This window comes from Leptodactylus fuscus, chromosome 5 (genome assembly GCF_031893055.1).
Source record: "Leptodactylus fuscus isolate aLepFus1 chromosome 5, aLepFus1.hap2, whole genome shotgun sequence".
Classification (NCBI taxonomy): domain Eukaryota; kingdom Metazoa; phylum Chordata; class Amphibia; order Anura; family Leptodactylidae; genus Leptodactylus; species Leptodactylus fuscus.
Window position 1 is genome coordinate 159,934,780 of NC_134269.1, and position 288,358 is coordinate 160,223,137.

General features: G+C 42.6%; 4 protein-coding genes across 6 annotated transcripts; 2 read left to right on the forward strand and 2 right to left on the reverse strand.

The window, feature by feature from the left end:
* The first annotated feature begins 5,783 nt into the window (after positions 1 to 5,783).
* On the forward strand, positions 5,784 to 44,727 carry LOC142203677 (sodium-coupled monocarboxylate transporter 1). 2 transcript variants are annotated; one of them, XM_075274620.1, is made up of 15 exons: positions 5,784 to 6,134; positions 13,702 to 13,767; positions 17,534 to 17,585; positions 18,124 to 18,191; positions 19,261 to 19,415; positions 19,672 to 19,812; positions 22,216 to 22,345; positions 24,433 to 24,521; positions 35,970 to 36,082; positions 36,674 to 36,741; positions 37,010 to 37,096; positions 37,456 to 37,664; positions 38,949 to 39,052; positions 44,134 to 44,228; positions 44,559 to 44,727. In XM_075274620.1, exons 1-15 carry the CDS (start codon positions 5,784 to 5,786, stop codon positions 44,700 to 44,702), a joined length of 1,872 nt encoding a protein of 623 aa, XP_075130721.1. In that variant the 3' UTR covers positions 44,703 to 44,727. The 2 variants fall into 2 exon arrangements, with proteins under 2 accessions (XP_075130721.1, XP_075130722.1); XM_075274621.1 differs by having other exon boundaries at positions 44,562 to 44,727.
* Positions 44,728 to 46,447: 1,720 nt separating this feature from the next.
* On the forward strand, positions 46,448 to 71,761 carry LOC142203675 (sodium-coupled monocarboxylate transporter 1-like). Its single transcript, XM_075274618.1, has 15 exons — positions 46,448 to 46,834; positions 49,517 to 49,582; positions 51,420 to 51,471; positions 54,527 to 54,594; positions 55,261 to 55,415; positions 56,287 to 56,427; positions 57,001 to 57,130; positions 58,534 to 58,622; positions 59,818 to 59,927; positions 61,431 to 61,498; positions 64,817 to 64,903; positions 68,039 to 68,250; positions 68,411 to 68,514; positions 70,950 to 71,038; positions 71,660 to 71,761. The coding sequence occupies exons 1-15, from the start codon at positions 46,481 to 46,483 to the stop codon at positions 71,759 to 71,761; spliced, it is 1,827 nt and encodes a 608-aa protein (XP_075130719.1). The 5' UTR covers positions 46,448 to 46,480.
* Positions 71,762 to 78,309: 6,548 nt separating this feature from the next.
* Positions 78,310 to 231,344, reverse strand: ANO4 (anoctamin 4). 2 transcript variants are annotated; one of them, XM_075274615.1, is made up of 29 exons: positions 230,853 to 231,344; positions 222,325 to 222,405; positions 215,489 to 215,743; positions 154,834 to 155,034; positions 152,604 to 152,740; positions 147,163 to 147,327; positions 143,253 to 143,353; positions 136,448 to 136,492; positions 134,685 to 134,816; positions 130,688 to 130,794; positions 121,054 to 121,109; positions 119,910 to 120,031; positions 119,100 to 119,234; positions 117,914 to 118,010; positions 115,112 to 115,172; positions 112,200 to 112,282; positions 111,871 to 112,011; positions 110,453 to 110,617; positions 108,353 to 108,389; positions 102,213 to 102,324; positions 99,643 to 99,700; positions 97,328 to 97,425; positions 95,713 to 95,855; positions 93,646 to 93,798; positions 93,071 to 93,218; positions 89,704 to 89,823; positions 88,983 to 89,088; positions 87,050 to 87,252; positions 78,310 to 78,872 (listed from the first exon to the last, which is right to left on the reverse strand). In XM_075274615.1, the coding sequence occupies exons 1-28, from the start codon at positions 231,079 to 231,081 to the stop codon at positions 87,061 to 87,063; spliced, it is 3,480 nt and encodes a 1,159-aa protein (XP_075130716.1). In that variant the 5' UTR covers positions 231,082 to 231,344; the 3' UTR covers positions 78,310 to 78,872; positions 87,050 to 87,060. The 2 variants fall into 2 exon arrangements, with proteins under 2 accessions (XP_075130716.1, XP_075130718.1); XM_075274617.1 differs by lacking the exons at positions 215,489 to 215,743; positions 222,325 to 222,405; positions 230,853 to 231,344 and adding an exon at positions 193,124 to 193,568.
* A 40,241-nt stretch (positions 231,345 to 271,585) lies between these two features.
* Positions 271,586 to 273,454, reverse strand: LOC142205003 (polyadenylate-binding protein 1-like). The gene has a single exon (XM_075276347.1). It carries the CDS (start codon positions 273,452 to 273,454, stop codon positions 271,586 to 271,588), a length of 1,869 nt encoding a protein of 622 aa, XP_075132448.1.
* Positions 273,455 to 288,358: the final 14,904 nt, after the last annotated feature.

Consider the following 288,358-nt stretch of genomic DNA (forward strand, 5'->3'; position numbering starts at 1 on the left):
TATCATTTTATGTATCCGGACATTATAAAAAAAATTATTTGGTCACTGGAAGGTCTTAAAATAAGGTAAATGCATCCTCAGATAAACACATGACGTATTACAACGTAATTATTTCTTTAATGAAACTAAGCCAAAATGTAGAAGCAGCGTGTAATATACTGTATATTTATAACTATATAAATATAATATTAATGATTTCATAGGAATGAGTTTAAAAAAGTATTCATTGAACAATATCAAAAAGTGTAGAACAGAAGTTAAGCAGGAGAACAAGCACATGGTCGGTGCATGAATACAAAGAAACACATATTTCATAAAACTAAGCAATAACAAGTTCAAGGTGAGCACATGTATATGACCTGGAGGGAGGAAAAAAAGCAGAAAATCCAATTGTCAACATATAAGGGGGGCAAAAGAAAACAAACAGGAGAAAAAGGAGGGAGAATTAGCGCTATAATGTAGTGAGTTAAAGATAGAATGGGGGAGTGACCCTGCGCAAAAAAAGGGGGGGGGGGGGTGAGAAACACTCCATTTAGTCATGGCACCCGATCACATCTGAAGACAGTATGGCAAGTCTGGAATGTTGGAACTATTGTTCCATGGGGTCCAAATGTCAAACAGTGGACAATTGTCTGAGATAGTGGCATGAAGTTTCTCATGGAGCATGACGGTGTCAACTTGTCCCACCACATCTGTCAGAGAGAGATAAGAACTCTTCCAGTTAAAGGCAATATGGATGCATTCAGATATCAAAATATACTGGAGCAAATTATATTGGGCGTATTTAAAGGGGTTGTCCAGGCAAAATTGGACATCCCCTTTAGCTTTTAAATCAGCCAGGGGCGGTGAAAAGAAATTAAAAATGTATACTCACCTGTCCCTGATGCTCCAGTGTTCACTGAGGCCAATTAGGGTCATTGGCAGGCCTCAGGAAGAGACTGTGATGTTACAGGTAGTGTCATCGCCTGCCCTTCACTACTCAACTGCTTCATGGCTGAAGAAGAAAAATATTTCTCCACCACTAGAAGAAAACAGTAACAATGCAGTTACATCACAAGAATCTGAATAACTAATAGTATGCTAAATAGATGCAAGTCAGATTTATGTAAGAGATAGATGATTGTCTATAAAATGGTTCTCACGTTGGAAGCTGTAGTGGATGGTGAGATATGGAGCCTGAAAGTCAAAATGTTCAAAACATTGTTACCCTTTTGCTCACCAGTATACTTCCTAGCAGATGACGTCTCTGCAAATTCACCTTACGGTCACAACATGTAATGCTCAGACAGATTGCAAAAAACTCAAAAGCTACATCTACGGGAGCCTTCATACGGAGTATACACTCCGCTCATTCTGAACGTAAAACGCGCGTATCACATTGAAATCAATAGGGAAAAAAGCCTCCCATTGATATCAATGGGGAGCGCTGGTATGCCGGCACCTATTCAAGTCAATGGGAGCTCATTTTTACGCGCTCATTCTGAACATGTTTTACGTTTAGAATGAGCGGAGCGTATACTCCGTGTGAAGGCTCCCTAAGGGTGCATTCACACAGAGAAAAATGGCGCTGAATTTGATGTGGAATCTGTGTCAGATTCAGCACTGTAAAAAGCACCTCCCATTGACTTCAATTGGTTCTTTTTTTCTGCTAGCAGAAAAAAGAACCCATTGAAGTCAATGGGAGGCTTTTTTTTCAGAGCTGAAATTCCATACCAAATTCCTCACCATTTTCCTCCATGTGAATGCACCCTTAGGCTCCGTTCCCACGGAGTAACGTGCCGTGCATTCAGACACATGTACACGTGTCAGAGTGTGAGCGCTCAAAACAGATGCCATTCATTTCAATGTTTACCAGCTCACGCTCGTAACACATTGAAATTAATGGGAGGCTTTTTAACCCATTGATTTCAATGTGTAACGCACACGAGCCAACACACATTGAAATGATTGGCATCTGTTTTGAGCGCTCACACTCTGACACCTGTACACGTGTCTGAATGCGCGGCGCGATATTCCATGGGAACGGAGCCTTAAGCTGCAGAAGCCGTAGTCGGCATGTTAAATGTTCAGGTTCAAGATAGTACAACTAGAAAAATACTAAACAATTATGACTATTTTGAAAGGACACAAACCTCTTCTTTCTAAAAAGAACATGGCAGCACCGTTGCCATGCAAAGTTGCATCTGAGCGAATTACAAGACTTCTGCAACAGTGTGCTTTGGAAAAAGAAGACCAAAGTGGACACATTTGGCTATAATGCTAAGCACCATGTCTAGCAAAACACAGCATCATAACAAACATCTCTAAGGCTGAGGCCTCACGTTGCGGAAATGCAGCTTTTTTTGTTGCCGATTTTGCTGCGGTTTTTTGAGCCAAAGCCAAGAATGGCTATAAATGGAAAGGGAAATATAAAGAAAGCTCTTAAACTTCTGCCTTCCGCTCAATCCACTCCTGGCCTTGGCTCAAATAACCACAATAAAATCTGCAACTAAAAAAGCTGCGTTTCTGCACCATGGAGCTTTAGCCTAAAACACGGTGGTAGGAGGATCAAGTTTAGGGCTTGTTCTGCAGCCACAGGACTTGGACTTGAAGCCTTTGAGTCGACCATGAACTCCTTAGTCTACCAAACTACTGTAGAGTTATACATGAAGCCATATATCCAACAGCTGAAGCTTGGCTGACAATGGGTCAGGCAGTAGGACAATGATACTAAACACACCAGCAAATCTACAAAAGAAAGGCTGAAAGAAAAAAAAAAATCAAGATCCTGCAATGGTCCACACCTCCACCTATTTGAGATGCTGGCAGGAGGGCTGTGCAAACGAATGCCCACAAACCTCAATGAAGCAACACTGTAAAGAAGACTGGGCCAAATTCCTGCATAATGATGTGAAAGACTGATAAAGTCATACAGAAAACAATTGTCCTACAGGCTAGTGATTCATGGGGGACACTTAGTTCTTCAAACATGGCTTATCCATTGTGGCCTCAGTTTTGTTGAATAAATAATGAATCTGTTGTGTGTTGTATTTACATAATTTTAAGACCTTATAAAGATCAGGTGTTTTTTGTATCATGACTTGCTATGACTTAATAACGTCATGTTAAGTAAGTGACCAGCAGGGGAATATATATATATATATATATATATATATATATATATATATATATATCTTTTAAATAGAAAACAATATCTGTAAAGCGCTGTAGAATATGTTAGCGCTATACAAGTAAGTTAAATAAATAAATAACTGGATGTAAAGTTTCCATTAGTAATGCTCTAGCTCAGGCTAGGTTTACACCTGCGCCTGCTCTGTATTTGGGGTTTCCATCCCCCAAATCTGCTTGAAAAATGTGAAAAGTCCTGCTACATTTTTCGACAGACATTGGGTTTACCCCACCATAGTTTATGGGCTCTGCTGGTTTCCGTGGGTAACTGCCTTTTAAGCTAGTTAGGTTTCTGTTGTTCGGTTCTCCAATTGGACCCAAAGAATGGAAACCTGAACGCAGGTGTGAACATGATGTAAGGAATAGTGTTGAGCGAATAGTATTCGAATCCTAGATTCGAATACCTCCGCTCCCATAGGAATGAATGGGAGCAGCCGATCACAAAGGGGTTAAGCGCCAGCCACTGGCGCCTGCAGCACGCCGGCCGCTCCCATTCATTCCTATGGGAGCGGAGGTATTCGAAACTAGAGTTTTGAATACAATTCGCTCATCTCTAGTAAAGAAGCCTCTGTCTGTACTTATGTACTCTAAGCGACATGTAGAGCTGAAACATTTTCCTAAGTGGGATGGTCACTTCAAATGGTTCTGATATCACAAGAAAGCTCAGATGTTATAAATGTACTATAATACTATGCTACTAAGTAATGGTATAAAACAATTACAAATATCACTAGTTAAAAACACAGTCAGGAATGTTTTTGTATACGCAGCATGAGCTGCTACCTATTAAGTTCAATTCCCGACTGTGTTTTTAACTAGTAATATCTCAGGTTCTGTTATGGCTAGTACTTCAATCTTGGCAGCATATGGGAATCACAGCTTTCTTGTGATACCAGAATATATTTTCTAGGTGGTATAAAACCAGAAATACAGCCATTAGAAGTGATCATCCTCCTTTGGTAAATGCTTCAGCTCTGCATGTTTACAATAGAAATGTGTTACAGCCTTTTTTTATAATATAAAAGAAGTTAGATAGGATAATAAAGTACATTACAAAAAATGTTCACTAAACATCCCCCAATACAAAAGCACAAAATAATTGGAGTTACACTGTGCAGTACACCTGAAGTATATGAATATATCTATATTTTTACCAATTACAGCCAGATACTGATGCATTCTTTTTATTCTGATCTGTTTTTATTTTCTGTAATGTGGATTTTTTTTTCTATTTCCTGTGATATACTGAACAGCAGCCACATATAAGTGATATAAGTCTGATGCCAATGAATTTTACGGCAGAATGTGACCAGTATAGCGTTCATTGTGAAGATGTCGATGCCTTAGCCCAATAGATATGCTATAATTCATGTCAGAAAACTGGTGTAAGTTATACCTAAAATCTACACCCCTCCTGTAGATTTCAATAATAGAGCATAGGACCTTGCAAAATGCAGCAGAATTATTAAGAGGTTATAAGAGGTATTAACTTTGTCAGGCAGTGGTGTTCTGCCCTGCTCTTCGCCCACGTCAATGGGTTACATCTTTGAAGCAAGAAGAGGCTGTGCATGGAAATGGGACACATTTACCCCCATCTACTCCAGTTTATGGGGCAGTAAATTCCTCCATAAAATATTCTACAGAAATTAAAAGATTCTTCACATTATATAAAGTGATGGTTTATTGTTTGTTTAGTTTTTGCCATCACTTTAGGATATCTGGGAGTCTGAGTGTCAGGACCCCCTCAAAAAATCTGAATTAAGGAGACCCAGTGAAGTGACCCTTCGTTCACATCTGCATTGGTATTCCATCTGGGGGAGTCTGCATGGGGACCGCTCGAACAGAATACCAAACACAATTGCAAGTGCTGTGCAGTAAAAGCACACAATTATGAACTACTTTCCTGTCCGCATGTTCTGTGCGGAGATCAGGCGGCAAGCACACGGACCCCAAAATAGTCAATGGGGGTCCGTGTGCTTTTAATGCACGGCGCTTGCATTTGCGTTTGGTATTCCGTGCGGGGAGGAGAGGGGGTCTGCATGCGGACTCCCCCGTACGGAATACCAATGCAGATTTGAACTAACCCTTAACCAGTGTGGCTCCTTCACGGATTTTCACAGCAGCCTTCCTATCGCCTTCTCTGCAGAGAACTGCAACACTGCCCTCTCAAGGATCCTTAAACTGCCTTGTTTAGTGCACAGATTTCTCTCTATCCTTTTCAGCTAGGTATTCAGTCTATCTTGGCTTAGTTCTGTACAAGCTTCTATCTACTGTCATTATTTTATGTTTTGTAGTCTGTAGTTTGTTTCTTATTATACAGTATATCCTCCTTAGGGCACTAACTGTGTGATTATTCTACCTACTGTCCATTGTGATAGTGACAAGCTTATCCTGAAGAACAATTACTTATTCTCCTTGCCAGTCTTTGAGCACTTTGTGTACTTTGGTGTTTTCCTTTTCTTTTACTCAGTTACTAAGTACAGTCCGTATTTGCATATAACAGTTCAGAGGTAGTTTGGAGCCAGCCCAAGTGTAGGATCACTACTTGCTCATCCTGCCTGTGTTACACATCTGCGTCTCCTTTCAGTCATTCGCAGTAGTATACCACAGCGACTATGGCTACGGCAGGTGACATTGGGACTTTTTCAGTATGGGACTATGTTGTTTTTGCACTAATGCTGCTCATCTCTGCTGTCATTGGGATTTATTATGCATTTGCTGGTGGCGGACAGAAAACCTCAAAAGATTTCCTTATGGGAGGCAGGAGCATGTCCGCAGTACCAGTGGCCCTATCCCTTACTGCCAGCTTCATGTCTGCTGTTACAGTTTTGGGTACCCCAGCAGAAGTATACAGGTTTGGTGCCATGTTCAGTGTATTCGCTATTACTTACACCATGGTTGTGTTGATCTCATCTGAAGTATTTCTGCCAGTGTTCTACAGACTGGGCATCACTAGCACCTATGAGGTAAGTACATCACTATGTCTTGTCAGAATGCTCTTTAATATTTCTCACAGATGATAGTTTGCTGCAAATGTATCCTGTCTAGACAATACTCTGTGAGGTTGATACACACATGTATATATGGACTGAGACATAATAGTAAACCCTAAACAAATTTGTGCTCCTGATATTTGGGTCACAGTGTATTGCCTGGACTGGATACAATTGTAGCAAACTTGTTTTTTTTTTAATGTAGATTGTGAGCCCCATATAGGGATCACAATGTACATTTTTTTACCTATCAGTATGTATTTGTAGAATGGGAGGACATCCACGCAAACACGGGAAGAACATAAAAACTCCTTGCAGATGTTGTTCCTGACAGGATTCGAACCCAGGACTCCAACGCTGCAAGGCTGCAGTGCTAATTACTGAGCCTCCGTGTTGCCCCCACAAACTTGTATATGTGGAAAGTATTGTGCATGTTGGATATGTTGGATTCCAACTGTCCTTATTCTCTGACAACTCAGATCTTGAACATGAAATGAACTGACACTCAAAGTTAGATAGCTGCATAACATTTGCCTATACCATAATCATAGGGGTTATTCCACTACAACAACTAAGTTTTCACCTATCTCCAGAAAGAAGTGTCTGATCAGTGGGAGACTCGCTGCTGGGACCCCCGACTAATCACAAGAATAGGGGACCTGTTTTTCCCTCTGGAATGGAATGATGGTCACATACTGTATGTGTAACACTGCTGTATTCAGTCTCCATGGGATGGATAAAACTAGTGTCATTGATTTTAAATGGAGCCGCACTGTATATAGAAATTGTTGCTTCATTTAACCTATTCAAAACTAGCCTATATCCATGAACAAACACATTTTCCAGGAATTTCTTTATTATTATATATGATTTTGAAAGTGATCATGTGCTTTTTTTTCTTCAGTTATTCAGATATTTTGTGTGTCCTTTTTGGTAATACAAAAGGCTTCTTTTTTTTTTTTTTTTAAGTATTTTATATTTAAATAATATCTTGGAAAATTTAAAACAGAAGGGGAAAAAGTATTTTTATCACACTTTTCTTCTAATAGCACAAAATACAACTAAAATACAGTAGTTTTCTAAATTATCTTTTCTATTTTTTTCTTGTTGGAAGTGGTGCTACAAGCTGAGGGGTGGACTAGTGGCATTATCAGGGTGAATATAACCTTCTGAGACTCACTACAGAGCTAACCTGGCTCCGCTAGGACATAGCATCTCCTGCAGTTACCCTGCAAAGACATAACCTCTAGGACAGGAGCAGGAAGCATCAAAACTGCTTTCTGTACTACATACAGGACCAGTTTAAGATAAAATGAGCTCTTAGAGAAACTGGAAAATGGGGGGCCAAATAAGTATCATACCAAAAACAGAGTCGTATTTAGTCAGTTTAGGAAAGGGGTCTCAAGAACAACGTGACTTGAGATTTTAATCCTGCTGGATCGGCAAAATCAAGGCGAAAAGAACCCCCAACCTGGTTGTAAAGCTTCCCAAGCTTGTAGGTCACAAATCTGCAGCCTACAGGCTTGGGTCAGCTTCAGTATATATACTTATCTCCAGTGGTGTAACTAGGAATGGCGGGGCCCCGTGGCGAACTTTTGACATGGGGTCCCCTCCCCTGACCTACGCCGAAGACCTCGACCGACCCCCTCCTCCGCATTCCTGCGCGCTCTATTATGTCCCTTAGTGGCCCCTTCACACAGTATTATGTCCCTTAGTGGCCCCTTCACACAGTATTATATACAGCTGTCCCCCGGCTCCGCTGCAGTCCTCCGCTGTCAGCCTTCTTCAATGACGTCAGACGTCACATGACCCGGGACGCAGGCCGGGTTCATGTGACGTCAGACAACTAGGCTGAAGCCTGCCCGGAGCCTGGAGAGGTAAATAACACAGTTTTTTATGTTTCTTACGTCTCCCGGGCCTCCGATCATTATACTCGGGGGTCTGCAAAGACCCCTGAGTATAATAATAGTCTTTGTGGGGCCCGTGGTGTCACTTACCAATCCCGGCCCAGCCAGGATCGGTAAGTAAATAGGGCCCATAACGGCCTATTAATAAAAAAGAAAAAAACGCTGCGGTAGCAGCTGTCACCGGGCCCCTAATGTCCCGGGCCCTGTGGCAGCTGCCTCCGCTGCTTCCGCGGTAGTTACGCCACTGTTTATCTCTCCATTTCCTAGCACATTCCACTCTCTTCCCCTGCTGTCATGTATGTGTGCCTGAAGCAGGGAAAGAGAGCGCTCCAGGTTTAGAAGCAGTCGGGTAAGTATTGGCTGGGGGACAATCGATTATCTGGGGCCACTGCTGGGGGGGCATTAAAATATGTTGGACCACTGCAGTGGTCACTTTACAGTATTTTGTATGTGTTTACTGTAGCCTGGGTACATAGTATACAGTGACTGGATAATACCACCATACAGAATGAAAACAACACAGTTATCAAAATAACTAGATGACATCACTGTACCATGATGACTTGGTAATACTGCCACAGAGTAACTGAATAATACCGCTACACCTCAACTGGATCATGCACAGATTGAATAATATCAGCATAGACTTTCTGACTAAAACCACCATATACTGACTGCATAATACCACTGAACTATGACTAACTAATACCACCATATCAAACTGTGACTGAATAAAAACACCATACAGTAACTAAAATATATCACCGTACAGTGACTGGATAATACAACTGTGCATTGACTAAATAATACCACCATATCATACAGACCAACAGCATTAAGACGTATTCACATGTCCGCTTTTGGTAGACATACATTCTGTCTGATCACAGACAACACATCATCCTGCCTCATTTGTGTGCTGTCTGTGGTTAGTCCATCTTTCACATATGTAAAAAGCGGATCACTTGGATGTTTTTTTTTTCTTAACATACATTACAATGTCTGTGGGTCTGTGAAGAACAAACAGCAAATTGATGTCATCAGTGGGTTGCGTGTAATTTTCAGGGACTCATAGATTAGAATAGTGATCTGTGATCGACAAAAAAAAAAAATAGAGCACGTCAACATTTTTTTATTCTATAGACCATTGGCCACGAAAGTCAGACTGTGTCTGTTAAAGTTGGACTTTTTCTTCTGCTGGTTTCAGTTTTAAAAAGGCAGAAACCTGACAAACCCCTTTCTAGTTAATAGGGTCTGACGGGCTCCGTGTGCCACTGCCATTTTACTGGTCTGTCTTTCCATTGTTCAGACCCAAACAATAAAGATGCAACGCTAGTGGGAACCTAGTGTAAGTCCCTGGTGAGTGACTAAAGCTGCTCAGATGAACAACCTCACTGTAAGCAGCATATATAGCTTTACTGAGGATATGTATAAGGCTTCTTTCTTTCATGAAGATGCTGATGTTGGTCTCTGGTGTCTTTGTGGTTTGCATTTTGGCAGTTATTCACAACCTGACTAACACAGTGCAGACACATTAATAAGACTGTTTATGTAGCACATTACTCATGAGGATTCGATTCAGGATTTGGTAACCGATGCTGTGGCCATTAGCTTTCCCCACACAAAAATAACATAAGGGAGAATAAACTAAAATCCCAAGGAAGCTGTACGTACTTATTCAATGTACTTACAAACTCAGACAGCAATCCAGTGAAGTGAGGCAGGAACTTTATTACTGAAATGGCAGCTCGGTCTGGGTGCAGGGTACCTGCGCTGATCAGCAAAGCAGCCCAGAGAAGCCCCGCTTGATCAATCAGTATATCTTTCTGAGGAGCAGAGTGTCCTTCTTCTCTGCTGCGTGTCCCATCCATGTCGCTTCCCTCAGAAAGACACCATATACTATGTAGAGTAGCAGAGAAAAACGAGGGGCCCTTCTCTATGAGGAACCTGGCCAGGGCCGCTGATAGGCCAGTACTACTGCTACTGGCGTCAGGGGCCCGGCCAAATTGAAAAATGGGGGGGGCCCGGTTTTGGCCCGCCACCGTGTGCCGGCCCCCTGGCCCCGTAGCAGTCATTGTGTATGTCCTATTTCAACTCAGATCTGCATCCAGAAAACGCAGATCTGAGTTGAAGACATACGCGGCTGAAGCAAGGAGCTGACACAGGTCAGCTCCTCGCTTCGTCGCTGCGTGCCTCTCTCGCTGACACATATGCGGCTGAAGCGAGGAGCTGACGTGTCAGCTCCTCAATTCGCCACCACCGCTGCTACTGGCTTGTAGACGCGATGTGATCACATCGCGTCTAAAAGCCAGTAGCCGGCGGCAGCAGCGAAGCGAGGAGCTGACACAGGTCAGCTCCTCGCTTCAGCCATCGCGTCTACAAGCCAGTAGCCGGCGGCGAAGCGAGGAGCTGACACAAGTCAGCTCCTTGCTTCGCCGCTGTGCGCCTCTCTCGCTGTCACATATGCGGCTGAAGCGAGGAGCTGACCTGTGTCAGCTCCTCGCTTCGCCGCCTCCGCTACTGGCTTGTAGACGCGATGTGATGACGTCACATCGCGTCTATAACTGTGCGCCAGTGAGAGAGAGGCGCGCAGAGAGCTGCGAGGGAACGAAGGAGAAGGTAAGTCAGTCAGTGTAATGTGGAACGTGAAACTGGGGGAAGAGAGAGGACGGCATGACACTGGGGGCAGAGATGGAGAGGACGGCATGACAATGGGGGCACAGATGGAGGGACATGAATATGGGGGCAGAGATGGAGAGAACTGCATGACAATGGGGGCAGAGATGGAGAGGACGGCATGACAATGGGGGCAGAGATGGAGAGGACGGCATGACAATGGGGGCAGAGATGGAGAGGATGGCATGACAATGGGGGCAGAGATGGAGGGACATGAATATGGGGGCAGAGATGGAGGGGACATGAATATGGGGGCAGAGATGGAGGGACATGAATATGGGAGCAGAGATGGAGGGGACATGAATATGGGGGCAGAGATGGAGAGGACGGCATGACAATGGGGGCAGAGATGGAGGGACATGAATATGGGAGCAGAGATGGAGGGAACATGAATATGGGGGCAGAGATGGAGAGGACGGCATGACAATGGGGGCAGAGATGGAGAGGACAGCATGACAATGGGGGCAGAGACGGAGGGGACATGAATATGGGGGCAGAGATGGAGGGGACATGAATATGGGGGCAGAGATGGAGGGGACATGAATATGGGGGCAGAGATGGAGGGGACATGAATATGGGAGCAGAGATGGAGGGGACATGAATATGGGGGCAGAGATGGAGGGGACATGAATATGGGGGCAGAGATGGAGGGGACATGAATATGGGGGCAGAGATGGAGGGGACATGAATATGGGGGCAGAGATGGAGGGGACATGAATATGGGGGCAGAGATGGAGGGGACATGAATATGGGGGCAGAGATGAAGGGACATGAATCTGGGAGGCAGAGATGGAGGGCATGAAACAGGACAGAGATGGAGGGGACATGAAACTGGTGGCAGAAATGGATGGGCGGACATGAATCTGGGGGCAGAGATTGGGTGGGAGACATGAAACTGGGGGCAGATGAAGGGTGTATATGAAGCTGGGGGAGAGATAGAGGGGGGACATATAATGTACGGGTGACTGTAGGAGGATTATACTGTGTGCGGGCACATGAAAAATTAATGAGAATGGGTGGAGTCAACATAACAGTGGGTGGGGCTAAATTCGCCGCACATTTTGTCCCTCTTTTGGTTCTTCAAAAGTGGGGGATTATGGGTACGGGGGCCAATGGAAAGATGTTAGAATGTGGACGGGGGGGGAAGGGGGATTGTTGGGGCATCGGGTGTGCGGCACTGCGGGGAGGGAACGTCTGGGGCAATAATATATAATATATAAGTTTTTAGCTGGAGAACTACAAGGCACACAATAGCTCCAAAGGTATGTATGCTTTGTATTAATAATGATGTAGGCTGCTATGTTACTAGCATAGCACCCTGTTTGGGGGTGGGACTTTCACTTTAAAGGAGTGTTCACATTGCGTTTTTGGCCTCCCTTGCTGGGATACGTTGGTAACCAGTCACAATCAGCTCCCCACTTATCCCTGCATGGAGAACTGCAGGCCCCCCTTTTTTTTAACGGCCAGTTCTTCGTGCAGGGATAAGTTGACCAAAAACACAATGTGAATAAGCCCTGAGGATTTATTAAGAGGCTCTTATAGATGGTGCTGGCTCTCTATAGGCGCTGTCACACGTAGCAGATTTTACCTGCAAATAGAATCTGATTAAGCCTTGTAATGCTGCTAAATAAAGGGAAATGTAATACATAATGGGTATGTCGCAAAATAAAGTAGTTTTAAAACGGCGGCGGCGGGGGGAGGGCGGTTGGGGGCAGACACTTAGGCTGTATGGGGCCCCAAAATTCCTGATGGCGGCCCTGAACCTGGCTATCACAACCGGCTCCCCTCTCCTGCAGCTAAATGATGTTTTTGCAGCTGCAGAATTTGTAAGGATGTTTTAAACTTGTTTTCAGCAGCAATATTTCACTTTCAATCAAATGTTCCAAATTTAGATGGGTGCACAAATAGATTTATAGTTGGGACTTACAGGGAGAATCCACAGCACTCCTGAGTTATGTTTCATCAATGTTTTATTAGTTCATATATCTTGACTTACATGACAGTATTATATATGTTAGATTAGTAATATTAGAGGTAGCGTATAACCGGACGTTTCAGTCCCAAAAAGATCTTTATCAATGGGCATAGTCCTGTCATCAGGAATTCTTGGTGGTATCCATCTTCTTTTTGGGACTGAAACATCTGGTTATACTAATCTGCTAACATATATGATACTGCTGTGTTTGTCGGGATATGTGACTTAATAAAACATTGATGAAACAAAACTCAGGAGTGCTGTGGATTATCCCTGTAAGTACCGACTATAAATCTATTTGTGTCCTCTAGATGCTGATAGGATTGAATGATGAAGCTGGGAGCCATCTACAATTCGCATCTTATTGCAGCTTCTAGTGTTTTGGACACAGACAGACTCGACGTATTAATTTCACTATATCATGCCTGTGGATTCAAGGCGCAGCAAGTAGAATCTTGAGTGAACTTTTGGAAAATGCGGTGTGGTTATACTGTATGATGGTACTAAGGGGGCATTATACTAAACGGGAGCACTGAAGGGTCATTATGCTGTATGGGGGAACTTAGGGGACGTTAAATCTGTGGGGCTACTAAGGGGGCATTATACATTTCTGAGGCTTCACCACTGTATGCTACGGAGGAAACTTTTACTGTATGGGGGCCCAAAAGCACTGTTAGTTCAGGTTAGGTTAGTTCATAGGGGCATAGGTGTTACTGGACAGGACCAAAGGCATGGCGTATATGGCACTGCACATTGGGTGGAATGCATAGTGAAGTGTACTCAGGTGTAGTTAAAAGTTACAGAAGCTTCTCAGGAAGCCGGTTAATCATTGCTTCTGGTAACCATATAAATTAAACATTACTACGTGTAATATGTGTGTGACTATAACCATGCTACAAGCTATAATTAATCAGAAATCATTTTCTACATAATGAATAATGTTTACTTATTAAACAACCATATCGATTCATTATTTTCACAGTACCTTGAGCTCAGATTCAACAAATTCGTACGACTTGTTGGCACAATCTTGTTTATCATCCAAACAGTAAGTAATGTCATTCTGATATAAAGAACACTTCTAAATCTTCACTTCTACAAAGATAAATCATTTTCCGTAAATGTAGCATTACCTAGATCGCCTTGTTCTTGCACATCATCATTGACGTGCATGAATTCTGCTGCTTGTTCCTTGAAGCTCACATCATCTTGCTGTTAAATAAGTGACCAAGACGTGTCCAGAATAGAAAATTGCCTTTTATCATAAACACTTCTTCATAGGTTGTGTTTAATATAACTGGTCATCTCCATTTACTGCAATACCGGATGTGTCCCATGCACTGGTGTGGCGCTGTTTATGAAAGAAAGCGTTCATATTTTGCTAATTCTGTGTAACCTTAAGCCATACAGGCACGTAAGATAGCTGACATAGATTCGGGACTAGATCGTTGTAAAAAAAAAAAAAGTAGATGTACGGTATATTGTTTGTACTAGTATTTATTATGTGCTTTATACACTTTACCTGGACAGTGTTGAAAAGTGTGTGCAAAAATGTCATGGCGCATAGAGTTTCAGAATGCAGCAAATTTATTAAAGGTGTCCTTGATTTTTTGGTGTAAGATATTGGTCCATATATGTACATGGCGACCATTATGTGGTGTATGGATGAGAACTGTATTGAAAATGCATATCAAGTTGCTCTAACTATTCCTTACTTTATGTGCCTTTAGTATAACTGCGGCAATTTATGATCTTTTTGCAACTACTGAAATGTGTGCAATAATAGTAATAGTATACTTAAGATCTGTAGATAGAAATTAATGTGGAATTTTTCATTTAAAAAGTAATTTATCAGGTCCAAAATGCTTCCCAATAATATTTCTGTGTACGGCCCTTCAATAGTAATACAAACATAACTTTGTGGTCATAACCTGATGAAACACTGCAAAGATAGTGATCTTATTATATTATTATGCAAGTGTTTGCATATTATAAAAAGATTATCTCTGCATTCCTTCAACAGTGTGTGGCTCATAGGTATGTTTCCACTCCTAGTAAAGGCTCCTTAAGTCTGCTAAGGATTCTGGGAAACAATATGCAAATAAGTCACCATTGATAGGAAAAGGAGGACTTGTTCTAAGGCCACCTTTTGAAAGGTAGTTCTCTATAGATGAATGACCGGTTTTCCTGAAGACTAGTTGGATGATCTGGAATTTAAACAATGTAAGGGAGACCCATCCTCAGACAGCCTTTTTGGGTTGGTTGAATAGCTTTATTTTACAATTGGTCATCAAATCACAAACGTACCCAGTGGAAACTGGATCACGGATCTAGAAATGGATAAAAGCACAACATATGGTGCTGTACATCAGTGTTTCTCTGGTCCCTGACCAGCTGAGACTTGCATCAAGAGAGGAAGTGACCTGGCAGACTCCCCGCAATAAAGGCTGGATTCCCATATGCGGCTTAACGGGTAAATACATAGACAACGTTCTTGGGAGCGTGCCAAAGCCAAACCAGTTAGTTGACAGAGTGGTTTCACAACTCACTGCCTGCCACGCTGCTTTGGACTGATGGGGGGGGGCAATAATCTTTAAACAGCGGTCTACTGTATAAATCAATTTTCTTTCTTTTGGAGGAGACATTCAGGCTTGGTTTTAATCCTCGATCTTTCCACTAGGTTTCAGGAAAAACAGGTATGATTTGTAGGGAAAGAGCTTACAAAAGGTAGCATTAGAGCAAGTTCTCCTTTTTCCACCAGGTACCTTTATTAAAGGTATCTATATGGCACTCTTTTTGGTTTGGGAGACATTTTGGACTTGATAGACTCTCTTTAAGAACAATAGGGTAAATTTATCATTAGGGGAATTGTTAATGGCAGTTTTGCTGGAGTCTGCTTCGGCGTAATATGTGCCAAACTGATAAGATGTCGCGCAATGTTTGATGGATTAGATCCATCCAAAAGTCTGACACATCTGTCCTGAAATGTTACGCCACTCTGAGTGTCATCCGAGTGCATTCGGTTATAAAATCGTCCCCCACCTCGGCCTGCATGCTTGGTTGTGTGCATGATGCCTAAGGATACTTTCACACAATCAGAATATGGTCAGTATCTTTAAGCTAAAACCAGAGGTGGTTTCACAACATGGAAGAGGTATACATTTTTCCACTAGAGTTTTACTTTTTACTTATAGTTTTGACTGACAAAACACTGACCCAAAATACTGATCAAATATTGAGCATAACAATAATAATAATAATAATAACAATAAATTTTATTTATCTAGTGCAAACATATTCCGCAGCACTGTACAATTTGTAGGGTTCAAGTACAGACAAAAAAAGATACAAATATCAAAGTGGCCTAGGGCATTACTCATGTGAATGTAAAAAACAAACAGCAATTCTTAGAACACATTGATTTCACTCATTCAGTCTATTCACTTTTTTTTTTTTGCCAGATTATTTTAATGAACTGTCAAAAAAATGGGACATGTCCTTTTTTTGTCCATTGTCACTGACCCATAAATAGACTCCTGTCTATGCAGGTTCTGTTGAGTAGTCTATTGTGCCGAGTCTTGCATCTCTAAGTTAACGTCAGTCTGGGAAGGCAGAGATGGACATTTCCAGAACAAGGCTTTCAACAATGGCCGCTTCTGAGGCTGGGGTCCAGTCTTGCAAAAACGCAGTGGCAAAAAAAGTTGCATTTTACCGTATCTGCAACGTGTATGGGATTTTGGGTAATCTCATCCATACGTTGCAGAAAAAAAATCTGCATTTTCAAAAATCACAATTATATCTAAGGAAATGCTGGCGTTTTCCCTATAGGTATAATAGGGACAGAAAGTCTACAAAGGAGAACTCTGACACCACATTTTATTCTGCAGAGTTTTGGGTTTTTTTGCTGCATCTTGCTACGAGGGTCAACAATGGTCATGTGAATGCAGTTTGAGGCCGGGGCCCCATGTGGCTTAAACACCGAGGTTTGGCAATGGCAGAAGCCTTGCAGCAAAAATTGTGGCATTTTACAGTCCCTTCAAATCTAGCTAATCCCATCCACACATTGCAGAAAAAAACAGGCAAAGTGGCAAATTGGAAATGCTGAGATTTCCAAAATCATTGCATTTTGGAAATTACAGCATGTCATTCATAACTACGGAAATGCCGTCAATTTCCCTGTAGGTATAATTAAAGAAAAAACTTTGTGGACTTTCTGTGACAAGTACTGAGGGCAAAAAACATTTTGCATTTCTGCTGCGGTTTTTCTTGTAGCCTGTTTTCCACTACGTGTGGCTCTGGCCTTAGGGTAAGTTCACATGTAGTTTTTTGGTCAGGATTTTGAGGCCGTATTCGCCTTAAAATCCTGACCAAAAAGACGGCTCAGGAGCTTTTTCCAGGAGCCGTTTCTTCCGGCTCCCCAAAAAAAGAAGCGAGATACTCATTCTTCAGGCCGAGTTGCCTCGCGATTCAGCCTGAAGACACTCCCTCCTCCGGACTAGGCCCATTCATTGGGCGTAATCCGGAGCAGACTGTGCGGTTGGATACAGATGAGTGCATCGTCTATCAGTCGTGACAACCCACCTTTTCAACTGGAACCTGAGACAGCCTCCGCTTCTGGTTCCATTCCAAAAAACTCTGTGTGAACTTACCCTTAGGGTTATGCTTCCCCATCCCAACTCCACCCTTCTCATCTGTGATTGACAGCTGGGTCATGTGTATCAGCTTTGCTGGAGATCTGCTCTATAATGTAGTTATCTTAATAACTCATTTGACATTTTTGTATATTGAAACAAATTGTTATTGATTCATTTTAGATTCTTTATACTGGGATTGTAATTTATGCCCCAGCTCTGGCCCTGAATCAAGGTAAGAGTCAAGGATAGACAAAATATAGAATGAAGTAAACTCCGTTGTCTTTTGGGCTTCATCTGCTTTTCAGTTTTAGCTTATAAATATCTGTATCTCTCAGCCAATGGATGTGTTCATATAAATGCCATGGCAGGACTTTGAACAATTGCCTGAAGATTTGGAGAACTTTACCTTAAAAAATGAAGAGTGATCAGGCTTGAAGGAGCGTCAGGAGCTCTAGGGACCCTTCTTGTCTAGCTAGTGCAGCTTGTACATGACTATTAGTAAGATACAATTTCATCCTTTATTAAAATATGCAAAATTAGAAAGTTTTTGCAATTTAACCTCACACTATTTGATAAAAGTTGAGAGCCCTCTAAGCATTAGCTGCGATTACTATGGCCACAATTATGGAAACTATAAAGTAAGTGCTCATATGTCATATCATATATATCATATTGTATTTAAGAATGTGTCTACACCAGTAATTATGTCTATAGACTAATATTTATGTATCTTCTATTTTAATGGTAGTAAAAATTTCTATTTATTTCAGTGACTGGGTTTGATTTGTGGGGTGCTGTCGTAGCTACAGGAGTGGTCTGTACTTTCTACTGCACAATGGTTAGTAATTCCGTCATACAACACACAACAGTGACACTTACTACAGATTTATTGTGTTGTTTTTGTTATGGGACATATGAGGTCACACAACGTATTCAAGTTAATAAAAAGTAGCAAAATATTAATATGTATAACCAGATCATAGCAGAATTACAGCTCTGTAGAAAAGGTCACTGCTAACTCTTGGCAGAATTAACACCAAACACTACATTATAGACCAAGTATAGTACCAACTTTTTATTTGTTCCTATAGATCTGCAATGTACCAGCACAACCATTAGGTTTTGATCATATTGACCCTTTACCTGCTCATCTACTGTCAGTTATGTTCAGATATGCCACGGCTGACATCTACTTATTCATAGACTTGACTTACTCATTGTAACAGAATTGCTAGTTGTGCGATTCCCTAGTGCTGTTGCTGTGTCTAGGAAGAAGAGAAGACAGTGACAGTGAGTCCTTGACTTGACCCAGCTGCTGTCCCTGGCTACTTGCCTTCCTAGAAATAAGTGTCACACAGAACAAGACAGGACAAAACACAGAAGCGAAGTCAACAAGCAAGGGTCAAAAGCCAGAGAGACAAAGCAGTACAAAATCGTAATCCAAAAGAGTAAAAGGGAAATCAAAGGTCAGAGGTTAGTAATACAGTAGGTAAGAGAAAGTAGGAAGCTATCGAGGACAAAGTCACAGGATAGTCAAAATAGGCAGCAAACCTGTGTGGACTGATGACCTGTATATAGGAAGTCCAGAACCCATCCCAGACTTGATTGACAGACAGGCCGTCAATCACACAGCCAAGTCTGAGATTAACAATTTGATGGACAGAGGGAAACAAGGTGCAGGATATGCGTGTGGTGGAAATTGAATTACAGAGGATAGGTAATAGAGCGGTGTCCATACAGAGCAACAAAAAAACCTCTAAGCAACGAATCAAACTGAACACGGCTCTTGAACTGAAGCGTGTGAGCAGAGGGTAGCACAGAGATCGAACAGGCAGAGACGTTACACTCATATGCTGTATTGTACAATCCAGTAAGTGACAAATTGACCTCGTTGTGATTTGTTGCAGGGTGGTCTTAAGGCAGTTGTATGGACAGATGTATTCCAGGTTGGCATCATGGTTGCAGGATTTTCATCTGTTATTATTCGAGCTGTGGTTGTCCAAGGTGGAATTGCCCCCATTTTGAATGACTCCTTTTATGGAGACAGACTGAATTTCTGGGAGTAAGTAGATTTATTACCTGTTTTATTCTTCATGTTTCTAACCTGTTATGTTGTAACAGGGATTGTATACTCAGCAATATTAGCTAGTTTATAAATAAAAGTAATATTTCAGTACATGTCGTTTCATTAAAATATTAATTGAGATTGGTAGAGCATTTCAAAAACATGGGTGTCAATGAGCATCCTAGTGACACTAGCTACTTGCATACCTCTAATACTAGTATACCATGTCATTCTATATGTTTATTATCTCCAGCTTTAATCCCAATCCACTGCAGCGGCATTCTTTCTGGACAATTATCATTGGAGGAACCTTTACATGGACTGGAATCTATGGTGTCAATCAGTCACAAGTGCAGAGATATATTGCTTGTAAAAGCAGATTTCATGCTAAAATGTAAGTATTACATTTTTTCAATCCAAGTATAGTTAGATTGGTGGGATTTTGCTCTTGGCAACCCTGCAATCTGCTGTTCTCTTCATGGCTTACATTAGTATAACCCCACGCTTTTCACTTTTTACTTGAGTGGGATCAAGCTACAAGGGGTGTCTACAGACGCACCCTCCCCAATCTAATATTGATGGCCTAAACCTACATTTTAAACACCTGGATAATCCCTTTTATGATTAATTAGGAATATGATGGATAGTATGTTTATCGATCATTGCTAATAGTTAGCCTAAATGAGGTTGCCCTCACATAATGTGGCCTGGTTGCATTTGGCATATGATAATTCCTGGTTCAGGTTGCTTGGTTGCACCTATACTTTTACTACTTGTTTCAAATACACAGTCCAGTCACATTGATGTGACCACCTTTCAAAAGCCAGAATAACCACCTTTGGCAGAGCGGACCGCTGCGAGACGTGCAGGAAGTGAGGGGATGTTGTGATGATGTTCACTGGGATGTTGAGCCATGCCGACTCCAGTGCCTTGTCCAGCTGCGCTAGGTTATGTGGTTGAGCATCCATGGCGCAAACAACCGGATCGAGGTGGTCCCACAGATTCTCGATTGGGATCAAGTCCGGGGAATTGGCTGGCCAAAGCAGTATGGTAAACTCATCCTGGTGCTCCTTGAACCACGCACGTATACTACGAGCTTTATGACACGTCGTATAGTCCTGCTGGTAGATGCCATCATCCTGAGGAAAAACAATTTGCATGTAGGGGTGAATATGGTCCGCAAGGATAGATGCATACTTGTGTTGATCCATCGTGCCTTCCACAGTGATGAGTGCACCTAGATGGCTGATGACACGTGTCTTCTGCGATTGGTTATTTAACATTGATGTCAAAAGTAGGTGGTGGTCACATTAATATGACTGGACTGTGTCGAAAGTACAGGTGCAGCAATGAATGCATGCCAAATATGGACGGGGCCCCATATGGCGTTAGTGCCACAGTTTGGCTGTGACGGAAACGCCACAGAAAAATACAAATTTCGGCAAATCCTATCCACATATTGCGGAAAAATACGTGCAGCAGAGACGCATGTCAATTATACTTATGGAAACAACAGCATCTTCCCTGTAAATATAATGGAAAGCTCTGCGGACTTTCTGTGAAAAGCACAGTGGGAAAAAGCGCAATGCTTTGCCAGCGTGGTTTTTCCCACAGCACTTTTCTTACTACGGCCCACTACATGGGGCCTTACACTTACACAGACCACCCCAGCAGCAATGACTAAACAAGTATATTCTTCAGGAACGTTTATTTCTGATCATTAACCAAAAGTTTAAAGCAAGAAATTATAATGGTAATAGTAAGATAGGATGTTCGAGTAATAAACTATGACAAATGAAAGTGAAGAAATGAACATCTGAAACATAACTTTTAATATGTATCTATTAAAAGATAATTAAAAATCTAGATGTGATGATATGATGAGTGACACGGAGCCTCCACACTGTTAAGATATATAATAAGCTGGGTGTGGGTGTCCCATCTGAGTGTATGTGGTGCTCATCATATACATGAATATATAATGATCGTGATAAGCAAGTTGGTCTACTCTGTAATGATGCACCCATAGTCACCCTTCCCTACCGAAAGTTCAATAGCACTCCAAAGGTGCTCATAAGCAAGAATGCACTCAGAGGACCAATTTTACTCAGCATCAGGCATTTGCTGGAAGCTATGTGAATATATGACATTTAGGACATGAGTATCCTGACTTTGCCTAGAGAACAAGCTTCCTGACACTGCCCTAGATAGACTTATCAAGTCTGATATACTTATACTATATATATTTGTACATGTTTAATATAGCATGATAGGACCTCTGCAAGTGCTTAATACTGCATGATAGCACCTCTGCGAGTGCTTTCTTACTTATGAGCACCCTTAGAGGGAAGGGTAACTTTGGGTGCATCATTACAAAGTTAACCAAAAGTTTGCTGCATTTAGATGCAGAAGATCACCTGTACTGTACATCCCCAGACAATTTGTATATTCCTACAATATATATAGTATTGTATATGATTTAATCACTCCAAAACCAAGTATTTGTCAATTTTTCAGGTTGAATGACTAGCAACAGTTATAATTGCTCAGTGTAAGACTAGGTTCACACCATGCTTTTTAACTGTATGCTTTTTTTTAAATTATAGTAATGTATAACACATTTCATTGAGTATTACAGCTGAAAACCCAAAGTTTTCAATTTTATGGCCATTAGTTTACAACTGAAACACAGTAACATTTTCTTTTATATAAACAAAGAAAAACATGCCAAAATAAAACCAACATAAAAAATGGCTTTATCTTACGTATTTCTTTTTATGTATTACCCATTTACTAGGTCCCTGTATGTAAATCTTGTGGGACTCTGGGCAATTCTTTCCTGTGCAGTACTTAGTGGACTGGCTATGTATTCTATATATAAGGACTGTGACCCTTGGACTGCCAAATTTGTATCAGCCCCTGACCAGGTGAGAAATAAACCAAAAATCTAGATAAGTAAGTAACCGAAATAGGTTAAGTCATTCTTGAGCCTAAGGTCTAACTATATCTAAATGGTCAGTAGTGAAGCTGAAGGCTAGTTTTTAGGCATATTTGCCTTTTAATTTAAAAATTGGCTTGTTTGATACAATGGTCCAGCCATTTTTTAAGGTAAGGTCATATAACTGAAGCTGTATGAGCCCGTCACCTCTGGTATCTATGACTATACAGACACCATAGGGTGCACAGGGTAACTTCTAGATGTAAGGGTCAGGTTCTGAGGAATAGAGTAGGAAGGATAGCTCAGGATAAGAAATTTTATTGTAGTGTATATAGATGTAGAACTATGTGATCAGGTCATAAGCCTGCCTAAACAGATGTGATTTTAGGGCAGTTTTAAAGCTGCTGTAGTTTGGAAATTAATATGATTGCCCAGGGTAAAGTGTTCCAGAGCACCAGTGCAGCTCCAGAAAAGTCTTGGAGACAGGAGTGGGATGTTCAGATAACAGAGAATGCAAGTCAAATGTCATTGGCAGAATGGAGAGGATGGTTAGGGCGATAGACAGTGACAATGGAGGAGATGTAGGAAGGTACGGCACTGTGGAGGGATTTATAGGTGAGTGTGATAATCTTATATTGTATTCTGTGGTGGATGGGCAACCATTACAGTGACTGGCACAAGGTAAATGCATCTGCGTACCAGATTGACAGAAAGATGAGTCTGGCAGGTGCATTCAGGACAGATTTAGTAAGAGGAAGCTCATTTACCAGAGAATTCCAATAGTCAAGACAAGAGAGAATCAGAGCGACAATTAGGCTTTTTGATGTTTTCACAGTAAGAAAAGATCGAATTCTAGAGATGTTTTTGAGGTGCAGGTGACAATAGCGTACAAGCATAAGAATATGTGGGGGAAAGGTGATATTCCAAATCAAATACAACCCCAAGACAGCGGGCATGCTGTTTTGATGTTATAGTAAGACCACAGACAGAAATGCAGATATCAGGGTTACGCTGGGTTCACACTAGGCCGCCTCAGGTTCCGATCCAAAAGCCAGGTCGCCGCAACTGAAAGCCGGTGCACTGCACCAGCATCCAGCCGTGCACTCCGCTCCAGATTAGGCCCAGTGAATGGGCCTAGTCCGGAGGGTGGAGTTTCTTCAGGCCGAATCGTGAGGCGACTTGGCCTGAAGAATGAACATCATTGATCACAATGGGAGCCGTCTTTTTGGTCAGGGTTTTGAGGCGATTTTGGCCTCAAAACCCTGACCAAAAAAGTACATGGGAACTCAGCCTAAGGGCCATTTCTGTAGATTGTAGTGCATGAAAACTAGATTGTAAGGGGCCCAAAAGAAAGTTATCCATCTGCGGACCTTTTGACACGTTTGATACATATGCCAGGGTTTCTACTGGTATAACTGACATGTAGCTTTCCTGTGGCAAAGTTTTTCTGCAATGTATCCATCGGATTAGCCAGAATATCATTCAGGTGCTGTAAAATTCAGGGTTTTTGCTGTAGCATTTCCACAGTGGCAAAAATGCTGTGTTTTCATAACATGGGGCTTCAGGGAACCACAGCAAAAAATGGTAAAGCTGGATGTTTCCAGAATAAGGCTTTTTAACAGCGGTCATGTTATTGCAGCTTTAGGCTGAAGCCTCAGGTTGCGAAAATGCAGCATTTTTGCTACTTCTGTGGCAAACAACTTGCATTTTATAGTACCTGCAAAGTGAATGAGATTCTGGCTACTTCCATCCACATATTGCAGAAAAGCTGTGTTTTCAAAAATGCTCAAATCTTGAAATACATGTCAATTATAACAGCAGAAAGGTTGGCATTTTTCCTATAGGTTTAAGAAGGTTAGAAAATCTGTTGAGAAAACTTAGCAAAAACACAATGAAAAATGCTGTGGAAAAAAATGTAATGCATTCTTTCTGCATTTTTTTGCATTTCACTACGTGGGACCTTAGCATAAGAAGCACCTTCATTTCAATAAAATGTGCAATGCATTATGATATTTAATACTCTTATAGTATATTGTAGATTATACCACATGGCTATATTATCTTGTTTACCCTTAGCTGATGCCTTACTTAGCCCTTGACATATTGCGGGACTATCCAGGACTCCCCGGATTGTTTGTGGCGTGTGCATACAGCGGAACATTAAGGTAAACCGTGCTTCTTTTATTCCTCACTTCACTTACAGTATGTACAGAACTCAACATCTTTAAATTGTAGTAGAAAACTAATACCAGGTGCTGATAGTAGAGAACAAAGTCATTTTTACGATCTCTAGACAACTACATGGACTTCTGCAGAGTGCTATGTCAATCCACTACAGTCTAAGGGAATAGTCACACGACCAACTTTAAGTCATACAAATCAATTTGTGTGTTGGCTGAATTTACCAGCCTGCATCTTACGCTGGGAGAGGTATATTAATATAATTTTGTATAGTAACCTATGCTGCTAGGAGTCCCTGCATCTCAGCGACATACTCTCCCATACTGTAATCTCTGGAAAGCAAGGACTCCTAATTGCTGAAAGGCAGGAACTATAGATAATACTGCTATGAGTCCCTCTCCCATCATATGGTACGGGCTGGTAAATGCAGCCAACATACGGATCAAGCCTCATAGCTGAAACTAGGTCATGTGAATGCGCCCTTTTACACTTTCACACAAATATTGTGCAAAATGACTGAGAAAAATGTAGACTTATCACGACCATCTTACACTCGAGGTGCACCTGCTTTGATACATCCCTCGTATATTTGAGTGAATGAAATTGAATAAAAATAAAGCATGACCTAGAGCTTGACTGGCAAAATACTGGTCATGTGAATAGCCCCCCTATTCACATGAATGAATGTAGGTGTTTTTTTTTTTTTTTTTTTAACCGATTATGACATTTGTGTGAATATAGGGTAATTTTTCACAATTGTATCAGTGCATGAAATTGACCCTGATAATCTAAATCACAAAACAGTCGAGATCATGCAGTGGTTATGTTATCACTATACTCTGCTCTCACATCCTGGTGTACTTACGTGTACAGTAGTATTATTTTTTTCAGATACACTGATTATTGTAGGCTTTTGTATTTGGCACAGAAAAACACCATTGTACAATATAACAAAATTACAGATTTAGTAACCTTATTCACCAAATTACTGTGACATCACTGTGTGCATTATCCAATTACTGTGACATCATTATGTTTATTATTCTGGTGCTATGACAAGACTGTGTGCATTAACCTGGTACTGTGACATCACATTATCTGTACTGTATTTTTTAATATTACAATATAAAACATACCAATACACTATAAATAGGGTTGAGTGATCGGGATCGGAAAAGATTGGATCTCGATCAAGTAAATTTCACTATTGCGATCGGATTCCGATCCTGCTTAAAAAAGATCGGGAATGGAATTCCAATCCCGATGACTCAACCCTAGTTACCTGCACAGAACCGCTGCCACTCTCCGGGCCGTTGTTCTCTGTCCTCTCCTCTCTCATTCACACGCTGGCAGAGTGCTGTCTGTGCCCCCGCCTCCCCAGGCTAGTGTTACTGATGCTTGTTGTGGCTTAGGAGAGTGTGGGCGGTTACAGGGCGGGGAGACGTGAGTGATTCACTAGGGAGGTGGGGGTGCGTATGGCGCCCCTGCCTCCCTAGTGAGAGAGAGGAGAGTATGAGAGAGGAGAGAAACGGACAGAGAACAACGGCATGGAGCTCAAGGGAGCGGCGTACACACCAGGAGCGGAAGCGGCAGCGGTTCTGTGCAGGTAACCGGACAGCAGGGGGGACTAAGTAGCCGACTGATTTTTTAATCACTCCACAGCATGGAGTCCAAAAATTGAAGCCTTCAATTTTTGGACTCCACTCTGTGTAGTGAATAGGATAGTTTTTAAACTCCGATTTTTGATCATTAAAAAATCCAATTGACTTGCATTAGGATCGGAATTGGGATCGGGAACGGGTTTGAATAGAAAATGATCAGAAATCAGATTTTAAAAACGATCCTGAAATCTCAAGATTGGCTTAACCTTAACTATAAACAAAATATACAATATTATAAAGCAATTGTACAAATGTAACACTCCTACAACCAGAACAGAAAACAAAGAAGCGGCCAGCCCAGCCATTCACACCATTGTATGAGACCCACATACCCAAACATACACAACCCTAACAGTCAAACCCTGTACAAGCTATGAAAATTAACACATAAACATAATTATTAGAGATGAGCGAACAGTGTTCTATCGAACACATGTTCGATCGGATATCAGGGTGTTCGCCATGTTCGAATCGAATCGAACACCACGTGGTAAAGTGCGCCAAAATTCGATTCCCCTCCCACCTTCCCTGGCGCCTTTTTTGCACCAATAACAGCGCAGGGGAGGTGGGACAGGAACTACGACACTGGGGGCATTGAAAAAAATTGGAAAAAGTCATTGGCTGCCGAAATCAGGTGACCTCCATTTTAGACGAATAGTGGATTTCAAATCCGGGTCATATGAGAATGTGAACTTTGTGACTATGAGACAGGGATAGCTGTACAGGCAGGGATAGCTAGGGATAACCTTTATTTAGGGGGGAATGTTATTAAAAATAACTTTTTGGGGCTCTATCGGGTGTGTAATTGTGATTTTTGTGAGATAAACTTTTTCCCATAGGGATGCATTGGCCAGCGCTGATTGGCCGAATTCCGTACTCTGGCCAATCAGTGCTGGCCAATGCATTCTATTAGCTTGATGAAGCAGAGTGTGCACAAGGGTTCAAGCGCACCCTCGGCTCTGATGTAGCAGAGCCGAGGCTGCACAAGGGTTCAAGCGCACCCTCGGCTCTGATGTAGGAGAGCCGAGGGTGCGCTTGAACCCTTGTGCACCCTCAGCTCTGCTACATCAGAGCCGAGGGTGCGCTTGAACCCTTGTGCACACTCTGCTTCATCAAGCTAATAGAATGCATTGGCCAGCGCTGATTGGCCAATGTATTCTATTAGCCTGATGAAGTAGAGCTGAATGTGTGTGCTAAGCACACACATTCAGCTCTACTTCATCGGGCTAATAGAATGCATTGGCCAGCGCTGATTGGCCAGAGTACGGAACTCGACCAATCAGCGCTGGCTCTGCTGGAGGAGGCGGAGTCTAAGATCGCTCCACACCAGTCTCCATTCAGGTCCGACCTTAGACTCCGCCTCCTCCGGCAGAGCCAGCGCTGATTGGCCGAAGGCTGGCCAATGCATTCCTATGCGAATGCAGAGACTTAGCAGTGCTGAGTCAGTTTTGCTCAACTACACATCTGATGCACACTCGGCACTGCTACATCAGATGTAGCAATCTGATGTAGCAGAGCCGAGGGTGCACTAGAACCCCTGTGCAAACTCAGTTCACGCTAATAGAATGCATTGGCCAGCGCTGATTGGCCAATGCATTCTATTAGCCCGATGAAGTAGAGCTGAATGTGTGTGCTAAGCACACACATTCAGCACTGCTTCATCACGCCAATACAATGCATTAGCCAGTGCTGATTGGCCAGAGTACAGAATTCGGCCAATCAGCGCTGGCTCTGCTGGAGGAGGCGGAGTCTAAGGTCGGACCTGAATGGAGACTGGTGTGGAGCGATCTTAGACTCCGCCTCCTCCAGCAGAGCCAGCGCTGATTGGTCGAGTTCCGTACTCTGGCCAATCAGCGCTGGCCAATGCATTCTATTAGCCCGATGAAGTAGAGCTGAATGTGTGTGCTTAGCACACACATTCAGCTCTACTTCATCAGGCTAATAGAATACATTGGCCAATCAGCGCTGGCCAATGCATTCTATTAGCTTGATGAAGCAGAGTGTGCACAAGGGTTCAAGCGCACCCTCGGCTCTGATGTAGCAGAGCCGAGGCTGCACAAGGGTTCAAGTGCACCCTCGGCTCTCCTACATCAGAGCCGAGGGTGCGCTTGAACCCTTGTGCAGCCTCGGCTCTGCTACATCAGAGCCGAGGGTGCGCTTGAACCCTTGTGCACACTCTGCTTCATCAAGCTAATAGAATGCATTGGCCAGCACTGATTGGCCAGAGTACGGAATTCGGCCAATCAGCGCTGGCCAATGCATTCTATTAGCCCGATGAAGTAGAGCTGAATGTGTGTGCTAAGCACACACATTCAGCACTGCTTCATCACGCCAATACAATGCATTAGCCAGTGCTGATTGGCCAGAGTACGGAATTCGGCCAATCAGCGCTGGCTCTGCTGGAGGAGGCGGAGTCTAAGATCGCTCCACACCAGTCTCCATTCAGGTCCGACCTTAGACTCCGCCTCCTCCAGCAGAGCCAGCGCTGATTGGCCGAATTCCGTACTCTGGCCAATCAGCACTGGCTAATGCATTGTATTGGCTTGATGAAGCAGTGCTGAATGTGTGTGCTTAGCACACACATTCAGCTCTACTTCATCGGGCTAATAGAATGCATTGGCCAATCAGCGCTGGCCAATGCATTCTATTAGCGTGAACTGAGTTTGCACAGGGGTTCTAGTGCACCCTCGGCTCTGCTACATCAGATTGCTACATCTGATGTAGCAGTGCCGAGTGTGCATCAGATGTGTAGTTGAGCAAAACTGACTCAGCACTGCTAAGTCTGCATTCGCATAGGAATGCATTGGCCAGCCTTCGGCCAATCAGCGCTGGCTCTGCCGGAGGAGGCGGAGTCTAAGGTCGGACCTGAATGGAGACTGGTGTGGAGCGATCTTAGACTCCGCCTCCTCCAGCAGAGCCAGCGCTGATTGGCCGAATTCCGTACTCTGGCCAATCAGCACTGGCTAATGCATTGTATTGGCTTGATGAAGCAGTGCTGAATGTGTGTGCTTAGCACACACATTCAGCTCTACTTCATCGGGCTAATAGAATGCATTGGCCAGCGCTGATTGGCCGAATTCCGTACTCTGGCCAATCAGCACTGGCTAATGCATTGTATTGGCTTGATGAAGCAGTGCTGAATGTGTGTGCTTAGCACACACATTCAGCTCTACTTCATCGGGCTAATAGAATGCATTGGCCAATCAGCGCTGGCCAATGCATTCTATTAGCGTGAACTGAGTTTGCACAGGGGTTCTAGTGCACCCTCGGCTCTGCTACATCAGATTGCTACATCTGATGTAGCAGTGCCGAGTGTGCATCAGATGTGTAGTTGAGCAAAACTGACTCAGCACTGCTAAGTCTGCATTCGCATAGGAATGCATTGGCCAGCCTTCGGCCAATCAGCGCTGGCTCTGCCGGAGGAGGCGGAGTCTAAGGTCGGACCTGAATGGAGACTGGTGTGGAGCGACCTTAGACTCCGCCTCCTCCAGCAGAGCCAGCGCTGATTGGTCGAGTTCCGTACTCTGGCCAATCAGCACTGGCCAATGCATTTCTATGGGGAAAAGTTAGCTTGCGAAAATCGCAAACTGACAGGGATTTCCATGAAATAAAGTGACTTTTATGCCCCCAGACATGCTTCCCCTGCTGTCCCAGTGTCATTCCAGGGTGTTGGTATCATTTCCTGGGGTGTCATAGTGGACTTGGTGACCCTCCAGACACGGATTTGGGTTTCCCCCTTAACGAGTATCTGTTCCCCATAGACTATAATGGGGTTCGAAACCCATTCGAACACTCGAACAGTGAGCGGCTGTTCGAATCGAATTTCGAACCTCGAACATTTTAGTGTTCGCTCATCTCTAATAATTATAGAAACAAAACAAAAATCTTAACCTAAGTCACCATGTGCACAATGTGTGTAAGGGAGACAAGAATAATGCTATACTTTTCAAGTTCTTTTCAAGGTTGTCATGGTAGAGTGGGGCTCCATTACTTATTTAGCTATGGGGCTGCATGGTTACTTGTTATGTTCCTGTTTGTGAAGAGGTAAACTGTTTTGTGTTATATTTACATGTGATTTCCTCTATGTAACCTTAGTGGTGGTCCAGGAGTCCCCAGGTCTGGTAATATCTCTGTGTGAATGTGCTATTACTGCTTCTTATTCCTTTCTTTCCTCATTAGGCTGGCCACCTAATGCTCTATTTTCCTACTATTTCTTGTCTTACCATCTGGGAACCGTATACTAACACTAAGGAACTGTTCACATTAACATGCATTTATAAAGTGTTTTTTTTGCATATTTACCTGCAGTAGTGGAGTTGCACTGGGTGTGTTATAAGAGGCAAGTCTGCAGCAACTCCAGGGTTTTATAGGGAAAACTGCAGAGGATTATGGGAAATGTCTAAGGTATAAAATGATTCCAATTGCCAGAAAGCTGGGTGGGTGTTGGTGAAGTTCACATGGTGAATAGCTTGTGAGATTACAGCAGCCTGAGGTACAAGGTGTTTGTTGTATACACTATGGAAATTTTCTGAAGAATTATTTTTTTTGTTAAAACTGGACTTCCTGAAATAAACTCCTTGGATTCTTTTCATCAATCAAGGTCCGAATGTTTTTTTGAAAAATCCCATGCTTCACATATGGTGCCAGAAGTGGGATGATTTTTGGAGTATTGCTGTAAGTACTCAAGCCTAAAGAAACAAGGGAGTTATGTACAAGACACGTTCCTGGCGTATTAATGCAAAGCCACCAACTAAGTCTGCAAAGCGAACTGTTGCAAGGAAGCTGGTGAATATGGAAAGTCAAGGTGTCAGACAGAGAGCACTGCTAGAGGAGGATGCAGAAGTGCAAGGAGCCACAGCTGCTCCATTAACTCCAAGTGTTGCTGAGCCTTCTGAGAAGACTTTACCAGAGAGCATTGCTGACCTTATGAAATGGTTAACTGTGCAGCAGTTCAATACAGAAAAAAGGCAAATGGAGGAAGCTAGGAGAAATTGTGAGGAATTGCGACGTCAGGATGAACGCTGGAGGGAGCTGTTTCAAACCCTGAGACCGCCTGTTGCTTGGAAAGACCCTCGCATGACAAAACTTTCTCCAGAAGATGATATTGAAGCATATTTAACCACATTTGAAAGAATTGCACATACCTGTCAGTGGCCTAAGGAACAGTGGGTGGTAAGACTGGCGCCATATCTTACTGGACAAGCCCAACTGGCATATAGCCGCATGAACATGAATGATGCAAATAACTATGACTTGGTTAAAGAGACTATTCTAAGGCAATATGACATCAGTGAGGAAACCTATAGACAGAGGTTCAGAGAACTCAAGTACAGCTACACTGATGGTCCAAGAGAAGTCTTTACTCGCCTGCAAGACTTATACATGAAATGGATGAAACCAGACAACAAGACGACTGAGCAGATTAGTGAAGCGATCATACTTGAACAATTTCTACAATTTCTTCCAGCTGATGTTCTTGCTTGGGTTAAAAAACATCGGCCCAAAAATGCTGACAAAGCTATTTCTTTAGCAGAGGACTTTATCCTAGCAAAGAGAGACCTAAGCAGGTCTGCAACTGGCCCAGCCAAACCATTCAGAACTTTCTCTGGAGGGAGAGGTCAAGAAGCCAGAAGTCCATTAAAAACTGTCACCAGTGAAAAAATGTGCTATATTTGCCAAGAAAAGGGACACATAGCTAAATTTTGCCCCAGGAAAAGCGCTAAAGGCACAAAGTCTGGATCGTTTTTTGCTAGCAGTGACTTCATTCTGCCAATCCAAGTTAATGGACAGACTGTGAATGCTTTGCTTGATTCTGGCAGTAAACTAAGCTTGGTAAAGGAGGACCTAATAACTCAGAAGATGGACTTTCCCAAAGTGCCAATTACTTGTGTTCATGGAGATACAAAAAAATACTCCACATCAAATATTGACCTGCAGTTGGATGAGAAATGTTTTACCATGCCAGCAGTTGTTGTTCCAGAACTACAAGTACCAGTGATCCTTGGAAGAACCACACCCGGATTCAAAGATTTGCTAATGGGGAAAAGCCAGCTGTCTGCTGTGACTACCAGAGCTAAAGCAAAGGCACACAAGAGAGGTGAGACTTTGGAGGACATTTTCCCATTCCATGAGGACATCATGGAGCCGCCATCATCCAAGCCTCTGAGAGTTCCAGGACAGCAGGATGTCTCTAGGAGAAGAGTTTCCCTGGATGGCAAGTATAAAAATGCTGACTTGTGGGACACTGATATTACATTTGAACAAAAACAGGACATTGACTTATATGCATTGTATGAACAAGGTTTAACTAACAGTAAAGTGGTTGCAGAAAGTGGTAAGCAGCTTGTTACACCCTATTATCTGGTGGAAAACAATATTTTATATAGAGTGTGTAGTCACCCAAAAACAGGAGAGCAAGTGCAACAGTTAGTTGTGCCAAAAAAGTTTAGACCAGAAATTTTGAAATTGGCGCATGATGTTCCTGTTGCTGGACATTTGAGTTATAAAAGAATTTTGGCCAGAGTACTCTATCGGTTCTATTGGCCTGGAGTTTATGATGAGATAACTACTTACTGTCGTAGTTGCCCAATATGTCAGTACACTGCTTCAGCTCCTCCCAAAGCAGAGCTTATACCCTTACCAATAATTGATGAACCATTTAATACTGTGGGTATGGATATTATCGGTCCACTAGAAAGAAGTTCCAAAGGTAACCGTTTTATACTTACAATTGTAGATTACTGTACCAAGTATCCTGAGGCCATACCTATGCGCACAGTTACTGCTAAAAGAGTTGCTGAGGAAATTCTGAATGTGTTTAGCAGGGTTGGATTACCTAAGCATATCCTTACTGATCAGGGGAGTAACGTTACATCTTGCTTTCTGTTAGAAGTTTATAAGCTTCTTGGTATACAGCCTCTCAGGACTACCCCTTATCATCCAAAAACTGATGGGTTGACTGAACGGTATAACCAAACCTTGAAAAACATGCTTAGGAAATTTGCACACAATGATCCAAAACTGTGGGACAAATGGTTGCCCTTTCTGTTATTTGCCTATCGTGAGGTTCCACAAGAGTCTACAGGGTTTAGCCCTTTTGAATTGTTATATGGGAGACGACCCAGGGGACTCTTGGATGTTATTAAAGAGGTATGGGAAGGTAGAGATGGTCATCAGAAGAATGTGGTGGAACATGTATTGGAAATGAGAGAAAGATTAATGAAATTGATTAAGGTAGCTCATGATAATGTCCACAAGGCAAAAGTTTACCAAAAGAAATGGTATGATCAACATTCCAAAAATAAATCAATTAAAGTTGGGGATAAGGTTCCTCTCTTACTTCCCAGCAGTGAGAATAAGTTGTTGGCCAGATGGCAAGGGCCATATAAACTGGTTAGACAAACAGGTCCTGTTGACTTTGAAATTGAAACCCCAGATAAAAAACAAAAAAATAAGGTTTACCATGTAAATTTATTAAACCGTTGGATTGAACCAGAGGTTGGTCCTAAAGATAACACTATGTGTACTATTGTCTCAGTCTTCACAAGATATGTCTGAAGAAATGTATGATTTGTTGAAAAATTGTGCTCACTGGTCAGAGGTAACATTGAATCCAAAGTTATCTAAAGAGCAACATTGTGACCTGAGGAAGATTATAGGGTCCAGTTCACATATTTTTGGAAGTAAGCCTGGCCGTGTATCGTTAGTTTCTCATACAATAAATACTGGAGATCATCCACCTATCAGACAGAGACCTTATCGAATACCTGAAAAATTAAAGAGTAAGGCTGAAAATGAGGTTCAAGAAATGCTTAAATTGGGAGTTATTGAACCCTCTAAAAGTCCTTGGTCATCACCTGTAGTGATGGTTGGGAAAAAAGATGGGACAATAAGATTTTGCATAGATTTTCGTAAAATTAATGCTATATCTAGTTTTGACAATTACCCAATGCCACGTATTGATGAGCTCATAGATAGATTGGGGTGTGCAGAATATATTTCTACCCTAGATTTATGTAAGGGCTACTGGCAAATTCCACTTGATGAGAAATCAAAAGAAAAAACTGCTTTTGTGATGCCTAATGCTCTGTATCAGTTCAGAAACATGCCATTTGGTCTTCATGGTGCTCTAGCCACGTTTCAAAGAGCCATGGACTTACTCTTGAAGGATCATACGGAGTACAGTGCTGCTTATTTAGATGATGTGGTAATCTTTAGCAAATCATGGGAAGAGCACTTGTATCACTTGGAAAAGGTGATAACTGAAATTGGGAAAGCAGGATTCACAATTAATCCACGTAAATGTGCTTTGGGATTCCAAGAAACAAAGTACCTTGGGTTTATTGTGGGTAGTGGTAAAGTAAGGCCAGAGATATCCAAAGTACAAGCCATTCAATCTGCGACTATTCCAGCCACAAAGAAAGAGGTCAGATCCTTTTTAGGTCTTGTTGGCTATTATAGACGTTTTATTCCAAACTTTGCTACTATCGTTGCTCCCTTAACCGACCTAACTAAAAAGAGCAGTAGAGAGGACGTGATATGGACAACAGAATGTGATTTAGCTTTTGAACAAATAAAAGAAATTTTGTGTAAAGAACCAGTCTTACAAAGCCCAAACTTTGACAAACCATTTATTGTACAGACGGATGCATCTGAGGTGGGACTTAGGGCAGTCCTGAGTCAAGAGATTAATGGTGAGGAACACCCTATTCTTTATTTAAGTAGGAAACTTTTTCCCCGTGAACAAAAGTATTCTACAATCGAGAAGGAAGGGCTGGCGATTAAGTGGGCATTGGAGGCATTACGCTATTATTTATTAGGAAGAGAGTTTACTTTAGTGACGGATCATCATCCCCTCACTTGGATTCATACCATGAAGGACAAAAATGCCAGAATAACTAGATGGTATTTAGCATTACAGCCATTTAAATTTGAGATACAACATCGGTCAGGGTCCAAGCACCAAAATGCCGATCATTTGTCTAGGTATGGTGCTGAAGTGAAAGCTGTCTGAAGAAGGACAAGCTTCTTCTTAAGGGTGAAGGAATGTGAAGAGGTAAACTGTTTTGTGTTATATTTACATGTGATTTCCTCTATGTAACCTTAGTGGTGGTCCAGGAGTCCCCAGGTCTGGTAATATCTCTGTGTGAATGTGCTATTACTGCTTCTTATTCCTTTCTTTCCTCATTAGGCTGGCCACCTAATGCTCTATTTTCCTACTATTTCTTGTCTTACCATCTGGGAACCGTATACTAACACTAAGGAACTGTTCACATTAACATGCATTTATAAAGTGTTTTTTTTTGCATATTTACCTGCAGTAGTGGAGTTGCACTGGGTGTGTTATAAGAGGCAAGTCTGCAGCAACTCCAGGGTTTTATAGGGAAAACTGCAGAGGATTATGGGAAATGTCTAAGGTATAAAATGATTCCAATTGCCAGAAAGCTGGGTGGGTGTTGGTGAAGTTCACATGGTGAATAGCTTGTGAGATTACAGCAGCCTGAGGTACAAGGTGTTTGTTGTATACACTATGGAAATTTTCTGAAGAATTATTTTTTTTTGTTAAAACTGGACTTCCTGAAATAAACTCCTTGGATTCTTTTCATCAATCAAGGTCCGAATGTTTTTTTGAAAAATCCCATGCTTCACACTGTTTTGTAGGAATATACTGTCACAGTGGATGATAGCCATATCTTGACTCTATGTTATTAGTGCTTATCCACATTACGATAAGATATCCACACTAAAGTCACTATTTATTGTGTTTTCCAGTACGGTGTCATCCAGTATTAACGCTTTAGCCGCTGTTACAGTAGAAGACCTTGTGAAACCTTACTTCAAATCTCTCAGTGAGACCAAGCTGTCATGGATTTCCAAAGGAACAAGTACGATAACTCCTGACTTAATATCTAATATTCTATGCACAAATGTATCGAAATTGCAATACAACCTTCAGGATGTCCCTAAAAGGGTCCAAAGCATATATTGAAAAGAGAAAAGGCTCCTGAATTACTGAACATGTGCAGACTGGCAGATCCACACGGAGGAAAATGGTGAGGAATTTGGTGAGGAATTTCAGCGTTGAAAAAAGTCTCCCATTGACTTCCTGCTAGCAGAAAAAGGAACCAATTGAACCCATTTTTCAGTGCTGAAATTCCACACCAAATTCCTCACCATTTTCCTCCATGTGAATGGACCCTAAGAATGTTGTCTTGTGTTTATGACCTGCTTAAATGCTCCCCCTCTCCTTCAGTACAGTCTGAAAAAATGGATCAATAAAATACAACATGGGGCCAAGAACAAAAATATGTGATCATAGATGTATAGTGCAGGGAACTGAATTATTACTGATTTATTTAATTATGAGAGCAAAATAATAAATAGCACCTCCAATCTACCGTATATCATTACCCAGGCTTCCCTACTATAAGTATATAACAAGCAGCAAGTTTCTCAATGATTTGTGTACTTTGCAGGTTTCCTGTATGGTGCTGTGTGTATTGCCATGGCTGGCTTGGCATCCCTAATGGGGGGCCTATTACAGGTAATGGATTATTTATACTTAGAACTTATATATCATATTTTATATAAACTTGTAGAGCTATTTTTAATCTCCCACCACTAGAAGTAAATACTTATTATTCCATGTAACTATGTATGACGTGTTTTACATCATGTTTAAATCATGAATATAATACATGATCAGTGACCAAGGCACAAGACTATGTACGCACTGTGTTTATAAATGGTTAACACTTGTCTGTCCTTCCTCAGTCAGCAATATTCATCACTTGCTTCTGTATCTTATACAGGCAGCACTCTCCATTTTCGGCATGGTTGGCGGTCCACTGTTGGGACTTTTTTCGTTAGGAATTCTTTTTCCTTTTGTAAATTCATTGGTAAGTATACAAAGTATTTATGGGTTAATTGTTACTGGGCTGTTTTGATACATTTTTGGACCAACTAAGCAATTTATATATTACCTCAGTTAGGTAAGACCGACTTGATAATAGATGGGAAAACAGCGTACAAGCTTTTATATCTGTGTGTGTGTGTGTGTATATATATGTGTATATATATATATATATATATATATATATATATATATATATATATATAGTATATTTTATATCATTCTCATTTTATGTCTTAGTGCTTGCTATTACCATTCCTTACTATATTCCTTCCAGTGTATATCTTTTGTAATGTGGTAGGATGTGGCAGAACACTTATTAGATCCAATTGTGTTTGCTTTCAGGGTGCTCTGGTTGGTCTCCTGGTGGGATTTGCAGTTTCGTTGTGGGTTGGGATCGGATCTCAGATTTACCCCCCTCTTCCTATAAGTAGTTTGCCCAAATACCTGTCTGTAGAGGGATGTAATTTTAGCACTACCGCTACCAACTGGACCTTAACAACTGCACATCCTACAATAACAGACACAATGACAGAAGCACAAGTCGGTGACAGGTAGGTGATATATCTGGTACTGTATGACCTAACCGGCAAATTAAACTCAATGAGGCTTTTAAGAATAGGGAAATAAGAAAAGTTATTGATTTATACATAGAGATTGAGTATAGAGTTACCAAGGTTGAGATAATAGTAAGTCTCACGTGTGCGACCGAAGGTGTTTTGATGCATGTGCATGAAGCCTCAGAGGTCTTGTCCACTGTTTAAGGTATCATGACTATGTCTAAGTAAGTTCTCTACTTATTCACTGTACATGTAATCCTAAACACTTTATCAAATCTGAAAATCTCTAGTAAGTTACATTTTTCTTTCTGACAATTATTTTCCATAATGACCATAATAACTCAAGCCATAACTCATGCCTTTTACATTCACATGCACATAAAGATGAAGCAAGTACCTACAGATATCCAGGCCAGACTAACTATACAAACTATTTTTTTCATAATAATTCAGAAGAAGATTCATTTAACTGTCGAATTTCACTTTTGTGTTTCATGGATGATTGACAAGTCTGTGTATTTGTGGAGATTTCTTTAAGAAGAATTATTTTTTTGTGTGTGGGGGGTGGTAGTAAATGTGTGTAGGTTGGGGGTGTGTTTAGAGGACCTTTCACCACCTCTACCAAGTCCAGCTCTTAGCCTGATTTAATAGGAGTTGCTCTACTGATACCATTACATTTGGAATATTTTCTCTAAGTGCTGTTAATTTTGGTGCCTGATGTGCTATTTAGGCTCTGTACTATCAAGAGGGCAGTATCAGGCAGGAGAAGGCAAGGGGTGTGATTCTGGCATTGTCCACCTCTGATTGGAACTCTGAAATACGCTCCCTTGCCTGCTCTTGGCTGACACCGCCCTCCTGACAGTACAGAGTGTATGTAATATATCAGACACCAAAACTAACAGCAGGCTCAGGAATGGTGAGAGCTAGAGAGAAAATCCCAACTATGCTGGAATCAGTGGAACGGTGACTATTAACAAATGCTAAGAACTGGAGTTGGTAGAGGTGGTGAAAGGTCCTCTTTAACTCTTTGACTGTTGGGAGATAACATTATTCTTTATATGGTACTGCACAAAATCAGAAATCATAACTGTCTACAATTGCAGTTCTATTGTCCTATACTTTATGCAGAACTGTCAAGTTTATTTCATTCTTATTTGTTTTGATAAATGAAGCCTTTTTGGAAAGGCTCTTTTTTTACAGATAACTATTATATTTGTATATTATATTGTGACTTGAATGTTTTATATTTGACATATTTGTGGTTTGTTTATTTCCCAGGCCTGCGCTGGCTGATAACTGGTACTCATTGTCCTATCTATACTTCAGTACCATTGGTACAGTCATCGCTGTTATTGTTGGAATAATAGTCAGCCTGTTATCTGGTAAGACAACTTGCTTTTATAGAACAATATTAATTAAGACAGCAATAATATCACAAATGTAGTATAGCAGTATTGTAGATATAGTGTACTGCTTGAAAATGGTTGTAGGAATTTTAACGCTTTAGAGAACCGATGAATAATATAATGCTATTTGCTAGGGTGAATGTGCCGCTTCTTGCTGCTTCTTAAAGGGCCAGCATGTGCACTCACTGTTCGTTCCAATCCGAGCCTTTCCCTGTCTATATATTTCTGTTACTCCATTGCAGGACAATTGAGCAAAGGTTCTAGCTTGCTAGTTTTCTGCTTAAAGTGTATTGTCTACTGACCTGACATTATGAATTGACCCTGGCTTGACTATTAGCATCCCTGTGTACTATTTCACCCTGCCTCATACCAGTGTCTGACTTCAGCTCCTTACTGAACACTATACCTGTGCTGCTCACCCTGACTTATCCACCTGTTCCTAGACTACGCACAAAGTATGCTTGCCCAGAAATTGGCCTGTACCGGTGTATTTTGACCCCAGGTCACCATCACCAGGAAGACTTCCGAGACATATAAGTCTCCTTGCAGCAAAGTCCAGATCTCTGCAAAGGAGTTAGAGTGAAGACCAGGGAGACTTAGATAATGACTTTAGGCTAAGACCCCACATAACAAGTTGCTGCAAAAAAGCAATGCGGAAAAAATGGCAGCGACAGGAGCGATGGTTTTGGAACTTACAGCATGTCTGCTGCGCATATCTGCCCGCAGTATGTGGATGGGATTCACTAGAATGCACGTTGTAGGCATTTCCGCCATGGCCAAACCGCAGTGTTTACGCCACATGGATCCCCGGCCTTTGGCAACACAGTAGATTCACTGATATAACATTGACACACAATCATGATTCAATCTCACTGATTCCTGAGTCATTATTTTCCATAATGTGTAGCCTGCACTTATGGGATGATCAATGTAATTTATATATTACATTATATTGCACATAATATGTATCAAACAATCCAGATAAAGATGTCCCAATAAATTACAGTAACTCAGTGCTAAAGAGTACATGAGGCCCTGCCCTTTATGACTTCTGTTACGCTATGTTCACATGTGTGTCATGGCTTTCATTTGTAATCTAATGAGTCTTCTGACATCCTCCTGACGTTGATGGTATCAGCCTCCTGACAGACTCCACTGAAATACAGTGTATTATTTTGGAGTACTGTCATAGTCATTGTCAATTATTCTTATGCAAGTAGTGCTATTCATACTGTTAAATCTAAAGGAATTGCCAATAGAGGCTCAGATTAGATCCTGCAATGTACAGTCATGGCCAAAAGTTTTGAGAATGATACAAATATTAATTTTTACAAAGTCTACTGCTTCAGTTTTCCTAATGGCAATTTGCATATACTCCAGAATGTTATAAAGAGTGATCAGCTTAACAGCAATTACTTGCAAAGTCAATATTTGCCTAGAAAATGAACTTTATCCCCCAAAACACATTTCAACATCATTGCAGCCCTGCCTTAAAAGGACCAGCTAACATCGTTTCAGTGATTGCTCCATTATCACAGGTGTGGGTGTTGATGAGGACAGGGCTGGAGATCAATCTGTCATGATTAAGTAAGAATGACACCACTGGACACTTTAAAAGGAGGCTGGTGCTTGGCATCATTGTTTTTCTTTTGTTAACCATAGTTATCTCTAAAGAAACACGTGCAGTCATCATTGCACTGCACAAAAATGGCCTAACAGGGAAGAGTATCGTAGCTAGAAAGATTGCACCTCAACAATCTATCGCATCATCAAGAACTTCAAGGAGAGCGGTTCCATTGTTGGCAAAAAGGCTCCAGGGCACCCAAGAAAGACCAGCAAGCGCCAAGACCGTCTCTTAAGTGTTTCAGCTGCAGGATCAGGCTACCAGCAGTGCAGAGCTTGCTCAGGAATGGCAGCAGGCAGGTGTGAGTGCATCTGCACGCACTGTGAGGCGGAGACTCTTGGAGCAAGGCCTGGTCTCAAGGAGGGCAGCAAAGAAGCCACTTCTCTCCAGAAAAAACATCAGGGACTGTTATGGTTTGGGGATCTCTGACCATGGACTGGCCCCCGACTGATAACTTCTCAGTCTAGTAAAGGAAAAACACACCAAAAAAAAAAGGAAAATCGGAAGTATGAGCAGTTTGGACTTCTAGTGTGGATCCTCCTACACCCTGCCTAGCACAACTAAAAGTAGCCGTGGGCCCGACTAGCTTGCCTGAATGGGCATGAGCACAGCCGGAGAATTAGCTAACCTGTAAAGTGAAATAGAGCCCCTGTCTAGCTTCACGTTTATGAAGGCGAGGCAGATACAGAACAAGCCCCCCACGTATGTCCAGACTTGGACTAATGGTGAAAATGAGTAACGCAAAGCATAGGGAGAAAATAAACGTGAAACCCAGAATAACTGAACTAAGCAAGGGATAGGAAAAACAGAACTTAGGATCACACACCAAAAAACCCCTACCAAAAACAATTCCAAACAGAAAAATACCTAGGGCTCGCTGCGCCCGGAACACTATGCTTGGATAGGAGCTCAATACTTAATAAACCAGTACTGTGTGAACAGGAGCAAGAAACTGGATGGGCCGGGATGCAGATAGTAGCAGCTTCAGACAACAGACCATTTCTGGAGCACAGGAACAGAAGTTTAAGACCGGCATCAGATAGCATGTACAACAGCCTTATGTAGTAACGAGAAGGCCTCGCCCATAGCCTGTAAGGTATTCAGCACTGTGGAGAACTTAACCCCTTCAGAGGCCAAGACACACCAGGCACTGATCCACCAGGCAACTCACCATGTGATCCATGCCCGAGTGCCAGAGCAGAAACAGCATGTCTGGTGTGAACATTCCCCTGCCGTGCATCAGGTGATTCACGCTCCGAATGCCGTCCGGACACTCCGCACCCAAACCCAACAGGCCGAGACTGCTGAGACCAGGTCATAACAGGGACAGACTGATATTCTGCAAAAGGTACAGGGAGTGGACTGCTGAGGACTGGGGTAAAGTCATTTTCTCTGATGAATCCCCTTTTCGATTGTTTGGGACATCTGGAAAACAGCTTATTCGGAGAAGACGAGGTGAGCGCTACCACCAGTCTTGTCTCATGCCAACTGTAAAGCATCCTGAAACCATTCATGTGTGGGGTTGCTTCTCAGCCAAGGGAATCGGCTCTCTCACAGTCTTGCCTAAAAACACAGCCATGAATAAAGAATGGTACCAGAATGTCCTCCAAGATCAACTTCTCCCAACCGTCCAAGAGCAGTTTGGCGATCAACAATGCCTTTTCCAGCATGATGGAGCACCTTGCCATAAAGCAAAGGTGATAACTAAATGGCTCAGGGAACAAAACAGAGATTTTGGGTCCATGGCCTGGAAACTCCCCAGATCTTAATCCCATTGAGAACTTGTGGTCAATCATCAAGAGACGGGTGGACAAACAAAAACCTACAAATTCTGACAAAATGCAAGTATTGATTGTGCAAGAATGGACTGCTATCAGTTAGGATTTGGTCCAGAAGTTGATTGTGAGCATGCCAGGGAGAATTGCAGAGGTCCTGAAGAAGAAGGGTCAACACTGCAAATATTGACTTGCTGCATTAACTCATTCTAACTGTCAATATAAGCTTTTGTTACTCATAATATGATTGCAATTATATTTCTGTATGTGATAAAAACATCTGACAAACACACATAAAAACCAGAGGGCAGCAGATCATGTGAAAATATAATATTTGTGTCATTCTCAAAACTTTTGGCCATGACTGTAGATGTGAGCAGAGTCTTAGCTAATGCAAATTTACTGGAGGCAACAAGTGTTTGGCTAGGTAGAATCTGGCAGATGGTATGCTTCAAATATATACAATATCCACAGGATAAGCTACAAGTATGTGATAGATGGAGATCCCTTCTTTGGAACATCTAACAAAAAATGTGAATCCCTAATCCTAATCCTAATTTTGTACTGCATTAACCAGGTAGAGATTAATTGGATAAGTGGCTATGCACAATGAGACCCCGTTTCCACGGAGTAACGCGCCGCTCATTCAGACACGTAAACACATGTCAAAGTGAGGCGCTTCAAAACAAATCCCATTGACTTCATTGGGTGCCGGCTTACGCGCGCTACACATTGAAATCAATGGGTTATAAAGCCTCCCATTGATTTCAATGTGTAGCGCGCGTAAGCAGCCACCCATTGAAGTCAATGGGATCTGTTTTGAAGCGCCTCACTCTGACACGTGTTTGCGTGTCTGAATAAGTGGCGCGTTAGTCCGTGGGAACAGGACCTGAGATGCTCTTAATTTCTGCCTATGATAGAGCTGAGTAGCTATCGGATAACCCCATTTTCAAGATAGAAGGAATCTTAGAGGTCGTGAATGTGTACCATAATTGCTTATAGCTGGAATACCCCTTTAATCTCCATAATTGATCATTTTGATCAAAAAGGGTGAGAACTTACCCACAATTCTTACATAGGATTTTAAATTTGCAGTACACATTTTTTATTTTTTTTTTAAATAGAAGTAATACTTGTGTATTTAGGTTTTGTCATGCAAATGGTAATGTTCAGTATAATAATTGTGAGAGAACCTTTAGGCTAAGGCCCCATGGGACGATACACAGCACTAAACCGCTGCGAGAAAAACCGTGGCGGGAACGTATCACGGTTCTTCCTGCAGCGCTTTGAACAGAAAGTTCATGGAGTTTTCCTCTGTGGACTTTCTGTTACCATTACATCTACAGGAAAGCCGCTGGCATTTCCGTGGCTATAATTGACATGCTGCAATTTCCAAAACCGCGCTGGTTCCAAAACCGTCATTGCGATTTTAACCGCAAAGTTGGCATGGGATTCATATGAATCCCATCCACTTTGCAGATACAGTAAAATGCTGCGATATTTCCCGCGGCGTTTCCGGCCTGTGGGGCCCCAGATTTAAATAGATATCCTGCAACATAGTGAGACCTATTGGATAAATATGAAGACTGCGATATTTAATGTGATCAATATCTCATTCACTGGTAAATGTTCACCTATTATATTGTACTGTCTTATAGGAGGTTTAAAACAGAATGTAAACCGGGATTTCCTATTAAATTCACAAGACTTTGACTACCTTAAAGTATTGATTCCTTCCAGCTGGGGTAAAGAAGTAAGTATATTCAAGAGACAATTTATGAGAGTTGGTGGGGGGAGGTGGAGATGGTATAATATTATCAGAGATGGGTGCTGGCCATATAGAGTACATTAAATGTTCATCCTAAAGAATTAAAATTAGTAAGTTTTTTAAAAAACTGATTTTTGTGGATTATTGTGCAAAGTGATAGTATTAGTAGCCAATCTTAAGCAATATATTAAGTGTACCTTGTATTGCAGTATTGTGGAGTGCAAGTATATATGTGTCTTACATATGGGTTTACTTTTATATTTACTTATATTTTCTCCATTGATATTCATTTTTCTCTTTTTAATTTTGTCACAGCAGGATGAGAAAGTAAAGGTCCTGAACTGGAAGACTCGGGACAGTGACTCATATCCAGATAAAGGGGCGGATAATCCTGCATTCACTCACATGGAAATGACCAGCGCAGAAAAAAATGAGAAACCTATCGGCATTAACCCTTGAGAGTATATAAAGATGATAGGTATGACCACAGGACAACAGATACTGTACCATACTGTGTATATGGTTCTGTGGAAGCCACAGTAGGGACATCATCTATAACACACATGTCAACCTTCCCAAATGATATGTATATCTGAAATGTATAAATAAAGAATTTCTATTGTATTATTGTCATATGCAGAGAATGTAAATATAATGGAGTTTTGTCATTATTGCTCAATTCATTGAATTCACTCATACGCAAAAATGAACTATCTCTGGTACAATATATATTGTGCATTTGTATGTATGTAGTTACACCCTCATCATGTTTTATGAGTAATGGATGGATGGGTACAAGGGTTTCACGTATATTTATATTAGGTCAGTTATAACATGACTTAACAGTGTTATTCAGGAGGGGGCTATAGCATTTAGTGAATGACCCCTGAACACCTGATACCACGTGTGCACCAGTATATATATCTAAACTCCTATTCAAGCTTCCTGTTGGGTCCCTAATGGCAATGTATGGTACATACTTTCTACTACTTTAGTTCACAATACTTTCACTGAAGTCCTTTGTTCTTGTCTATCATAGGATCAGGGCAACAGACAGAAAACTTCATCATAAGCTTCCCGGAATGTTAGTAAAACATTCTGAAAATGGGATAGAAGGAATATATTTTGTACTTATATACTTAGATATACTGTATAGTAGGGAACTGACCAACAATAAGTTAAGAAAATACCTTTTTATTATACTAAAAGAGTAAAATGACTTTTGGTAAGGACCCTTAAAGGGAATCTGTTACCTATATTTTTGTCAAATAAAATCAGATCCTGCTGAATGTTTTTGTTTCTAATGTTTTTCTTAAATCCATTGTCTTTATTTTCGGATTATAGATGTATTCTATTTTCTGTGCAGAATTATAGGGACAGCCATCTTGCCTGAGTTACTAGTACCAGGATAATGCACACAGCGATGTCACAGTACCAGGATAATGCACACAGCGATATAGAATGAATTGCACTTAATATTTTTACCATATTATACAGCGGAAAACAAAACACAATTATGGAGTTTTTTTTGTATTCTCTCCTAAAAACATAATACATAATATATACCTCAAAATGGTAGAATTGAAAATACAACTTATCCAGAACAAACACTCCTTCAGCATCTATCATACAAAACTTATGGCTCTTGGAAAGGTGAAAAACTTACTCAGTTATTAAAGGTAACCTGTTTGGTCCCATCATATTTTTACATCAGTGTAGGTGTATGAGGGCTTGTTTTTGCTGGGCAAGTTGTATTTTCAATGATACCCTGTTAAACTCCATAATTGTTTATGTGACAACCAACCTAGGCATTGAGGGGTTACACAATAATCACATAAAAACAGAATGATATAGATCAGGACACTTTGTATCATTCATTTTCGAAATGTTTGCTTTCTGTAACTCCTTAAATTCACTGAGCTTACGTTAGCACTATGTGATTCAGCATGAATGTATGCAATTCTATTGTGCAGGAATTGTGTAAGAGAATCTATGTATTTAACCTAATGCAAATGCTCTTTAATTGACATCACTGTCATCACATGTGATTTGCACCATCCCATCTTGTATCTCGTAACACTTATTTGGCCCAATTTCCCTCTGGCTATTGCGTCAAAGTTGGCACCCACAGAAATGTAACCCAGCCTACCCTGTCTATTGTAATGTATAAACCTGTTCTTCTGTATACTTAGACTCTGATTTAAGTCATAGTACCGAGCAGTCTGTGTTAAGGAGCCATGGCTGCTTCTTCTTCAGAAATTGGCCTGTTCTCACCTTGGGATTATGTCGTGTTTGCTGCTGTATTGTTGATCTCGGCAGCTATTGGGATCTACTATGCCTTTGCAGGAAGAGGAAAGACCACTTCCAAAGAATTTCTGACAGGAGGAAGAAGTATGACGGCACTTCCAGTAGCAATGTCCCTCACTGCCAGCTTCATGTCTGCCGTGACTATCCTTGGAACACCAGCTGATGTATATCGCTATGGAGCAATGTATAGCATCTTTGCTATATCATATGCGCTGGTAGTCATTATTTGTGCAGAAATCTTCCTCCCTGTGTTTTACAGGCTTAATATAGCCAGCACATATGAGGTATGTCTAACCCGCATCATTTCATAGTAATAAGTGACATCAGGTCAAAGTGGAAAATGAATGAGCAATAGTCACCAAAAATGGCGTGTAGAAGATACACTGGGATGATTGAATAAGGCTATAGTCATAATTATAACTTTTGGAAGAGTATCTTTGTAAATAAGTAGTGGAAGGTATATGATAACATTGGTAGAATTGCTGCAATATGTATTATTAGATTTGAGTATGGCATCTAGTATTTTAGCTCTAGTTATATAAAACTTGGTTAAAATCCAACATGGGAAACCTATATGGGCTTTGTACGTTTCCATCATGTTTTCATGGATCTGGTACACCAGTGTCCTTCCAAACATACTGATAGGCAGATTGGCACAGTGAGAAGGAAAGCAATGAATTATGCAAATGTTCTTATTATTTACATGATGTGTGTACAACACCATGTGAACTGTGTTGGCACTAAGTAAGATGCTGGAAGTAAATCAATCAGTACATAAGTAAATAGAACCCAGGTAGAATACACAGACCTGAACAATGCCGCAAAGGTCTGATGGCTTAAAGCTTTCCGCCAATTATAAAACAACTTTTCATAAATGACTAGTGCAGGTGAATGTAAGAAACTTTGTAATATATCTCATTTAAGAAATATGATTCCTTCTCCACTTATCAGGCTGATTTATTTATTACATATTAGTCTATGGAGAGGGGATGAGGAAAAGAGGAATAATGGAAAACACATATAACTGCTGCTGGTATACTCTGTTAGGGCCGGTTCCCACGATGTAACGCGGCGTTAATTCTGATACGCAAACACGTGTCAGAGTGAGCGCTTCAAAACAGAATCCCATTGACTTCAATGGGTTCCGTCTTACACATGCTACACATTGAAATCAATGGGAGGCTTTTTAGCCCATTAATTTCAACGTGTTACACGCGTTAAACGGAACCCATTGAAGTCAATGGATTTCTGTTTTGAAGCGCTCACTCTGACACGTGTTTACGTGTCAGAATGAGCGCCGCCTTACATCGTGGGAACGGGCCCTTACACTGCTCTTTTAACACTGCTATGTTTTAGGATAACAGACTAGCAGTGTGCAAAATGAGGCAATAAATCAATTATCATCTTCTTCCCCCCCTCCCCTCTCCATACAGTTCTAGGTATAAGGTGAATATAGGCATGGATTCTATGTAGACAAACAGGCTGGCATAAGGAGGAAGTAAACAGTTTAATAAGTGAAATAGCAAACAGATTTCTATAAAAAAATATATATATTGCAAAGTTTCCTATATTCACCTATACTAATTACTTGTGAAAAGTTGTTTTAGAATTGGTTGTACACTTAAGAGAAGATTCAAAAGTTATACTTTATATGTGTGAAGTTTGAGTCATAACTACTACTAATAAGTCTATCTAGGAAGAAGTGGGGACATTTCCCTCAATAAACTCTACTGTATATACAATATTATTCAGTCCATTTTTGTATTTTTGGCTATTTATGGCTGTATTCCTTCATGAATCAGTCCAACTGGTCTATTTTTATGGACCTGGTTTACCCATTGATGTGAATGGGTCAGTGCATGAGATGCAAATCCAAGCTCCAGAATTGGCTTGGTCATGTGAATATAGCCTCAGTTTTGTAGGTCTATGGCAGTAATGCTGTATTGGCATAGTCACCCTACAATTATAGGCTTGTGTCTCTGTTTCGGTATTTAGGTAAGGAATGACAACTCTACATGATATTGTACACCTGAGGATCCTGAGCAAACACCCATTTAATAGGATCAGAAATAAATGTCTTCACAGACTACCATGCAGCGTAGTTTAATACAAAGTTTAGTCTTTAAACGTAGGGGAGGGGAGGGATGGACTGTGCTTTAGTGGCCAAAGTACTTCTTTACAAACACGTGGAAGCCATAGTCTATGCAGTTTTACAATGTATATATAAATCACTTGTAATCTTGTCAGTAGCACTGCTGTAAACTTAGGTATGGTACAACATCTATTTAACCAAGGTATCCCAGACGTACTGTATGGTCTATACACTGTAAAGCTATATGTCAACATCACGTTCCAATGGCAGACAGATATTTCCATTGGAGCTCATTACCAAATTCTCAATAATGTCTTTCCTATCTCCATTCCATGCTATCATCTTTATAAAACTATACAGTCATCAATCCAGCGTGCATTTACAGTGCAAGGAACTTACTTCTAATAAACAATAAGGATCTCAGTAACATCATATAAAGTCTATGACCTTCTGTGACTTGTAAGCACAGGCTCTTATAGCAAGAATTGGACTGGGACTTTGCTTCATCAGAGTATGAAAGACTTATGAATATGTGCCCAATCTCTTGTTTGTCTTTGTCAATTTCTGGCATCCCAGTGACCTGTATTTATTTTTCCACTCGTTTTCTATCATCCATATGACATCATTCACACCACAATTATGCACAAACCGCATCTCTCCCATCTTGGTTGCTGGGCGCCACGGCACGACATGTTATCCAAGAAGATATACTCTTGGGTCTGACAAGGCTCTAAGAAATGACAGGCACCATATATGTAAAATGGTGGTAATATTAATTCCAGTCAAAGCCCTTTATCATATCTATAATCATAACCATATGAAATGTAGCCTGTGGTATAAACATTCTGTGTGACTAATGAATACTCTCTTATAGTATTTAGAGCTTCGATTTAACAGAGTTGTGCGGATACTTGGAACAGTCATTTTCATCATAGAGATGGTAAGTGACAATGTATATTTTTATATAGAGTAGATAAGCAAGAATAAGGCAAATCCTGCTATTTAAAGGGAGTCCACCACCTCCCCTACACATACTCAACTGTTATCACCATGTTACAGAGAACATTACAGAGATAAACAACATATCTTTCTTATGTAAGTACCTTTTATAGATTTGGAGAAAAACAACTTCAAAGGCTTATGCAAATTAGGCAGTTGGTGCACTGGAGGCGGGCCTTCTGTTCCCTGGAGCATTGTTGTTGCCACTCAGACCCCTACTATATCCTATCTATGCCACCCTATGCAGTGAGAGTTGATTCTCTATGAGATTTAACGCGAGTAACACATTGAAATCAATGGGTTAAAAAGCCTCCCATTGATTTCAAAGTGTAGCGCGCGTAAGACGGAACCCATTGAAGTCAATGGGATTCTGTTTTGAAGCGCTGACTCTGACACGTGTTTACGTGTCAGAATGAGCACTGCATTACATCGTGGGAACGGGCCCTTAAAAGAAGGAACACTCACAGATTCCATATCTATGAGGTTAAAGACTCCGGGATCTGTCTATCTTGAATACCTAAAAAAAGTAATAAAACAATTGCTGTTCACCCAGACAGAAGTGGTTGCAAGCCTATCCCGTGGGAGTGAGGCAACAGAATTGTACTGAAAAAAGAGGTGACCCTACAAAAATTGCCATGTCTGTTCGAAAATGGACTTAGAAAAGAAACAAGATATCAGACTATCCATATGTCTTTGTAGAACCCACGCAAACACGGGGAGAACATACAATCTCCTTGCAGATGTTGTTCCTGGTGGAATTCGAACCCAGGACTTCAACACTTCTAGGCTGCAGTGCTAACCATTGACCCACTGTGTCACCCCACCGCCATTTTGTTTTGATGCCTGTGAAACACTTATAGGGATAAAACACTTTCTAAATGCTTTGAAAATTTTGATGAGTGCAATTTTAAAACTGGGGTAATTTATGGGAATTTCTACTACAGAGGCCTTCCTGAAGTATGAAAGGCATGTAATTTCAAAGTTTGAAAACAGCATTTTTTTTTCTACATCTTCACCAAATTTTCTAATTTGTGAATTTGTGAATTATACCTGTAGAAACACTGGTGTTTTCCATATAGGTATAATAGAGGCAAAAAGTTTGAAGAGGAAAACTCTGTGAATATGCAATGAAAAACACTGCAGAAAAAACATGATGCATTTCCAATGCATTTTTGTCACAGTGTTTTTTGCTGCCGTTTAGCTACGTGGGTCCTTAGCCCTCCACGTAGCTGAAATGTAGCTTTTTTTGTTGCACATTTTGCTGCATTTTAAGCCAAAGCCAGAAGGAAGGAGTATAAGGACTTCCTATATGTACCCATACTTGACTTTGGCTCAAAAGAACACAGCAAAATCTGCAACAAAAAAGGCTGCGTTTCCGCAACATGGGGTGGTTAAGGTGGTTGTAGGTTTTGTCCTTAATGGGTTAAGCTCGGTATAGAAGTAGTTAATTGTAGTGTGCCTTATTACACACCATCTTCAGCTGTGGCTTACATAAGTACTGGAGTCAGGTGGTAGTTTTTGGATACAGAGACATTGGCAGAGTTTGGATTAGTCATGCTTATAATTGCTGGTTTTGAGCAGGTTCCCACAGATGTTATTATAGAGGTTATGCTGGTCTTGAGCAGACTTTTTCAGTGTTCAGCATTTTTATACCACAGTATAACCTATCAGTGACATCTAAGTTCCTGATTTCTCCCAGTGGGAAAAACTGGCAGAAAAATGCTGTAAAGTGTCAAAATGTCAATTGTCATGTATAACAATTGTGTTCTTTGTTTCAGATATTATATACAGGTATTGTGATATATGCACCTGCTCTGGCACTAAACCAAGGTTAGTCCAAATGCCTGAATCTTTCAATGAATAACCAATTCACACATGATCAGTACATAAAACAGTATCTGTGTATCAGCAAGACATCATCCATCTTCTACACATACCATCATAACAGCATATTAATAGCAACAGCACTAGTGGCGTGGTATATGAAAAAGATGGTGATGCCTTGCCTAAAATGTTCAGACCACATACAGGAGAGTTACAGATTCCTTTAAAATATATTATTGTATAAAGAAAAATATATCTTTGTACCATATTTGCCAGTGGATATGAAATATAAAGATTGAGTCTTCAGTAGTTGATACCCTTTTAATGGCTAACAAAAATGATGACAGATTACAAGCTTTCGAGACTACTAGGTCTGTTCATCAGGCATGGTATGACACAATTTCTGAAGGCAAGCCTGATGAAGAGACCTAGTAGTCTCAAAAGCTTGTAATTAGAGATGAGCGAGTACTATTCGAGATGGCCGTTTCGAATAGCATGCACCCATAGGAAAGCATGGAAGTAGCTGGCATGCAGACTTTGCCGGCGGCCAGCCGCTTAACCCCCTGCGTGCCGGCTGCATCCATTTATTCCTATGGGTGCGTGCTATTCGAAACGGAGTTTCGAATAGTACTTGCTCATCTCTACTTGTAATCTGTTATCATTTTTGTTAGCCATTAAAAAGGTATCAACTACTGAAGACTCAATCTTTATATTTCAGATACTATTGTAGAATTATACACGCCTCAACATTGAAATCACAACACCAGGAAGAAAAACTAGAGGAGTTCAGCTATCGTACATTATGCCACCCCATACCACAATTCTTGGAGTAGAACCAGGGTGATGTTCTCTTGTGAAGGTCTCCTCAAGGTGTTGCCCACATGGTCTCCAGCCTAATCTTTGGCTATCATTGCATCGAAGACATGATGATGAACATGACAGACCTCTATTGCTGTGCATCATGATAGCCTTTGTGAGCACTGGCAGAGGTCTATGGACGGTAGCTGGATTTTTTACTTTTGGCTCAGTTTTGTATAAGAAAAAATATCCTTGTACCGTGTTAGCCAGTGGATATGAAATGAAGTTGTTTTTTTTTTTTTGAGAGAAGTCCTCAGTAGTTGATACTTTATTTTAATGGCCATTAAAAAAGGTATCAACTACTGAGGATTTCTCTCAAAAATGTTTTTCATTTCGTGGCTCAGTGTCATACAAATTCCATCTAATGGTTTGTGTTGATGCTGTTTGCCACCCAAGCCCTTGGATATGACACCCAATTTCACTTCCAGTACAGACTGGATCACTATGCTCCATTCTTCCCATCAGACAAGTCATCCATGCAGAGGTTTGCCTCCATGCACCTCTTGCTGTAATTCCAGTTTGTTAATATTCTTTCAACCACCTGAACAAGCAATGTTGAACAGTGCCAACATAACCTTGGAGTGTAGTGATCTACCTGAGTGATAAACCAAGGTGTCTCAGATCAAGAGTTCTATTGCTCTCAGTTTGTGACATGTGGCAATAACTTCATCTCAGAAACAAACCTTTCCATATAAGATATGACTTTTAATTAGCTCCAATTGATAACAACCAGTAAATGTCAGTGAAGGACGCCATGCTCCAAGTATGTCACAAGATAGGGGAGCCTAATCTAACACCTAGATAAATGACACCGTAATATACTCAGAGATCCCTGGTCTGCCGCATACCCCCTGGAAACACCAAACTGCCTCAGGGACCACAACTAATCAGTTTGAGCCAAAATAAACAACAAATAATTAGTAGATACAACAAGGATGTAAATATGACTCAATAGATATATTACACCACTTGCCAACACCTGGGGATAGGATTAGTAACACCCAGCTTTATATACTCTACCACTGAAATAATATCTGATAAAATAGCGATTAATAACTCATATCAGGCTCAACAATTCTACCGTCAATGCCAGATATGTAACTACTGATGTTAGGTTCACAAATAATGGTTTATAACCACAAATATACATATAAAATAACACTCATCCATTGTCCAGGGGATAAATAAAAATTAGATAGTATTTGTCTCATATCAGATACATTCACAATATCAAAAAATTATACTACTAATATCCACAAAGTGTATAGCAACACTGATTCTTAGACATGTACACCTTAAACATTGTTCACATTCATCAAGGTCTAACATTCTTAAGAGACAGTGGAGAGGGAAAAGTTGAGGGTCATGTCTGCAGTGACCCCAATGTATCAGTTCCTTCCAGCAAAGTGTTCCATAGTGGATAGTGTTATCCCTTTATCCGGCGGACAGCTTTAAGGGAATTGTGAAACCCTGATAATTTCAAGGGAAAACTCACCGGAATATGGATAGTATTATAGAGTATGTTATGATGCAATTTATGTATGTACTAGATTAGACTTCCCTATCTTGTGAGACTATTGGTGTTTAGTGTCCTTTACTGACTTTTAATGGGTGTTTTTAATAGGAGCAAATTAAATGATATATTTTATATGGAATGGTTATTCTTCTTTTTATTTAATAATTCTGAGGTTGCGATCTGACTAGCTGACAGTGGATAGGCCAATATCTGTAAAAACAAAAAAAAGTTGACAAACAGGAGGCATCACACAATCATCCTACACCACGTAATCCAATTCTTGAGGTTTTATGTGGCTAAAAAGCTTTGTTTTCAGTCTGACTTTTATGCCCTTCCCACATACCATAGATTGGAGCTCAGTAATTGCAAATTTGATCTATTTCAGATCTTGGCAACATCGGCTACATCCTCCACTTGCATAACCTTACGGCTTGTCCTTCTTGGTGTTGTCATTTCAATGTTGAGAATTGTTGTATGAAACCTCGAGTAGGAGAATATTTCCCCAGATCGCCATAGTTGCTAAACCCAGTGGCTCTGGCATTGGACCAGGTTTAGCTAGTGCTGACATCAGCCTGACAGACTATATAACTAGATAAATAGATGTACTCAATTCTCAGTAATACATCAGTACACATACTGTAGGAGATAACCTTGTATTTTTTTTATTTATTTTAATTTTTTTTGCAGTTTCAGGATTTAACCTTTGGGGAGCCATGATTGCAACCGGATTGGTGTGCACTTTCTACTGCACACTGGTATGATATTACTGACTGTGATTACTGCCATTAAGTATCCATTAGCATTATTACATTATATCGGCCACTATGTAACATTGAGGTTGGCATACTTAATAGTCAGCATTGACTTGTCTGTGATTTTGCTAACATGTTAAACACAAACTTTAGATTTGCGCAAAGCCTTTCTATGGCCCCTTCACATACATACTTACATATAATTTTTTTTTTCAAGCTGATCCCCCACGATGCGGAGACACAGCTTTTTTGTTGTTGAATATTTTGCTGTTTCTTTGATCCAAAGCCAGGAGTGGATTGAGCAGAAGGGAGAAGTATAAGAGCTTCTTATATATTTCCCATACCTTTTGTAGCCATTCTTGTCTTTCCTAGACATAGCACCACCCTTGCCTGTTGGCAGTGTTTGGTAATGCAACTTAGCCCCATTCATTTAAATCTTTTTGAGCTGTGATACTGGACACAACTCATAGACTTGAGTGGTGCTTTTACTTGAAAAATATAATATGGACCTTGTAAAAACCCGTTTTCTAATCGTGTCACATCTTTTTCATCCATTTACCGGCCTTCTGTTTTTTATGTCCTTTTGTCACCTGTTTTCTATTGTCTATGTGATTTTTGTTCCCCCTATTTTGTACATGAAGCCTGAGCTTACAATGTTATTCTTTTTAGGGTGGTCTAAAGGCTGTAATCTGGACAGATGCTTTCCAGATTATAATCATGATAGCCGGCTTTATAGCTGTCATCATAAGAGGTGTTGTGGTGCAGGGTGGAATCCAGACTATCATTCAAGATGCCTACTATGGCGAGAGACTGAACTTCTGGGAGTAAGTATTGTTCCTTACACATAGAGTATGTCTTGTCCTGTCATCTTAAGTTGTTTCACATCTATCAGATTTATAAGGAAAAATTGTCCCATACTCCTTTAGTAGCTGTATTATGGAGGTATTCTTCCTCAGTAACTTTGCAGGGGAAAGACTATGAAACAGTGCTATACAGTGGTACATAGACCTAGAGTTTCTATCTACAATGCACCTAGAAAGTGGCTAAAAATGTGCCTCAGTTTGTTGCATTTTTGGTGCACCATGGAGCCTCTCACCTCTGTGCCCTCATCGTCACTTTTTAGAAAGTGGGTAAAGCAGGGTGGGAATCTAGGTGGTCCAGGGCTAGAGTGCCCCAATACACCATATTTGTTTAACTTACTCAAGGAAATAGTGCGAGTTATGCCACAAATCTGTGCCAGTTCCAGATCAGACACATCTACTTGCTCAAGAATCACTCAGCAATTCAGGCACGTGTTACATGTGTCGGGTAATGGATTAAGACTGATTTAAGACATGCCAATGTTTATAAATCTCCTCCATAGTCTCTACAGTGTTACACAGGTGTAATCTCCCCTAGAAGCAATTCCTAAAGTGAAAATACTTGCTTTAAATGAGTATTAGGGGTACTGGGTAGACTGGGTACAGCCCATCTAATAGAGAAGATTGCGCCCCCAGACCCAGGAAATACAGTTGGCTCCAGTGGCTAGAGCCGTATTATAATTAACATTAGCAATAGCAGTCACCTCAGGACACCAGGACACAATCCTCTGAAGCAGAATTAAAGCTTCGTTATTTGGCTACACATGAAGAGATGGGATAAGATTTCATGCCTTTGATGTATATAATACTCTGTGTCCTCTTCTATTTTGTACAGTTTTGATCCTCATCCTCTTCGAAGGCACACATTTTGGACAATTGTAATTGGAGGAACATTCTTGTGGACTGGAATTTATGGGGTTAATCAGTCTCAAGTGCAAAGATACATTGCTTGTAAGAGCAGATTTCAAGCAAAATTGTGAGTTATTTGCGGTCTTTAGTTTCCAGATCATGACAATGATTCACTGTCTTCTGTCGCACTCATTTGCCAACATAACAAGAACAAGTTGGTCAAGTGTATTAAGTCAAGCAGACACAACACCTTTGTTATGTTTAAGGATTATTTCCTTAATAAGGTGCAGATTGTGAAACGATTTTATTTTATGATAACATAGCGCTGTTTTCTTCAAGATGTTCAGAAGAATAATAAATGAATAACAGGGGCAACACATGCGGCTCAGTGGTTAGCACTGTAGTCTTGCAGTGCTGGAGTTCTGGGTTCGAATCTTGCCAAGGACAACATCGGCAAGGAGTTTGTATGTTCTCCCTTTGTTTGCGTGGATTTCATCCCATACTTCAAAGACATACTGATAGGGGAAAATGTAGATTGTGAGCTCTATATGGGGCTCACAATCTCCCAAAAAAAAGAAAGATCACAAATAAATCTAGTACTGTAGGCACTATGTTAGAAAAGTAGTATGTTGTAACCCCCTTCAATCTCTATTGCTGCTCTGACGGTTGTGCTAATATTATTCTTTTATATATCTTCTAGGTCTCTGTATATTAACCTGGTTGGATTATGGGCCATTCTTGCATGCGCTGTGCTTTCAGGCCTCATTCTGTACTCAGTATACAAAGAGTGCGACCCATGGACTGCAAAACGTGTGTCCGCCCCTGACCAGGTATTATTCTGCTGTTCTCATTTTTCAGCTGACTTTTTCATAGACTATAAATAATAATCTAACTTGGTAATATAAATCTCAAGAGGCACCAGGAGATGCCAGGCACACAGAAAATCTTTGAGGGCAGCCTGTAAGTACATACATAGTCTGATTCCTAGGGGTCCCATTATTCATAGGAATGGGGGTCTGTGAGCCCTGAGTTGTCTGTGGTAATCATATAATAGTGGGAGCACTAGGAGTGATGGATATAACCGAGTATAATACTTCAGTCCCAAAGTGTTAGTGCATGCGTACTACAGCAACCCTTACATAGTGGACTCCGGAGTCCCCATTCTTGTGATTGCTGGAGTTTCCAGCTGTTAGACCCTTAGTGATTAGAAACTGTAACTAAAAGAAAGGGTTCCCTTTATTCACTTAGTTTGCCCCTGTAAGGCTTAGGGGTTGTCTAAATCTTTGCATATGTGAAATGAATTTATTGCACTTTTTTAAGCTAAAGCCCCACGTAGCAGGCCACAGCAAAAAAAAAAAAGGTGCTGCAGGAAAAAACATGGCGGCAAGTTATCACAGTTTTCCTCTGTGGACTTCCTGCTTCCATTATACCTATAGGGAAACCACTGGCGTTTCTGTAGGTATAATTGACATGCTGTGATTTCCAAAATTGCAACAATTTTGGAAGTCGCTGCGTGTCTGCATTTTTCAACAGTTTGTGGATGGGATTTGCTAGAATCCATCCACTATGTAGAGACTGTAAAACACCACGATTTTTCTGTGGCATTTCCGCCATGGCCAAACTGTGACGTTTACGCCACAAGGGGCCCCGGCCTTAATGACATTTTCAATATATGTATCTCTTCATGAAGTAGGCGGGTAATGGTAAGTAATATGGAAGTCTTCTACTTGTATATGCCCAGTGAGCTGTCCCAGGATCCAACTACAGAACAATGTCTTTGTGTCTCTCATCTACACACTAATAAAAGGGCAGGCGTTTGTGCCTTTCTCTAGGTTTTATATAATGGTTCTTCTTGGATCCATGAGTGTCAGATGGGTGTCCCAGGAATTACATCAGTAAATACAGGGCTAATATGTCCATCTTTGGAAGTCCTATATATTTTATATATAGTCCCGTAAATATTCTCCTTAGATAAACACTTGTGATTGTTGTGTTGTTAAAGATTACGCAACTGTCACCTTCAGTCACAACTTGTCACCCATAAAGCATTACCTGTCCTAAAGGAATGTACAAGCAGATAGGACACTTGTGTGACTCATATAGTTAATCTTTACAATTTATAATATTCTTTTCATATAAAATTTGCTGGTTCACTTTATGACCAAGATAGAGATCTATGTGACGATTTTTCCAAGTTTCTATTATAACATCATTACGTTAATTTTTATTGCAGCTAATGCCATATCTAGTGCTTGATATTCTTCGAAACTATCCTGGAGTGCCCGGTCTTTTTGTAGCCTGTGCATATAGTGGCACTTTGAGGTAAGCAAATATTTTGTCTACGTCAGAATGTGGCATGTACCAACAAACAGCCATCTAAGTCTTATTTTGTAGCAAAATAAGCACAATATTACTTGGGTACTATATAATATAATCTTTTAGGTGGGTCAGAAAGATTCATAATATGTTTATTATGTATAGAGAATTTATTTTCAACCTGTTCCTAGTTTTAGCCTTTTCTCATGTGGTCATGTCCTGCCAAGTAATGCATGCTGGATGTGAGGACTGTGTGTCATCACCAGTTCTCATTTACCAACACAGACTTTGGCCTATTTTAATTCCGCTTGGTTTGACCTGGTTTGAGTTCTTGTTGGATTCTGGTTTGATTTAATTTTTGTAGTGCATTTATTTCTTGCATCAAGTTTCTATGGGTGAAAACCTGGGTCTAAAATCCTGCAAAGACCAACCGGCCTTGCTGCGAGTTCTGGTATGGTCGACTGAGCAACCTTATCTCCCAGCACTTTGTGTGATTTAAGCCGGGTTCACACAAGGGTTTTTTTGGACTGGATTCTGTCGTGGAGGCCGCTTCAGAATCTGTTCCAAAAAACAGGTAGCCACAACTAGATGCCGCTGCAGTGCATACAGTGTACCAGCATCCAGTCGCGGCATTCCGCTCTGGATTAGGCCCAAGTGAATGAGCCTAGTCGGCAGAGTGATGTCACGCCGCGGACTCTGCAGCGGATTCCGCTGTGGAATTTGCCTCAAGAAAGGGCATGTCGCTTCTTTTTTTCTGCGAGCAGGAACAAACTGTTCACGGAAAAAGGAACCCATTGAATTCAATGGGAGGCGGTTTTTTGAGCTGGATTTCCCGCAAATTTATATATGACTCTGCAGCCTTTCTGCTTCAATTATACCTATAGGTAAACTGCTGGCGTTTCTGTAGGCATAATTGACATTGTGTGATTTCCAAAACTGCAACAGTTTTGGAAATCGCAGCGTGTATTTTAACGCAATGTGGGGAAGGGATTTGCAAGAATCAGATCTGCTTTGCTGTGACTACGAAATACTGCGGTTTTAAGCCACATGGGGTCCTGGCCTTAAACTGAAAAGGCAATACAGAACATAAAAGAATGATTTTTTTTATATTTTTTTTTTTATATATTCTTTTTAGTACATGACCATAAGGTTTCATCACACAGTACTGTCATGATGATCTATGATTCTTTACTTTCTCTAGCACAGTGTCATCAAGTATCAATGCATTGGCTGCAGTAACTGTAGAAGACCTGATAAAACCATACACCAACCTCTCTGAACGAAAACTGTCATGGCTGTCCAAAGGAATGAGTAAGTCTCTTCAGTCTCCTTGTATAGTGGATATCTACCATTTGGATCTAAAGACAGCCAAATCACTTTTCTGCGCTTTTCTTAATGGGGCTGTGTGTCCCCAGCCCCCATTAGGAGGACTTGGACAAATAGAAAAATGCAATGGGTAACTGGATGGTTCATTTAGTCCCCCCCAATCTTTCCCTTTTAACCCCTTCCCGCCGATGGCATTTTTTGATTTTCGTTTTTCGTTTTTGACTCCCCTCCTTCTAAACCCCATAACTTTTTTATTTCTCCGCTCCCAGAGTCATATGAGGTCTTAATTTTTGCGGGACAATTTTTTCTTCATGATGCCACCATTAATTATTCTATATAATGTACTGGGAAGCAGGAAAAAAATTCAGAATGGGGTGGATTTGAAGAAATAATGCATTTCTGCGACTTTCTTACGGGCTTTGGTTTTACGGCGTTCACTGTGCAGCCAAAATGACATGTCCCCTATATTCTGTGTTTTGGTACGGTTCCAGGGATACCAAATTTATATGGTTTTATTTACATTTTGACCCCTAAAAAAAATTCCAAAACGGTGTTAAAAATTTTTTTTTCTAAAAGTCGCCATATTCCGACGGCCGTAACTTTTTTATACATAGGTGTACGGGGATGCATAGGGCGTCTTTTTTTGCGGGGCCGGGTGTACTTTTTAGTTCTACCATTTTCGGGAAATGTTATTGCTTTGATCACTTTTTATTCAAATTTTTAGCAGAATTAAAACAGTGAAAAAACGGCGGTTTGGCACTTTTGACTATTTTTCCTGCTACGGCGTTTACCGAACAGGAAAAATATTTGTATAGATTTGTAGAGCGGGCGATTTCGGACGCGGGGATACCTAACATGTATATGTTTCACAGTTTTTAACTACTTTTATATCTGTTCTAGGGAAAGGGGGGTGATTTGAACTTTTAATACTTTTTATATTTTTTTATATTTTTTTTTACTTTTTTTTTTATTTTTGTTTTGCATTTATTAGACCCCCTAGGGGTGTTGAACCCCAGGGGGTCTGATCACTAATGCAATGCATTACAATGCTAATGCATTGCAATGCATTGCAAAAAAGCATCATCTCTTTTGCAGGCTGTATACACCAGCCTGCAAAAGAGAGAATTTGCAGACTGGCTGGGAGCCCTTAACAAGGCTCCCGGCTGTCATGGCAACGGGGGGTCGGCCCTGGAGCATGCTCCAGGAGCCGGCGATCCCTGCCAAAATGGCGGCGCCCATGCGCCGCCGGGAAGATGGCGCCTCCGGCGCCTTTGACAGCAGCGCCGGAGGGGTTAATGCCTCCGATCGGTCCGGGAAGCAGTAGACACCCGGCGGCTATGACGGCCGCCCGGCTCCCGGGCGGTCGCCATAGTTACAGACCCGACACGCGCCGTACTATTACGGCGCATGTCGGGAAGGGGTTAAATAATGCTGAAATATTTCATGATTTTGAGAACTTGCTTGCATTTGTTCCTATGTTTTCTCGAGGTGCCTTCTATGGGATTCTGTGTATAGCAATGTCAGCAATTGCATCCTATATGGGAAGTGTGATCCAGGTAAAATACCCTACTAAATCATTTTATATTTGTATTTATTAATAAGATACAGTTAACAACTTCTTAACGAATAATTTTTTTAGTTTTACACATTATGCCCCTCATACAGTCATAATAGATCCGTGATTGAACATTTCAGCATTACTATATATATATATATATATATATATATATATATATATATATATATATATATATATTATATACACTATACTCGTGTAGCTTCCTAGCACCCAGGCCAGGAGGAAGTTGCTGACAGCCATCTATCCAGTCCTGCAGCGGCACAATGTAATGCAGCTGCAAACTCTGCAAAGACATATCAGCTGAACGCATAGAGTCAATGGATGTTTGCAGGCAGTCAATTTACATTGTAGAAGAGCAATTTTCTGCAGAATTTCTTTCTGAAGTAGAAAGTACACCCTTTAGCACAGAGATTCTGCACCAATAGATGTATTTATTTCATTGTGGTGGTGAAAATTCTGAGTTTGTCTACAGTTAAAGGGAATGTGCTAAAGCAACATGTTTAAAATATCCCTTTTCACCTACAGCACATGTCCTAAACAATCACATACATACAAGGTATATTATTGGCATGTATAATTTCTTACATTGAACTATTTTTTAATAGTTACAGTTTTTTGTTCAACGTTCCTGTATTTGGCTTGTGCTTTTGGATGGGGGATCACAGTTTAATCATGAGCTGGCTGTATTCTTGCACCACATCTTCCATCCTTCTCAATAGTGACAGAGGTCTGTTATGTCTGAAGTGTATATATGCAGATACATCAATCACAGGTGAGGGGGCAGGGCAGCATGGCTTTCATGGATACAGTGGACTCATAACTACGACTCTGATATTCATCGTGCCCTTTTAGTTAATAGTGTAATGGACATGTCCCTATAATATTCTTCTCTCAGACAGGCTACCATATATCCTCTAAGACATAACTCCCAACTTTTAAAGGACAGAAAGAGGGACAAAATGTGGGAGGGCCATGGGAAATTTAGTTCCACCAACTTCTAAATTGACCCTGCCCATTCCTACCCATTTCTCGTTAGGTACACCCTGCACGCCACACCTCTCCCCTCACAGTACACCCATGCACCCCACATCTCCAACACACACAGTACACACTGTACCCCACATCTCTTCCACCCCCCAGTACAACCCAAGCACCCTATACCCTGCACCCAACATCTCTTCCCCTCAGTCAACCTTGCACCCCACATCCCCCCCACAGTACACTCTGTACCACACAGTACACCCTGAACCCCATATATCTCCCTCCCCCAAGTACCTTAGACCACACATCTCTCCATCTCTTACCTAATGCATGGGATACAAAGACATGCCTACCTAGTCACGTAACCGTCTGACGTCACAGCGGTCCTTCTGAATACAGTAGTACAAACTTTCCCCTGATCACCCTCCGCTCTTATCCCAGTTACAACCTTATTATCTGTTAAAAGAGTGGGTGGTGATTGGGGGAAAGGTTGTTAATAAGTAAAACACTTTAGGGCAGAGCAGAACATGCGGTAAGCCGCGTGGGACCTCTGGGCAGGAGTATAAAATTGAGAATGTCCCACGGAATGTGGGACAGTTGGGAGCTGTCTAAGATGTGATTTTTCTTGTAATCGATAACTCTGTACTGATCTTCTTAATGCATTGATAAAAATATCTAAAGCATTCAGTATCCGCTCCAGGGGAAGACACTGTCCATGGTATGAGATCAAAGTCAAGGTTATTTTTAGCTTATTAATGATCAATCTCTACACTCAGTTTCAAGAAACAACACCTGTATTCATACACTGAAATATTTGGCACCTTTATAAGTTACGTAGAGCTATGGTCACACAGTTGCAATAAAATTCAGGACTAAATCCAACAAGGAAGAGACAGAAACAAAGGCTTTATATCTATTCCTTGTTGGATTTGATCCTGGCTATGTGAAAAAAAAAAAAAGTTGACAGCAATAAAGTTAATGATACCAAATAAAAGATTTTTTTTATTTTTTTTTACATTTTATTACCAATGTGGTGTGATTCTTACCTTGCTACTGGTCTATTAATTTGCTGCCTTTGACAGTACTATAGTGCCATCAGCAGGACTGGCCTGTCAACACTGACATCCAAGTCCTATACTATGACATGAAATGGAAAAATTCCTTGTATAGGCAATGGAAACCAAAAACACAGTTCTGATATTGAACGTTGTTTGCAAATACAGGCATACTGTAGCTGGTAGTGCAATTGGATGGCTGCAGATGAACCTTATGAAGTCATTTATAAGATCATAGGAATTCTTTATGATGGGAAGTACTTGGCGACATGCAGAGAAAACATAATCTGTGTCCATTATGTATGTCTGTATATGTAGATTGCTGTAGGTAACAGATCACCAATGTTAGTGATCTATGTACAGGGACAGCAAAAACCATAAAGGTCACATGTTCCCTCCAAACATATGTTACCCTAGCAAAATACAATAATAATACAATGATAACTATAGTGCATGGTAAATGATGATGTAAAAAATAAAAACAAAATATAGAAAACCGATAAAGGGGCATTTCTATGGTCATTAAAGGCCTGGGGTCCAAGCCTCAGAACATATGTATCAACTTCTCAATAGCAAAACCAATAGCAAGTGTATTAGTATTAACCATAAAGTGGACAGAATGTTCAGAAACAGCCTGAAGGGCTTGAATAGTCCAATAAAACAAATCTGTGTGTATTGTTATGTATTAAAGAAGACCGTTTATCCCCTCCAGTAAGTCCAGCTCTTTACATCAATTAATTGTTTTCCCTTCACTGATTCTGACAAAGTTGGAATTGTGTCTCTAGCCCCCACTGTTACCGAGTAATCAATGCTGTTAGTTTTGGTGCCTGATATGCTATTTAGTTTCTGTACTGTCAGGAGGGCGGTGTCAGACAGGTGCAGGTAAGGGGTGTGATTCTGATCCCTGACATTGGCTGCTGCTGATTAGAGCTATGAATCACACCCCTGCCTGGCATTACAGAAGTTAAATAGCACATCAGGCATCAAAACTACCTGCTCTTGTTACTCAGGAACAGTGAAAGCTACAGAGAAAATTCCATCTGTCCTGAAATCAGTGGAACGGCGCCTATTAGCAGATCCTAAGAATATGAGTTGATGGAGGTGGTGAAAGGTCCTCTTTAATGGTAAGTGAGAACTTGAAATTTGATGATAGAGTCTTTGAGTATATTCATAAAACCATAGAATAGTCATTTCTATGTATTTTTTTCACCAATATTTGCAATTCAAATTAATATGGTGTTTTCTTTGTTAACCCCCAGGCTGCATTGTCTATATTTGCTATGGTAGGAGGTCCCCTTCTTGGATTGTTTTCCTTGGGAATGTTTTTACCCTTTTGCAATCCTTTGGTGAGTATCCTTAAAAGAAATGTTCCTGGGTAATAACTTGTATATACCACATGTTTATATATAATATAAATAATAGTAGTCTATAACTACGTTACTTCAATGCTAGCTGTGAAGGGGAGGTATAAAATTCCATATCATATTAAAAAACAAAAAAAAACAGACATTGAAGTGGTCAGGCAGGGGACTGCAGGGAAATTCAAAAGTTTCTCTTCCAAATCTTTCAGCAGAATCCAGTAATTTGTTTATGGCACTGCATTCAAGGATGTAGAAGTACAGTATATGGGCAGTCAATAGGTGTTAGCCGGTATCCTAACAGTCTCTATATGAGGAAGTCGACATCTGCTTCCAAAAAATGTCTCTTCTAAGTCTGTCAGCAGAATACAGGAACTATATATAGCACTCCATTCTGGCAGTACTGGAAAAATTCAGCACCACATGGGCCCTACCGATCAACCACAAGAAGATCAAAGTCATTGTTTTTCAGAAGAAGGGCCACAATAAAGCCCCCATGCCACACTTCACACTAAATGGATCCACACTGGAGAAAATCAACAACTACACCTACCTGGGGCTGGAGCTCAACCAATCAGAGAGCTTCAAAGCAGCAATAGAAACCCTGATAGGAAAAGCCTGCAGAGCCTTCTACGCCATCAGAAGACAGCTGTACCACCTCAAACCACCAGTGAAGGACTGGTTGAAGATATTTGATGCAGTCATTGCCCTGATCCTTCTCTATGGCAGTGAGGTTTGGGGCCCAGCCAATCAAAGTGGGATTCCAGCCCAACAGAGACCTTCCACCTGTAGTTCTGCAAGTACCTCCTCCATGTCCATCGCAGCACCTCCAACATGGAATGCTGGGCAGAGCTAGGCAGGCTCCCTCCATGGCTCACCATGCAGAAGAGGGCACTATCATTCTGGACACACATACAGGGCAGCAGCCCAGGCTTGTACCACTACCAAGCCTGGCTGAGCCACAGAGTCCTGTGCAAACCCGACGCCCCCCAACCAAGCACCAACCATCTGCCACACCAAAACCCCCAACATGCCCTGAACTAAGCTCAAATAAAAGGGGCCATTGAGAGCGACAAAGAGTGGTACATTGAGGAATGGAGAAGCGCAATAAATAACTCCAAGAAACTCAGTGTATCAGTCACTGCAAAAAGATTATACCATGGTAACCTACCTGGAAAAAATACCCCACCCCAAACAAAGACAGGCCCTGAGCCAGTACAGACTGAGCGCCCACAGCCTGGGCATGGAGACGGGGCGACACAGGCAGACGTACAAGCCACGGGAGAACAGACTGTGCCAGCACTGTGACCAGGGGGCCCTAGAAGACGAGGCACACTTTCTGCTACACTGCCCACATCCCAGACTTCACATCTGCAGACGACAAGAGGAAACTCTACATCCTACTGGGAGATCGCTGCCCAATACGTGTCCAGCTGTCACCAAATGAGAGGAAGAGGAAACCGCATTGAGTGTTATACCCCCTAATCACCCATTGACCTACCTAATTACCCACCCCCACATGTTTACAGTCTGTCAAAGTCTGCAAAACAAGAAATCCATTTGATTTTTTTTTGAGAGGAATGTTGTCCCATTCTTGTCTGAGGGAGTATTCAAGCTGCTCAATGCTCCTGGGTCTTCCTTTCCAGACTTTTGATATCATAATACCCTAAATACTTTCTATTTGTGAAAAGAGAGCGTGGCAGGTGACCCCGTTCAACACCTGGAGTATGGGTGAAGAACTTGTTACTGGGCCCTGGACCCTAAAGGGCCTCAAAAGTGAATCTGCCTCATAAACCATGTAAAACATACCAGAATTCTAATTCTAATGGCATTACAGATTTTGCATTGGGGCCCAGGAAATTCTGACTTGGACTCTTCATCTCCAAAGCCATGCTATTGTGTTGGATGTGCTATGCTTTAGCATTGTCTTGCTGAAATATGCAAGGCCTTTCTTGAAATGGATGGGATGGGAGCAATGGGTGGGAACATATGTTGCTTTAAAACCTCTATATACTGCTCAGAATTGATAGTGCCTTTCAAGATGTGTGAGCTGCCCATGCCATAGGCACTTATACAACCCCATACCATCAGGGATACAGGCTATTGAACTATGCGCTGACAACAAGCTGGATAATCCCTCTCCAATTGAGTCTGCATGACATGGCGTACATGGTCTCCACAAAGAATTTCACATTTTGATTAATCTGAACACAGAAGAATTGACCATTTTAAATAAAGTTTGGCCCAGAGAGGATCACTGCAGTTCTGGATTGTGTTGATATATGGTTTCTTCTTTGCATGATACAGCTTTAACTTGCATTTGTGGATCATGCAGCAAACTGTGTTCACAGGCAATGATTTACGGCAGGATTCCTGAGCTCATGCAGTGATATGTTTTACCAATTCATGCCTGTTTCTAATGCAGTGTCATCTGAGGGCCTGTAGATCATGAGCAACTAACATTGAGTGTCAGTCTTATCCCTTTAGATGAATTTCTCCAGTTTGTCTGAATCCTTTACATACTGTAGATGATGGGATATTCAATGTCTTTGCAATTTTACGTTAAGTAACATTTTGCTGAATTTGTTCCATAGCTGTAGTTTTTCACAGATTCGTAAACCCCTGACCACCTTTGCTACTAAGAAACTCTGCCTCTGCAAGATGTTCTCTTTATACACAGCCCTGTGACTTACTTGAAAACTGATCTTTCATTATTAATACTTACTTTCTCAGCTTTTTGTTAAGCCAGTCCCATCTTTCTTTTAGATGTTCAGCTGCCATCAGTTTCTAAATGAGTAAATTGTTAAAAAAAAAATGGAAAATTGTCTACATATGTGCTCTATTGTGCATAAAATATGGTTATATGAAATTTCCATATCATTGCATTATTGTTTTACTTACATTTTACCGAGTGTCCCAACTTTTTTTTGGATATGAGAGTATATGCTAGGTAAGTATTTGCTAGTAATAAGACTTTCTAACTTGTTTCAAATGTATAGCTGCTACATAATATATCTGTCTGAATACTAGATGGTACAGTATGTTACATATACAGTAATTGCTGACTACTCAGGCACAAACCTGGCACACTAATCTACTTTAACACTGAATTTTCATCTACAGGGAGCTATTGTGGGGCTACTTGTTGGCTTTTCTATGTCACTATGGGCTGGAATAGGAGCTCAGATCTACCCCCCACTGCCTGAGATGAGTAGACCTCTACCACTTTCCACTGCCGCTTGTAATTTCAGTGAAATGGTGAACATCAACATCACAACTTTTACGGAAATGCCAGTAACGATTGTCTCTGAAGCCCAAGCTCAAGCCAGTGAGAGGTGAGACACTTATATTAGGTTGACGGATCTGGTTTGATATCTGTAATGCCAGTTATTATTAATGAGAACCTTCTTTTTAACACGTTACTGGAGGATTAATTAATCTATTGGATATGATTATACTTCATATAATATTATAATATTCCTTGTATCTTCTTAGGCCGCTGCTTGCTGATTATTGGTACTCTTTATCATACTTATACTTCAGTATATTGGGGACCCTTGTTACTGTAGCAGTTGGCATTATTGTTAGTCTTCTGTCAGGTATGTATTACAGTACTACATTTATGTAAAGTTATTATTATTTTTATTTATTTATAGAGCATCATTAATTCCATGGTGCTGTACATTATTATATTAATTCCATGGGGCTTTACATTTGATGGTTTACATACAGTAAACAAAGTATACCAAACAAATACAATACTAACAATAGAGGGCCCTGCCCACAAGGGCTTACAATCTATGACAGAAGAGGGATAGAGACAGAAGGTGAGGGGAGAGACTGCTCAGGTGGTGGTGTGGTGATAGTGTTATTGGAGGTTGTAGGCCTTCCTGAATAGGTGAGTCTTCAGGGCCTTCTTGAAGCCTGTGATTGTGGGGGTCAGTCTTATGTGTCCTTAGTAACGAGTTCCAGAGTATGGGGGATGCACGGGAGAAATCTTGGAGACGGTTGTGTGAGGAGCGGATGAGAGTAGAGCGAAGTAGGAGGTCATTGGAGGATCTGAGGTTACGTGTGGGCAGGTAGCGGGAGATTAGGTCAGAGATATATGGAGGAGACAGATTGTGGATGGCTTTGTATGTTAGCATTAGTATTTTGAACTCAATTTCCTGGGCAACGGGTAACCAGTGAAGGGCAGAGGGGAGCAGCCGATGAAGAGTTGAGGGAGAAGTCTATTAAGTGAGCAGCACAGTTTAGGGTGGACTGGAGGGGGGCAAGAATGTTTGCTGGGAGGCCATGGAGAAAGGTTTTACAGCAGTCCAAGAGGGAGATTATGAGGGCATGGACTAGCATCTTTGTAGTTTCAGGGGTGACGATGGAGAAAATTTGATGGATGTTCTTGAGTTGGAGGTGGCAGGAGATGCTGAGGGTTTGAACGTGCGACTTGAATGATAGGTCAGAGTCCAGGGTTAATCCAAGGCAGCAGACCCATGGAACAGAGGAAAGTGTGGCTCAGATATTGAGGGACATTTACTAAGAAAATTGAGCCACAATTTTTGGCAGGATTTGTACTAAAAAACTAACATGTCTTGCTCCACTTTTCAGACACTTTTATGACTTGTATAGAAACAGGATGTGACTTTGTGAGGAAGGGGCTTAGGGGGCGTTCACACTACCGTCTGTGTCCGACAGGTAGTGTCCGCTCAAAATCTGGCACGGACATTAGGAGCGGACACTATCTGTGTCCGTGACACCTGTCATTTATTTAAATGGGCATTGGGTACGTTCTTTTGCACTCCGCGCCCTTCCTTCCCTGTCCGCAAGTGAAGATGTTCGACTTCTCAAGCGGACAGAAAAACCCGACATGCAGGGTTCTTCTGTCCGCTTGAGAAGTCGGACATCTTCACTTGCGGACAGGGAAGGACAGGCACGGAGTGCAAAAGAACGCACCCGATGCCCATTTAAGTGAATGACAGGTGTCACGGACACAGCTAGTGTCCGCTCCTAATGTCCGTGCCAGATTTTGAGCGGACACTAGGAGCGGACACTACCTGTCGGACACCGACGGTAGTGTGAACGCCCCCTTAGACAAGTTAGATAATCACAGTATGGATACATGTCACTCCACTGTTGTTAGTGGAGTTCGAATAGGGTTGTACCTGTATAGAAAATTATGCACACTCGGCACTCCGGAGTTAATTGCTGAAAATATCTTTACTGATAGTTGGAAAGAGCAATACATGTCATTTAATACTTCGGTCCAAACAATAAGACCTTCTTCAGACACAGATTGCTGAATGGAGGAAATGAGAAGATAGAAAGTATAGTGTAGATGAATGGCAAATGTTGACAAAAGGAGAGCAAGAAACTCTCTGGAGTGCCGACTGTACATCTGTACATCTAAAACTTAGACAATGTTAGTAAATCTGTTTCACTGAATACAATGTAAAGTATACAAAATTAGCTGGTCTAATTATAATCTATGGGGTCTGTGTGCTTTCACTGCACAACGCTTGCAAATGCATTCAGTAGTCCGTCCGGGGAGGTCCCCATGTGGACTCCCCAAATGGATTACCAAACACATATGTAAACCAAGGGTAAAACTGCATGTCAGCTGTACTTATCAGTTCATATCCTGAAGTGGGACACAGGCTCCTAGCATTATAGTCCATGCTTCCCTGCGGCTCTACTGTCTTATATAGTATGTGGCAGTACAGTAACAGGGAAGCAGGGGCTCCTAGTATCAGATCAGGGTTCAGTCAAAATCCTTAATTTTCTTCCTGCCAAGGCTCTAGTATTTGTTTGATATCTGAATAAGGGAATATAGTATTGACACAAATGATAATTTTATGTTGGGTTTAAAGGGGCTCCAGTATAAAGTGAGTGCGTTCATGCAGTGACTTGCTTAGAGATTGATATTGGGTAATGGTAATATCACAGTTGTACAACCATCAATGCACCTGTATTGTTACGTTGTAGAATATAGAATTAATTATTGTGGGCATTAATGTATAAAACATATACATATATTTTACAGGAGGATGGAAACAGAACATAAATCCTGACTATCTCTACAAATTAGAAGATAGTATATTTTACATGTTTCCCTGCTGTAGGAAAAGCAAGGTAAGAAAACACATTTTGAGAGTTTATTTCAGAGGTATCAGCGGTGGATACCCAAACCAATTTTCCTACTGCACTTGGTTTAACTTTTGATTTTTTTTTTCTTATCTGTCTTTCAAAAACCATAACTTTTTTTTTTTTTTTTTTACCATGTAGCCATTTAAGGACTTGTTTTTTGTGGGATGAATTGTATATTTTAGTGACACCATTTTTGTGCGCTGGTAAATTTCTACTTTCTGCTAAATCGACTCCTTACTTGACTTGGCTCAAAAAAATGCAGCAAAATTTGCAACCAAAAAAAGCAGTATTTCTGCAAAGCGGTCCCAGGTGTAGTGTTAGGGACCAGATCTGCAAATATGTGGCCTACTGATGACAGAGGCACAGAGAATGGTACTGATAAGTGGCCCCCATAGCAATGGCCAATATCGTAGATAATGGCATCCATCGTAGTCATCAAAACGAAGAAAGTCAACAAACAAAGACGTGTCAAAACCATGCAAAAAAGTGTGCATTTTTTTGACATTGTGGTCCTCGGAGCAAAAAATGATTGTGAACCCGTGCATTAAATTGCCTAATTTGTAATTTCCTATACTCACTGTATATAACTATATTTCTTGTTTATAGGCTGAAAAAATTGAAGATATAAGCTGGAGGCCACATCCTAAAACAGGACATGAAAACCCCTCTTTCTCCCCGGACGACATTAGCTTATCTGAATTGAAATGAGGACCAGTGTCTGAAGCGCTGCCATTCTCTATGTTGGTGTATATATAAGTTATTTGAACTAAACGCCTGAAAGGGTTAATCTTGTTGACTAATCCTAAAACTTGTTGCAAAATTTTTAGATTTTTTTTTACTTTTTTAAATTTTTGAGTATTTGGTGCTTGATGAGTTGAGGCTTCTTTATGTCCAGTAAAAATCTAACAATAATAACAACATGGAGGTTCCATGATCAGAAACCAAAGTGAAAGCTCAGAATGCATTATGTATTTTACATCACTGATAATGATTAAAGGGATGGCCAGTTTCAGCAAAATTTTCCAATATAGAAATCTGACTATGCTCATGTGATGGACGCACAACTCCTTGCATACACGGCACAGTAACCAGATCTCTGTCTTCTAACAAGCCGTGTACTTGTGTGTCCATAACATGACCATGGAGTCATGGAGTTGTAGGCCTTCCTGAAGAGGTGACTCTTCAAAGTCTTCTTGAAGCTTGTGATTGTGAAGAACAATCTAATATTTCATGGTAGTGAGTTCCAGAGTATGGAGAATGCATGGAAGAAGTCTTGGAGATGTTCTATGTAGAGCAGAATGGAGTCTGAGAGGGGGGATGAGAGCATTTGCTGGGGGGCTGTGGAGAAGGGTGTTACAGTAGTCTAAACGTGACATTTTAAGGCCATGGACTAGTATTTTTACAGAAGGAAAAGGTGTATTCGATGAATGTTCTTGAGTTGGAGGCGCCAGGAGGTGGGAAGGAGGCAATGGCTGCTAGAAATTCTGGAACTCTGGACAACAGTGTAGTAATGTCTGGTCCAGAGAGATATACTTGAGTGTCATCAGCATAGCAATGGTATTGAAAACCATGGGATTCTATGAGTTGGCCAAGGCCAAGGGTGAAGATGGAGAACAGGAGGGGCCCCAGGACAGAGCGTGGAGAGGAGGTGGTGTAAAATAGGTGCCAAATTATTTTAGGTTTATGCATCTAATATACTGTATTCTTTCCCAAACTCAAGTTTTATGTGAGTGCAGGTGGTGGCATTATTTACTGTCAGGCGCATAATCAGAAAGAAGTATAGAAGGAAGCCATCTAGGGTGCCACTAATATATAGGAGTCATCTAGGGTGTCACTAATATATGGAAGCCATCTAGGGTGTCACTAATATATAGGAGCCATCTAGGGTGTCACTAATATATGGAAGCCAACTAGGGTGTCACTAATATATGGAAGTCATCTAGGGTGTCAGTGGAATATATGGAAGCCATCTAGGGTGTCACTAATATATGAAAGTCATCTTGGGTGTCAGTGGAATATATGGAAGCCATCTAGGGTGTCACTAATATATGGAAGCCAACTAGGGGGTCACTTATATATGGAAGCCATCTAGGGTGTCACTAATATATGGAAGCCATCTAGGATGTCACTAATATATAGGAGCCATCTAGGGTGTCACTAATATATGGAAGCCAACTAGGGTGTTACTAATATATAGAAGCCATCTAGGGTGTCAGTGCAATATATGGAAGCCATCTGGGGTGTCACTAATATATGGAAGCCATCTAGGATGTCACTAATATATAGGAGCCATCTAGGGTGTCACTAATATATGGAAGCCATCTAGGATGTCACTAATATATAGGAACCATCTGGGGTGTCACTAATATATGGAAGCCAACTAGGGTGTCACTAATATATGGAAGCCATGTGTGCTTAGCACACACATTCAGCTCTACTTCATCAGGCTAATAGAATACATTGGCCAATCAGCGCTGGCCAATGCATTCTATTAGCTTGATGAAGCAGAGTGTGCACAAGGGTTCAAGCGCACCCTCGGCTCTGATGTAGCAGAGCTGAGGGTGCACAAGGGTTCAAGTGCACCCTCGGCTCTCCTACATCAGAGCCGAGGGTGCGCTTGAACCCTTGTGCAGCCTCGGCTCTGCTACATCAGAGCCGAGGGTGCGCTTGAACCCTTGTGCACACTCTGCTTCATCAAGCTAATAGAATGCATTGGCCAGCACTGATTGGCCAGAGTACGGAATTCGGCCAATCAGCGCTGGCCAATGCATCCCTATGGGAAAAAGTTTATCTCACAAAAATCACAATTACACACCCGATAGAGCCCCAAAAAGTTATTTTTAATAACATTCCCCCCTAAATAAAGGTTATCCCTAGCTATCCCTGCCTGTACAGCTATCCCTGTCTCATAGTCACAAAGTTCACATTCTCATATGACCCGGATTTGAAATCCACTATTCGTCTAAAATGGAGGTCACCTGTTTTCGGCAGCCAATGACTTTTTCCAATTTTTTTCAATGCCCCCGGTGTCGTAGTTCCTGTCCCACCTCCCCTGCGCTGTTATTGGTGCAAAAAAGGCGCCAGGGAAGGTGGGAGGGGAATCGAATTTTGGCGCACTTTACCACGTGGTGTTCGATTCGATTCGAACATGGCGAACACCCTGATATCCGATCGAACATGTGTTCGATAGAACACTGTTCGCTCATCTCTAGTGGCTAACACTCCATGTAAATCTTGAGCCTCAGGACTCTTATGTCACTATATTCATGTATCCTGTGGACAGGTGACCAAAGATTTTCATAGCCAAACCATTTAAAGAGGAGACGATACCAACTTTTAATAGACACCATTGACTATTTCTAGCACATTTTTTCGAACACCCATCACTCCTGAGTAATCGGTTCTGTTAGTTTTGGCGCCTAATATGATAATTGGTCTCTGTACTGTGAATTGCATGGTGTCAAGTCTCCAAATGGAAAGTGTCAGAAAACTCTGAATCACACCCCCTCTAGTGTGTTCCTCAACTCCACCCACTTGACAGTAGAGATCTTAATTAACATATCAGAAGATGTGGAGTTGGTGGGGATATTTAACAGGTGGTGAAAGGTCAAACACGTATAGGAAATCTACAACCTAGTTATGCCCGCTTCATGGTCTTATTTCCAAATACAATTTAAAGCAACCAGATAAAGCGTCCATTGCTCGCATGCCACTACTGACCTTAAAGCAATTGGTATGTCACACAGGAGATCACTAAAATGAAAATATAACTATAACTAATATATTAAAAATAGCCCTATTAAGGCTAGGGGAAATGTGAAATTCAAGTGTCATACCTTTGCACGGTCCCATACACAAAATCTAAAGTGACTTCACAAGTGAACCTATACCTCCGTATAGTGATCGGTTCTGTTTCTAGTGTGGCCCTTAAAAGAATTTTATGGGAAATAATAAGCATTTACCACCAGCTTATTGTTATAGACAGCTAAACAATATGCAGCGTGCAGTCTGGCTGTATCTGTAGCCTGGAATGAGATTTGCTGCCTTGCAGTTCTGGGGCTGTGCAGAGCTGTGGATCTGAATTCTGATGTGACAACATCTGCACAGACTTCATGCTTTATCCTCCGCCTGCTTGTGCTGCTTTTTGCCCATATTACAAAAATCAAATTAGCATGAAAATGTAGCACTGGCTTAACTGCATTGCTACATGCATGTATGTGAGAGGCACAGTGTAGATGGCACACACCCTTTATGATATTAAAGGGGTTTTCCCATCTCAGTTTATCAGCCATCTAAGGAAACACACTGGGAGATCCACAGCCAACTCTATATTACATTTGAACAAAATGGCCCAAAAATCTGCACAGACAAAGTCTCCCGGACTTGAGATGATATAAAGAGACAAAACTGAATGCTGTCCAGCAAAAGCAAGGGGATCCAAAAATTATAAAACTTAGCTTTTAATAGAAAAAATCTATAAGAACATTCACAAAGACACGGAGTGAAAAATAATCAAAAATATAAACGTGACATACCAAAATAGGAAAAAGACAAGACCTATGTTTACATACTGAAAACACTGACGCGTTTCAAGGCTTGTTGCCTTTTAGTCATAGCGAAGTCAACAAGCCTTGAAACGCATCAGCGGTGTCAGTATGTAAACGTAGGTCTTGTCTTTTTCCTATTTTGGTATGTCATGTTTATATTTTGTTATTTTTTACTCACTGTCTTTGTGAATGTTCTTATAGATTTTTTTCTATTATAAGCTACGTTTTATAATTTTTGGATGCCCTTGCTTTTGCTGGACAGTATTCAGTTTTGTCTTTATCATCCATCTGGCTGCAATGTCTGCTTCTCACTTCCTGTATTTCTCCTCCCCTCTGCTGAACAGGACACACAATCCTTCTGCAGGTCAGATAATATGCAGATGCTTGTACAGAATGGACTCAGTGTTATCTGTGTGTTTACATAGAGAGATAACAGACTCAGCTTTATCAGCAAACTGCAATTATCTGAACGGATTGTCCTGCCGGCACTGAGTAAGTGATGTAACTTGTCCTCTCTCCCAGGTCCATGGTTATAGCAATGGAAAACAATGGAAGGAATAAGGTCACATTGCAGGCAAAGAAAGCGGAATTTCTAAAGCAATATACTTAGGAAAAGTCTTCAATTTACATAAGCTACCAGTATAGATAGGGAGAACCCCTTTAACACAGAGTATGTGAAATAAGGGTGGTCTGCGGTGAGCTTCATCTGTTTAATTCACTTTAATGCATGCAATATGGTTCTTGAATTATTAGATTTTAAAAAATATAAATATAAAGTTTCTACAAAACATGGATTCTTCAGCATGCCTTATAAAAAAAAAAAAATCACCTTTACTTCAATCCTTTAAAATACAATACACAAACGGATCCAAAACATTTTAATTTTGCTGATTTTAACATGTTTTGGATCCGTGTGTGTATTGTATTTTATATGAAGTAAAGGTGATTTTTTATAAGGCATGCTGGAAAATCCATTTTTTGTCGTAGTAGCATTTTGACCCCGTGCACAGTCCGGGGGTTTCCGTGCAGCCATATACACTAAACCAACATTATTTTACAATTGACTTTATAAGGTGGAGTCAACCTTAGTGTGGAACCAATTTTTGAAATAAATATAAACTTGACTGCAGACTTCCAGAATCCCCCTATATCAGTCTAAAATAGAAGTAAGGCTGGATTCACACTAGTGCTTGATTTCTGTTCGAAGTTTCTGTCCCCAAATCCACTTAAAAAATGCGTAGAGAAAAGTCCTGCAAGCATAAATTTTCGCTCCGCATTTTTCCGCTTTTTAGTCTATGGGGGCTGCGGGTTTCCGTGGGTAACCGTTTGGTGGACCTGAGGAATGTAAAGCCGAACGCTAGTGTGAACCTACCCAAGTAAAAATGATCAGCACCCAAACAAAAATTATGATTAAAATAAAATATAACTTTTAATCTTCATGTTAAAAAATATATATATCCATTTGTCCAGTAATCCTACTGCCTACGCATTTTGAGACACATGACATAACTAAGAGACATGTGCCTTGAAACATGTAGGTAGTTTTCAGGATTACTGGACCAATGGATATATTTTTATTTTTTAACTTGAAGATTAAAAAGTTATATTTTATTTTAATCCTAATTTTTGGTTTGGGTGCTGATCATTTTTACTTGGACTTTCTGACCCCTGGGTCCGGCTTTTATCTGTTTGTTTTGTGCACCGTAATTCAGAGGCTGGATTTCTGATCTAGACATTGTTGGGGAGCTGTATATCCCATTTTCCTGCTTTGTAACTCGTAAGTGTGAACCTAGCGTAAGAAAAGTACCGAGACAAAAGCTGCAGCAATCGAAGAGGGATTATGTTGCAGTCTTTGTGTCTCAATTTATTTGTGTAACCCAAGCTGTGAAACAAAAGGAAGATGGCTCATATTACCATCTCTCTGCCTCAGCCTGTGTGTAACCTTTATCCTGTTAAAGGAGAACAGAGCTCACGTTAAAATATCTCTGTCTGAGCCTGCTTAATGCTGTAAGAGAGGAAAGGGAATCACGTTCTCTGGGAGACTGCAGGAGAAGAGGCTGCTGATTGGTCAGATAAAATAGTACAACTCTGACATCACACCAGGAAGTCACTACCCACTGAGCACAGTTAGGGCTAGTTCACACGGGGCTATATACCGCGTATTTTGGTCCTGATTTTGGGTGACAGTCGCGGCTTCCCGCTCCGGAGTAAGCCCAAATGAATGGGCCTAGTCCGGGGGGTGCTGTTGCGAGGCAGACGCCGTGGCTTCGTCAGCCGCAGAATCCACCTGAAGAAAGGGCAGCTTGCTTCTTTTTTGCGCGAGCGGGAACACACCACTCGCACAAAAAAGAATGCTAGCGGTCTACATAGACCTCTATTGTGAGTGGGCGGATTTTGACCTTTTGCCCTTCCTTAGCCCCTTCACACGGAGTAAACGTGTGTGTATTTTGGCAAAGTACACGTGTAAAAATACACGAGTAAAAATCAGACTCCCATTGACTTCAATGACATTTTACACGTGTATTTTGACGTGTATTTTTACACGTGTATTTTGCCAAAATACACGTGCGTTTACTCCGTGTGAAGGGGCCCTAAATAATGTGATCAGATATACACATGAGTGGACAGACAAGCCAAGTTAGTTACTAAAAATGGATCAGAAAATATTATAAGAAACCGTTTTGGTGCATATTTCAGTTTATTGCATCACATTATACAAGCATAAAATGTAGCTTTCCCCCCAAGAACCTTTATTTAAAGTTTGAAAATTGAACATTCACCGTAGTTTTGGCTATGTACAAATAATGGAGCTCCTTGAACTATATACACATATTTACATTTATATAGGATGTACAATAATATAGAAACTTTCCTCAGAAAGATCTGAAATACAAAAAAAGTGTTGCGCTGTAAACAGGTTTGCAGTTCCAAGTTTGGTGATCCATGTGGAAGATATCCTAAAAGTCAAACTACGAAATAGATATTCTCATCTTTGTTAAACAAAAATTAAGCAAAAAAAAGCAACTAAGGGTAGAAAAAAAAAAAGGTGGAAAAATGTCTGACTGTATCCATTTCTATAGGCAGACTTTACAGAGCAGAGGATGTCTTCCAATGACCACATGCTCGCTGTGTCAGTAGCAAAGTTGCAATTTCACATTGAAAAATGGTTTCACAGTAGGTCATTTGCTGGGTACTTATGTTGAGTTGCAGCCTTCTATCTTGTTTCCATGCAAGAGGCTGTGAAATAGTGCAACTGTACCGATCTCTGTCCTCTGGAAGTAGAAGAAAGGGGCTCTAGTTAGTAAATGTATACATCCAAGGAATTCCAAATGGCAATGGACTAAAAGTCTCATATTAAGCCTCTCAGTGTAAATATGTCTGAAGACATCAGCTTTATTTATTTGTATATAAGTCAAGGAAAAGGCAATAGAACTACTGCACTGATGACATCATGGACCTACAGTATGCTTTCAAGCATTCCCTATGGGACACCAGCTAACATATCTGTGCCAAGAGAGTAGTCAGGGGCGGATCCAGGGCTGGGCGAGCCGGGCAACCGCCTGGGGCCCCGCGCTTAGCGGGGCCCCGCGGCCCGGCCCTAACAAAATGGTCCCGGTCAGCTCGGCATAGTCGGGCAAGTGCCGGGGCCCACAGAGCCTCTGGGGGCCCCCCGGCACTTGCCTGTCACGATTTCAGCTCATCGGCGTCCGTCCGCCGATGAGCTGAATACATAGGCGATTAAAGCAGGAGCTGTGAGCTCAGCTCCTGCTTTAAAGCTCCGGCCCGGCTTGCGTGTGTAGGCGCGATGACGTCATCACGTCACGCTTATAAACGCAAGCCGGGCCGCAGCTAAGCAGGAGCTGAGGTCACAGCTCCTGCATCACGTATGTGACTGGAGTGAGAGAGAGCAGCGTCGGGGGAACGATGGAAGGTGAGTGATAGGAGGTGAGTGTAAGTATTTTGTATTAAATATTAAGGTGGAACATAATGAAGGGGGCCCATGAAACAGGGGGGCAAATGAAGGGGAGGGGGGAACGGCATGACACTGGGGAAGATGAAGGGGGTGGGGAGAGAACGGCATGAAACTGGGGACAGAGATGGAGGGGGCCCAAAGAAACTGGGGGGCAAATGAAGGGGAGGGGGCGACCGGCATGACACTGGGGAAGATGAAGGGGGTGGGGAGAGAACGGCATGAAACTGGGGACAGAGATGGAGGGGGCCCAAAGAAACTGGGGGGCAAATGAAGGGGAGGGGGGAACAGCATGACACTGGGGCAGAGACGGGGGACATGAAACTGTGGGCAGATGAAGGGGGAGAATGTGATGAAACTGTGGACAGAGATGGAGGGGGGGACATGAAACTGGGGGCAGAGGAAGGGTGTATATGAAACTGGGGGAGAGATGGAGGGGGGCATATAATTTACGGGTGACTGTAGGAGAATTATACTGTGTGGGTGCACATGATAAATGAATGAGAATGGGTGGAATCAACATAAAAGTGGGTGGAGCCAGATTTGCTGCGGCGCGCGCACATTTTACCCCTCTTTCTACTCTTTGAAAATTGGGAGGTATGGCGTTAGTGACGCCACACTCCTGCATGACGTCACTCGCTTCATCTGCGACGCACAGTGTCTCGACTCCCCCCGCCTCCTTTACTGAGGCTCTGTCACCCAAGGGCCCATAAAAACCTGGAGCCGGTCCTGGGTCAGCATGTCCCTACGGACGCCGATGAGCTGAATACATAGGCGTTTAAAGCAGGAGCTGTCACAGCTCAGCACCTGTTTTAACGCTGAGCTCCGGCATTTGTAGTCGCAATGTGATGACATCACATCGCGCCTACAATATTTGTATGAGGGAGAGAGCTGTGGGGGAACGAGGAAAGGTGAGTGTGTGTGAGAACAGTATGACGCTGGGACAGATGGAGGGGGAGAGAACAGTATGACACTGGGGCAGATGGAGGGGGGAGAACAGCATGACACTGGGGCAGATGAAGGGGGGAGAACAGCATGACACTGGGGCAGATGGAGGGGGGGAGAACAGCATGACACTGGGGCAGATGGAGGGGGGGAGAACAGCATGACACTGGGGCAGATGGAGGGGGGAGAACAGCATGATACTGGGGCAGATAGAGGGGGGGAGAACGGCATGACACTGGGGCAGATGGAGGGGGGGAGAACAGTATGACACTGGGGCAGATGGAGGGGGGGAGAACAGCATGACACTGGGGCAGATGGAGGGGGGAGAACGGCATGACACTGGGGCAGAGACGGGGGGGCATGAAACTGTGGGCAGATAAAGGGGGAGAATGGCATGAAACTGGGGACAGATAGAGGGGGGGATATGAAACTAGGGGTAGATGAAGGGTGTATATGAAAATGGGGAGAGATGGAGGGGGGACATATAATTTATGGGTGACTGTAGGAGGATTATATTGTGTGGAATCACATGAAAAATGAATGAGAATGGGCGGAGTCAACAGAAAAGTGGGTGGGGCCTAATTTGCTGCGGCGCGCTGCGCGTAGGGCCCCGCCAAAGTCAATTGCCCAGGGCCCCGCAAACCCTGGATCCGCCACTGAGAGTAGTCTGATATCAGGTTTATGCTTCTCCATATTGAGCGTCGGAGCCATCGTGTTGATATGTGGCAGGCTCCCCCCCCATCCCCGCAGCCAACAGAATTCTTCATATACTCTAATAGGGCAAAAACTGTCAATCAACAGCGGTTGGACAGGAGGAGAATGCAGCTCATGAATATCCAGAACTTATAATGCTTGGTTCCGACTAAAGCTGAAACATTGTGATTTTATAAAACCTACTGCAAGACAAAAACTAAGTGATACCACACTGATATCGGGTTCTCTGCCACTACTATATGCTGCTCTTAGGGGACATAAATGGGCGGATCCAGGGCCGGGCGAGCCCGCGGCCCGGCCCTAACAAAATGGTCCCGGTCAGCTCGGCATAGTCGGGCAAGTGCCGGGGCCCACAGAGCCTCTGGGGGCCCCCCGGCACTTGCCTGTCACGATTTCAGCTCATCGGCGTCCGTCCGCCGATGAGCTGAATCGCGATTAAAGCAGGAGCTGTGAGCTCAGCTCCTGCTTTAAAGCTCCGGCCCGGCTTGCGTGTGTAGGCACGATGACGTCATCACATCACGCTTACACACGCACACGCTTACACACGCCGGGCCGCAGCTAAGCAGGAGCTGAGGTCACAGCTCCTGCATCACGTATGTGACTGGAGTGAGAGAGAGGAGCGTCGGGGGAACGATGGAAGGTGAGTGATAGAAGGTGAGTGTAAGTGTTTGTTTTGTATTAAATATTAAGGTGGAACATAATGAAGGGGGCCCATGAAACAGGGGGGCAAATGAAGGGGAGGGGGGGAACGGCATGACACTGGGGAAGATGAAGGGGGTGGGGAGAGAACGGCATGAAACTGGGGACAGAGATGGAGGGGGCCCAAAGAAACTGGGGGGCAAATGAAGGGGAGGGGGGAATGGCATGACACTGGGGAAGATGAAAGGGGTGGGGAGAGAACGGCATGAAACTGGGGACAGAGATGGAGGGGGCCCAAAGAAACTGGGGGGGCAAATGAAGGGGAGGGGGGAACAGCATGACACTGGGGCAGAGACGGGGGACATTAAACTGTGGGCAGATGAAGGGGGAGAACGTGATGAAACTGGGGACAGAGATGGAGGGGGGACATGAAACTGGGGGCAGAGGAAAGGTGTATATGAAACTGGGGGAGAGATGGAGGGGGGCATATAATTTACGGGTGACTGTAGGAGAATTATACTGTGTGGGAGCACATTTTACCCCTCTTTCTGCTCTTTGAAAATTGGGAGGTATGGCGTTAGTGACGCCACACTCCTGCATGACGTCACTCGCTTCATCTGCGACGCACAGTGTCTCGACTCCCCCCGCCTCCTTTACTGAGGCTCTGTCGCCCAAGGGCCCATAAAAACCTGGAGCCGGTCCTGGGTCAGCATGTCCCTATGGACGCCGATCAGCTGAATACATAGGCGTTTAAAGCAGGAGCTGTCACAGCTCAGCTCCTGTTTTAACGCTGAGCTCCGGCATTTGTAGTCGCAATGTGATGACGTCACATCGCGCCTACAATATGTGTATGAGGGAGAGAGCTGTGGGGGAACGAGGAAAGGTGAGTGTGTGTGAGAACAGTATGACGCTGGGGCAGATGGAGGGGGAGAGAACAGCATGACACTGGGGCAGATGAAGGGGGGAGAACAGCATGACACTGGGGCAGATGGAGGGGGGGAGAACAGCATGACACTGGGGCAGATGGAGGGGGGAGAACAGCATGACACTGGGGCAGATGGAGGGGGGGAGAACAGCATGACACTGGGGCAGATGGAGGGGGGGAGAACAGCATGACACTGGGGCAGATGAAGGGGGAGAACGGCATGACACTGGGGCAGAGACGGGGGGGACATGAAACTGTGGGCAGGTAAAGGGGGAGAATGGCATGAAACTGGGGACAGAGATAGAGGGGGGGGACATGAAACTAGGGGTAGATGAAGGGTGTATATGAAAATGGGGAGAGATGGAGGGGGACATATAATTTACAGGTGACTGTAGGAGGATTATACTGTGTGGAATCACATGAAAAATGAATGAGAATGGGCGGAGTCAACATAAAAGTGGGCGGGGCCTAATTTGCTGTGGCGCGCTGCGCATAGGGCCCCGCCAAAGTCAATTGCCCAGGGCCCCGCAAACCCTGGATCCGCCACTGCATAAACCTTAGGGATTGAGTAATGTGGCAGGCAGTAACTACTTGACTCCTTGACTGTACCAAGAACTGAAAGGAGAAGAAATTTCAACACAAACACAAGTACATTCACGTTTTTATTTTGATTGGTAGTATGTGATGTATCCTGTGGATATGCAATTAATGTATAGCATTGGAATACCTGTATTCGGTGACCATTTGGGGTTCCGTCCCCCATTCTGCTTGAAAAATGCAGACAGAAAAGTCCTGCAAGCTGGACTTTTCCCTCTACATTTTTTAGGCGGGAGCCCGGTGGACCCCATTTTAGTCTATGGGTTCTATGGGTTTCTGCGGGTAACCAAGAAAATTGGGAAGATACTAACTGTATGTGGAAAGGATCTATATGTATTGATTTCTATTGTTGGGTGTAATAAAAATGATCCAAAAAGTCACTTTACAACACCAGCCAATAGAGATGAGCAAGTAGTACTCGATCGAGTAGGTGTTCGATCGAATACTATGGTATTCGAAATACTCATAACCGATCGAGTACTACTAGCTGTTCGAAGTTAAGATTCGATGCAGAACCAGCGTTGATTGGCAGAATGCTATACATTGCCAATCAACACTAGTTCTTCTCTTACCTTTAGAAGTCTTCTCCCTGCGCAGCGTCCCGTGTCCTCTTCCGGCTCTGCATTCACTCTGCCAGGCATCGTGCCTGGGCAGAGCCGACTGCGCATGTCCGCTTGTAGTGCGGGCATGCGCAGTCGGCTCTGCCCAGGCCCGATGCCTGGCAGAGTGAATGCAGAGCCGGAAGAGGACGCGGGACGCTGCGCAGGGAGAAGAATCCAGCCCGACCTTCACTCATGGACTTGGTAAGTAGAATTTGATCGAATGTTGCCTACCTCTGAAACGAGCATTTCCCCCATAGACTATAATGGGGTTCGAAACCCGTTCGAACAGTCGAACAGTGTGCGGCTGTTCGAATCGGATTTCGAACCCCGAACATTTTAGTGTTCGCTCATCTCTACCAGCCAACAGTTTCCATTGTACATGGTGATCTTAGGCCGGTGTACTGTTGCATGGTCACGTCAGTAAATTCTGAACAGTTCTGATGTTAATAGAGAAAATGAAGAACTCTGTCTCTGACACTCATTGACGTGACTTTCTGGAAATGTGGCATGTACTGCAGCGTCATGCTCAGAGTCCCTGTGCTCTTCAGTATGACCCACATTAATATGCTAATATTTGTCTGTGGCAATGACATGGTTATATTTATACAGGTACTTACAACAGGTCTAACTCATTTAGGTGAATGACTATAGTACTGCACATATGTAGTACAAGGGTTTCAGAATTGACCATAGTTCATTTAGCAATGTATGTGTTAATCTGATATATTGAATATAATAAGAATTACAACCATGCTACCTAGGTCTTGCAGAAACATTAAGATCCCATATATACTCTCTATATATCATAAAGCAATCAAGGCTTTGGGCTTTGTTCACACTGTCATCGTGGCTTCACTTTATAAAGGGATCAATTGGCTTATTAGGGGGTCCAATTCTATTCCGTTGTTTTGACAGCATGAATAGCGCTGCATACTGTGCTATTTTGTACCACCTACAGTATGTGAACAGAGAATTACTTTAAAAACCCACATACAGCAGCAATCTGCCTAAGAACTGCCTGTACTACAAAAAGGTTATTTTATCATAATGTCGTCTGAACCAATAGAGTCTATAATATATTAGTCATATGCATTGCTCTTTATTACACTTCATATGGGAAGCAGAATAGGGAGCTACAGTATATTAAAATGGTACCAGGTGTGAAATATATGCTGGTCACATTTAATATCAATGTCTACCTAAGCCTGGCAGTCCTTCACTTCTGTGATTTACTAAGCTTGATTTGTTCTCAGCAGGTCTGGACTCATCATTAGGCACAGTAGGTCTGTGCTTAGATGCCTTTCCCTGTAAATCGGGGGCTGTCAGGAAAGAAAAATGAACTGATACTATTTTTATCTGTGGAAGGATGAAATGCGTAAAATAGATCTATACTCTGCCCCATAATGCAACTACAAAAATCTATAAATGTTCTCTGTAAAAAGTTGTAGCTACTGAAGGTTAAGACCTAGGGCACAATTGACTTATTGAGTAAGCGGCACCTAATTTATCAAGAGGTAGACACTATGGTTTACATCCGAGCTATATTGTACTCCATGTCTGGCTTAAAGTGAACCTCTGGTTATAAACAACTTTTTATAAAAGAATAGTGCAGGTGAAAATAAATTTTGTGATATATCTTATTAAAGAAACATGTTTTCTTCTTCACTTTTCAGGAAGTTACTTTCTCCATATTAGTCTAGGAAGATAGTAGGGGACTAGAAAAGACTCAAATAACTGCTGCTGTTACACTGCACTATTTCTTACTTTTTTAACACTGCTAAGTTGTAGATAATAAGCTAATAATACACAGAATGAGGCAATAAATCAATTAATCATTCTAAGAGAATTCTGCTCAGCCCCTCTCTGTTCCATGTATTTGCATATTATCAGATCTGCTCCAGGCAGCTTGCTGGCACACTGGATGGGAAAACCTCATTAATCCAAATTGGCAGTTTGTCAATTTTAAACATGCCAGGAAAAAGAAAATGTAATGTTTTGCAAAATTCTAAATCGACAAGAGCTATGAAGGTAGCCACAAGTCAACAGACTTCTCCTCAAGCAGAGCTCAGGGAGATTGAGGAAGCTGGATGTCAAGCAGCTCTTAGAGCAGCCGAAATGCCGGAGTAGGCAGATCATCAACGCTATAAATACACTCAATATATGGCGTCCCAGCGAGTTGCTGAGATGCTGGAACAAACACTGGCACGGTGTGAGGAACAAGCTCAGTAGCAGAACAGCTTGAGAACTGCCGAAACACCAACAGGCGAACCAACAGGAGCAGGCGAACCATCAACAGCAGCAGCTGATTATAGGCGGATCACCGATGCCAACAACACACAGACGAAGTCACGGGCAGAGGCTAGTAAGATATGTTACAAAGTTTCCTATATTTAGGTGCTCTATTCATTTATCAAAAATTGTTTACAGCTGGAGTTACACTTTAAATTATAGTAAATGTGCCCGGCCATGGGGCATCACATCTCTTCGCATTAAGCCCTGCCTATGCATCACCCACTTTTAGAAAAGTGGCAAACTCAGTATGAAACTGAAAAAGTCACACATTTTTGAATCGTTTATGCACAAATGTTTTCCTTTTTTACACCTGAAAATAGTGTAGAGCATTTCACAAATTCCCCCCAATGTGTTATTTTAATAAGATGGCATATTTGACAATTTAATTTGTTGGAAAATCCCTTTTTGTTTAACAATCTCTTCATAAATAAGCTGGTGATAGAGGGTTCCATTGCAGAGACCCCCAACTGTAATCTTCAATGTCACCACAAGGGGGAATCAATGTAATGCACAACATTACAATTCTTCCAGAAAGAGGGAAGCTCTTTATAGCCTCAGTAATTCATGGATGTTATACTGTATATAAGAGTCTCTCCCTATTATCTCACATTTTATTGATAGGATCTTTCAAAACGGGTTTCTATACCAGACTGCCCCTTTAAGATAACCTAAGAAATCAATTGTAATGTTTCTTCTAGCAGGCTCCCTATTCCAAGTGTGTTATAGCATTTGTCAAGAGCCATCCATTCGCAAATGGTTACTTACTTTATTCAGAATTAGGGCCACTCATTATGTTGACATTTTCCATTTTTCTTCCTTTCTTTCTTTTCTTTTTGCACTCTTTCCAATTCGGCTTCATACATCATCTCTTGTATAAGATATTTTTCTCTCCGCATCCGATCCCGAAGGTCTTTAGGAAGGTCTGGTATCAGGTAGGAGATCAAATTCTTTATGCAAAAAACAAGATGCTGTAAGACACAAAAATATGTAATGTCAAACACGATAATACATTGTCAACCATCTAAAGCTGTCAGAAAAATTGCCAGGCAGAAACAGATATCATATAGGGAAGGGACAAAATGGAATAGCAATATTGCACGTCAGAATACAGTAGCAGTGGTCTAAATAGGAATGGCGGGGACCTAAGGTGAACATTTGACAGTGAACATTTTCAGACCCCAGAGTATAATAATCGGAGACCCAGGGGAGGATACAAACATAAAAAACACTGTTACTTACCTCTTCTGGGCTCCAGCATACTCCCGGCTGATGTTAGCCATCTTCGATAATAGAAGAGACGTCACTTGAGCAAGGCTTGCATCGCGACGCATAAAGACGAAAGCCCGGCCCACGTGACGTCTGGTATATCACCAAGTAGGCCTGAAGCCTCCAAGATCGCAAGAGAGGTAAGTAACAGTGTTTTTTATGTTTCCTCGCCTCTCCTAGCTCTCTGATCATTATACTCGGGGGTCTGAAATGACCCCCGAGTATAATGATAGGGGTGTTTGTGTGGTTCACAGGCACGCGGCCTCACTTACCAATCCCCCTCCTGTCAGGTAAGTAATTAGGGCCCGTTACCTGCTGGAGTTACTCAGCCTATTAAAAAAAATAATAAAAAATGCAGCAGTAGTGGCTGCCGCCGGACACCCTAGTGTCCTGGGCCCTGTGGCAGCCACAACCGCTTAGTTATCTAACCCCCATAGGATGCCCCCACAGGAGGGCTTCTGGCTTTTTGGATATATTTAAGGCCTAAATTCACTTTTTTACCACTAGAAAAAATATATGTTAATAGCACACACAGAATGGAGTATTCATAAACCCATCTACACCAGTTTCTGCCTGGTGTATTATAACTAAAACCAGGAAACTGTGCTATATAGAAAATCTACACCATATCTGATCTATTAAGAGGCCAAAGTGCCAATCAGGGGCTTTATTAAGACTTATGTTTATTATAAGATATAACACCGCAGCAAGTTATTACACTACAGAAAGTCACAGCCAACTTTGCTGTTTGTATGCAGAACAGATAAGTGACCATTGCATAGATATTGTATCAAGCAATACCAATAGGTATCTATGGCAGGTAGGAGCCAGGACCTAACAATATTCTCAAGGCCTGCCATGTACAGACATATGCTTGTGCTTACATTACTGGCACTCCATTCAATGTGGGCACTGCCAGAGTTTACAGTCCTGGCAACCCCATAGCAGTGAATGGAGCTCTGGTCATACAAGTGCACCGGTGCTCCATTCATAAGGATGCTGTAGGGGGACTTTAAGTCTCCTGTCCTCTTGATCATTGGGGGACCTGGCAATCAGGGACCCAACGATGAGACACTTATCCCCTGTCTTGTGGATAAGGAATAAGTGTCCAAAACGGCACCACCTCTTTAAGAGGTCAAACAAAGATTCTCTGGTAATATATTCCTGGGGCTGTCAGTGTATAATATCAGAAATATGTATTTATTTGTAATAGAAATACTTGGTGGTAGGGAAGTAAGACAACCAGTGGGGGGCAGGATTAGATCACTTTTCAGTCATGTTTGCAGTCATGGTAGAATTCAGTCTACCTAGTAGCAAAAGGACAAAGAACATGGTGATCTAGTAATTTATACATTGTGGAAAGAAAAAACAAAAATAAGAAACCGCAACAATGACAGATGGCATATAAAGACTTCATGGGTTATAATCTTACCTCAAATACAATGATAAAAGCTAAGCGTGCAGCAAGAACATGCCAGAATTGTAGAGTATAAGCATAGGGCTCCGGAGCATGGGGTGGATCTCTGTAGTCCCGGTACCTTAAGAATACAGAACACTGCTTACTATATCAGAACAGGATAACATACACACAACAAGGGAAATAAAAGGATATATTGGGGCATATTTACTAATACTGTCATTGGGCAGGGCAAACTTAGACTCGACAGTCTTAAACTTGGCCAGATTTATCAGTTTCTAATGATGTTTGATAAATCTAGCATATATTTAGAGTGTCTAGTCCAACTTTAGACGATATAGGTCTTATTTACACGAACGTCAAAAACACCCATCATAACGACCCCAATGGGCGCAGGGAACCAATGATTCAGCCGCACATCCCAGCATCAGAATGGATATCTGTGCCAGGTAGGACACATAAGATACACCCATTCATGTGAAGCCACAACCCTTTCGTGTGATGCCACTCCCCTTTTGTGTGAAGCCACACCCTTTACCTGTGATGCTATTTTTACAAATTTGTAAAAGTGTCTAAAAAAAAAGTTTCTTATACACTTGTAAATGGCAGTTTTTGGTCCAAATTCCGCCAATATTTTGTTTAGTAAATGTAACCCATTGTATAGAAACTGATGACTTATAGATAAAAATGCCTATATTCATACAGGAAGGTTCTTGATAACATTCAATGGTCTTACCGGCAATACTTTACAGGAGATCCATTAAATTTTCTTGTATGAAATTCAGAATCTGATCGGTTTTCAAAATCAGTGACTTGGAAGACAGAAAGGCTGGCATTTACATAGCCAACCATGCACCTAAGCAGAAGGAAAAAAACATTGTCACTGAAATGTAGATTGCTCCTGGCCGCATACACCATGCATTTCTATTAGGCTGGAACCACCCATGCAGTTTTCATGAGTGGATTCGAATGTAAAATATAAAGGAATGACTTATACACTTCCTTACTGCTGAATCCACTCCTGACTCAAAACTGACACATACAGTATCTTACAAAAGTCAGTACACCCCTCACATTTTTGCAATTATTTAATTATATATTTTCATAGGACAACACTGAAGATATGATACTTTGATACAATGTAAAGTAGTCAGTGTATTGTTTGTATAACAGTGTAAATTAGTTGTGCCATTGAAATCACTTAACACACAGCCAATAACGTCTAAACCCCGGCAACAAAAGTGAGTACACCCCTAAGTGAAAATGGACAAATTCTGCCCAAAATGTCAATATTGTGTGGCCACCATTATTTTCCAGTACTGCCATAACTTGGGCATGGAGTTCACTAGAGCGTCACAGGTTGCCACTGGAATCCTCTTTCACTCTTCCATGACGACATTATGGAACTGGTGGATGTTGCTGGTGGAGACCTCTCATAGATTGTAAGCCCTTGCGGGCAGGGCCCTCTACCCCACTGTGCCAGTTGGTCATTGTTAGTATTATATCTACCTGTATATTTTTGTATTGTATGTAACCCCCAAATGTAAAGCACCATGGAATTAATGGTGCTATATAAACAATAATAATAATAATAATAATAAAAAATAATAATAACCTTGTGCTTCTTCACCTTCCGTTTGAGGATGCTCCACAGATGCTCAATAGTGTTTAGGTCTAGAGACATGCTTGTCCAGTCCAGCACCTTTACCCTCAGTTTCTTAGGCAAGGCAGTGGTGTTGGAGATGTGTTTAGAGACATTATTATGTTGGAATACTGCAATGCAGCACAGTTTCCGAATGGAGGAGATAATGCTCTGCTTTAGTATGTCACAGTACATGTTGGCGTTCTTGGTTCCCTAAATGAACTGTCGCCCCACCCCACAGCTGGCAGCATTCATGCAGCCCCAAACCATGACACTCCCACTATCATGCTTGACACACTTGTCTTTGTACTCTTCACCATAAACGATTGACACCGTCTGAACCAAATAAGTTTATTTTGGTCTTATCAGAGCACATGACATAGTTCCAGTAATCCATGTCCTTACGCTAGGTTCACACCTGCGTTCAGCCTTCCATTCTGTGCTTTCCGTCTTCTGCATGCCAGAAGACGCAAAGCACAGACCGGGTCCGGCCGTGAGCGGCGGTGAGCGTTTTGCGCTCTCTGCCGCGAAACCGGATTTTTTAATCCGGACACAGAGTACTGCATGTCCGACTCTGTGTCCGGATTATAAAACCCGGTTTCGCAAAACGCTCACCGCCGCTCACGGCCGGACAGCTTTCTCACCCATTCAAATGAATGGGTGAGAAAGTCTCCTGCAGGTTTCCGTATCCTGCTCTGTTTTATGCAGGAAACGGAAACCTGCAGAACGGAGAGGGCAACGCAGATGTGAACGAGCCCTTAGTCTGCTTTCTTACTCGGCTTTCTTCACATCATCAGAATTTGCTTCCTAGGATGACAGCCATGCAGACCAATTTGATACAATGTACAGCGTATGGCCTGAGCAGTGACAGGCAGACCTCCGCCCACCCCTTTAAACTCTGCTGCAATGCTGGCCGCACTCATACGTCTATCGTGCAAAGACAACCTCTGGATATGACGCTGCGCACAGGCACTTAACTTCTTTGGTCGTCGACCATGGTGAGGTCTGTTCAGATTGGAACCTGTTTTGTTAAACCACTGCAAGGTCTTGTCCAGCTCAGTTTCAGGGTGTTGGAAATCGTCTTATAGCCTAGGCCATCTTTGTGTAGAGTAACAATTCTTTTATCAGATCCTTAGAGTTCTTTGCCATGAGGTGCCATGGTGAACTTCCAGTGATCAGTATGAGTGTGATACACCAAACTTAAGACATCTGCGCCCCATTCACACCTTTCAACACTAACTAGTCACATGCCATCAAGGAGGGAAAATGGATAATTGAGCATAATTTGTCCATTTTCACTTAAGGGTGTACTCACTTTTGTTGCCAGGGGTTTAGATGTTAATGGCTGTGTGATGAGTGATTTTGGTGGCACAACATATTTACACTGTTATACAAGCAGTACACTGACTACTTTACATTTTATCAAAACTGGCATATCTTCAGTGTTGTCCCAAGAAAATATATAATAAAATAATTACAAAATGTGAGGGTTGTACTCACTTTTGTGAGATACTATAGATGTCATGTAGGATTTCAGTGTTACAACATTTCTTTGCTGCAGACACAAGTCAATTTTTCACAATGTCACAGCTGCGACTGCGCCCAGAAAGCAGGGGACCCACAGGTCACCCTCATCAAACTAAGGTTAATTAAACTTCTTTGACCTCCTCTATGATTTCCTTTGATGGCTGCCAGTCTGTGCATTGTAAATGTAATACCTCTGCCCTCTGGAACACTAAAGTAAGAAACATGAAGAAAATTTGTGATACACTGCCTTCCACTGTCAGAAAGGAGAAAAGCAACCTTTTAATGGGAAAAGTAGCAGCTGGTCAGCACATAGTTAAAGAGAGATTCTGTGACTACAAAGGTGGGCATGTTTACTGTGTGGGGGGCACTTACAGACAATGGGAATTATGGGAAGCTTGTGCACACAAATAGGTTGCAAACAAGTCTTCATGGTGATCTAGGCCCAGATAAAGAAAGAAAGGGAAATGTACATGCTGCTAAAATGTATGAATGGGATGCAGAATAAAGTCGAGAGAAGTTGTCCAGAGGGTCCCAAGCTGCACTTTTGCACCAGGGTGCCAGGAGCCTTTAGTCATGTCCCTGCTGGGGCATATAAATGCTTGGGGTACAAATGTTACTTTACGGTATTTTCACACAAAGTGTATGAGCTGTAAACATTGCAATGGTGACAACTCTCATCCATCAATCCTTGACTGTGCTTCCTCTAAGTGATTCTATCTTACTTAAAAGCATACCACAGGGTGCAATATAACTCTGCTCCAGCTAAAGCTGCAGTGACGGCTTTTCTATTATTACGGCACTATAACGCTGCATTGTATGATGGGTTAAATCAGGGCCACACTGCTGCACTATCCTTCTCTTTAAAAGTTACATTGCACTATAACATTACATTATATTACATTAATAGGGAACATTTTAGAAAACATGACTGTACTTTTCTCCAGCTTGTCCTTGACCAGCACAAGGTCCATACTTATAGGCGTATACCAGTCGGGGAATGAAGTCTGAGGTAACAGCTATGACAAATGCATTGGTGATAACAGACAGAATCCCGATGCCTTCTAGAATGCCGTACCAGATACCTAAGAGAATAAGAATTGTCAGATGATACTTCACGGTTCACATTTTAGGCTTTATATGCAGTTCTACTGACGGATACCTATGCAAAGCAGAACAGGGACAACTATTAAATAATGTATATTTTATCTACACAATCCAAATGTCAAACACTATAAAAAATGACTATGGCTGCATAGAATAGATCAATGGTGGTGGTAATAGTTTAAGAAAGCAGCAGATGGCCATAAATTATATCGCTATTAAGTCAGCTGCCATGTAGCAGATCTACAAGCTACATATTATAACATGTCAGTGCCAAACACGGGCAATTTTCCACTTAAGACAGTAAAGCCCCTGACACAGCATCTTCTGTGAATACACCTACTTCACATTACTGTTTAGCATCATCATACCAGACTGCACATCAATGAAGTATTCAGTCTCATTTACCTATGTCCTTGGCTCGATAAGCTAATGGTCTCCTCCACTGACTGATAAACTTGTAGGCATCGAGACGGATTTCAATGATATTGTTAAGTAAGGCAAGGAGCGGTGCAAGGGGGAAGGCAGCCACAAAGATGGTTGTGAAGCCAAACTGAAGAACTGCGAAGAAAAGTTAAAAGGAATAATACAACCATCGGATGTTAGGAATATACGCCAGCATACGCCTTGAAAAATATTCTAGATCTAGACTGTATATAAACAGCTTTATTATGTATCCCTGTGGTATGGATCTGGGAGTCTATAAGCCCTCACTGTCTATAGTGTGTGCTGGCCGTCACATAGAGGCATATAGAGCTCTTTTCTTACAGGTTTGACTGAACTACTACTGTTTCCACCATCTAACAGATCTGTCCCTGATATATCCATTGTAGTCTCAGGCCTTACTATAACTCCTACGCATCAGGCCCACTGCCTCGGGGTCATGTTTGACGCAGACCTTTCCTTAACCCCTCATGTTGAATCACTCGCACGTTCCTGTCACCTCCACCTCAAAAACATCTCCAGAATACGCCCTTTCCTTACCAGAGATACACTAAAGACACTTATTGTCTCTCTGATTCATTCTCGCCTTGACTACTGTAACTCCTTACTAATCGGTCTTCCCCTCACTAAACTCTCCCCTCTACAATCTATTCTGAATACAGCGGCCAGGCTCATCTATCAGACTAGACTCTACAGCGATGCCTCTGGTCTATGCCAGTCGTTACATTGGCTGCCTATTCATTATAGAATAAAATATAAAGCTATCACCCTCATCCACAAGGCTCTCCATAATGCTGCACCTCCATACATTTCCTCCCTCATCTCTGTCTACCGCCCAACCCATGTTCTCCGTTCACTCAATGACCTAACACTTACATCCTCTATTATCAGAACCTCCCACGCTCGTATACAAGACTTCTCCCAAGTTGCACCACTTCTCTGGAATGCTCTACCCCGGACAACCAGATTAACTCCCAATTTCTACAGTTTCAAATGCAAACTAAAGACTAAAGACGCAAACTAAAGACGCATCTTTTCAGACAGGCCTATCACAATTCCTAATGCTAACCCTTCTGTACTATAATTAGAACCCCCAATATTTAACCCTCCTCTGTCCCCGCTCCCACATTTCCCCACATGATATGATGCCATCTCAGGCTATCTTTATAGGTCCAAGCTCCATCCACATGTTACAGGACACAACTAGTGATGGCTCATAAAGTTTTAAGTTTGTGTAATGGCAGTAACCTCTATTACAAAAGTGCCTGACCTCTGCATAAGCAATGCCGCCCCTGCTACCTCTTGTGTCACCCCCTCTATCTCATAGATTGTAAGCTCTTGCGGGCAGGGCCCTCAGTCCCATTGTGTGAAATGCCTTTCTTTGTAATGTATCTTTCTGTCTGTATTTGAACCCTACAAATTGTACAGCTCTGCGGAATATGTTGGCGCTATATAAATAAAATTTATTATTATTATATTATTACAGGTTTGGAAGAATCTATGAAAATTGCATGATGTAGAGCGGAGGCATTCTTCTGTAATAAGATTGCTTCTGTTAGAAAGTAGGTGGCACCATGCAATGGAACGTGACTAGAGTATGGGGACCTCACTTTTGTGATTAGTGAGGGTCTCAGGGGCTAGACCTGTATAGCTGCTGCTTTGTCTGCTACCCTGGTATTTGCATTCATGCATATCTTAGATATGGCCAGCTAAAGTTTAGCTCCAATAAACCTCCTGGCCTGGGACTGTATTACTATTATTACAGATTATTGGTATAAGTTATGTACCAACTAGATACGTTTGCAGGGGTCCAGACCACACATGCATTTCCATAAATGACACAAAGAATGAACTAACTTTACAGCAATCCAAACACAGTCTAAGAAGCTACACCATTCCAGAAACAGCAGACAGACATGAGGACCCTAAAACATAATCAATACCCTTTCCATTAGACTAGTCCTCTCTTCAGACAATACCCAAGTGCCCTTTTCCCATTCCAAACTGCAATGGCAAAGAAAAAGAACTTACTCATTTCCAGGTATTCCTCAAATAATCCATACGCATTAATGGGTTGCAAATTGTAATCTTTCTCCCACTGGGGAAAACTGGCTGTCCCATGTGCTCCATGTTCTTGCCTTAATCTTCTACGTGTCCACCAGTTCTGTATTAATCTGAATAGTCAGCGAGGGAAAGGAAAGGAATAATTTATAACTCACTAAAGATTGCAATGCCCTTCAGCTCGTAGGTCAATGAATGCACTTTTTCCTATGGTAACAGCAATAAATTATATTCAGAATGGACAGAATATCCTTTAATCACTGACATTTGGGTGAAAATATACAGAATATAGATACAAAACATGGATCTATATCAGTGGTTCTTAACCTTGTTTGAGGTACCGAACCCACCAGTTTCATATGCACATTCACCAAACCCTTCTTTAGTGATAAATTAAATATGATTTTTTTCCAAATTCAAGACATAGGTATATGTTTTTTTTTACTGGTACACAAAATGAACCTTGCATATGGCCTAGGGTTCGATAGAACCCCGGTTAAGAACCACTGATCTATATAATAGTCTATGATAATTACAAATACCGTCATGACATATGACATATTAAAGGGGTTGTCCTATCACAAGGTTCCTATCTATACTGCTTGTTAATTTGGATGTAAGACTTTTCCTAAATACATTGCTTCAGCAAAAACTGCTTTGTTTGTCCACTATCTTAATTTATTCAATTAATTGTTGACACAGCCCTTGACTTATCTGCTCAAAAGTCAAGTGATGTATCTGCTGCTCTCAGGGGGGAGGGAGGAGGGGCTAATTGCACGGGAGCGAGCCTGTGTATCTAGCTATTCCTGTGTCTACACCACGTGACCTAGCTTCCTGCTATCAGATAGGGGAGAAGAGCTGCTTTCATTTCTGAACTCGTCTTCTGTTCTCCCAGTTATCAGGCTAGGCATTGACTGCACCAGCCCATCCCATTCCCTGTCCACAGAATTGTGATGCATATTTGTCTCACAAAAGATCCTTGCTCCAAATGTGCGCCACAATATCATCCCTCTATGCCATTTTTCTGAGGTTTTTTCGCATTACTTTCGGTGCCATTTTTCATTACATTTGCACAGAGCTTACGCAACAGTAAAAAAGCTGCGTTTTTGCAATGTGGGGCTCTGGCCTAAAAGTACACCAAATTATTAAACAGCATTAGGCCTCATTAATATGCCCGCACCCATGAACATGTGAGGTCTGTGCTATTCAGATGCAGCACTCCACCATGCTCATTTGTGGGTGGTGTGTTGTCCATGGTTGTGGTTTCACATTTGTGAAAAGCAGATCAACTTTTTTTTTTGTAATTTTCTATACTTTGTATGCCTCTGGGTCAGTGAAAAATGGATGACATGTGAATGACACTTTCATTGGTGTGATGCATCTGTAATCCATCAGCCTGTGAAAAAAAGGATATGTTTCCATAGTTTGTGGACATACGGTCAGCAAAAAAAAAAAAAAAAAAAAAAGACACCTCAGTAAACACATTGGTTGGACATGTATGGCGTTCCTGAAAAATGTCTTAGACACTTTGAAGATTTGTAAAACTTATATCTGCCTCTATGTCTACATGTTAATAATGACTTACGGGTAACCGAGCTCCATGAAGTTATTCCATGTTTGTTTCAGTACCATTATTATGCCCATCTGCATGCATAAGTCAATAAGGCATCCACTTGGGTGACACTGTAAATCAGAAAAAAAATAAATCAATGTAATTCATTGCAATTTCCATATGCAACTTGTTTATTGGAACTCCCATTTTTTCATATGCAGCACCTGTCAATGTCAGATTATTGACATATGGCTGCCTTGGCTAGAGTAACATTGGTGACCTCTAGTAGGTACTATTCATGCATGCTTTATATATAATTATATATAAATTATATAATTTATATTATTACTATTATTACTATTATTATTACAAAAAGCACATCCTACTAATATTATAAATAAATATATATATATATATATATATATATATATATATATATATTTCCCGTACGTCCTACGGCAGCACAATTACACAAGGGATTTCGTCCCCTAGGTACAACCAGAGAGACAGGTTAGTTAGCAATCGTGAACAACCAATTAAACAATTAACAAGGACCCCTCCTATAAAGGTAAGGATGTAGGCTGGCCCAATTGTGTTCTTTTTTCTCTCTAGGTGCCTGAAGAGACAGGAAGTTGCCTTGCCAGGGTCTTCCCTAAACCTTAGGGAGAGGAGTAACTAAAGTGGCATCTTTACATGTTACAGAGAACTCCTGTCTGGTTGCAGAGATCCAACAGCTTCAGGAAAGCCAAAATTTTACTGGCAACATTATGGCCCAAATAAGGGGGCAAAGGACAAGTAAAAGCCCCACTGGCAAGATGGTTCAGGGCTGCGGCTGAAATGTGCTACCAACTGAGTGATCTGCAAAGTCAGAGCTCATGCCGCTCGGCCCATGTTCACATCGTGGGAAGAAGTGGGACATATTCCACTAGAACAAATGCACATGACGGAACCGGATCCTCTTCATTCACATTTTTCAAACTCTACAGACTCGATTCACGAGCAGCAGTGCGATCCTTATTAGGCAAAGAGTGGCGGCCGGCATCCCTCCCTATTATCTCATTGCTTCTCAAATCCCTTGTGTAATTGTGCTGCCGTAGGACGTACGGGAAAGAGGAAAATTTACTGACCGAAATTTTCATTTCCCGTAGTCCGTAGGCAGCACAAGCGACCCTCCCTATTGCATGTCTATTGCTTCAAAAAAACACAATTGGGCCAGCCTACTTCCTTACCTTTATAGGAGGGGTCCTTGTTAATTGTTTAATTGGTTGTTCACGATTGCTAACTAACCTGTCTCTCTGGTTGTACCTAGGGGACAAAATCCCTTGTGTAATTGTGCTGCCTACGGACTACGGGAAATGAAAATTTCGGTGAGTAAATTTTCCTCTATATATATATACTGTGTATTATAGTTTGGATGTTTGTGTGTTCCTCAATCACACAAAAACGGCTGAACGGATTTGAATGAAATTTGGCACATAGATAGACTGTAACCTCGAATAAAACATAGGCTTCTTTTTATCCCGGTAAATGACATGGCGTCATGATTGTTATGAATTTATGTTCATATACTATATTACACTGCTCTTATCTCAGCTTCTGAGAAAGCAAGGGCTGTTATCTCTCTGTGTAAACAACCTGACATGGGCAAACACCTTCAACCCAAATTGGCAGTTTGCCAATTTTCAACATACCTGGAAAAAGAAAAGCTAATTTGTCACAAACAACAACAGCTATGAAGGTAGCCAGAAGTCGCAGAGCTCTCCTCAAGCGGAGCTGAGGGGGATCATCCATGCCAACAACACGCTCATTATATGGCATCCCAGCGAACTGCTCAGATACCGGAACAATTACAGGCACAGTGCAAGGAACGAGTTCAGCGGTAGGCCAGCTTGACAGCTGCCAAAACGCCGGAGCAGGCGGATCATCAACACCAACAACACGCTCATTATATGATGTTCCAGCAAGGTGCTGAGATGCCGGAACAATCACAGGCAAAGTGCAAGAAACAAGTTCAGCGGCAGGCCAGATTGAGAGCTGTCAAAACGCTGGAGCATGCGGCACCTGCACAGTGTGAGGAACAAGGTCAGCAGCAGGACAGCTTAAGAGCTGCCGAAATGCCGGAGCAGGCAATCTATCGACGGCAGCAATTTGCTGAATATAGGCGGATCATTGATGCTAACAACCCGCAGACGAAGTCGCGGGCAGAGGCTAGTTGATCATAAAATCTAAACCTGTACTGGTTTATGCAAAATATAAGGTTCACTAAAAGGTATATTCAATACATCAGCATATTCTATGCTATATATACAATATTTGGTAAAATAGTTGAACAGGATATTTGCACTAACCTCCTCCAGCCGCCATCTGTTTATAAGCCTTAAATAAGCACCTGGTCTTCCGGTGAACCTTCAATAATAAAATATTTACATGAATATCTGGAATATTAGTTTAGACATAGATGTATAAAATAAATACAGTATATACAATGTATCTGACTGATGAATAACTGAACTGACAAGAGTTAAACCTGTTCTGGATTGGCATATCAGTGAACAGTTTTACAGCCTGTAATGGTTTACATGTATGGCTGATAAGCTGAGCTACACCCAAACAAGAAATGAGAATTTATTAACAAAAAAAATAAAAATAAAAAATTCCTCCTTAAATAATAATTAAAAAAATTACATAATGTTACATACTGTCACTGTTATACTTTCCTTGAAGGAGGAGAGAAGCTAACAAACAGACCTAGAGGCTCAACAGAGATCGGCATAGTGTTTAGGAATAGCTCAAGACTTGGTAGAAGAGAAAAAATACACATGGGTTTTAGGGAAGCGTCCGTATCCGTAACTATAAGACAGCAGAAATGGAATGGCCTGTGCACTGTATTAGGTATCAGGGTCACTGTATCAGCACAGACAGAAAGAAGCCCCAGCTTGTTGTGCGAATAGGGAGATGACAATGTAATGCCGTCTGGTTACCTCTGCTATACACAATACATACATACATACAGTACCTAGCTCTTGATGTAGCCATGCCCTCTGCCTTCCTTCCTTCCTACAACTTGAAGGCCTAATGCACCCACCTCTGGGCCTTTCCAGGTAATCCCAGGAAGCCGTGGCCTATTTAGATCCCACAGCCCTCCGTAAAGTGCCTGAGCAATGTACTGTAGGATCCATTATCTCAGCTATTTGGCTCCTGTGAGGGCATTGTGTTTCTGCTGGTTTCCCATTTATTGACTATGGCCTGCTTCCCAACAATTGATTCTGACCCTATTCTATAGACCTCTGCCTGTCCCTGCCCATTGAACCTTTACCAAACTACTGTTTGCCTTACCCAGGAGATAAAGGGTGAAAACCAGGGAGGCCACCTAGTAACAGGAGTGGCCCAAAGCCAAACCACATAGGTGGCACAGTAGGTCTAGATCCTGCTTCTTGTTACAGAGAATACAGTTTTTTCTCACTTAATATTGGTTCACAAAATAGACACTACTAGATTGTACAACCAAAACGACAGAACATTACTAATGAGAAGGGTCACAATGAAGCACTACTGTGTGGGCACTAAGCACTGTGGGCACTTTGGGAGCTAAAATCAGGACTTAATATGCGGGAACCATAGGGGGCACAAAACAGCGATACTTTTACGCTGTGCAGCAAAGTGTTATCATGGGGGGTGCAGTTAATGTATGGGGCACTAAGGTTGGATAGATTATGTAGAGTAATTCTGGAGGAGAGAGGAGCCAAAGATGTATGGACAGCAAATTCTGCAGAGATAAGTCACGTCTGGGAGAAATAGTTATAGTGGTCTTTGACGATTGGAAAACACAAAAGAATGTGAGCCACAACGGTCTTGCTGCTTTCTCTAGTTACAGCTCCGCATCATATGTAGCACTCAATTCACATACAGTTTACTTCCACAATTTTGCTCATTTCACATCAGCACTCCAACCATAGAAACTTGAATTGCTGGTTCATAGACAGTAGAGAGAATCCTCTACTTGCTGCATAACAAAGTGATAGATACCCCAGAAACTATAAAGTAGACTGATATAGGCCATGCCTCCCAATTTGTTGCCTCAAGAGCCCAGTTAAAGGGGTTATGCAGCTTCTAGTACATAACTAATAATAATACACAGGAGTTGTCTGATATCTATGGGAGATGTCCATGCCTGCACATAAGCAGAAAAGGTAAGCTTTGCCACTATTTTATTGCTAAGCTAGGAGACCAAGAGGTCTATGCAAGCACAACATTGAGTTATTACCATAATTTTACACTGCATGATCATATGTTCTATCAATTTTTCTTTTTTTTTCTGTCAAAGGGGGAAAGCAAGTAGTTATTTCACCATATGTGAATATAGCATATTACAGGAAGTACAATCCATTGGACATACTTGTCAATGTCCGCCATTGGCCCTGGGTTGGAAGTATAATATCTTTGAAAGTACATAGTGCATTGTAACAGTAAAACTACATGACTTTTCTTTAAAGAACAATGGAGCTAGCGTCATCCATTTTAAAAATGGCAATGTAAATTCTTTGTGAAATAGACAGGAATCATTAACATATACAACTATATGGAACTGGTGTTACTTGTGTTACAGGATTAGTGTCCTGCAATTCATAAATGATCAATGACCTGAAAATTCTATTAAAAAAGATTTCCCTATTGGTCATCATACGTATAATCCTAAATCTATTGCTGACCACGTTACACATGCCCCACATACAGAGCCATAGCGGACTACCCAGTGAAACATTTATGACAATTTCCAGACACCAAATGATTAGAATTACGTTGACAATAACTGCACATATCTCAGAGGACACTGTAGGTTATGATTCCATTTCTGATCCCTAAAGTACAAAATGTTCTCCACTTTCTGAAGGTCATATAAAAGGAAAACTGCACTTACCTCCCAAGAAAGAATGCTATGTAAAAGGTCGAGCTGTTCAGATTGACAAACTGAAAAAGAAACATTTTCAAAGTGAAGCTGTTCTCCCACTCTGATTCAGTACGTGGCTGTTCTGTGGGTAGAAACATGCACAACTGTAGGTTCGGAATGCAAACTTTAGAGGCAAGCACATCCGTAAGATACATGATGAATGTTACCTATTACTGTCATATATAGGAATCCTTCAGGCTAAGGCCCCACAGGACATCCCGCAGCCGAAAAGCACCGCGGGAAAAAATGCGGTGGGAATGCATCACGGTTCTTCCCACAGCCCTTTAAATAGAAAGTTCTGTTGCAATTATACCTATGAGGAAACGGTTGGCATTTTCGTAGGTATAATTGATATGCTGCGATTTCCAAAACCGCTCTGTTCTTGGAAATCGCGGCATGTTCACATGGCAGTTTTTGCTGCAAAGTGGGCATGGGATTCGCTAGAATCCCATCCACTTTGCCCATACTGTAAAATGCTATGATTTTTCCCGCGGCCTTTCTGGCCTGTGGGGCCCCGGCCTAAAACTGCTTTTACCATTATAAGAAACTGTTGAACATCAGGTTAAAGGGGTTGTCCAGGGAGCTTATATTCACTTACCTGATCTGGCAGATGATAATGATGATGGAAGCAGCACTCTGCCCCCTGAGTTGCTCTATCCCTCCCCTGATATCATAGGTAAATTAACAGGCAGCCCCCAAAGTGCAGGTAATTACTTGTGCGATCAGGGAAGGGGCAGAGCGACCCAGAGGGCAAATCACTGCTTCTGATCATGTGACCTCAGGGTTGGGAAGAAGCCGCAACCCCCTAGTCCATCATCATCATCATCACCCACCAGATCAGGTAAGTGAATATATTCTCCCTGTACAACCACTTTAAGGCTATCGCCACATGTAGAGAAGTTGCTTTTTTGCTGCAGATTTTTCTACATTTTTTTTTAAGCCATGAGTGAACCAGTCACAGAAAAAAATGGCGGCTAAAACATAACATTTATTATTTAAAATTATTTTGGTTAGTTAAAACCAAAAAGGGCCTACTACATATACATCTTAGGCTGTCCGTATAATAGGCCAAGAATATCTTTTTGTGCCAGGGACAGTGGAAATCTCTTATCATCCGCTTGTAGAAGACTTAAAAGGGTTGGCCACTTTCAGGCCAGTATTGAGAAACAAATGTTATTGTTTGTACAATACAAGGATATACAATTTTGCAATATACTTTCTGTATCAATTCTTCACAGTTTTCTATATTTCGGCTTGATGTCATTCATTCTGTTACTTCTAGTGGATAAAAGTCTGACCATGGTCATGTGATTTACGGTCCATGGTCATGTGATTAGCGGTCCAAGGTCATGTGATGAGCACACAGGTGTCCGACTGATTACCAAGCAGATGTCTGATTACTGTGCTGTGACTATAACGAGTAGCACCTGTGTTCTCATCACATGACCATGGACCGTAAATCACATGACCATGGTCAGACTTTTATCCACTAGAAGTAACAGAATGAATGACATCAAGCAGAGATCTAGGAAACTGTGAGGAATTGATACAGAAAGTATATTGGAAAATTTTACAACTTTTTATGATACAAATAATAACATTCGTCTCTCAATATTGGTCTTAAAGTGGACAACCCCTTTAACAACAACATGAAGTAGTTATAACAAGTAAGATCACAAAGCTCACTGCTGGTTCACACTAGCGCCCGGACTCCGTTCTGAGCTTTCCGTCTTCTGTATGCAGAAGACGGAAAACTGTCAGACCAGGTCTGGCCGTGAGCGCCGGCGAGCGTTTTATGCTCTCTGCCGCTAAACCGTTTTTTTTTTAAACCGGACACAGAGTACTGCATGTCCGACTCTGTGTCCGGATTAAAAAAAACGGTTTCGCAGCGGAGAGCATAAAACGCTCACCAGCGCTCATGGCCGGACATCTTTCAAACCCATTCAAATTAATGGGTATGAAAGAGTCTCCTGCTCTGTTTTGTGCAGGAAACGGAAACCTGCAGAACGGAGACTGGGCGCAGATGTGAACGAGCCTTGACTTGTGGGATCAGATATACATGTCTATTATGAAGCCCTGCCTATCTTCCTGCCCATTACATGAAGGATTTGTAACAAGTGATGTTATAATGTTTATTCGTGGGGACAAGGACAATAGGCAATGTGTACTTTTCTACTTTGAAGCCCTGCCTATCCTTTTGCCCAAAATATAACTATGGCAAATTGGATAGAAGGGTTAGCTTCGTAATGGTATGGTGATCACTAATTTAATTCTTAGTGCGTTCTCTGGCCAGCCCTAAAAAGAACAGGCCCAATTTTCCCTGCCTTGCCCATTCCCTAGAATTTCTATCCCTGGCTATCCCTGAAAAGGACAAGGCTGTCAGGTATCCCTAAGCATTTCCTCCAACTTGAGGCTATATTAAATAGAAAAAGAAAAAGAGAGGCCCAGCATGTAGCCTGGCAGATTGACCAGAGACGCGGTCAATGTGGGAGGTCCAGGTTATGCTTTTTATACACACCAACAGACCTATTTGTAAACTCACCTGTGTCGGCAGGCCAGGGCTGTTTTAAGGCATTGGTGGGCCCAGTTCAAAGGTTTCATAAATGGAGCCACCCATCCCCAATACCTCACTGCACAAATTATAATCCCGTCAGTGACTCTCACATAGTATAATACCCCTTAGTGGCCCTCATACAATATAATTCCCCTCAGTGGCCTATCACACTATCAAATTCCACTTGCAGAGGTATCAGACATTATTAGATCCCCCCAGTGGCCTCCACTATATTATAATGTCCCCTCTCCATGTTGCCCCCCACCGTATCATGTCCACTTTCCAGATTGCCCCGTAGTATATTGTCCCTTTTCCAGGTAGTCCCAACAAAATAATGTCCCCTTACCAGGTTGCCCCACAGTATCCGGTCCCCTTTCCAGATTTCCCTCCCCCTTTCCAGATTGCATTTCACTATCATGTCTCCATTCCAGGTTGCCTCCCCCCTCAGTATTTCTCCCTAATAATTATTGCAATTACATATGTTTATTTCCTTTGTGTGTATTGGAACAATAAAAAAAAGGCAAGTTAGTCATAATTTCACACAAAACTCCAAAAATGGGTAGGACACAATTGTTGGCACGTTTTCAAAATTGTGAGTAAATAACTTGTTTCAAGCATGTGGTGCTCGTTCAAACTCACATATGGCAAGTAACAGGTGTGGGCAATATAAAAATCACGGTGGCTCAGTGGTTAGCCTTGCAGCGCTGGAGTCCTGGGTTCGAATCCTGCCAAGGACAACATCTGCAAGGAGTTTGTATGTTCTCCTTGTGTTTGCGTGGCTTTCCTCCGGGTACTCCGGTTTCCTCCCAGACACCAAAGACATACTGATAGGGAATTTAGATTGTAGCCATATATGGGACAGTGACTGTCAATGTCTGTAAAGCGCTGCAGAATATGATGGCGCTATATAAGTAAGCATAATAAATAAATAAATATCTGCAACAGATAAAAAGGAGAGAACTTTTCTCAATCTTTGCATTTTGTGTCTGTGTGTGCCACTCTAAGCATGAACAACAGAAAGAGACTTGAGAACCAAAATTGTAGAAAAATATCAACAATCTCAAGTTTACATCTCCAGAGATCTTGATCTTCCTTTGTCCGCGGAGCGCAATGTAATTAAGAAGTTTACGACCCATAGCACTATAGCTAGTCTTCCTGGACTTGGACGGAAAAGAAAAAAATAATGAAAGGCTGCAAAGCAGGATAGTCCGGATGATGGATAAAAAGAAAACTGAAGAAATTCATGCTGTCCTGCAGGCTCAGGCTGCATGAGCGTCAGCACAAACTATCCGTTCACACTTTAAAGAAATGAAACACTATGGCAGGAGACCCAGAAGGACCCCACTGATGACACAGACATAAAAAGATAGACTGCAGTTTGCCAAAATGTACGTGAGAAAGCCTTCTGGGAAAATGTCTTGTGGACAGATGAGTCCAAGATAGAGTTATTTTGTTTTATTGTTTATTTATTATTTGTTTTATTATGTTTACCAAAGGTAGAATGAGGCCTACAAAGAAAAAGACACAGTACTAGCAGTCAAACATGCTGGAGACTCAAAGTTGTTTTAGGGTTATTTTGCTGCTTCTGGTTCTGGGTGCCTTGACTATATCCAAGGCATCATGAAATCTGAAGAATACTAAAAGATTTTGGGCCAGCAAGGAGTCTGAATCTAAATCCCATTCAACACCTGTGGTGAGATCTTAAAATTGCTGTTGGGAGAAGAAAACCTTCAAATATGAGAGACCTGGGGCAGTTTGCAAAAGAAGAGTGGTCCAAAATACCAGTTGAGAGGTGTAAGAAGCTTGTTGATGGTTATAGGAAGCGATTGATTTCAGTTATTTTTTCCAAAGGGTGTGCAACCAAATATTAAGTTGAAGGTGCCAGTAATTCTATCCAGACCATTTTTGAAGTTATTTGTGAAATTATATTATTTTTGTATTTTTTTCTCATTTTTTTGTTGTTCCAATATACAGAAAGGAAATAAACAAAACGCGTAATTGCAATAATTTCCTGGGAGTAATCCTTCTTTTTCTGGAAAATTTTCAGGGGTGCCAACACTTATGGCCATGCACAAATATTATATGAATTTTGTACTTTTACAGCACTCAATCCCCTTCTGAACAGTGGCTGGAAAAGAGATCATGGTTAGCCTGTCTAGTTGTCTGTAAGGCACATTTATCAAATTTGACATTTTTAAAAAGTCACAAAAATTGATCTCACTTTAGAAAGAAGACAGTGTACAAAGTGGGGTAACATCTCAGGAGAGAAGTGTTTGAGATGCGACAAATTTATCAAACATTGTGTGACATTTGATTGAAATATGGTGCAAGTTACCCCAACGCAGACTCAAAAATCTTCCCTATGACAAAGTATCCCTTTAAATATTTCATTCAAATTACTGACCCATGGGATTGGCTTTTTTTCAACTATTTTTTGCAGGCTTTGCCCTATACCTAAGTAGTTAAGCTATCTTCATACTTCCATCAGCTCTTTTTCATCGGGATTCTCTTGCTTTTTTACAAGCAGAATACCATAGTATACTGCATATTATTTGTAGTGAAAACTGAAGCCTGATGGATTGAATCAATTTCTAAAAGAGAACAACAGATTTGTCATATCTGTCATGGTTCTGATTAAATGGAACTAACAGTGCCAGTGTGAACAGAGTGTATGGACCCATGCACCCAGTCACATTAGAGTTCAGTATTAGCAGAATATTTGGACACAGTGATAGGATCCTTTACAGGTACTTGAGAAAAGTCACAAACAAAACAATATTGCAATTATACAAATCATTTTCAAATTTTTTAGCCCTGACCACCAGTTGTGTCCTATAGGGGACTCATCAATGTAATATTATGTTGAAGTGATTATTTCTTATTAGCATGGTGGTGTCATTGGGCAGCTGTTTGAAGAGTCTGCATTGTTTGGGTGGGTGCTGCAATCTCCTCACTCAATACCAAGCACGGCGTCACACACTGCCTAGGGGCTGTGCTTGATAATGTAGCTCAGACCCAATCACTTCAATGAGTCTGAGTTGCAGCTATACCATGTGACTGATGAATGTGACATCACCGGCACAGAGAAGAAGCTGCAGCATTTGCGACTGCATTGGCCTCTTCTAAAAGCTGCTTTATGGGGTCCTTAAGTTTTTTTTAAAATGTAGATTGTGAGACCCATATAGGGATCACAATGTACATTTTTTCCCCTATCAGTATGTCTTTGTGTAATGGGAGGAAATCCATGCAAGCACGGGGAGAACATACAAACTCCTCGCAGATAATGTTAGTGGTGGGCTTCGAACCCAGGACTCCAGCGCTGCAAGGCTGCAGTGCTAACCACTGAGCCGCCATGTTGCCCCCCTTGACTTTTGGATTCCCATCAATCATATATTGATGACCTACCCTAAAGATAGGTTATCAATGGTTTAGTCTCCAATATTTAACCCTTGACAAGGTGACTTTTTTCCATGATCTACCCTGCTCTGCAAACAAGTCTAAACCTAAATAAAAATCAGATGTTATTCAATAACTATTTAAGAAATGTAATTCTTACCGAGGTTAGTGAGAAAAAGTGCAACTTTTTCATAGAGCTGCAAAACAGAGCAAATGTGGTTTACAATCCAATACATGTAGTCATTTATAGATTTCACTTTTTGCTGTCACGTACATAGAGATTACTTTAATTGTAAAGCATATTTCCATCATGTTACAATGTATAATAATTGTACATATTCTGCGTGGATTCTTTTATCTAGCCTATATTATAGATAGCATTGTATTCATAGTTTGCCAGGCTTCAGTGCTGAAATCTTTTCACATTCCTTATTGTTTCAGTATCTACATAAACATTATGCTTTGCATTTGCCTAAAATAAGTAATCTGATGTTCTGTAGAAAAAATTACATAGCAAATGTATTGTAAGAGCTCAGCTAAGCTGTTAGGAGTATACCTGACTATATAATGTATCGGGTTATGGGGATAATGTCACTCCTTGAGGAGAGACCACCTTCTCAGGCGTGTGGAGTCTTACAAAAATTACATTTCAACTCCACTATGGGGATTATGGGAAAAATACGCAAATTTGTTTCCTAAGATGTAAATAGGGAAACAGTGCCTCTGTTTGCTTCCCTCTAGGGGTAGCTCCCTTGAACATCATGCCCAGCTTTCCAAAAAGCCTTTACTGCAATGATGTGGGATTTTTCTAAGTCAGTATCCCACCTGTGACAGCACTGTTTCAATCTGGTTGGATCTCTTCAGCACAGTGTAGGGAAAACTGCCTTGGGAGAGGTATATAATGTATTGGTAAGCTTCCTTTGTAAAACCAATGTTTCTCACAACTCTTTAGAGTACATGAAATATAAGCTAAAGCGAAGCTTAAAGTTGGACATATCCTCAAAGTCTAGAGCTATGAAAAGATGTGGTATATCATGCCACTCCCAATAGAAATGCTAATAGTTGTACAATGTCTGGTACAGATGGCACACAAACATCAGGAACTGATCCAGATGAAAACCCCATGTAGCCAGTAGTATGTGTGGTAAAGAAGACTTTATTGGAACAAGGTGTTTCTGGACTTAAAGACCCCTTTTTCACGTCTATAATGTCCTAGTCACTATCCTTCAGCTACAATTGTATGCAGGTGGTTATCCAAAAATAATTTTTATCATTAACCCCAAGTGGACTCCCCGAACAGAAACCCAAACGCAGATATGAATAGGGCCTTAGGCATCTTGTTAGTTTTGTATTTATTGTATTTGTTATACTTGTACTATGTGTAACCTCCTTCCCAAATGTACAGCACCATCGAATTAATGGTGCTAGCTAATAAATAATAATACTCTATAAGCTCAACCAATATAATACAGAGATCAAGAAGGGTGGCATGGTAAGGAACTTGGAAAAATGTAGTAAACAGCATGTGTGGTTAAGGGTGTGGTATAGACAAGGCCTATCGATTTCCTTAAAGAACTTGTACAAGAACAGACATGGCTGCCTTATTCCATAAAACAGCACCACACCTGTCCACAGTACTGAAGCAGTGAACAGGACGGAGCTATAGTAGGGTGGTAAGGTGCGCTGTAAGTGTTAGGGGGAGTTCACACGATGTAACGTGCCGCGTGATGTGGCCCTTATATGGCGTGTGAGAGTTTGCGCGCCGTATACGCTCCCATTGATTTCAATGGGAGCCTGGATCGTATACGCCGCATTATTTTGCGGCCGTGATTTTGCAGCCGCAAAATAACGCGGCGTATACGATCCAGGCTCCCATTGAAATCAATGGGAGCTTTTATGGCGCGCAAAGTCACACACGCCGTATACGTGCCAGATCACGTGGCACGTTACTCCGTGTGAACTCCCCCTAAGGTGTGGTGCTGTTTTTAAAGAAAGAATCAATGTTTTTCTAGTCCTGTACAGCTCACCAGATATTACAACAATCCGTCACGCATAGCGCACGCACAAATAAAAACACATTGTTACTATATATCATAGAATTGATTTTTATGCAATTCAATCATAATATCCATAATTGTCCCTGTAGACAGAACTGCAATATCCATTTCCTGGCGTAATGAAATTATTTTGTGACATGCTCTCATCATACACCTTAGAAAGGAACAAAGCAAATGCGAAGTATGTGAACGTCTCATCTTACCACATTCAGAAGCATAATGATACAGAAGTTGATGCACACGGCAGTCCCTGTGGTAGCAACCTGAGAATTATTCCTGATTAAGGCCCATTTAAAGGCAGCAAATGTACTGACAGTCACAACACGATATATAACAATGCCGAAAACAGCAGCAATTACCACACATATCTAAAGAGGGAGAGAAGACAAGCTGGTGTCACACAGAGTCATGCTATCAGTACCGGCATTATAACATGTACATAAGATATGGTACAGTACTTCTCAGACCTGGACGGAAACATTGCCCATTAGTCCCATGTGGATTAATAAGAGCTCGCTTTCTGTAAAAGCACAGAATCCTGTCTTACAATGGTACGGATTTCTGCCATCATGCCAGACCATGACAACGCTGATGCTGGGAGGTTAAATGGGGGGCGCAGCATCTAAATGACCACGGAAATCTGCAGGAAAGTGGTGTTTAGCCAGACCCTGCTCCTGTCTCTGTTCTCTGATCTGTAACAATGCAAGCAATGGATAATAGTACCCAAAGAGTATCGATAACTGAACATGTGAAATGGGTTTCCTAGGACTGAACTCAAGATCTCCAAACAATATCTTACAGGTGGGGTATTTGAATGTCGGACTCCCTATAACCCGCTCTTCGAAGAAACCACAGCATAAATATCAATAAATATCAAACATATTGTTAGACTGTACTCCATATAGAAGCTCATCCCTATTCACTTCACTAGCACTGAGCTACGGCTGTACCATCCATGTCACCAAAGAACATGGTGTCATCAGGAGAGAGAAGAGTCCCCTGTACTCATGAGTGAAAACAACTGATCACCAATAGGATAGGATGTCAATAGGTTCAGGATAGGTTGTCAATAGTCCAGTTTGGAGAAACCCTTTGAATGGTAGGAGGGGGAAAACTAACATCCATATCTGGATTTGGGTTGGCAATAAAGACAGAGGTCTTCAAGCTGAACACAAAAACTATATTCAAAAGCCATTTAGTTCACAATGATTTGGATCAGGGCTCCATGATGACTTCATGTTACTCTAAGATCATGGTAAAATAACTGCATTATCAATATTAGAAGTCAGAATTCTTATGATGATTGCAAGTCACCCACCACTTACTTCCCCACAGTTATACCATCTTCCAAGCAGTCTAAAGCTGAGGATAAGTCCTGGACTTGAAAGACTTAAAAAACAAAAACCTTTTAAAATTCTTTTGATTCCGGTGCTCAAGAAGGGGACATTGTTAGTTTAGAGTTTGTCCTTGGATCAAGACACTAACTTACTACAGATCTGTACAATTCCCTGCTCAAAGATTCACAGAATCAGGATCAGGAGACCTGAAGTTCATTGCTATCAAGTATAAAGTATAAGGGTTTACGGCATTATTCCCATAATAATATGAAATAATAACAAACCATAAAAAATATTCCAGAAGCAGACACTATAAGCCTGCTACATTTATCTGTAAAGGCTTGGTAAGGCTCCGGCTTTCCTGATATTGGGTTCAGCCGTTCTTTTTTTGAGTATTTGGCTTCAAACTGAGGACGGATTTCTTCCTATATTAACAAAAATAATATTTGTTAAACCTTAGAGATATATTTTATTCATTTTCAAGTTATTAATATTAACTTTATCAATGTTATATAGCGTGTAGAAGAAAGACAAGGCTTAATGCACCCAGGGCCTATTGTATATTATTTATTGTGTGCAGCCATCTTTATTACATGCACGTGGTAGCTCTTACCTCCTCTTCTTCCCAGTCTATTAAATCCCAGTCGTAGGCAATCACAGCTCTTCTTCGTTTCCAAAACTCCAAAAAAACAGTAGCTGCAAATATGTGAAATATTTGTAAATTGATCTTTACAATGACATTTTCGAGCACTTACTGTACTTATTTTGAATTTAAATGGAATCTATCACCTCCAACAACAATATTCAATTGCTATGATTCTGTTACAGAGCACATAACAGTGAAAAACAACATACCTTTGCTATATATGTTTGTAGATTTGGAGAAAAACAGCTTTGAAGTCTTGTTATTCAAGCCATAAGAATGAGGGAGATCAACTCTCACTGCACGGGTGGTGCAGGCAGGCAATGGTAGGAGTCTGAGTGACAAAGGCAGGAAGCTAAAGGCCCAAACCCAGTGCACTAATTGCCTCAAATTATTAACATCACTTCACACAGAGAACTAAATGATCCTGCAGTGTGTCTGTGTTTCTTTCTTTTTAGTTGCTATGATTCCTAGGATTTCTCTATCTGCCATGAGCTTGTATGTGTTTTCTCACTTGTTATATACTACTGTACCATCTATGAAACTGTATCACTGAAATTTCCCAATTGTGGGACTATTAAAGGATTATCTTATCTTATCTTAAAAATACATAAGACTTTAAAGTAGTTTTCTCCAAATCTACAAAAATGAAATACACTCACCGGCCACTTTATTAGGTACACCATGCTAGTAACGGGTTGGACCCCCTTTTGCCTTCAGAACTGCCTCAATTCTTCATGGCATAGATTCAACAAGGTGCTGGAAGCATTCCTCAGAGATTTTGGTCCATATTGACATGATGGCATCACACAGTTGCCGCAGATTTGTCAGCTGCACATCCATGATGCGAATCTCCCGTTCCACCACATCCCAAAGATGCTCTATTGGATTGAGATCTGGTGACTGTGGAGGCCATTGGAGTACAGTGAACTCATTGTCATGTTCAAGAAACCAGTCTGAGATGATTCCAGCTTTATGACATGGCGCATTATCCTGCTGAAAGTAGCCATCAGATGTTGGGTACATTGTGGTCATAAAGGGATGGACATGGTCAGCAACAATACTCAGGTAGGCTTTGGCATTGCAACGATGCTCAATTGGTACCAAGGAGCCCAAAGAGTGCCAAGAAAATATTCCCCACACCATGACACCACCACCACCAGCCTGAACCGTTGATACAAGGCAGGATGGATCCATGCTTTCATGTTGTTGACGCCAAATTCTGACCCTACCATCCGAATGTCGCAGCACAAATCGAGACTCATCAGACCAGGCAACGTTTTTCCAATCTTCAATTGTCCAATTTTGATGAGCTTGTGCAAATTGTAGCCTCAGTTTCCTGTTCTTAGCTGAAAGGAGTGGCACCCGGTGTGGTCTTCTGCTGCTGTAGCCCATCTGCCTCAAAGTTCGACGTACTGTGCGTTCAGAGATGCTCTTCTGGCTACCTTGGTTGTAACGGGTGGCTATTTGAGTCACTGTTGCCTTTCTATCAGCTCGAACCAGTCTGGCCATTCTCCTCTGACCTCTGGCATCAACAACGCATTTCCGCCCACAGAACTGCCGCTCACTGGATGTTTTTTCTTTTTCGGACCATTCTCTGTAAACCCTAGAGATGGTTGTGAGTGAAAATCCCAGTAGATCAGCAGTTTCTGAAATACTCAGACCAGCCCTTCTGGCACCAACAACCATGCCACGTTCAAAGGCACTCAAATCACCTTTCTTCCCCATACTGATGCTCGGTTTGAACTGCAGGAGATTGTCTTGACCATGTCTACATGCCTAAATGCACTGAGTTGCCGCCATGTGATTGGCTGATTAGAAATTAAGTGTTAACGAGCAGTTGGACAGGTGTACCTAATAAAGTGGCCGGTGAGTGTATATAACAAAGGTATGTAGTTTATTAGTGTAATGTGCTCTGTAGTATGGCGGTGACAGCTGAATATGCTTGGAGAGGTGGCAGACTCCCATCAAAGAGGACCTTTCATGTTCTTGGGGCACATGCGGTATTATATACTGTTAGAAAGAAGACAGTGCTCTGAATTCAGCGCACTGTCGGTTTTCCCGTTATGTGCCCCCGGGGAAGAGCTATTGATGCATTTACCAATAGCTCATCACTGTCAGAAGGGCTTTCCAGACAGTCTAACCAGGAATGCCCCTCCTGACAGTTTGTCCGTAGCGCTATACTGTGAGCGGGATGTTCCTTACCATCCATCCATGACGCTGAATGGTGAGAATCCCCCCCCAGTACTAGTCTATGGATGGGTACTGTTAGGAAGAGGGGGGTGTTCACAGCTAGACTGTCAAGAACGCCTCTTGACAGTGAAGAGCTCTTAGTAAATGCACTGACAGTTCTTCACCGGGGGCACACAACGAAAAAACCAACAGTGCTCCGAATTCAGCGTACTGTTGGCTTTCTAGTGGTATATAATACTGAATGTGCCTCGAGGACAGGAAAGGTCCTCTTTAAGAATGCCAAAAAAAGAGATAATATTTCCACTTTTTGTATTCTCCTCCTTTTTCACTTTTTTGTTATGGTGTTCTTTGCCAAATTTTAAAATAATGGAATAAAATATATTTTTATTACGAGCAAGAGCTGCGGACCTCAACTCCTTCACTCATATATGAATCCTTTCTTCTCCAAGTCCAGAAGAATCAGGTCGTGCACCTTGTATCGGTTGGTGAGTTTCTATATTTGTTTCCTCTTTTTTGGCATTACTTGTTGGACTTCACTTTTATAGTCTCACCTTAATACATTATTCATCATTTCCACTTTTTGTATTCTCCTTCTTTTTCACTTTTTTGTTATGGACCTCTTTAAGAATATAATAAAGCCCTTATGGACTGTAATAAAATCCAGATATAGGAACTCTTAATGTACTTACCCCAAACTGCCATAAAAACTGCAAAGAATACAGTTGCTCCATTGTCAAAGAGATGAGTAACCTGAAACAGAAAATTACAATCTATAAAATAGCAATGTTAGTGTAAGTACACACATTAGCGGCAAATTCATTTTCCAGTAGCAAGCATACCTCTATGCCTGTAAATTCTGTAGCATTGATTTTATAGATAAACCATATTAACAACATTCCTGCTGCACTGCAAGAAAAAAACTGCAGTCACTCATAGAACATAAACAGTCACTTCAACAGGGGCTGAAATAAGCATTGTAAGGGTTTGTTCACATGGCATCAATTGCACAGGAATATAAGGTGGTCTTCCATCTCAAAGTCCTCTCCAGTAAATACACAAAATCCTGTGGAGTACGCTGTGGAAAGCCAAAATGGATCCCAAGCTTTGTGCCACAGGTTCGCATGCATGACTAACTTTATATACAATGCGGCTAGTCAAGTGTGATGCGTGGCTCTGCAATTTCTGCGGCGATTGACCCATAGAAACCATGGCCAGTTCGAGCAGGGTGCTTTTTCAGTGCATTGAAAAGAAGATGCGTTGGACACTGAAACTAATTAGGGTCCATTCACACAGAGGAAAATGGTGAGGAAATTGGTGTGGAATTTCAGCGCTGAAAAAAAAGCCTCCCATTGACTTCAATGGGTTCATTTTTCTGCTAGAAATGGATGTCAAAGGGAGGCTTTTTTCAGCGCTGAAATTCCACACCAAATTCCCCACCATTTTTTCTCCATGTGAATGGACTCTTAGGGCAGATTCGGTCCAGTTTTTGCAGAGGATTTTGATATGGAGGACCCTTCCAAATTCCTCTTCAAATTACGCTGTGGGAACGTACCCTAAAGCTGTGTTCACTTCTAAGTTAGAGGATCTATTACCAGTCTCTGACACAGATTCTGTAAAGAATAACAGACACAATAACACAGCATACTACAATGTTATGTCTGGACAAAGCCAAATCCCATGATGAAAACCTGTCAGATTCCATTATGGGTAAAAAAATATGCAAATCTATTCTCCAGGATGTAATTAGGAGAACAGTGCACTCTGTACGCCACCCTATAGAGGGCAGCATCCTTAACATTATGCATGACTCATCATGAACGACTCAGTTATAAAGTCTTTTTAATCATAATGTGGATTTAATTGCCAAATTAGTATTTCTGTCCCAAAAGGAACAGATTCCCAGCTATGGACAGCGCTGTTTCGGCCTATTGGGCCATCCTCAGCATAGCGTAGGGATACTGATTTGGCAGAGTGAAAGACTATAGACCAGGGTCAGGGGACAATCGTACACATCTGTAATTAAATCCACATTATGATTAAAAAGACTTTATAACTGAGTCGTTCATGCTGCCCTCTACAGGGTGGCGTACAGAGTGCACTGTTCTCCTAATTACATCCTGGAGAATAGATTTGCATATTTTTTACCCAGAATCCCTAGCGGAGCAGGAATGACTTGTAAGTCTCCGTACTGCCTATGTAGGCAAACACTCTCCCTGATGTGTACGATTGTCCCCTGACCCAGATTCCATTATGGTCAAACACGTCCACCAAGGGCTACTGGTGTCTGTCATGAACTTTCCATAATATCCATTGCTCTGCACATATGACAGTGTATAATAAAGAAAATCACTGGCGTAGATATGATGAATCTTCCAGATCACATATATTACTGTGGTGAGCAATTTTATGGTAGACAGTGAACACTGATCTATATATATTTTACATGTGCTATACTGCTCTATAACTGTACTAAACGTACTGTGCTGTTTGCTACCTATACACATATGTTGTACTGCTATCTACCTTCACTACACTGTATTGTACTGGGCTATACATGTACTAACTATAGCATATGTATTATATTGATTTTTAGCAGTAAAACAGTTTATTTCCTATACTCCTGTCTACTTTTGCTACATATACTACACTGCTTTCTTTCTGTACTATATCTACTGTACTGTTCTCTATTTGTATTACAAATACTGGGCTACAATATATATATACTATAATAAACTCTACCAGAAATACAGTTCATTTATTATACTGCTGTCTACTTGTATTACATGTACTGTACTGCTTAACGTCTGTGCTACATGTCCCATACCACTTACATACGTATGCTGTACTAATGCCGATCTGTAATACATTAAGCCTACCATATCCCACTAAATCCGGACATTTACCTGAGCATCTTCACTACGTCACAAAAACTACATATGTAGTTCTAAAGAGAATCATACACAAAATATGTCACAAACAATTCATGCAAAATTCTGTAATAATCCAATAAATATAGCCAGTAGTCTGTGACATGAAAATGGTAGAAAGAAGGTCATGCTGGCCACACAAAGCAGCTGTCAATATCTCAGTTTTCATAAATATATGTATTTCATAATTAATTATAGAAAAAAATGCCAATGTGTATGACAGCACTAACACATTGCATCTACATACATCCCAATGTCCAGAATGCATAAATCCACAATTCTTATTTTGAGATTATATTTTGTGGCTTTAGACCCCCCCCCCCTAAAAAAAAAATAAAATAAAATGTACAATACTTTCATGCATTAAAATGGTAACTTTAAAAAGCACCCTTTTTATAAAATGTAGATGTTGATTTACAATTTACTTGAATTTTCCAGAAACTTAAGCTGTTATAATATATCTAATTATTTTAGCCCCGTTACCATATTCATAAACAAGTCCATGATAACCATCTAAATCCTAACTTTAGGTTTCAGAGAGATCAGATATTGTTAATGGATTACCTTGGCATAGACGCAGCTGTCTGATAGCCTCATATAGGGGCAGTATTTATCACACAGTGGACACATGGTTACATTTGTGGCTTGGCAGATTTCTTTGCTATAAAAGAGAAGAATAAGACAGTTTGGTGGAGACGTACGGTATTTCTCCCATTGGACTCAAGCAATTACGGCCTTAAACTGCTCTGCATGTAAGTATAAGCGGCCGCCCCACAAAGCTTTGTCACTGTGATCCCCGCAGCATAAATCACAGGAGCTAATTGGTGTCTAATGATTGTCCTACTTCTTCTCTTCATTCTGCAGGAAGTCATGTGAGAAGTAAGGAGGACGCTGTGACTCCGCCATACTCTGCACTTCATATGGAAATAAAGAGGGCATATTACAGGTCTAGCTGGGAAACTGAGCACATGAAAGAAAACCTTCGCAGAGATTTAGCTGTAGACATTGATGTCATTACTACGTCTAAAGCAAAAGGCACTTTTATCCGGCTGTAGATAATATCTGTGTTTTAAGTGATCGCTACTGAGTTCAATCATAGAACCTCAATTTCAGTGACAAGATGCTGGAACAAGCCGGCGCCAGTGTCCCTAGGTGGCCCTATGTGCCTTTAGGATTTTCTTACATAAGATCGGTTATTAAATGACTGTCTTTCTGAGAGATTTGTGTCTGTGATACCAAATAACTGCCGAGTACTTTTGGGAGTTTATCTGAAAGTTGAGCGCACCAGAAAATCATATGTAAGTCACCTCACAGAAATACCTACCTGTCTCTAATAACTACATGTGCTACCAGCAATTTTAGCTTCTTATGAAAGCTTCCTAATATACCACAAATAACTATTACCTAGGTGGTCAAACTGCTGCATTATTTCCAGTTAACCCATTTATGCCTAAAGTTCCAGTATTACAACTCAAAAAATTCAACCCGTGACATAAATGGGACCTTTCACCACCCCTACCAACACCCTTCAATAGATGCTGCTCCACTGATTCTGGTGCATTTGGAATATAGTCTCTAGCCCCCACCCTTCCTGTGCCGACTGCGCATGTCTGTTGGCCATTTTCGGCCACAGGAAAAATCGGCAACACACATGTACAATTGGCGCTTTTGGACCAAGAGAAGAGGAAAAATGCTGGGAGCGTAGGTTATATCGGAATTTGCTGACACCACGTTATATGAAACATATTACCTGACTTGGCAGCTATCCAATGTAAACATTCCATATAGGAACACAAATAGTCCAATGATCGCTGCTGGGAATAGCATTCCCGTATACCAACCCAGCCATGCAAAGTACAGACCAATCTTCTCTCCGAAATACCTCCTGGAAGAAAGCCAACACAGGTAAGAAAGGTTAGAAAATAAACCACTGACAATGTTTTTTTTTTTTGTTTTTTTTTAGACAATGGTTTTTATTGTATTTTCTTTGGGGAAACTAGTCTGTAGTAAAAGCACAGGTAGAATAAAATTCTGATTGAAATTCTGAATTGGAATGGGAGGGAGAGATTTTAGTTGAATGATTAAAAAACAGAGAAAAGAAAAAAGAAACAAGAGAAAGACACAATAAAAAAGCATATTGTGTGATTTTATCCTGCGTATTATGCTGTGTTTTCTAGGAGTTTTTTCTACAGCAATTTTTTAACAACATTTCACCTCTGTGTTTCCTTACCCCTTAGGCTGGGTATACACGTGCAGTTATTGGTGCCGTTTTTTGGGACTAGTCTTGTAGTCCCAGGCACCGCTGCTATAGTGCTGGGCCACCAGTATTAACCAGCCCGGTTCTACAACTTTACTCTGAGATTGTTCATATTTGTCTCAATACTTCCTCAGTTTGTCAGGTAGTCACTAAGCACGTCTTTGTATATTTCCAGGATATAGCCATAAAAGCTTCAACCCAGAGTGACAGAATAGCTTGTCAGACAAAATCACCATGAAAGTGAAAAGTAAATGAAACCTGTTATAAACACCAGCTGCCACACAATGAGACACTTGGATTTACCGTACGAGATCCAGAGGCTGGTATTTGTACCATACCCCCCAGGAAGCCCAGCACTCAAAAAGAAGATGTCTGTGATTTTCTGCTCCGTGGGTCTTTATAGAGTTTTTGCTTCTATAACCTCCCTTAAATACAAAGGAGAGAAAATACACCGATTACAATATTGTGAATGTGTGAGCTGTATTCTGTGGATAGATATTGCAATCTAGTCCAATGCCAAAACTGTATCCTTTATTGTATGTGTGTATCAGCATGTTACTGTAATAAAGGTATGGCTAATCCAGAATTCTCTAGAATGGTAACCACATATATGCAATACACGTACAGTTTCTTGCCATTTAGCATTACTAAGATTCTCATTACGAATTTACTTCTAGAAAACATATAAATTCTATAAGTTTTATTAGTTTTCTGTTTTATACAAAACATGCTCAGATACATTTCTATTGTCAGTTTATAGAGGGAATTCTCTCACTGGAGACCCCGTCTATTAGTCCCTCAGGAGAGAGGCTACAAAAGGAATTTCTTTTCTGCAGGGGGCCTGACATGTACATGAATAACATGAAGAGACCCTTTATTTCCATGGGCATGCTGTAATGTTTCATTTCCCCTGTGATGGTGCTCCAAAGGAATTAAAGAAGCACTCCAATAAAACCTCTATTCTATGGCTATCTCCTATCAGAGCATCTCTTTAAGGCCTGGTTCACATCCGTGTTCAGTATTCCATTTGGGGAATCCGCTTGAGTCCCAAACGGAATACCGAATGCATTAAAAAGTGGTGAGCAATGAAACCACATGGACCCCATAGACTATAATGGGGTCTGTGTGGTTTCCGCTTCAATCAGCACTTTTCTCTCCACATGATTTGTGCGGACAATGCATGGAAAACACACTGACCCCATTATAGTCTATGGGGTCCGTGTGGTTTCATTGCTCACCACTTTTTAATGCGTTCGGTATTGCGTTCAGGGGGTCCAAAGCGGACTCCCCAAACAGAATATCGAACGTAGATGTGAACCGGGCCTGACTTACTTTAGTAATATAAACAATGAATATTCACTGAATGACTGTATACATTATACACTGACTCGAGTATTATAAGCACAAATGTATGACAATGTATGGACATGTTAGGCTAAGATTATACCTCATGTAAAGGGAAAGCCGCTTCATAAGTGCAGTTAGAAAGCAGGCGGTTCAGTCCTAGGAAAAAAAAAAGAAAAGTCTTTTAACCAGAAAATGCAATAGTAAGACCATCTACATTTAGTTTAGGGTATATGCACCATTCTTTAGAGCTGTGGAGTCAAAGTCAGGACCAATTTTGGTTAGAGTCAGAGTCTGAGTTGGAATAAAGTTACCAACTCCGACTCCAAATTCAGAATATAATTATTCATTATTTTTAATTATATTATACTAATTTTGATATTGTGTAATTAATTGGACAGTTTGTTTCATATATACTATCAAAGGAATTTAATGACTATGTTCTTAGTGAATTAGGTTTTTAGAGGATCTTTACTGCTTTGAGAAGGAATAGAAGTCAGAGGAAGAGTCAGGAGTAGGAGTTGGTCAGTGGAAAAACAGGGAGTTGGTGGTTTGGCCTACCAGCTCCACAGCCCTGCCATTCTTGTCGGGCTTCAGCTGGAGATTTTGACAATTTCTATCTAAAAATGTAGGAAATGCAACATAAAGGTAATGGTACAAAGGTAATATTTTGGCCTTTGCGGAAATGCAAAAGAAAAAAAACACTTATTTTACAATCCCAACAGTGAATGAGAGTTTATTTAACCCCCTTGGCTTATGGTTTTAGCTTATAACCAGTTATATAACGGACATAACCTGGAGAGCCAATATAACTGCAATAATAGAAGCTTAATACCATGTAGTTATATGTATCTATATGGCACAAGTAATGCAGCATTCACACTTGCGCTTTGACCTTTCCGCCATGATTCCGCCTAAATCCCTCGAAAAACTGCTTGGGGACAACTTGACAGTGGTCAGTTTAACAGTCCATTCATTTCAATGTGTTTTTAAAGCAATCTGCATATATCCATATGCAGCCTCTCCGCCATGAGAGCGTTTTTGTTCTTTTTTGCGCGGACACAAAGTTGGACATGCAGGACTTGGTGTCCATGCAAATAAAATGGTTTCACGGTGGAGAGGCTGCATAAAGACACCCACTGAAATGATTCACTACGGACAGGTCAAGGCAGAAGTGTGAACGCTGCATAACATGGATAAAATAGAAAAAGTTTCAGAATCTTATTTTCTCTTTTGGTGAATTTTTGCTACAGAAGAAAAAGCCACCCAACAACACAAGATAGTCAAAGCACTAGAGTGACCCAAATGGATCTGGCAGAAAAAACCCTTTACAAGCTTCTATATGGCTCCTTATTCTTAATATGAATAAGTATGGGAAGAATATGCAAATATGTTTCCCAGGATGTAAACAGGGAAACACTGCCTCTGTATGCTGCCCTCTATGGGAAGCTCCCTTGAACATCATGCCCGACTTTCCAACAAGCCTTTATTGCAATGATGTGGGATTTTGCCAAGTCAATATCATCCCAACTGTGGACGGTGCCATTTCGATCTGATTGGATCTCATCAGCACAGCCTAGGGAGAACTGACTTGGCAGAGGTGAGACACTTCTAGACCAGATTATGGGTCTCCCTAGGCTATGCTGATGAGATCCAATCAGATCGAAACGGCGCCGTCCACAGTTGGGATGATATTGACTTGGCAAAATCCCACATCATTGCAATAAAAGCTTGTTGGAAAGTCGGGCATGATGTTCAAGGGAGCTTCCCATATAGGGCAGCATACAATGGCAGTGTTTCCCTGTTTACATCCTGGGAAACATATTTGCATATTTTTCCAATAATTCCCCACAGTGGAGTGAAAAGGGCTTTGTAAGACTCCACACACCTACATGGTGGTCTTTCCCTAAGGAGTGACAATATCCCCATAATATGAATAAGTAGGCATATGGAGGTATTGCACTTTCCTACAATAGACCATGTACTGAGCCATTATACCGCCATGCACAGTAACCCTTAATCGAGTATATGATGGTGTTGCTTGGAACCATGCAGTGTGTTCATGAGCTTAGTTCCACAGTTTAGCTTCAGTTACTGTATGAGATTTGCAAGTCAATTTGAGCCTGATATATTCTGAATGACTGTCTGGTGGGCCGTAATTTCCAAGTCTACACGTTGATGCCAAGATCTGTTTAGTCGGATGGAAACACTTATTGATTGTCCTGGCCACAAGTCACACTGCAAGAACAGTACAGCAACAATCTCAACAGCTTTATTATCATTATAAAGTTATGATGCATAAAAGAAGGAGACTATTATAATCACTTGTGTGGTGCAGAAGGACGAATTAGACATTTGCTGAGATGAAGAGATCACACGACCGGAAAAGTCACCTCTCTCTTCAATAGAGGTGAAAGACCCAGCAAAAAGTGATTGCAAACTTTCATCTGCATCCCCTACCTCGGTAGAAAAACGTTTGCTTACATTTCCTGCATTCAGAAACATATTGCAGACCTTGCTAATGTTAGCAGCGCGTACACTGCAGGACATGAAAATATCTGCAGCCTTCTCCATGTTAGGTCAGCTGCTGGGAACAGGAGAAATATCTCAGCACTGCTTTATAGAGGCAATCCATATATATTCACATATAGCAATGATTCAATGTAGATGTTTCGGTATATGAAGGATGGATACACCGAAACATCTATATGAATATGTTGTTCCTTTGTTTCTTCAATGGACTAATTAGTGCTATCTGTGAATACAACGATTACACATTAATTGCATCTATAAGGGAGCGCTGTGATGTTTTCTACCATTTGAGTGAATGCAAAAAGTTTATCACGAACACCCTATCACTCATAGAGAGAGGGTGGCGATATTTTTCTATACAACTACTGGGAACATACTGGCCTTGAAGTCCTCTAAGCCCATGTTTTTGCAGGATGTAAATTTGATCCGAAGGTTAAAGCCCCATGTAGTGGGCCGTAGCAAAAAAGTGCTGTAGGAAAACTGTGGCAGCATCTCATTGCTGTTTTTCCTGTAACAGAGGTTCCACTGCAGAGGTTTTCCTGCAGAGGTTTCCACTGTGGACTCTTGCTTCCATTATACCTATAGGAAAATCGCAGCATTTCCGGTGCGTGTATTTTTCTGCAATGTGTGCATGGGATTTGCTAGAATCCCATCCACTTTGCAGGGACTGTAAAACGCCACGGATTTTGCCACAGCGTTTCCACTGCGGCCAAGGTGCTGAGTTTAAGCAACATGGGGCCCTGGCCTAAAGGTGTTCTCCTGGAATATTACACTTATGGCCTATGCTATAAAATACAATGTTTGTATACACATAGTAGATCGCCACTACTTGTATTATTCATTTCCATGCCTTCATTGTGCTGATCATCAGAAATCCATAGACCGCTCCATCACTGATACAGCATTGACAATCTATCCTATAAATGAGCCATCAATGTGAAAACCCAGGAGAGCCCCTTAATAAGATTGTCTGAGTTATGAAACAATATTTTTGAAACATTTCTCTATGTAATTATATTTTAGTGAATTGTTGTTTGGCAATTTCTTTATACAATATTGTAAGACATATGTCCCGTAAAATTCTTTTCCATTTTCTTTGGTGTGATGCCAACATAAACCCTTGAAACTGGCCTGAAAGACACAGACTACAGAGTGCTTACTCATAAGTCTGCAGGGAATTGCTTCTCCTTCCCATTATAGCTAGCTAGCATGGTCTGTATACAAGGTTGTGAAACACGACCTTCTACCATAACTGCTACAACATACATTCCAAGATTTCTGATGGTCACTGATGGGTTGTCCAGTGTTAAAACAAGGGAACTTTTATTCTTCTCCAGAAAAATCATGATCCTTGTCTATAAGCTGTGTCTGGAAATGAAGTTTTTTCCTATTCACTTGCAGGATTCCATTGTCAAGACCCATTTTTCATGCATTCCATGTTTTTCTATCATTTACACACGTTTGTTTCAATATTTAATTCCATTCCATTGTGCATAGATCCTATGCTATGTGACCTAATCTAATATTGTGTAAAGTGAATTTTCCGTCAGTTCGCAGAGGGGGCAGGTATTATCACAGTAAAGCTTCAAGCTGCTATGCTTTCCAGATCATATAACACAATAGAATCCATAATCTTGATGATGTATAGTTAACTCTTTGTAAACTATACTTACAGGGCTACACAAGGTGCATTGGGCATTTACATTTATAAGGTTTATGTTTCTGAGCCTTAGGGCTCGTTCACACGGAGTAAACGCGGCACGCAATGTGCCACGTGTACGGGACGTTTGCGCCGCGATTTTGACGGTGCATGTTTGCAGTCGCGTTAGCGCTGCGTAAACGTGTGTTAACGCGGCGTTAACGCGACCGCAAACATGCACCGTCAAAATCGCGGCACAAAGTTCGGTACACGCGGCACATTGCGTGCCGCGTTTACTCCGTGTGAACGAGCCCTTAGACTGCAGAGAATTTTGCCATTTGTAAATCAAGAGGTAGACTGTTATAGAATGTAATGCAAATGTATCTATGGCTGTGTTAACAACCTGTCTGTTACTATAGTACATGGGAAGAATATGCAAATCTGACTTCCATGATGTAATTAGGAAGCCAGTGCCTCAAGAATGCACACCAATAGAGGGCGCTGACTGAGAATGTGCAAGTCTATCTTCCATGATGTAATTAGGAAGACAGAGTCTCAGTCAAGCAAACCTATAGAGGGCGCTCCCTTTAACATCATGCCGACCTTCTCAGAGGCCTTTGTTTGCAATGATGTTGGGATTTTACCAGGATACACATTAGACAAAGGTTGGCTGAACCTGCTAACTTAGCAGGACCAGCTGACAATCTAATGTGTATTAGATGTTCGACGGAAATTCATATGTTGGGGGACAAAAGGAATGGGCTTGTCAAATTTTAACATGCCCTATTCTTTGTTTTAAAGGGAGATAAGTCATCTCTGAAACAGCAAACTCCCCTCTCCTTATTCAGAATACTTGGTCTGAGTGTGGATAAGTATGGGAAGGTCAGCTGACAACTATTAAATGCAATTTTCAGTGATAGCCTGCGTTGTGCATGTATAGATGTAAAATCTTGAGATTATATAATGGACTGCTCCCTAACTGTGTTTTATATGTTGTGGGCAATATTAGATCTCCCTGAAGTCTTCTTGAAAGTAACCAGACTGACTCACAAGGCCTTACCAGACAACCTACAGTAAGTGGATAAAGTTCTATACTCCAAGAATACAATGTTATTATCAGTGGCGTAACTAGGAATGGCGGGGCCCCGTGGCGAACTTTTGACATGGAGCCCCCCCTGACCGACACCGACGACCCCGACCGACCCCCTCCTACGCATTTCTATTATGCCCCATAGTGGCCACTTAACACAGTATTATCCCCCATAGTGGCCCCTGCACACAGTATTATCCCCCATAGTGGCCCCTGCACACAGTATTATGTCCCTTAGTGGCCCCTGCAAACAGTATTATCCCCAATAGTGACCCCTGCACACAGTATTATCCCCCATAGTTGCCCCTGCACACAGTATTATCCCCAATAGTGTCCCCTGCACACACAGTATTATCCTCCATAGTGGCCCCTGCACACAGTATTATCCCCCATAGTTGCCCCTGCACAAAGTATTATGTCCCACTGTGGACACCCATAAACAATTATTATACTCTGGGGTCTTTTCAGACCCCAGAGTATAATAATCGGAGACCTGGGGGAATAAAAACATAACAAAACTACTGTTACTTACCTGTCCCCCGGCTCCTACGCGTACGTCTCCGCTGCTGTCCATGTTCAATGACGTCAAACGGGTTCATGCGACGTCAGAGACGTCAGGAAGGAGGCCTGGCAGGATCGTGGAGAGGTAAGTAACATGTTTTTTATGTTTCTTACCTCTCCCGGTCCGCCAATCATTATACTCGGGGGTCCGAAAAGACCCCTGAGTATAATGATAGCAGCGGTAGCGGCTGTCACCGGGCCCCTAATGTCCCGGGCCCTGTGGCAGCTGCCTCCGCTGCTATGGCGGTAGTTACACCACTGGTTATCATAAAAGCAATAGTTGTCAGTGGTTGGCAAAACTATGACAGTCAATTATTATCATTGAAGCAGACGGCATGCTCATTATTAACCCTTACTTTTAGAAATTAAAAAAGATGTACACATAATAAGAGAAAAAAAGTGAATTATGTATGTAAATATCAGGACTAAGGTTACAGCATTCAAGGGTATTGTATATTTGGCTAAAAGGGAGGTAAATAGCTGTTTAGCCACTGAGGAACATGCAAGTCAGCGTGCAAGGTCTTCCACAGTAATGTAATGATAAAGATTCAGGAAAGCTGACGCCTACTCTGCTGTCAAGGAGTATATCTCCCTGGGGACCAAGGAGTCAGTAATGCAATTTTCGACTCTGCATATTAATGCACTGAAATTCAGGTTCCTATAATCCTCGCAATTACCTCTTTATCGGTAATTTCTTTGCAGGAAGGATTCAGTTCCCACACAGTTACATTTACATCAAAGACCTCTTCTAGTCTGTATTATTTATGTCGTGCATTGAAGCTGCATTACATTGCTTACAAGCCACAATCGTGCTATAAAAATAATATCATTAAACAGAGCTGGGTAATAAATTTTACAAAAATGTCAGTTTGTTAAAAATAGCTCAGATGCAAACTACAGAAGTGCAGCCTGGAAATGAAGGCATTTCTTATTTATTATAAAGAGAAGATAATGACTAAGCGTCTGTAGCCAGCCAGTAGATTATAGTAAGTAGCACAAGGTTGTGCATCTTATGTGTTTTATTTATGAGATGCATTAAAGAGGATGTCCTGGATGAGGAAAAGGGCGTCCTTTTTATTCTAGAGATAGTGCCATTGCTGCCCATGGGCTGTGCTCATCTCTATTCAAGTGAATTGATCACAGCTGAAATAGGTCTTAGGATGCATTCACACTACGGAATGCCAGCGTGTATCAGAGCCGTACACGCCGGCGTTACAGCAGGGCTGCCGGACACTTCCCATTCATTTCTATGGGAGCCGGCATGCGAGCGCTCCCCATAGAAATGAATGGAAAAAAGCAGTCCATTCATTTCTATGGGGAGCGTTCGCATGCCGGCTCCCATAGAAATGAATGGAAAGTGTCCGGCAGCCCTGCTGTAACGCCGGCGTGTACGGCTGTGATACACGCTGGCGTTCCGTAGTGTGAATGCATCCTAAAATAAAGGGGTTTTACAGGCTAACCAGAAAACACATTGGAGGATGGTGGAGGTGTAAAACAAAAAAAGAAAGGAGTATTTACCTTACCGCAGTGCTCTGTCCCTGTTTCCTCCACTGTCTGTCCCAGGTGGACCAGAAATAGTGAGGCTTCCACAGTCTATCACTGGTTATATGTGTTAGGAGTATTTAGGTTCATTACTTTCTATTTTTCTTACCTGGGGAGTTTTTGGCTGCGCAGTGTCTGGGGTGGCATCCTGGCGCTGCGGGGTTGTCCTGTCGTGGGTATTGGTGCACACCTTCTGACTTGCACGCGCGCACTGCTGGTAGGCAGCTTTATCTCCTGGTTGATTAGTCTGTCCTCCCATTTGCACCTGGGAGGAATGGTCTCTACTCTGTATTTAAACCCATGCCTCCCATGGTTCTGTGCTGAGTGTCGCTTTTACAGAGCTAGGCCTTAGCAGGAGGAGTAGGTGGTTATCTTGGATAGAGGAAGTTCCGTGGTTGGTTTTTGGGAGGTTTGGGTGAACGAGTTGGTTTGTGTGTTTTCCCTTCTGTGTTCACCAATCCTCCCTCTGTGTATAATTGACTGTGTGAGTGAATTGCCTTATCCTTTGATTTCTACTCAGTTTCCCTGTGTTTGTTTCCTAGTGTTAGGTTCCTTCCCATATTGGTTTGGGGGAATCCTTTCCCACATTTTTCCTGTGTGCTGCTTGTGTTGTTAGTCAGCGCACACCCTTGTCAGTCCCTGTCAGTAGCAGCTTCACTTGTTCGTTAGGGGTGACCCCCTTTAGTCTCCAGTCCCTAGAGATCTTATAGGGCATTCCTTCTCCCACTTCTCTCTAGGCCTACGGTATCAGTGAGAGAGGAGCTGTCGGGGTCAGGCTTAGCCTGAGTACAGCCGACCCACACCCGTGAGGCAGGGACCGGGATAGCTAGTGGGAGTAGTGCAGGGCGAGATTCCCTACTGCTATTCCTTAGCCCCGTTGCAGCTACCTGGACTGACATAACAATATGTGCAGTACCAGTGACATCACTGCTGATACATCACTGGTCCAGTGACATCACTGCTGATACATCATTGGTCCAGTGACATCACTGCTGATACATCACTAGTCCAGTGACATCAATACTGATACATCACTGGTCCAGTGACATCAATACTGATACATCACTGGTCCAGTGACATCAATGCAGATACATCACTGGTCCAGTGACACCACTGCTGATACATCACTGGTCCAGTGACACCACTTCTGATACATCATTGGACCAGTGGACACCACTGCTGATACATCACTGGTCCAATGACACCACTTCTGATACATCACTGATTCACTGACACCACTGCTGATACATCACTGGTCCAGTGACATCACTGCTGATATATCATTAGACCAGTGACACCACTGCTGATACATCATTGGACCAGTGACACCACTACTGATACACCACTGGTCCAGTGACACCACTGCTGATACATCACTGGTCCAGTGACACCACTGCTGATACATCACTGGTCCAGTGACATCACTGCTGATATATCATTAGACCAGTGACACCACTACTGATACACCACTGGTCCAGTGACATCACTGCTGATACATCACTGGTCCAGTGACACCACTTCTGATACATCATTGGACCAGTGACACCACTTCTGATACATCACTGGACCAGTGACATCACTGCTGATACATCACTGGTCCTTCATATGACTTCTGAGGCCAGTCACAGCAGCCTCACCACATCTAGTCCTATTGGTACTGATAAGTAGAGGGATTAGGGGATGAACCACAAAGATGGAGTGCCAGGAGCAGGTGTATGTGCTTTCTTTTATATTTTACACCGTTCCCAGTTGTATTTCTGGCTAGCTTGGAGGGAACCTATGAGGAGGTATTGGGATGCTAAACCACCAACTTCTCCTTATGGACTGGTGGTTTAGTTTTCCAAGCCTGACAAATGAGCCCAATGTTCTCATCTCTGGTGTTGCAGACATATGTGCATTTCCCCAATGGATCCAAGGCATCTTGGCTTGAATGCGCATGGGGAAGAAGCACATCTTTCGGTAAATAGGCACATTTGGGACACTAAATCACTGTAGGGATTGGCTTCATTACTGACTCTCCTCAGTGACATTGATTTCCTGCACATTGTGGAACTTGGAAAATATTGCTGCTAGACTATGAGAACAACGAGATACTGTCAGCTAACAATCCCCATATTGTTTCCTATCGTGTAAAATCAGCATGGTGGCATGCATATATATATATATATATATATATATATATATATATATATATATATATATATATATATATATTGTATATATATATATATATATATATATATATACAGTATATATATATATATATATATATATATATATATATATATATTATATTTTTCAAGAATCTATCTCTCAGGTAGATCACCATGACACTGCAGATATTGTAGACAGCGGCTGCTAAATATTACTTACCTATTTTATTTTTTCCCTCTTCATATTTAACCCTTTGTAAAATATGATGTACAATCCGGCTTCTTGTAGCATTGTTGAAAAAGGTGTCTTTGTTGTTTATGATAAAACTGCAAAAATAACAAATAGTTAATAATAATTACAACATATTACATTACAACATATTACATGTTCTATTCTATTCTCTTCTAAAGTACTATATTATATTATTTAACTCATGCTATTCATATGTTCTGCTTATTTTTTGCAATTTAGGAAAAGGTTTCAGGGAACTTAGGGGAAGAGTATTTTCTACAAACACATATTTTTATATGATATATGAGATATTTTCCTGAATTTTACTGCTTACTGTAGCCTTGTAGTTGTCTTTCACTTCACTTTCTCTAAGAAACACAAAAGATTTATGTCAATGTTCATCTTGAGTACAGCACCTTGGACAGCTACATAGAGTAAAAAATGTACAAAACTTCGCCTAGACTAACTGGCTGCTTGAATTCATGTATCTAGATCCTAACATTTATAATGTTCTAATGCTCTGAAAATAATTTTTATAGAAATTGGACAGCTGACATTACAAGACCACACAGTATTCCTTTAAAAGACAAATACTAAAACATATTGAAGGTATTCCAATCTAGGATATGGTATAAAGGCCAACAGATGCTGGTCACACATCTGGATCCTGCAGCTCTCTTAAGAATGGGGGTTTATAATCAGAAGAGTAAATTGGGGCTCCTGGGCCTCAATGCAAAATCTCTAATGGGGCCCCTACCTTAGAATAGTGGTATATTTTATGTGGCAGAGGGACCTTTGGCGCCTCCTCATTGTGCAGGGTTAAATACCAACTGCTTATGTTGAACCCACTATAGCTACAGCCCTGTCCATAACCCCCTTTTTGCAGACAAAGTGAAGGGAGAGTTGATAGTGGCCAGTATCCTTCTAATATATCCATACATGCTCAGAAGGGCTTTTACGCTATTTGCATGCTTCTCAAGACTGAATTCTGGTCTGGATTTCCAAATCCAAACATTTTTCACTAACAAATATACTGTCATATTGTCTGTACAGCACAGCTCTCCCTCGCCCTATCCAATGAGAACATTTACGATTTTGTAGAGCACCTAAGTATCTTCGGCATTTTCCCCATACATAACTCAAAAGTGCCAAACTGAGCAGTTTCTAAATTTCAGAGCTACATAAATAGCAATGAACTGACAATAAAGCTGGGGGTAAAAGGCGACCTTTGGTTGCCCATACGAAGTTGTAAAATGTGACCATATCAAAAATTTCTTGCAGGTTCACTCATGACTTGCATTGGAAAAAAATTGGCCTATAAGTTGCGGTAAGTCATGGCATAATGGTTATGTCTCACTTAGGTACATCCAATATGAGCTCATAGGCAAGATAGACCACTGCATTAGATCCATTCATGCACAGGTATGATAGACTCCCTTTAGTTTTTATAGCAGGTATGTGCCTTGAAGCTAAGTATAGAAAGGCTGCACTGTTCTTGTTACATGACATATAGATCATTCATACACAACAGCACTGGTTTAATGCACATATATACCATATACATATTTGTGTGTGAGTTTTGTAACTGTAGGAGGAAAGTATCCTACAAGGAAAGTAAGATCATCCACATAAAGCACAGAGAAGCCATCTAACAAGCCATGGCAAACCAGGACATGTCATCATTTCGGATTCTGTCATTATTTTCTATTGCTATTTCGGTAATTTCTAAATAACTCATTATTTGCTATGCGGTAAACAAACAACCATTACAGCTCATTATCTTGCCTTATACCAATGGGATCTGACAAAGTAACTGGAACAGAAAGCAGATCTATTCACTAGTCATTATTAGCTGCAGCTCTCCAGCATTACAAATGTGAGCAGAGCAGAAATCTCATTATACTGTCCAATATAGACATGGCAGGCTCTGTAGATTATAGAATGCCCTATGTTGTCGCAATGTGATCCCAGCAATATGACCCAGGGAAGTTTAACTAGCAACAGCAGACATGTTTATAGTCGTTCCCAAGGTTTTGGTTCATTCTAAGACACTCATTTATCTCTAGTTGATAACTTTACTAGAGGTCAGCAGTGGGCAAACAAAATCTGATAAGGGCTAGTGATTGATCTGTAGAGTAAGTACAACTTGTGTTTAGCAAGGGAATAATGTGTACTTTCTGCAAACAAGATAGATGAAGTATGTGCAGCATGCGGGGAGCATACATACACGTCTTCCATAGGGGCCCTCTGCTGTCAGCGACTGCACCTACCTAAGGGGTCATTCACACTTGCGCCCCTGTGTGCCCTGTGTCATTCCGCTGGATCCATTCATTTGAATGGATTTTTAAAAGCAAACCGTCGGTGTCCGCCTGCAGCCTTTCTGCGGGGAAACCTTCTTTGTTTTTTTTTCCGGCCGGACACAAAGTAAGATATGCAAAACTTTGTGTCCAGCCAAATAAAACAGTTTCCCCACGTAGAGGCTGCAGACGGACACCGGTGGTTTGCTCTAAAAATCCATTCAAATGAATGGGTTTTACAACTGACCACCGGGAAGCCGTCCCCTTTACAATTTCTCCAGGGCTGAGGTCAGAAATCCGGAGGAATGACACAGGGCGCACAGGGGCGTAAGTGTGAATGCCCCCTTACTGGAAGATGTCACCTCTTAAATGCTGCTCTGTAATATCAAAGTACAGTACCCCAGTCTCTAAATCTACAAAAAATAACTTCTCCACTATATTATAGGAAGTGAGCAGCTGTCTTTGGAGTCCAAATGCTGGAACCTTCAGAAATCCTGAGGTTCCAGTCACACCTGACTGACGTACACTAAAGGTATATTTGCCAAAAGCCGCATAAACCTCATATAACATAGCAAGTAATTCACCATAATGACAAACCTGTTATATTAGCAATCTCTATTTATTTTAAAGGAGTTTTCTGACCTCCAAACTGATTTTTCATACTGATGGTCTATCCACAGCTAAGCTGTGTGGGGTTCTGGATCAGACCCTGATAGATGACATAGTGATGACCTATCGTGTGAATAGGTCATCAGCACGAAATAATAGTCTGAGCCCAAGAAGCTCCTTTAAATCTGTATAATTGGAATCCTCTGCTGCGTGTGCGGCTCCCCTCCCATGCGCCCTTTCGGCCCTTTATGATTTTCTTCTTTCTGACGCCACTCCAGGGCTTCCCTCTTTTGTAGTAATTGGAATTCTGACCTCCCCTCGAGTTTGCTGGAGTAAATCTTTTACACTGTCCCATAGACTGGCTTTGCCTTGCAGTGCGCAGGAAAGGAACTTTGACCGTTGGTATAGGTGTCCTGACCTTCTCCACAAGATCTTTCCCACTGTTTCTGACCGGTGCTGGCACTGTGGTACTGAGAGAGGCACCATGCTTCATATCTGGTGGGATTGTGATGTTCTCCCGCCTTTTTGGGATGCGGTCTTCTCGCTTTATGCTAAGGTATATGACCGCCCCGTTGTTGCTACTCCCCAGCTGGCCTTGCTCTCAGTCATACCTGGTAAGCTTTCCAGGATTTAAAAGAACCTATTGGGACATTTCCTCATGGCTGCCAGGGCTGTCATTCTGAGACATTGGCATAGCTCTACACCGCCCTCGTTGCTTGAGTTCCTGCAGGAATTTCTCCTCATACGGAGAATGGAAGCTCTGGTTGCGGAGGATTTTTCCGACTCCTCCCAGTTTGAGCGGCTCTGGCGGCCCTGGGTGATCTTCCAGGAATCTTCTGCCTTTTCGTCCTCCTTCTCCCGATCAGACTCTAGCTGCTCCTCCTTTCCCCCTCCCCCCTCCCTTTTTTCTTTTTGACTTCTTTCTCCATCTCTTTCTTCCCTACCTGCTCTTTCTCCCCCACTTGTGCTCTGGTCTTGTCTCCTTTTCCTCTATTTTGCCTATTTTGTCCTTATGTTATATAAAACTTCAATAAAACTCGATTATACATAAATCTGTATAATTTATTGTCCACACTCACTGGTGAATCCTTTGCTGGCTGAAGGGTGCAGTGTAACAGTCATTCTCCTCCAAGTCTGGTATAGTCTCCTTGTCCAGTCTCATGGGTTTTTTAGGTAACCATCCACGGAACCTGCTTAGCTGCTTCTCCATCCTACAAATAATGTCAATGGGCAAGTTACTAAATTGTATCATCAGGGAAACTTTACATATTATTTCATACTGTATTAACTATGATATATTCAATATTTAGCTTTCTTAGAGTTCTGGAATATCATTATACATATTATTAATGTTCAATTTAAAACAGTCAAAATCATATTATGGGTATGTTCACACAGAGGTTTTGCACAAGGATTTTTGCTGTGTTTTTTAAGCCAAAGTCAACATACTGAACCTCCATTGATTTCAATAGTAGTCAGTGAAGTATACTTCTTTTTTTCAGCATGCTGAATGTGTCCTGAATTATCTTGCTGCAATTTCAACTGTTGACAGTACTTTCGTATTAAAGGGATTCTATCATTGGATTACCTAGATCATTTTTTTAAATAAGCATAGCCTTTAGAAAGGCTATTCCAGACATACCTTTCATTCACTGATCATTGCAGATTTTTTTTTTAATTAACCCGGTTTTCTTGATATGCTAATTATCCTGCATGGAGCACCGGAAGTGTTATCCCTGTTCCCTGCACTTGTGTGTTGATGTTCATGAATGAATGTATGCTAATGTTCTGGAAACACCTCCTGCATTGACTTATTATAAGAGGTGTAGAAGGAGGAATCGTTTGTAAAGAAGGGGGCGGGAGGTGTTACCCGAACATTAGCATACATTCTATAGTGATTATAAATATTTTGGTCTCATTGAAAGTCCAAAAAGTGGGACAACATGGTGGCTCAGTGGTTAGCACTGCAGCCTTGCAGCGCTGGAGTCCTGGGTTCAGACTCCACCAAGAACAACATCTGCAAGGAGTTTGTATGTTCTCCCCGTATTTGCGTGGATTTCCTCCCATTCTACAAAGACATACTGATAGATTAAAAAAATGTATATTGTGATCCCTATATGGGGCTCACAATCTACATTTAAAAAAAAAAAAAAAAAAAGAAGTTCCATAAAGAAACAGCGGTGCTCAGGGAACAGGGATATCGCCCCCCGGATCTCCGTACAGGATAATTAGCATATCAAGAAAACCGATTTAATTAAAAAACAGCCGTGAGGATCAATGAATGAAAGGTATGCCTGGAATAGCCTTTCTAAATGTCATGTAAAGATATGCTTATTTAAAAAACGATCTAGCCAATGATAGACTCCCTTTAAATACTGTCCTTCACCCCATATAATCTACTAGTGTGCTATTTGGAGGATTTTTCAGAGCTGTACTAGTATGAATACAGATACAAGCGCTCTGTTAGTTATGCAAATATGCAAACAGTGAAAAAATAATTTATTTGTGTTTCACAATTGGTCAATGTTAGTACCCTTGTCCATGCAGCAGCATAGAGTTATATAGTAATAGATAGTTTGGCAAATAAACTTGAAAATGCTTGGCAGAATCTCCCAGACATTTCGGTCATTAAACCTTCTTCATTGGGGAGACTTGGGTACCAAGTCAAGTAGATACAGTTACAAAGCATATAAACAAGGATGCAGTATGTGCCAAACATGAAGACCCAGGTAGAGAAATGTAAGTGGGATATGCCACAAGCAAAGCGATGATGTAGGGAGGAAGCACATGTCATGGTTCCCTACAAAAAACATAGGAAAGAATGAATAGTTACTTTACTGACCTGCTCATGAACTTGTATCGTCGATGCAGGTAATAGATTTTTCTCCTGGAAGAACAGCAAAAATGAAGCCAGTCGAGAAGAAAACCCATCGTCAGTTACAGTATCAACTACCAAGAAAGCAAAGGAGATTGAAGACAGAAGCCTGTAAGAGGTGGAGGAAGAGACTAGAAGAATAACATACACAACAGTCAAAGAAGACTGCTGTGTCAATCATTCCGACTCCCTTTCAGGGCACCTTCTGATACAGAATATTGTAACTCAACTTCAAGCTATTCACAAAGATAGATGGACAAATGCTCATACGCTGAAGCATTTGCTATTGCATTTACACTTGCAATTGTACAGAGTTTAATAAACTGTATTCCCGACAGCCATAAATATACCTTATATATCTAAAATCAAAACATACATAATACCCTCACTCATTAAATGGTAAAAAACAGGATAAAGCAGACACATGGTAATAGTCTTGGGGTACTGCCAAAAAAAAAAAGTGTTTGGCAAAAGACTGTATAAAAGATTTGGGTATTAGTGGTTGGTTCATAAACAAAACAAAAATGTAAGCGGTCAGTGCCAGGCAGCTACGGGCAAGGCAGATAAATTCAGGGGATATTCCAAAATCAAGGAGATTTCAGGTACTCCAACTCCAGATGAAAACCATCTTTATTAAAGATGTCCACAAGCACATGACACAAGCATATCTATATATATACTAGCATTACCCGCGACTCCGTCCGTGCCGCCCTCACTCCCTGCGCGAATCACCTCCTACACGGCCCCAGCCTCCCCCGTGCACCCGTCCTCCTTCCCCCTGCATGTGCGGCAGCGCCGAGACAGTTTCCCCGCCGTGCCACAACCGAGGGTGCCACTCCCATTTATGCACAGCAGCCCGACCCTTGTTATGTGCAGCAGCCAGACCCATCCGCGCCACATAACAAGGCCCCCTGCCAGTGCTATACACACAAACTGTAACGGGCGGCCCCACTACCTATTCCCTTCCACCACCACCGTTCCCCCAGCACATTTACCTTATTGACGCCTCAGTCAAACATGACCAAGGCAACATTTACCTGGCGGCACATGAGTGGCATCAATATGGGAAGAATTGCTGTCTCCCTCAAGGAACTGATCCTTACCACAATGGGTCTCATTGGCAGCAGGAACCGGTCCTTGTGAATTTTAGGCTAAGAATGGAATCTGGGAATTACAAGCTCTTCTTTGAAAACATTCTTAAATTCCTTCTGGTTAATGATACCCAATGAAAGACCTTCTATAGGCAGCGTCTATAACCCATCCAACAAGTTTCTAGTCTCATCCAAATCACTGCAGTAGTAAACTTATCATTCAACAACTGTTGATTCACTTGGATACACAATGAGGTATTAAGGAGTACCACTGCTTACCCTTGGAGAATTGGAGAGACTGGATACAGTCCTTGCTCAACAGAGAAGGTTTTTCCTTAATATAGGGTCTTAATGCCAAATGTGATTTTATTGTAATACGTATGCCGGAAAGTGATTTCTAGCTAAGTGATTGTGTCAATCAATGTTTTGTTGCTCCTCACTAGGAGTAAGGCTTATGTGCCAGAAACACATCAGAACACATCAGATGATTTTAACCCCGTGTTTTTGTCTGCTGTTTTTTGTCATGGACTTTTCATTGAAAATGTTGGTTTTCATCGAGAGTTGATGTTTCGGGAATCTCCTATGATGTGGTTTTCCATGTATTGAAGGCTGTTGTTCTTCCATGCACCCAGGCAGTGAGCTGACTGTCATTGCCCTCATGTATTTTCTATAGTCATATGAATACAGAATAACATATGGTACCTATAATGATTACAATAAAAATACAAAGTAAGGGCTAGTTCACAAGGGGCAAGAGAGGGCGGATTTTGGCGCTGAATCCATGTCAGAATCCGCCCCCTCACAACAGAGGTCCATGCAGACCACTAGCTTCCTTTTTTCCGTGAGCGGTATGTTCCCGCTCATGGAAAAAAAGAAGTGAGCTGCACTTTCTTCAGACGGATTCCTCGGTTTATTCAGCCGCGGTGTTTGCCTCGCGGCAGTACCCTCCGGACTAAGCCCATTCATTTGGGCCTACTACAGACCTGGAAGTTGCGACTGTCAGAAGCCGTGACAGTCGCGGCAGGCACATTTTGGTCCTATTCTGATGCGGCTTCCCGCGTCAAAATCAGGATCACAATAGGCCATCCCGTGCCCCTTGTGAACGGGGCCTAAGGTGCCATGTGAAACTTCAGTGATCTGATGCACCAGAACTGTATTTTTAGGGTCATGTGAGAGCGACTATGGAATTTCCGATTTGAAGAAATGTTTGCCTTCCTATTTTAGTACAAATGACAATTATAAATGATGACTCTATAAGGGATGTACCCCTTCTTCAGGATTGTCACTGCACAATATAAAGGTTATACATTTTTACAACCAGGCTGTGACATTGGCTAAGCCAGAATTCAAGTCTGTGTCTTTTTCACACCCCATCTGAATAAATGTCTTCACTTCGTTTTATATATTGTCATGTTTTACAATGTTTTAAACTCTTTAAAGCAATTCTCACATTTAGTTGGCCTTTAATGACAACATAAAAACCAATATTATTTAGAAACAATTATTGGAATCTACATGTGTCTTCATAAAGGATCTGCTCATTGTGTCTCTTGTGTAAATGGGGGGATACTGCTTCTGTAATTTAGCTTTGCGATAAACTACGACATGAATTATAAATTATGTATACATAATTTATATGTACTTGTCCCCAATAACCTCCAGTGAGCCATTAAAAGATTAATTCCACTAGAAGCATGACTATCTGTGTGTGGACCAGACGTGGAGCCTGCCGCTCATTGTCTGGATGCTAGTTCATTATCTGGATTTAATGTGATGACAACTGCAACAATGAAGCAATTGACACCCCTAGTGCCAAACCACTAAAACAGTCCTTCCCTGTAGCCCTAGACTCACCTTAGCAAGCGGAGAAATAGAAAAAAATACAGTGATTCCAGTCTGAAGCCATACCGGTACTACCACCAAGACGATCTGTCATGTAATTTATCATTTTCAAGGTTGAAATGGTTTCTTACAGTGAGTTGAAAAGTGAATTCACATTGAAGATAACCATTAGAAATGAATATCTGCAATGCTGTATTATAATAACTTGCATTTATTATTTATGGTGTAATTATGTAGAGGAGATGGTGAGAACTGCACCTACTTTATTACCAGGGGCACGCTCCTGTATACATGCCGTACATTCCAAAGTATATACCTGTTTGCAAACAAAACACTACAAAATATGGGCCTTTAAAAAATGCAATTTATGCCAAAGCTACTTCTCTGTCAAAGAAGTCATTTGTGTGCTGTCCATTTGTCATGGATTCATTGCTAGGTGATGTGACAGAATCAGATGATACATGGATGGCACACCGATCGGACTCAGATGGCACATGGAAATACACTACATAATGCAAAACGGATAGTCAGTGTGAAAGCGACCTTAAACAGTTAAAGCAGCACTCCTGTCAATTTTTTGTTCCCCACCCATTTGAAAATAAGCCTCTGTGTAGTGTAATGTTACTGGATAACTTACTGACAGCTTGGTTGTGAAGTTACTGTATGTGCTCCCCTCCGCAGCACTCACCTTCTCCTCCTTTGTTGTATTGAGGGGTTTTTATGCCACTTTTCTGAATTAGCTTATACTTTACTTATGTGTTTTTGTGACAAATTTATAAAAGTGTCTCACACTGGTTCATAAATTTGTTGCATTTCTCTAGGTGAAGGGCGCTAGAGGTCACTAAAGATTATTGGTGCAAGTTAGACATGAAGTCTTATATTGTACATAAGGTATACATCTATGCACCATCTAAGCCAAGCTCACTCTTCATGTCGTTTTTGAAAAAGGTGCATTATTTGTATAACACACTAAAAAATAGAGCAAGCTATTAAGAAATGCACACAAGGAATACAAGTGTATAATAGAGAAAAACACACTAGAACTCTGGCACATAAGCAATGATAAATCAGTCCCTTCCTTGTATGAATAGGAGCTGATACTCACAACACAAGTCCATTAGAACCTTGACCTGACTCGCCATAGATCTGCATTTTGAGTTTGACCTCTGTTTATACAGGAAACACTGGAAGAGATTTACTAAGCAAAATGCACCAGTTCTGGTATAATTTGCACTACAATATTTTCTAAAATGGCTTGCGCCACATTTATCAAGTGTTTTTGACACTTTTAGGCCAAGACTCCATGGGAAGTAAACACTGCGATTTGCCCGCGGCAGTAACACCGCTGGAAAAATTGTGGAGTTTTACAGTCAGGGCAAAGTGGATGGGATTCTAGCAAACCTCATGGCCACTTTGCGGAAAAAATGCGGTGCAGACACACTGTGATTTCCAAAACCGATGCGGTTTTGGAAATCACAGCATGTCAATTATAACTGTGGAAACGCTGGCAGTTTGGCCATAGGCATAATTGTAACAGAAAGTCTGCAGAGGAAAACTCTGCAATCTTTCTGTCAAAAGTGCTGCGGGAAGCACCACAATACGTTGCTGCTGCGGTGTTTCCTGCAGCACTTTTTTTCTTTGGGGCATCCTGTGGGGCCTTAGCCTAACACTTTCATGACTTGTACAAATTAGGTGGGTTGGCCTCATCGAAGGTAGCAATGAACATCATGATCTAAACACCATGCACCATAAAATGCGCAAGTCAAATAGAAAGTTAGACTAGACAGTCTAAGAATGTGACTCTGAGACAAACAAATGGTTATCGCCCACTAGGACCTTAAGAGCTCATGTACATGTAAACCTTTCAGGGGCCATATCTTTTAAACGAGTGGAAGGAATAATGGAAAAATAGCTAACTTGTTCAGGGTCACAGCAACAATGAAATGCTGTGTGCCATGTACGTTCTGTTTTAGATAGTATTGGTAAATCTGTCCCAGTATATACAATCAGAGGCTCACCGAGGAGGTCAGGGCTCTAGATAAAAATGTCAGTCACTTATTCAGTAACATTACTCTTCACACAGGCACATTTTCAAAAGGGGGACTAAAACTGCTCTTTAATAAATGGGGGCCAATGTGTTCCTGGGTGTTTGTATATACCATATCCTGGCATCATGGTTTATTGCAATGCTCTATCCCGGACAATCAGATTAACTCCCAATATCTACAGCTTCAAGCACAAACTACAGACACATCTTTTCAGATAGGCCTATCCCAATCAGAAAGGGATGAAGACGGTCTGCCATAAGTTGCACGTATCGAGCACTGGTCATTGATCCCTGCACTTGGACAATGGGGCCCAATTGCGACCATGTAAACATGGCCCAGACCATGACGAAGACACCTCCCGTCTGGACACATTCCTGTTGGCATGCAAGATCCATGGCTTCATGGGGCATATGCCACACTTTCACACACCCATTGGGTCTGTACAACTGTAACTGTGATTCATCAGACCATGCCACATGCCGCAACTGTTCCATGGTCCAATGATGGCTCATGCCATTCTTCGAGCTCTGTGTTGTGACATCAGCAAAGGGACATGTGTCAGGCCTTGACTATTAAAGCCTATGCGGTACAGTTCTTGGTGTACAGTCCTGGTGGAAATGGGGTCCTGGCACTCCACATTTAAATTAGCGGCGATTTGACCCAAGGTAGATCATCACCGTTCATCGAACACTCGTGGTTGACCAGTGCACCGCTTTACGCGGCTGCCAACATTGTCTCTGCGATATTGCAGGTCAACCTGAGACACTGTTGTCCTCGGAAACCCAAATTCCCGGGTAATCTCCAAAATGCTATGCCCCATGTGTCTGGCACCGAATATCATCCCACATTCAAACTCACTTAACTTGAGATGTGCTGCCATGTTCACGAAACACCTGTCTGGATCAGACTGCTCAGATATCCTGGTGACACTAGCACCATCGCGTCACACTGAGTGTAATATCCGACACAAATGGCACTGGGACATGCCTTCCCGTGACTTTTGGCCGCTGAGTGTATTATATGCATTTTACACAAGAAAAGGTTCAGCAGTGGCCACCATGTTTTGTATGTGTATATTTCTAAAATATAAGAAATACAACTTTCACATTTACAATATACACACAAAAATGGCGGTGTTTGATAGTCCCTGCTAAGTGGATGGGATTATAGCGAATCACATTCACACATAGCAGAAAATAATCTTCAGTGGAAACTGCAATTTCCAAAACCATCGCATTTTTATAATTCCATGGAACCACCTGTATACAGTGAATAGGGTGCTGCACTGCTCCTATTCCTTGAATAAGAGCAGCCTGCAAGCGCTCCCTATCCACTGCTGTAACTTTCGGCATCGGGGGCTACTGGAACAGCTGGGGCTGGAAAACCCCTTTAATAAAATCTGGTTTTTCATTGATTTACAATATGATGAGCTTAATGAGGAAATTATTACAAATATTAAAATGAATGAGAAAAGCCATAATAAAGTAATAGCAGGCTGGACTACGATGTGGCAATTTTACTTTCCATCATCTGCCTTTCCAGCTAGACCTGCAATTTCCCTAAAGTAGACAGAGAAGGCTGTTCTGGGAACACGTCCAGAAAATGTAATGAGGGCACGCATTTCTGTATGCACAAGTTAGATGTATTTAACCAAAGCAAAAGTTGCTGAATTGGTGAATTTTTGCATCTTTATAAACAACCAAGCTGTCCGAGCCCTTCATGTCTCACAATTTCCAACTACTGAGAAGGTCATTGAGTCAAAGTATCACAACATGTACTGTGTGTACCTACCTGAAAGGCATCCTCACATTCATAAGCTCTGCATATCTTCCGAGAACCTCCCAGGGCGCGTGAAGTTTTACAAACATGATGTCACTGTTGGTGATAGATGACTGTAATGAGACAACAGCAGGGACTATGAATGCATGGAGTCCCCGGGGTACAGGAAAATGATTATTTCTGCTACATTAGTCATTGCTCTTCCCAGCTAAAGCTTACTACAGTACATAGTGTAGTGATATCGACCATACTCTGCTGCTGAACTGACACTTCAAATAAAAGTATATTTTTTGCATCTCATCTTGCTTTAAATCGGTCTAAATCTATTTTGCAGATGTCATTTATAGGTGTAGAAATAAAAGCATTAATTTCAGCTCTTCATCTTACATGTTTTCTAACCTTATCTCCTAGGAAAATTCTTAAAAGGATCCTATCATAAAAACGCTTTTTTTCTCATTAACACATCGGAATAGCCTTAAGAAAGGCTAGTCTTCTCCTACCTTTTGTTGTCTTCTCCGCGCCGCCGTTCCGTAGGAATCCCGGTTTTTGTCGATATGCAAATTAGTTCTCTCACAGCACTGGAGGCGGGCCCCAGCGCTCAAACAACTTACACAGTATTTTAAACGCCCATTTTCTTGTGGCCTGTGGGCATGCGCAGTTTGCTCTTTCCCCAGGCCCGAGGCCTAGAAGTCTGAAACCTGCGCCGGAAGAAGAGGATGAAAAGGACATTGCTGATGAAGATGGAGGCAGCGCTGGAGAGAGTTCTCTTGCAGCATTGGGGACGCCCTCAGTGCTGTTTGAGCACTGGCGCCCGCCCCCAGTGCTGCGAGAGAACTCATTTGCATACCAACAAAAACCGGGATTCCTATACAACGGTGGCGCGGAGAAGACAACGAAAGGTAGGAGAACAATAGCCTTTCCTAAGGCTATTCTGACGTGTTAATGAGAAAAAAAATTGTATGATAAGATCTCTTTAAATAACGTGTGTGTATATATATATATATATATATATATATATATATATATATATATATACACACGTTATTTATTTATATATATATTGTGAGAGAGTGAAGGGTGGGGTTAGCCAGGCAGCTAAAGGGTGTTTGGTAAAGATCCACACCAGGGAGGTCAGCTGGGTAATCAAGGCCTGATATTAATCTGTGTATGAAGACTAGCAGTGTGGCACCACACAGACAGAGCTGACCTGTCCAGACCAATCCTCCAAAGCAGGTACTGTGCCACCCATTGTTGTTGCCAAGGTGGGAGACTGGTAGCCACTCTCCTGTATAGTCAGGGAACAGTTTCTTTATGTTTAAGTTAGTTCTCAGCCGAGAACGGTTTTGTTTTGGTTATTTGTGCTTTTGCAAAGGCACTTAATGTAGTATAAGTGAATAAAGCCTGAACTTGTGTGCAAACCAGTGTCTGTGTCCCTGTTTCCCACACTGCTACAAGCATCTACCTAAGCGATTCCCCACAATATACAGTATATATACAGTCCTATGAAAAAGTTTGGGCACCCCTATTAATCTTAATCATATTTAGTTCTAAATATTTTGGTGTTTGCAACAGCCATTTCAGTTTGATATATCTAATAACTGATGGACACAGTAATATTTCAGGATTGAAATGAGGTTTATTGTACTAACAGAAAATGCGCAATATGCATTAAACCAAAATTTGACCGGTGCAAAAATATGGGCACCTCAACAGAAAAGTGACATTAATATTTAGTACATCCTCCTTTTGCAAAGATAAGCCTCTAGTTGCTTCCTGTAGCTTTTAATCAGTTCCTGGATCCTGGATGAAGGTATTTTGGACCATTTCTTTCTACAAAACAATTCAAGTTCAGTTAAGTTAGATGGTCGCCGAACATGGACAGCCCGCTCTCAAATGATCTGAAAACAAAGATTGTTCAACATAGTTGTTCAGGGGAAGGATACAAAACGTTGTCTCAGAGATTTAACCTGTCAGTTTCCACTGTGAGGAACATAGTAAGGAAATGGAAGACCACAGGGACAGTTCTTGTTAAGCCCAGAAGTGGCAGGCCAAGAAAAATATCAGAAAGGCAGAGAAGAAGAATGGTGAGAACAGTCAAGGACAATGCACAGACCACCTCCAAAGAGCTGCAGCATCATCTTGCTGCAGATGGTGTCACTGTGCATCAGTCAGCAATACAGCGCACTTTGCACAAGGAGAAGCTGTATGGGAGAGTGATGAGAAAGAAGCCGTTTCTGCACGTATGCCACAAATAGAGTTGCCTGAGGTATGCAAAAGCACATTTGGAGAAGCCAACTTCATTTTGGAAACAAAGATTGAGTTGTTTGGTTATAAAAAAAGGCGTTATGCATGGCGTCCAAAAAGAAACAGCATTCCAAGAAAAACACTTGCTACCCACTGTAAAATTTGGTGGAGGTTCCATCATGCTTTGGGGCTGTGTGGCCAATGCCGGCACCGGGAATCTTGTTAAAGTTGAGGGTCGCATGGATTCCACTCAGTATCAGCAGATTCTTGAGAATAATGTTCAAGAATCAGTGACGAAGTTGAAGTTACGCCGGGGATGGATATTTCAGCAAGACAATGATCCAAAACACTGCTCCAAATCAACTCAGGCATTCATGCAGAGTAACAATTACAATGTTCTGGAATGGCCATCCCAGTCCCCAGACCTGAATATCATTGAACATCTGTGGGATGATTTGAAGCGGGCTGTCCATGCTCGGCGACCATCTAACTTAACTGAACTTGAATTGTTTGTCCAAAATACCTTCATCCAGGATCCAGGAACTGATTAAAAGCTACAGGAAGCGACTAGAGGCTGTTATCTTTGCAAAAGGAGAATCTACTAAATATTAATGTCACTTTTCTGTTGAGGTGCCCATACTTTTGCACCGGTCAAATTTTGGTTTAATGCATATTGCACATTTTCTGTTAGTACAATAAACCTCATTTCAATCCTGAAATATTACTGTGTCCATCAGTTATTAGATATATCAAACTGAAATGGCTGTTGCAAATACCAAAATATTTAGAACTAAAAATGATTAAGATTAATAGGGGTGCCCAAACTTTTTCATAGGACTGTATATATATATATATATATATATATATATATATATATTAAAATGATATTTTCTACTGCATAAAAGATCCTATCAGTCCCGTTTGACGGCTTACTGGTTCCCCTGTTTACATGCGCCAGTAGTGAGCAATAAATGTTCATGCAAAGTATTCATCAGCCTGTGTTCCCACCATGATAACAAAGGCAACATACGTCCGCAAAATGTTGACGTGTGAATAAAGCCTAAGCCCATTTCCAAATATTTGGGTTGCAATATATCAGCTGTGAGTACTGAATGCATTACAAAGTGGTTAGTCAAGAAACCACATGGACCCCATAGACTACAATGAGGTCCATGTGTTTTCCACACGGTGTTCGCATGAATCATGCAGAGAGAAAAGTGCTGCTTGGGGTTTATGGGGTCCGTGTGGTTTCTTAGCTAACTAATTAACTGTTCGGTAATCCACTTGGGGACCCCCCTGAACGGAATACCATACGCAGATGTGAACCAGGTCTAAAGGTATAATGGTGCTCAGTATAATGTCCCCAACAATGTGCTGTGCTGATGTGATACTCAGTTTCCTTCCTTTAAAGCCTCATATTGCAGAAATTTTGCTTTTATTGTTGCAGATTTTTCAGCTTTTTTTGAGCCAAAGCCAGGAGTGGATTGAGCAGAAGAGAGAAGTATAAGAAGCTTCCTGCATATTTACTCCTTTGCTCCCTAAGATTGAAGGAGTGACCACTATCTCTTCCCTTTATAGTTATGCTCCTACAATAACACATATAATAGGGGCCAACTAGAATTCTATATTTATTACATAAAAGAATATATCAATAAATATTAGAAAATACCAAAGTTACCTCTTTCTCCATCTGCAATCCTTCTGCCCTAATATTCCTCTCAAAAATTTCTCTTTTCTCTGAGTGGATGCTTGATTTTCTGTACACCAGAATGTAGTCAATACGACATTTCCCGTCATTGAAAAACAGCCCATTTGTTCTGTTTTTCTCCGGCATGCTAGGAATCTGAAAAAGAACCATAAAGAACGATCTAAAGATATTGATTTATGTACAGCCTATTGCTATATCAAATTGTGATGTACGTAAGGAAGATTGGACAGTCAGTGAAATCTAAAGCAGAAAGATGGCCTATTAGGTGTTTGGATGGTTTAGTAAGGCATCAGTCTCTTAACCAAAAATTCCACTTAGCCTTCAGACATTTTTCCAGCTTATGTCTTACCCTTAGCATCCCTATAGAGTGATGCATGTGTTGTTCAGTCAACTCTTTGAAAAAATATTCCCTGTTCTGGATCATATTTATTCATAAGGAAAAGTAGGAACATCATAACTTCACCTTGTGCAATTTATGAAGAACTATAAAAATTTCTGCACTGCATTCCTCAAACAAAGTAAGGTTATGTACTCATGGAGGAATATGGAGAGAATTTTGAGGTAGTCTTCTGCCCCAAGACCTGATCCAAAACATCCCCATGGAACCTATGGCAGAAAGCCAAGGCTGAACCTCAGGTTCTTGGTATAGGTTTACACGTTAGACTAGCCTTATACAATAGGCTAACACCACATACCTCAGATTCAGTGGACAGTTTGCAATGGAAACCACTGAAGACAATGGGAGGCAGATTAGGGAAAGGAAAGTGGAAAGTTCAGTACCAGGCGAATTTGTGTATACACAGTTAACTTAGTAAACTTGTGTAAAAATGAGGGGAATAACGTGACCTTCTTAATGTGGACAGCAAGACGGACCCCATTGATCAAACACTGATGGCTTATTCCAAGAATAGGCCATCAATGATAAAATCTTGGAGAACTCATTTACAGCAACCAGAGGTGTAACTTAAAACTTCTGACCCCCAATGTAAAGTTGTAATGGGGCAACTACCTACCTACCATTTAGAATTGTGGTATATTTTAAGTGGCAGAGTCCAGGGTCCAGAAGCAACTGACTCCTAGTATATCTTCTCTTCTCAACATATGTGTGCCTACGTCTGTAATATATTACTGTGTATTATCCTGTATCTGTATTACTATGCTTCTGTAACATGCTGAAATTTCCCCACTGTGGGACTATTAATGGATTATCTTATCTTATCTTATAGAGCCGTGCATGAAGGGTCTGCAAAACAGGGGTCCCATGTTCTTAGACTAGATGAGGGTCCTTGAGGAATATGGCATAACCCAAATAGAAATACCCCATTGAGCCCGATTGTTTAATTGTGATTTTCATAACTACTAGCAAGAACATAACAGTGACTGACAAAACTCAGGAGTGCATATCTCGTGGCTTGTTGACTGGCAGCCATGATCCATACAAGTAAACTGCACAGAAATGTTTCATAACATAGCAGAAGATTGCTTTATGACTTTCAAATGACATTATTTGGATGACATAACAATGCACTGATTTGCAAGAAAAGAAAACTGAATTTCATGGAAACATCAGAGTCAAAAAGTCCAAAGTAAAGTAAATGTATCTGCTAAAAATGACCAAGGATATAGTTAAGCTATGCACTGACCAATACCTCATCTGTATTGCATCTTCAAAGTGCTTTGAAGTTCACCTTCCAGAATGTAGTTCGGCTTTCATTGTTCAACACCCTTTAAGATGCTCAACAATAAGTATAAGCCGGCGGATTCCCTAAAATATCTGCGCTCTGTACTCGTACGAGAAAATACGCAGAAGCTCAAAGTGATGTGGAAATAATGAGCAGAGTCTCAAAAAGATCATATTCCTCAGATTTCTTTCTAAGATTTGAGGATTAGAAGCTAAATGGAAGGTAAAGGAAGAATCATCTTGTGAATGTGGCACTGCATACATGTCTGGAGATGTATGAAGAAATAAAATGGAAACGCTCTCAAGGTTTCCTGTTTAACTGTATCTTATTCCTGGCAATGTACCGCCTTAGGGTAACATGTAAGCTGCCTAGAAAACATTGCAAAGCTGGAAGTGAAGACAAAGGGGCCTGACAGCTGCAGTGTAAACTATGTCAGACCCTATCATTTAGAATTGTGATGTTAAAGTGAATTAATGCAGATTAATTGTATGGCGGCACTATGCAAAAAGCTCTGCTGACAAGTCTGTGTTAGAAAATACTTGCATTGTTCATAAGGTAACAATTCTGGAAGATCTTCTGTACGAGAAATGGCTGTTTCTAATTGTAAATAGGACATGTCTGTTCATACTCAGTGTATCAAGCTGTGTGAATACACACTATTGATACAGGATAGGGCGAGCTCACACCTGCACCCGGTCTCCACTTTCGGGTTTCCGTATCTGCCGAGAGAAACTGGACAGGAGACTGAAACCCAGCGGTCAGTTTTCAAACCCATTCACTTGAATGGCGCTCACGGGCGCTCACTTTGCAAACCCATTCAAGTGAATGGGTTTGAAAACTGACCGCTGGGTTTTCTTCTCCTGTCCAATTTGTCTCGAAAGAAGACAGAAACCCGAAAGCGGTGACCGGGCGCAAGTATGAATCCGCTCATATAGTTACACCCTGCCGCCAATTTATTCATAAGTTTTTAGTAAAAATATCAGAGAAAAAATGCAAAGATATAAGAAAAAGTGCACCAGAATTATTATTATGTGAGTATAGGTGTGTTCTAATACACACAAGTGAGGATAGCTACAAGTGGTCTTTAACCCGTTTCCAAAATTTGTCATACTGTACATGGTAGATGGTGGGTCTTTTTTTTTTTTTTTTTCGACATTAAATTTTTATTAAGGATTTTCCAAGGGTTTAACAAAAGGGGAGGGGGGGAGAGGAAAGGCAGGGGAAGATCAGGGAAACAATGGGAAAGAGCAGGGGAAAAAGGGGTCAGGAAAGGGAAACAGGGGGAAGGGGAGGCGGACTCTGACGCAGCAGAGTTACAATGAACAATGCATTTCAGATAATTAGAGAAATAAAGAAGAAAAATGCAACAAGAACCATAATGTGTTGTAAAAGCATAACAGAAGGAACAGCAATCCCCAACACTAAAGTACTAACTGAGGTTATGCGAGCACCAGAAAGGTAATTGACAAGAAAGAATTCCAGAAATAGGCAGGCATCATACAGGCGAGGAAGGGAAAAGAGCACGAAAGTCAGCAGAGTAATAGAACATGTTCCACAGTAGCCAGGTCTGATGGTGAAGTCGGTCATTAGGGCGAAGCATTGCCAGCATGTCCTCCATTGTGCGGATATGGAGGAACTCCCTAAGCCAGGAAAGGAGCGTGGGGGGGGACTGGGACTTCCACAGTCTCGGGATGACCGAACGCGCAGCTACCAACATAAACCCCAAAAGCTTGCGAATAGGTTTCCGGAATTTACGATAGAAAAGAGAAAGGAGCAGAGGGGCCGGATCATCTTCTAAAGCAACACCTGTCACCTGAAAAATAACCCCTCTCACACTATCCCAGAAAGGGCGAAGAAGGGGACATCCCCACCAGATGTGAGCCATCGTGCCGCGATCGGTGAGACATCTCCAACACCTATCAGAGGTGGTTGGAAAGATGGCGTGGAGCAGAGTCGGAACCCTGTACCACCTAGAGAGGATTTTATAATTTGTCTCCTGAGACTTGCAGAAAATGGAGAACTTATGACACATCTCAAAGGCTGACGACCACACACCCGGCGGGAACACCACCCCCAGCTCCCTCTCCCAGCCCCCCACGAATGGTGGTAAGCCACTCTCCGAACCCTCTAACAGAAAATTGTACAGAAGAGAGACCGTATGTTCCGGTCGAGAAGCAGAGAGGCAAAGGCGTTCTAAAGGCAGAAGCGGTTTATGGACATCCTGCGACCGCTTCAAGGATAAATAAAAATGGGATAGTTGGGAACAGTGCCAATGGGCAGTTACTGAGTCCGGTCTGGGGGCTAAAGCCAACAACTCCGAGCGGGGAAGGAGAGTAGAGGCAGAGGAAACATGCGTGAGCCGGAGGAGAGGATGGACAGGGGGGCGATCCAGAAAGGAGGAATTAAACGCCGCTGGAAAGTCGGGGTTGCCCGAGACTGGAGTCAGAGGGCCGTCATTCTGGAAGAGCAAACGCATACCACTATAGATTCGACACACACCCATAGTCTGACTCGCTACGAACGGGAGCAAATAGGGCTTACAGTCCGTCCAAAATTTCCTGTGGAGCCAAGGGAGCGCCGTGAGCGGTATAGGGCTCAAAGACTCTTCTAAGGCAACCCAGAGCTTAGAGCGGGACGAATGGTGCCAGTCAAGAATACGCGTAGCGACTGCCGCAAGGTAATACTTAGAGCAGTCAGGCACCGCCAGGCCTCCTTTCTTTTTGGGCCGAGACAGAGTATTCCGAGCAATGCGAGGGGGTTTAGAAGACCAAATAAACTTACAAAAAGTCTGTTTAACCACTGTGAAAAAAGATGCTGGGAGAATACAGGGGACCGTTTGGAAAGATGGTGGGTCTTTTAACAAGTCATTGGCTTAGCAGCTGAGCCAATGAGCCAATGCCATAGCCATTGGTGACTGTTGTTTTCTACATCAGATAGTCCGCCAGCACTGTATGGACATTAATAGTCTAAGATTCTGTTGTCAATTGAGACCATGGGATCTGAGACGCATTTTGCAGTAGTGGGCTGCTTTCAGAGACTGAATTGCCGTTCTGCAGCGAGATGGCAGGACCTATTCAGTTGCTATGGCACCCTTGAGCCTTCTGAACATTGAGGCCTGACATTATAAAGTTCCTATTATGCCTGCCGTTACCAAAATAAAGTTGAACAAAGATATATTAAAAAAAAAAACTATAATAATTTTTTCACAATTCCACCTCATTAATAATTTTTTCCAGCCTCCCAATATATTTTATGGAATATTACATGCTGACGTTAGAAATACATTCAGCAAGATACTGTCTGAAAAAATACAACTTGTCTGGCAAAAAACAAGCCCTTGTACAGTTAACTGAATGGAAGAATAAAAAAGGGTACGACCTTGAATGGCACAGAGTAAAAGAGGAACAAAAGCAAAAACGGAAAATGGATGTGTCAGAAAGGGGTTCCCTAGTACTAAAAAATGATGGCATAATGCTGAAAGGATATCAAAGCATTATAGATCATAATCCATGTGTAGTGTGTAATATAATGATGTACTAGGTCCCCTAGAACAACTGTAAACAGAATCCCTCCCCCATTTTCTGATGCAGCACAAAGCCTAATGTACAGCCCATGTACGGTATATTATGGTTACATATTCCACAACCCTGTAAACAGACAGTATTGATTCCCATCCATTCCTGTCTCCCACAGCTATTTATAATACTCTTTAGTAACTGAACTTCTTACCTCTCCTTCTGCATCTAATCTGCTGACTTCGTCTGACATACTTGTCAAATTACCAGCATGCAGCAGAGAGTCATCGTCTTTGGAGGGACTATTTGCAGCTTCCAAGTCATCAAAGAATATATTTATGTCCTTAACACCTAGAAAAAAACGTAGAACGATTGTAGTACATACATGGAACCAGACGCATGACCTCAGAATATTAGCGCTTGCTCTCAACCAGGAAACCATTTTCTTAGGTATTCTTTCATACAGATTGGAGTCAAGTTTTACGAGCCAATACTGCTTTCACACTGATACATGGGATGTATTTGTAGAATTTATTTTGCAGGTTTTAACCTTAATCTTATTCATTAAAAGCACATTGTCATTAATATCTAACTCTACTTTTCTAGGTAAATAACCCTTTCCTGCAATATAACCGCCCCTTCCCCACATGTAAATGATGTTACCTGCAATAGCAATGGTTAATGTGCCAATTATATATATTGTCCGTAGATATATACAGTATGCATATATGCAGTACTGTGCAAATGTTTTAGGCAGATGTTCAAAAATTCTGCAATATCAGAATGATTTAAAAAAAATAAATAAAAACATTAATAATTTATTAAAATGAATGATCAAAAGAGAAATCGAAATCAAGTCAATATTTGATGTGAAGGACTTTGCCTTCAAAGCAGCATCAACTCTTCTAGGTGCACTAATTCAATGACTTTGTCAGGCGTGCAAGCTGCACTCTTCTCTACGCATGATTCGTGCGGACACTGTATGGAAAACACGCAGACCCCATTATAGCCTATGGGGTCCATGTGGTTTCTTAGCTAACCTCTTTTTAATGTATTTGGTATTCCGTTCAGGGGGTCCCCAAGCGGACTCCCTGAATGGAATACAGAATTTAGATGTGAACCGGGCCTCAGATGTGCGATTATCTGATTATACAGGTGGTAATGCTCATCATTGTCATATGTAGGTTGAAACCCAGTCTGAAAATGAACCAGAAACAGCTGTGTAGGAGGCTACACAACAAACTCTGCTACAAAGGTGACGTTGGGAAAGACAGTTTTATATGACAGTTTCAGGTCATATACTACTGCGACCACCCCGGGAGAACCGTGCAGGAAGGTCACCGTGACAATCCACCTTCCTGCACGGTTCTCCCGGGTTGGTCACACTACATCAACAGGACACTCGGGAAGGTCTCTCTCAGAAAAGGTTTTAGAGAAGACTAGGGTATCAACATGTGCAGTTCAAGCTCTTTTGAGTCACCAAGAAATGGTGTTGTGGAGTATACAGGCAATGGTCAGCCAAGGAATTTTGGATGACATCAGATGAAAGACACATCAGTCCTACCTCCCTTCGAAATCAGAAGATGTCCTGTACTGCCATCAGCTCAGAACTGGGAGAAACTTATAGACCCCAGGTACACACGTCTACTGTTTTTAAGTCTGTCCAAAAGTGATCTTCATAGAAGAATTGGAGCCAAAAAGCCATACCTTCAACTTGGAAACAGGGCCAAGTAACTCAACTATTTGGGAAAAATAATAAGGGCAGAAAAGTGGGAGCAGGTGCTTTGGATGATGAGTCAAAATTTTAAGTATTTGGCAGTAACAGATGACAGTTTGTTCCCTGAGGTGCTGGAGAGCAGTACTATGAGTGTCTGCAGGCACCAGTGAAGCCTGGGGAAGGTTCCTTGCAAGTTTGGGGCTTCACGTCAGGAAATGAAGTTGGTGATTCGGTTTGGATTAATGGTGACCCCAATTCACAGAAATACAAGCAGATACATAACCAGCTTGCAGTACCATCAGGAAGACATATGATTGGCCTTAAATTAATTCTATACTAGGGCAACAACCTCAAACATACAGCCAATGCTACTAAGAGATATCTTCAGCATAAAGAACAAGGAGTCCTGCAAGTGAAGATATGGCTCTTGTATAGCACTTATCTCAACATCACCGAGTCTGTCTGGGATTACCTGAAGAGGCAGAAGGATTTGAACAAGCCTACATCCACAGAAGATCTGTGGTTAGTTCTCAAGGATGTTTGGAACAACCTCCCTGCCAAGTTCCTTCAAAACCTGTGTGCAAGCATACCTAGAATTGATTCTGCAGTAATTTTTCACAGTACTATATGTATATATTCACATATAAGGAGTATGTCCCATAATGGCTCCTTACATTAACCCATTATCAGTAGTTATACCGTCAGTGTTCAAAAAGAGATTGTCTACCTGGATAATGAATCTCTGTATTTCCATTTGAGAGCGCACACTTGCCAGAAGATGAAGCCTCCATTCTTATCGCCCTTCTGAGGGGAGGCAGAGAGGAATGTCTAACCACTATGTGATCGTTCGGTACAGGATTATTCGCCACACTTTTCCTCTGGTGAATCTGCAGCTGATTTTTAGACCCATGAATGGATATACTTATTCCTAAAAAGAAAACAATATATTGTTAATAATGTGACATGGGCATTTTTGAGGACTATATTAGACCATATATGATTTTATTACAGTAGAATCACCCTTTTCTATGTGATTAAAACAATTCAACCCATATTAGCTGGGTGTTAGGCAATGCTCAAATTTCTGCTAGGACAACGTTCCAGATGGGTTGTATGACTGATCCTAATGTCATTGACACCATTGTAACTCAGCAGGAACTATCATGTGCATTATGAAGAAAGAATATGACCCCCTTTTCTTTCCACCTATATTAGTTTGCTAGATACCCCATTCCAAAACCATAGGCTTTAATATCGACTTTGAACCCTTCTTCTACTACTAGAATTTGTGCCCATTCAGCTAAACAAGCATTTGTGAGGTCAGGCCCTTATGTAGGGTCAGAGGGTCTGTATTCCAATCAGAGTTCCAATTCATCCTAAAGGTGTTCTATGGGATTGAGGTCAAGGTTGTGTGCAGGCCACCCAAACTCCTCCATTCAAACTCGAGACATGTCTATATGAGCTAGCTTTGTGCACAGGAGCACAGTCCTCCTATGTTCACATACTGTCATGGCTTCCTGTGCAACTTATGTTAGATGAAAGCAGTGTCGAAGGGAGCAGTTCCTCTTAAAGAGGACCTTTCATGTCCTCAGGCACATGCGGTTTTATATACCGCTAGAAAGACGATAGTGCGCTGAATTCAGTGCAGTGTCAGCTTTCCTGTTATGTGCCCCGGTGGAAGAGCTATTGGTGCATTTACTGATAGATCTTCACTGTCAGAAGGGCGATCCTGACAGTCTACCTGGAAACGCCCCTCCTGACAGTACTGTATGTAGTGCCATACTGCAATGATGCTGAGCAATGAGGAACGCACCCCCCCCCATCCTGACAGTACTCGTCCATAGACTAGTACTGGGGGGCAATCCTCACTGCTCAAGGTCATGCTTGGGCGGTAAGGAATGCCCCCTCTGACAGTAGAGCGCTACGGACAGACTGTCAGGAGGGGCGCTCCCAGCTAGACTATCAGAAACATCCTTCTGACAGTGCAGAGCTATCAATAAATGCACCGATAGCTCTTCCCCCGGGGCACATAACGGGAAAGCCGACAGTGCGCTGAATTCATTGCACTGTTGGCTTTCTAGTGGTATATAAAACTGCATGTACCCAAAGACATGAAAGATCCTCTTTAAACAAGTCTTATTTTACTTGCTGAAACCACAGTTAGCAGCAATTTCGTAGAGGGCTTTATATTGCTCCGCACTTCCATTGCCCGGATATCTACAATTAATGCCTGCACAGCAGCACAATGAGCTGAGTCCACAACAAGGTTCTAATAGAGATTTACTGAGCATTATAAACTGTTTTGTTATGCTGATGTAAGACTTCCAGTTAGCCTTGACCAGCCATATATTTACTGAGCCAGTAAATATATTGATTTCTTTCATTATAAGTGACTGATTTAGTCAGTTTCCTTGAAAGGAGGCGTGCTAGAATTAGGGAGTTTTAAGATTCTCTTTTAGCAAGCCAGTTTAAGGTCTCATAAAGGGCTCTCTGCTTATGAGCCATGAGAAAGAAGAAAATAAATGGCCATTTTGGCTACTTAGAAGCTGCAATAACAATAATTCCTGCAGTATTTCAGATGCAGTTTTTGATGCCAAAACCCAGGAGTAGCTACAAAGAGGAGAAGGAGTATCTCTTGTCCTCTATACATTCTCTCCTATTGTCATCCACCTGACTTTGCATTAAAAAACCTGAACATTTAAACATAGCCTAAATATCTTTTCTTCTTTATCAATGGAGTCTCTATAATACAGTTATAAACATGACTTATATCTGTTGGGGTTTCATTGTCGTTTTGTCAAGAAGAATGGAGCTGTATGCGGTCCTATTCCTCTTGTCAAATATGACAGAATATGGAATAGTATTCACAGATGAGCCTCCTACACAAATGTGAACAAAACCTTGCACAGTACTGGAAATGTCTATATACACTGCTGTGTACCACCATGTTTAAGTAGTTCTATTCACAGCTTAGAAATGGATACAATTATATCCAGTCTAGGAAACCCTAGACACAAATATACTGTATCATCACCATCACAATCTCTCTACAACTTCCAAGATGGCTATGGGATTATTGTAGGGATGGACGATTATGAACTGAAGTAAAATCACAAATTCACAGAAATAAATAGAGGACAAAAGATACCTAAGATTTCACTTTTATTAAACTCTTTAAAATAAGAGGAAATTGTAAATAAATTCTCTTTAGACTGCTAAGCAAACCCAATAGAGGGCTATAGTGAAAAAAACTAATCCACCGACTCTATAGATAGAAAATAATCTGCAGTTGTCCAACGCAGATACGTGTTCCCCAACCAAACACTACAAAAAGTCCCACATGATGTCAGATTTCCACTACTAATCTTTAAGAAGCTGACTCAACCGCCTCATGTTAAAAACCATGCACATATAAGAAACACTATCCCAATTGATACGTCAAAAAACCTATAAGAGCCCTCACCTCTTCCTTGACCATGAGACTACTGGCCTAATACCACGCCGACAGGACTCAGAGGAGATAAGGCTCAAAGTAATGGGAAATCCAATGATTCAAATATAGTGCTATGGCACAAATAACTGGCTATCGTTCCATAAAAGAACTGGGCAGTCACATAGTAAATGAGGTTGGATGAAGACATTGGTCCATCAAATCCAACCTTTTCTTGTTGCAAAGCAAATTACTACAACAGGAAAGGGAAATATATAAGAATTACTTATACTTTTCCCTTCTACTCAATCCACTCCAGTGAATGGAGCAGAAGGAAGAAGTATAAGAGCCACTCTTATATTTGCCATTCCTACCGTAGCCTAGGTTTGTCTAACAAAACACATGATGCAAAATTTGCATTTGCTTTCCTGCAACATGGGGCCTTAGCGTTAAAGTTACTGCACATGTTGCATATTGCAGTGCATGCAGTATAACACAGTGCCAATTGTATACATATATTGCAGATTTTTTTTCCAGGCGTAAAATAACCAGATAGATTGTGAAGTCGTGGCCTGTCAATTGCTGCAGATTATCATTGCAGATTCTACTCTTTGCAATGCATATAAGGAAATCTGCAACAAAATCTGCATGTACCATTACTGAATTTGCCATAGAGTAACTGTAGCTTTACAGTGAAATAAGAATGCAAATCGATATCAAATGTTATTCCTTTAGTACTGGCATAGTAAGAGTATCTCCATGATAGACAATATTAGTAACCACATATGTATTTAAGATAATAACGCAAAGAAGCATTCTGTATTTTCTATGACTATACAGTAAGAGCATAAGATTTGTGTATCAAAGCTACATCCCCAGCCATGAGTAGAAGAGGTTGTTTTTCTTTTACTATGTCCTCTGTTATGTGTCCTCCTACGGCATGCTGAGCTAAATAGGGGCCCTGCGGTCAGATTTTACCTCTTGAATGCGGCAGTGGTCCACTAAAATCAATAAATGCCCATTGTTTTCAATAAGCGACCTAAGCGGTAAGCGAAGGATTTTCCCCAGCAGCAGGTTCTCTTGAGATCAACTTGACTCCGACAGACTTTAAAATCTAAGGCTAAAAAGTATTTGTATGATATTGTGATAGAAGAAAACAGTATATCCACTAAAGCCGCATGTGCTTATGGCTGGAATGTTTCCTTGTTAGATTCTATTTCCTTTTCAATACGTTGTTGTGTATGAGACTCAGACTATAGATATTGGGGCAGATTCATCAAACCGACTACTTGCAATTTCTGAGCCAATTATGGGCATTATTAGGGCATTATATATATGCCCTGATGTTTTAATTGTCTCACAGAAATCCCAAAGTCTATTAAAAATGGGCATATTCTTAATTATTTTATTATTATTCTAAATTTCTATTTATTGACATAGGACTGTTAAATCCCATCACACAATAAATCAGTTCCCTTGCTATGCTATAAAAGTTTCCTTTCTATTGTGGAATGTAGCATTGCCATATAAGTTACTGTACAGTAGATAAGAGATGGGTTCACAATAGCATATTTGTTGTGGAATTTCTATTGTACAATCAAAGTACAGTCCAATGCCAGTGAACTGTATATAGTTGCATGTAGCACATACTGGCAGACACACAAGGACTAGTATATCCGAAAATTGGCGCTTCGCATTGTAAAAATGTGTTAAGTTGTTATTCCGATGATCACATTTCATTGACTCCTAAATTCAAGGCTAGTGTACTTTGCAATTTTTAATATTTAACACTTTCTGTTCTAGCTATCACTCTGTAGAGATGTCAGAAAGCAGGTATGATAAGAAAACGTGATATGTACAGTATAAGTAAATTATAAAGGGGAGTATCGTTTTTTTGGTTACTGTAACACGTTTAATACTATTCATTTTCAAAAAATTTCAACAAATTGTCAGACTTTAGACTAAAACAATGCAGGTAAGGTAACTAGCCTTATTTTATTGTTTCATATATGATTTCATGTTTTTGTTCATATATGTTGCTTTCATCTGTCTTTATAGTGTAAATAAAGATTAGCAATAATGTTCAAAAAGAGAAAGGTAACAATGAGTGTCAGTTAAATTCTACACCATTATATATACTGTGTATACATACATATATATATATATATACATACACACACATATATATATATATATATATATATATATATATATATATATATATATATATCACAACCCACACGCGTCTGCCAATCCTATACTGTACAGTAAACATAAACTGTCCTTACAGGTTCTGTGAAACTCTAGTACTGAAAAAACGGATCTCTTGGGAAATTACAGTACGAAGTCAGTTCTCTCACATCCAAGACCTCATTCAGACATAATGAAAAAACTGCTAGCTTCCCTGTGCTATTCCAAAAATCATCAATTTCTGCCCTTAAGTATAATGTAGAGATGGATTGTTTTGATACCGTTTTTGAAATCCTCAATACAATTTAAAGCAAAACCAAGTACAGTGTAGCTCCAAATATTAACAATATCTATAAAAGCTACCATATCTGAACATGTACTTTATGTACTTTATTGCAGCCAAATAATTAATGTGTAAATATCTATCATTTAAGGTCTACTTACAATTTTAAAACAATTTTTCATAAATTAATAGTCCAGGTGAATATAAGAAACTCTGTAATATAATCTAATAAATAAATATTTTTCCTTCTTTACTTATTAGACTGCTCATCTTATCTTCAGACTATTTACCTGTAGAGCATCTGTACATGTCTTTATCCTCACATAGAGAAGTGTAAGGAGAAGGGACAGGGAGGAGAATCTGAGTGAGTACCTAGTCATACAATTGGTCATACATTTGATACACCTAGTACCTAGTCATACATTTAGTACACCTACTACGTAGTTATACATTTGGTACACCTACTACGTAGTCATACATTTGGTACACCTAGTATCTAGTCATACATTTTGTACACCTACTACGTAGTCATACATTTGGTACACCTAGTACCTAGTCATACATTTGGTACACCTAGTATCTAGTGATACACTTGGCACACTTAGTACCTAGTCATACATTTGGTACACCAAGTGTTATGGAATTGCTAGGACAACAATTCCCCAGTAGCTGCTGGAAACCCTGGGGCAGGGCACAAGAGACAGTGAGCCCTAAGCTGAAGCCCCCCACTGTCCCTTCCTATTGCCAGGCCCTATCCTACATAATAGGCGGCAACTCGAAGACGATCCCTTCCTATATATGTGATACACAAAACGCAGACAAGACAAATAACAACAAAGGGAGGTCAGCTAGCCAAGGGTCAGGAAACAGTTGAGCAACGCAGTGCCAAATCGAAGTCCAAAAGAATAGTCAATAGGGAAAGCCAGAGGTCAGGATTAGAATACAAGTAATAACAGCGACAGAAAAAAGCAAGTATGCACAAGGCAATAGCAAGCCCCAATGTGAATGCGAGCCTAGCATAAATAGGGAGGAAAAACCCGCCCCAGAGATGATAGGCGGATAGGCCGTCAATCACAGGGCAAGACTGAAATTAACTATTAGAGGAGCAGAGGGAAATGAAGATGAAGGAGATGGGTGTGGTGGAAAATCAATTACCAAGGTGAAAGAATAGGAGAGTGTTGAGATAATGCAAGAAGAAACCAAGGAAAGAAATCACAGCTGAACACGCCTCTTGTGCCGCAGCATGCGGCCAGACGACGCCAAAGCCCGGACAGGCAAAGATGTTACACCTAGTATCTAGTGATACATTTGGTACACCTAGTACCTAGTCATACACTTGGTACACCTAGTACCTAGTCATACATTTGATACACCTAGTATGTAGTCATACATTTAGTACACCTAATATCTAGTGATACATTTGGCATACCTAGTACCTAGTCATACATTTGGTACATCTAATATCTAGTGATACATTTGGCACACCTAGTACCTAGTCATACATTTGATACACCTAGTACCTAGTCATACATTTGTTACACCTAGTACCTAGTCATACATTTGGTACACCTAGTACGTAGTCATACATTTGATACACCTAGTAGGTAGTCATACATTTGATACACCTAGTAGGTAGTCATACATTTGATACACCTAGTAGGTAGTCATACATTTGTTACACCTAGTACCTAGTCATACATTTGGTGCACCTAGTACCTAGTCATACATTTGGTACACCTAGTACCTAGTCATACATTTGGTACACCTAGTACCTAGTCATACATTTGATACACCTAGTTCCTAGTCATACATTTAGTACACCTAGTACGTAGTCATACATTTGTTACACCTAGTACCTAGTCATACATTTGGTACACTTAGTATCTAGTGATACATTTGGTACACCTAGTGGCTAGTGATACATTTGGTACACCTAGTAGCTAGTGATACATTTGGTACACCTAGTAGGTAGTCATACATTTGATACACCTAGTAGGTAGTCATACATTTGTTACACCTAGTACCTAGTCATACATTTGTTACACCTAGTACCTAGTCATACATTTGGTACACCTAGTACGTAGTCATACATTTGATACACCTAGTAGGTAGTCATACATTTGATACACCTAGTAGGTAGTCATACATTTGATACACCTAGTAGGTAGTCATACATTTGTTACACCTAGTACCTAGTCATACATTTGGTGCACCTAGTACCTAGTCATACATTTGGTACACCTAGTACCTAGTCATACATTTGGTACACCTAGTACCTAGTCATACATTTGATACACCTAGTTCCTAGTCATACATTTAGTACACCTAGTACGTAGTCATACATTTGTTACACCTAGTACCTAGTCATACATTTGGTACACTTAGTATCTAGTGATACATTTGATACACCTAGTGGCTAGTGATACATTTGGTACACCTAGTAGCTAGTGATACATTTGGTACACCTAGTAGCTAGTGATACATTTGATACACCTAGTACCTAGTCATACATATGGTACACCTAGTACGTAGTCATAATTTGTTACACCTAGTACCTAGTCATACATTTAGTACACCTAGTACGTAGTCATACATTTGTTACACCTAGTACCTAGTCATACATTTGATGCACGTAGTACCTAGTGATACATTTGATACACCTAGTACCTAGTCATACATTTAGTACACCTAGTATGTAGTCATACATTTGGTACACCTAGTACGTAGTCATACATTTGATACACCTAGTATCTAGTGATACATTTGAATTAACCTTTTGTCCTACAAGGCTGCAGAAGGAATTTGTGCATTTTCATGATTTTCTTACATTTGGATGATTTTAATGTGTTTAGAATATTTTTGTGTCAATAAAATGCTTATTTATATTTCAGTTGTTGTACATTTTTGTTTTTTATGTGTACTGTTTGCCCTTTTTTTGTTCTTGCATGGTAGAGCCTCATTTTGAAGAAGAGCACCCTCACTTAAGAGTAGCAGTGTACAGCAGCTGCAGTTATTTGTGTGTCCTGTATAGCAGCTTCCTCTTCCCCTCTTCTCTTCATAGACTTCTATGCAAAAAGTAGCTTAGTCTTAATAAGTGGAGAAAGGGTAAAAATTATGCAAATCTATTCTCCAGGATGTAGTTAGGAGAACAGTGCACTCTGTACACCACCCTATAGAGGGCAGCATCCTTAACATCATGAACGACTCAGTTATAAAGTCTTTTTAATCATAATGTGGATTTAATTGCCAAATCAGTATTTCTGTCCCAAAAGGAACAGATTCCCAGCTATGCACAGCGCTGTTTCGGCCTATTGGGCCATCCTCAGCATAGCGTAGGGATACTGATTTGGCAGAGTGAGAGACTATAGACCAGGGTCAGGGGACAATCGTACACATCAGGGAGAGTGTTTGCCTACATAGGCAGTACGGAGACTTACAAGTCATTCCTGCTCCGCTAGGGATTCTGGGTAAAAAATATGCAAATCTATTCTCCAGGATGTAATTAGGAGAACAGTGCACTCTGTACGCCACCCTATAGAGGGCAGCATCCTTAACATCATGAACGACTCAGTTATAAAGTCTTTTTAATCATAATGTGGATTTAATTGACAAATCAGTATTTCTGTCCCAAAAGGAACAGATTCCCAGCTATGGACAGCGCTGTTTCGGCCTATTGGGCCATCCTCAGCATAGTGTAGGGATACTGATTGAATCCACATTATGATTAAAAAGACTTTATAACTGAGTCATGCATGATGTTAAGGATGCTGCCCTCTAGAGGGCAGCATACAGAGGCACTGTTCTCCTAATTACATCCTGGAGAATAGATTTGCATATTTTTTACCCAGAATCCCTAGCGGAGCAGGAATGACTTGTAAGTCTCCGTACTGCCTATGCAGGCAAACACTCTCCCTGATGTGTACGATTGTCCTCTGACCTAAGTGGAGAAAATAATATATTTCCTTAATGAGCTATATTACTTAGTTTCTTATATTCACTTTTTTCACGTATACAGGTTCTTATATGGACTTTAAGGCTTTTTGCATAATTGGAGGTAAGCTTTTTTGACATATTTCACAACTTCAAACATATTGTCTCTGCAAACTAATCATCAGGATATGTAGCCTCGGGTTAGAATAAAGACGCCAGGAGAAATGTAGACATTGCAAAAAAAGCAAAATAATAAATTCCAAAACAAGTGGCAAAACAACACTGCACTTTAGTGATTTAGTACACACATGCCCAAGTTACACTTTTTAAAGCCGGGGACTCACATGGCGTAAGCATTTTTACAGTCCCTGCAAATTGGATGGGATCCTAGCAAATCTCATCCACACATTGTAGAAAAATACACACAGCGGAAATGCAGCGATTTCTAAAATCCTCAAGCTTTTAAACATCACAGTATGTAAATTATACCTATGTAAATGCATTTCCCTGTAGGTATGATTGAAGCAGGTATACTTTCTGCAAAAGGCCATGATGCGTTGCCATTGCATTTTTTCCCACAGCACTTTTTCTCTGTGCCCTCTAGCCTATGGTGGCAGTTCACTACCACACATTTAATCCATCTGGGCCTTGTACAGTCCTCTTGCAACCGTCCACCCTAGGACATACTCCATGTTATACCAGTTGCATCCAAAGAATGATGACCATCATAATAAAAGAGAATAGTAAACCATAATTGTAATTTCCTCAAAATCACAAAGCTACCAAAGCAACACTGCCAGAATCCCACCCTCCATAATCCTAGATGCCTTGTAGCAAGTTTTTTACACTTCCTCGGTCCTATCACAGAATCCAGGTTTCCTTCAGCTTTCCATATATCACGTCTTTATTGCACATCCACATCTAGACAGAGTAACATTTACACATAAAACATAAAGAAATAGAGTAGGGTGCAGCAATCCTACAAATTACACGGGCCTTTCCCCCTTCATCAGGGATACTGTTTATTAGGACATATTTATTAATATAACACTTACACAATGTATGCTTTCACACCACAGTCTAAACAGTTATTATTGTGACTCCTACTGGATGATAATCTGGTATAATTTTAGACACTTTAGTATAACTTTACACAATTTATTAGTTAAATTACTTTGTGTCAAATTTTGGTGCACAGTTGTCACACATTGGTACATCTAAACCCAAGTACCGTTTCTGCTCAGCCCTCTTGTCAAACAAGGTGCAAAATGTGACTAATACATATAATAAATGTACGTGTGGTGCAATTTAAGCCAGAATTCTGAGGCATATAGCTTATCAAATATAAGAAATAAATCTGGCAATATGACTGTCCCACACTAGTTTAAAGAGAACCTGTCACAATGAACATGGTGTAACCTGCCGGCCGCATGTACTAAAGCAGGAGGAGATGAGCAGATTGATATATCAATTTGTAGGAGAGGATTCAGTCTAATTTATCTTTCCTTCATTTAAACCTCTGCTTATTCTGGGTTTATGCTGACATACTGTACTACCTGCAGAGAGTCTTTCCTTTAAGGGGGGTTCTAACCATAGGTCATCAATATTAGATAGGTGGGGGTTCAACTTCATTATTTGCAATGCTTCAGCTCTGTCCCATGGGGCTTCTGCTCGTGGTTTATAGTGTCTGTGTGACTCAGTTTCCTAGCTTTTGCCAGTATTGCGTTTTCAAGGAACACAGACAACAGGAGACTGTCTCATTTCTGCGTCCTGTTGAACAGAATCCTAACAGATGTGTTATTTGTGCAATGTAAGTTTATAGCAACAGACACGACGGTACAAGCATCCTGTATTATCTCATTTACAAGGGAAGATTCCATCATTTTCATGTTCTCTACCTAAAATATGATCTGACTTTTACATCCATAAAAAAAATTGGAGAAAAAAACCCATATTACATCAATTCTAAACGTAACAATTAGAGATGAGCGAACACTAAAATGTTCGAGGTTCGAAATTCGATTCGAACAGCCGCTCACTGTTCGAGTGTTCGAATGGGTTTCGAACCCCATTATAGTCTATGGGGAACATAAACTCGTTAAGGGGGAAACCCAAATTCGTGTCTGGAGGGTCACCAAGTCCACTATGACACCCCAGGAAATGATACCAACACCCTGGAATGACACTGGGACAGCAGGGGAAGCATGTCTGGGGGCATAAAAGTCACTTTATTTCATGGAAATCCCTGTCAGTTTGCGATTTTCGCAAGCTAACTTTTCCCCATAGAAATGCATTGGCCAGTGCTGATTGGCCAGAGTACGGAACTCGACCAATCAGCGCTGGCTCTGCTGGAGGAGGCGGAGTCTAAGATAGCTCCACACCAGTCTCCATTCAGGTCCGACCTTAGACTCCGCCTCCTCCGGCAGAGCCAGCGCTGATTGGCCGAAGGCTGGCCAATGCATTCCTATGCGAATGCAGACTTAGCAGTGCTGAGTCAGTTTTGCTCAACTACACATCTGATGCACACTCGGCACTGCTACATCAGATGTAGCAATCTGATGTAGCAGAGCCGAGGGTGCACTAGAACCCCTGTGCAAACTCAGTTCACGCTAATAGAATGCATTGGCCAGCGCTGATTGGCCAATGCATTCTATTAGCCCGATGAAGTAGAGCTGAATGTGTGTGCTAAGCACACACATTCAGCACTGCTTCATCAAGCCAATACAATGCATTAGCCAGTGCTGATTGGCCAGAGTACGGAATTCGGCCAATCAGCGCTGGCCAATGCATTCTATTAGCCCGATGAAGTAGAGTAGAATGTGTGTGCTAAGCACACACATTCAGCACTGCTTCATCAAGCCAATACAATGCATTAGCCAGTGCTGATTGGCCAGAGTACGGAATTCGGCCAATCAGCGCTGGCTCTGCTGGAGGAGGCGGAGTCTAAGGTCGGACCTGAATGGAGACTGGTGTGGAGCGATCTTAGACTCCGCCTCCTCCAGCAGAGCCAGCGCTGATTGGCCGAATTCCGTACTCTGGCCAATCAGCACTGGCTAATGCATTGTATTGGCGTGATGAAGCAGTGCTGAATGTGTGTGCTTAGCACACACATTCAGCTCTACTTCATCGGGCTAATAGAATGCATTGGCCAGCGCTGATTGGCCGAATTCCGTACTCTGGCCAATCAGTGCTGGCCAATGCATTCTATTAGCTTGATGAAGCAGAGTGTGCACAAGGGTTCAAGCGCACCCTCGGCTCTGATGTAGCAGAGCCGAGGCTGCACAAGGGTTCAAGCGCACCCTCGGCTCTGATGTAGGAGAGCCGAGGGTGCACTTGAACCCTTGTGCAGCCTCGGCTCTGCTACATCAGAGCCGAGGGTGCGCTTGAACCCTTGTGCACACTCTGCTTCATCAAGCTAATAGAATGCATTGGCCAGCGCTGATTGGCCAATGTATTCTATTAGCCTGATGAAGTAGAGCTGAATGTGTGTGCTAAGCACACACATTCAGCTCTACTTCATCGGGCTAATAGAATGCATTGGCCAGCGCTGATTGGCCAGAGTACGGAACTCGACCAATCAGCGCTGGCTCTGCTGGAGGAGGCGGAGTCTAAGATCGCTCCACACCAGTCTCCATTCAGGTCCGACCTTAGACTCCGCCTCCTCCAGCAGAGCCAGCGCTGATTGGCCGAATTCCGTACTCTGGCCAATCAGCACTGGCTAATGCATTGTATTGGCGTGATGAAGCAGTGCTGAATGTGTGTGCTTAGCACACACATTCAGCTCTACTTCATCGGGCTAATAGAATGCATTGGCCAATCAGCGCTGGCCAATGCATTCTATTAGCGTGAACTGAGTTTGCACAGGGGTTCTAGTGCACCCTCGGCTCTGCTACATCAGATTGCTACATCTGATGTAGCAGTGCCGAGTGTGCATCAGATGTGTAGTTGAGCAAAACTGACTCAGCACTGCTAAGTCTCTGCATTCGCATAGGAATGCATTGGCCAGCCTTCGGCCAATCAGCGCTGGCTCTGCCGGAGGAGGCGGAGTCTAAGGTCGGACCTGAATGGAGACTGGTGTGGAGCGATCTTAGACTCCGCCTCCTCCAGCAGAGCCAGCGCTGATTGGTCGAGTTCCGTACTCTGGCCAATCAGCGCTGGCCAATGCATTCTATTAGCCCGATGAAGTAGAGCTGAATGTGTGTGCTTAGCACACACATTCAGCTCTACTTCATCAGGCTAATAGAATACATTGGCCAATCAGCGCTGGCCAATGCATTCTATTAGCTTGATGAAGCAGAGTGTGCACAAGGGTTCAAGCGCACCCTCGGCTCTGATGTAGCAGAGCCGAGGCTGCACAAGGGTTCAAGTGCACCCTCGGCTCTCCTACATCAGAGCCGAGGGTGCGCTTGAACCCTTGTGCAGCCTCGGCTCTGCTACATCAGAGCCGAGGGTGCGCTTGAACCCTTGTGCACACTCTGCTTCATCAAGCTAATAGAATGCATTGGCCAGCACTGATTGGCCAGAGTACGGAATTCGGCCAATCAGCGCTGGCCAATGCATCCCTATGGGAAAAAGTTTATCTCACAAAAATCACAATTACACACCCGATAGAGCCCCAAAAAGTTATTTTTAATAACATTCCCCCCTAAATAAAGGTTATCCCTAGCTATCCCTGCCTGTACAGCTATCCCTGTCTCATAGTCACAAAGTTCACATTCTCATATGACCCGGATTTGAAATCCACTATTCGTCTAAAATGGAGGTCACCTGATTTCGGCAGCCAATGACTTTTTCCAATTTTTTTCAATGCCCCCAGTGTCGTAGTTCCTGTCCCACCTCCCCTGCGCTGTTATTGGTGCAAAAAAGGCGCCAGGGAAGGTGGGAGGGGAATCGAATTTTGGCGCACTTTACCACGTGGTGTTCGATTCGATTCGAACATGGCGAACACCCTGATATCCGATCGAACATGTGTTCGATAGAACACTGTTCGCTCATCTCTAGTAACAATATCTATTTTTCTTCTAATTTAAATCCCTATCAATCCTAAATCTGCCACCTTTCTATGTACATGCCCTTCATTGCAATCATGGGAAAAAAAATATTTTAATGTTCTTATTCCAATTTATGTTGAATTGAGTCTTATGTTTTGATATAGAAATATTGGGACAAATTTATATAGACTGAAATTTTCAATACCGGACTTTACATCCCCTGCAGCCAGCCATGTGCCAGAACTCATTTCTGGCTTCATAGCGCTGACTAAGAGGCAACACTGCCTCGAAACGCGTCAGCGGCAGCTATGTGTTATGTAGGTCTCGTCTCATGTTTTGTCTTCGTGGACTGGTATGAATTATACATTTTTTTAGACATTCTCTATGCATCTTGGTGTCTACGCAATGTTTTTTAGAAACTAGAAATAAAAGCCGTTTTAACTGAGCAATTTTTCGGTGCTGGATCCTTTCTTTTTGTGAATACTGCTCTATTGCCCGATCCGGAGGGCAGATTCGTGCACCAAAGTGAAACATTTCCTTCACATATTATCAAGTGCGGTGGCTGTGGTAAAACTTTGTTTTGTACGTAGTTCCCTTAATCTTCCCCTTATCTTCAGGTAATGCAGAAACACATTTATCTTATAAACTACTTTCTTGTTGCAACTAGGCAAATGGTTAAATACATTTCCATTAACTGTTAATGATATTATATAATCCATTTTTCTGCAGCATAAACCATATTTTCCCTTCTTCCAAAGGTCCAATAACAAACTGACACATTGTGCATCCTTTTTTCCCACTACCTTCTATAATGTACCCACCCTGGTGTATACCATTCCTTGTAGTGGGGTGGGATATGCCAGAAGCCCCAGCTCTATTGCAAATGGGTTTTCTGGGCTAACGCTATTTATGAGTATACTAAGAATAAATCATCAGTATCAGATCGGTGGAGGTCTGATTCTCACCAGTCTTCTGTTCTCAGCAGCTGATACTCAGAGAATGGAGAAGGAAGCAGACAGTCCTGTTCTCTGTGTTGTGTTGTGAAAACCTGTTTCATGTAAAATCCCCTCATAAGACAAGGAAGCACTCACTTCATTCATCTGGACAGAAATAAAGGTTTAATCTCAAGAGCTGTCAAAGCTTCTTCACTGTAAAGACTGTGAATCTGTGGAATAACCTACCCCAGGAACTGATCACAGCAGCAACAGCTGACTGCTTCAAAAAAGGATTAGATGTCTTTTTAGAATAAAATAGCATTGATGGTTAGGGAATTTACAGAATGCTTATAAATCGTGTATAGAACACTTACGCCCTTCAGTCATGCCCTTTCCTATCTCCTGGTTAAACTTGATGGACATATGTCTTTTTCTAACTGTTACTATATGCTGGTATCTCAGAATTTGCCCATATGTTAATTATTTCTTTCTCATTTCTTCTAGATTATTTGCATACATGAACAGATCATCTGCAAATAATGGGATTTATAGCTCTCAACTTCTGATCCCTTCTATCTTTTTATTTTCCTACAGGCTCAAATTAAGAGGTTCTATGGGCAGATTACAAAGCAGCGGTGAGAGCAGACAACCGTGTCTTGGCCCTCTTCTCAACATCAAGTGAACAGATGGAGTTGCCGCCACCCTCAGAATTCACTGCTCGGCCCATTCTATTCAGTACCCAGTAGAGCCATACCTAGGACACATTGCCTAATGCTTTTCTGTGTCAGATGATAGAACTGCTATCTATTAACCAACACCTTCACAGTATTCATCCTGCTGGATTCTTTATATGACAAACAATGGTTTACTATAACAAGATGTTAAAATGTAATGTAACCCTGCCATATTTTACTGAGAGAGACTATATTTTAGAGAGGGTGATATGTTTCAGAGATTGTTTATACTGTATGTCCTGTAAGGGTATATGATGTACAACTTCAGTGTGCACTATTCATTGAGATTATAGTACATGATTTGTATATGATGCATCAATGTGACTGCTGGACTGGCATGTTTATACCACTAGAGTTATAAAAAAGTGTGGATTTCACCCTATGAAAGCAGAGTGGAAGAGAAGAGTCTGGGAAAGCTGGGTGGTTCAGTTGGATTTGTAGACTAGTGGGCTGTTGGTAGGGGTGAATAAAGTGGGTTGTGACCTGTTTTAAACTGAATCTATTCAACTGAACTGGGAATTTATTGTATTCTCCTGGTGTGCCAACCATCGTGACCAAGATATGACAATCCTAAAAGCTTAAATGACTCTTATTGTGAATTAGGACAATATTTATATAAGTAAAAATATTCTTTTTAATGGTGCTCATATAACACGACATTAGGAATTGTACATATGTATCAATATGACAAACTATTTTGTAAACCTTTGCACATGTGTAGAGATGAGCGAGTACTGTTCGGATCAGCCGATCCGAACAGCACGCTCGCATAGAAATGAATGGACGTAGCCGGCACGCGGGGGGTTAAGCGGCCGGCCGCCGTCAAAGCGGAAGTACCAGGTGCATCCATTCATTTCTATGGAGCGTGCTGTTCGGATCGGCTGATCCGAACAGTACTCGCTCATCTCTACACATGTGGTGTATTGCTTGTATGCACCACTCATCCATCACATTAAAGTCATTAAAATATATTAAGAGGTAAGTCAGCAATAAATTCTTGAAGTTGGTGCGATGGAAACAGGAAAAAATGTCAAGCATAAGCATCTCAGTGATAATTGTAACTATCAAAAGTCTTCTACAAAAAAAAACATCTGGTGAACCTGATTCATATGTGTCCAATATGTAATGCACATAGGGAGCTCCTTCACTTCTGTGGGAGCTCCATGAATCCTTGAGCAAGTGTGCATGCTGGGAGTTGTGGTTGCAAAACAGCAGGAGTGTTGAAGGTTGCTGATCCCTAGTGTAGTGAGACAACCTACATACTAAGAAGTAATCGCTGCAGTTATTGTTACATATTGCACTAACTCACCTGCAGTATTTTCGCTGGGTAATTTGTTTCATCCCGGATGAGTTACATCCATTAGGATTTTAAGTGCTTTGACTATGTCCAGCTGTATTATTGTCATCTCAGTGTGACCAGCAGTCCAGAGCTTGTTCCTCTGTGTAGACAGAGTACCAGTCTACCCTGTGCTACCCATGATTTCTAACAGTCTCTTCAACTGAGGTTCCTAATTAGAGATGAGCGAACACTAAAATGTTCGAGGTTCGAAATTCGATTCAAACAGCCGCTCACTGTTCGTGTGTTCGAACGGGTTTCGAACCCCATTATAGTCTATGGGGAACATATACTCGTTAAGGGGGAAACCCAAATCTGTGTCTGGAGGGTCACCAAGTCCACTATGACACCCCAGGAAATGATGCTAACACCTCTGGAATGACACTGGGACAGCAGGGGAAGCATGTCTGGGGGCATCTAACACACCAAAGACACTCTATTACCCCACTATCACAGCCTAACAACTACACACTTTCCACATTCCAAAAAACCTCTATCAAAGTGGGAAAATACCTGGAAACCTTCTTTACTCCCCAAATGGATGGACACAAACCCCAATTTAAGCTCAACAAACAGTAACAACCACCCCTTTAAATCACGTTCCCCATGACAACCACGGATGGAATAGACAATGGGAAATCCAAAAGCCCTCACCCTTAACTGTCATTTTGAGTGTGTGTGTGTGTGTGTGTGTGTGTGTGTATGTGTGATGTGGTAAGACCTTCCAAAATTCACTTTTCTAGCCCTTAACATGAGCCCTTCCAAACAAAGTTACAGGACCTTAAGCTGAGCTACCAGCAGAGATTGAGGCCCTTGGCATGAGTAGAGCCTTGCACCAGCAGTGTTTTTGGCACTTAGGGTGAGTTGAGCCTTGTACCAGCGTGTGTCCCTTAACATCAGGCGGGCCCTAAGTTCTGCGCTTTGCACAAAAGTTCCACATTAACTAGGCTGAATGGTACAAACCTTAGTAGGCCCGAGAACCAGGAACAGGTCTTGCAATGGCTGTCGGATAACGCTTAAAGCACATTGTCCACCAGCCAGTCAGCCTTTACCTCCTCTTACCCAACAGTCTTGTCCTCCTTCCACCCAAAATTCCCAATCTTCCCAGAACAATAACCCCAACTGTCCCTGCTCCCCAGAGCTGTTCTCCCTTCCTTTGACTGTACCGCAACCTGCCCCTCCATTTCGCGATTCCAAGGACCTAACAGACGAGTATCTGTGTCCAGATGCTCAAACACTAGAGTCTCCTCCATTCCATCTCCGGTCGATTTGGTGGCGGATGACCAGCAACCCACCCTCATCGACGACGATGAGACGCAGTTGCTGTCAGGGCAGCCAGTTGACATGCGCATTGTGCAGGAGGAGGAGGCGAGACAGGAGTTGGAAGAGGAGGTGGTGGACGACGAGGACACCGACCCCACCTGGACAAGGCGGATATCAAGCTGGGAAAGTAGTGTGGATGTTGAGGCAGGTGCAGCACCAAAAAGGGTAGCTAGAGGCAGAGACATGTCCAGAGGCAGAGGTTAGCTGCTTTGCCAAAGCCAGGCCAGACCCGGAATGTCCGAAGATGTTCCCTTTTGTACCCAGCCCAGAAAAACTCCCCCATCGAGGGAACGTTTCTCGAAGGTGTAGAGTTTTTTCAAGGAATGCGCCGAGGACAGATATAGTGTCGTCTACACAATTTGCCTCTCGAAATCGAGTAGGGGCCCTGAGAAGAGCAACCTGTCCACCACTTCAATGCACCGTCATTTGGAATCCAAGCACTGGAATCAGTGGCAGGCAGCAACGGCAGGACAAACGTCGCCCGCCGTTCATGCCAATGCCTCTGCTCACAGTGCTGGCGATGCACTCCAGAGGACGAGCCAGGACATCACTTCATCTGCCTCTGCCACTTTGTTGACTTCTCCCTCATCCTCCCCTTTTCCTGCCACTTCTCTTTTTGCCCGCGCCATCATGCGCCTCTTCCCAGCAACTCCCCATCTCCCAGGCCTTTCATTTCATGCTAAAGTACAGCGCAACCCACCCACATGCCCAAGGCTTCAACGGCCTCATCTCCAAAAATCTGGCCCAGGAGATGTTGGAGTCCCGGCTGGGGGACACTCTGCCCTTTTTGGGCAGAGTGTCTACTGCACCACCTCACTGTGCCGTCCACACCAGCTTTTTCCCCAAACATGAGGCGGTCCCTAAATTCAGCGCTTAGCTTAGCTGGGAAGAGGCGCATTATGGTGCAGGCCAAAAGGGCGGATGAGGGTGAACTCCCCAATGTGTCACAGACGGATATGTAGGTGTCCTTGCATCATATTCTTGCACCATACTTGGCTGGATTGGACTTTCATTTTGTGCCAAAAAGTGGTCAACACAGCGATCCCTCAGCTAATCCCATTACACCATCCGTTGCCAACTGCAGTGCTGAAATTACCATCTCTGGAAGTGGTCCAAAATCTTTCTCTGCATTTAGCCAGGCTCGATGCTATGGTAGGCTCCAGGGTTCTCTTAATGCATATTGCATGGGGGACTCAGATGTGTTTTTCAGCACTGAGACCACCACTTCTGAGATCCCAAAGGAAGTAGGCAAGAGATGTGCAGTGCAGAAAAAAAGATGAGAAAATAAGTGTAGGCTGTAGAGCACAGAGGGATCGGAGAGGGCAGAGCTGGTGTCGGCCAGGTATTCCCAGTCAGAAACTGGCACTATATGTCAGTGGCAGGACTTGAGTGTATTTGTAACCCCAATATATTCTTTGAATTCCCAGTCAGACAATGGCACTATATGGCAGTGGCAGGACTTGAAGGTATTTGTAACCCCAATATATTCTTTGAATTCCCAGTGAGAAACTGGCACTATATGGCAGTGGCAGGACTTGAAGGTATTTCTAACACCAATATATTCTTTGCATTCCCAGTCAGACAATGGCACTATATGGCAGTGGCAGGACTTGAAGGTATTTGTAACCCCAATATATTCTTTGCATTCCCAGTCAGACAATGGCACTATATGGCAGTGGCAGGACTTGAAGGTATTTGTAACCCCAATATATTCTTTGAATTCCCAGTGAGAAACTGGCACTATATGGCAGTGGCAGGACTTGAAGGTATTTCTAACACCAATATATTCTTTGCATTCCCAGTCAGACAATGGCACTATATGGCAGTGGCAGGACTTGAAGGTATTTGTAACCCCAATATATTCTTTGAATTCCCAGTGAGAAACTGGCACTATATGGCAGTGGCAGGACTTGAAGGTATTTGTAACCCCAATATATTCTTTGAATTCCCAGTCAGACAGTGGCACTATATGGCAGTGGCAGGACTTGAAGGTATTTGTAACCCCAATATATTCTTTGAATTCCCAGTCAGACAATGGCACTATATGGCAGTGGCAGGACTTGAAGGTATTTGTAACCCCAATATAATGGGTATTTCTGGGGTGAAGGTGGGGGGGCACACGGTTGGAACGGGGATCGGGGGTGTATATATAGGGTATACGGGAATACACTGTCAGTGTATTCCATTCAGGATCCTGGGAAAGCTGGGTTGCGGCGATTGAGCCCATCAGTGCCACGTTACACTGACAAGCTTCTCCCTGGAATTGAAGTTATATGTAACCCCAATATATTCTTTGAATTCCCAGTCAGACAATGGCACTATATGGCAGTAGCAAAAATAGTGGGCGTATATAGCCCCAATTCTATTGCTAGGGGACTTGCAGGGTATTTCTGGGGTGAAGTGGGGGGGTGGGGGGGCACACCGTTGGAACAGGGATTTGGGGTGTATATATAGGGTATACGGGAATACACTGTCAGTGTATTCCATTCAGGATCCTGGGAAAGCTGGGTTGCGGCGATTGAGCCCGTCAGTGCCACATTACACTGACAAGCTTCTCCCTGGAATTTAGCTCTTACAAGAGCTGTTGGTTGTCTTCTCCTTCCTATCCTAGCCTGTCCCTGCCTACCCAGATTCTAAGCCCTAGCTAAATGGACGGAAACCTCCGTCCCCGGTGAATTGCAAGCTCAGAATGACGCGAACCTGGGCGGCGCTGTTCTTTTAAATTAGAGGTCACATGTTTTCGGCAGCCAATGGGTTTTTCCTACTTTTTTCAACGTCACCGGTGTCGTAGTTCCTGTCCCACCTACCCTGCGCTGTTATTGGAGCAAAAAAGGCGCCAGGGAAGGTGGGAGGGGAATCGAGTAATGGCGCACTTTACCACGCGGTGTTCGATTCGAACATGCCGAACAGCCTAATATCCGATCGAACATGAGTTCGATAGAACACTGTTCGCTCATCTCTACTCCTAATGAAACCTGAAAATGCAGTTTAGGAAAATGCCCCACATTGCAGCTTTTATGTTGCAGATTTTGTTGCATTTTTTTGAGCCAAAGCCAACAATGGCTACAAAAGGAATGGAAAATATAAAGGAAATTCTTATACTTCTCCCTTCTACTCAATCCACTACTGACTTAGACTAAAAAAAATGCAGCAAAATCTGCATTAAAAAAATCGGAATCCACTTAACCCATTGACTATAATGGGGTCTGTCGGGTGTCCGTCATTTTAAAACTGAAATTGGCGGAGAGCAATTCCTTCATGCACTACTTTTTTGTCCACCGATTTTAGGTGGAAATTGCAACGAGTGTCAAACAGAGACTCTGGTGTAGAAATGAATGTAGCCTTAGGGTAAGTTCACACGGAGATTTTTGGTCAGGAGTTTGAGGCCGTATCCGCCTCAAAATCCTGACCAAACAGACGGCTCCCATTGAAATCAATGGGAGCCGGTCAGGTCTTTTTTCCGAGAGCCGCTCATTCTTCAGGCCATTTCGCCTCGCGATTCGGCCTGAAGACACACCCTCCTCTGGTGTCTAATCCGGAGCGGAGTGCACAGGCTTTCAGTCGCGGCTACCCGGCTTTTGGTCCGGAACCTGAGGCGACCTCCGTTATTATCTGTTATTATTTAATAATAGGTAGGCTGCAGTATATATGCAAAAAATGTTAAAGTGCTACTTGAATTATTTAGTAATTTCTTACTGATTATGGCTATTACTGTTAATTCACTGTGGTATTTGATACTCCAGATCTTTTTCCATATCAGATTCCATTCACCGCAGTGCAGGCTTACAGCCACAACTGGATTACAAGGGAAACATATAGGCCATTGCATAAATACTGATGCTGCACATACCGTACTGTCTAGCTGAGCGCCTTGCTCTCCAATGTATAGTCATTGCTATTGATCAGTAGACGGTATAATCAGCAAGTCACTTACATTTGCAGACCATACAGCTGCCATAGAATTAATGTATACCGCATGTTGAAAGACAATAGATGATGAATTAAGAGCAAGGTGACAAATAACATCAGCTGAATATATGTTTACTGACAATGTATGATGCCTGCACATATTGATCAGTCAGAAGCTTTTAACAAAAGCACAATGGCTCATATTTGTCTCAGTTTTCTGATGTACAAGGCATAAAAAACTGCAATTTTCAACAAGGTTTTCGCCGAATAATCCCAATTTTTTAAAATCTACATCACCCTTCACCTTTGACACTTTCCCAAAAAGGGGCCATGGGAGAGGTGGAGGCCCTTGCCCCAGGATATTTATCATTATTTATGCCAGAAATCTAGTGTAAATGATGGGGAAAATGTACGCCAGCTACAACCTGGCTTAGCTAGCATATATTTTTGCCCGGCAGAGGGTGCACCTTGTTTATGAGGAGGAGGGCGTTTCATCATATATGAGGTGTACCGTATGTTGGGTCCGGACCTATGAAGACTTGTGTCCTCATTAATCTTCCCCATTGGGTTATTGTGTTTCTGACAATGTGAAATTTCCATTGAAAAATGAGTAGAACCCAAATCATTTATAGCTTTATATACCACTGTATAGCCGCTGCCTAAAAGTTACATTTCGAGGACTTTTTCCTGTTGACTGTAGTTAAATAGATGTGCAGTACCAGTTCATGGCTCATCGATATTACTGGCTTTAAAAACAAACCATGTCCTTGTGCCAGTCACGCAGAAACTGACAGAATACGTTCCACCATATTCAATCAATAATGGTTAAATATTCTGCTCACAAAGTGCTAAAGTAGTAAATAGAACAGAAAAATGTTAACATTTGTTATAAATCAGCTACAGCTATAGTACATGACACACTGTGGATGATCATATCACTGGGGTGAGATAATGGCTTCTCCCTACAGCACGTAGCCATCGATATACTACATAACACATTTACACACAAATTGTATATTGGGAAAAAAGATCAAAATGAAAAAATCTAAATTAATATCCAATGTAGTTGCCTCAAATGGATAATTTGATGCCCTGTGATCCGCATATAAAAATATGCCCTGAAATATCATGTTTTTTTTGTTTGGCAATGTTATCCTCATATCAGACAGAAAAACCTAGATGCAGCTGACACCTTTGAGCCTCTTAGGGTAAGTTCACATGGAATTTTTTGGTCAGGGTTTTGAGTGAAGACATTCCCTCCTCCGGACTAGGCCTATTCATTGAGCCTAATCCGGAGCAGAGTGCGCAGCTGGATGCTGATGCAGTACACCAGCTTTCAGTTACTACCCAGTGAACTTACCCTCATAGTTATCCACTTGAGTGCCCTCAACAACAGCAAATAAAGTTCTGCCTGCCATTTTCCAACAGGATCACCCATCTCTCTATATTAATAGCAATGCACTCTGTCCCACAGCAATGTCAGGCTCACTTTGGTGCCTTTACCCTTTCCCAAAGTAGGCACATTTGGGCTTCCATGTGCATTTCCACAGTTCAGACCCCGGCACTCCAGAGAAACTGCTCTAACCAAATTCACTAATGATCTTCTAACAGCCAAAGCAAAGCGCCATTACTCTGTCCTCCTCCTCCTTGACCCCTCCTCTGCCTTTGACACAAACGACCCCTGCCTCTCATCCCTTAACATCTCAGACCAGGCCCTCTCCTGGATCTCCTCATGCCTCATCAACGTCACATTCAGCTCTGGACCAGACATTACCTCTCTGTTGGCCAGAATTCCAGAGTGTTTAGTGGCTGTAGCCTCCTTTTTCTCCTCCTACTTTCTCAAACTCAACATGGAGAAAATGGAGTTCATTATCTTCACCCCACTCTGTATGGCCCCTCCACCTGTCTTATCTATAAAAGTTAATGGAATCACAATTACCCCTGTCCCACAGGTCCGTTGCCTTTGGATAACCCTGGACTCTGATCTATCCTTCAAGTCACACGTTTAAACCCTCAACACCAATCCTCAAAGCCATCCACAACCTGTCCCCTCCATATATCTCTGACCTAATCTCATGCTACCTGCCCACACGTAACCTCAGATCCTCCAAAGACCTCCTACTCCGCTCTGTTTTTATCTGCTCTTCACACAACTGTCTCCAGGATTTCTCCCGTGCATCCCCCATACTCTGGAACTCATTGCCAAGACACATAAGACTGACTCCAACAATCACAGGCTTCAAGAAGGTCCTGAAGACTCACCTATTCAGGAAGGCCTACAACCTCCAATAACACTACTATCACCATACCACCATTTCAACAGTCTCTCCCCTCACCTATTGTCTATCTCCCTCTTCCCTCATAGATTGTAGGGCAGGACCCTCTATCCCACTGTGCCAGTCGGTCACTGTTAGTATTATATTTGTTCGGTATATTTTGTGTACCGTATGTAAACCCTAAATGGAACCATGGAATGAATCTAATAATGTACAGCACCATGGAATTAATCTAATAATGTACAGCACCATGGAATTAATCTAATAATGTACAGCACCATGGAATTAATGGTGCTATATAAATAAACAATAATAATAACACATAGCAGTACCTTTCCCTATTTTTCTAATAACCCTGTGCCAATAACTGCAGCTATGGCTTCCTCAGTAAGCACAGCAGTGCTCCTTTGCTCTACACCAGTAAGTCACAGTGGTGCAGTCTGACACCTTCATGAATAATCACAATAGGAATCTCAGTTATTTGTCAAAGTTGCATTAATAATATGCTTTTTCCCATACAGTATCTCTAGTTTTGAAGTAATAAAATGGTGAACAGGATTATTGGATCAGTTCTGAATATCTAAAACTAAATAGTTAGGTAATAGTTATTATAATGATGACAAAGTGACAGCGGCGGAAGCATATTACATAGGAAAGCATGTAGGAAGAATGAGGTGTCTGTAATGGCATACTGTATGTACAGAAGTGAAATGCTCATACAACTTAGAATTGTGCCACTTAATCAAACAAAAGATCCGAGTGAATACATTTTAAGTGATACATGAACAAGTTACCTAGTAAAATGCTGACATAAATGTTACAAAATGATGCGTACAATTGTTATCATGTACCGTTTTTTCTGAAAACAATAGTGCAATAACAAGTAAAGTGAATAATTAATTTTGATAGTTTACGTTTTAGAAAAAAAAAAAAGAATAATTCTGGGCTCTACTAATAGTAAGAAAACATTCCATGTAACAACAACTACTTTGTATTATGGGTTACAGATCATGGAAAACACCGTTGGGCTGGTCTATCAAAGTATCTGAGGATTCTCCGGGGAACCCAGCCTCTAACACAATAATATCCAGCAGGAGACACTCACAGATGGGCCCCTCTGATAATTTTATTGCTGAGCCCAAAGAACCTCATTCCGACACTCAAAGATCTAGTGAACAACAAGTACAAAAGTCATGCACCTCCTCAGGCCTTGTGTCAGGTCTGGTTTTAGCTGCAGTGTGCCTTTACCCGTTCCTGCACGACATATACTTATGGTTAACTTATGGCTATACCTATATACAGCACGTTGATAGTATAGGTTCATCAGCTGAGTCGTTGCCATCAGCAGTTGTAATATGCAGCTAACACCCTGCTATAGAGCATATATTGAAGATAACTGAAAACCCGGGTGTTCTATCTACTAGTTTAAAATGTTTTTAAAATGCACTAAGAAAATGTTTACAAAGTAAACACATTCCCCTTTAAAAAATGCATTAGTGCTAAAAAAAAAATAACATACCATTATTATGACCATAACAACCTGTACATTAATACATTATTTATTCCACAAAGTCAACGCTGAAAAAACAATGACAAAAATGCTGTTATTAATCCCCTCTCCTCCATAGAAAGTGATCAAAAAGGTGAAAGTGCCAAGAAAAAGTACAGCCCATCCTACAAAAACAAGCCCACAACTAGCTCCATCATTAGAAATTATAAAGTTTGTGACTTCTAAAAGATGGCAATGCAAAAACAAATAATATTTTCCAAAAAAAATGCCTTATATACTACAAGTTTGGCAAAGTATATATATATATATATATATATATATATATATATATATATACAGTCCTATGAAAAAGTTTGGGCACCCCTATTAATCTTAATCATTTTTAGTTCTAAATATTTTGGTGTTTGCAGCAGCCATTTCAGTTTGATATATCTAATAACTGATGGACACAGTAATATTTCAGGATTGAAATGAGGTTTATTGTACTAACAGAAAATGTGCAATATGCATTAAACCAAAATTTGACCGGTGCAAAAGTATGGGCACCTCAACAGAAAAGTGACATTAATATTTAGTAGATCCTCCTTTTGCAAAGATAACAGCCTCTAGTCGCTTCCTGTAGCTTTTAATCAGTTCCTGGATCCTGGATAAAGGTATTTTGGACAAACAATTCAAGTTCAGTTAAGCTAGATGGTCGCCGAGCATGGACAGCCCGCTTCAAATCATCCCATAGATGTTCAATGATATTCAGGTCTGGGGACTGGGATGGCCATTCCAGAACATTGTAATTGTTCCTCTGCATGAATGCCTGAGGATTTGGAGCGGTGTTTTGGATCATTGTCTTGCTGAAATATCCATCCCCGGCGTAACTTCAACTTCGTCACTGATTCTTGAACATTATTCTCAAGAATCTGCTGATACTGAGTGGAATCCATGCGACTCTCAACTTTAATAAGATTCCCGATGCCGGCATTGGCCGCACAGCCCCAAAGCATGATGGAACCTCCACCAAATTTTACAGTGGGTAGCATGTGTTTTTCTTGGAATGCTGTTTCTTTTTGGACGCCATGCATAACGCCTTTTTTTTATAACCAAACAACTCAATTTTTGTTTCCAAAATGAAGCTGCCTTGTCCAAATGTGCTTTTTCATACCTCAGGCAACTCTATTTGTGGCGTACGTGCAGAAACAGCTTCTTTCTCATCACTCTCCCATACAGCTTCTATTTGTGCAAAGTGCGCTGTATAGTTGACCGATGCACAGTGACACCATCTGCAGCAAGATGATGCTGCAGCTCTTTGGAGGTGGTCTGTGGATTGTCCTTGACTGTTCTCACCATTCTTCTTTTCTGCCTTTCTGATATTTTTCTTGGCCTGCCACTTCTGGGCTTAACAAGAACTGTCCCTGTGGTCTTCCATTTCCTTACTATGTTCCTCACAGTGGAAACTGACAGGTTAAATCTCTGAGACAACTTTTTGTATCCTTCCCCTGAACAACTATGTTGAACAGTCTTTGTTTTCAGATCATTTGAGAGTTGTTTTGAGTAGCCCATGATGCCACTCTTCAGAGGAGATTCAAATAGGAGATCAACTTGCAATTGGCCACCTTAAATACCTTTTCTTATGATTGGATACATATGGCTATGAAGTTCAAAGCTCACTGAGGTTACAAAACCAATTTTGTGCTTCAGTAAGTCAGTAAAAAGTAGTTAGGGGAATTCAAATCAATAAAATGATAAGGGTGCCCATACTTTTGCACCGGTCAAATTTTGGTTTAATGCATATTGCACATTTTCTGTTAGTACAATAAACCTCATTTCAATCCTGAAATATTACTGTGTCCATCAGTTATTAGATATATCAAACTGAAATGGCTGTTGCAAACACCAAAATATTTAGAACAAAAAATGATTAAGATTAATAGGGGTGCCCAAACTTTTTCATAGGACTGTATATATATATATATATATATATATATATATATATATATATATATTAAAAAAAGTTTGTAAATGGGTATTGCCATAAACTTACTGACCCATAGAATAATATCTAGTATATTAATCCACCAGATATGGAATTTTTGAATATTTTGTCTTAAAAAAATTTAATAAACATTATCAAATAATTGTATTTGCCTCAGAAGTGCGGTAATGAAAGGTACAGCTCATCCAGCAAATAACAAGTCCTCAAACAGTGTTGGATCATTGCAAAATAAAATTATGTTTTTTTAGAAGATGACTAAGCAAAAACAATATTTTTTTTCCAAAAATAGTATTTATAGTATATAAAATTAGCAAAGAATAAGTAAACTATATCAATTAGGGAACCTCGTAGCCCTACTGGCATGCAGAATAAAGATAATATGTTATTCATACTGTATAGTGAATGGCAAAGAATATAAAACTAAAAATTCTATGCCAGAATTGTCCCTTGACCACATATCTGTGTTTTCTTTAATACCCACACCAAGAGAAAAGTAATAACATTGAGTTAATATGTTAGATGTTGCCTAAAATGATACTGTATCTTTTAAAACTTAAAGGGGTTGTCCCTTCTCAAGGATCCTACCGATACTGGTAGCTTATATAAATTGAAGACTTTTCTTAAATATACTGCTTTGTTTGCCTGCTATGTGAACATTTTCCTCCCATTGTTTACACAGCGTTGCTATAACCATGGGCCTGTGTGCTAGGACAAGTGACATCCCTTACTGCTCTTCTGGCAAGACAATCAGTTCGGCTAATTGCAGTTGCTGAGAATTTGGAGTCTATCTCTTAATATAAACACACAGATAACACTCTGTCTGTTCTGTACAAGTAACTGCATAATATATGACCTTCAGAAGTGTTGTGAAATTACTCAGGCCCATTCAACAAGGTGGGGAGGAGAAATAAAGGAAGTGAGAAGAAGAGACTGTAGGCAGACTGCTGAAACACTGAGATGGGAAAATCCCTTTAACACTCACACAGTTACATTAAAAGAAAAATGTAAAGTTATAGCTTTCAGAATACAACAATGGAAAAAGAAAAAAAAAACTCTAGCATCCTAAAGGCTAAAACTTGCTACAATTCAAAGGCCCCACAGCAAAAAAAAACAAAACACTGCAGGAAAAAACGCAGCAGCAACGCATCACATTCTATGGATAGGGGATAAGTGTCAATAATACCCAAGCCCCTTTACATATTTTGTATTCCATTGGTTTGGCTAATTACCTTTATTTAAGGAACTTCATGATCTACAATTCCTTATAGATGTCCTGTCACCAAGTAGAAAATACTAAATAAGATACAGTATTTGATTTTTATTTTCCGTTCCACTAAACTATCTGATGTTTTTCTTTGTAAAATCCATTAACCTATTCAAAAGCTTTGGCCCCTGGAAGTTATGTGTAAGCTCGCTCTGATTCTCAATGTGGGAGGAAACCTTTGACTTTCTCGCAGAAAGAGTCACCACCCACTTAGAGATTCGGAGCTATGACCTTCCAGGACCTGTTGTAACATGGACGGGACGAGAAGAAGATCCATGTAGTATGGAATGGGGCAAGATGAGAGATCAGAATTTCTATGATGCCATGTAAACACTGGTCTTAATAACCCCCTCCCCATGTGTGGTACATTCTCAACAAAGGCTCTGACAAATGCACAACAAAATAAAAAATACCACTAATTCTAGCATAGCATAGTAGGTTTGGACCGTGTCCCCACTACACTGGTTTGACTTTGCATTACTCCTGAGGAAGCTAAGTGAGCCCCTTGTATGGAGATCTGGACTTTGCTACAGGGAAACACCAGGTCAAGTCCCAGCGTTAGTGACAGTAGACTCACTCAGTTCAAGAGATGCTGGAACGTGGCACTGAGGGGTCAAGCAGATATGTGGTCAAGGGACCATACAAGGTTAGGGTTGGCAGAGTTCAAGCAGAAAAGAAATCAGGAAATAGGTCAGGGCAGGTGGCACAGGTTTGGAGTCAGATCAATTTAGGAAGAAGAGGAGAAGAAGATGTCTTAAGTATCCCAAAGACAATGCAAGCGCCAGACAGAGAACCAGTGCACACTACGGAAAGGTGCAGCAGCAGAAGGAAGAAGGAGGGGAAGGCTGCAAGATAGCCAGGGCAGAATACAATATGGGGAGTTAGCATTGCAGTGGCCATGAACCAGAAGAGCAGAGATGCTGGTGATCATGGAGAGCCATCATTAGAGATAGAACTACTGGTTGCATTTATGCGCTATCCTCGCCATAGTATACAGTATATGTAAAGACAAGGGATTACTTAAAGGGAGTTTATCTTTGGGAAAAGTGGTTTTGAGCTAAACACATGTCTGAATAGCCTTTAAAAAGTATGTTCTACTACCTTTACTTTTTATGGTGTCCCGTCGTTTCTTTTCATTTCTTTACTCTAATTAACCCCACAAAGCACCCTGAGTGTTCCCCATGGCCTATGAGCACCCCCACGTCATACCTTTACTACCGCCCCTCCACTGTTTGTGCTCCGTCTTTCCTCCTCCTCCCCGGATATTGTGCTGCGCTGTTCGAGTTTAAATCTCAGTTCTCCAGAGAATTATGCCAAATTGGCCGCTCGGACATGTGGTACTGCAGGTCCTATACCATACCTGTTCCTTTGACCTTCAGATTTTCTCACCAGCTCATATGTAGCCATTCATTCTGTATCTCTACACAAGGCTGTATGCATGGACACTAAAGGAAATGACTAAGATATTCTGGCATGATAACTTGCATAAGAATCAGTACTGCAAAACAGCATCCCATTGACATCAATGGGTTCCTTTTAATGCACGTAACACATTGAAATCAATGGGTTAAGAAGCCTCCCATTGATTTCAATTTGTTCCGGACATTAAAAGGAATCCATTAAAGTAAATGAGATTCAGTTTTGCAGCGCTGATTCTTACACGAGTTATCGTGCCAGAATCAGCGCCGCGTTACACCGTGTGAATGCCCCCTAAGGGTAAGTTCACACGGCATCCAGCCGCACACTTCGCTCCGGATTAGGCCCAATGAATGGGCCTAGTCCGGAGGGTGGAGTTTCTTCAGGCCGAATCTCACTTCTTTTTTTCGGGAGCCGGATAAACCTCCTGAGCAGCTCCCATTGATTCCAATGGGAGCCGTCTTTTTGGTCAGGGTTTTGAGGCGATTACAGCCTCAAAACCCTGATCAAAAAACTCTGTGTGAACTTACCCTCACACTTTACTGACTGACATAAGATGTTGGACATTCACAAAAAGCACAATCTGTCTTATTTACGAAAACAAAAGATTTAAGAATTTTGAGCCTCTTAAATAACTCGCAACCATTTCCTTCCAACTTTTTTTTACGGGTGGTTTCACATACAGTGTTTTGTGTGAGTTTTTCAGGCATTTTTGAGCCAAAGCCGAAAGTCAACTGAAAAGGACTGGGAAATATAAAGGAGGTATTTTTACTGCTTTTGTTGGATCCACTTCTGACTTTGACTTGAAAAAGGAGAAAAAAAAAACAATTTTTTACTAAAATAAAACATTGTGTGTGAACCATCCAAAATGGGCAATTGCAGAAGCCAATAGTAACAAGTAAAAAACAGAAACATTTCGGTGAAGCTCCCTCGGAGCCTCGCCCCGGTCATGTCACTCTCTACTCATATAGTAATAAAGTCATACCAGCGCCAGCCTTCTTCTCAGCACCGTTCACACTCCAGCTGTTGCTGTAATATAGTTTTCACTGGAAAGCGCTATGGTGTGAAATGAGATTCAGGTTCTGCTAGTCCGATGCAAGATGTCCATTTGTTGTTTAAAGCTAAAAATCATCTAAACAATCCTTGTTGAACGGTCATAGAAAGGTTTATGTCGAGACGACTCATCCTTCAAAAGATCAGATGAGTAAAAGACATCATTACTAGAGGTGAGCGAACAGTGAAATGTTCGAAGTTCGATTTGAGTAGCCACTCAATACTCGACTGTTTGATCGAACATCAAACCCCATTATAGTCTATGGGAATAAATACTCGTTTAGGGGGAAACCACTATTCGACTCAGGAGGGTTACCAAGTCCATTATGACACCCCAGGAAATGATGCCAACACCCTGGAATGCAACTGGGACAGCAGGGGAAGCATGTCTGGGGGCATCTAACAAGCCCAAGTCACTGTATTATGTCGGGATCCCTGTCAGCTTGCGATATGTGCAAGCTGACTTTTTCCCATAGGAATGCATTGACCAGCGTTGATTGGTCGAATGCCATAGAGAGTACAGCATTCGGTCAATCAACGCTGGTTCTGCCGGAGGCTCGTCTGTGAGGAGGCGGAGTCTAATATCGGACCAGAATGAAGACTGCTGTAGACCGATCTTAGACTCCGCCTCCTCCGGCAGAACCAGCGTTGATTGGACGAATGCTGTACTCTCTATGGCATTCGGCCAATCAACGCTGGTCAATGCATTCCTATGCCGAGATGTAGCAGTGCTGGCCGTGCGCTCAGCTCGGCTATTCCAGAGATGAGCCGAGCTGAGTGCACGGCCAGCACTGCTTCACCGGAGATGAAGCAGAGCTGGCCGTGTGCTCAGGATCCTGCACACTGCAGGATCTTTTACAGTAGTTCACAAATGATCAAACTGACAGGGATCCCGACCAGATAGAGCCCCAGTCTAATTAGCATATGAATAAAAACGGACTTATTCAGAAACCACTGAGGCAATCTACATACTAAAGGTAAGTGTGAAATAGACTGTCTAAAGGCTATGCAAGTATAGGAAGAGGACCAGATTACAAAGAGGATCACCGCGCTCAGTTGATGGATAATAAGAAGACTTTTATTCCGGTAAAAGAAACACAACGCGTTTCGGGCATCAGTGCCCTTTCTCAAGTGTATGTACTGAGTTCATCTAGTCATTCATTTCCAGAGCACTTCAATATTTTCATCGAGAGACAGCAAAAATTTGGCTGCAGAAAACAGGCTTTTGTTGATGACACGATACAGCATGTCTCGAGATAATGGATTTCTTTTCCCCTCTCATTGGTCCCCAGTCTCTCTCGATTCCTTCATGTCGTAGCTGATATGTACTGTTGCCATTAGTACATCAAGTACAGTCTCTCCATCAAGGGCAGAACCCCCTTCTCTAAGTGGTTCAAAAACCCAAACAAATGGTTGTATACACAACTATCTAAGGTAAGAGGCCATCTTACCTTACTATTAATATCTCAAATTCTCGCACAGTGCTTCACCATATGCAGCTCGGTGCTGTTTTTTGTTTTTTGTCTTATAAAGGCTATGCAAGGATGTGATTAGTTAAAAATGACTTTTCCTAGTGATAGAGCCCCTTTAAATCCACTGTTCGTACAAATTGGAGGTCACCTGAATTAGCCAGTCAATTACTTTTTCCGATTTTTTTTCCATGCCTCCGTTGTTGTAGTTCCTGTCCCACCTCCCCTGCGCAGTTATTGGTGCAAAAAAAGCGCCAGGTAAGGTGGGAGGGGAATCGAATTTTTAGTGAGTTTGCCACCTGGTGTTCGACTCGAATCGAACATCTCGAACAGCCTGATATCCGATCGAACATATACTTGATCGAACGCTGTTCGCTCATCTCTAATCATCGTTTCAAATTTTTTCATCATTCCACGAGGTGACTTTTTTCTGCGGAGTTTTCTCCCCCTTGTTCACCAACATTGTGTCTCTTTACGTGTTCGCCATTGCAGTGGTGATAAATTATAGTATATATTTGTCTCCTGACTTCATTGTTGCTCTGTTGCTTTCATTGTATGTTAGTGTAATATTTGTCTTTATTAATATTGTATATTTGTATATTTTTTGTTCTATTTTCTAATTTATTGCACTTATGTAGATTTGCTGAGGTTTTTTTATGCTATTGAGGTAATTGTTGTGCTGTTTTTAACCCCTTACAGCCCCAGTCATTTGTCAGTGTTCATATTTTACCCCCCTCCTACCAAATGCCATAACTTTTTTACTTTTCCATTCACAGAGCCATATGAGGCCTTAATTTTTGTGGGACAAATTGTGCTTTATAATGGTATCATTTAATATGTCATTCAATGTACTGGGAAGTTGGAAAAAAATCAGAATGAGGTCGAATCAGAGAATGAACCGACCTAATCGGGAGTGAGTCTCATGGCTGTCTCATCTGGAATCACTTCTTTTTCCCGCTAGTGGAAAAAAATCGCTAGTGGGAAAAAAAGTGAGTGGCTGCCATTCAAATTAATTAGAGCCTTTTTTGCAGGCAGATTTTGTGGCGGATTCCACCGCAGCGTATGCGGCGCAACACCTCCCTCCCGACTAGGTACATTCATTTGGGCTTAATCTGGCATCCAGTCACGGCTAGCCATTTTTGGACCGGATTCTGAAGCGGCCTCCATCCCAAAATCCGGTCAAAAAATCTCTGTGTGTACCCAGCCTAAGGCGACATGACCTATCTTCAGGCGGATTCTGCTTTGAAAAACCCTGTAAAATCAATGTCAGGTGAAAGAAAAGTAATTCTTTTTTGTCATGATATTTGACGTGTTTTTTTGGATGCGGTTTCATAAGTGTTTTTTAAAGGGAGGTTTCCAGGTCCATACAGTGTGCTGGAGCAAACAAACTTGGCAAAATCCATGATGAAAACCGCAACAAAAAACTTGACGGTTTGTATAATGTTAAAAACAATTGCCTTAAAAAAAAAACCTTATTCCTGGGGCAGATTTTTTTCAGCTTGCAAATACTCTGTGTGAACAAGAGTTTTTTTTAACTGATTTATTAAGAGTGCATGAATGTCCACTGTTTAGATTGCTTATCCAATAGACTGCATTGCAGTCTATGGGAGATTCGCTACATAGTTATTGACTATAGACCAGCCTCAACATACCTCCCATAACAGCAAGGGTATAGATGCAGTGGGGAAGCAATTTAGAGGCTCCTGGGGGATTTGGGGGCTGTATAATAAAGCAATGTCTGCGATCAGAGTCAACACAGAGTGTGTAATATAGCGGAGACCTGGTGGCTCTAAAGCAGAGCACCTGCCATCTTTAAAGGGGTATTCCCATGTACATAATCATACCTATACTTGTAGATAATTAAAAGTTAAACATTTTTGCAAATATAAGAAATTAAAAACTCTGTAAAGTTTTAAAGATTTTCTCTAACTTTCTTAGTGGTGACAGTCTGTTGTCTTGATTGGTTGCCAATGGTTACGACCACTAATGCAGAAACTTTCTATGGTCTGGGACTTGTCAGGAACCCAGCTATGACTTTCTTATTGTAGCTGGGTTATCAGGCAGGGACACTACATGTATCAGAAGATATCCCGGCCACAATAAAGAAATCATAGCTGATTTTCTTGACCTTAGAACGGTTCTGCATTCATGGTCGTATCCATCGGCAACCGATCAAGACAACAGACTGTGACCACAAGATATTTAGAGAAAATCTTTAAAACTCTGCAAAATGTTTAATTACTTATATTTGCAAAAATGTTAAACTTTTCATTATCTACATATTTTAAAATAATTATGTACATGGGAATACCCCTTTAAGGACCAGGCACCCACTGTACTATAGTTATGTTGGGAAATGGCTAAAGCATATTTAGTTGCTATAATCACAATACATAGCCCATTACAATGAACAACAACATACTTTGGCAGATTTGGAGAATAACAACTTTGAAGTCATATGTAAATGAGATAGGTGGTGCACTGGGGGCGGGCCTTCAGTTCCCTTGAGTATTGTTCTTCCTGCTCAGAAGGATAGATATTGTAATAGCAGTGAGAGACTCAACTCTTACTACATAGGGTTGTGTAGACAGAAGATGATAGGGGACTCCCGGATGATAGTGCTCCAGGGAGCTGAAGGCCCGCCCCCAGTGCACCAACTGCCACATTTGCATAACACTTCAAAGTTATTTTTCTACTAATCTATAAAAGTGATGTATAGAACACAGGTATGTTGTTTATCACTGTAATGTGATAGACTCCCTTGCCATATGTACAATAATTTCTATTGACATTTATAGTGTCTCAAATAAAATACAACACCTATATCTGTAAAGGGATTTTTCCATGACTGACTTATCCACTGGATATGAGCTACATGACTGGGGGAATCTCCAGCTATCCCAACAATGGAGGTACCTATTGCAAGAGGACAAGTACCCATATATACATGATAAATAGCCAAAAACTGTGAGAGATAAGGTAAACAATGAAGCGAATGTACTTGACGGTTTTCCATATATTGATAGACTTGAACCTATACAAACTAGTTCAGTAGTTAATTAGTAATATAGAGTATTTATAATAACTAGATAAAACTAATTTATGCAGAGCTAAATCTTCTATAATCCTAATATCACCCAAACAAAGCATTTTACAAATAATAACCACTAATATTAAAACTGTATCCAAAAAGTCATTAGTCAATTGTTTTTCTAAGGGTATATTCCACTTATAACACTTATCTCCTATCTTCAGTGTCTGATTGATACCTGGAGGAGGGGGGTTGGTGTCTGATAATAATGGGTGTCCTAAAATGTCTCATATGAAGGGAGAGGTGATCTCTATCAGTTCAATAGAAGTTAATGGATGGATGGGTAGATGAATATGTAAACCATCACTCCATTCACACGGGGCACTCAGGGAACCCTACTGTCATGATAGGGAGTCTAACTAATCAGACACATCCTCTATTCTATGGAAAGGGGATAAGTATTATTACTCGGAAAATCAATTTATATTTGCCTAAAGATGAGCCCAATCAGACTCATTTCTGGTTCCCCCAATGCTTGTGTAGTTGTTCACTGAAGGAAGTATATTTTCACTTCACAATGCCTGGACCCGAGATCTGGAGCAAGTGCACTAAGGCCAAGGTCTACTGCTTCATCTTCAGTGAGCCGCTGTCCAGGTACTGGGACTACTAGGGTCTGGGTAAACATAAAAGTTTGTATTCATTATGGCCATGGACAGTGTTAGGATAGGGCTAAATGGGGTACTACCTTATTCAACTGGTTTATAAGGACATGTGAGTGGTTGAAAGTCCCAAATAAACCTGACAGCTTCTATTTAAAGGTTTTCTTCAATTGTGGCCATGGACAATATTAGGATAAGGCTATTTGGAACACTAAACCACTATAAGGACCTGTGGGTGGTTTAGTGTCCCATAAGGACCTGATAGGATCTCTTTAAATACTTCTCTTACCTCTCTGTTTTTCCAAAAATTATAACTACTAATGGCAGTTATTGCAGCTCCTATAGGGGTTGTCAATGGAGTTTCCCTTACTCTGAGTCTTAAATGATAAATCTCTCTACCTTTAGAGCAATTTTAGAGATTGAGATGTGCTCATATCCTTAAGAAAACTGCCATTCAGCAATTTTTTTTTTGCTCCGTGACATCCATTAATGATGGAAACCTTCATTTCACACTTGCTGTGTTTTTGTGAAGTAAGCATAAATAAAAGATTTTTTTTCTTTAAACCAATCTCTATTACATTGACTAGACATAGAATGAACAAACAGGAGGACATCGGTACTAGTCTAAGTTCCCTCATGTCTCCAGTAAACTGCAATGATGTAATCTGCTAGGTCTGCGTCACATGAAAACAATTCCATGTGTGTAAGCGACTACTGAGTAATGCCATGAAATAGTCCCATAGACCTGGGTGTATACAGGTCACCTGGCTGCTGAATACATCTCATGAGTGTGATTTACTATGATGTTATAGCACATTTACTGCAGCTCTGTTACATTACATCACTGGATACTCAGTGACACTGGGAATGAAAGTCAATGGTTAATATTATTACAAATTGTTACTATACTAAATATAAACTCACAGAAGTGATACGTGATTGTGAACACATAGCACATATATGCTCACATACGTAATGAATACACATTTATAACATATACGTTTGACGCACAGATCAATGACAATCCCTTAATAAACCCACATGGAGTACTTTATTAACTACACTATGATGTCCTTTATTAATGTATGTTACAATAAACACACAGAGCTAAATCTGTGGTCTGTGACGGACATCATATAAGGGATTCTCTATACATTGGAGAAAAATCTTCTAAACCTACATGACAATACATTTCCCTCCAGAGCTAATGAATGAAGGTCAAAGAAACAAGGAGGGGAGAGAAATAATGTACTGCAGCAAAGCTAAGCCCATATCCTAGCATAGCAGCACTCACCATAGGAGCAGAGGATCTACACACAGGCACACAGGACTTCTCTCCTCTAGTTCTCCTGGACAAATCGCATCTGCAGTCATGTCATAAGCATCCAGGGTGACTTGGCACACACAGGCTGGAAATCTTTACTGAAGTGACTACCTGCAATACTTTGCTGATACCACAGCCTCCAGCTACAGCATGGAGTAGAAGGAGCTATAATAAGGGATCATTATATAGAATGAGCAAGAATGGGATTGAGGAATCCTCATCCATGTGGCTGAGCTACTCTGTAAGATACCATCAGTATTCTTAGTCAGTCCCTGGAAACATCCAATCAAGAAGAAGTGAGCAGTGTCAGCATGACGCTGGACCAGAAAAAAACCCAGTGACTGCAGAGCATCAAAGCTGCTTTACCTTGCACTGCCTCAATAGGAACACAGGCTTCTTCCCTGTGCACAGCCTTCCTGGCACTACATCAATGTCATCAGCTCCTGCATTGTCATCACAAGTCTCTGGCTGGAGCTATCCCAGCACCCAGCCAATACATGCATCACAGTGTAGGATGAGTGCACGGGTCACAGATGCTTAACCCTTGTTCTACGCCACACTGAAGGCTGCAGAGACTGCAATGCCTCAGTCTATAAGGTACAGTAACATGTGTGACCTCTGCTGTCCATGCATAACAGCCTGAAAGATGCTCAGATCCCGTCTCACTTCTGAAACAGGTACATAAAATTATTCTGCTCTGATAGCTCACCTAAATACTTCAAGAACAAAATGTACCGCTACTGAATCTAGGTCAGTATATAAATATTAACTCAGGTGCAGTAAACAATTCACTTGGAATACTTGATATAACTGGTATAAGGTAATAGTGGGATCTGTCCATGAACTCATATCTATTGGGGTCTCTGGATCCCTCTTCTATCCCATGTTCCTTCCTGTTGGCAGATGAAAGTGGAAAGAACAATCCAGCTTGTTTGTCTACAGCAGTTTATTCCGTTCTCCACATTGAAATAAACATGCATGAATGGTCAAATGTGTTTACTGTATATTGGAGTCGGGAGAAACAGCTGCTGGCCAAAAAAAGTTTTCACTCAACACATATCTTAGTTCCCTTTAGGGGCAAAATGCTATTTGTTATTTCAGCAGACAAATTGATATTAATAAGGGTTTGCTCCTAATCTCCAAACCTTGCTGCTTCTGCTGCCTCTAATCACTGCTGTAAACCAGATTCTGCATTGTCTGGTGATCAGGACCAGCCTCACATCACCCGGCTGCTCTGGCAGTCAATAACGTTTAGACAAATGCTGTCTTCATCAGTCAGCGCCGCACCTCTAATGAGGCAAGGTGAGGCAACAGCCTCAGGTGGCGCTCTGGAAGGGGTGGCAACCACAGCAAATTTTATTTATTTTTTTTTACTTTTTTCCCCTAAACTAGCGCAGGAGAATGGCCGCTCTTAAAATATCCAGAGTGTCCCCTCTCCTGCACTGGTTTAGACCTCTGCGTGCGATCTCAGTGCAGGCGGCGTCATCACACTGCCTACTTTGAGACGCAGACGTCTTACCTTACTGCCAGGTGAAGAGGAGGCGGCAGTGGGAGAGGCGGAGAGGTCGGTAAGTAAAATAACTTTTTTTTGTTATATAATAGGCCGCTACCTGCTGGGGTATCCCCAGCAGGTAGCGGCCTATTTACCTACCTCCCCTGGCCTGCTCACTGTCGCCCCCCGCTTCCCCTTCTACAATAGGCCGGGCGGCAGTGAGCAGGCTCGGGATCAGGCTGCGATCCCACTACCGCTATTACTATACTCAGGGATCTTTTCAGACCCCCGAGTATAATAATCGGAGGCCAAGAGGAGGCTAGGGAACATAATAAACAGTGTTACTCACCTCTCCGGGATCCAATGTTAATCCAAGCAGGCTTTGGGCCTTTATGGTAATGTCCCAGACGTCACGTGATCTGGGATATTACCATATAGGCCCAAAGAATGTGCTAGCAGTACCATATAGGCCCAAAGCCTGTGCTAGTAGTAATAGCCTGTTACTGCTAGCACAGGTTTTTGGCCTGTATGGCAACAGGCTGTTACTGCTAGCACAGGCTTTGGGCCTGTATGGTACTGCCAGCACAGGCTTTGGGCCTATATGATAATATCCCAGACCACATAAGTTATTATACAAGGCACTGACTTCATATAATGTTGTGGTATAAGAGATTTGTAGCATTCTTTCTATAACATTCTATTACTGGCACATACTATCTATCTGATCCTCCAGGAGTCTCAAGTGTGTAGCAAAATCAAGAGGATTAAAGCAGACAAGGCCGGAGGACCTGATGGGATAAGTTCTTAAAACGTGCAGAGACCAGCTGTGTGGTATTATTATGCACATGTACAATATGAGTCTAAAGCTGGGAGTGGTACCTCAACTGTGGAAAACATCTTGTGTGGTACCAGTACCAAAGAAACCCAACCTGATGGACTACAATGACTACCAACCCGTAGCACTGACATCCCACCTGATGAAGGTCCTAGAGAGACTGGTCCTGACACACCTACGCCCTCTAGAGTGCTGCGCTCTGGACCCCCTCCAGTTTGCCTATCAACCGGGCACTGGGGTGGATGACGCCATCATCCATCTTCTTCACAGAGCTCTCTCTTACCTGAAGAAACCCGGAAACACTGTGAAAATAATGTTCTTTGATTTCTCCAGTGCGTTCAACACTAGAGATGAGCGAACAGTGTTCTATCGAACACATGTTCGATCGGATATCAGGGTGTTCGCCATGTTCGAATCGAATCGAACACCGCGTGGTAAAGTGCGCCAAAATTCGATTCCCCTCCCACCTTCCCTGGCGCCTTTTTTGCACCAATAACAGCGCAGGGGAGGTGGGACAGGAACTACGACACCGGGGGCATTGAAAAAAATTGGAAAAAGTCATTGGCTGCCGAAATCAGGTGACCTCCATTTTAGACGAATAGTGGATTTCAAATCCGGGTCATATGAGAATGTGAACTTTGTGACTATGAGACAGGGATAGCTGTACAGGCAGGGATAGCTAGGGATAAACTTTATTTAGGGGGAATGTTATTAAAAATAACTTTTTGGGGCTCTATCGGGTGTGTAATTGTGATTTTTGTGAGATAAACTTTTTCCCATAGGGATGCATTGGCCAGCGCTGATTGGCCGAATTCCGTACTTTGGCCAATCAGCGCTGGCTCTGCTGGAGGAGGCGGAGTCTAAGATCGCTCCACACCAGTCTCCATTCTGGTCCGACCTTAGACTCCGCCTCCTCCAGCAGAGCCAGCGCTGATTGGCCGAATTCCGTACTCTGGCCAATCAGTGCTGGCCAATGCATTCTATTGGCGTGATGAAGCAGTGCTGAATGTGTGTGTTTAGCTCAACTACACCGGTGGAGTAGTTGAGCTAAGCACACAGATTCAGCTCTGCTTCAATCAGCGCTGGCCAATGCATTCTATTAGCTTGATGAAGCAGAGTGTGCACAAGGGTTCAAGCGCACCCTCGGCTCTGATGTAGCAGAGCCGAGGCTGCACAAGGGTTCAAGCCCACCCTCGGCTCTGATGTAGCAGAGCCGAGGGTGCACAAGGGTTCAAGTGCACCCTCGGCTCTGCTACATCAGAGCCGAGGGTGCGCTTGAACCCTTGTGCAGCCTCGGCTCTGTTACATCAGAGCCGAGGGTGCGCTTGAACCCTTGTGCACACTCTGCTTCATCAAGCTAATAGAATGCATTGGCCAGCGCTGATTGAAGCAGAGCTGAATCTGTGTGCTTAGCTCAACTACTCCACCGGTGTAGTTGAGCTAAACACACACATTCAGCACTGCTTCATCACGCCAATACAATGCATTAGCCAGTGCTGATTGGCCAGAGTACGGAATTCGGCCAATAAGCGCTGGCTCGGCTGGAGGAGGCGGAGTCTAAGGTCGGACCAGAATGGAGACTGGTGTGGAGCAATCTTAGACTCCGCCTCCTCCAGCAGAGCCAGTGCTGATTGGCCGAATTCCGTACTCTGGCCAATCAGCACTGGCTAATGCATTGTATTGGCGTGATGAAGCAGTGCTGAATGTGTGTGTTTAGCTCAACTACACCAGTGGAGTAGTTGAGCTAAGCACACAGATTCAGCTCTGCTTCAATCAGCGCTGGCCAATGCATTCTATTAGCTTGATGAAGCAGAGTGTGCACAAGGGTTCAAGCGCACCCTCGGCTCTGATGTAGCAGAGCCGAGGGTGCACAAAGGTTCAAGTGCACCCTCGGCTCTGCTACATCAGAGCCGAGGGTGCGCTTGAACCCTTGTGCACACTCTGCTTCATCAAGCTAATAGAATGCATTGGCCAGCGCTGATTGAAGCAGAGCTGAATCTGTGTGCTTAGCTCAACTACTCCACCGGTGTAGTTGAGCTAAACACACACATTCAGCACTGCTTCATCACGCCAATAGAATGCATTGGCCAGCACTGATTGGCCAGAGTACGGAATTCGTCCAATCAGCGCTGGCTCTGCTGGAGGAGGCGGAGTCTAAGGTCGGACCAGAATGGAGACTGGTGTGGAGCGATCTTAGACTCCGCCTCCTCCAGCAGAGCCAGCGCTGATTGGTCGAGTTCCGTACTCTGGCCAATCAGCGCTGGCCAATGCATTCTATTAGCCCGATGAAGTAGAGCTGAATGTGTGTGCTTAGCACACACATTCAGCTCTACTTCATCGGGCTAATAGAATGCATTGGCCAATCAGCGCTGGCCAATGCATTCTATTAGCGTGAACTGAGTTTGCACAGGGGTTCTAGTACACCCTCGGCTCTGCTACATCAGATTGCTACATCTGATGTAGCAGTGCCGAATGTGCATCAGATGTGTAGTTGAGCAGAACTGGCTCAGCACTGCTACGTCTCTGCATTCGCATAGGAATGCATTGGCCAGCCTTCGGCCAATCAGCGCTGGCTCTGCCGGAGGAGGCGGAGTCTAAGGTCGGACCTGAATGGAGACTGGTGTGGAGCGATCTTAGACTCCGCCTCCTCCAGCAGAGCCAGCGCTGATTGGTCGAGTTCCGTACTCTGGCCAATCAGCACTGGCCAATGCATTTCTATGGGGAAAAGTTAGCTTGCGAAAATCGCAAACTGACAGGGATTTCCATGAAATAAAGTGACTTTTATGCCCCCAGACATGCTTCCCCTGCTGTCCCAGTGTCATTCCAGGGTGTTGGTATCATTTCCTGGGGTGTCATAGTGGACTTGGTGACCCTCCAGACACGGATTTGGGTTTCCCCCTTAACGAGTATATGTTCCCCATAGACTATAATGGGGTTCGAAACCCGTTCGAACACTCGAACAGTGAGCGGCTGTTCGAATCGAATTTCGAACCTCGAACATTTTAGTGTTCGCTCATCTCTATTCAACACCATTCAGCCAGGGCTATTGAGGGAGAAGCTGAACCTTGGTGGTGTGGACCATCACCTGTCCAACTGGATCCTAGACTACCTGACAAACCGCCCTCAGTATGTGAGAGCCCAGGACTGTGTGTCTGACACTGTGATCTGTAGTACGGGGGCACCACAAGGTACAGTTCTTGCCCCATTTCTCTTCACACTGTACACTGCTGACTTTAGGCACAACTCATCCAGCTGTTACTTACAGAAGTACTCCGATGACTCTGCTATAGTAGGCCTTATCACTGATGACGACGATAGGGAATACAGAGGCTTAAACCGGGATTTTGTTGAATGGTGCCAGCAGAACCAGCTCAGGATTAATGCTGGGAAGACCAAGGAGATGGTGGTGGACTTTAGCAAACGGAGAAGTGCTCCGACCCCAGTGGAGATCCAAGGAACATGCATTGAGATAGTCAGGACCTATAAGTATCTGGGCGTGCTCCTCAATAATAAACTAGACTGGGCTGATCACCTGGAGGCGCTGCACAGAAAGGGTCACAGCAGACTCTACCTGCTCAGGAGGCTGAGGGCCTTCGGAGCCCAGGGGGCACTTCTTAGGGCCTTTTTCAACTCTGTGGTTGCTTCAGCCATATTTTTCGGTGTGGCCTGCTGGGAGAGCAGTATATCAACCAGGGACAGAAATAGACTTGACAGGCTGATCAGAAGGGCCATCTCTGTCCTGGGGAGCCCTCTGGACCCAGTACCGGTGGTGGTTGACAAAAGATCACTGTCAGTGGTGAGCTCCATGCGGGAGAACAAATTCAACCCCATGTATGAGACCTTAATGGCACTTAGCAGCACTGTAAGTGACCGTCTGCTTCACCCCAAGTGTGAGAAGGAGCGCTATCGCAAGTCTTTCCTTCCAACCATGATCAGGCTGTATAATCTACATCAGACCAAGTGAAGATCACTCCGCACAGAGAACTAATGATTATGATTATGAAGTCTTCTCTTCTCAGCTTCTCCCCACTGTGGGACTATTAAAGGATTATCTTATCTTATCTTACTATATTGATTCTACACTACCGGAGAACAGAATTATTACAATAGGATTGCACGGTCAAATATGCTTCTTCAATCTTCCCAAAGAGTAATGCTCTACATTTCTTATTATACTGCCTTTATTTAGATAAACATATGAAATCTCCAGTCTAGTTTGGTTTAAGGTTTTTTTCATAGCTTGGAACATTTTTCTTATAATACTGGAGGTAATATAATGTGAATGCCTCATATATACCTAACCCTAGTGCAGCCTACAACTCCTGTGATGGCTCTGGCATGCAAAGTCTTATCACACTACATTTATTCTACTCTAAGTCATCTCATAATACAAGTAATAAGTTTGTTTCTGTCAGCTTTGTGAGCAGTGTAAAGACTGGATCTTATACAATACACTGGAGATTCTGCACACAGCGCAAACAGATACTGTGGTTAATTTATATCAGAAAGGGGAGTTGTGTCGCCTTTAGGTTCCCTCCTCTCCTGCTACCTGGACCATCTCTGCTTCTATGCAGGTAGGTAAGTTGTTGACTTCTAGTAGTAGACTGGGGTGAGAGTCTATGTGGAGACAAGGAGCAAGAGGTCTCCATTGCTTCAGCAGGAGCCCATTGGTGCCCCGACTCTTCAGGTGCCTTTTGGCTTAGAGAGTTTGGGTTTGATTCAGGGCCTTCTCTTTTCTCTTTTGCTATAGATGCATCCTTGTGCAATTTTTTAGTGTGGCACGTCCCCAATTTTTTGGCACAATCTTGGGACTTCAAGAAAAAAGGGGAAGGTTTATAACTGCAGCTAGTCCTTCTAGCCCTTTAGATAGAGCATAAATTATATGTTCATTAGCATAGAGAAGCAAGGAGATTGTAGGGATCTAAGAGTTTCCAGAAGAGAATTTAAGGGATTTTCTAACATTCTAAAAAAAATTGCAGAGACGGCAGTATAACAAAAAATAAATAAATAAATAAAATAACAAACCACCACAAAATGGTGGCAAAGCAGGCACGTTCGGCGTATAGCGCAGTGTCAGATACCAGAAAGTCAGGAGAACATGAAGAGGGGCATAAATAGAAATATCTAAGGGGCGGTGAGAGGTTATGATGTTGGGGTGCTCGGAGTACATAGGGCTCTGTGCTCCATATGCGTAATCTGTATATCTGCAGTCTTAGGAGTGTTGTGAGATTCCATACAAGTAAATTAGTTTGCTCACTGTGGTTCTCTAGTAGCTGCTAGTTATGACTGCTATACAATTGGCATAGCAATTTCAGAGACACGCTACTCTGTCTATTCTCCTTTTCTTTCTTTTTTAATGGGGAAATTTTTGTTTGTTTGTTCCTTTGGGTATTGTAATCTGTATATCGCAATAAACGTATTTTTCCAGAAGTGGCAGGGAGAAGAAGAGAATGAAAGTTAGGAGTAGTGTCATTAGTTCAAAGGATGATTTTCTAATGATAGACTCCCTTTAAGGACATCTCAATTGCATTACTAAAGGGAAAAGCCAGGCAACAACATTATATACCAAACTATATGCAGCTCCATTCATTCTCAGCTACCTTCTCAGGTTCTGTGGGGGTCCCAGAAGTAGTCCAGAATATATCACTGTTAATTATTTATCCTGGAAATGTACACAGAAATTGACAACATTGTTCAAATAGGATACACACTATTTAGAGGAAAAATGGAAACAGTTGTCAATTTATTCATATATTTCCAGGAGGAATAATGGAGGAACAGAACAACAGATACTTCAGCATTGCCAAGATGTGCACTTTTCAACTGATGCCATTCAATGGGGCTCATCTGCATTTGGACACCCCTGTATTTTCTATTTAGGCACAGTAAGTAGCCATATATACACCACTGTGACAACGTGCCTGCGTTGAAACTTATGAAGGATGTCATATATAAGAATTACATTTAAAGGGAATGTGATAAATAAATCTGATCGTATACTAATGCCGGGATGTTACAGCCAGGGCTTGTAAAACCTTTTGAGACATGCCCATGTGTTATCTGACAGTTTTATTAGGAGGAAGAAAATGAAGTTATAGCGCTGCTGCCAGCGGTATTAGAGGTGGGGCTGTTATCATGGACACCTTCCTTCACTGACATCTCAGTTGACATGTGACGTGCCAAGTAGAACGTCAATCAATCCTTATTGAATGAATAGGAATGAAAAAACATTCCTATTTTATATGTTTGTAGAATATTATATTCTATAGAAATTATAAATCGCTACCCTATCATGACATGCAGCAACTAAACTTCAGCTGAATCCCTTCGGTTAGACAATAGTTCCCTCTAGTGGATTCTCTCTGCAAGAACAGGTAAAAAAATACATATGAGAAACCCGTCACTGCTATAACCGCTAGAGATGAGCGAACAGTGTTCTATCGAACACATGTTCGATCGGATATCAGGGTGTTCGCCATGTTCGAATCGAATCGAACACCACGTGGTAAAGTGCGCCAAAATTCGATTCCCCTCCCACCTTCCCTGGCGCCTTTTTTGCACCAATAACAGCGCAGGGGAGGTGGGACAGGAACTACGACACTGGGGGCATTGAAAAAAATTGGAAAAAGTCATTGGCTGCCGAAATCAGGTGACCTCCATTTTAGACGAATAGTGGATTTCAAATCCGGGTCATATGAGAATGTGAACTTTGTGACTATGAGACAGGGATAGCTGTACAGGCAGGGATAGCTAGGGATAACCTTTATTTAGGGGGGAATGTTATTAAAAATAACTTTTTGGGGCTCTATCGGGTGTGTAATTGTGATTTTTGTGAGATAAACTTTTTCCCATAGGGATGCATTGGCCAGCGCTGATTGGCCGAATTCCGTACTCTGGCCAATCAGTGCTGGCCAATGCATTCTATTAGCTTGATGAAGCAGAGTGTGCACAAGGGTTCAAGCGCACCCTCGGCTCTGATGTAGCAGAGCCGAGGCTGCACAAGGGTTCAAGCGCACCCTCGGCTCTGATGTAGGAGAGCCGAGGGTGCACTTGAACCCTTGTGCACCCTCAGCTCTGCTACATCAGAGCCGAGGGTGCGCTTGAACCCTTGTGCACACTCTGCTTCATCAAGCTAATAGAATGCATTGGCCAGCGCTGATTGGCCAATGTATTCTATTAGCCTGATGAAGTAGAGCTGAATGTGTGTGCTAAGCACACACATTCAGCTCTACTTCATCGGGCTAATAGAATGCATTGGCCAGCGCTGATTGGCCAGAGTATGGAACTCGACCAATCAGCGCTGGCTCTGCTGGAGGAGGCGGAGTCTAAGATCGCTCCACACCAGTCTCCATTCAGGTCCGACCTTAGACTCCGCCTCCTCCGGCAGAGCCAGCGCTGATTGGCCGAAGGCTGGCCAATGCATTCCTATGCGAATGCAGAGACTTAGCAGTGCTGAGTCAGTTTTGCTCAACTACACATCTGATGCACACTCGGCACTGCTACATCAGATGTAGCAATCTGATGTAGCAGAGCCGAGGGTGCACTAGAACCCCTGTGCAAACTCAGTTCACGCTAATAGAATGCATTGGCCAGCGCTGATTGGCCAATGCATTCTATTAGCCCGATGAAGTAGAGCTGAATGTGTGTGCTAAGCACACACATTCAGCACTGCTTCATCAAGCCAATACAATGCATTAGCCAGTGCTGATTGGCCAGAGTACGGAATTCGGCCAATCAGCGCTGGCTCTGCTGGAGGAGGCGGAGTCTAAGGTCGCTCCACACCAGTCTCCATTCAGGTCCGACCTTAGACTCCGCCTCCTCCGGCAGAGCCAGCGCTGATTGGCCGAAGGCTGGCCAATGCATTCCTATGCGAATGCATACTTAGCAGTGCTGAGTCAGTTTTGCTCAACTACACATCTGATGCACACTCGGCACTGCTACATCAGATGTAGCAATCTGATGTAGCAGAGCCGAGGGTGCACTAGAACCCCTGTGCAAACTCAGTTCACGCTAATAGAATGCATTGGCCAGCGCTGATTGGCCAATGCATTCTATTAGCCCGATGAAGTAGAGCTGAATGTGTGTGCTAAGCACACACATTCAGCACTGCTTCATCAAGCCAATACAATGCATTAGCCAGTGCTGATTGGCCAGAGTACGGAATTCGGCCAATCAGCGCTGGCTCTGCTGGAGGAGGCGGAGTCTAAGGTCGGACCTGAATGGAGACTGGTGTGGAGCGATCTTAGACTCCGCCTCCTCCAGCAGAGCCAGCGCTGATTGGTCGAGTTCCGTACTCTGGCCAATCAGCGCTGGCCAATGCATTCTATTAGCCCGATGAAGTAGAGCTGAATGTGTGTGCTTAGCACACACATTCAGCTCTACTTCATCAGGCTAATAGAATACATTGGCCAATCAGCGCTGGCCAATGCATTCTATTAGCTTGATGAAGCAGAGTGTGCACAAGGGTTCAAGCGCACCCTCGGCTCTGATGTAGCAGAGCTGAGGGTGCACAAGGGTTCAAGTGCACCCTCGGCTCTCCTACATCAGAGCCGAGGGTGCGCTTGAACCCTTGTGCACACTCTGCTTCATCAAGCTAATAGAATGCATTGGCCAGCACTGATTGGCCAGAGTACGGAATTCGGCCAATCAGCGCTGGCCAATGCATTCTATTAGCCCGATGAAGTAGAGCTGAATGTGTGTGCTAAGCACACACATTCAGCACTGCTTCATCACGCCAATACAATGCATTAGCCAGTGCTGATTGGCCAGAGTACGGAATTCGGCCAATCAGCGCTGGCTCTGCTGGAGGAGGCGGAGTCTAAGATCGCTCCACACCAGTCTCCATTCAGGTCCGACCTTAGACTCCTCCAGCAGAGCCAGCGCTGATTGGTCGAGTTCCGTACTCTGGCCAATCAGCGCTGGCCAATGCATTCTATTAGCCCGATGAAGTAGAGCTGAATGTGTGTGCTTAGCACACACATTCAGCTCTACTTCATCGGGCTAATAGAATGCATTGGCCAGCGCTGATTGGCCGAATTCCGTACTCTGGCCAATCAGCACTGGCTAATGCATTGTATTGGCTTGATGAAGCAGTGCTGAATGTGTGTGCTTAGCACACACATTCAGCTCTACTTCATCGGGCTAATAGAATGCATTGGCCAATCAGCGCTGGCCAATGCATTCTATTAGCGTGAACTGAGTTTGCACAGGGGTTCTAGTGCACCCTCGGCTCTGCTACATCAGATTGCTACATCTGATGTAGCAGTGCCGAGTGTGCATCAGATGTGTAGTTGAGCAAAACTGACTCAGCACTGCTAAGTCTGCATTCGCATAGGAATGCATTGGCCAGCCTTCGGCCAATCAGCGCTGGCTCTGCCGGAGGAGGCGGAGTCTAAGGTCGGACCTGAATGGAGACTGGTGTGGAGCGACCTTAGACTCCGCCTCCTCCAGCAGAGCCAGCGCTGATTGGCCGAATTCCGTACTCTGGCCAATCAGCACTGGCTAATGCATTGTATTGGCTTGATGAAGCAGTGCTGAATGTGTGTGCTTAGCACACACATTCAGCTCTACTTCATCGGGCTAATAGAATGCATTGGCCAGCGCTGATTGGCCGAATTCCGTACTCTGGCCAATCAGCACTGGCTAATGCATTGTATTGGCTTGATGAAGCAGTGCTGAATGTGTGTGCTTAGCACACACATTCAGCTCTACTTCATCGGGCTAATAGAATGCATTGGCCAATCAGCGCTGGCCAATGCATTCTATTAGCGTGAACTGAGTTTGCACAGGGGTTCTAGTGCACCCTCGGCTCTGCTACATCAGATTGCTACATCTGATGTAGCAGTGCCGAGTGTGCATCAGATGTGTAGTTGAGCAAAACTGACTCAGCACTGCTAAGTCTGCATTCGCATAGGAATGCATTGGCCAGCCTTCGGCCAATCAGCGCTGGCTCTGCCGGAGGAGGCGGAGTCTAAGGTCGGACCTGAATGGAGACTGGTGTGGAGCGACCTTAGACTCCGCCTCCTCCAGCAGAGCCAGCGCTGATTGGCCGAATTCCGTACTCTGGCCAATCAGCACTGGCTAATGCATTGTATTGGCTTGATGAAGCAGTGCTGAATGTGTGTGCTTAGCACACACATTCAGCTCTACTTCATCGGGCTAATAGAATGCATTGGCCAGCGCTGATTGGCCGAATTCCGTACTCTGGCCAATCAGCACTGGCTAATGCATTGTATTGGCTTGATGAAGCAGTGCTGAATGTGTGTGCTTAGCACACACATTCAGCTCTACTTCATCGGGCTAATAGAATGCATTGGCCAATCAGCGCTGGCCAATGCATTCTATTAGCGTGAACTGAGTTTGCACAGGGGTTCTAGTGCACCCTCGGCTCTGCTACATCAGATTGCTACATCTGATGTAGCAGTGCCGAGTGTGCATCAGATGTGTAGTTGAGCAAAACTGACTCAGCACTGCTAAGTCTGCATTCGCATAGGAATGCATTGGCCAGCCTTCGGCCAATCAGCGCTGGCTCTGCCGGAGGAGGCGGAGTCTAAGGTCGGACCTGAATGGAGACTGGTGTGGAGCGACCTTAGACTCCGCCTCCTCCAGCAGAGCCAGCGCTGATTGGCCGAATTCCGTACTCTGGCCAATCAGCACTGGCTAATGCATTGTATTGGCTTGATGAAGCAGTGCTGAATGTGTGTGCTTAGCACACACATTCAGCTCTACTTCATCGGGCTAATAGAATGCATTGGCCAGCGCTGATTGGCCGAATTCCGTACTCTGGCCAATCAGCACTGGCTAATGCATTGTATTGGCTTGATGAAGCAGTGCTGAATGTGTGTGCTTAGCACACACATTCAGCTCTACTTCATCGGGCTAATAGAATGCATTGGCCAATCAGCGCTGGCCAATGCATTCTATTAGCGTGAACTGAGTTTGCACAGGGGTTCTAGTGCACCCTCGGCTCTGCTACATCAGATTGCTACATCTGATGTAGCAGTGCCGAGTGTGCATCAGATGTGTAGTTGAGCAAAACTGACTCAGCACTGCTAAGTCTGCATTCGCATAGGAATGCATTGGCCAGCCTTCGGCCAATCAGCGCTGGCTCTGCCGGAGGAGGCGGAGTCTAAGGTCGGACCTGAATGGAGACTGGTGTGGAGCTATCTTAGACTCCGCCTCCTCCAGCAGAGCCAGCGCTGATTGGTCGAGTTCCGTACTCTGGCCAATCAGCACTGGCCAATGCATTTCTATGGGGAAAAGTTAGCTTGCGAAAATCGCAAACTGACAGGGATTTCCATGAAATAAAGTGACTTTTATGCCCCCAGACATGCTTCCCCTGCTGTCCCAGTGTCATTCCAGGGTGTTGGTATCATTTCCTGGGGTGTCATAGTGGACTTGGTGACCCTCCAGACACGAATTTGGGTTTCCCCCTTAACGAGTTTATGTTCCCCATAGACTATAATGGGGTTCGAAACCCATTCGAACACTCGAACAGTGAGCGGCTGTTCGAATCGAATTTCGAACCTCGAACATTTTAGTGTTCGCTCATCTCTAATAACCGCTATAGGATACAATTCATATAAACCATACTTTGGTGACCAATACACATTTATGTATGCATTGTGGCATTTTATTTCTGTGGTGTTCACCATACAGGATAAATAATGTTATTTTTGGAAATTGTGGAATTTATGGGTTTTGCTGTCCACTTGAAAAGTCGGACATCTTTACGAGCGGACAGTTAAGGACTGTAAAAGAACGCACCCGATGTCCATTTAAATGAATGCAAAATGTCACGGACACAGCTAGTGTCCGCTGCTAATGTCCGCACAAGATTTTGAATGGACATTAGCAGCGGACACTAGCTGTCGGACACTGACGGTAATGTGAACACCCCCTTAGCCTAAAGTGTTCAAATCACTGCTGGGTAACGTAACACTCTGCTGATGGATCACATCATGTGTTTGTAGAAATCTGCTTTTGTCATCCAAGGGATAGTGATGTATATTTCACTGACATAAAAAACTATTGTGAATTTTCTCTCTAAATTTTTCCTATTTCAATATTTTTTTTGGGAGGGTTTTCCATAAAACTGACACAAGTGCAGCATTCATAACTGAGGAGTGATATCTAGGACTAGGCAGAAAATGTCCTCAGTATCTGACGCAGGAATGAAATTCATGACTGCAAACAATATCATCTGCTGACAGTAATAAAAAACATCCCTATATGCTGACTGTAATAGAAAACCTCTGACACAGGAACAGTTGCAAACAGTAACAATTCCCAAAATTGTGTATAAACAAAAATATTTCTAGCAATTACCGCAATGGGATACATATGGCGTTCAATGGACACCTGCCAGCAAAGCCACTTTGTTAAACTTGCAATTTGTTAAATCTGCTTTCATTTTGGCTCTATTATATTCTTATAGTATTTGTCCTTCTGTCACAGCTTGTTGTACTCAAGTTAAAGCAATTGTGACTACATTCACACTGAGTTTTTTGGTGAGGATTTTAGTGCTGAATCTGTGTCAGAATCCACATGGCAAAAATGCCTCCCCATAGAGTTCTATGGGTTCTGCTAGTTTTTTTTTCCCGCTAGCAGATTTTTTCTGCTAGTGGAAAAAAAGCTTCCTTTAAGCTAAGGCGCCACGGGCCGTAATTGCAGCACTAAAGTGCTGCGGAAAGAACAGCTGCGTGAATGCATTGCGGTTCTTTCTGCAGTGCTTTTAAGAGAAAGTTCACAGAGTTTTCCTCTGCGGACTTTCTCTTGACATTATATCTATGGGAAAGCCGCCGGTGTTTCCGTAGATATAATTGACATGCTGTGATTTGCAAAGCCGCAGCGGCTTGCACTGTAAAACGCCATGATTTTTCCTGCAGCCTCTCCGCTGCGGGCAAATTACGGCGTTTACATCCCGTGGGGCATTTACATCCCTTAGGCGGATTTCGCAGTCAAGGTGGTGTAAAATCCATGTGGAATTGGCAAAAACCGCGTGCAAAAATCACTAGCAGTTTTTCATTGTCCATACACTGTGCTGGAGGAAAAAAAAATTTCCTAATTCCTGAAGCTGATTTTTTACTCGCCAAAAAACTCTGTGTGAATGGACTCTAAGGGCTAGTTCACACTGAGTAAAATGGTACGGATTTTGACGCGGGAAGCCGCGTCAGAATCCGGACTGAAATGCGCCTGCCATGCCAGTCACAGCTTTCCGCTTTGGATTAGGTCCAAATGAATGGTGTCGCGAGGTGGAATCTGCCTGAAGAAAGGGCAGCTCGTTTCTTTTTTCCGCGAGCGGGAACAAACCGCTTGTGGAAAAGGGAAATGTCCGGCTTCCATTGATTTCAATGGGAGGTGGTTTTTTGAGCCAGATTCCGCGTCAAAATCCGGCCTATTTGACTCCGTGTGAACTAGCCCTCAGACAAGGTTTACAGGCTATGGCAGCCACACACAGTCAGATTCCCATCAACCTGATCACACGCGGCCCCTGACGGCAGTATTACCAGTACAGCCAAAATGGCAACTTTGGCCACATGATTCAAAGGTGGATACCTCAGTATATCCACAAAATTGTGCAAGCATTGACCATTGACTATGTTGATATTTTTTCTGCTGTAGGAAATGCTACGGAAAAAAACTCCAGAAATGCATTGCGTTTTTTTTCCACAGCGTTTTCACAAAGTTTTCGTCTGCGGATTTTCTGCCCTTATTATACATCTACAGAAAATGCCAGCGTTTCCGTAGGTATAATTGACATGATACATTTTTGGAAACAGCTTTTCCACTGCAGATTGTTTTTGCAATGTGTGGATAGGATTTGCTAGAATTGCACCAACTATGGAGTTACTGTAAAATGCTGTTGTTTTTAATGTTTTCATCACAATATTCATTACCTTTTTTTTTTTTTACAGTGAATAGTGAATGTTTGCTACTGAACATTTGCATTTGTTTTGCTGTATACCCTTAAATATAATTTTGGTCTTGGAAAATAAATGTAACATTCAACTACAAGGCCCCAATCGTGGCATTACAGGGACACATGAGTGTAGCATATTTTTGCCGGTTTCCAATCAAGTTATATTTTGGATCATTTTCTTATATTTCTGCTATTCTTAGATGATATACACACCTTTATGATGTTTTTATTGCATGCTAACTGCAAATTGTTTCTGCAGACCTTTGAGTTTCCATGGTGACTGACTGCCAACAAGCCCCGTGTTTAGCCGGATCTTGCAGTCATACTCCTTTCCATCTGGCCATTTCTTCTTGTTAAATGCTAGCATGAATGCAAGCGAGAATGTAAGCAATAAGGATGGGAGGATGGAAGGGATTGTAAAAGGGGCGTGGAAGCCTTTCTTGAAATTAAAGGGGTTTTCCGGGCAGAAAATCTTTTTTTGTAAAGGTCTGTTAGTGCTAGTAATGGGTTAATAAGTACACCCATATACCTTTAGCAGTGTTTGGGGGTGATTTCTGAGTGTCTCTGGTTGCTGCTGGCATTCTCTGGCTTTGTTTACTTGGTGTTTGCTTCCTCTATGTAGCTCCTACACTAGTTCCCTCTCACTCAGCTCCCCCTCCTCTCTAACTTGTAACAAAACCCTCCATCTCACTAAACCTAGCTCCTCCCATTCTCACTGTCTCACTAAGCGTAGCCCCTCCCGCTCTCACTGACTAGCAATCCCGCCCATTGCTAGCCCATCCCACCGTCCCCCGTCTCTCTAGCTAACCTATTCCGCCCACTGCTAGAAGACAGGAAAACAGAGAGGAGCTGTCCTCAGACACAGGAAGGCTTGGTAAGTATTGATGGGGATAGGGAAGGGGGAAAAGTAAAGGTGACGTTGTTTCTGAAGCGGAGAAAGAACGTCACTGGATTATCAGAAAGTGTCTCTGGGGTGCTCACATGACCGCTCCAGGAATATGGGCAATTATAGATTTTTTTTAAAGAGGACCTTTCACCATTTTGCCCACAGGCAGTTCTATATACTGCCGGAAAGCTGACAGTGCGCTGAATTCAGCACACTGTCGGCTTTCCCGATGTGGGCCCAGTGTGAAGAGCTTACGGTCCGGTACCGTAGCTCTTCTATGGTCAGAAGGGCATTTCTGACAGTTAGCCAGAGACGTCCTTCACAGCACAGCCAATCGCGCTGTGCTGTGAGAGCCGGAAGGAACGCCCCCTCCCTCCCTGATAATGCTCGTCTATGGACGAGTACTGCAAGCAGAGGGAGGGGGGGCGTTCCTCCCGGCTCTCACAGCACAGCGCGATTGGCTGTGCTGTGAAGAAGGACGTCTCTGGCTAACTGTCAGAAACGTCCTTCTGACCATAGAAGAGCTACGGTACCGGACCGTAAGCTCTTCACACCGGGCCCACATCGGGAAAGCCGACAGTGCGCTGAACTCAGCGCACTGTCAGCTTTCCGGCAGTATATAACACTGCCTGTGGGCAAAATGGTGAAAGGTCCTCTTTAAATTGAAGTAAATTAGAAGTTAAGTGGGGGAGGGGGGTTAGCTTAGGAGTTAATTATCAGTTTATCCTGGACAACCCCTTTAAGAATATCATAGGTTATGGAAGCTAGAAATTTTCAGGATAGTATCCAAAGATTTGGGAAGGAATCTTGATGAACTTAGTAGGTTTCTAGGATGGACTTGGTGTAGTTCTGTTTTTATCCAATCTTATTTACTATGTTACTACAGGATCAGACTACAGAGGTTTTCTTTATAAAGGAGCTGTAGTCACAAAATAATAGACTTTTTAAATTGAGACTGTAAACTTATTTCTAATGTTTTTTAAAGTTCTTCTAGCAACAAGTATTGTCAAGTGATGTCATACGGGTCAGCTACTGTCAAGTGATGTCATACGTGTCAGCTACATTAACTGGAGAGCAACAAAGCTCCCTCCAAGAGGGCTAATAGACTAAACTCTATCCTATGAAGAAGGAAAATGAGAAGGTCAACTGAGTCACGAGTCATGTCTGCTTATTGAAATGTCTGCTTTAGTTTATGTACGGCTCTTAAATAGGCTGTTAATTGCTGAGCAGAGAGAGAAAGACAACAGCGGAAGGAAAGTACATCTGATACCGGCCATAGAAACAATGCACGTGTGACCTGTACAGCCAGGTATTCAATTACCTTCCCTCTCATCACAGTACAGTAACTCAATGATGGCGGAATTAAATCATACAAGGATTGGATCCAACATCGCAACCAAAACGATAAACACTTACAGATGAGTGTAGTAGAAGCATGTATTGTGGTAGGGAGCATGATAGATAGATAGATAGATAGATAGATAGATAGATAGATAGATAGATAGATAGGCTGTATTCACACAGATGTAAATCTTGTTTATTGGCTATATTAAAACCACTGGCTTTCTATGAGACTATTCATATGTCCTATTTTTGATTATCAAGGATTCCTCAATAGAATCAAGTCTACAAGGGATCAGGGGAAACAGGGTGGCTCAGTGGTTAGCACTGCAACCTTGCAGTGCTAGAATCCTAGGTTCGAATCCTGCCAGGAGCAACACCTGCAAGGAGTTTGTATGTTCTCCCCATGTTTGTGTGGATTTCCTCCCATTCTACAAAGACATACTGATAGAGTAAAACAAAAAAAAAAATTACTTTGTGATCCCTATATGGGGTTCACAATCTACCGTATTTTACGGACTATAAGGCGCACTGGACTATAAGCCGCATTGCCCATGAGCGCCTTATAGTCCGTCTCGGTTCATATATAAGGCGCACCGGACTATAAGCCGCAGTCCGGTGCGCATTATATGTTATTGAAAGCGGCGGCAGGCAGACTTTGCCAGCGGCCGCTTAACCCCCCGCGTGCCAGCCGCTTCTATTGGAAGCGCTCGGCAGGCGAGGAGGGGCTCTATCAGCAAAATCATGCTGATAGAGCCCAACCGTAAACGTTAGGTTAAACTAACCCCCCCCCCCCCCCCCGTTTTAAAATAAAAGCCTGAAACAGAATGTGAAACTTACCGAGCGGTGTAGGGTGGGCAGGCATTCAGGCCTCCTCTGCCTCCGATGTTCCGTCCTCCTCCGGCGCTCGCAAGCTGATAATGGCCAGGGCACATGCGCAGTAGAAGCATTATGATATTGCGCATGCGCCCCGGCCATTATCAGCGAGCGCCGGAGGAGAAGGACGGAACATCGGAGGCAGAGGAGGCCTGAATGCCCGCCCGCCCGCCCTGCACCGCTGGGTAAGCTTCACGTTCTGTTTCAGGCCGGCGTGACAGCAGGGCTGCCGGACACTTCCTATTCATTTCTATGGGAGCCGACATGCGAGCGCTCCCCATAGAAATGAATGGACTGCTTTTTTCCATTCATTTCTATAGGGAGCGCTCGCATGCCGGCTCCCATAGAAATGAATGGGAAGTGTCTGTCCATTCATTTCTATGGGGAGCGCTCGCATGCCTGCTCCCATAGAAATGAATAGGAAGTGTCCGGCAGCCCTGCTGTAACGCCGGCGTGTACGGCTGTGATACACGCCGGCGTTCGGTAGTGTGAATGCACCCTTACGGTGCCTTTTATGTATGTATGGAAGCGGCACGCAGTCTTTGCCGCCGCTTCCATCCATATATAAGCCGCACCGGACTATAAGCCGCACTTACGATTTCTGAGGAAATCGTAGGTTTTTATGTGCGGCTTATAGTCCGGAAAATACGGTACATTTAAAAAGAAAAGAAGTCTGAGGGATCTCTGAACACCAGTCTGACACAGATGAAAATCATATGTGAAAAACTTTCGGTTTTCAGGGCCAATTTGAATACCAGTTATCTGGATGGAGTATCAGGGTGGTCACACAGTCATGGCCGAAAGTTTTGAAAATGATACAAATATTAATTTTTACAAAGACTACTGTTTCAGTTTTTTTAATGGCAATTTGCATATACTCCAGAATGTTATAAAGAGTGATCAGCTTAACAGCAATTACTTGCAAAGTCAATATTTGCCTAGAAAATGAACTTTATCCCCCAAAACACATTTCAACATCATTGCAGCCCTGCCTTAAAAGGACCAGCTAACATCGTTTCAGTGAGTGCTCCATTAACACAGGTGTGGGTGTTGATGAGGACAGGGCTGGAGATCAATCTGTCAAGATTAAGTAAGAGTGACACCACTGGACACTTTAAAAGGAGGCTGGTGCTTGGCATCATTGTTTCTCTTCTGTTAACCATGGTTATCTCTAAAGAAACACGTGCAGTCATCATTGTACTGCACAAAAATGGCCTAACAGGGAAGAGTATCGCAGCTAGAAAGATTGCACCTCAGTCAACAATCTATCGCATCATCAAGCACTTCAAGGAGAGAGGTTCCATTGTTGGCAAAAAGGCTCCAGGGCGCCCAAGAAAGACCAGCAAGCGCCAGGACCGTCTCTTAAAAGTGTTTCAGCTGCGAGATCGGGCTACCAGCAATGCAGAGCTTGCTCAGGAATGGCATCAGGCAGGTGTGAGTGCATCTGCATGCACTGTGAGGTGGAGACTCTTGGAGCAAGGCCTGGTCTGAAGGAGGGCAGCAAAGAAGCCACTTCTCTCCAGAAAAAACATCAGGGACAGACTGATATTCTGCAAAAGGTACAGGGAGTGGACTGCTGAGGACTGGGGTAAAGTCATTTTCTCTGATGAATCCCCTTTTCGATTGTTTGGGACATCTGGAAAACAGCTTATTCGGAGAAGACGAGGTGAGCGCTACCACCAGTCTTGTCTCATGCCAACTGTAAAGCATCCTGAAACCATTCATGTGTGGGGTTGCTTCTCAGCCAAGGGAATCGGCTCTCTCACAGTCTTGCCTAAAAACACAGCCATGAATAAAGAATGGTACCAGAATGTCCTCCAAGATCAACTTCTCCCAACCGTCCAAGAGCAGTTTGGTGATCAACAATTCCTTTTCCAGCATGATGGAGCACCTTGCCATAAAGCAAAGATGATAACTAAATGGCTCAGGGAACAAAACATAGAGATTTTGGATCCATGGCCTGGAAACTCCCCAGATCTTAATCCCTTTGAGAACTTGTGGTCAATCATCAAGAGACGGGTGGGCAAACAAAAACCTACAAATTCTGACAAAATGCAAGCATTGATTGTGCAAGAATGGACTGCTATCAGTCAGGATTTGGTCCAGAAGTTGATTGAGAGCATGCCAGGGAGAATTGCAGAGGTCCTGAAGAAGAAGGGTCAACACTGCAAATATTGACTTGCTGCATTAACTCATTTTAACTGTCAATATAAGCTTTTGTTACTCATAATATGATTGCAATTCTATTTCTGTATGTGATAAAAACATCTGACAAACACACATAAAAACCAGAGGGCAGCAGATCATGTGAAAATATAATATTTGTGTCATTCTCAAAACTTTTGGCCATGACTGTACACCTTCAATAGCTTTCAGATGTACACATGCACACTTGGTTTGACTAAGCATGCATGTGTTCTCAATGCGGAGATATGGGATTAAGCCTCTGACGCACTCCTCTGGTGGCAGCTTAACTCTGTTGAGAACAATTTCATCATGAAATTGAACATGCTTCATTCTAATTTTGCATAACATTTGCCGAGTGAATGCCTGACGAAGATGAAATAGGCATTACATGGCTGGTCAGTGCCATAGACATTGTCTGAGGCCGGGACCTCACTTTGCCAAAACATAGCATTTTGGCCATGGCAGAATTACCACTGCAAAAAATGTTGCATTTTATAATACCTGCAAAGTGGATGGGGCTTTCATACATTCATACATTGCTGATGCAATTTCAAAAACGCAAGCGTTTCTTGCCACAACAGACTGCGACCCATATTGCAGCATGAAGCCAATGAGATTACATTCAAGTACATTTCCTCAAAATGAATTAAGTTATAGGATGGAACTACTTCTCGAGCAAACCCTCCATTTTACTTTATAGTAATTATTTCATCATATAGGATTAGCCACAACTATATATATATATATATATATATATATATATATATACAGGTCTGAGGAGCAATAGAAAGACTTACCCTGGTTAGCCTCGGCGTCTTGACTCAAGGTATCTTGACTGCTGCTGCGGGAGACTGCAGGAATGATGGACAGAGAAGTTGGACAAGACAAAGATGCTGATACATCCATCTGTGTAAGGAAGGAGCAAGACACTGGAGCTGCCGGGACTTCAGGCTTGTGCTGGGATTGTTCATATGGATGGTATGTTTCATTGTGAACATATGGAGGCTTCCAATGTGATATTCCTATCGCAACTGGTCCATTTACTTCAAAACCTAGAATATAGGAAGTACATTATTAAAATATTTGAATTGTGGCATACAAAGGAGAGATCTATCGGTAATTCACAAAAGTATTTATGTCCCAATTATTTACTAGTATTTATTATTGGATCCAATAGTACTATTGTTATTGTAGAAATATTCCACTAATGTTGTGGTTATAGCGTTCTTGACATCTAGCAAGCACCATGTTATTGATGATTTTATGTTCCCTATAGGACAATTTCTACTGTCTGAAGTTCCCAGTCTACAGTCAGGTTAACCACCATACTGGGACACAGCATGAGAGAAGTTGCTGGGTTTATTATACTCAATGGGTTCTCTCTAGGCTGCTGAAAATCATGTTATCCCTATACTTGTGTTATTTTCTCAGGTTGTTAATTCCCAGGAGTATATATACTGATCCACAGAAGACACAGCATTATAGTTATACTCAGCCTGATCATCCCTTATGTATTGTATCTTGGCTATAATCTGAGGACATAGAAGGAAGTTGTGAAGAACATGGCGTGGACACCACTAAACCTTTCCTTTACCATAGTTTTGATCTGGCCTTTTGATGGGTCAGTGAGCAATGTAAAGTTTGTTATAGTTTAATTCTTTGGTTTATTGCTGTTTCCTATACTTAATGGGATTTCCCATGACCGTAACTATTGTTAAATGTTCAAATTATTAAAAATATAATTAAAAATCTTACATAGTTTTAGAGATTTTCTTTAACTATCAGACTACAGTCTGTTGTCTTGATCGCTTTCCAACAGATATGACCATGAATCCACAAACTTTCTATGGCCACATACATTTTAAAAACCACAGTCACGGCTACTTTATTGTGGGCAGTATGTCAGGCAGGGACACTACATGTACGAGAAGATATCCTAGCCACAATAAGGAAATCATGGCTGGGTTTCAGACCATAAAAAGTTCCCGCATTCATGGACGTATCCATTGGCAACTGATCAAACCAACAGACTCTCACTAGAGATGAGTGAACAGCGTTCGATCAAATTGATATTCGATTGAATATCAGGCCATTTGAGGTATTCGATTACAATCGAATACCACGAGGCAAACGCACTAAAAATTTGTATCCCCTCCCACCTTCCCTGGCACTTTTTTTGCACCAATAACTGTGCAGGGGAGGTGGGACAGGAACTACAAGAACGGAGGCATCGAAAAAAAATCGGAAAAAGTAATTGGCTGACTAAATCAGGTGACCTCCACTTTATACGAATGGTCGATTTCAGATTCAGGTCATATGAGACTGTGAACTATGTGACTGTGAGACAGGGATAGCTGTAATGGCAGGGTTAGCTAGGGATTACCTTTATTTAGGGGGGAATGTTACTCAAACAGCTCTTTGGGGCTCTATCTGGTCAGGATCCCTGTCAGCTTGCGATATGCAGGAGCTGACTTTTTCCCATAGGAATGCATTGACCAGCGTTGATTGGCCGAATGCCATACAGAGTACAGCATTCAGCCAATCAACGCTGGTTCTGCCGGAGGAGGAGGAGTCTAAGATCGGTCCACAACAGTCTCCATTGTGGTCCGATCTCAGATGTAGCAATGTTGAGTGCACAGTTGTAGCAGAGCTGGCCGTGCGCTGAGCCTGCTACACCAGAGATGTAGCAGAGCTGAGTGTGCGCTGATGTCTGCTACACCAGAGATGTAGCAGAGCTGAGTGCTGGAGGAGGTGGAGTCTAAGATCGGTCCACAGTCCGATCTCAGATGTAGTAGTGTTGAGTGCACAGCTCTGCTACACCTGTGATGATGCAGAGCTTGCCGTGTGCTGAGCTCTGCTACACCCGAGATGTAGCAGAGCTGAGTGTGTGCTGAGCTCTGCTACACCCGAGATGTAGCAGGGCTGAGTAGCAGAGATGCATCTCTGGTGTAGCAGAGCTCAGCGCACACTCGGTTCTGCTACATCTCGGGTTTAGCAGAGCTCAGCGCACACTCAGCACCATGGTTTCGGGGGGGGGGTTAACTGCAGCAGTATATCAATTAGAATATTGGGATACCTAAGAAACTGTATTGAGAGCAATAATATGCAGAATATCGGGGTTAGTAAAATGGACAGTTTTCAGTGTTGCTGCAAAGACAATATTGAGGAAACAACAGGTGCTGTACTGGTAGGAACGGCAGGAACAATATTGTGGCAGCATTGGGTGCTGTATTATTAAAGGGAACAGTATGATGCAAGTATTGAGTTCCTAGAAAAGGTGACAACTGGAGATGAACTGAAAATGTGAGGAGCCAAAGATAACTGGAAAGTTCTGCAGAGAAGCATATTAGCTGGAAGAAGTGTTCTGAGCAGTCAGTATATGAGAAATTCCATTTAATATATGAACGCCACTGTAGGATAAGATACAAGTGGTGCATGCCTCTCCATGGGCTTGGTGCAACTACTTGCATGGTGGTATACAAATAAAGAACAGACTTACATGCAAGTTATAGGATCAAGACAAGATGTGAATGCAGATATAAGGAATATGATTATAATCGTAGACTGTTAAACTGGCCATTAGAGGTGAAAGGACAAACTTGCCAATTTTAACCAGTTTGTCAGATGTTAGGGGACATGTTGGAATTCAACTGTCCAATCCTTTTGTTCTTGAGGAGATAAGCCTCAATTGCAGCATGACAGCGGCTTTTACCCTTTCCTAGCTAAGCTAAGCATGCATTTGTATGAGGAGTTGGGCTAGATAGTTGTCGATTAAACAAGCTTTTGGCCAACAGCGATCTACAGTAGAGATGAGCGAACAGTGAAATATTCGATATTCATTTCGAATAGCCCCTCAATATTCGACTATTTGAACGAATATCGAACCCCATTATAGTCTATGGGGAAAAAATGAAGCAGAGCTGGCCGTGCGCTCAGCTCGCCTACACTGGAGATGCAGCCGAGCTCAGTGCACGGCCAGAACTACTACACCAGAGATGAAGCAGAGCTGGCCGTGCGCTCAGCTTAGTAAAACACCGGAAATGCAGCTGAGCTCAGCACACAGCCAGCACTGCTACACCGGAGATGAAGCAGAGCTGGCCGTGCACTCAGCACGGCTGCACCAGAGATCGAGCTCAGCGCACGGCCAGCTCTGCTACACCGGAAATGAAGCAGAGCTGGCCGTGTGCTGAGCTCTGCTACATGTAGCAGAGCTGAATGTGCACTGAACTCTGCTGCACACTCAGCTCTGCTGCATCAGAGATGTAGCAGAGCTGAGTGTGCACTGAACCCTGCTGCACACACAGCTCTGCTGCATCAGAGATGTAGCAGAGCTGAGTTTGCGCTGAATCCTGCTGCACACTCAGATGTAGCAGAGCTGAGTGTGCGCTGAAACCTGCTACACAATCAGCTTTGCTGCATCAGAGATGTAGCTGAGCTGAGTGCACTGAACCCTGCTGCACACTCAGCTCTGCGGCATCAGGCATCGAATGTAGCAGAGCTGAGTGTGCACTGAGCTCTGCTACACCCGAGATGTAGCAGAGCTGAGTGTGCACTGTGCTCTGCTACACCCGAGATACAGCAGAGCTGAGATTGCGCTGCACCCTGCTGCACACTCAGCTCTGCTGCATTAGAGATGTAGCAGAGTTGAGTGTGCGCTGAACCCTGCTGCACACTCAGCTCTGCTGCATCAGAGATGTAGCAGAGCTGAGCGTGCGCTGAACCCTGCTGCACACTCAGCTCTGCTACATCTCTGGTGTGTATGCTGAGTTCTGCTGCTTCTCCGGTGTAGCAGAGCTGTGTCAGCACTGCTACATCTGAGATCGGACCACAATGGAAACTGCTGTGGACTGATCTTAGACTCCGCCTCCTTTGGCAGAACCAGTGTTGATTGGCCGAATACTGTACTCTGTATGGCATTGAGTCAATCAACGCTGGTCAATGCATTCCTATGGGAAAAAATCAGCTCCTGCATATCGCAAGCTGACAGGAATTCCGACCAGATAGAGCCCCAAAGAGCTAGGTGAGTGACATTCCCACCTAAATAAAGGTAATCCCTAGCTAACCCTGCCTGTACATCTATCCCTGTCTCAGAGTCACATAGTTCACAGTCTCAAATTAACCGAATGTTAAATCCACCATTCGTATAAATTGGAGGTCACCTGATTTAGCCAGCCAATTACTTTTTCCGTTGTCGTAGTTCCTGTCCCACCTCCCCTGCACAATTATTGGTGCAAAAAACGCGCCAGGGAAGGTGGGAGGGGATACAAATTTTTAGTGCGCTTGCCTCGTGGTATTCGATTGTAATCGAATACCTCAAACGGCCTGATATTCGATCGAATATCTATTCGATCGAACAGTGTTCGCTCATCTCTGATCTACAGTGTATACTTGGATATAATAGTTGGATTTAGTTGTTTATTCTGTATCTGAACAGTATTATTTGTACTTGTCAAGTCTGTAGTTTGATTGATCCCTATACATTACATTTGTGTAGTATTTAAACGCTGACTTTGTGGTTATTGCATGGTAAGATTCAGTCTCACTATGGAAGAATGCCTGGCCAATAAGCTATAATTATGTTTGGTTATAATTGTTCCAGATTTGGGGGTGAGTGGGACACATTCGGAAATGTTTGTTGGGGTGTTTGACAAGACTACAGTCATCCATCCAAATATGAATCCAATTAACATTTATGGCTTGTATAATATAACAGCACATACATTCATAACAATGTAGTATGGGAACTATCAAAATAAAGTAAGGGATATCAACAAAAAGAGGCTGTTGCCCTCTCCTAGTAGTCTTTGTGCCTGTTTGCTCAACTTCATTAAAGAGTGAATTGAAGTCAATGGCCTCATAGCATTTCTCTGCTATACAGTTTCCGTAGGTATAACTAACATGCTGCGATTTCCATAACCACAACAGTTTTGGAAATCACAGGGCATCTGCTGCGTGCACTTTTCCACAATGTGTGGGTGGAATCTGGTAGAATTCCATCCACTTTGCAGTGACTGCGAAACACTGTTTTTTCCATGGGTATTCCATGGGCTAATGCCCCATGTAGTGGGCTGCAGCCAAAAAGCGGTGAGGTTTTCTCTGTGGACTTTCTGCTTCAATTAGTGCTATCAGAAACCGCCAATGTTTCCGTAGTTATATCTGACATGCTTTGATTTCCAAAAATGTGATGGTCTTGGAAATCGCAGCATTTCCACTAGGGTATTTTCTTGCAATGTGTGGATGGGATTTTCTGGAAACAAAGCACTGCATTTCAGCATTAGGGTCCATTCACACGGAGTAATGTGCCGCATGACCTGGCACCTATAAGGCGTGTGAGATTTTGAGTGCCGTAAAAGCTCCCATTGATTTCAATGGGAGCCTGGATCGTATACGCCGCGTTATTTTGCGGCCAGGTCACGCGGCATGTTACTCCATGTGAATGGACCCTTAGGCTGAAACCCCACATTGTGAAAATACAGTGCATGCAAAGTGTCTGAGATTCTGGCTAATCTCATGGAAAAGCTATGTTTACAAAAATGCCTGCGTTTTTGAAAATTGCAGCATGTCAACTATACCTGCGAAAACGCTGGCATGGTATAATAGAGGCAGAAAATCAGGGGGCCACACAGTGGCTCAGTGGTTAGCACTGCAGCTTTGCAGCACTGGAATCCTGGTGTTCAAACCCTGCCAAATGCAAAAAAAAAAAAAAAAAAATCTGCAAGGAGTTTGTATGTCCTCCCCGTGTTTACAAGGATTTCCATCCTGTATTCCAAAGACATACTGATAGGGAAAAAAATGTACATTGTGAGCCCTATGTGGGGCTCACAATCTACATTAAAAAAAAAAAAAAAAAATAGAGGCAGAAAGTCTACTGAGAAAAATACAATGAAAAACATGATGCGTCTCCGCCATGTTTTTTTACTGCGTTTTGCTCTGTCAGGTCTTAACCTTAAGCTGAGTCTCCACATTGCAGAAAGGCAGCTTTTTTGTCACAGATTGTGCTGAGTTTGTTTTGAGCCAAAGCCAAGACTAGATTGAGCAGAAGGTAGAAGTGTACGCCTAAAATGGCTACAAACAGAATAGAAAATATATAGGAAGTTCTTATACTTCTTCCTTCTGCTTAATCTACTTCTGGCATTGGCTCAAAAAACCACAGCAAAATCTGCAACAAAAAAAGCCTCTTTTGTCGCACTGTGGGGTCTCAGCCTAAGGAAACACAGTGGAAAACAAAAGCTTAGTTTTACAGTACTAGGAAAGTGAAGGATATGTGATTTTATTTCATCTACACACTGCGGGAAAAAAAAATGCTATGTAAAAGTGTTGTTTTTAAAAACATATGCAACTTTGAAAAATGTGTCATGTTAATTTCAGCTGTGGAATTCAGAGCGTTTTCTCTATATATTTAATAGATGAAGAATAAAGTGCAGAGAAAAACACAGAAAAAGGTTAATGAAAAACACAAAAATAAAAAATACAACTTGTTTTTGTTGTGTATTTTTTTGCAGCATTTTTTTAGCTGTGTTTTTTATGCGTTGGGTTTTAGCCTAATACACTGTTAGGCTAATGGTAGATATGTTGAGCTTGTGCTGATCTTTTTGTCTTCTTGTACCTTTGGTGATGGTGCTTTGCTTCTTACCTATAGTGATCTGACTGACACAGCTGTAGTAGCTCGTCCCACTGGACAGATTATTGTAGCTGCCACTATTAGGATCTGTCTCTGCAAAATATGAAAAATATCATGAGAAACTGAAAGATAAAACTAGTAAAACGATCTTGCGATTTTGCCATCTCCAGAGAGTCATTTGCTCTACAATAAACCATCAGAAGTCATCACAGCCATAAATCTCACCTGCAGAACATATCTGGCCGGCATGACTAACAGACTGGCAGGTCAGAAGAGCTTTTCTGCTGGACTAGAAATAAACACTCATCATAGAACAAAAGAAATCATTTATGTGAAATAAAATTGATTTCCCAGTAGATGTTAATGGGGTTCCTTATAGTACACAGGGCCATTCAGACGCAGATTGTTGTTATCCTTCGGGAAACACGGAAGAATAAAATGATGCTGGGATGAGCAACTTCAATGTGCAGTCCAAGGAAATCTCACGCACAAACTGGAAGACTTTTTCTGATCCAGGAAAATAGATCTGAATCAGACTGGATTCACACCAGCACTCGCTCTACATTTGGGGTATTCCGTCCCTGAATCCACTTGATAAATGCAGGACTTTTCTCTCCGCGTTTTTTGGGTGGAAACCGGGCAGCAAGTTGCCAGACCACATCGTTTCCATGAGTAACCACTTTTTAAGCAGATTGGTTTTCCATTTTTCAGGTCCCCATGTGGATCCAAAGAACGGAAACTGGGCATAGGTGTGATCCTAGAATCAGACATGTTCTAAGAGGTTTCTCAGGACGCCTAAAAGGACCCGTATACTAATATTAATATTTTTGCATTTTTGCAATAATCCCTGTCCTTGCACATTTAAGTAGTGCCTTTAATCTTGTTTTCTGTATCAAATATACATGACATTATATAATCAGATGAAATATGTGCTGTTATATACTGTAATATCATGAATTAAGGCCTAAAACTTTGCTCCATATCTTACATTCATGAAGTCTAAAAAGATAACAACAAATTGTAATAAATGGCTGTGTACCCAAAGACTGTAAGAGCAGCTTCACTTGTCGCTGAATATGATACATTCAAGAATCCTTGTAAAGATTTGCAAGGCGGATATTTGAGGATTTTCAATTGTGTCTGCACCGTTCACACATAGCCTGTGTTCTGGGTATGTAGCAGGCCACTAAGATTTTTTTTCTGTATTATGATATGGAAATTATACCAGACCATCAGCAGGGTGTTGACTTTTTTTACAGCAGTAGTAATATATGAGATAGCACTCAGGACATAGGATAGCTAGGTGCTTGAGGTCTTGTTGCTACCCAAAGTTCAGTCATAGAATATATCACAGCCGTACTACAGCCACATCACATGACCATGGTCAGAGTTTTATCCACTAGAAGTAACGGAATGAATGACAGCAAGCAGAGATCTAGAAAACTGTGAGGAATTGATACAGAAAATATATTGGAAAAATTGTACAACTTTTTATTGTATAAACAATAACATTTGTCTCTCAATATTGGTCTGAAAGTGGCCATCCCCTTTAAGTGAATTTATTAAATAAAAAGGTTTTGTGCACTCTGTAGATGATGCAACTGCAGTTTTTTGCCATTTAGGTCTGGCATAGACCTTTATCATAATTGCAGAATGCTAAATAGCAAAGAGGTAGAGAGAAGCGGTGCACACTGCATCCATGTGGACGGCTTGCATTTTGTACCACCACTTTATACATTTATATTTGCTCTCTGGCTTTATACAACTCTGATATAGACCTATGCCAGGTTACAAAAAACTACAGTCTACATAGTGTACAAAATATTTTTATTTAATAAATCTAAGAACATGATAAGATAACAGTGCTGTGATATATTCTATGCTGGAGATTTATGTAGACCGGCATTTTCAATACCAGTCTTCACAACTCCTGCGCCGATGGAGGGTACATCTCTTTTATGACTAGGTACACACCTCCTAATAAATGGGGCACACTCTGCACTTGGCTGTGCGCCTAGTAGGAAATTCTGGCATCTATTAAAATAAATCTGGTGGAGCAGGTGGCCCAGTCTCTCTGTATACCCTCACCCTTTATTGGAAAGCCAGGAGAGCGAATCAAAAAAGAAAAAGTCACACTTTTTTGTGCAAAAAGTGTTAAACGTTTTATGCTTTGTGCCCCTTTGTAGACCACAATTAACAGTCAATCATAGACCACTGTAAATGGTGGCTTATCGTTTTCTGGTAAGATCTTAGGGTAACTGCAAGAACCAGTATTGTAACCAGAAATAGCAGGGCTCCGTGATGAACTTTTGACATAGGCCCCTCCCCCCACAGACTCCAACTGGCCAAGCACCCCCCCCCCCCCCGCATTCCTGCACGCACTGTTATGCCTCATTGTGGCCCCTGCATACAGTATTATGCCCCACAGCAGCCCCTACACATAGTATTATGCCCCATAGCGGCCCCTACACACAGTATTATGTCCCATAGCGGCCCCTGCACACAGTATGATGCCCCAAAGCGGCCCCTGCACATAATATGATACCCCATAGTGGCCCCTGCACACATTATGATGCCCCATTGTGGCCCCTGTACACAGTATTATTCCCCATAGTGGCCCTTGTACACAGTATTATGCCCCATAGTGGCCCCTGCACACAGTATTATACTCAATAGTGGCCTTTGCACACAGTATGATGCCCCATAATGGCCCCTGCACACAGTATTATTCCCCATAATGGCCCCTGCACACAGTATTATGCCCCATAATGGCCCCTGCACACAGTATTATGCCCCATAATGGCCCCTGCACACATTATTATTCTCCATAGCGGACTCTGCACACAGTATGATGCCTCATAGTGGACCACCCACAGAAGCGGAAGCACCGGTGGCCGTGAGCAGGAACCAGGATCGGGAAGTAAATAGGGCCTATATTAAAAAACAAACAGAAAATCTGCAGTCGCTGCAGCTACCGCCAGGCCCCCTGATATCCGGGGCCCTGTGGCAGCTGCTACCACTGCTACCCTGATAGTCACGCCCCTAGCAAGGACTCTGCTTATCCAGAAGATATACTTCTTTATGAGTAATACAGAAAAAGTAATCCAGAAATATTATTTCATAGGGAATAGAAGTATTTACTTAGACATATCAGGAGTGGTGGCAGGTCTTCTTTAATCTTGGTCACTTTACAGCATGCTGTGTACATTGCCACTATTATATTGCATTTACTATATCTAGTAAATATTATATATTAAAGATAAAATATTTACATGCACACATCTATGTGTTAATCTATAGCTTGTTGGAGGATGCAATAGGCCTCTGCTGAATAGTGCATTTGCTGATCCTGTACTTGGTCTGTACAGACACATCTTAGAACGGTAATGGATTGCTGTGGTCTGAGGTCTATAATGCACACATCTATGCCTATGTCTTCAGTCCACTGTGAATAATCAAAGCACCCGCTATCAGCACTGCAGTATTGACTACAGCAATAGACGTACTCTCCAAATACAGACAAATGTCTTTCACTTCAGCTTCTCTATTGCTGCCTGTTTGTTCCAGCCACATATCAAATTATATATAACCAGCATATATGATTTTACGCAGCTCCATTGTGACTATATTTATACAACTTTAATGCTGCATGTGCTATACTATGAGTAGTATATAATATATATAGACGCTATTTCAGCTGAAAGTGTAGCAGCAGTAGACATACCTGACAAATGAAATATTTATACTGCAGAATATCACTAGCGAACTCTCCATTAGCTGCTTAAGCTTTCTATAAAGAATTGGCATTTAGAGGTGTCCCAAATGATCCAATTACTTGCTTATCTGTAACTGTATCCACAAGGATCAGGCTTTAGAGAGAATTAGAGCAAACTCTGCACATTACTTGTTCCTAACAGTCCAGGAAAGTATAGCACAGGGGGAAGAATCTGATAAATAACATACAAAAAACGGAGAGTAAAGGCCATGCCATTCTTCAATAAGTGCTTGTCAGCAAGGATGTTGTCAAGCACCAAGGGCACAATTGTCACTGACACTACAGAAACAGCAGCTAAATTGAGTTCCCGTAATAAAGACAGATAACAACAAGTTAATTTAATCAGTTCTGGAATTTCACTGTTTGGCTCCCATGAAATCCTGCGATCAGAGGCTGTAGGCTACATTTATATGTAACTCCTACCTATTTTGTCCACAAGTCAATAAGCTATTTCTAATAATATTACAAAATGATGGGCTGACTTGGATGGACTGTCTTTTTCAGTCTTACAAATTGCGCTACTATGAATGTAATGTTATCTATTTATTACTCTTACATGTGTAGCACCAATAGGCACAGACTTAAAATCCAGTAATACAATTTTGAGCCACTAAACTCCATACAACCATACTGTGAGCACGATCAACAATTAACTTGTCAATCACTTCTTGCATTGGCCTTTTACTCTGGCTTAAGTAATGTATTAAACAAATAAGATATAAATAAATCGTGCAAAAGACAAATAAAGACAGAAAGAACAATTGTCAAGGAAACTAAAATAATCCAAAATTACTTTACATAGATAATGGGAAACTAAAAACTCACAATGTTGGCCATCTAAAAAATAATCTGGGTGTAACAGTGGAGTAGGATGAGGAAAAGGCAGATCTATTCCTTTTTTACTGTGTTTACGTAGGAAAAATCTATGAACAATGCCATCATTTTTCATCATGTTAAACCTTACTTGATTAATTCAGGAGGAAGTATGAAGATGCCTTCAAAATACTAAAAAAGACGAATCACCAGGTCCTTGCGGCATATGGTTCTGAGTTCCAAAGGAATTATACATAGTGATAGACAGCCCCTTATATCTAGTATTTAAAGGGGTTGTCCACTTTCAGACCAATGTTATTGTTTGTATAATAAAAAGTTGGACAATTTTCCAATATACTTTCTGTATCGATTCCTCACAGTTTCCTAGATCTCTGCTTGCTGTCATTCATTCTGTTACTTCTAGTGGATAAAAGTCTGACCATGGTCATGTGATTTACGGTCCATGGTCATGTGATGAGCACACAGGTGCCGCTCGTTATAGCCACAGCACAGTAATCAGACATCTGCTTGATAATCAGCCGTGCACCTGTGTGCTCATCACATGACCATGGACCGTAAATCACATGACCATGGTCAGAGTTTTATCCACTAAAAATAACAGAATGATTGACAGCAAGCTGAAATCTAGAAAACCGTGAGGAATTGATACAGAAAGTATATTGGAAAATTGTACAACTTTTTATTATACAAACCATAACATTTGTCTCTTGATATTGGTCTGAAAGTGGCCAACCCCTTTAAGGATTCACTAATGACTAATTATGTTCCAAAAAATTGGCACAAGGAAAATGTAGTGCCAATATTCAAACAAGGGGTTGAAAAAGCGATCCTGGAAATGATAGGCCTTTTACCTCTGCTGTAGATAAATTACTTGACGGTTTTCTAAGAGATGCTATCTTGGAATATATTAGGTTTATGAGGAATAGGTCTTGTCAGATTACTCTGATCATCTTTTATGAGGAGGTAGGTTCCAGACTGGGTGGATGTAGGTTATCTGGAGATTTCAGAGGTACCGCAAAGATTGGTGGAAAAATTGAGAGCACTGGGACTGGTGAAAATACGTGTAATTGGGTTAACAACTAGCTCACAAATGGTATTAGATGGGGATATGAATGACAGATACTCAGACTGGATCAAAGTGACCAGTGAGGTGCCACAGGGGTCATGTAGAATTCTGTACATAATATTTTGTACCTGTATAAAGGATATAGCTGAACTAGAACAGGTTCAAAGGAGGATAACTAATAATAACTCATTAGTGACTGGCATATAGACTTTCTACGTCAGACACTAATGAGCCGTATTCTGACGCAGTTGACTTTGGCTTTGGTCTTAGTTCTAGATTCCCAGGCAAATCACTTTCTCCTCATTTACATATGAATAAAATGGCAGTTTAAATGAAAATGGAACTCCAACACTGAATGTTAGAGGCAGATTTGTAAACTGTAGAAAGACCTCTACAAGACACCGCGCTGACTGTTTACAACCAATTTACTAACAACAGACTTTAAGAAAGGAGAATTCTAGGCGTATTTCCTTCTCTGTCTTCATGCCCATTGAATTTAATAGCCACTGTGTAATGTTTTATTTTCCCTGTGGTGGAGGTGCAGGGTCACACTATTTTTTTTGTGCAGTATGTTTCAGTAAAAGCAATTGATCAGAACAGACGTCTTGAAACCGCTGCCAAAATGTAAATGCTTGTGGTAATGAAAGCGCACGCAGCACAAAAACGATAGTAAAGATGTGCACTTAGTCTTACTTATCTGCTCTTGGATTACAAGTGGCTGCATATACGGTACATGGTACTGATTTTAATCTATGTGATTTTGGCATTCATACATTTCGATGTAATTTAATATATCTGTGGACTGCGGCTTGGCATCTGTATACAGATTATTGGCACATCACAGATATTTATCTATTAAATTATGACCAAAATAAAAAAAAATAAACTTTCCAATATGCTTACCTTAGCAATTCTACTTCAGTTCCCTGTAGTTGCTCTTGGGCTTCCCTTGCCAATCCTTTTGCCCCTCGACACACTGTTTATAGTAAGGAAATGTCAGGTGACCACAGCAGTCAGTCATAAGCAGAGCAATGACATCACTGCTGTGACTAGCATTTGGTCACCATAGGATCTAACTTTTTGTCACTATGGACGTCACCTCAGTGTACATGGAGGGACCACAGTAATGGAATAATCGCAAGACACTTTTGATCAGAATTGGTAAGATAAAGTACCGTATGTTTGTTTTAATTTTATGTCTATGTGATATTAAATACTGTGTTAAAAAGCTAAAGCTTCGTCAATAATAATACTTTTTTATCTCAAAAGTTTTTAGCATTAGTATGGTACCATGCTATTGTTTGCTGTACAAAAACCTTTCAAGCTCAGAAATGCTGTAGACATATTGTATGTATATACAGTAATATAATGTGTATAATATATACTTTGCCCATAGAGGGAGGCTATATCCGGTTTTGTCGGAGGTGAGCACCTATTATACTCACCTTGTGCTGCTGGGATTTAATTACATATGTTGTGTATAAGTGAAGTGTTCCTTTAAGCTATCATTCAACTCATGGCGGAAGCTTTTTTGTCATACACATACCAAGAGGTTGAACAAAACAATAGAAACTGTAGGGAGTATTGCAAACTATACCAGCTAACAACAAATGACAGTAGTTTGCAAAAAACAAGACGTTATATATGAACCTAGATATATTCATAGTGGAAGTAGGTATTGCAAATCTGTACACTGAAATAAACTCTGTCTATCACATTCTCCTCTGTGCATAAACACAGGAAATAATATGATAGGAAAAAAATAAAACTTTAGGATTGAGGAAAGAGCTCGAGTGTTAATAGAAGATGTATGGAAAGGAAGGAAGAACATATAGTCTCAATTCTGGATAAATACCTGAGTGCAGGTAAACAATGAACGTCATACAAAGTGACTACAGGTTAGTAGATAATGATTTAGGTTTTTAAGGTGACAAGGATTACCAGCATTAATGTCAACCATGTAGATAAAATGCGACATGAAACATAATGTACTAAAAAATCGTCAAAGGTCCCAGGAAAGCAGAAACAAAGCTAAAGCCACAAGTTAGACTCAAGCATTTTTGTAATCCACATTAGGTATTTGGTCAGCTACAATATAATACATAAAATCGGAAGAACATTTCAGTTCTATACCAATATAATCTTAAATCATATAGAATACTTACTAGATGTTTATTCATTTTGAGTATGCTGTATTATAAAATATCTAATAGGTATCCAAAAGTAAAACATGCATTTATTTGGAAATATATAATTATATAAAATAAACGACTAAAGCAAATTAAAAAGTATACATTACCCATACATTACACAGTGAGGTAAACATGGCTACTCTTCCCGTCATCCACCCAACTGAAGAACATTACAGTAAACCAGAAATAACTTTATACAGAAGACTCTTATCCAAATTAAATTTCACAGAAAATAGATAAACTGTGCGTTTAATCTGCCTTAATCCAGTCAACAGCCAAAAATATAGACATGGCCGATCATTCAGAGGTCAATGCTTAATCTGCACATACTGTACCGGAAATGGGCTCTTAAGTCAGACTACAGTAGCCTTGCCCAAAAACTGTGAAAACTTTGACAAGCTTTTGTTTGTTACAGGATTATTATTACATTGCTGTATTTGTGTGCTATAATCCAATAGTAAGGCAATACAAAGACAAGGACTGTTATACAGACCGCATAGGTGCCAACTGCTTACAAATAGTGGGCTATCCCCTACAGATTCCCCCAGACAAGATGCTAATAACAATCTGTTAAAAATGACCTAAAATCCTTGTGCTGCAGAAATGAAGGAGTTACAGAATATGTAATGAGATCATCGCTCTGTCATAAGCAGTGGAATGAAATGACATTTACCATATCCAGTGAGGGGAGACCCCCTGCCTCTGCTGTAGGTCCTCGCTGGGCTGGCTGGCATAGACACAGCTGTCTCTGGACAGGAGGAGTTGGAGTTAATATCCCCGGCATCACCTAATGCATTCTTTGTATCGATGGACTTGTAGTGTCTGAGCTCTAAAGCCCCTCCACCGAACTCATGCAGAGGGCTGCATTTAGCTCTCAGCTTTCTTCTATGCGAGCTCTGCATGACTGCCACATGCTGCCTGACCTAGTGACACTCTACCAGGACAAGTCCCCTGCGGCCCGGGGCTCGGTTATCAGAAATGCTCCTCCAGTCCTCAGAACACTACACTGTTATTCTTCCTCTCTCGTCTAATATTGTCTGTCTTGTGCCAGGACACGCTGCCAGGATATAAGCCCTTTGTACTGGATCACATTTCGTTTACTTACTGCCTTCGTACAGTTTAGTGTCTCCTATGAAATTGACAATCCAAATTCCACAATGAGAATCCCCTTGGCATCCAAAATGTCCTTTTGAAGAATTGTTGATTCCTTGACTGCAAAAATCTTGGTGAAAGGAAGAGTTTCTTGTTTGATCCAGGTTCCTGATGCTGAGCAATAACTAGAGAACACTACATCAGTTCTCAGTCTCTCCAGTCCTGGGTGGGAAGTGCAGAAAAGGGTGGTGTTTATTTCACGTGGCTGAGGTGTTCGGGAAGGGTTTAGCTTTCATGCAATTACTAGAGATTAGAAAGAAAAGTACATCCACATTATTTGATTCTATAAATAGTTATCACATACTCAGTAGGTTGTATATAAAGGTTGTCACTGTAGCAGTGATCATGTAGACACACAGTTCTAACCATTTTTGGTACCCTATAAAACCTTATAAAGTATCCCTAAAATTATCCTGAAACATTCCCGTTCCAGACATACTACTAAAACTTTGGCTATAATTTTACTCCAACAAGAAACACAAGACTTAAAGGGGTTGTCCCATTACAAGGATCCTATCTATACTGCTAGTTTATGGGGATTTAAGACTTTTCCTAAATACATTGCTTTATCAAAACTGCTTTGTTTGGCTGCTATCTTAATTTATTCACTTCATTGTTTACACTCCATTTCTATGGCCCTTGGGATTATCTGTTCATTTGTGAAGTGATGTAGCTGCCTGCTCTCAGGGGGGAGGGAGGGGCTGGGTGCAGCTCTGAGATGTTTGTGTCTTTTAAGTAGCGAAGCTTCTCAGAGAGCTCCGGGATTTCTGAGCTCTTATCAGTCGGTTTAATTGAATTTGGCTGATAAGGGCTGAGATAGGGAGTCCATTACCTCTGTATGCAATGCAAACTGACTCAAATCCAGCTCTGCAACATCAGCTTCACACTGTGGTAATTCATTTATAACCAATCCCGTGCAAGTGAAACCCCGCCCACCTATGTGCCGAGAGAAGCAGGAAGTGAAGAGAGCACAACAGCCTGCAGGTTAGTGAACAAACGTCATGGGAATACCCCTTTAATGGTTACAATAGATGACACAATGCTTGCCGTTACAGGCGCCATTAGGGTGCAAGGTCTAGTAGATTGTTCATTGATTTGATTTGCATTTAGAGTTTCTTAAAGGGAGTCTATCAGTAGAAAAAGTGCTTTTGAGCTAAACATATGTCTGAATAGCCTTTAAAAAGGCTATTTTACTACTACCTTTACTTTTTATGTTGTCCTCGCCGTTTCTTTTTAAACCACTTTATTTCTTTGCGTTAATTAACCCCACGGAACACCCTGGGCGTTCCCCAAGGCCTCCTAGCAACCCCCCACGTCATAACTTTAATAACTCCTCTCAATTGCTTGTGCTCCGTCTGCCCTCCTCATCCCCGGATACTGCTCCTCTTCCATCTGCCCTCCTCCTCAGTTCTCAGTTCAAAGCTCAGTTCTCCAGATAACTACACCAAAATGGCCATGCCCAGTACTGTCCGAGCGGCCAGTTTGGTGTAGTTCTCTGGAGAATTGAGAAAAGTATACTCAGTTCTCCAGAACTAGACCAAAATGGCCGCTCGGACAGTACTGGGCATGTCTGAGCGGCCATTTTGGTGTAGTTCTCTGAAGATCTGAGAATTGAGGAGGAGGGCAGACGGAGGAGGAGTATCCGAGGAGGGCAGACAGAGCACAAGCAGTGGAAGGTGATTAAAGGTATGACATGGGGGAAGGCTCGGAGGCCTTGGGGAAAGCCCAGGGAGTTCCATGGAGTTAATTAGCATAAAGAAATAAAGCGGTTTAAAAAGAAATGGCAGGGACAACTGAAGGAGTAAAGGTAGTAACAGAAAAGCCTTTTTAAAGACATTCAGACTTATGTTTAGCTCAAAAGCATTTTTTCCAATGATAGACTCCCTTTAAAGGCACAGAGCTTGCCAGTAAATAAAGATCAGGCCGGATGATACCGAATTACTGAGTCTGTGTAGTCTGTCACAGTTACACCTAACACTAGCTGAACTTTTCACTGCTAAGTATGTCACAACTCACATAAGGTACGTAAAGCAACCCATATATAGTGTCTGATGCTGCTCTCAATGGAACTTGTGCACAACCATCAAGAGTAAACAGTGTGACCCATATGCTCATCTATAAAAGTAGACAAGTAACCCAACCAGAAGTGAACTGGTAAAACGAAGGAAACGTGGTTACAACACACAAAGGCATAATATTGCATAACATAACTTTATATAACCAGACTCCTCTTACTGCCCTGGAACAATGGTAGCCCAGTACACATTAATAATCAGATTGGTAAGGGGGAAAGTTTAATGGTTGCAGGTGGTTTATCTCAGCCACCCCTTATTTGTCCTCAGCCAAGATTGGCATTACTCTTACCCTTCAAGCTGGTAGCTTGCATATCCCAATAGGCTAGTGAGCCTATATTACTTGTAGATAAAAACAAAGAATTTCTGTATGGGTTCCCTATCTTACATGATTAGCTGTCTTTTTTTCTACCTGGTTATATACACTAGCCTATTGATATGTTGAAGGGTATACCCCTTGGTTATGGCCACCTATTCCCTATCCATAGGACAGGGGATAAGTGGTTGATCGCTGGGACCCAATTGCTGGGTTGTCTGTCCATGGTTTTTCTTAAAGGGTTGTCCCATCATGGACACTTATGCCCTATCCATAGGACAGGAGATAAGTGTCCGACTGCTGATGATTGCTGGTTCTCGCAGTGATCAGGAGGTTGGGGATTGAGAGTCCCTCTAAGGCCTCCTTCTAAATGGAGTACCAGTACACTTGTGTGATCAGAGCTCCATGTACTACAGTCATGCAAGTGCATTGGTGCTCCATTCACTAGGAGGCTTTAGGGGGACTCTTGATCCTGATCCTATGAAGTAAAAGGGGTTCTTTGTTTTCTTTCTTTCTTTTCACAATCAGTACAATATATAACAGAAATTACAAACATTGGTGAGAACACACAGATCTTTAATCCATATGTACACCACGGGTTATATAAAATTCTTTAATCCCGATTACCACAAACATCAATTAAAGTGGCATACTGCTTGACAAAATAATTCTGTAGTGTCATAAGAGAGTCCTGTGCATGGCTCACATAGAATCTAGAATAAAATAGTGTCTTCTAGGCTGTAAATAACCAAAGTTAACAAATAACATAGCATAATTTCGAGTGTCATCCTTTTGTCACCAGCTCACTGAGCATCTCCAGAGATGTCAAACACCACATTTCCTAACAACTGTTGTTTAAAGGGAGTTTAACACTGCCCTCAGCTACTTTGAACTGCTCGCATAGTCCTGTAGAAGCTGTTAGCAGATTTAACCATACCTTTCTTATGTTTCAGAGCCCCAGGGATGCATAGAAACTGCACTTTTATGTTTTATTCCAGTGAGGATTTTGGAGCACAGAAGAAGTTTTCTTCTATTATTGAGCACTGCTGCATCATCACTAAAAACACTCCCATCCTGCATTCAGCTCCTCCCCTTGGAAGTTTGAGGATGAAATGACTCTGTGGGGATCAAATCACACTGGGAGGATCCAATCACACTGTCCGAGGGAGGAGCTGAATGCAGGATGGGTGTGGTAGTGATGATTCACCAGTGCTCAATAATAGAAGAAAACTCCTCCTGCGCTCCAATACCCTAAACTAAACTCCCTCCCCCATGTTACTTATAATTTACATCAAGTTAAAAAAAATCTATAAATATCCCTGGCAGTCATGTGACTGCTCCAGGGACACTTTCTGATAATCCAGAGATGTCACCCACACTCTTCCCCTCCCCTATCCCCTGCAATATTTACCAAGCCTTCCTGTGTCCGGGGAGTGGGTCCTCCTCCTCTTCCTGTTTTCTGGTAGTGGGTGGAATAGCTTAGGCAGGAAAATGGGGAGAGTGGGAGGAGCTAGTAATTGGCAGGATCAATAAAATTAGTGACCTAACGAAGGTGGGAGGTGCTAGTAAATGGGTAGGATCACCAGTTAGTGAGACTGGGAGAGGCTAGGCTTAGTGACACAGCCAGGGTGGGAGAGGTTAGGCTAGTGAGACAGAGGGTTTTGTAATGGAGTGAGACAGGAAGGGGGGGCTGAGTGAAAGGGAGTTAGCGCAGCAGCTACACATGAAGCTGCAAACAGCACGTAAACAAATACCGAGGATGCAGCAGTAATCAGAGACACCCAGAAATCACTCCGAAAAATACTAAAGGTATATGGCTGTATTAATTAACCCATTAGTAGCACTAACAGACCTTTATTAAAAAAGAAAAAAAAAATATTTCCTGCCTGGAAAATCACTTTAAGAAAGGTATTGTTTTTATTCTGCTAACAGCATCTACAGCACTATGAGAGCAGTTTAAAGTAGCTGGGAGTAGCGATAGACTCCCTTTAAGGCAACACTCAGTACCTCTGAAGCTTTCATGTAAAGCTAATGTAGCCAATGGCGCCATTCCTTATAAATACCGGTTTTTACTGGTATGCAAATGAGTTCTCTTGTAGCGATGGGAGTGGGCCTCAGCGCTCAAACAGAGATGGGGGCATCCCCACCGCTGCCAGAGAAGTGTCTCCAAGCGCCGCCTCCTTCTTCGTCCACAGCGTCATCTTCAATGTCTTCTTCCGGCGCAGGCTTGTAACCTCTAGGCCTCAGGCCTTGGGCAGAGCAGACTGGCAGCAGTGGGGACGCCACATCGCTGTTTGAGCACTGGGGCCCGCCCCCATCGCTGCAGGAGAACTCATTTGCGTACCAGTAAAAACCGGTATTTCTAAGGAACGGCGCAGCAGACACCACGTCTAAAGGTAAGAGACGAATAGCCTTTCTAAAGGCTATTCCGACGTCTTATCCACAAAAAAAAGGTTTTAATGGTAGAATCCCTTTAATAAACGTTCCCTAGTTAAAAAAAATCTTTAATGCTAGGTTCAAATTAGCATTGGGGTCTCTATCATTGGGGTCCGCTCCGCATGGGAACCCGTAAAAGACCCAGTCTGCTTAAAAAGTGGAAACCCGTGGACCCCATAATCTATAATGGAGTCCGCCAGATTTCCATATACTGAAGCGCGAGTAAAGTCTCCCCTGCAGGAATTTTCTCTCTAACAATTTTAAGTAGATTCTGCGGCAGTGTAAATACAGCTTTAGTCTGTGAATCTTTATTCACTGAAGCATGTAATCTGTCCATGTTGAATACCCCATGTATCTTCTCCAGAAACAAGGTAATGGAAGGTGCCATAGAGCAGATCCAAATGTGTAGGATGGTTAAAAAGGGTTCTTTAATAGATCACATTTCATTCTTTGCGTTTTATGTTCAGCTATTATTGAGGTTTCCGGGATAACAAAGAACATAAACACAGAACACACAAAATACACAAACAGTTGCAAATAAAATCCCACGAATGGTCCAAACTGAAGTAGGAAATCTTACAAACTCAGGTTTGGTATCAACAAAAAAGGGTGCCCAAAGGTCTCTGCGAGGGGACCATACCCCAATTATAAAGCTATGAAAGACCAGAAGACAACCAATATAGAACTGTTTCGAACTGTAAGAATTAGAATTACATACAGGTAAAGAAACAGAAAAGAGAAGAAGGTTGTAAGGGAATTGCTAGAGGAGCAATTCCCCACTAGCTGCTGGAAAACCCTGGAGTAAAGGGCACAACAAGACAGTGAGCTCTAAGCTGAACAACCGCTGCCCCTACCTGCTTACCTCACTGCCCTAGGTGGCAGAGGACAACTGGTCGACAAAGCCCTTCCTGTATAGGTCACAACACAGAACAAAGGCAAGACAAACCATAACAAAGGAAGGTCAGCTAGCTAAGGGTCCGGTAGCAGTCAAGCAACACAGTACAGAATCAAAATACAAGAGAATAGTCAAAAGGGAAGCCAGAGGTCAGTAATACAATAGTAGTCTAAGTAGAAGTCTAAGGACAGAGTCTCAATAGCATGTCTGTGTGGGCTAATGGTTTGTATATAGGAAGCCAAAGACCCACTCTAAGCTTGATGAGTAGACAGGCTGTCAATCACACAGGCAAGGCTAGAATTAACCATTTGATGTTCAGAGAGAAACAAGGTGCTGGAGATGGGTGTGGAGGAAATTCAATTACAGAAGAGAGGTAATAGAGCAGTATTCACACAGTGCAATGAAAAACTCTAAGAAAAGAATAAAAATGAACCCGCCTCCTGCGCCGCAGCATGCGTGTAGAGATTGGCGCAGAGACTCGAACAGGCTGAGACGTTACAAATGTGCAGTAGGACAATGGGGGTGCACCAGTGAATGATGTACATGCAGTGGTCTCTCAAGATACCAGAATATGTAACACAAACCCAAGCATAAATTCTAGTGTGTGATACAAGAAACTGAGCAGATATAAGTTACTAATTGAAGATTATATCATTTACTGCATCCGTTGTTTTATCAATTTGGGTCAGTTAAGCATAAATACTAGTGTGAACCCGGCTCTACTTTTTGACACTACAGTTTTTCTCTTGCACACATCAGAGATAGCTAGATCAATAAAATACATAAAAAGCTTCCCTGTGTGCTTCATAACCACAATAATAATAAACTGGTCTCAACAATCATGAAACACAGTATAACAGCACTGGTTCTAACTGAGCTGCAGTCAATAACTTGATACTATTTTATTGGAAAAGGAAAAATCAGAGATCTGAGAAAGCTCAAAAATAAAAACTGCTGAGAACTCTTCTTGTTCTATTGCAGTGTGCTTTCCTTTACTCCTGTGTCAGACTGCTGATCTCATTTTATTTGCAGCACAGTGAAGGCAGAAGTAACATCAGAACAGCCATTTTTGAGAACGATGATGCTATTATTTAATCATGGAGTTGCCCATACTGTAGTCCCTACTTATTCCTTTCCCTACTGAATCTTTCTGGGGCTTCTATAGCAAGATGAGTCTACACTTCCTCCAGCCTTTTCAATTGTCACCAATGTAAGTTCACATGGCAGAAATCCGCCTCATATTCCTCTTCATTTTCCACCCCCTGTTCCCCGTGGATAAATGCCAAATCAGAGCACCGGGGATTCTGTCACAGCTTTCACCCAATGATTAAGCTCAAATGAATGGGTCTGCAGACTCCGTGGCTGAATCCTGATCCAATCTCTGCTTTCCATTGAATACAATGGGAGGCAGAACCAAGGCGAAATTTGCCGCAGCTAGAGGAAGATTCCACCGTGTGAACACACCCTTGCAGAGCAATAACAGTGATAAATAACATATCTTTGTTATGCATGTCACTTTTGTAGATTTGGAAAAAAACAACAACTTTAAAGTCTAATGCCAATGAGGCAGTGGGTGCGCTGGAGGTGGGTTTTCAGCTCCCTTAAGCACTGCCCTTGCAATTCAACCCCTACCATCTTCTACCAGAACTACCCTGTGCAGTGAGAGTTGATGTTACCATATTTATGCATCACCCATTCTACTTAAACAGCAAGTGACTATTTAATTCTTCAAGGGCAATTGGATAACCCAAAGAAAATATAGAGATGGCTTGTTATCATCTCTGCTCTCCCAGTCACTGCATACACAGGGCTCAATGAGAGCTGTGTATACTGCAAAGGAAGTCGCCATCTTGTGACCTCCTCCCAGCCTACAGTATACCACCTCTCTCAAGCATAGAGTCTACCACCTCTCCCAAGTATACATTATATCACCTCTCCCAAGCATAGAGTCTACCACCTCTCCCAAGCATAGAGTCTACCACCTCTCACAAGAATACAGTATACCACCTCACCCAAGAATAGAGTTTACCATCTCACCCAAGCATAGAGTCTACCACCTGTCCCAAGCATAGAGTCTTCCACCTCATCCAAGCATGGAGTCTACCACCTCTCCCAAGCATACAGTATACCACCTCTCCCAAGCATAGAGTTTACCATCTCACCCAAGTATAGAGTCTACCACCTGTCCCAAGCATAGAGTCTACCACCTCTCCCAAGGATAGAGTTTACCACCTCTCCCAAGCATAGAGTCTACCACCTCTCCCAAGCATAGAGTTTACCATCTCACCCAAGCATAGAGTTTTCCACCTCATCCAAGCATGGAGTCTACCACCTCTCCCAAGCATACAGTATACCACCTCTCCCAAGCATAGAGTTTACCATCTCACCCAAGTATAGAGTCTACCACCTGTCCCAAGCATAGAGTCTACCACCTCTCCCAAGGATAGAGTTTACCACCTCTCCCAAGCATAGAGTCTACCACCTCTCCCAAGCATAGAGTTTACCATCTCACCCAAGCATAGAGTTTTCCACCTCATCCAAGCATGGAGTCTACCACCTCTCCCAAGCATACAGTATACCACCTCTCCCAAGCATAGAGTTTACCATCTCACCCAAGTATAGAGTCTACCACCTGTCCCAAGCATAGAGTCTACCACCTCTCCCAAGGATAGAGTTTACCACCTCTCCCAAGCATAGAGTCTACCACCTCTCCCAAGCATAGAGTCTACCACCTCACCCAAGCATAGAGTTTACCATCTCACCCAAGCATAGAGTTTTCCACCTCATCCAAGCATGGAGTCTACCACCTCTCCCAAGCATACAGTATACCACCTCTCCCAAGCATAGAATTTACCATCTCACCCAAGTATAGAGTCTACCACCTCTCCCAAAGATAGAGTGTCACGAACTGAATTCTGGTAATAAAATTGTGTATTTTTCTGGTGAGGGTTTGATCCAGTGTTCTGTGAACTTTGGGGGGTTTCCTTGCTATTATTCCATTCTGTTTGTGCATTTGGTATCGGCCTTCAGAGTATGCTTGAGGTTCTCTGGAGCGAACCTCAGGTGTTGGTCGTTGTCATTATCCTATGGGACGATTCCGGGGCCTTTATTAGGAGGAGGGCTGGCTTCACTAGTTGCTGGTTTTTGTTGTATCCTACATAGGATTTGTGGTCCTGGGAGGAGGAGTGTTTTTGGAACGTCAGCTGACTTGGAAGTGGTGTGAGTGTTGCTTTGTGTGTGAGTCTGGTTTGTCCCTCCACACTTCCACTCTGCCCTGTCCTACAGTTCTGATTGCCTGCCACTGTCTTGGTGTTTGTGAGGAAGTTTGGGTTCCAGTTTGTTTTGTCCCAGTCCTGAGTTAACCCTTTCCTCACCTCTCCACTGTCCCTCTCCTCATTCTCTTGTTGCGTATTGTGTTGTGCTGCGTGTCTGTTGTCCAGCACATCCCATCCTGTTTGTTTTGTCTGCAGCTGCACCTTGGTTTCTGTAGGGGTGACCACCTTAGTATCCCCAGTCCCTAACTCTCTTGTAGCTCTCGCCCTATCTGTTGACTAGGCCTACATGTTAGAGAGCCCCGAGTTGTCAGCGCCAAGGCTAACTTGGGAACAGCTGACCACCACCCGCAGGCAGGGCCTAGCTAGCCGCCGTAGCGTCAGGGATAGTCTCCTTCCCCTGTTCCCTTAGCGGTGCAGTCTGGATTTTGGATCTAGACCTAGACACGAACGTAACATAGTTTACCACCTCTCCCAAGCATAGAGTCCTAGTGAAGTGATATGTGAATAAGACAGTTGATGCACTGGGGGTGAGTATTCAGCTCCCTTGGTGCTTAGACCTTCCATCTCTTTCCTACACCACCTTTGCTGTAGGAATTGTTCGTCCCACTGTCTTGACATCACCCTTCCAATGTAAGGTGCTCAATAATATGGCTGTGACAGTTGAATAGGCTTGGGGGAGGTGGTAGACTTCCTGTAAGCAGATACACAAAAATGCTTTACATCTTATAAAGGTGAATGCTGGAAATGTCAGCCTCTTAAAAGATTATCTATGCTTTTACAATCAGATTTAACTAACAAATAACCATAGCATACTATTGCACTGTAGCAACAATGCATATCCTAAAGGGTTATTTAGGGGTTAGCATACTGTTAGACAATGCTACCAGGTTACCACTGCGACTCCCACACACCTACTGTACATGCAGGCTGACAGATCTCCTTAATTATGGTCTAGCGTTCTTTGCTGCTCTCACTTGTAGCCAGCCATCTAACACTACTATTGCTTTATATGAAAATGGCTGAAACATGTTTGTCATTGCCCAGAATAATCTTTTCCAGAGGGAACATGGATGACACATACCTTATAATAGAGGGAAAGAACCAACATCTACCGACAAACCACACAAACTGCGCACAGTCTCTGGACAGCGGAGGACAGAACATTGTATCAGGAGAGAGAAAGATGAGATCTGTGACAGCAAGATCCTATACTTCGCGTCCAAGGCTAGGGGCATCAGGTTGGTGGCACTCATATGTGTAGAAATATAGATTCATGTTATCAGTATACCTAAATGTAAAAGTAAGAATAAATTGCCACAATCTGCAGCAAACTGCGGTACAATACAGGCAGTGGCGTAATTAAAGTCTTGTGGGTCCCGATGCAATCTTTTGTCTTGGGCCCTCTACCTCATCCTTACAGTGAATTCTTGATAGTGATGGTCACGGGTGCTAAGGCTTAGTGTGGTTAGGGTAATCTGTAGGTCTCCTTGGTTTATGTGCCAAATGGAAACTGCACTGCCAGTGCTTATGGGCCCTCTAAGGCTCCTGGGCCCCGGTGCGACTGCACCCTCTCAAGTTACGCCCCTGAATGCTGGTGAATGCAAAAATACCATGCAGAAAAAAAATCTGAACAGCATTTAAAGTTGGATGCAGACTATAAAATCTGAGGCATGTTATGTTCTACATAGGTAAATGTGGCAGATTTTGAATCTGCATCTGAATCCACATCAGTATGTTTTGAAGTTTCATTGCACGTATATATACCATGCAGCTATGGCCTTGTGGCTCACACAAATGATTCTATTAAGATTTATATAAACTTTCTTCTAAGGATTTTGCAGGGTAAGAATACTTGCAGAAATATTTTTCTTCTCAAATGTAATATATTTCTCTGCAATTAAAGATAATCATTTCATTAAAAAAAGTCATCAGCACATTTACCAAAATAGCTTGGCGTTCCTGCATTATTAAGTATGGGAAAGGTAAATTAAGGAGAAATATCATGAGTCCTCATTTTCAAAGCCATTTTATATGACTAAATTATTAATCATTGTTATAACCGCCTGTACTAACGTCTGTGGCAAACACAGCACCCACCTATACCAATAACTGGACAATGCTGTGATTGTTACCAATGTTACCCACAACAGTGTGTGGCCATAGACCAGCTGGGGGTATGTGTGGTCCTCCATGTGAGTTGTAGGTGAGCAGATCACATCATTATTAGTATTGGAAATACAATATTATTAGGTGTCTTGAGGTATAGAGTAACAAAACCATAACTTGTGCCCAAATCCTAACCTGTGCCACTTTTATCCATCAAGTATAATTACCTCCCCCCCAAAAAAAAAAAAAAAAAACTAGTGTCATTGGCACTGATCCAGTTGAACAACTTTATTTGTCATGTGCACAACGAGTTTCGGGCATGTAGAGCCCTTTCTCAAGTGTAAATATGACAGTATACAGGTATATAGGCATGCCCAAAACGTGTTCTGTACATTCCAGATGAACTTGTTCAACCGGATCAGCGCCAGTGACCCTCGTTTTTTGGGGGGGAATTATCTGTCTTAGACGCTATATTCTGTCATGTTTGTTTACTTTTGTAATGGAGGAAATAAATCTTGTACGCACAACTTTTTCTTCCATTACAAAAAAGTAAACAAATATGACGGAAGATTGCATCTGTCATGTTGTTTATATTAGTGTCAACGGGAATGGGCACAGATTGCGTCTGCATTCTCTGCAACAGCTAATGTCCGTTGCTGTCATCCTATGACAAAAGACAGCAACAGTAATTACCAATGGCAGTGTGAACCAAACCTGACAATGCATGTGCATAGCTCTTTCCACTACCTTCTTTAGGTGGCACTGTGATCAGGCATCATCATACTCTACATACTGTGCTTGCAAGATCCAAAAGACAGACTTGAATACCTCTTTAATTTACTATAATTAAAATGTAAAAGAAGTTGCCTGCTGAGAACCCCCTCAGTGTTACCAGATGCAGCTTCAAACATTACATCGTGGCCGTCCCTGGTATTGCAGCTAAATTCTGTTTAGTCCTACTGAAGTGAATGGGACTGAGCTAAGTATATTATTTACCGGGCATAGCTCTGTACACATTTCACTTGCTGTGTCATGTAAAGAATGGGGGGCGCAGCTCTTGGCCTCTTCAATCACCTTTTTGTTGGTGTGCGCTACGAGTTACACCCCCACTATTCTAAGGATATGCCATTAATATCAAAGTCCTACAAAACCCTTTTGAGGAGCTGGGTTAACTTATCTCATCATGGTAACTTTTTTATACCTAAATCTTTTGGCTTTAAGGAATTTATTGTTTGCCTTTGTATTAGACGTTTCAGAATATAAAATAATTTTTTAGCAACAAGACATTCTTTATCCCTTGAGCTTGGCTAAGCTTTATTACAGCAGACTGTGTGGGATGCAGACAGTGAAAGGACTTACCTCCCGTCCTACAGAAACTATTCTGCCGTCATGCCTGGGTAACTTACATGATTGTGTGGTGGAAAAATACACTGATAGGAATGACAGACTTACATTGTGGTATATAAATAAAGACACTTAACTATACAATTACAGCAATATTCTGAGTCATGTCAGGAATATGTTCTCAGTGGTAATATAGATACTGGGAAACAAAGTTAAAATATTAAAGGAGCTATTCTAGCAGAATAGCCCTCAGCAAAACAAAGTCAGTAGCTGGGGGCACTGCTGCTGTTCTCAGTCACACTGGCTGTTGGGTCGGTGTTCCTTTAAAATGGAAGCTTGGAACAGCAATCGGTTTATTGCTTTGTAAAATAAGGTGCAGAGTATAATGAATCTGCCCATTATTCATGGACCCTCGCAAGAAATTTTGGACAGCATCTGTCAGATCACCGGGCCCTGATCCTCAAAATAGTCACCATTTGGCAATGAGATGCCTCAACCAGAATCAACAAGAGATGACGAATACAGAGAAGAAGCAGAGGCAGATTTAGAAATTCAAGATTAAGGTCAGAGAAATAAAAGGTCACATATCCAAAAAGTGAGGCATCCAAACACGAATAACTTGGTCAATCAATCAATTGCAGGCCAGAAGCAGTGGTCAAGAATGGCTACTGATACAGTCTTTTGCCTGTATAAATAGGCCGCAAGAACTGACTTGTGTAAAGTCGACTACCAGACCCTAGGGTCGATGACATCATCACCAAGTACCTGATCATTCTGTCAATATACGACACATATGACGCTGAGTTCACACCAGCGTTCGGTCTCCATACTCAGGTTTCCATCTTCTGCTGGCAGAAGACGGAAACCTATCAGACCAGGTCCAGCTGTGAGCATCAGGGAGCGTTTTATGCTCTCCGCGGCTAAACCTTTTTTTTTAAACCAGACAAAAAGTCCTGCATGTCCGACTTTGTGTCTGGTTAAAAAAACACGGTTTCGCCGCAGAAAGCATAAAACGCTCACCGGCGCTCACGGCCGGACACACTTCAAACACATTCAAATGAGTGGGTTTGAAAAAATGCCTGCAGGTTTCCGTTTCCTGCCCAGTTTCGGGCAGGAAATGGAAACCTGTATAAACGGAGACCGGGCGCAGATGCGAATTATCCCTTAGAGACAAAATCTTTCTGCCATAACTACACAAAACGATTTTACATTGAAGCACTGTGGCATTTCAGAGAAAACGTAGAGGGAACTTAATTAAGGGCGGGTTCACATATGCGCCCGGTCTCCAGTTTAGCCAATCCGGCCAGTTTCCTTCTTCTGCCCGCCAAACGGAATACCAAATGCATTAAAAAGTGGAGAGCAATGAAAGAACATGGATCCCAAAGGCTATAATGGGGTCCCTGTGTTTTCCGCATAATGTCTGCACGAGTCATGCGGAGAGAAAAGTAGTGCTTGAAGTACTTTTCTCTCTGCATGATTTGTGTGAACACCGCACAGAAAACACACAAACCCCATTTTAGTCTATGGGGTCCATGTGCTTTCACTGCTCACCACTTAACGCGTTCAGTATTACGTTCAGGGGGGGTCCCCAAGCAGACTCCTCGAACGGAATACCGGATGCAGATGTGAACCAGACCTAACTTTATGGTAAATTTTGAGCAGATTCCCCAGCACACAGTACAATTATGTGAAGACAGAGATAATGGTTTTCCTGTATTGATGACAATATTTAGTAAAACGCATAACTTGCTTACATTTACTGGAATGAAGATGACTGGGCAGCATTGATCTGAAAGTGCAGATCCTTCATCTCTAGCACACTGGACTCTGTGAAATTGTTGAAACAGCTCTCTCTGTTCTGTAAATTATTCATGTTATCAATTCTTACATTAAATATTTAGCTTCTATTTTATTTAGCAATGTATTTTCAGATATGTGCACATTATTAGGATTATTCATTATCAGAAGGCAAGCTAAAACGGCAAGACCTCCCAGACAGTTTCCTTGAACCATAGATAGTCATCATTAAGAATGTCCAAATTAGTCCTAAAGGTTTATCTACAAATGACACTGGAGTCTTATTATCAGTCTACACAAATGTATCCTAATGTGTTGTAGGTTCCCCATATTGTACATGTACTTTTTAATCAGTAGTTATACATAATGCATACATACATAACATCTACTAATAACATATTTTCTTGCTCATAGTAGTTGAACTTCCTAGAAACCAGGGAGCCAGGAAAATATCTACTGGTGCTGATCCTTAAATCTACCGAGATAAACAAATCTCCCAGCCTTCTTAATGGACCCAATTGGATCAAAGATAACTTTGATTATAAAGTGTTCTTTCTACCCTAGTTTTAAAACGAAATGCATGTCAGCTAAACATCATTTGGCCCAAATGCCCCTCAGTATCTGGTGAATATCTGATAGAGTGGACAGATACAACACTTAGATGTGGTATACAGTATTCTGATAGGATAACATATGCAGATCTGGGCTAATAGGGAGAACCAGTACTAGATACTCAGTTTTAAATGATAAACATGGCACTGTGTGTTCAACACCTCCTGGGCCGCACCAGCTCCAACCCACTGTAATTTTCACCAGAGCTCCAGATGGTGGGGATGGACTTGGCGGCATTGCTGGGCAGAAAATGCCAAACACACCAAAAACTGAGATCTCTTACCAGCAGATGTTTTCAGGTATCAGCGTAGATCTTAGGATCCAGAAGGCTGTGGTAGGTGGTCAGAAGGTGGCAGCAGAGAGTAAAGTGTAGTCGAACAGTCCAGGGTCGTCACAAAGTGGGAAACGCAGTACAGTTGGTAATCCAATAGTAATGTAAGGCAGGCCGGGTTGGAATGGTCAATCACTGCAAAACGGTAATTCAGGAAGCGGAGGTCTAGAGGCAAGCTGGAGTCATAAACAGGAGTAGGCACAGTACAAAATCAGGAAGCAAAGGCAAGGTCAGAGGTCAAGGCAAGGAGGTCAAAAACACAGGTAATCATAACACAGGAAAATGCTTACTATCAGGACACAAGTTGAATAGCCAGTGACTGGCCAGAGCCAGAGCCCACCTTAAATAGGCTCTGGCCTACCGCTAGGCTGAAAACCGGAAGTCCCCATCCAGCACAGGAAGACGTTCTGGCCTGCCTCCCAAGACGCAGAAGTGAGGGACCTGCGAGCGCAGGAGGAGGACCGGCAGCCTCCGCACAGATCCGTCCCTTTTTCTGACATATTCAGACAATATCATAGTCCCCCAACATACATTATAAGTAACAGCCCTCAGATATGATTAGTGTCATACATCACATCCCTGTACTAATATGTAAAGTTGGTTAGTGTGGGGAGCTTCTAGGGTCCATGGGTCCGCGCCATAATGAACTGTGGTTGAGAAGGTGGGCTTTAGGTCACTAAGAGAGTGGAGGCAGGGCCCAATATTAGTAAGCCTACACTATTGTGGCTGTGCTTCTATTGGAGAGGTAAAAAAAAGAGTGAGGAGGAAAGAAAAGAGATCTAAAGACCCCGGCTATGATATACTCATACTGTGTTCCTTTTCAATAGGCAGCCAGACAAAACTTTATCATTTAATGATGATTCTGTGCTGGGTATTTGAAGCTCTGTATCGAAAGAATGGATCTCCAATTCCTGTAATGATGTATGGAGAAATTAAGTAGCACAGAATTTCAGACCTATAAGCATCACTAAAATGTGCACATTCCCTTTAAGTATGCAAAAAAGTTCAAAAGCAGCGGCACCGTTCTGTGAGTGTGAACATACACCAAATTACTGGATCTCAAACTAGATGATCTGGCATTCAGGTGGTGCTCACTGTTAAACAAATAGTCCAATATAGTGCAAAAAAATAGAAAAAAATCAGGGCACTCACCAGCCAGTAGTAAAATTCACCAAACTTTAATAATCTTCCATAAAAATAGGCACTTGAACAGCATTTACAGACGGGGGTATGGTAGATGGAATGTAGAAGAAATGAAGCGACGACCGTTTCGTGCTAAATGCACTTCATCAGGCTTCCCATACCCCCGTCTGTAAATGCTGTTCAAGTGCCTATTTTTATGGAAGATTATTAAAGTTTGGTGAATTTTACTACTGGCTGGTGAGTGCCCTGATTTTTTTCTATTTTTTTGCACTATATTCCCTTTAAGTATGTTCTGCTTAGTAAATACTATTAACTATTGTTTTTAAACATTAAGACTACAGTTCTCAAAGTTCTGAAGCATTAGTCTTGTACTCAGTGCTAAGCCTTACTAATCCTATTTTGTTTCCTTCTCACTTGTAAGTCTTAAACCTTTAATAGTAAATATGAATTCCATGTAAGGATGACCTAAGCTAGAAAAATAGAAGAGGAACCATTATACTTTTTATGAGTTGAATTCGTGGTATTGTCAGGTTTGTCTTCTTTTTCAAGTTTGCAGGTCACTAAAAAATACTAAGAGACATGGATAGATACTTAACTCCACTTTATCAGTTAGCATAGTATAGTCTAACCTGGAGTAGGCAGCCTGACACTATTTCCATGCTTGTTATCAGCACATGTCCACCCAGCAAGAAATAAACCCTCATTCTGAGATGGTAGTTGGGGACATGCAAACTGTTCTGTTCTATGTTGCAACTCCTTTTATATATATTAAATGAATGCAAAAAAGAGAACACTTCAAATGTATCAAGGCAAGTGAGCATGGCTTACCCGCGTAGAGGAATGATTTACAATGCAAGTATTTCCTACGTAAAAATTAGGCAAAAACTAAGGCAACCTTAAAGGGGTTGTCCAAGATAAACTGAAAATTAACCCCTAAACTAAATGCCTTCCCCGCGCCTAAGGGCCCCTTCACACGGCGTATACGCTCACTGCTTTGGAGCGTGTAAACGTTCCGTAGCAGCGGCGTCTAAAAGCAGATCGCATTGATTTCTATGGGAGCTGGCATACACGCGCTCGCCATAGAAATGAATGGGCTGCTTTTTCCATTCATTTCTATGGGGAGCGCGCGTCTGCCGACTCCCATAGAAAACAATGGGAAGTGCTTTTGACGCCGCTGCTACGGAACGTTTACACGCTCCAAAGCAGTGAGCGTATACGCCGTGTGAAGGAGCCCTAACTTCTAATTTACATCAAATTAAAAAATCTATAATTACCCGTATCCTTTCTCATAATCCGGTGATGTTCTGTTTCACCACTTCTGAAATGGAGCGTCACCATTATTCTTCCCCCTTCCCTATCCCCATCAATACTTACCAAGCCTTCCTGTGTCTGGAAAACAGCTCTTCCTTCTCTTCCTGTCTTCTAGCATTGGGCGGAATAGGTTAGCTATGGAGACAGGGGGAGGGTGGGAGGGGCTAGTAATGGACGGGACCGCTAGTCCTAGTGACACAGGGAGGGTGGGAGGGGCTAGATTAGTGAGACAGGGAGGGTTTTGTAAGAGAGTGAGAGAAGAAGGGGGGCTGAGTGAGAGGAAACTAGTATAACAGCTACACAAGAAGCTGCACAGCAGGAAGGTAACACCTTGTAAACAAAGGCAGAGGATGCAGCAGCTGCCAGACACTCAGAAATCACTCCAAACACTGCTAAAGGTGCACTTAGTAACCCATCACTAGCACTAACAGACCTTTCTAAAAAAAAAAAAAAAAAAGCCCTATTAAGGTGGCATAAAGCTGGACAAAGATGTCTAAAGATATGCCAGATTTAGAATACAATATTAGCCACTGTTATAAATTTGGTGTATTTTCATACTACTTGTTTTAATTAGGATTAGTAAATCTGCTCAAGTGTGTATAATAATAATAATAATAATAATAATAATAATACTGAGTATCCCATAGCCATGGGGCACATTATTTGGCAAATAAATCTCTACAAAGTACATAACACTCCATAAAACACTAGCATTTCTACAACTATAATAGCATATTAATTTACAAAGTATTTCAGAAAGCAATGTGTGGATTGGGATTCGAAAGAAGCGGGGATGGAGATGGAGATGAAAGCTTCATTAAGAAAGAGACACAGGAACAGGAAATGGAAATGAGTTGGGTTTTAACCCTTTTCTTCATGGACACTAGAATACTCTCTGAGCAGGCTGCAGATGAACTTTCCTCTAATTCACCTACATGTAGTCATATTTGCAGGGTTTTCAACAGGACAAGCTTGTTTCCTCAGCCAATGCGTACCCCAACAGTACCTGGTATAGTGTTGTATATAGGTATACGTAACAGTTTTTAAGAGCATGTTCCACGGAATGACCATTCATACCAGGGCTTTGTTCCCAAAAGTCAATCTATTATGCCTGTGGAAACAGAGAGCCCAGGAATAAACTCTTCTTTACCATCTCAGGGTAAAGCCCCATGCTGAGAGTATTCTGCTTTTTTGTTGCAGATCTTGTGCTCAATCCACTCCCGGATTTGAATAAAAATGCAGCAAAAACTAAAGCCAAAAAGCAGCTTTTCTGGGGCTGTAGCCTGAGACAGTTTCCTAGTCAAATTTAGCAAGGCAATCCTACTATGACGATACTGGTTTCACAAACCAAAAGGCCACCCCTCCAGGCTCCAAGGAAGAATGGAAAAACCATAAAGATGGAGGAAGTCCGGTCCATTGCATAAAGGCAACATGTCCAATTTTTAATTCCTGGAAGCAAGTTAAAACAATGAAAGTACACATTATGTACTATGTCTATTCTTTATAGATCATACAGACCCCAAGTTCCTTTTCTCCCTTCTGCAATCACGTTACCATTATATTGAAAAGGATATGATATTGTGATATATTTTGTGTGCTATCAATACAATATTTCTATTTACTACTAACTTCATCCAAAGGGAACTCTTCACCTTATAACTACTTGTATTAAATATGCTGAGAATATATTAATTTGTTATAAATCATTGTCCTTTATAGATACATTATTCCTCGTTGTGATACAAAGTATTATTAACTTCATCCCCGTTGTGACCTAGGCTGTTACTTTTACTTATTAATTGTTTGATCATATTACATTAAACTATTGTCTGGGGTGAAAGGCCGGCCAAGTTTTGCATTGAATGTCTCAAACACTTTGAGGTCTGATTATTGTTTGTGTCATTGTAATGGGCGCTTGTGCTGAGCGTAAGAGGCTAATCCTCCTAGTCAAGTCATATTACATTCCCATACGCAAGGCTGCTAAGCGACAAAGAGAATATTTGTCAACAATGTAGAAATGAAATCCCACTTTTAGAAAAAAGAACCACTAGGTGATTTTTAGATGCAGGCAGGCTCACACATGCCTCTTCGGCTATATTAATTAAATCTTATGGAGAATTTTGAGCAATAGACGTCCTGTTATTAGAACCAATAAAACCTGCATTACAAACTCTTCATGGTAAAATTAGTATATACTCATCTTCATGGACTGTATGTCTAACCAAGGCAGGAAACCCCTAAGATCCTTGTCCTGTATCTAGGGTGCTGCAAGGAAAATAAAGCATAATAGTGATCAGTGGTAAATCAGTAGTACTGGAGAGCGCTTATAGAGGACTACTGCTTATATGGATGAAATCTGGGCAGATTGTACACAAGGAACAACACTATGTCTGGCCAACACTACGTCTGGTAAGAATATGTCTGGCCAGCTGCTATGTCTTCCATTAGAAGCACATGGAAAAACACTCAATAGCAACACCATTTAAGACACTATAGAGTAGTACTGACCAGTGAACATAGCACTTACAGTGAGACAGAAAACTTACAGCTATCTGCAACAGACTTTATTAACCTCTGAGGTATTGGGCTCTATTAATTTAAGGGGGCATGCAGGAAAATCACTACCGTATTTTCCGGACTATAAGGCGCACATAAAAACCTACGATTTCCTCAGAAATCGTAAGTGCGGCTTATAGTCCGGTGCGGCTTATATATGGATGGAAGCGGCGGCAAAGTCTGCGTGCCGCTTCCATACATACATAAAAGGCACCGTAAGGGTGCATTCACACTACAGAACGCCGGCGTGTAATCACAACCGTACACGCCGGCGTTACAGCAGGGCTGCCGGACACTTCCTATTCATTTCTATGGGAGCCGGCATGCGAGCGCTCCCCATAGAAATGAATGGACAGACACTTCCCATTCATTTCTATGGGAGCCGGCATGCGAGCGCTCCCCATAGAAATGAATGGAAAAAAGCAGTCCATTCATTTCTATGGGGAGTGCTCGCATGCCGGCTCCCATAGAAATGAATGGGAAGTGTCCGGCAGCCCTGCTGTCACGCCGGCCTGAAACAGAACGTGAAACTTACCCAGCGGTGCAGGGCGGGCGGGCATTCAGGCCTCCTCTTCCTCCGATGTTCCGTCCTTCTCCTCCGGCGCTCGCTGATAATGGCCGGGGCGCATGCGCAATATCATAATGCTTCTACTACGGCTACGCATGCGCCCAGGCCATTATCAGTTAGCGAGCGGCGGAGGAGGAGGACGGAACATCGGAGGAAGAGGAGGCCTGAATGCCCGCCCACCCTGCACCGCTCGGTAAGTTTCACATTCTGTTTCAGGCTTTTATTTTAAAACGGGGGGGGGGGGGGGGGGGGGTAGTTTAATATAACTTTTACGGTTGGGCTCTATCAGCATGATTTTGCTGATAGAGCCCCTCCTCGCCTGCCGAGCGCTTCCAATAGAAGCGGCTGGCACGCGGGGGGTTAAGCGGCCGCTGGCAAAGTCTGCCTGCCGGCGCTTTCAATAACATATAATGCGCACCGGACTGCGGCTTATAGTCCGGTGCGCCTTATATATGAACCGAGACGGACTATAAGGCGCTCATGGGCAATGCGGCTTATAGTCCAGTGCGCCTTATAGTCCGTAAAATACGGTAATTGAGGGGACAATTGGTGCATTTTTAATTGATGGGACCTTTTAATATAAAGGGTTCTTCCCAGATCACAAATTTGAATGCAGGTAAAAGTCGAGGGGTAGGATGTATCCTACACCCTGTACATGTACTGAGTCAGCTGTCACCTTTGATGTATACAGAGCAGCTTCAGCGGTGACGTCACATCAGCATGACTATAGCAGCCGAACACTATATACCGCTGTAGTGGTGAGAGCGGTGATTGGCTATAGGAGTCCCAACGAATTGATGTCTTTATTTTAGAACTTTACCTGTGCTACATGCATTGATATTTCTGAGGACCCACTCAAATTTGTTCTCTTGGGAGACGCAGATGGAATCATCAGACATTTCAGTTTAGGAAGTAGGAAAGAGGGAGTGATCATTAAACACAATATCAGGCCCTTTTCATCATGAAAGGGGAATGTACATTACAATGTAATGGTAACCATGTTTTAATCCAATAGCACAAAGAGTATTTTATACCATAATGACCAGACAAATTTTCATAGTTCTTTGATGTTGTAAGTGCAAATGTAATGGAACATTTTGTATTATTCATGTAGCCAGGTAGATTTAATTAGGTTAAGTAGGTTTTGTAGGGACTGATGGGGATTTTCTATATGTGCTTTATGTAAGGGTGGATAGTTAGATATTTCCAGAATAGTTTTTTTTCAGCATTAAAGGGGTATTCCCACCTCACATACTCAGCAGTCTTCACTCTTGTAAAATCTTCTTTCTTCCTGGTTTCTTGAATCATTTGGTGGGCGTGGTTTCACAGGCAACCTGCTGTTTAGCTCCGCCCCCAAATCCGTGTGTAGCTCCGCCCACCCATATTGGACTATGAAGTACAGGCAGCAGCAACTCCATTCTGTGTTACATACAGAGACTGCCTGCCTCTGCCATAATGAACACAACTGAATTAGCCTGATAACTGGGAGAGCAGAAGAAATGAAAGCAGCTCCTCTATCTGAGTGCAGGACCTAGGTCACATGGTGTAGACACAGGATTAGCTAGATACACAGGCTCGCTCCCGTGCACTTAGCCCCTCCTCCCTCCCCCCTGAGAGCAGCAGATACATCATTTGACTCAGGAGCAACTAGGTCAGGGCTGTGGCCACAAAAAATTGAATAAAGTAAGATAGTGGACAAACAAAGCAGTTTTGCTGAAGCAATGTATTTAGGAAAAGTCTTACATCCACATTAACCAGCAGTATAGATAGGATCCTTGTGATGGGACAACCCCTTTAATTAAATTAGAATAGATACTTTATAAACACTGAACTGCAAATCTGATCCCAGTATACGTTAGGGTTACTTACCTTGTGTAAAGGGATGTTCAATATGTAGCTGATTTACCAGAAAACTGTCATAAAAGCCATGAAAAAGTTGCAAAGTAAGAGTGTAAATGATGCCGGAAATCTACGACAGCAAGGAATTGGCGTACATTTCTATTTAGGCACACAGACACTGGAGGATGCGCCAAATTTATGATGAGGAACCTTGTCGTAAATTAAGTGCAAGCTCCAGAAGGGCAGGGATTATTAAGACTGGCCCGGAAAATGTCATTCTTGATCAATCAGCCCCTATGTATTTTGAAAGGCAGTTGGCAGATATTTACATCAGTAAGATAGAAGTTGCATATTGGGGCAAATTCTCAAACACTTCTGAATTGCTATGCTGTTGTTATTATTATTATTATTATTATTATTATTTTTATTATTATTATTCCACCCCTAAATAAAATGCTGTATATGTCTAAGCAGTGTATTAATTATGTAAGAAGACTCATTAGCAATTATATTATTTCTTTCAACAATCTAAGCAAATTATTATATTCCATAGAAGAGAAGAATATGAATCGCAACAGTGTAAGAGCAAAAACTACAAAGGGGCGCCTATCTTTAGAGATGTCAGTAACACAAGGATACAGTGTTGATGAGGTAAGAAATGTATTATTTACTGCTACGAATTCAGCATATTATCATTCTAAAACCTGCACAATAACATAAAAACAGAGCAGCTACATAGAGTATCAATCTCTGTGTATAATATAGGAAATGTACTGATTCACTGGACACAATGCAATTCTTCATTCCTCCTGCGGGGGCACTGCAGAAGAATGGAACACTTGCTGTCAGGTTCCCTTGCAGAGGATAGTTTCTCACTGTTACAGCATACTGTACATACCAACATCGAGAAGTTGCTTCCAGGAGAAAGGCATGCACAGCACCATAGCAATGTCTGGCCGATACTATGCCTCTATGAGTGTTTCCACCCCCACCCCCCCTTTGACACAGGCATGAAATATGCTGGTCATGCAGCATTTTCGGACATGAGTCATACATGAAATGCCAGGGCCTACTCATATAGGAGTCTGGGAGGTTACCCAGTTTTTGGGAGCCTCCCAGACATTCTGAGAGACGTGGTGAGTATGGGTTACAGAAGTGAGAAGTGACCCTTCCAAGTAAAGGAGTTTGCACAAATGCCATACTTCACTAGTACTATTATCCAGCCTGAGTAATTTTAGCATTTTCAATAGCTTTACCATGCATAAATATATTTTGTTCTTTTGACATTTTGTTGTAATAGAAGATATTCCTGAGTATTTCTTTCATCTTTGAGCGTGTCAGGCACATATTTCAAATCAAAATATGCAGTAGAAACAGGACCTCCTATAGCAATATTTCCTGTCACAGTAAGGGTATATTCACATTACGGAATTTGGAGAGGAAGTTGAGGTGGTCTTCCAATTTGGATTCCTTTCTAAATTCTGGCTAACTGTAACCTATGACTGTTTGCTAGCTAGCGATAAATTTGTAAGTTCTCAGGGGTTGCCATTGCAGCCAGGAGGCCGAAACCACGGCCTACTAGTGCCTAAGCCTAGTTCCAATAAGAACTACTGTGTGATGTTCTGCAATACTAATGTTTACCCTGCTCTTTTCATCCTCTATATATTGCTGACTAGAGATGAGCGAGCACTGTTCGGATCAGCCGATCCGAACAGCACGCTCGCATAGAAATGAATGGATGTAGCCAGCACGCGGGGGGTTAAGCGGCCGGCCGCCGTCAAAGCGGAAGTACCAGGTGCATCCATTCATTTCTATGGAGCTTGCTGTTCGGATCGACTGATCCGAACAGTACTCGCTCATCTCTATTGCTGACGCTAGGTTCACACTAGCATTCGGCAGTCCGTTCTGTGGTTTCCATCTTCTGCATGCAGAAGACGGAAACCTGTCAGACCGGGTCTGCCCCTGAATGTTTTAAGCTCTCCGTCGCGAAACCGTTTTTTTAAAATCGGACACAGAGTACTGCATGATCGACTCTGTGTCCGGTTTAAAAAAAAAAAAAGGTTTCGCGGCGGAGAGCATAAAACGCTCACCATGCGCTCTCCGGCTGCCTCCAACGATACCCTGCCTTCTGCCCTCAGCGCTGACGTGGATCCTGGGGACATGCGGCTGTGCTCCTCTGCCTCCAGCGGTCCGGACATCCTGCATGCCGGGGATGTCTGCCCGCCAACGCACACTTCCGGCAGCCTTTCTCCTCGCTCCTCCGGCCTGAAGACTGATGGACAGGTAGGCCGCGGCTCTGCCTCACCTTCTCTACTGCCTGCTCCCGGGTCGGATAGTGACTGGCCCTCCCTGCCGCCTTCTCCTGCTGCCCCCCTGCTGTCCCCCACCCTGGAGCCTATGAATGCCTCCTCAGGGTCTCCTGCCTGGGGAGAGGGCAGACCTGACTGGCTCCCCTCTGAGTCCTCCCTCCCTAGGATGGCCGAAACATCCACCCCATGCCCTTTCCGGGAGACCCTGGCTGTTTTGTGTGTACCTCCGACCCCCTTGGCTTCTGACTACGCCAACCATGAGGCCCATGGACTTCCTTCCCCACCAGTTGTTCCTCCACCGGGGTCTGACCTCCCTTCTGCTGCTCCCTTCCAGCCTCCCCAAGATCATCAGGCTGCTGTTGCTCCCCCGCCAGTTCCCCCTGATTCACCTACTACTGCCGCGGTTAGTGGACCACGTCTCTGTATTGCCTATGACCCTCCTGGAGCTGACGTTTCTTCTGCTTCTGTTTCTGATACCCTGGTTGAACTACGTCGCCTTAGCGCTCACTTGGCGGCGGTCCCTACTAAGTCTGATATGGAGGAATATGTGGTTCGTCTTGAGCAGTCTTACAAATCGGAGCTCTCTGCTGTCCGTTCCTCTGTACAACAACTGGAGACCAGAGTGGATTCCCTCGAAGCGTCCTCTGCCTCCCATGATTCCCAGCTCTCTACCCAGGAGGCGACCATTGCTTCTCACACTCGACAGCTGCGGTTCTTGTCTGACATGCTGGATGACTTGGAGAATCGCAATCGACGTAATAACATAAGGGTGAGAGGTCTGCCTGAATCTGTTGAGTCTCAGCATCTGGATACTGCCTTGCGTACCATCTTCAATTCGATCTTGGGGGCCCCCTTGAATTCGCCCATTGAGCTTGACCGTGCGCACCGCTCTTTGGGTGCGCGCCCTCCTGATGATAATAGGCCCCGAGATGTTATTTGCAGGGTGCATAGATACCAGCTGAAGGATGCTATTATGCGCAAAGTTCGGGAAGTGCCGAAGATATTGTTCCAGGACTCTGAGCTCCAGCTACTTCCGGACTTGTCACGCCTCACCCTTGCCAAACGGAGAGCGTTGAAGCCTCTCCTGGATGTTCTCACCCAGCATCAAGTGCCGTACACATGGGGCTTCCCTTTCTGCCTTCAGGTCCGTCATGGCGGCCGTGTTGTTTCCATGTCCCATCCGGATGAACTTTTCAATTTTGCCTCCGCCCTGGGCCTCCCATCTGTTCCTGCCCTCTCATGGCCTCCGTTTCCTGGTGATCTCCTGTCGGCCCCTCCTGCCCGTCCTCAACGGCGTTCCGGGAGGCGCCGCAAGACCCGCTCCTCGGTGGAGACGAGTCCGTCTCAGGCTGCTCCTGGCGCTTCTACCTGATTGCTCTGACTGTTTGTGACGGGCTTCTTTAGTTTGGAATGTTCTCCCTTTATGTTCCTGGGATATGCGTGGGGGGGATAGGGATGTGTGATGCTTTTCTTTATATGTGATGCTTCCATCCTCTCCACCGGATGGCTCCTTTGTGGGGCTTGTTTCCTCTGATTATTGTGTTTTTGTTCTTTTTGTTCTATTTTTTCGGTCAGCATTTTATACTTTACTAGAAGATTTACTGTTTCGGTGTTTTTGCCTGGGGGCCCAGGATGGGGTACCGGCTGCTATATTTGGAAAAGCCCGTTTCCCACCGGGGTCTCCACGCTTTCTATTTGCGTGGTCTTTGGCAATCTTTTTCTTTGCCGTTTCCCCACCTTTTTGTGTGGAGTTCTTCTCTCCACCCCACTTAGTTGGTCTTGTTTCTCTTGTCCTCCTGTCCTTTGTGTTCCTTTCCTGGTTGTTTCTTTCTATCTCCTTTTCTCTCTTTTACTCGTTTTTCTTAATCGTCTGTTGGTTGTCTTCCGGTTGTTTCGTCTCTTTCCTCCTTCTTTTCCTCTCCCCTTGGCCATGTCCTCCGTTAACTTTTGCACTCTCAATGCTCGGGGCCTCAATGTCCCGCAAAAACGTAATCAGATTCTATATCAGTTGCATAAACAGCGCTCACATGTCCTTGTTTTGCAGGAAACCCATTTTAAGAAGGACCACGTCCCGGACATCCGCAGTCGTTACTTCCCTAAGTGGTTCCACAGCGTCAATCCTGTTGCCAAGTCCAAGGGAGTTTCGATTGCTATCCACCGCTCCTTGCAGCATGAGGTTCTGGACACCTGTATCGACCCTGAGGGTAGGTTTCTCTTTTTGAAATTGCGCACGGGAGGCATGGTTCTTACCGTGGCTGGCTGCTACCTTCCGAATCAGGGTCAATTGGCGTACTGTAGGTCCCTTATCCGCAGATTGGCAGACTTTAGTGAGGGGGTTGTAGTTTTGGGTGGTGATTTCAATTTTGTGCTGGACCCCCATGTTGACTCCTCTCCCCCGCATCCCCCCCACGCTCCCTCGCAATTGCGCCGTTTGTTGTCAGCCCTTCATAATTCCCAATTGGTAGATGTCTGGCGCATCCTGCACCCTTTGGATAGGGATTATACTTATTTCTCCCCGGCTCATAACTCTTACAGTCGCATTGACTTCTTCCTGACCAGCCACCATGCCCTGTCCTGGTCCCCGGCGGTCCGTATCGATTCGGCCCTCTGGTCAGACCATGCCCCTGTTCATTTGTCCTTGGATATCCCTGGTCTGTCGCGTCGTCCATTTAATTGGCGCTTAAACGAGGGCTTATTGAAGGACATCTCTTGTAGGGAGGCTGTCGGGGAGGCTATCCGGAACTTCTGGCTTGATCATACCCTTGACTCCACTTCCCTCCCTATGCAATGGGAGGCTATGAAGTGTGTAGTGAGGGGGGTCCTTATTCAGCATGGCGCTCGTCTCAAGAGGGAGAGAGCCGTTGGGGTTGCTGCCCTTTTGGGGCGGATCCACGATCTGGAGATGTCCCATAAACAGACTGGCTCCCGTACAACCTTCACTGAGCTTATTAATGTTCGGGAGGAACTCCGTACCCTTTTGGACGGGAAATATCTGCGTTTCAGGGATCGCGTTAAAAAACATTATTATGAGTTTGCTGATAAATGTGGTCGTTCGCTGGCTCGGCGTCTCCATCCGCGTGACTCCCCCGCGTATGTTCCGCGCTTGCGTATGGGTTCGGGTGGTATAGTCCATAATCCTACTGACATCGCTGCGGAATTCTGCTCGTTTTACTCCAACCTGTATGATATTCGCGGTCATTATGCAGACCTGGATCCGTCGGCGCTCCGGGATAAGATCCGTCGTTATGTTACGGAGACTGCTCTCCCCTCCCTTTCTAGCGATGATGCGGAAGCCCTTGAGACGCCATTCTCGTCGGAAGAAGTCGCCGCGGCGATTCAGGCGACGCCTGCGGGTAAGGCGCCGGGTCCAGACGGGTTCACTGCTCGTTTTTATAAATGCTTCGGCTCTCTGCTTTCCCCGGACTTGGCACGGGTGTTTAATAGTGTGGGGGAGTCGTCGCCGTTTTCTACGCAATCCCTGTCGGCCCTGATCACTGTGATTCCTAAGCCTGGTAAGGATCCTGTGTGTCCGGGGAGTTACCGGCCTATCTCCTTAATTAATATTGATGTGAAATTGTAACGGAAATTGTAGGCGAATCGCCTTTCTCCCTTCATGCCCGCTTTGGTTCATAGTGATCAGGTCGGCTTTATCCCGGGTCGGGAGGCGCGTGATAATGTTTGCAAAACTGTTCTAGCCATCTCTGTAGCCCGCTCCACTAAGATTCCTCTTTGTTTGCTTTCGATTGATGCCGAAAAGGCGTTCGATCGCATCCATTGGGGTTTTCTTCGGGAGACCCTTGCACAGATTGGTGTTGGCTCAGGATTTTTGGGCAAGATCTTGGCTCTTTATGGGAATGCGTCGGCACGTGTTTGGGCGAACGGAGTGATTTCGGATTCCTTCCCAGTCCGTAACGGTACCTGCCAAGGTTGCCCCCTCTTGCCGTTGCTCTTTGCTTTGGTGATGGAGCATCTGGCGGTGGCGCTGCGCTGTTGCCCTGATGTCCACGGTATACAATTAGGTTCCCGCATGGTTAAGGCGACGCTGTATGCGGACGACCTGCTGCTGTATGTCTCCGAACTGTGGGTATCGTTCCCGGCTGTCTTACGCGAATTTTCCCGTTTTGGTGCCCTTAGCAATTTTAAGGTCAATTTGTCTAAGAGTGAGGCCCTTAATGTCTCGCTTCCCCCTTCCGAGGCTGATTTCTTGGCGCAGTCTTTTCCTTTTAGGTGGCAACCTTCCTCCTTCAAGTACTTGGGGATCCGCATTTCCCCTGATCCTGCCTCTTTGTTCCAACTTAATTATCTCCCACTTTTGGATACCATTGCTGCTGACCTACGCTCTTATGGCGCTCGTCTCCCCTCTTGGTTTAGCCGAATTCATGCCCTTAAGATGGATGTCCTCCCCCGTTTCCTGTATTTATTCCAGGCCCTTCCCATCCCTCTTCCATGCGCTTTCTTAGCTCGGGTACAGTCCTTGTTTGGGAGGTTTGTGTGGGGCTCCTCTCGGAGCAGACTTGGGTTCCGTACGCTTGTCCGGCGTAAGTACAGGGGAGGCGTTGGCCTTCCGGATGTGCTCCTTTACTATCGCGCCTCGGTTTTGCTTCGTCTGTTTGATTGGCAATTCCGTCGCCATGATAAGCAGTGGGTTTCCATCGAATTCGATCTGATATCGTCCTCACTATCTTCTTGGCCATGGATTCCACCGCACTTCCGTCAAAAATCCCCTGGCCTTTACGTTCTCCCGTCGCATTTCCTGAAAGTGTGGGATCTGGTTTGCTCCTCTGGCCGCTTGGCCCGTGTCCCGGGCCCTTTGACTCCCCTCTTCGACAACCCGATGTTCCCCCCTGGCTGTTCCGTTGATCGGTTCCTCTGTTGGGACAGAGCGGATTGTACTCGTCTTCAGGAGGTGGTGGGTGGTTCTCCGCTCCTTCCTTTTGCCCAGCTCTGTAGCTCTCACCCTACCCTGCGCCTCTCGTGGTTGGAGTACGCCCAACTTCAGTCCTTTCTGAAGCAGTTCTCGCTCACCTCTTGCCTCTCTTCTCCGTCCCTAGCTTTGGAATCCTATTTTGGGCGACGGACTCCTCCTCCTCGTGCTCTTTCGCTCTTGTATGATGTTCTCCTTTCAGGCCTCACTGCGAAACTCCCCCCCTACGTCGCCGCCTGGAATGCCGACCTTCCTGTGAGTCTGTCATCTGCGGATTGGGACAGGTCCTTCTTGCTTTCTCACAAGATGGCCATCCCGTGTAGCGCTCAGGAGAGAAATTATAAGATTCTGTCCCGGTGGTATAGGTGTCCAGTGCTCCTGCATAGGATTTTTCCTGCTGTTTCGGACTTATGTTGGCGCTGTGGCTCCGCTAGGGGTACTATGCTGCACATTTGGTGGGACTGTGATGTTTTGCGCCCCTTTTGGGACGCGGTGTTTTCTTTGTATTCCAGGGTCAGTGGGCGCTCGGTGGCTGTTTCTCCTCAGCTGGCACTCCTGTCGGTCATCCCTGGCAAGCTGTCGGAGATTAAGAAGGACCTACTGGGGCACTTTCTCACGGCCGCCAGGGCTGTTATTCCAAGACGCTGGCGCAGCCCTACCCCTCCCTCGCTGCTCGAGTTCCTCCAGGAGTTCCTTCTTATTCAGCGGATGGAGACTTTGGTGGCGGAAGATTCTCCCGCTTATTCCAAGTTTGAACTTCGTTGGCGTCCCTGGGTTATGTTCCAGGAATCGTCTGCCTTCTCTACTGCCTTCGCATGAGTGTAACATGGCCGTCTGTCTTCCTCTCCCTTTTTTCCTTTTTCCCTGCGTCTTATTTGTGGTTTCTTCGTCTTTGTCTTGTGTTTGTTTGATTGTTTCTTGTCCACTTCTTATTCCCTTTTCTTTTTCCTGTTGGGCTGTTTTTGGTTTATGCGGAGGGGGGTCTTTTTGGCTTCCCAGCTCGCTGGTTTATATGCTCCTTCATTGTTGCTCGACTTCTTTCTTTTTGTTCGTTTTGTATTTTATTGAAAAATCTTTAATAAAACCCGTTTAAGTATAAAACGCTCACCAGCGCTCACAGCTGGACATCTTTCAAACCCATTCAAATGAATGGATATGAAAGAGTCCTACAGATTTCCGTCTCCTGCCTCTGAGACCGCGCGCAGATGTGAACGAGCCCTGACAGTATTTTCGAGGGTCAAACCTGCTGAGAAATTCTCTTCTTATGCTGCAAAATTCAAATGACATAGACATTTAAAAATGCTATTTTTAATGAAAAATTAAATATTAATAAAATTAAGATTATTTGGGTAATATTGCAATATTATTGAGTGTTTAAGATCAGTAACCAATTTCACTGGCGTGATAAGCAATGACAATCTGACTTATGTGAAATAAAATACTTATTCTTAAATTCTAAATGACAATATTTCATTTTTCTTTACCTTTTAGATAATTCTCATAATAAAGGAAAAACTAAGTAACTCACATAAGTATATTCACCAAATGTTTTGCAACAACGATCCCAAAGGACAAGGGACAATTTCCAGGTAAGAGAAAACATTTGCACAACATACATAATTGCAACATTTGTGCATTACTATACTGACACTTGTATTTTACCTATTTGTTCCCTTGGCTTGGTAACATATTCAGCACCACAAAAAATGGTCACCTTTGGTCTCTCTCCCCAATGAGATCTACATTGTAAACCTGTGTCACTAAAACCCAGTCCTGCAGATAGATAGGTTAGGGTCACCAGAATCAGTGTTTTTCCCTTGTGAATTGGTGCCTTCATTGTAGAGTCATCACCTTTTTTGGCGATATGCAAATGAGCTCTCTGGAACAGTGTTTCCCAACCTTTTCAGACTCGGAGAACCCTTGGAAAAAAGGCCTAAGGGCCTGTGCACACGGAGTAAACGCATGCTGATTTTTGCATATTACACGTGTAAAGAATACACGTGTAAAAATCAGACTCATATTGACTTCAATTCCATTTTTTACACGGATGGAAGAAGACACAGGGAGAGGGTGTTCCAGAAGAAGATAGAAGCGTCGCTGGAGATTTCTTTCTTAGCATTGGGGGCACCCCCAGTGCTGCAAGAGAACTCATTTGCATACAAAAGAAAACTGGGATTTCTACTGAACGGCAACGCGGAGAAGACATCTAAAGGTAGGAGAAGAATAGCCTTTCTTAAGGCTCTTCATACGTGTTAGGGACAAAAAATGTCATTTTAATCATAGAATCCCTTTAAGCTCTTGTATAGATACATTTATATAGCTTTGTGACATTATGTATCCATTTGCTCCTCAGGGAAGCACTGACAAGAATTCTTTGGAATTTATGTGGTTTCTTAACTACACAACAAATCAATAATCTACTCAACAGGTAATGTTAACTGTTTCATTGTTGTTTCTTAAAAGCTCAACAAAAGCCAACTAAGCAAAGCTGGTACAAATGTTCCCATAGAAAAGTAAACTCGAAAACTGAGATGTCAGAACATTCCTTATATCCCACAAGGGTATTATGTAATACTATGTCAAGCAAAAACATCTAATAATTTCCAAATAATTCCCTGTCACACCAATGGAACTTACTGTCACCATGATAGTCATATGCCAGTTGCAGTATACGGTACTTAGTCAGTGACGGCTTGGAATCTATCACTTTGAATCAAGTGAATAGGACTAAGCTGCAGTAACAGGCACAGACACCCAGGGGAGCAATTGTGCTAGTGTGAACAATGAACAGAAATCCAAGTCTTCATTGCACTGATCAGAGGAGGACCTTGAATGCAGGACTGGGGTATTGGGATATTTAGAGAATGTTCCTGGTGTTTTCCTAAGGCTAGCAGTGGTGAACCTAGCCTCTCTGTTGCCTGAGGCGGACGATCAAAAGACGCCCCCCCCCCTCCCCCTGTATTGAGTTCGGGGGGGAAGGGGGGGGCTTGTTCATCTTTTGATCGTCCGCCTCAGACAGCGGGGGGATTGGGGGTGCTAGCAGTACCATTACAATGAATTACATTACAATAAATACAATGCAATGTGATATTTTGTACAGTAATACTCACAGGAGACGTCTTCCCACATTTCCCGTCTCTTCCCTTTGGACCGCCATGACCACTTCTTCCAGCTGTGACTTGACTCTGTAAAGTTTGAAACACAGACATCTTTGACTCCTCACTTCTCCACACATCCAAACCCTATAGAGATACCGTATTTTACAGACTATAAGGCGCACTGGACTATAAGGCGCATTGCCCATGAGCGCCTTATAGTCCGTCTCGGTTCATATATAAGGCGCACCGGACTATAAGGCGCAGTCCGGTGCGCATTATATGTTATTGAAAGCGGCGGCAGGCAGACTTTGCCAGCGGCCGCTTAACCCCCCGCGTGCCTGCCGCTTCTATTGGAAGCGCTCGGCAGGCGAGGAGGGGCTCTATCAGCAAAATCATGCTGATAGAGCCCAACCGTAAAAGTTATATCAAACTACCCCCCCGTTTTAACATAAAACCCTGAAACAGAATGTGAAACTTACCGAACGGTGCAGGGTGGGCGGGCATTCAGGCCTCCTCTTCCTCCGATGTTCCGTCCTCCTCCTCCGGCGCTCGCGAACTGATAATGGCCTGGGCGCATGCGCAGTAGGCGTAGTAGAAGAATTATGATATTGCGCATGCGCCCAGGCCATTATCAGTTAGTGAGCGCCGGAGGAAGTGGTCAGGACATCGGAGGAAGAGGAGGCCTGAATGCCCACCCTGCACCGCTCACCCTGCACCGCTCGGTAAGTTTCACGTTCTGTTTCACGCCGGCGTGACAGCAGGGCTGCCGGACACTTCCCATTCATTTCTATGGGAGCCGGCATGCGAGCGGTCCCCATAGAAATGAATGGACTGCTTTTTTCCATTCATTTCTATGGGAGCCGGCATGCGAGCGCTCCCCATAGAAATGAATGGACTGCTTTTTTCCATTCATTTCTATGGGGAGCGCTCGCATGCCGGCTCCCATAGAAATGAATGGGAAGTGTCCGGCAGCCCTGCTGTCACGCCGGCGTGTACGACTGTGATACACGCTGGCGTTCCGTAGTGTGAACGCACCCTTACGGTGCCTTTTATGTATGTATGGAAGCGGCACGCAGACTTTGCCGCCGCTTCCATCCATATATAAGGCGCACCGGACTACAAGGAGCACTTACGATTTCTGAGGAAATCGTAGGTTTTTATGTGCGCCTTTATAGTCCGGAAAATACGGTATATATATATATGTATGTATATATATACAGTATATATATATATATATATATATATATATATAGTATATAATATATATATATATCTCACAGCAGCCCCTGCAGCCTATATTATGCCCCACAGTGGCACAATAGACTGTGGGGCTTAATAGAGGTTGCAGGGGGGCCGCTGTGGGGCATAATAGAAGTTACAGGGGCCACAGTGGACCCTTCAAGCTCTATTATGCGCCACAGTTGCACACCCATGAACTATTATTATACTCAGGGGTCTTTTCAGACCCTGAGTATAATAATCGGAGCCCAGGGGAGGTGAGGGAACATAAAAAACACTGTTACTCACCTCTCCGGGATCTGATGTTACTCCTAGCAGGCTTTGGGTCTATATGGTAATGTGTCAGACGTCACGTGGTCTGGGATATTACCATATAGGCCCAAAGCCTGTGCTAGCAGTAAGATATAGGCCCAAAGCCTGTGGTAGCAGTAACAGCCTGTTACCATACAGGCCCAAAGCCTGTGCTAGCAGTAACAGGCTATTACTACTAGCACAGGCTTCGGGCCTATATGGTAGTATCCCAGACCACGTGATGTCTGACACATTACCATATAGGCCCGAAGCCTGCTTGGATTAACACCGGACCCCGGAGAGGTGAGTATCAGTGTTTATTATTTTCTCTCACCTCCCCTGGGGCTCCGATTATTATACTCGGGGGTCTGAAAAGACCCCCGAATATAATAATAGCGGCAGTGGGATCGCGGCCTGGCCCGGGCCTATTCACTACCGCCCGCCGCGGCCTAAAGTACAAGGGGAAGCGGGGGCGGCAGTGAGCAGGTCCGGGTTGGTAAATAGGCCGCTGCCTGCTGGTAGATACTCCAGCAGGCAGCGGCCTATTATAAACCAAAAAAAGAGTTATTATACTTACCGACCGACCGCTGCTGCTCCCGCATCCTCTTCTCTCACAGGACGTCTGTGTATCAGCGTAGGTGGCGTGATGACGCCGTCTACGCTGATACGTAGATGTCTGAACCAGCGCAAGGAGAGCGACAGCTCTCCTTGCGCTGGTTGTGGGGGGGGGGGGGGGGGACCGCCCGGGCTGCCGCCCCCTCGGGACCGCCGCCCGAAGCGGGCGCTTCACATCGCCTCATTAGAGGTGCGGCCCTGAAGGCTAGGTGCATGTCTGTGCTCAGTGAGCACTTGGGAATTCCTTTCCCCATTCCACTTTAAAAATACAACAAGTAGGAATTCTCTCTCTGCATTTTTCAACATTTCTCAGGTGGAAATCGGACAGAAACCCGGTGTACCCCATTATAGTCTAGTTTCCGGTGGTAGCCACTTTTTATACAGATTAGGTTTCTTTTTCTCATGTTCCCATGCAGACCTGAGGAACAGAATACCAAACGCTAGGTGTGAACCTAGCTTCAGTGTGTGAAAAAAGGCAACAAAAGCCATAATGTGCCCTGTAGAATCAGTTCTGTGCCCACCGTGCATCTGGCTCTGTTACTGAGGTCCTGTGTGGCTGCCATTACTGAGGGGGCTCTTTTGCGCTAGGCAGCCTATAATAGAAGGCAGCTTTGTGTCATTTGCTGCCTCTGTATGCAGATGACATGACGATACTATTTCTGTTACCTGATAGGATAGTCACTGAGAAGCTTTAGTACCCTCTGCTTTAAAGCAGGCTAAAAAAAACTCTTGCTAGAGATTAATGAGATCTGAACGCCATGAATTATTTAGCAAAACGGTGATATTTATTGTCATTCTGTCCACTTTTAGCAATTTGATAGCATGTTAATATCACTTATTTAATTATATCTATAGCAGAAAAAAGTCATAGGTTACGCGGTGACAGTAAAGTCAGCAGGACCTTATAAATTATTAAATTATGTCATTGTTTTAATGTCAGGCTTACATAACAGCCTACAAATATGGGATTGCAAGTAAATCAAAGGGTTGTTAAAAGTTATTTATTTCCTATGTGAAAAGGAGCACAATAACATTACAAAAAAAAACAAAAACAAAACATCTTAACCCCTTGAGAACACAGCAATTTTCCATTTTTGTTTTTCTGCGTTCCAAGAGCCATAACTTTTTAATTTTTTTTGCTCATGCATGGCATCTCTGCACTGGCAGCCATGTCTGCTTCATCTTCATTGACAACGATATCTAGTAGTGATGTAGCACCTGCTGAGAAAGATATTTCTCCTAGTCGATTGTTTCTCTTCTTGATGAGAACAGTTAGCCTTTTTTGGATTTGGAGGAAGCAGAGGTAGAAGGAATGACCGTTGTTGGCTAGCACTTCTTGTTGTTGCGTCTCCCTCTCCTTCATGCTGTCAGGTATCATAAGGGAATGAGTGTCCAGGAAACATCAATATGCTCCTAGTCATCTGGCAGTTCTGTAACTTCACTCTCACCCAGCCAAGTTCTTGGCGGTGCAGTCACTGATGTATCACTTAGTGGATTCCACTATGTTTCGCCAACTAATACCATGCACATAGTATCAATGGAGGATATGTAGCTCCTATTATTTCCATAGGAAAACTGTCCCTGTTTTATATTGTCATGTGCCGGAGAATGTGGGCCTTTCCTTAGAAAACTCAGTGTGAAAAAAGGCGCAATTGTGGGTAGAGACAATACGTTAATTAGTTAAAGTATTGAGCTGCAGTGGCTACAGTCCAGAAACAAAGCAAGATCAGATGCTACTACTACTCAGTTTGTGGAGGGCCCTTTTCCAGCACCAGGCGGGGCCCATTCGTCTGATTCCTCCTCACTAGACCACTCCCCCCCCCCCCCTGCCAGGGAAAGCCAATACCTCTACTCCCCCCTCCTTCATTTCATGGGCGTGAAACAACACCATACGGTTTTACAGCTAATCAGTCTGGGTCAGAGAAACTCAAAAAATTATGACTTTTTTTTGCTTCTGCTCCATCTTCACCACTTCCGAGGGAAGGGGTTTTGCGAGGGTGGGACCATATCCAGTCTTCATAAATGTGCCAGATTGCCCCTGATTGGCACATATGCTAAATTTGGTGGAGTGCCATATAGTAGCTTAAAGGGGGTGCTGCTGAAGGCCAAAAAAGTCCTTGCATATTTCTACTGTTCTTATACGGCTAAGAATACCATGCTGGACTTGCAGTATCAAAACAGCCAACCTTAGTACCTCCTCTTCTGTGATGTTCCCAATTATCTGCAATTCCACTTTGCACATACTGAAGCGTCTGTGTGACCAGTAGTTGGCGGTGAATGAATACTCCATGCAAAATATCACAGGGAAAATGCGTTATTTTGAAATTTTCTTTTGGAGGCTCATGAGGTAAGTGTGTTGCCTCTTGAATCATTTTAAAGGGGTTGTCCAGGCTAAAATTCTGTTTATTAATTAGGCCATGAGAGATGACAAAAAAAACCAAAACATTCTCACCTGTCCCCAGTGTTCTGGCGCCTCCTCATTCGGTCCAGTCCTGCAACTCCGTTGTTGTTGAAATACCCGCCGCATGTGACAACTGAGGCCAATCAATGGTCTCGGGAAGGGATCCAGGACGTCACAGCCAGTGAGTAAGGCCTAGTTCACATGGGACAAGGGGGGCGTATTTTGGTCCAGATTTTGATGCCGGAAGTCGCGTCAGAATAGGACCAAAATACGCCTGCCGCAACTTCCAACAGTCGCAGCACTCCGATCCAGAGTAGGCCCAAATTAATGGGCCTAGACCGGAATGTGCTTTCGCGAGGCGGACGCCGCAGCTGAATCAGCTGCCGAATCCACCTGAAGAAAGGGCAGCTCGCTAACAGTTTACATAGACCGCAGCTAACGGTCTACATAGACCGCTATTGTGAGGGGGCGGATTATGACATGGATTCAGCGCCAAAATCCACCCCCTCTTGCCCCGTGTGAATGGGGCCTAATTCAACAGCAAGAAGACAGCCGAGCTGCAGGACAAGACACCAGAGCATCGGAGACAGGTGAGTATGTTTTGTTTTTAATTTATTTTTCACCTCCCAGGCCTAATTAGAAAATATTGTTTAGCATAGACAACCTATTTAAGGAGGCCACTAAATCTGTCACCAGGGACAACAGCAGCATAAGTGATGTCATCCCTTTAATATATATCTTATCGGAAACACACGCACAACAAGGGGTGAAATAAAACTGATTCCACCAGCTGGTCACTGTCACCACCATTGGAGGGTGCAAGTGGAATTGGAGAAAGATGTAGAACTGGGTCTGGGTCATGGTACTGGAGGGATTCTTGAACTGGAGACTTTCACAACTAGGGAAGGAGGTTGACACATTTTTGTTTCAGGATAATAACAACTACCACAATAACCAAAAAAAGCAACTGTCAAAGACCCTCGGGTCAGTGGACACACCTGTATGCATGGCAGGACACATGCTTCACTGCCTACGGTGCTCTGGGCCCAAGCACCTGCTTGGGGTGGACGGATGACGGTGCCAGCCCAGAGTACAGTATATGGAATATGATGAATCAGAATTTTTTCACTTTGCAGAACTAGCTGAATGCATAGCAGGTAACGGACACCCACCAGCTACACAACCAGGTAAAGTGGTACCTAGAGAGTTCCTATATTTTATATAACTTTGACCCCATGGAATTTTGAACCAATAGCTGGCCCTGTTTGCCATGGATGTTTTATCTTGTCCATCCTCAAGCATATTGGCCGAGAGAATATTGAGAAAGTGATCACTTAAGCATAAGTAAGGGAGCCATTTACACCATGTTTTCTTACATCCATTTAGCAGATCCAATTAACAGAAGCAGAAAAAGATGCAAACATCCATTTGCCTTCCATATAGTGCATACATATCAATGAAAAAATGGATATTACATTTTTGTATCCTTAACCACTTGCCGTCATCTGTCGTACTATTAAAGTGAACCCACAGTGCTCTAATATGCTGGTGTGAAGAATATAAGACTAAACGAGATTTCTGACCCTGTCACTGAAATAAGGGATGCGGGAAGGTGGTTGTATTGGAGCAGTGTGGGACAACATTTGCATGAATTTTCATGGGGAAAAAAAGCTTTACATTCAGGCAGGGCGCACATTTCCCACAACCATTTCATTCAAATTGGGTTAAAAAAACGCATCCATTGTCATGATCGGTGGAGATCCCAATGGTTGGACCCCCTATGTTCAGCAAGCGTTACATATTGCCATCTATCTGATCAAAATCTGATTGTGGAGGTCCAACAACAGGGACACCCACAGATCAGCTGTTTGAAGTAACAATAGCTCTTAGGTGAGTGATGCTTCCATTTGCAGGCTTGTGATGTCTCATTCATTTGTCAGGTCCCCTGTTTGCAGGTCAGTCCATATAAGGAAATGGGGATCAGCTGCCAAATGGGGATACAAAGCACAGCCCCTATACAATGTACTACACTGTGCTTAGTATACAGTGACGATACCACAGAACTAAATGTTGAATCCTTTTTAAATAGTGGGGGGCCTGGGTGTCAGAAACCTATTGATCTGATACTGATGAATATAATCTGCAGATGTCTGAAAAAAATATAATTTCTTCAACGATTAGTATAAGGGGGAATTCACACGGAGTAAAGTGGAGCGCGATCTGGCACGTATACGGCGTGTCAGAGTTTGCGCGCTCAAAAAGATCCCATTGATTTCAATGGGAGTTATGATTGTATACGCCGCGTATACGCTCGTAACTCCCATTGAAATCAATGGGATCTTTTTGAGCGCGTAAACGGCTGACGCGTATATGTGCCAGATTGCGCTCCACTTTACTACGTGTGAATTCCCCCTAATATTCCCTGTCCACTACAAAAACAGATTCCATTGTTGCTTTTTGTACAATTGGAGTCAACATATTTGACCCTTTATTTGTGACATATTCTGTCAGGGATGAGTAGGGTGGCCACATACGCATAACAATGTAGCTCACTAAAATCATCAGGTTTGGATGCCTTTTTTCATATTTGTATGGGGGCTTTCCCAAAACTGTACTGTATGACCAGTCCATATACCAGATACACCAGAAGTAACACAACAATTTTTAATATTTATTTTTTCAAATTAAGTTTTCAGAAATAAAACAGAATTTATTTTTTTTTTAACTATACCATATTTTTTGTTTTTCTTTTATGTAGTTTCCTCTCTCGCACCCATTAAACAACTTTTGTTTCATCACCAGTTTCATGTGACGACTTAGACTGATGGACCTTTAGTACTTCAACAGCTTCATCAACCATGGAGTGGAGGGATTCAGGAGACTCCAGCATGTGGAGCAATTCAGAATTATCAAGCTCAAGTAACATCCCTGTTATTTTACAAGCCATTGTGGGTTGTTTGGCCTCAACCAGAGGGAAGAGATGTTCCCCTAGCAATTCCTTCTGCTTTTCTGGAGCAGCTGAGGACAGCATAGTAGTAGTTAGAGACCCTTGTCCTGGCACAGGGACCACAGATGGTTGCACAGAAACCTGAGGTGTATTATTGAGATGTCCCAGAAGACTATGAAGATTTCGAGCGCCAGCGCTATACTTATACTGACGGAATGAGTGACCTGTTAGTGCAGTGGAGCCTGCAGGTTGTTGTCCCATTGTCTGCATTGAAGTATTTGCCAAACCCTGAGTTGGTCTGACTGTGTTAACAGTTGGCAGTCTTGGAACAAGAGGTTGGGTGACCCCTGGCATATTCTGGAATGGGTAAAGGCTGTCACTCTTTAATTTCCAAGGGGGACTTGGCCTAACTTGAGAAATCTGCCTATTTTCATAATATGCAGTATGGATCTGAGATGGTGGAAGAGATGGTGTGGAGCTGAGGAAGGGTAATTGGTATGAGCTGGCTGGGTTTGGTACCTCTCTACGTCTGGCCAGTCTCTCCATATATTGGTCTGTTAGCTGAGCTTGGCGCACATCCTTGCGCTGTGCCCTGGAAACATAAAGTGCTTTCTTAGCAATAATTCTACCGTTCATTTCTGCGAGCGCTTTGGTTGCCTCCTGTGAAGAGGAAAAACACACAAAACCAAATCCTTTGCTGCGTCCATCTTCCATCATTACCTTCGCACTGGTGATGGTACCAAATGGGGAAAACTCTTTTCGCAGTCTCTCATTGTTAATACTTTGGTCAAGATTTTTCACATAAAGATTGGCATCCTGATATTTGGCGATTCTATCTCGCTTTATTTGTTCGTACTTCCTCTTAAGCTCAAATTGTCTCTCTGTTTTCCTCTGAGCTCGGCCTACATAGATGACTTTCCCATTCAAGTCCTTGCCATTCATCTCTTGCACCGCTTTTTGGGCATCTTCATGTCGCTCAAAGTTGACAAATCCAAAGCCTTTTGACTTCCCGACTTCATCGGTCATAACTTTGACACTAACCATACGTCCATAATGGACAAACAGTTCCTTTAGCTGTCTGTCATCGACGTCTTCTCCAAAGTTCTTGATGTATATGTTAGTGAACTCCTTGGTAGCCCTGGAACTAAACTCCCCTTCCCGTTTACTGCGAGACTTGAAGGGCCCAACTGATATCTTGCAGTCATCTAACAGCAAGCCATTCATCTTCTCTATAGCCCTCTCTGCAGCCTCTTGGATCCCAAAATGAACAAGTGCAGACCCTTTCTCACCATCCATGACCCTGGCAGACAATATAGCACCAAATGGAGAAAATATCTCATGCAAGGCATTATTATCAATGGATCTTGGCAGGTTCTTGATGAACACCCCACTCTTGTAGAGGGATGGGTCATGTAATGACCACATAATGCGCACAGGCTGGCCACAGATGACGTCATAGTTCATGGTATCCACTACACGCTGAGCATCCACTACACACTGGAAATTGACGTAAGCATACCCGTAAGATCGCAGGGTTTTCGGGTCTCTGCACACTCTGATGGACAATATAGGGCCGGCAAGGCGGAACTTCTCATAGAGCATAAGCTCGGAGACATCTTGGTGCAGGTTTGCTATGTACAGGGATGTCAGATTCGGCTTGCGGTCCTTGGAGGCCATCTTCTGCGGCGGACTGAGCATAAAGATGTCGGGTAACGGTTCTTTCCTGCGGGATCCTCTAGGAGAGCGGGCGCCGAGCGGTTACTGCACCGAGAGCGGGGGACGCAAACGGCCAAAACCAGAGGACCCGAAGCGGATGCAGCGAGCGCGCGGGGAAGCAATTACATTGCATTCAAATAAACTTTATAAACAAGTTACAGGGCCACAAAGCGCACACAGCTCTAACAGCTGACAGGAAAAGTCAGGACAAACCACGACAGCCATGACCTGACAGGACAAACTATGAGAGCCAGGACGTGACAGGACAAACCACGACAGCCATTACCTGACAGGACACCCATGACAGCCATGACCTGACAGGACAAACTATGACAGCCATGACCTGACAGGACACCCATGACAGCCATGACCTGACAGGACAAACTATGACAGCCATGACCTGACAGGACAAACTATGAGAGCCAGGACCTGACAGGACACCCATGACAGCCATGACCTGACAGGACAAACTATGAGAGCCAGGACCTGACAGGACAAACCACGACAGCCATGACCTGACAGGACAAACTATGAGAGCCAGGACCTAACAGGATAAACTATGACAGCCAGGACCTGACAGGACAAACCACGACAGCCATGAGACAGAGATGTGCTCTGATCGTAAGCATCCATAGTGCCAGGAAGAGAAGCACTCTAACCATAATCATCTACAGTGCCAGTCAGCAGTGTACTCTGACCATAAGCATCTGTGGTGCTAGCCAGAGATGCCCTCTGACCATAAATATCTATTGTGCCAGCCAGAGAAGCACTCTGACTATAAGCATCCATAGTGACGGCCAGAGGTGTACTCTGACCATAAGCATCTATACAGCCAACAAGAATCCCCACTAACAATTGAGTCCAGACTAGTGCAAGCATGCACAGTGACAGCAACAAGTGCATAAATGGTGCAAGCCAGGGCTCAAGCATGCACAGTGCCAACTGTAGAGAGGCTCCATCAATAGTGCAAACAGTAAGAACACAAGCAGGACAATTCCATCTGAAAAGTCCAAAAATAGTGGTAACCAGATCACAAAAATGTGCAGTGCCAGCTAAAGGTTTAAAACGGGTAGGGAACCTTCGGCTCTCCAGCTGCTGTGAAACTACAACTCCCAGCATGCTCCATTCACTTCCATGGGAGTTCCAAGAACAGCAGAGCAAGTATGCATGCTGGGAGTTGTAGTTTTGCAACAGCTGGAGAGCCGTACGTTCCCTACCCCTGGTTTAAAAGAATACTCCATATTGTGGCCAGGAAGAGAAATGTGAGTGGCGTACAACAAGGTTTCAGTGTGGAATAGTCTGACAGAGAAAAACTGAACACTTCTGACTTTGTGGGAGACGTTATTGCTCTGCTTGAAGCCCTGAAGTGTTTCCCTCTCTAAAATGATGTTAAAGGGGATGTCTCATTAAAGAGAACCTATCATGTCCTCGGGCATATGCAGTTTTATATTCCATTAAAAAGTTGACAGTGCGCTGAATTCAGACCACATCTGCGGCCAGAAGTCTCATTCTTCTGCTTCCCCTGATGACACTACAACTCTCGATCACAGGACTGACCCTGCTCTACTCTATGTACAAGCAATGTACATGTGGATGAGATTCAGTTTAGAACAAGCAATATGGGAACTGGAGCTGTTACTGTCAAAGGGGTTTATAAGATTGCACATTTTTGTGTTACGCACCTGCTTTTTACCACTGCAACTGCCTAACCGATTACCTTTGGTGATATTTATGAGATCGCCTGCATTTCTATAATCAGATGTACATTTTATTACATATATAATGCTGAACACCTGCTTTTTAGCTGCGGAAATACCTAATATGTTACAAGGCAAATTCTTCATATCCAGTTGTGGATAGTACATCTTGATCTGATTGTGCACCTGCACCCTCCATCTGTGTGCAGTCCCCCCATAGTTTCTGCTTTTCCAGGTAACCTATCCCCTCCACATGAAGACAGGCTGCAGGCTTTGTTTAATGTGAAGGTGAGTGGAGTTTTTGTTGCTTAGCTTTTACCAACAAGACAATTGTTGAAAGATACAATTTAAAAAAAACAAAAACTGAACATGCCGGTCCTTAAAGAGGACCTTTCACCATATCTGGGCACAGGCAGTGTTATATACTGCCAGAAAGCTGACAGTGCGCTGAATTCAGCGCACTGTCGGCTTTCCCGATCTGTGCCCGGTGTGAAGAGCTTACGGCCCGGTACCGTAGCTCTTCTATGGTCAGAAGGGCGTTTCTGACCATTAGCCAGAGACGTCCTTCTGCCTCGCGGCGCCAATCGCGCTGTGCTGTGGAGCGGGGAGGAACGCCCCCTCCCTCTGCTCACACAGCTCGTCCATAGACGAGCATTATCAGGAGAGGGAGGGGGCGTTCCTCCCGGCTCCACAGCACAGCGCGATAGGCGCCGCGAGGCAGAAGGACGTCTTTGGCTAATGGTCAGAAACGCCCTTCTGACTGTAAAGCGCTACGGTACCGGGACCGATAGCGCTTTACACCGGGCACGGATCGGGAAAGCCGACAGTGCGCTGAATTCAGCGCACTGTCAGCTTTCTGGCAGTATATAACACTGCATGTGCCCAGATATGGTGAAAGGTCCTCTTTAAAAACATATGTGTCATACATCCTCACTGTCTTTCATGGCAGTGAAAGTTACAGATGAAAACATAATCACGATTTTATTTAATGGTAATCTGCTTGATCACTACCGAGACAGCATGCGCCATTCATAATTGTTCTTACACTACACAAAATGACTTAGCAGTGCTACATGGGTGAAGTCTGTATGGCTGTTTTGTATTAAGTCTCGTTCACATCTGCGTTGATATTCCGTCCGGGGGAGTCCACATGAGGACCCCCCGAACGGACTACTGAACGCAGCTGCAAGCGGTGTGCCATGACAGCACACAGATCCCCATAGACTATAATGGGGTTCGTGTGCTTGCCGCCAGATCTCCACAGGGATCATGCGGACAATCTACTTTCCTGTCCGCATGTTCCATGCGGCAAGCACACGGACCCCATTATAGTCTATGGTGTATGTGTGCTTTTACTGCACAGCGCTTGATATTGTGTTTGGTATTCTGTTTGGTGGATCCCCATGCGGACTCACCCGGACGGAATACCCATGCAAATGTGAACCAAGCATCAGACATATGCAGAGGTGGATGCCCCGTCTGGGATTTGGTTTTTGCAACATCATTTAACTGATGCTCTATTTATAGGTATATGTTTATTAGTATAAATATTTGTTGAACCTCACTTAACTACTGTCGTTATTTTTCAATTCATGTTAAAGCATAGACAATGTTACACTAGTAAATACTGTATCTGTATTAGGTTGGGGCCACATGGGATGTCTGCCTGAAATGTGGAAGTGTTCCTGCGTGTACCTGGTTTTAATTAATCTACCTTTTTTATTGGATCAAAGGAGTGCTGAACTCTCCTCCAGTTGAAGTAGTCTCATGTACTGCCGACTCTTCCTCTCACCCAGCTGATCCTGCTTGGTTACTACAGCTTCTATACTGTACGTGGTGAGCTGGCTAAGAGTGGAGACGCTCTATGTACATTTCAGTGTATTGTGTTATTTTTACAGATTACATTTATCTGGGAAATCTAGCATTTCCTTTGATGACTTCAGAAATTGTTTCGACAATAAGGTAAGGACCACTTATTACTTTATTGCTAAACGAATTGTGTAACTGGTTTGTGTAAATATCCAGCGCTGCCTCTATCTTTGCCTGGAATGCCCTCTCCCTGCATCTTCTTCCGGCGCTGACTACAAACCTCTAGGCACGCGCAGTTGGCTGTGACTTCGGGCCTCGGGCAGAGCCGACTGTGTTATTATGCCTGTATCTGTGAGAACAGATTGATATTCTAGGACATCAGATATGTTCGTCCCATGAGGAGGGGAGAGGGAGCTGTTAGAACGAGCACTTGTCGGCTTAGGAGTGCTAGAGAGAGTGGTGTGAACAAGTACCTACATTCAGGGTGAACACCCGACATACGGATTAGGTATCACAGAACACACGCCTACATAAAAAAGATTTGCCACTCAGAGAGGAATAGTGATTTTATTGCACTAGGTGGTAGAAGGAGGTACACATGAACTTTATAGACTTATTTTAAATGACTTTAATAAAAGTTAGGTTTTAATTTTGATTTTTGTTGCTGTGGGGATACCCCTCTCTGGTCTCATATACTATATTACACTGCTCTTGCCAGCAGGAAACTCTCAGCTAATTGCACTTTGCCGATAAAGCCAGGTCTGTTATCTCTCTATGTAAACACACAGATAACACTGAGTCCATTCTGTACAATCACCTGCATATTATCTGATCTGCTCCAGGCAGTGTGCTGAGACACTGAGATGGGAAAACCCCTTTAATCCAAATTGGCAGTTTCCTAATTTTAAACATGCTGGGAAAAAGAAAATCTAATTCTCAAAAAACAAGAGCTATGAAGGTAGCCAGAACTCAACACACTTCTCCTCAAGCAGAACTGAGGAGGATTGAGCAAGCTAGGTGTCAAGTGGCTCTTAGAGCAGTCAAAACACCGGAGCAGGAGGATCATCGACGCGAACAACACACTCATTATATGGTGTTTCAGCGAGCTGCTGAGATGACGGAAGAATCACGGGCACAGCCTGAGGTACAAGTTCAGCGGCAGGCCAGCTTGAGAGCTGACAAAATGCTGGAGCAGGTGGCTCATTGAAGCCAACAACAAGCTCATTATATGGAGTTCCAGTGCTCTGCTGACATGCCGGAACAATCGCAGGCACGGCACGAGGAACAAGTTTTCGGCAGGACAGCTTGAGAGCTGCTGAAATGCCTGAGCAGGCGACCCATCGATGGCAGCAATTTTCTGACTATAGGCGGATCATTGAGGCCAACAACATGCAGATGAAGTCGCAGGCAGAAGCTAGTAGGGAAAAAGTGTCTGGTAGATGGGGTTCAACTGCAAGCCCTAAGCATACATGCTCACTGCTCCATTCACTCATGTCACTTCTATGGGACTGATGGATAGTTGTCTCATAGAAGTGAACAGTTGTCATGTATGGACACTACTAGAGATGAGCAAATACCGTTCGATCGAGTAGATATTCGATCGAATTTTAAGTGTCTGGATATGCCTCTGCCTCTAACCACCTTTTTTGCTGCTGCGCTTCCCTCCACATCTACACTGTTTTCCCCGCTAGACATCACCCCTGTCCAGGTCGGGTCGGTGGCCTCGTTGTCCAACACCTCCTCTTCCAATTGCTCACTTTCCTCTTACTGCAAACTGCACATAACCACAACCTGCCCTGATGGCAACAGTGTCTCATCATCATCACTGAGGCCGAGAAATGCTGTTTGCGGGTCCACAACCACAAAATTGCTAGGTGATGGCGGATGCTCCAGTGTTTGGGCATCAGGACACACAAAGTGATCTGGTAGCTCCTGGGATTTGGGAAGTGGTTCAACAGAGGGAGAGACAGTAAAAGGACCCGAAAAGAGATCCTGGGAGGGGGCAAGGGTGGGATGACTCTGCTGGGAAGATTGGGCATGTTGGGAGGAAGGAGGGGCAGACTCTTGGCTAGGAAGACGACTACAGGTAGTGGCTGACTGGCTGGTGGAAAAGCAGCTGGAAGCATTATCCACTAGCCACTGCAACACCTGTTCCTGGTGCTCGGGCCTGGTCAATCTTGTACCCTGCACTCTGCTTAATGTAGCCATCAAGCCAGGGAATGTGGAGAAGCCCGATGCTGGCTTCCCCTCACTAGTAGCCATTGGATGCGCTGTAGCTTGACCGCAACCTTGCTCCCCAGCTGCATTTCCATGCCCCCGGCCTCGTCCCCATCCCTTTGCGCTAGCCTTGCGCATTTTGAGATGTATACAAATGTTAATTTTTGTGTGTGTGAGAGTTGACAAACTGATGGATTGTATACAATTTTTTTTTTTTTTTTACACAGAAGGTAGATATATTGGGCCTATATACTGCCATATATACTAGTATGAAAGTATACAGGGATGAGTGAGTGAGTGAGTTGACAAACTGATGGACTGTATACAAATTTATGGTTTTTTGTATACAGAGGGTAGATATATTGGGCCTATATACTTCCGTGTATACCAGATAACAGTATACAGTTTTCTTATTACCCCTATGGGACAGGTATACAGAGCATACCACTGGTGGAGAATTTGAGCCCTAAAAAGGGCTTTTGTGAAATTTTATGAGCTTAGTGTGTATATACACTGGTGAATTAGTTTAGCTCCTTAAAGAGCTTTTGGTTTTAATTTTTCCTGCCTATCCAAACCTAAATCCTCTCTCGCCCTCAGCATAACGTCTCTCCGTATCAAACTCCAAACCACAAATGACACGAATATGGATTGTGGATGGGTTGGATGACTCTGCTGGGAAGATTGGGCATGTTGGGAGGAAGGAGGGGCAGACTCTTGGGTATGAACACGACTGGAGGTAGTGGCTGACTGGCTGGTGGAAAAACAGCTGGAAGCATTATGCGTTAGCCATTGTAACACCTGTTCCTGATGCTCGGGCCTCGTCAGCATTGTAGCCTGCACCCTGCTTAACACGGCTGTCATATCAGGAATTGTCATGAGCGCATGCTAATGTTTCTTTAGGTTTAAATTTGTGTTTCTGTCCTTATAAATGTAGAGGAAAGAAGGTTGCCAAGTATTTTTCCACTTTCCATAGAGGTTCTATTGAGTGTGGAAAGTGTGCAGTTGGTAGGCTGTGATAGTGGGGTAATACTGGGACTTGGGCATGTTAGATGCCCCCAGGCATGCTTCCCCTGCTGTCCCAGTTGCATTCCAGAGGTGTTAGCATCATTTCCTGGGGTGTCATAGTGGACTTGGTGACTGTCTTGAGTCGAATTGTGGTTTCCCCTGAAACAAGCCTTTTTTCCCCATAGACTATAATGGGATTCAATATTCGGTCGAATATTGAGGGGCTATCCGAAATGAATATCGAATATCGATTATTTCACTACTCACTCATCTGTAGACACTACCTATTCATAAACAGAGAACTCAGAGGCCCTCGTGTTGCGACCACAGAGGGTCCCAGCAGTCAGACCATGAATAAATGCTGTTTTATGGAAAACCCTTTACTCTTCCACTAGTTATTTTATTTTATCTAGGTCTGTAACAAAGAATGGATAAAGCCCAATACAGCTAAACATCTACAGAGGAATATGGGAAAACAAACATGTACAGATGCAAGTAAGGACAGCTCAAGTAGTGACAATGACAGAGCATGGAGAATACTGGGAGAGGAAATAAGCAAGAGGTAATTCACAATCTCACAAATGTCTACCTGGATTATTGGTAAAATACATTCATTTACTGTAATTGATTTCATATGTGAAATAGTAACATTATTTTCAGGAACACTGACCTTACATGTATCATATCCCGTTTTCATTTTATCTAATTGTAACTTTTGTATTATGTAACCTAACAGCGGAGCTATTGAAAAATTCCTCCCTCCGTGTTGCCTTTGTGCTTCAGGACTGATCACAATGGAGCAGTTTACTGCTACTCTGAAGTGTATGAGAGTATCATTTAATGATGAGGAGCTCCAGAATATGTGGGCAAGGTAAAGCACCATTTTAAAGCAATTCCAAAATGTAAATGTAGTACTCATAGTTTGTAATAGAATACTTATATTATAATAGGATTCTTGAATTTAATGTCTAAAGATGACTATAGCTAAACACTTCAATAGGTATAGAAATACACCAATAGCCCTGTACAATGCTGTGGATTTACATATTCATTAAGTATTTGTTTTGCGTTGCATCTACCTCTCACATGCAGAATGTTCAAGTGTACCTCAATTATAAAATCACCTTTCATAAATGGATAATATAGGTGGATATAGGAGAATTTTTCATATCTATTATTAGGCTACTCTTCTCCTCCGTATCCTTTCTCAGACTGTTTGTTTACATAGAGTCTGTCTCTGTATCCAGCTCAACAATAGAACTCTATGGGGGAGGGGGAAGAGGCGGCTGTTAATTGATGAATTGCCTTATTATGTGCTCATAGAATCATATCACTAACAGAATAGCTGCTGTTAGTATTATTATTGGTTAGTTAGTAGAGATGAGCGAACAGTGTTCTATCGAACTCATGTTCGATCGGATATTAGGCTGTTCGGCATGTTCGAATCGAATCGAACACCGCGTGGTAAAGTGCGCCATTACTCGATTCCCCTCCCACCTTCCCTGGCGCCTTTTTTGCTCCAATAACAGCGCAGGGTAGGTGGGACAGGAACTACGACACCGGTGACGTTGAAAAAAGTAGGCAAAACCCATTGGCTGCCGAAAACATGTGACCTCTAATTTAAAAGAACAGCGACGCCCAGCTTCGCGTCATTCTGAGCTTGCAATTCACCGGGGACGGAGGTTTCCGTCCAGTTAGCTAGGGCTTAGATTCTGGGTAGGCAGGGACAGGCTAGGATAGGAAGGAGAAGACAACCAACAGCTCTTATAAGAGCTAAATTCCAGGGAGAAGCTTGTCAGTGTAACGTGGCACTGACGGGCTCAATCGCCGCAACCCAGATTTCCGCGGATCCTGAATGGAATACACTGACAGTGTATTCCCGTATACCCGATATATACCCCCGATACCCGTTCCAACGGTGTGCCCCCCCACCTTCACCCCAGAAATACCCTGCAAGTTCCCTAGCAATAGAATTGGGGCTATATACACCCACTATTTTTGCTACTGCCATATAGTGCCATTGTCTCACTGGGAATTCAAAGAATATATTGGGCTTACATATAACTTCAATTCCAGGGAGAAGCTTGTCAGTGTAACGTGGCACTGACGGGCTCAATCGCCGCAACCCAGCTTTCCCAGGATCCTGAATGGAACACACTGACAGTGTATTCCCGTATACCCCATATATACACCCCAAATCCCCGTTCCAACGGTGTGCCCCCCCACCTTCACCTCAGAAATACCCTGCAAGTCCCCTAGCAATAGAATTGGGGCTATATACACCCACTATTTTTGCTACTGCCATATAGTGCCATTGTCTCACTGGAAATTCAAAGAATATATTGGGGTTACATATCACTTCAATTCCAGGGAGAAGCTTGTCAGTGTAACGTGGCACTGACGGGCTCAATCGCCGCAACCCAGCTTTCCCAGGATCCTGAATGGAACACACTGACAGTGTATTCCCGTATACCCCATATATACACCCCAAATCCCCGTTCCAACGGTGTGCCCCCCCCACCTTCACCTCAGAAATACCCTGCAAGTCCCCTAGCAATAGAATTGGGGCTATATACACCCACAATTTTTGCTACTGGTATATAGTGCCATTGTCTGACTGGGAATTCAAAGAATATATTAGGGTTATGTGCACCCACAATTTTTGCTACTGGTATATAGTGCCATTGTCTCACTGGGAATTCAAAGAATATATAGGGGTTATGTGCACCCACAATTTTTGCTACTGGTATATAGTGCCAGTTTCTGACTGGGAATTCAAAGAATATATTGGGGTTACGTGCACCCACAATTTTTGCTACTGGTATATAGTGCCAGTTTCTGACTGGGAATTCAAAGAATATATTGGGGTTACGTGCACCCACAATTTTTGCTACTGCTATATAGTGCCATTGTCTGACTGGGAATTCAAAGAATATATTGGGGTTACGTGCACCCACAATTTTTGCTACTGGTATACAGTGCCATTGTCTCACTGGGAATTCAAAGAATATATGGGGGTTATATGCACCCACAATTTTTGCTACTGCTATATAGTTCCAGTTTCTGACTGGTAATTCAAAGAATATATTGGGGTTACGTGCACCCACAATTTTTGCTACTGGTATATAGTGCCATTGTCTCACTGGGAATTCAAAGAATATATTGGGGTTATGTGCACCCACAATTTTTGCTACTGGTATATAGTGCCATTGTCTCACTGGGAATTCAAAGAATATATGGGGGTTACGTGCACCCACAATTTTTGCTACTGGTATATAGTGCCAGTTTCTGACTGGGAATTCAAAGAATATATTGGGGTTACGTGCACCCACAATTTTTGCTAATGGTATATAGTGCCATTGTCTCACTGGGAATTCAAAGAATATATTGGGGTTATGTGCACCCACAATTTTTGCTACTGGTATATAGTGCCATTGTCTGACTGGGAATTCAAAGAATATATTGGGGTTATGTGCACCCACAATTTTTGCTACTGCTATATAGTGCCAGTTTCTGACTGGTAATTCAAAGAATATATTGGGGTTACGTGCACCCACAATTTTTGCTACTGGTATATAGTGCCATTGTCTCACTGGGAATTCAAAGAATATATTGGGGTTACGTGCACCCACAATTTTTGCTACTGGTATATAGTGCCATTGTCTCACTGGGAATTCAAAGAATATATGGGGGTTACGTGCACCTACAATTTTTGCTACTGGTATATAGTGCCATTGTCTCACTGGGAATTCAAAGAATATATTGGGGTTATGTGCACCCACAATTTTTGCTACTGGTATATAGTGCCATTGTCTCACTGGGAATTCAAAGAATATATGGGGGTTACGTGCACCCACAATTTTTGCTACTGGTATATAGTGCCAGTTTCTGAGTGGAAATTCCCCAAATAATTTGGGGATTCATTCACCCTACATCTCAGGCTCTTGCCATATTCACCCAGGTTGTCAGTGCTGCACCAGCTCGTTCCCAGACAGCTCGGCCCGAAAAACACGTTACCTATATAGAGGATTTGGACAATGAAGACAACATGTTCTAAATCTAATGTCTGCACCTTCTCCAGAATTAAACTAAAGGCAGCGTTTAACTTTCAAATAGCACTGCACAAAGGAAGATCTTATCAGCTTGTCTCATGACATGCTACTGAAAAGTGTCATTTGTGTATCTTAATGTAAATATAGTTGTATAAGCTTTTTGGGTTTTAGGCACTGTCAAATTATTTATTACCACCCGCTCCCTTATAATGATGATGACGCCAAAGTCACTGTGGGTGTTCAGAGCTCACAGCTTTGGTTGACATTTGTCTTGCTCTCTGTCGGTACCAGCTGTCTTTTTGGATACCGTAAAGTTATGTTGACTTTATTAACAGCTATAGAAGCTTTAGCCAGGTTGTGACGGTGTGTAACCCTAACAACACTAAGTGGGATACACATTAATAGTCAGTCTATGTACGCTAAACGTATCACTGAAGTAATTTTTTTTCCCTCTCCCCTAATATAAGAAAGAAACAGACATTAGACCTAGACCGGGGTTCGAGGCTTGTAAAAATCCAGTATTATTTGTTCTTCATGATGTGAAATATGTGTTGAAAAGCAACCCAAGATGAAGTCAGCCATGTGTGCCAGTGTGTTACTTGGCATGCCTTTGCTGGCCCCAACTGTAAGGGTCACTCTCCATTTCCTCCATTTTCCACTCCCCTTCACACCATTTGTGGTGAAGCAATGGGATGCACTGAAGTGCACCCTCTAGCCTCGTGTGGGACAGGGACATCAGATGCCACTCCAACCCCCTCGTCTTCCTCCGCCAGCCAACGGTGCGAAGATGAGAGGAGTGTGCTCTGAATGTTTTCTGCCTAGCAGAGGCTAGTTCTCACTTACGAAAATGGCCCCACTTTGACCTGTATATCAGGCACAATGGTGTAGGTTTCAAAGAAACATGGCACCAACAAGTTGGAAAACGTGGGCCATGCGTGGACCGTGTTTGAGTCTGGCAAGCTCCAGATCTGCTACCAGGTTCCAGCCATTATCACAGGCGCAAAAATGCCAGGCCCCAGGTGTAGCAGGGAAAAAAAAATGCCATCTCAGCCAGGATGGCATCCCCGACCTCGGAGGCACTGTGCTGTCTGTCCCCCAAGCTGATCAGTTTCAGCACGGCCTGCTGACATCTCCCCACGCCAGTGTTACAGTGTTTTCCGCTAGTAGCTGGGGTGGAGGTTGCAGCATCGTAGGGTTTCAGTCTACTCCTGCCATGAATTTTGGCCTGGGAGAGGAGATAGGCCACCCCAGTTTGCACCGGGGACCAGACTCCACCACATTCACCCTGCCTGTCATTAAAGATAAGCACTGCAGCATCCCTGACCACAGGCGCTTGTCCATGTGTCGGTGGTCAAGTGGACCTTGCAGCAAAGCGCAGAGCTCTGGGCCCGACTGATGTTATGGGACACATGCAGGCGCAAGGCAGGGACAGCACACCAAGAGAAGTAGTAACGGCTAGGCCCAGCATAGGGAGGTGCCCCAGCTGCCATCTGCTGACGGAAGGCCTGGGTCTCCAGAAGCATAAACAAACACCAACATCTCCAGGGTCAGCAGTTTATCGATGAGGCTGTTAAAGGCTTGGGCATGGGGGTGGGTTGTGTTGTACTTCTGCCTGCAATGAAAAGCTTGGGAAATGTGGAGTGGCTGGGAAGAGGCGCATGATGGTGCAGGCCAAAAGGGCGCATGAGGGTGAACTCCCCAATATGTCAGACATAGGTGTGTAGGTGTCCTTGCATCATATACTTGCACCATATTTGGCTTTGGAAGTTAATTTTGTGCCAAAAAGTGGTTAAGACAGCGATCCCTCAGCTACTCCCGTTACACTGTCTAGTGAAATTACCATCTTTGGAAGTGGACCACCACTTGTAAGATCCCAAAGGAAGCAGGCAAGAGATGTGCAGTGCAGAAAAAAAGATGAGAAAATAAGTGTAGGCTGTAGAGCACAGAGGGATCGGAGAGGACAGAGCTGGTGTCGGCCAGGTATTCCCACAACATGCGCCTATACTTGTCCCTCCTGGTGACACTAGGCCCCTGAGTGGCAGTAATTTGTCCAGGGGGGCCATTAACGTGTTCCAGACCTAGGAATAAGTCTTCCAACAGGGTAGAGTTTTGCATGCCTTTGCTTCTACCCACTGTTTTTGCTGCTTAGCTTCCCTCCACATCTACACTGCTTTCACCCCTAAACATCACCCCAGTTTATGCCTTTGCTTCTACCCTGTTTTTTTTGTTGAATTAGCTTCCCTCCACATCTACACTGCTTTAGCCCCTAAACATCACCCCAGTTTATGCCTTTGCTTCTACCCTGTTTTTTTTTTGTTGAATTAGCTTCCCTCCACATCTACACTGCTTTAGCCCCTAAACATCACCCCAGTGCATCACCCCATCACCCCAGCACTGCCTTTGCTTCTACCCAGGTTTTTTGTTGATTTAGCTTCCCTCTACATCTACACTGCTTTAGCCCCTAAACATCACCCCTGTCCATGTGGGGTCGGTGGCCTCGTCATCCACCAACTCCTCTTCCAATTGCGCACTGGCCCCTTACTGCAAACCGCACATGACCACAGCTTGCCCTGATGGCAACTGTGTCTCATGATCCCCACTTAGGTCCAGACAAGTCGGTGGCGGGTCCAAAACCCCAAAATTGGAAGGAAATGGCGGATGCTGCAGTATTTCTAACACCTGTTCCTGGTGCTCGGGCCTGGTCTGTGTTGTACCCTGCACCCTGCTTAACGCAGCTGCCATATCCGAAGTTGTGCTGAGCGCATGCTAATGTTTCGTGTCCAGTGCAATGGATGGGATGGGATTTCACATAAGTCTGCCACCCATGGCCACTCATGGTTGAGCAACTGAGGGAGTTGACTTTGACGAACCCGAGGGTTTTGGAGTTGGAACTACATCAAAGGTCTGTGCTGCTCACACACTCTGCTCAACACATGATATGTTTAGTGCCAGCAGTGTGGAGACGTCGCACAACAGCCGTTGTTCCAGCAGGTACAGGCGTTGTAGGAGTGCATAGAGGCTAGCAGCGGCAACTATAGACTTTAAAAACTATCCGCACAAGCGCCACACTTTCACCAGTAGCTCAGGAACATTGGGGTACCTTTTTCAAAAGATTAGCAGCAATGAGTTAAAAACGTGGCCCAGGCATGGAATATGTTGCAGGCTGCCAAGCTACAGAGCCGATCCCGGGTTACGGCCATTATCACACATGACAACATGCCTGGGCCCAGGTGCAAAAACCACATTGCCGTATCATCGAGGATGGCATGACTCACTTTGTAGGCAGTGTGCTGTCTGGCCCCCAAGCTGATGAGCTTCAGCACGGCCCGCTGACGTCTCCCCACACCAGTGTTGCAGTGTTTCCAGCTCGTAGCTGGGGTCAATTTAACAGTGGAGGAGGGTGGTGTTTCAGCCCTCCTCCCAGGAATGTTGTGTGGGGAGACAAGTCAGTCCACCACATTTTGTGACCCGGTCCATGCCTCAAGTACATTCAACCACTGTGCCAAGATTGAAAGGTAGCGTCCCTGTCCGCATGCACTTGTCCATTCGTAGCTGGTCACGTGGATCTTTTGGGCAAAGCGCTGAACTTAGGGACCGCCTCATGTTTGGGGAAAAGTGCTGGTGTGGACGGCACAGTGAGGTGGCGCAGTAGCCAGCAGGCCCAAAAAGGGCAGAGTGTCCACAAGCTGGGACCCCAACATCTCCTGGGCCAGAATTTTTGAGATGAGGCCGTTGAAGCCTTGGGCATGTGGGTGGGTTGTGCTGTACTTTAGCCTGGAATGAAAGGCCTGGGAGATGGGGAGTCGCATTGCAAAGTGTGTAAACCACACTCAGTTTGTCCTCGACCTATACATTTAGAAATGATCTCCCCCAGGGAGGAACGTGGCCTCGATGGGGGAATTTTTCTAAGGAAGCTAGAAAAGAGGGCATCTTGGGCCTTGCTGGCTCAGGTCTAGCTTCTGTCATGCAGCTGTCTTCTGCCTCTGGACATCCCTTTGCCTCTAGCCACCTTTTTCCCTGCTTAGCTTGCCTCCACATCCACACTGCTTTTGCCCCTAGACATCACCCCAGTCCATGCCTTAGCTTGTACCCCCAGTTTTTCCTGC

Coding starts and splice junctions, on each gene's coding strand:
- ANO4 (XM_075274615.1), bottom strand. CDS start 231,081: ATGCAGAGCTCGCATAGAAGAAAGCTGAGAGCTAAATGCAGCCCTCTG. Junction 120,032..121,053: donor CGGCTTTCCCTTTACATGAG/GTATAATCTTAG, acceptor TTTGTATTTAAG/GGAGGTTATAGAAGCAAAAA. Junction 99,701..102,212: donor ATAGCATTCTTTCTTGGGAG/GTAAGTGCAGTT, acceptor TTATTATTGAAG/GTTCACCGGAAGACCAGGTG.
- LOC142203675 (XM_075274618.1), top strand. CDS start 46,481: ATGGCTGCTTCTTCTTCAGAAATTGGCCTGTTCTCACCTTGGGATTAT. Junction 51,472..54,526: donor TGCTCTGGCACTAAACCAAG/GTTAGTCCAAAT, acceptor TTTTTTTTGCAG/TTTCAGGATTTAACCTTTGG. Junction 58,623..59,817: donor GCATATAGTGGCACTTTGAG/GTAAGCAAATAT, acceptor TACTTTCTCTAG/CACAGTGTCATCAAGTATCA.
- LOC142203677 (XM_075274620.1), top strand. CDS start 5,784: ATGGCTACGGCAGGTGACATTGGGACTTTTTCAGTATGGGACTATGTT. Junction 18,192..19,260: donor GTACTTTCTACTGCACAATG/GTTAGTAATTCC, acceptor GATTTGTTGCAG/GGTGGTCTTAAGGCAGTTGT. Junction 36,742..37,009: donor TAATGGGGGGCCTATTACAG/GTAATGGATTAT, acceptor TATCTTATACAG/GCAGCACTCTCCATTTTCGG.
- LOC142205003 (XM_075276347.1), bottom strand. CDS start 273,454: ATGCTCAGTCCGCCGCAGAAGATGGCCTCCAAGGACCGCAAGCCGAAT.